Raw genomic sequence first — 288,358 nt, 5'->3', positions numbered from 1 at the left:
TGTCTGAATTGTAGCAATCTCTTTGCTGAGCTTCTCATTGAGTTAATCCATTGGCCCATATATTTTTGACAAATTCTACAGATGGACAGTGAGTTGGTCCCAAAGTTGCATAAGAAGAAGACAGTGGGCTGGGTTATATTTAGAAAATTTCACAGTACTCTCAATTATCTCAAACTGTTCTATGCCATAAAAACAGCTTTGGCCTATAGAACCTTCTTCAAGGTGTTGTGAAGCTCAAATGCTATAATGGCCCATAGTGACACAGCCAATAAGTGTCAGGAGTGGGATTGGAATCCAGGTTTTCCTGACTCCCATGTCCAGCACTTATTTACTACAAATTGGAAGAAACATGATTTATAGATCTTCTAGATTAATTGGGCAGGTAGGTGGTGAAATAAATAGAGTACCAGACTTGAAGTCAGGAAGATTCAGCTTCCTGAGTTCAAATATGGCCTCAGACACTTACTAGCTATATGATCTAGCTATATCCTGGGCAAATCTCTTAACCTTGTTTGCTTCAGTTTCCTACTCTGTAAAATAAGTGGGAGAATGAAATGGCAGATATCTTTGCAAAAAAAACCCAAAAGGGGTCATGAAGAATCAGACACAACTGAAAAGCAACTTGTGGAAAGCCATCAAAGTTCATGACATTTACACAGCCCTCCATGAGTACTGAAACCCACATAGAAGGTGACATAAGGATGGTGATTGAAGTGAAGTTGAACTTTCCCTCAGGGAAGAACCATCATCAACAAGGTCAAACCCAGGGTTTTCACCTTCAAGCTGACTAAACAGGGGTTCATCAGATCTTTCTAGGCTACAAGTTTGGGGGCTTCTACATTCCATGTTGACAGTCTTTTCTAGGCTCCAAGGGACAGTGTCTTTCTAGAGTCTATTGTGAACACTTTTCTCTATGACAAGCCCATAGCTCCCAAATCTGCTGCCACTCTTGGGTTTCTCTAAAACTGTCTCCAGCTGCCTCCACTGCTGTTGGCTACCAGCACTCCAAAGGCCACTGCTATCACCACCATTCAGCTCCAATAGAATTCTTTTTGGAAATTCTGAACCCACCCGGTCTCCTAGATACTTCCAGTCTTGGAATATTCATTCACTTAGGATCAGAAAAGACTAAAATAAAGAGACAGAGAGCCCATGTCCACAGTCTCCATGGCCATGTGGGATATGGAGCTATTGTCCCTTTCCCACTGGACTTTGGGACCAGCTGCATATGGTTCTGCCTCCTCGCAACCATAAAGGAATGGAGAGGCAACTTTTTTGTGTGCTCCTCAGTTCCAGTTCAGTAATTCCTATCATCTGTTCTTTTAGCTCCACAGATAATTAGATAACTTTTTGTCATAACACAGTACCAGTCCCTGAGTCATCCACATAGTTTCTTGTCCACTCATACTACATATTATTGGACGTCTACAATTGTTAGGAAATTCATTAGTCACCTGAAAATGTTCACCTTCTAATTTCAAAAGCCCTCGGGGGCCATGCCAGGAAGTCAAAATTTGGTACTAAACAGTACCAAAATTCACTAGGCAAGAGGCTGACATATTATACTCAAGAACTAAACACTTTCTATAGCATTTAAAATCTTGATAGATCTGAATATCATTTGACTTTAACCTCAGAAGCAATTTACTCATGATAACCAAGTTGACAAAATGAATTCTACTTACTTTAAAAGTCTCAAAGGAAGCAGAAGAGGAATGATTTTGGAAGCACAAAGGACTAAGCTCTGAGGATGACATTCAAGGTCTTCCTAGTGTCCCCCACCCCATTGCCATGGAACATAATTATAAAAATGAACCCAACTTTTCTACTCATTGTAAATAACTTCTCCTTGAGAGACTATGTAGTCTTCTATTTGTACAGATGAAGGAAACTGAGGACAGGAAGATGGAGGGAACTTGACGAATGTGGGCAGCAAAGCCAGGATTCAAAGACTTGATTCATTATACCTTCATATAACAATGGAAAAAGGAACATGACTGTCATAGTGCTTCTCTCCTGAGTGGTTGCCCTTTACCAGTGACATATTCAAGGGCCATAATGGCATATGAAATGCTTATGTTTATCCTTGCTATTTTTCTTTTCCTGTTTCTAGTACTATACTTCCTATAGAAGACCAGACATCTCATCTGCCCCTTCTGCTGGGAGAAGTCTTCACATATCTAACTCACCAATGAGTTTGAGGCTCATTGTTATCCTCAGCCTGGTTTAGCCTGCTGACTGAGACAATGTACTGTGTTGTGGCCACTGTGCACACGAGAGCTTCCTGGAGTCATAGGTGAGAGCTGGATGGCAGGTGGGCACAAAGTGAAGAAGGAAGCCCAGAAAAGGGCTCAGCAACACTCACACCTGAGATTCCAATAATCCTGGGCCATCACCTGTTGTTTTGACTTTTGCCTTGCCACTGAACTTTGATGATTATGGAAGAGAGAGTGAGGCTGACCACTTTGTGTAGCTCTGCCTCACTTAATTGCAATTTATGCTCTAGTCGAAAGATATCACCAGTGACGTCATTTTGGTCTGCATGGCTATAAAAGACAATCCATATCAGAGACTTGTTAATAACTATAATAAACTGACGTTTATATTTTGTCTTATAATTTGAGGAGCTTTATATTCAATACCTCATGTAGCATGGACAGTTCCTTTTTTTTCTTCCTTCTAATCTCTTAGAATGATTATGAAGGGAAGGAGGAGGTACATGCCTCCCTTCTCCCATATATTCTGATATCAGTTCCCTCTTTTCCACTGATTTTATCTTAAGTGTGGTAAATAATAGTTATCATTCCACCCCACTCAGTTGTCCCCTGGGAGATATAAAATGGGAGAGTCAACAGGAAAGAAGTTAGACTTCTTCTTAAGCTTCTAGATTAAGTAGAGAGTACTCATTTTGGAGGAGATGACTACCCAGGTGAGGCTCCACATGGTGCTAGCGACAGGAAACCTGCTTGGAGGTGAAAAGAGTAGTGTATCTCAATCAGTGGGCAAGCTTGTGAGATCAGAGCTTGGTCAGAAGCACTATAAAAAGGGAAACCTCCAGAGTGGAGGTCGTTTGGCCTGGTATTAAAACTGTAACTCAGGAATAATTGGGCCTCCTGCCGAGATTGGGATACTCTAGAATGTCTCCTTTGCAGTTCTGGGACTCAGGGCTCATGACACGATGAGTTGGTTTTTTTTTTTTTAATTTTAAAAAAAAAGTTTTTTTCCCTCTTCTGGCAAAAGGCTAATGTTGCCTCAAGAGCTGCACTCTGCAAGATGGCTGGAGGAAGCACACTGGGGACCAACATCAACGATGCCACCTCTGGGATGCCACCTCTGGGACACTTTGGATAATTACAGGAGGAGCTCTGCACTGAAGATCTTAGGGAGGCAGCAACTGCTGGGACATGCAGCTCTCTAATGCATGACTCTTAGTGACTGAAGTAATGCAAGATCCTGGAGAAAGGTTAGTTACTGGCAGGTGGGGTGATTTTCTATGACTTCCACTGTGAATTCTATTTGTTTTCTGTGACTTGTAACTACAACTTTTTTTCTTTGAGTTTTGTGAACTCTATGTTTGCGAGAAGACAATTCACTGGGTGGAGTCATGTAATAGTCATAGTTGGCATGTATATAGACTGCTTTAATGTGTTTAAAAATTTTTTTTTAAACCCTTACCTTCTGTATTGGAATCAATACTGTGTAATGGTTCCAAAGCAGAAGAATGGTAAGGGATAGGAAATGGGAGTTAAATGACTTGCCTAGGGTCATACAGCTAGGCTATGTCTGAAGCCAAATTTGAACCCAGGACCTCTAAGCCTGGCTCTCTATCAATTGAGCCACCTAGTAGCCCTTTGAACCACTTAGGTGCCCCTTGCTTTAATGTTTATAAAACTCTTGCATACTTCATATTATTTGATGTTTGCAACAACAAACTAGAGTTAAGGCTGGAGTTAAGGTTAGGATTATGATTAGGGTAGGTTTGGGGTTAGGGATATGTTTAGGGTTAGGCTTTGGGTTACAGTTAAGTTGTGGGTATGAGTGTGTAGGGTGATGGATAGGATTATGGTTAGGGTTTCAGCTAGATTGGCTTTAGGTTTAGCATTGGGTTTAGTGTCAGGGTTATTGTTTCTTTTGGGGGGGAGACAGAAATAAGGTTAGGGTAAGAGAATAGGGTTAGGGTTAGGGTTAATAAGATTTGGCTTAGGGTAGAAACTAGAGTTTAGGTGTAGGGTTAAGGTCAGGGTAGGAGCTAAGATTAGGGTTAGCATCAGCATTAGTGGGTAGGGCTGGAGCTAGGATTAGGGTTCATGTTAAGGTTAGATTTAGGGATAGCCATAGGGTTTGGGTAACTGTTGGGTCAGGGATATGAATAAGGTTAGGGTTATGTTTCGGGTTAATGTTAGTGATAGGTTAGGTTTAGGGTTTGTTAGGGTAAGGATTAGGATTAGGTTTAGGAAACAGGATACTGGAGGTTTGGGATAGCTGTAGGATTGTAAAAGTCTCTAATTGTACTGTTGTAAATGATTCACTTTTCATGTTAAAAAAAATGTGTCTACTTGAGGAAATTGATCCATTCTCCTAGTTTCTGAACTTGGATATATGTTCTATTTGTGTGTGTATTCAATGTGCCTTTGTGACAAGAAAAGAATAACTATCATCCTATGACCCAAGGTAGACTGGTTTCAGTCCAGCTGATTGTCCTTTTTTATAGTCATGAGACCCCCAGGACCAAATCTCACTGTGAACCCAGTGATGCAAGGTAACCTATTTATTGAAAACCTTCCCCTTTCAAAGATACTAGGCTCATCATTTAACCTCAATTGACCTTAATTAGTCATCTCTGCACCTCAATTAATAAGCTCCCCATCTGGAGTATTTAGATAGGTCAAGGCCAAAAGGGTTCCAATTAGGGTTATAGTCAGGTTTGGGGCTGGAGTTGGAATTTGGGTTAGGGATAGGGCTCCAGATAGGGGAAGTTTGAGATGGAGAAGTTTGAGGATAAATTCAGCACCACCAGCACTCCCTTGACCTAAATTAATTATGTCTCTTCAACCTTTCTCAATCAGCCCACTTGGAAGCAAAAGTAGTGGAAAGGTGAGACAGCAACTCATAGTTGGAATGAGGTTGATGGTTGGGTGGGGAGTTTGGCCTCAGGTCAGGGTTAGGGTTATGAATATGTTTAGGGAGTTAAGGTTAGGGTTAGGGTTAAGGAAAAAGTTAGGTTTAGGGTTGGAGGTAGGGTTGGGTTAGGATTAGGGGTAGATTTGGCATGAATTTAGGGTTAGGTTAGGGTTCAGGTTCAGGTTATGTTCTCAAGTTAGGGTTCGGATTAGGGATAGGGTTAAGGTTAGGGTTGGAACTAGGGTTAGATTTGTAGCAAGGGATAGGGTTAAAGCTAGGGTTGCAGCTAGAGTTGGGGTTGGAGCTAGGATTAGGGTTTGGGTCAGGGTTTGCATTAAGAATAGGTTTAGGTGGACAGCTAGAGTTATGGTTAGAGCTAGAGTTCTGTTTGGAGCTTGGCTTTGGGTTAGCGTTATAGAGTTGGACCTAGGGTTAAGGTTAAAGTTAAGGTTAAATTCAGGCTTAGTTTAGGGTTTGGTTATGATTTGTGCTACGGTTAGGGTTAGGGTCAGCGTTATTGCTAGGGTTGGGCTACACTTGGGCTTCAGCTTTTTTAAGTGCTAAGATTTTCCTTTAAAGTAGACAATTAGTGTTGGGGTTAGATTTTGTTTTCGATTTGTGTCTAGGATCATTGTTATTTATTGGATTGCATTTCTGTGTTAGATTCAGGTTCTGATTGGGTTCGGATAACTTGAAGTTTTACTCTTAGTGTAAATAGATTTAGCGTTTTCCATGTTAGCTATACTCATGTAAAATTCTTGAATTGTACTGTTGTGAATGATTCACTTTTCTTGTGAAAGACTGTGTCTACTTGAAGGAACTGATCCGTTCTCCTAGTTTCTGAAGCTGGATATTTGTTCGTGTATCATGATCTATTTGTATTTATCGAGTGTGGCTTTGTAACAGAAAAAGAATAACTATCATCCTACGACCCAACATGGGTTGGTTTCTGTCTAGCTAGTTGGTCTTCCCTTAGTGGCCAAGGGCATTATTATGTAAGTCAAAAGACCTTTGAGGTCAAATCTCACTGAGATCCAAGTGATGCAAGATAACCTGTTGAAAGCTTTCCCATTTAAATGGTGCCGAGCTCATCACTTGACTTCAATTGACCTTAACTGGTCATCTCTGCCCCTCCATTAATCAGCTTACCATCCAGCATATTAAGATTCATTAGACTTAGTGCTAGGCTTAGAGTTAGAGGATGGGATACTGTAGGGTTTGGGATAGCATTAAGGTAGGTTTAGTGTTAGGTTTATGGTTAGAATTGGCTCGATTCTAGGAATAGTGTTATTGCTAGGTAGGGCTTGGTTTAGGATTAGGGTTTGTGTTAGGATTTGTGTGATAGTTAAGGGTTAGTGTTCATGTTTGCCTTGGTTTAATCATTAAGGTTCAGGTTAGGTTTGGGGTAAAGAAACGATTGTTTCAGGGATAGGATTGGTATTAGGGTTACATTTTGCATTATTTTTATCCTTACAGTTACTATTAGGGGTATTGTTAACCTTAAGGTTTGGGTTGGTCCTAGGATTCCTTTTTATGGTTACTGTGAGGAATGAGGCTAGAAAGGTTAAGGTTAAATTTAGGGTTAAGGTAACTGTTGTGTTTTGGATTAGGGTTAGTGATGGGTTAAGGCAGTGATGGGCAAACTTTTTAAAGAGGGGTTAGGGATACAGTTGGTTAGGTTTAGGCTTAGGTTTAGGCTTAGGGTTAGTTTAGATCAGTTTGAATTTAGAGATAGCATCCCTCCCCTTTTCTCTAAGTTCAATCTTCTTTTTCGCCCCTTGATTTTTCTTTCATACATGTTATCCTAATCAGCTTACTCCCACATCCTCTCTGCTATAAAAAAATCTCAGAGTTACAAATACCATCTTTCCATGTAGAAGTATAACCATTTGACCTTATTGAATCCCTTAAATTTTCCCTTTCTTATTTACCTTTTTATGCTTCTCTTGAGTCTTGTGTTTGAACATTAGACTTTGTGTTTAGGTCTGGTCTTTTCATCAGGAATACTTGAAAATCTTGTATTTTATTAAATGATCATTTTCTCCCCTGAAGGAATATACTCACTTTTGCTGGGTAGGTGATTCTGGAATATAAACCTAGTTCTTTTGCCTTCCAATGCCTTTCCATACTCAAAGCTGTAAGGGTGAAAAAGGGTTTTCGGTTGAATATATTAAAAGATGGTCACCAGAGGATTGAACAATTATCAATCCTCAATTAAGAATAATCTCAAGTCAAAATTGACTTTTATGAAAGTTTATTTACAATTGAGAAGAGGGAGAGGAAATAAGGAAATAAGAATCTAACAAAGTAGGTAAATTACTCTGATCCTCTAATTAATCCAGGTAGATCTAATTAACCCTTAGCCAAGAGTCAGAGGGCCAGAGGCCTGGAGGTGAATGAAGCAAAGCTTCATTCATAGAGGCTCTATTAAAGGGAAGTTCCTTAAGAGAAGTTCAGGAAGATTCAGTCTTTAAACTCACCACATGGACTTCTAAAGAAGATATTGAAAGCAGTCTCACCAAGGTCTCAAGTGTTCTAGCCAGCACTCTTCCACGGACCAGAAGAGCTCGAAGACCTCCCAGCTGACTAAGGAGCTCTTTTGCATCACTTCCTGTGCCTCTTCTCCTAGTTTGCATGTCCAATCACAACAGATACTTCTCTTAGGACTCCTAGGGGGCAGTCAGTTGATTTTGATTCGTCATCCACTCTAGCACACTGGGTTACGGACCTCCCAGAATTGGAGGTGCTCTCACCTTTGGTGAGTAAATCTAAAGATGGGCAGTGTAGACTTAATCTAATTATCACAAAGCCTTTTGATCCTTTAATCTGGAAGCTGCTAAATCCTGTGTAATCCTGATCATAACTCTGTGGTATGTTTCTTTCTGGCTGTTTGCAGTATTTTCTCCTTGCCCTGGAAGCTCTTGAATTTAGCTATAATATTTCTGGTTATTATCATTTAGGGATTTATTTTAGGAAATGATGTGGGGATTCTTTTAATTTCTGTTTTACCCTATTGTTCAAGAATATCAGGGCAATTTTCTTTGATAATTTCTTAATATGATATCTGGGCTATTTTTTTGATAATAGCTTTCAGTTAGTCCAGTAATTCTTAAATTGTCTCTCCTGGATCTATTTTTTTATGTTGGTTGTTTTTCAGTGAGATATTTTATGTTTTTTTTTCTATTTTTTTTTCATTTTTTAATATTTTGTTTTATTTTTTCTTGATGTCTCATGAAGTCATTGGCTTCCACCAGCTCAATTCTAATTTCTAAGGAATGATTTTCTTCTGTGAGCTTTTGAATCTCCTTTTCTGTTTGGTCAATTCTGCTTTGCATTGCTTTCATTTCTCTTCCCCATTTTAACTCTGCCCTCTCTTTTTTTTATTTAAACCTCCCTTTATTTTATATTATTTTTATAATGATATTTTATTTTACAAATTACATGTAATAACAAATTTCTACATAAGTTTTCCAAAGTTGTATGATCCAAATTGCCTCCCTCCTTCCCATCTCCTTCCCAGAGCTTGCAATCAATTTGATTATCATACAAAACTTATTTCCTTGTATTATCATACAAAATGTATTTCCATATTGTTCATTTTTGTCAGAGATAATCATATAAAACCAAAACCCTCAAATAAAAAAAAACGAGTAAACTTGGGTGAAAAATAGTATAATTTGATCCACATTCTGATTCCAACAGTTCTTTCTCTGGAGGTGGTTAGCATTCTTTGTCATAAGTCATTCAGAATTGTCCTGGAGTAGCTAAGTTTCACAGTTCATCATTTCACAATATTGCTCTTATTGTGTACAATATTCTCCTCATTCTTCTTATTTCACTCACATCAGTTCATGCAAGTCTTTACAGCTCTTTCTGAAATCATTCTGTTCATCATTCCTTATAACACAATAGTATTCCATCACCATCATGTACCACAGTTTGTTCACTGTTATGTGCAGATGCAAAGCATGGAATCCCTGCAAAGGTACAGGGAGAGCCTCACCCAGAATTCCAGGGGACCCCCCTGGAGAACTTTGGGTGAGGGGCAGTTGAGAAGGGTTGAAGACAGTTAATTGGTGGGATTGGATGTGAGCAGATACTCTGCTTGTTGCTCCTGACTTGGGGTTTCTCCTGAGAAACCATTGTAGCTTAAGCCAGTAGTTTCTACTCATAGAGTTAGCCTATTTGTCATTTCTATTCTTCATTAATATAGTTATATAATTATTTAGTAATTAGAGAGTAAGATATTTATCCATAGCAATAGAGCCAGTTTTAGTTAAGTGCTTCATCTTCTCCAGTGAGGAGGAAGAAGGGGCATCAATTTAACAGTTTAGGGGCACCTTTCATTTATCCTAAACCTTTCACTGATTTATATAATTTTCCTTGTTAATTTCTAATATAACTTTTTACCTTCAAATCTGTGCCTGATAATCATTTGGAAGATACTTACAATTCAGTCTGAACTTCTTGATTGAATCCTGTTGGCTGCCAGTTTAAGATCTCCTCTGTCCTCAATAGTTAGATAAATAATTTCTATATATCTCCTCTGACTGACCTGAGAGGAATATAAATTTAAGAAAGGAACATTATTGGGGTTTCAGCCATAAGAGAAACTTACCAGAAGAATCCTATTGCTGTTTTCATTACCAACTGAAGCAGAAGCAGTTAGAGGGGGAGGGGCTTGAGAGCCAGGAGTGTTTTACCCCCTCCTTTCCTCACTGTAGTCTGTCAATCTAGGGCTCTTGACTTAAAGCAATATTTTGCCCTGAAACATTTATCTGCTTTTCCAAACTATCTGTTATTATAATCATAACATTCACCCATTTCCCAATTGAGGGATATCCCTTTAGTTTCTGATTCTTTGCCACCACAAAAAGAGCAGCTATAAATATTTTTGTATCAACAAGTTCTTTTCCCTTTAAAAAAATCTCTTTGGGTTCAGACCTAGTAGTTGTATTACTAGATCAAAAGGTATGCTTTGTTTTATAGCCTTTTGGTCCTCTGCCTCTCTTAATAGATTTTTAAAGTCCTTTTTTAGTTTTTCTGGAGCCTGATACTAATTTGTATTTTTTTTTTAAATTTTTCCTATAGATGGTTGCCTGTAGATGCATTGTCCCCTTTTGAGTCAATGCCTTGTTCTTTGTCTCCATCAAAATTTTCTGTGGCTAGGGTTTTTAAAAAAAAGTTTGTTCATTTTCCCCAACCTTTTTCTTGACTTTTACTTTTATCTTAAAGCGGGTTTTACCCTGTTTTTAGGGTAGAGAAGGCAGTCTCTTAAACTTCAGTTTTTTTCCTTTAGCTCTATTTCTGAGTTTCTGCAAGTTTCAGTTCTTCCAAGATGATATGACAGTCTTTGAAAACCACCTCCCACTGCTGATTCAATCTCCCCCTAGGCGTGCTGATAGCTTACAGAGCTCAGAGCACTGTGAGCTAACCTGAGCTGAGGCTCAGGGCCTCAGGTTTGGGCAAGAGCTTTGGGTCTTATTCTGGCTTGCAAAGGCCAGGCATGCTGTAAACTGCCTTGCCCTAGGACTTGTGGCCTCACCTTGGGTTTGGGCAGGGGTTCTTGGTTTTACTCTGGGTTTACACAGGTCAGGAGCCCTGGGACTGCCTTTTGATGGGGTTCAAGGTCCTCATTGCAGGCTTGGGTTGAGGCTCTACTTTGGTTTACACCAGCTTACATTTGGCAGACCTGGGACTGATCGCACTGGGGTTTGGAGCCTCACTGTAGGCTTGCACTGGGATTTGGAACTTTAAGGCACATGCATGGGGTTGCACTGCTATTGGCTTAGACAGGATCTTAGGGTATTGAAATTGGCTTGGGTCCAGGTTCAGAACCTGGAACAATAGATGTGGGGTGGTGGGACTTGCTTTTGGCTTGGCTGATATTCCTTGGCGTGGCCTTGCTGTGGGCTATTTGACCTTGCTACATGGCCTTGCTATGGGCCACACCCATATGGGTTCTCACCCCAGTGAACCAGATCCCCTTTGCCTACCTTTCTAGTTGTTTCTGCAGGAGAGTTGCTTTGCTCTGTCCTCTTGTTGGTTCTTTTACTCTAGTATTCATTTTGAATGTTATCTTAGGTTTGGTGGGTAAGGATTCTCAGAGTCATCTGAGCTTTCCTTGCTCCTCTGCCATCTTGGCTCTGCCCCTGGAACCCCAACATTCTATCACAACCATATTCCACAACTTGTTGAATCGTTCCCCAATAGTCAAAGAATATGATTAGGAAGTTTTCAGAAATTAAAGGTATCACTGCCAGTAACTTATGAACAATCTCTCTATGTGGCTTCTTCCATATCTGAAATGATAGTCATAAAGTGGCAGAAGAGGGAACAATGAATACAAACAAGCTTGCAGTTTGTATGTAGTCAACTAGCATTCATTTACATGTTGGCACCCTCTCAGCACTTTCATCCCTGGGAGAGGTTGACCATGAGTGAGATGCCTTGGAGGAACATGGAGGAGAACCACACACAGTGAGAAGGTTGGGAGATGATATGATTTGCATTGGTGGGAGGAGTATCTGTGTCCCATATGGCTTTGTTTCAGGAAATCTACATGCCAACATATTGGACTGTTCCCTCATGTTCTCCCCCTTCTCTCCCACACCTCCATGTTTTACTCTTATATATGCTTTGAAAGGATTCCCCATTCAGTGCTACCAATTGAAGTTCTTCCCTTCTTTCAAAGCTCAGTTCAAGGGCCATCTCCTCCCTTTCACACCTCCCCAAATGAGTCCCCAATGAAAGTGTTTTCTCCTTAGCTTTTTCCCTTTTAGAGAACTTTCTCTGAGGACTTCTTTGTGCCTATTACATTTTACCTTGTATAAATGAATACAATCCCACCATCTTACCCTATTTCCCTGCTCTAGTTATAAACTACTTAATAGGAACTTTATAAATTTTCATCCTGGTCTAGTCTTTTTATTTTTTAAACCTTTACCTTCTGTCTTAGAATCAGTACTAAAAATTGGTTCCAAGGTAGCCAAATAATAAGGGTTAGGCAATTAGGGTTAAGTGACTTGCCCAGGGTCCCACAGCTAGGAATTATCTTTGGCTAGATTTGAACCCAGGACCTCCCATCTCTAGACCTGTTAAGGGTTAAGTGGCTTGCTTACAGTCACACAGCTAACATCGTGTTCTAATCTTGAATAATCATTTCTAGTTCCATAGGGGCAGGGTTACTATTTACTTTCTGTTCTGTATCCAGGCATGCAGTTTGTATCAGGTCCAGTTCTGAGCAGCCTACTTTCAGAGAGAGAGAGAGAGACCCTTTTCTCACATTCTTTGGCTTGTTTAATTCTACATTTTTGTGTCCTGGAGAAAAATTACTTCAGGCTTAGATTATGACTCACATCTAGGAGTTTTCTTCAAAGGGGAATTAACAAAGGTTCTCAGAGTACATTATGAATCTGATATGGGATGGAAAATTGATTTCTACACTCAAGAAATTTTTACACTGTTTATATCAACAGACCCTCAGGATTCAATAAGGACATAACTAGTTACAATTTGTCCTTGCTTAAATCTCATCAGGACACAAAGGAACTTTCTGGACTTCAAATAGCATTTTACATTTTATCTTGGCTCTGCAGTATTCAAACACTTTCCCAACTCCTCTTAATAATAGTGCCTTAGGGGCAGCTGGGTAGCTCAGGGGAGTGAGAGTCAGGCCTAGAGACAGGAGGTCCTGGGTTCAAACCTGGCCTCAGCCACTTCCCAGCTGTGTGACCCTGGGCAGGTCACTTGACCCCCATTGCCCACCCTTACCAATCTTCCACCTATGAGACAATGCACCGAAGTACAAGGGTAAAAAAAAATAATGACTCATATAATAAATAGCTGTGATTATAAAATAAAATATGTATCATTTAAAATATTAAAAAAGATAGCATGCATGCTTATTTATTAAAAAAATATTTCTAAAAAAAAAATAATAGTGCCTTATTGTTTCCTATTTTTCCTGTACATAGCCTGGGTATGTCCATCCGTTTCCTTGTTATCTCCCCCATTAGACTGTGAACTCCTTGAGGGCAAAGACTGCCTCTTAATATTCCCCAACACTTACCTGGCACATAATTAGACACAACAAATGTTTCTTTTTAGATACTTAACTATAGCCCCCAGTAGTGAGAGTAGAGCCATAACTTAGAAACAGCTAGACATGTAGCTTGCTTCCTCACGTGAGAACTCAACCCTGTCTCTCCCCCAAAACTGTATGTTCTTTCAAGAAATTACTGATGCAGGAATTCTGTGAGAAACTTGGTTAGATAGTTACATATTTACCTGTGATTTATCATCCTATAGAAAATTCTGTCTAAGCTTCGGTAAGTTAACCATTGTCCACGTAAAAAGCTTACTTAGCCTATCTCACTTTCTCTATAAAATACTAGATGTGATCAATAAACCTTGCCTCTGATTGCTACCATCTTCAGTGGTCCTCCTGATGAGTGTCATCCTTCTCACCCCATCTCATTCTCCCAAATGTTTATCAGTATCACCTGACACTTAACAAATATTTCTTTCTTTTTTTTTTTTTTTTAAACCTTTACTTTGTCTTAGTAATGTTATGATTAAAAATGCTGGGAAGACTGGTCATTAGGTAAGAATACCAATTTATCAATTAGGTTAGCATTTAATTAATAAATTAATAGGTCAGTGATCAAAGACCAGGAAGTTCTTTCATGCAGATCTCTATATCCAGTTTGGGAGCTCATTATTCAGTCCTTCCCTTGGATAACCCAAGACATCGCTGATTGGTGGACTTTTAGAGACTTCGAGTCCTGTCTAGTTACTTCATCACAGAAGAGGTGGGTCTTTGCCTAAATGAGGAAAATACCAGCATCCTCTTTCATTAACCTGGTTGGCCCACAAAGCTTTCAAATGGATCAAAGTTCAATGTTCAAATCAAAGTTCAATAAGCTCTGCCTTTAATCCTTTCAGGGTCTTATCAAAAGCCTGGTTTCATAGCTTTGGGGTCTGGGAGAAGATTTAGATATGTTACGATTAAAAATGATAAAGACATATACTATAAGAGAAATTAATATTTTAATAGCCATGGCCTTGTTGGTGAAATATCTATGACCGCACTTGACTATCTTTTAAATTTACCGCCAGTGCCCATCCCCTCTCTCTCTCATACGCCAGCCAGCCACTCAGGAAACCAAGAGACCTTCTCTAGGCCCTCCTCCGAATTTAAGCTGCCCTATGCGTGGGGACATCTGATGTCCCCACGCCCAAAACTGGAAACCAGAAGCCCATTGGAATCCTGGGAAATGTAGTTTCATAGCCCCCACGTGTCCATAGTAAGTCTGCTAGACACTTTCAAATAGCACTTCCCTGAATTCAAAACAGACATTTCCCCCTGAGATCTGGCAAAAAAAAGAGGTTGGCCCTTTTTCTTCACTGGATCTGTAAACATAGCCAACTTCTAAATTTTAGGAATTTGGGGGATAAAAGAAATGGATAAACAAATGGATAAAACTAGCTACACTGACAAAAAACCAATTTGGGGGCAGTCCCTTATTGGCATAATAATGTACATTCAAAACAAATGCATTCAACTCATTCAACTCCCCATAGTTCAAATCAACTGCACCCAAAGTTCAATTTTGGTCTTCATGGTCCAGTGAAGGGTCTTTAGGCATCTTTTGGTGCCTCCATCAAATAGGTTCATTGTTGTCTGGATTCTGGGGAGATGGCAAGATCCTTATCCTGAAATTATTCTCAAAAGAATTTAAACTTAACATTATAGATTATAAAACATACATTTCCTTCTAAGAATTACATATTTTCCCCTGAAATTACTCCTAAAAGAGTTAAATATACATATATTTTTACATTTTCTATTTTTAAAAAACTTAATACACATTCCCCTGAGGAAAATTCTAAACACACCTTTTTTCCTTGAAAAGGGTACCTCAGGTCAGCTAAGGATGTGTGGCTGAGTTACGGGGGGTTGTATGAAATCAATTGGCAAAAGAAGTAATAAAAAATAAAGAAGAAAATTCAAAAAAAGAAGAAAAAATTAACTTGTGAATGAAATGTCAGATGTGCAAAAAATGTAGGGAAAATAAACTTGTAACAGGCCTTTGAATCAAGGCCCAATGAAAGTGATTTAAGCAGTTTGCTATTACCCATTCAGGGCCAGGACTTATAGAAAATTGCCATTCTCTCTCTATATAGAGAGAAATAAGGGAAACGTCTCTCTCTGATCTGATTTGCCATCAACTTCTCAGGGAAGGAGCCAATAAATAACCAATCTTAGGTGCTTCACTAGGAATTTAAGTTGAGGGGACCCACGTCCTCTAAAGTTTTAGAAAAGACTGGGACTCCAGAACTCAAACCCCAATTTTCAAGCCCTTGGGTATTGGCAATAGAACTTCTGCAATCCATGCAGATTCTCAGTCAAATCTCCATGACCATGTGGCTTGGCACTTCTCCTGGAATCAGACAGAGAGGCATTAAATCACAGGCTCCTCAGGTATGCGCATCATTATAGCAAACATATATTTGCATTAAGCTTATATCACTGTAAAATCAAAAAAAGGATAAATAATGATTATATATGTACTTCTAGTACAAGATGAGAAAAAGGAAAAATCAATTGCTCTAATTAAAAAAAGAATGTTTTAAAAATCAAAAATATATATATAGCTTAGAACTAGTGAAGGGTTTTGTTACCCAAAAATGAGATTTTCTGTGAGTGTAAATGGGTTTTACAGAATAGCAGATTCACAATGCACATTCAAATAGAGTACCATAATTTCTAATAACACATTTTAAAACAATAAACAATGATGTTTAAAAATCATATACTTGTTACAAATTTCAAACCTTGGCTAAGATATTTTCTCAACAAACTCTGTTACTACTTCCACATCAAAATCTGATATTAAAAAAAACTTTCTGGTCTAAATCATGCTCAGGAATTCTAGATCCTTCTGATAGAAGTATACAGGAGCCCTCTCGGCTTCCTGTTTAAAAAAAAATATCTCGGGTAGGAAATTTTTATGCTTCTACCCATTTAAGGCAACAGATTTCTTATAATAAAATATATAAAAGCTTATCCTTAAAGACAACAATTCTTTAGGATCTAAAGTAAATTTTAAAAGACCTCTCATAAAATTACAATTTAAATCTCAAGGCATGGAAACCTCCAAGGTTTTATACAATTACCAAGACAGAATAAAAGTTAAAAGACATGTGCTCCTATAGGATGTTCATAGATGGCACATATAACAGCATTGTTTTGATACAGTAAAACTTTAAATAAATTAGGAAATATAATAAAATCATAAGCAGAAACTTCATTAGCTTAAAATGATTCAGTACAACAGGAAAATCAACGAAATAAGCAAGATTAATTCACAAAACTAATCAGCAAAATACAGTAAAATAGAGTCTCTTTAAAATAGAAACAAAACCCATTCAGTTCTGAGGTTTTAAAAGTCCACCCCTGATTCAATTTAAGGTTCTTCTGATTGAGTTAAAGTTCAAGGTTCAGACACTAGCGTCCACGTGAGATCGTGGGCTCTGGGCTAGAGAAAAGCTTAGGTCAGTTTTGTAGAAAATCCCATGTGTAGAAATTGTGGGCTGGTGTGCCCCGTGGAGGGCAAGAATGGTCTTCCAGGTTGAGTCCTCTATAAGAGAGTAGGGAAAAGCAATTGTATAAAAAATCAAGCCATTCCCCATTTGATAAATGGGCAAGAGACATGAATAGGCAATTTTCAGGTAAAGAAATCAAAAGTATCAATAAGCACATGAGAAAGTGTTCTAAATCTCTAATAATTAGAGAAATGCAAATCAAAACAACTCTGAAGTATCACCTCACACCTAGCAGATTGGCTAAAATGAAAGAAGGGGAGAGTAATGAATGTTGGAGGGGATGTGGCAAAATCGGGACATTGATGCATTGCTGGTTGAGTTGTGAACTGATCCGGCCATTCTGGATGGCAATTTGGAACTATGCCCAAAGGGCTATAAAAAACTGCCTGCCCTTTGATCCAGCCTTTAATCTGGAAAATTGAGAATTCGTAATCCAAGTTTCGTATGGTTGCCAAAATTGTTCAGATTAAAAATGATAAAGACATATAATATAAGAGAAATTAATATTTTAATAGTCATGGCCTTGTTGGTGAAATATCTATGACTGCACTTGACTATCTTTTAAATTTACCACCAGTGCCCATCCTCTCTCTCTCTCCTACGCCAGTCAGCCACTCAGGAAACCAAGAGGCTTTCTCTAAGCCCTCCTCCAAATTTAAGCTGCCCTATGCGTGGGGACATCTGACGTCCCCACGCCCAAAACCGGAAACCCATTGGAATCATGGGAAATGTAGTCTCATAGCCCCCATGTGTCCATAGTAAGTCTGCTAGACACTTTCAAATAGCACTTCCCTGAATTCAAAACAGACAGATAGAACAACTTTAGATTGAAACAGCCTGACCTTGGGAGGTGAAGGGGAAAATGATTTTATATAGAAAGATTACTAACAATACAATTTCCTCTTAATTTTCCTAAGTAATGACTCTATGATAGAAGGGCAAGGACTAGATCAATGGTTCCCAAACTTTTTTGGCCTACCCTTTCCAGAAAAAATATTACTTAGCCCCCTGGAAATTATTTTTTTTAAATTGTAATAGCAATTAATAGGAAAGATAAATGCACCTGTGGCCATCATCGCCTTCCTGGATCGCTGCAGCACCCACCAGGGGGCAGTAGTACCCACTTTGGGAATCACTGGACTAGACAATGGGAGTTAAGTGACTTGCCCAGGGTTACACAACTAGGAAGTATCTGTGGTCACATTTGAACCCAGGTCTTCCTAATTGCAGGTCTGGTGCTATTTCCACTGTGCCACCAACTTGTCCCTTTACCAAATGTTTAGTGATTGATTAATTTACGTGAAGGAATTGGAGATGAGGAATCCTGAGGATTATAATAATATGGTCAAAGCTGATCCCAAGAAACAATGGTTGAGGGTCAGAGAAAGCAAGATATGATTGTAAAAGCAATATTCTTTTTTTAATCATATCTATTTTTACTTTGGCTTTGTCAGAAATCATAATAGCCACTCCTGCCTTCTTTTTCTCATTTGATGCCCAAAAGATTTTGCTCAAGCCCTGAACCTTAAACTTGTGTATGTCCACCCGCCTCATATGTGTTTCTTGTAGACAACATACGGTAGGATTTTGGTTTCTAATCCACTCTGCTATTTGCTTCTGTTTTATGGGCGAGTTCATCCCATTCACATTCAGAGTTATAATCATCAGTTGTGCATTTGCTGACATTTTCGTTTCCTCCCCTATTCCTACCCGTTCTCCTTAAACTATTTCCTTTAAAACCAGTGGTTTGCTATTAAGACCCTATCCCTTATCCCCTCCCTTGATTGACTTCCCTTTCTACCCCCTCCCTTATTCCCCCCCCTTTTTGTTTTTAATGGCCTTATGAATTCCCTCCCCCTTCTTCTCCCTTCCCTTTTTTTGACCTCCCCACTCCCCTGTTTCCCTTGATTTATCCGTTCTGACTTTCTCAGAAGGGTTAGATAAGAGTTTTATGTCCCAATGGATAGTATAGCTACTCTTCCCTCTCTGGGTTGATTACACTGAGAGAAAGGTTTGATTATTACCTCTTAATGCTCTCTTCCTCTCCTTCTTATAATAGTATTTGTCCCCTCTCCTTCCCATGCCCTCTTTGTGTGTAATAGAATATCCTATTTTTCTTATTCACTCAAGTTTCTCTTGGTGTCCCCTGCTATTCACCCCCTCTTTCCCGTCCCCCATGCCATCTTAGATTATTTAGTGTTCCACCCTCACCCTGTGAATTATTCTTCTGATTACTATAATAGTGGATACTATAATAGTGAATAGAGTTCACTACAGAGAATTATACATAACATTTCTCTACATAGGAATACATATAAAAGCAATATTCTTGTTATGACTATATTTAATAATTCACAAGATTGATTTTGCATTGGATCCTTCAATCAAAGATTTGATTTGGGGCCAAAGTATCAAGGCAGGAAACAAACTTATTTTATCTCTTTCTCCAAAGAGGAACATCCTCTCAGCCAACATCTGAGCAAGGGGATTGCTTATCTACCAGCTTTTCAAAAGTCAAGTAGTAAACAATTCTCACACATCTGTGACAACAAAAAAAGGGGTTCCTATAGATAAACTTCAATACAAGGAAGATCAATGAAATAGGTACAAAGGCACAAACTACAGGAAACATTTACATATTGTATCTCACTTTAGACTCAGCATATTATCCAAGTGAAAACAGATGCTGATTTCTTTCATCTATTGTATTGCGAATTTGCTTAACTCTTATTGGTTGATTTGCATTTAAATACAAACCACTCAGCCACAGTTTCAAGAGAGGCAGTAGGAAGAAGTGGCTCTGGGTATCTTCCTTATGCTCTGTGTGTGTGTGTGTATGTGTGTGTTTGTGTGTGTTTTCTTGCATGCATCTTTTACTCTCATTTTTTCCCTGCCCTTTTGTTTTCATGTCAGCCGGTCTCTCCACAAATTAAAGAACTCATTTATGTCTGCTGGTAACACATCTAGTCTTGAGCCAGCCCTCTTATTGTTAATAAACTCTTTGCCACTCTTTAGCTTCATTCTCTGGTCTCAACTTCCAGACACTGAACTCACAAGCTGATTCCAAAATCTAGACACATTGACCCTGAGGTTGATGCTTAGTCAACTGAAGAGCAACTTTCTTGATCATCCAGCTCAGTGGGAGTTAAGTTTCCAACTCATCTTCATTTGGAAGTGAACTCACCTGAATGAATGCTTTATAGCAAACTATTTCAGTTTGAGCCCACTTTTGCCAGGGACTGGAGTGGCTTAGTGAAGTGTACCCCTTGGTACTAGGGAAAAAATGTTTGTACTTCTGTTCTTGCCATACTTTCTAGTAATATCTCTTTGAAAAATCGAATTGGGAGAAGGGGAGGCAGATAGATAGCTCAGTGGATTGAGAGCCAGGCTTAGAGATGGGAGGTTCTGGTTCAAATCTGGCCTTAGACCCATCCTAGCTCTGTGACCCTGGGCAAGTCATTTAACCACCATTGCCTAGCCCATAACACTTTTCTGCCTTGGAAGCAATACATAGTATAAGGGAAGGGTTTAGGGGGAAAAAGCTAATTGATACTAATTGGATAAGTGAAAATAGGGCACTAATCACTAATGCAGAGTGAGAATGAAGAATTAGTGCTCTATTAAGGTAGCACAGATAAGAATGGGGTCTTGAGTCTTTGACTTTGGAGAATCACTCTGACCCCTCAGGGGGATGGATCTCTAGAACATGAGGGGGAAATAGTAGCTGTGGTTGGAGATTCCACTCATCTGTGAGAGCGGCAATTGTGAAAAGAATCTTCAGAGTTTTTGTGGCTTAACACATCCATCTCTGACACTTGAGAAGATGATAAGATGATTGCAAAATAAAGAGATTATATTGTACATTGGTATCACCAGGGAGGCATAATGGAAAGAACACTAGATTTGGAATCAGAGGCTCTTCCTAGATGCTGGGCCATCCCTCAGGCAGGTAATTTATGTACTTCCTCCTCACTTTTACCCCTTAGAAGCCTTACTTTCTTAAAAGGCCATTTTGTGTGCTGGCTTCCATCTTTTAGACGTTGCTGAGTCATTTTCCAGTCATACCTGATTCTTCATGACTCCATTTGCCTAAATTGTGGCAAAGATATTGGAGCAGTTTGCCATTTCTTTCTCCAGATGAGGAAACTGAGGTAAACTGGTTAAGTGACTTGCCTAGGATCATATAGCTACTACCAAATGTCTGAGGCCAGATTTGAATTCAGGAAAGTAAGTCTTTCTGACTTACTTGAATTCCTCAGGTCTGACATTCCATCATTGCAATACTAGCTTCCCCCATATCTTTTAGATACATCTTATCAAAAGTTGTGTTGTTCAATGGGTTCTCCATGCAGTTACACTGGCCTTTTTAAGCAGTAGCCCTCTTTTATATTTATGTCTTCAGAAATTCCTTAGCAAGCACTTTTTATCCTCTTGGACCAACTTCTATAAAATATTAGACCCTCAGATCCCATTCTTTATTCTGAATTCTTTCCAAAAATCTAGGGTTCACTTTAGATAATACTTGATTTTCTCTTTTATCATGAAAATAGTCACTTACCTTTAATGCCTCTATCAACTATATTGCAATAACTAGTTGTTCTTTGTTTAGAATTGAGTTTAGAATATCAGTTGTCCTTGTTGCTTCCTCCATTTTGAAGAATGAAATTATCTCAAAGCTCTGTCAAGGACTTATTGGCTACTTAGACTTTTGGCATAGAGATCTCTATATGCCCAGATAGTTGAAATTTCCCAAGGTTATCATATTATGGCTTCATGCCAGGTTATTGATCTCTTTTCTAAATTCCTTATCTAATACCTCCCACTGCCCAGGTGGTTTGTAGTTCTGCCTTGGAAAAAACACAGAGCTATTAAATAGTCAGAAAAGTCACTCTTTAATTAAGGAAAGGGGTACAGGGCTGAGTTAGGCCTCTACACAGCTGCCTGCCACACACCTACAGAGTCTGAGGATTGAACTCTGGATGTTCTGGTCCCTGACCCCTGGGAAAGCCAACCACATAGACTGGACAATTCCAAGGAGCCCTTAAAGTGGGGAAGCTTAAATACTTTTCTAGGGTAATATGGGGACTGAGAATGAGAGGGACAGTTGATTGACTTCACAATGGTAACAAAGGAATTCCAGACAGGAAAAACAGTGAGGGGCTGATGCTTTACAATGGACACAAAAGGGAAAGACTCTGCCAAGGGCTGGGCTACCAAGGAAATGGACTTTGGCCTAAGGGGCCAAAAGAGATACTTAACACTTGATGGGATTAGCCATCGTAAACTCCTTAAAGGTCCATTGTAAATCTGAGAGAGTGAAATTGAACTTTCCCTTAGAGAAGAACCACCACAGACAAGGTCAAACCCAGGGGCCTTCACCTATGAGCTAAGTAAACTGGGGTTTATGGAATCTTTCTGGCTATAAGTTTGGGGGCTTCTAGATTCCACATTGACAGTAGTATATGCCCATGATGATATTACTTCTGTTTTTTTCCCCCCCAAAATATTCCCATCTCTGGTTCCTAAATTTCCTTAGGTAGCAAGGATGCTCCCTTGGAACATGTGATCTGGCTGCATGAAAATGAACATGAGGTGACTTCTTACTTAAAAAGAGACACTTTGCTTTTGTATGACCTAACAGTTCCTCAATGAATAACCAAACAATTCCTCTATAATTCAGTGTTATGTCAAAAAGAATTGTTAAAGGAGTCAAGAAGAGCCACCCATTCAATTTGTGTGAGGAAAGATGACTTCAAGTCTCTTTCAAGGTGGCTTCTTTGTTGGAACATAGCAAACAAGGGCTCTCCCTTAAATATCTAGTTTGGAAGTTGGAGGGAGCAGAGCAGGGGGATTTCTTTTCCACCCTCAGCATTTATGATGGCTGTGAATTTATGGCAGTGAGACAATATGCTTGCATAGACATGCCTAGGATGGGAGCTTCAGTCTCTGGTTGCTTCTTTTCCTGAACTCAGAAAACCAAACAATGCTAAGAGATCTATTTTTAGCTTTATAGCAACCTTTTAAATTTGAGAGGACACAAATTCATGAGTTAGGTACTTGGCATTGCCAGCAGGCAGTGATCTCCACATTCTTAGAGAAAAGCACAACTGTTGGAGGATTCTGTCACTGAAGCCATGTCCAGCTTGCCAAAGGATTTAGATTTTGTGAATTGTTCAGACAATATAGATTTGTGTGGGGAGCCTGACCCCTATGAAAGAGAGAATTGGCCTTTTTCCCCTTTGCATTTTCTGCAGCAGTCCAGCCATATATTAATCGATATTATTTTAGAAGTTCTCAAAAAGCTGACTCTTATGATTGGTCTCTGTAACCTGGAGTTAATGAACCTTAACCGTGTCAAATTCCTAGCCCTTCCCTGAGGCTACACTCCAGAAGACTGGCCAGTTATCTCTACCAGTTTTGCCAATAACAATTAATTAACATAGGTATCAAACAAGCTTATATGCCTTAGGCCACTCATACTCTAGATTTGGGCCTTAACTGCATCTATTGTCTTACTATACAGTGGTAACCTCAATAAAAACAACAACAAAAAAATGTCAGCTAAGGGTTAAGCTCTTGACCACCCAAGCTAACTCCATGTCTGATTACTTCATGTTGGAACTTTCTTTGTCTTTGTGTCTTTATTCTCCCCTTATGCTCTCCTTCCCTTAGACTTTAACCTGCAACCCATTTTTCTCTCAATCCCTGGTTCCCCTTTCTGAGTGTTCTACCCACTAGGAACTTTTGTTAAATCGGTGGATGTCTTCATATTGGCACCCAATGTGAATTGGCACCGGAAAGGAACATTGCAGTTCAGGACCAGGGGACGGTCAACAGACCTCAACTGGCCATTGGGGTGAGTCGCTGACCACTAGAAAATGGGTCAGAAACTTTCTTCTCACAGTGGTTACATTCGCTTGCTAAAATCTTTAGTACAGAGATAAGGATATAGATAAGGATAAACTTCAGGCATTGATTAAGGTCATTTGGCAATGTTATCCTGGGTTCCCAGAAGTAGGGTACTCAATGTACGACAATGGGACCTCATTGGGCAGACTTTAAGAAAAGGACAAGAAAAGGGACTTAAAGTCATGCTATCAGTTTGGCTAACTTGGAAATTAGTTAGAACAGCATTAGAGGCAGAAACCATACAGGATTCTTTGGTCCAACCAGCCTCTCTCTATGACTTTCCTTCTAACCTGAATACTTCTTATCTTGCTCCACCCATCCCTCGGATGACTTCTTTTCCTTCCTAGGATCAAGCTGACTCTTAGCCTTACTACTCCCACACTTTGGCTTACTGATCCTCCACCTAAGCTAACCACTCCACTTTCATTTTTTCCTGCTAAGGTGGACTCTCATCCCTCCACCATCTTACTTGGTTTCTCTTAGAGCCAATGGGCTTACTAACACTTTACTTATTCCTCCCCCACCTTATACAGCTTCTCTTGACTCTGATGAGCTTACTAGTGCTCAGCCCACACTTCCTCCTCCACCACTACTCAGTACTAATTTGCAGGGTTACAATCAGCCAAACCCTAGAGGAGAAAGCAGATAAATCAGTTTTTCCAACAGAAATTAGGGATAATCTGGGGAATGCAGAAGTAAACCTAGAAAAGCAAAAAGATGTTGAATTCCAAACTGTTAAAGCTCTCAGGAATAGTGTAATTCAGTATGGTAATGCAGCTCATGACGCCATGGCCTGCTGATAGACACGATTAGCCAGCAATCTCTACTGCCAGATTTTTGGTATGAACTAGCTGAATCTGTGCTTAATGCCAAAGATTTCATGATAAGGAAGTTATTTTTTCAGGAATTATGTGAGGAACAAGCTAGAACATGTAAATATTACCTATTATGAATTAACTGGCACAGGTAAATTTAGTAGTCTTAATAGGCAATAATTATATTCAGAACAAACCTTTAATCAAATTGGGCTAGCTGCTAAAAGAGCATGGCAAATTGTAGCTAAAAAATGTAATGTGTAAGAGGGGAATTTAGATATTTATTTAAGTTATGGTGGTCGTCAGTAATTAGATTAATTTGCTTCCATATTTAAAATAGACCCAAGTCAGGATGCCTTTTTATAGAAGTTTATTTACAATTAGGAAGGTTGAAGGTAGGGAAATAGAGAAACTCTGGTCCAGACCGGGTGAGAGTTCAGAGGTTAACTAAACTAGGCTACTATCGGCAGGCCTTTGACAATTAGAGAGCAAGGAAGCCTCCTTGAGGGTAGAGCCTCCAGAAATGCCAAGGTAGGCCAAGGAAGTCAGCCTAACTTACCCACGTGGCAATTCAGAGGGAAGCCGCTCACCAGAGATGCTTCAGCACCAAGTTCAAAACGCCAACTGCTTCCACAGGAAGCTACCCTATCACTTCCTGGGTCCACCTCTAATTTCAAGCGGACAAATGGCAGCCTCAACACTGTTTTGGACTGCCCAAGGGGCAGTCCCTTGTTCTTGATTTGTTGCTTGTTGTCACATGTGGGTAACTCATCTCCTCCCCACTAAGTTGGGTGGGATGACATTATTTCTGATGGCTAGAGTCTAACAATGAATGAGGATGAGCTAATTCTATTTACACAAATGCTACAGATTTCTTTGAGGAGGCAATTCCTCACCTAGAGGCTATAAAAGCATGCCAAGACATAAAAACTTTAGACCACAAGAATCTGATGGCAGATCGATTTAAAAAGACAAAACTTGTCCGCTTTGCCTGGCACAAAGTACAAAGTTGAACATTTTAAACGATCCTGTCCCAAATTAAATCTGAGGTGGTCTCCTAATTTTTTCAGAGTGTCCCAAAGCACAGCATTGGGCCTCACCATGTCTCCCGAGAACACAGGCTAGGACAGCCACAACTGGACAGCATTTAAACTGTTTGGCAGGGGGGTGGGGGTGGGGCAGCCTTGAGTTCCTTATAAATTCAGGGCACCAGAGAAAAGTCTTTGACTCCCCCAAAATTTAAACCAGGCAGAAATTTTACTCTGACACAAAAGGCTAAAGACTTCGTGTTATCATTGGAACTGATTGCATATGAACAGGGGATCTGGGAGACTGTAGTATATTCACTCTACCCAGATCCAGATTCAGAGAATTCTTGACATGTCTATTGTTTGAGAGTAGAAGCCTCACTTCTTAGGGGCTAAAAACCTGCCCAGAGAACATTCATAAAAATAGTAAGGGAGAGATACCTACCACACCCAAAGCCTCTCACATTCTTTCAATTGGTAATGGAAAAAAACAAAACAAAACAAAAACATATATACCTGATTCTATTTTCAAACACATCTTTGCTAAATGCAGGAGTTAGTGTAAAGTCAAATTTAAAATCAAACATTTCAAATTTATATTGGACACAGCAAATTACTAAGAAAAGATTGATTATGTTCTTTTACGTGAAAAGTAAGACATTTTCTGGTATTTTTCATATACTAGGGTTTCTCTGGGAAAGAGACATTTGATCTGAAATGAATTTTAGTCTAGTACTATAGCACAAAAAGAATTAATTAGATCTCACACTAAATTTGCTGGTACAATCACATGGCTTGTTTATAAACTTATTCAGATAAATTTATGGTCTTTAAAAAGACAGATACTCCAGGGAACTGATGAATTAATCCTACCACAAGTAGACATAACTCTTTTATCTTGTGTTAAAAGTTTGTATCTCAAGTGCTGGAATTAGTTAACAGAAAAGTTAAAATTCCATACAGTTGTCTGCATGAAAATCCTAAATTGGTTAATGCTTCAGAGAAAATTCAAATTGATCCAACTTTTAAATATTTAGGAACAATTGTATTTCAACAGGACATTAGGCCACAGCAAATAGAAATTCATAATAATTGCTTAGAAAATCTGAATGATTTTCAGAAACTTTTAGATGAGATTAAATGGCTTAAGCATTTTTTAAAAATATACTCAGGAGAGCTGACAGATTCACTTGATACTTTAAGAAAAAATTGGGCAATCTCCTCAATTAGAAAAATTTCACCTGAGGGTGAGAAAAAATTGCAGACACCTGAACCAGCTTTATCCAAAACCAAATTCTTTAGAATTGATCATGTTCAACCTTTTGTAGACTGAATTTTAAAGATGAGACACACTCACATTGATGCATTGCATCTGAGTAAGCACATTATTAAATGGATTCAAATTTTTAACTAGCAGACAGTCACTTATTAGTTGTTTAGAATTGGCAGAGTTACTGCTTACTCAGGTCACAAAAATTGGTTCTGATACTGATGTTATTCTTATCACAATGGCACAAAAACAAGCTCAAATGTTACTTGTACAGTGTCTATGTTGGTAAAGGTACTTTGTAAATATTCCTAGTACCAAAATCTTACAAATTATGAATTTAACTGTGATTATTTTTTCAAAAATAACATCATCGCACATTATTGTTGATGCTGTGAATACTTCCACTGCATCAAATCAAGAGAAAGCAGAAGCTATATTAGACAATTGCGTCATGTTAATGCAGACACAATATAGTTTTTTGCAGAAAGCAGAATTGACTGCAATTAGACACGTGCTTAAGATCATAGCACAAACTTGTAATATCATATGTGAGTTATTATATGTTGTTTATCTGGTTGTTTAAAGGCTGCAAACATTAAACCAATGCAAGAGGCAGAACTTGTTCTGTTGTTTCACACCACACAAAATGCAATCTTGCAAAGTCAAAAGGAAAATTGTATTTGCTCTCACAATCTCCCTAGACCTCTGAGGGAATTTCAAAGGTAAATGGCCTAGTCGCCACTGCTTTTCAGGAAGTGCGGCTGACCAGCAGCTGCACAAAAAAGTTCCTAGTGGGAAAAACACTCAGAAAGGGCAACCAGGGACTGAGAGAAAAATGGGTTACAAGTTCAAGTCTAAGGGGAAGGAGGGCATAAGGCAAGAAGAAAAGCTGAAAAAGTTCCGACATGAAGGAGTCAGACAGCTAGTAAGTGACTCTGTCTGCTGGTTAAAAATTTGAATCCATTTAATAATGTGCTTACTCTGATGCAATGCATCAATGAGAGTGTATCTCATCTTTAAAGTAACTCTCTCTTATAGGAAGCAGTTAATTTGTACTCACTACTACATCAGAGTACAAAATTTTGTGACTTAATTTTCTATACAAGTCAATGAAATTAATTGGCACTGCAAATCTTGTGCTCCTTATTCTGACACTCCTCAAGGAGGTGACTGCAGTAAGACCTGCACAACTGTGGCAAAGGGATGCATTACAATATGCTCCTTTTGTAAAAAATGATTGTAAATGATTTTGTAAAAATCATTTATGATTGGAGATAATTACTCTTATGCTGTATGGGCTAAATAAAGCTCAAAATGGAAACGTATGCAATGTTATTGCACATCTTTCAAATAATCTTGCACATTTGGCCATTCCAAAACAGTTAAAAAATCGGAATAATGCGTATACCAGCAAGAAATGGGCAAAATTGGACAAATCATGGAACATCTCTCTTAAAGCTGGTATCTCAGATAATTCTAAAAGACAACCAATTGGAAAAAGAGCTAAAAGAAATTTAAAAGCCCAAATTAAAAAACAAAAAGGATATTATCTGACAAGAAAAGGAGCCAATGAGTTTTTCATTTGGGGTCGAGATTTTGCTTCTATTTTCAGATTTTAGGAATGCATGGAAGAAAATCAGAGTCATCAAGCATTCCCGGAAAAGACCAACCCAGAGAGCAGAGAAAGCAGATGTCTGTCCAGCACCAAACACAGGACAGGATAGCCACCAGATCCCGGAAAAACAGCAGAAGAACAAACAAGGCGCAGCCACTGACTTAAGAAGAAGTCTGATGAACTATCCACACTGATGAACTTTTTTTTTTCCGAAATATATAATTTATCACAATATACATAATCATACATCATATGAAGAAATACAGGTGCATAAAACATATGGATAATCTAATATCTAATCTAATCATACAAGGCTGAAATTACACTGAGTGTCTACAGGATCATCATAAATATAATGATTGAAACCAAAAGTATTTTGACAATCTCGAAAGGCTGGTTCAGGAAATTTAGGTTTATTCATAGGTTTGGTTGTTTTATAGAATTTACTGAATCCAGTCAAAGATTATTTGAATTGTGTATTTCCAGACTACTTTCCTGCAACTAACTCCTTATAGTTATTATCCCCCACCCCCACCCCCTGGTCTCTAAATTTCTCTTTGGGAAGAGAAAGGCCATAACCATCAGTATTTGGAGTGGATGAGAACAAAACTATGCTCGTACAAATGGCTTATGGAGCATGAGTAGATAGATAAATTAATTTTGATTTGGAGTCAATAGAGTAGTGGAGAGGAAGGAAGGTAAAGATGAGACAAAAAAGAAGTGGGACTGTGAAATGGAATCAAAAATGTTGGAGTTGAAAGGGATTTCTGAGATCAACTAGTTTAATTCCTCATTTTATTGATAAGGAAATGGAGGTGAAAATGATTTGCTCATTGTCATACAGCAGCAGTCAGAACTAAGGGAGTTTCCTTATTCCCATACCAGTGTTCTTTTCCATTCTCAACAATTGCTTCTTATCCATATCTTTGTGGGGGGCCTTATGGAGTATTTTAATTAAAACAGAAAACTGGAAAAATTTCTAAGCAGAAACTCTAAGTTACTTTTGTAGGTCCAATTATGATTACAAAGCTTTGTCCCAAGTACTTTGGAAAAGCAGATCTTTGCTTAAGATAGTCAACATCTGTCTCAAATTCATATTTATTCTTTAATTTCAACCCCCATTGTCTTCTACTGAAATCCTGAGGACATTTGCTTATTTAGTGTCTCAAAGATTATACTGGAACCCAGGTTATTCTCCTTAAATTATAAGATTATTGATTACATTTCCATTCTCTTTCACCATCATAGTCAAATGTGATGGTGACTATGATAACCAGTTTGATGAATTTTTGATTGGCACTATAACTGCCCTCAACCTCCTCAGGGTCCCACATAGGCGCTATGTACCAAAATGGAGGCTAGGAGGTATGGTAGGAGAGGGCCTCCAACCTCTTGGATTCTTACCCAGTCTGGGTGTCTTCACTTTCTATGTGGTCCTCAGGTTCCTGCTCTATGCATAGGATCCAGGAGCCTGAACATCTTCAAACCCCATTTGACAATTCCTTTCCCTACTACACCCCCTTAAAAAATTTTCTACTGTGGATACTTGGCTCAGTTACACTTTTCCTTTTCTGTCTGACCAATGATGTCTTCTGCCCTTAAAGTTGTACCTCTTCCCCTTTCTATACATGTACACAATGACTTCAGAAGTCCCATATTGCCCCATCCTCTCCACCTACGGGCCCTTAGCCTCTGTCCTAATTCCTACAGGCCACCTCTTTATTCCCTCTAGTCCCTGATTCCTCAGAGAAGCTCTGAGCCCCTATACTCACATCCTGTTTTCTCTTCTGCCTCATTCCCCAATGAGAGAAAATTCTTTACCCTGCAAGTGTTTGTTAATGATGCAGTTTTGGATCTGAAAATCCATTTCTTTTAATAGTAAACTACCCCTTTTACTCTTGGCATTGCATTAGATTTATTCATCTTTGGGTTGGGGATTACATGAAGCATTTTCAATCATTTATCTTTAACACATTATAAGCTTCAAGTTAAAAAAAATTTTGGTCTTGGTTAAGGGAGCACCATTCAATGCCCTTTTATCTTGGATCTTTAATCCGTAGGACAAAGAATATTCTTTAAATTTAGAGAAATCATTCTTCCTTGACAAAAGATACTGTTTAAATACAGATTAAGAGGACAGCACCAAGCTAATTAAGTTAAGAAAATATAGGACATAAGGGACCATAGGCTTTTCAGAAACAAAACACAACAATATCTGGAATTTAAGAGAGAAAAAACAGCTTCTTCATAATTAAGGTAACATACTTCCCTGTTCAAAGAAAGTGTTCCTGATTGCATAGAATTTTTCCAGTGTCATACGAGTCCTACTAAGTAAGTTCTTTTACCAACTTTGCTGTCACCACTTGATATCCATGTTGTCTGTGGGGGGTTCAGCAGCACTGTAAGTGTGTAAGGCTTCCAGGACCTTTGGGGAGTCTGTACCATCAAGCCATTCTTGATATAGCCTCTGCACGTGTGTGTTAGTTTCTGGAAGCTGCACAGGGATCTCAGCATACACTTCTTCCATTCGTCTCAGCAGTGCCTTGTCTGGTTTTCCATCTTCAGTTTGAGTTTGACCTTTGCCATTTAAGCGTCCTCCAGGACAGGCCAGGACTTCTACAAAATGATAGGGGAACTTCCCTTTTTTAAGTTTCAGGACGATGTTCTGGATATTTCGAAAGCCATAAGCAGCAGCAAATCGTAGCACTATTTCCCCATTTTTTTCCAGAGTGATCTCCTGGAAGTCCTTGTTTTTCAGTGCTTTGTAAGTGATTTCCTTGATGTCCATATCAAATAGTTCTTTGGCTGCATATTTAAAGATGTGCTCCAAATAACCATCTGACCTGGTCCCACCATCTTGCACTATGTCTCCCTCCTTTATCTCACCAAACAGAGTGTCTACTGTAGCTTCTTTCATCAATTCTTTTTTTTGTTCCATAATCTGGATGTTAACACACAATCAACATCATGAGAATTATATGAAGCAGTGTAAAAATCTTCTCTAAGTGCTTCTAGCTTCTTGTCATAACAAGGGGCCACAATGATGTGGAAAATTTTAGCTGGAGACAAATTCTGCTGTCTGGCAAAGTAGTCCTTCACCAGTGATCCCATGATCTGTTGGGGGGATTTTGCAGTACATATATGTGGTGTAATTGGGTTACCCAGCACTCTTTCTGCATACTGGATCCAACCTGGGCAGGCAGAGGCAAACATGGGTAAAGAATGTTCCTTTTGGTTCTGCTGGCGATATCAATATACAAATTCTTTCTGGCTTTCCAGGATACTGAAATCAGCGGCTATTGTTGAATCAAATACATAATGAACACCAAGATTTTTTAGGAAACCACAGAGTCTTTTTGATGCATCAGTTACACTAAGATTGAATTTAGCAGCAAAATAAGGCAAAGACTGAGGGCATATAGACACTGCCAACACTTTGTGGTGTGAAGTATCACATTTCTTATTAAGGTTTAGTATTCGAAAAAATTCCTTCTGATTCTGCTGGAAAACTCTTATTCCTTCCTCAGCTGTAACACAAGTGTCTGATGCCAGGCAATCACTGAGAAATATTTTAGCATCAGTCAATTTATGGAATTCACTTTTCTCTTCATGTTCACTATAAAAGTTGGGAGTATCAACTGATATACTTTGTTGGTCATCAATTTTTGTTTTTTTAATACATTCCTTCTTTGTGCAATTTTCACACTTCATTTGGAGAGTTGTTTTTAATTGCTGTAGAAATATCGGAAAGGTAGGTTCAGTCTGATCTTCGTGTGTGCTTCGGCAGAAAACACAACAGTTTTCCAAACCCACTCAAATCATTTTCAGTTTCTGCTACTGATGAACTTTTTACTAAGAGACAGTTTACCTGCAAAAGACTGTTATTAATTTGCTTGCAGACATTTTATTATAAAAGTATATGGGTGGGGGCAGCTGGGTATCTCAGTGGATTGAGAGTCGGGCCTAGAGACAGGAGGTCCTAGGTTCAAATCTGGCCTCAGACACTTCCCAGCTGTGTGACCCTGGGCAAGTCACTTGACCCCCATTGCCCACCCTTACCACTCTTCCACCTAGCAACCAATACACAGAAGTTAAGGGTTTAAAAAAAACAAACAACTATTTGGCTTGAAATTGCATTAAATCAAAAAAATATCTTTTGTAAAGGGGATATAATGGTTCAGTAACCAAATAGAAGGTAATAATTTAGGAAAACTGATACTTTTTAAAATTTGCATTAATGATTATATTACTGTTCTGTGAAATGCTTTTTCATGGTGAAAATTTTTGTGCAATCACACTGTGAAACATGGTCAAGATAAAATAAGGAAACATATCATTTTTGAGTGAGAAATTTTTGGTTGGCTAAAACATTTTCACATAGAATGTGAGCCATAAGTTTAAAATTTCTTATTATTAATTTTGTTTTTATTTACTATAGGACATTTTTTTATCTCTTTCTTTTTTCCATATTCTTTTTTTCCTATATTTTCAGTGCTCAAGTACATTGAAATCAGTATTAGGATTTTGATTTGGTAGATTAAACTCATTTTATATATTGGCCCTATATGCTTACCCAAAAGCTTAAGACTGTAGGAACCTGTAAGCATTTGTTAAATATCATGGGATTATTGTGTCTGATTTTAGAAGAAGGAATCTCAATAGAGCCATTATAATTTGCCAGAAAGGCTAGGATCTAAAAGAGACCTGAAATCTATATGAGATAGATGGATATTGGTTGCTAAGGTGTTGGAGGTAAAAAGGTGCGGTGTTTTGACACCCTCAAACACAGGAAGGCCTTGATCCAAGATTCCAACTAATATCTCAATGTGGCTGGCATCTTGGCTCCACCATCCCTAAAATTCAATGTAAAATCAGACAGGGGCATAAGACTTCCCTTTCACCTCAAATTGGTCTCTTTTTTGCTTTAGAGACTTGACAATTTCCAATAGCCTTGAATGCCAATGGGTAAAATGCTGTGTCCCACAGGCTTATGGAATATATGTTTCAGATTAATTTGGGCCTACTAATAATTATAACACATTTTTCAGTCATAAAATTTAATTTTATTTTCAGTATTATTCTTTTGGCTTAGAATCTTTTAAGTGCAAGATTTCATTTTATATTTTATACATTTTTTAAATTTTCTATCCTATAGTTACTATTTTTACCCTTTTTCGAGATTTTCCTTTTTTCCTTTTTCCCTTTTGATTTTTTCTTTTTTCCCCTTTGAATTTTTATTTTTTCTTTTGAACTACTCACTCTAATCATTTTTTTCTTTTATAAAAAATAGGGATATGTAGCAGTCCAGGCATATATTAATCGATATTATTTTAGGAGTACTCAAAAAGCTGACTCTTATGATTGGTCTCTATAACCTGGAGTTAAATTAAACCTTAACCTTGTCAAATTCCTAGCCCTTCCCTGAGGCTATACTCCAGAAGACTGGTCAGTTATCTCAGTCTACCTCAGTGAGCCCCCTGGTGGGTGCCGCAGAGATCCAGGAGAGTGGTGATGGCCACAGGTGCATTTATCTTTCCTATTAATTGCTATTAAAAATTAAAAAAAATTAATTTCCAGGGGACTAAGTAATATTTTTTTCTGGAAAGGGGGCAGTAGGCCAAAAAAGTTTTGGAACCACTTTGATTTGGGGCTTTAACTACATCTATTGTCTTATTATACTGTTGTAACCTCAATAAAAATACCAATATGTCAGCTAAGCTACTTCACGTTGGAACTTTCTTTGTCTTTGTGTCTTTCTTCTCACCTTATATTCTCCTTCCCTTAGACTTTAACCTGCAACCCATTTTTCTCTCAGCCTCTGGTTCCCCTTTCTGAGTGTTCTACCCACTAGGAACTTTTGTGAAATCGGTGGAAGTCTTCATTTTCTGTCTCATTTTACCCCAATGCTCAGAAGTTCTAGGGAAAATCTCAAAAATAATCTTAGGTATGGCTCATGTTTCGGGTCTCCATTAAGAGGCATTAGGAAGCTCCCTTCCAGTAAGGCAGTCATAGCATAGCTACTTATATCTTCCACTACAAAAGAAAAGACACATAGCTGCGCATTAACACATTGCTTCTGTTCCTTTTATACTCTTTGAAGGTAGAGACAATTTCCTAGGGTTGTTTAACAGGTATTTTATATTTACTCTGAGATTACCCCATGATATCTCTCAGTATAAACTTAAGTTCTATTAATAGAAGCAGAGTGTCCATAGTTAGAGAGGTGATAATTCCCTTGCTTTCTGCTTTAATTAGTTCATGTCTGGAATATTATGCCCAGTGCTAGGGATTAGGAGAGGGTAAGTTAAAAATGGTGGGTTTAACATTTACTGATATCCATTGATTAGGGAACATCTTGTTAGATAATTTGTTTACATGAATATAAGGAATATCAATATAAGAATTACTGTAGGAAATTATGAATATGATGAATATAGAGAAGCATGGGAAGATTTACACAAGTTGATACAAAGTGAAGTAATAAGAGCAGGAAAACAAAACTATATAAAACAAAACAACTATAAAAATATAACTAGAAAGAACAAGAACCCTGAAGAGTTAAAAATAAATGTTGCAAAATTATCAAGAATGAACTTAGGCCCATAAGAGATGAAAAGACACCTCTAGTTTCCCCTTCTCCATTATAGAGAGGTCCATAATGTTAATTCTTTCGACATATTGATTGTTTTGACTGTTTTCTTTTTTTCCTTTTCTTTAAAAAATATGTGTGTGTGTGTGTGTGTGTGTGTGTGTGTGTGTGTGTGTATACATATATAAAGGGATAGCTCTCTGGCAGGAGGAAGAGGAAAGGGGAAAATCTAGGCAATGTTCAAACAAAATATATTGACAAAATATTTTTTACAATTGAGTTTGTATTATACTGTATTGAAGCAGTAGGTACAATTTGCTGAGTGGAAGAATGATTCAGTTTAAGGATAAAAACATCCTACCATCTGGAGATATCTAATAATGGAACAGAAGTGGAACAGATTGCCTAAGGATATGGTGAGTTCCCCAGTCACTAGAGATGCCAAAGTGGGAGTTAGGTGGCCCTTTTTAGAGATGTGTAATGGAAATTCCTGCTCAAAGAGGTGCTAAGGCTACATGACCTCTGAGGTCCCTTCTAATTCTGAGGTTCCATGATTTTTGGAGGGAGTCTCTGAAATGAATGGTTCTTTGTATTTTAAAACAAAACAGATAGTTGATATACACTACATAGGATCTATGTTGTAGTCTCTATGTGTCCAATGGCGAGGAAACGAGGACAAGGAAAGTAATGGGGCCAAAAAAGGGACTTCAAAATATGAATAACTCAGATTCTACCTACCAGAATTAGATGATGATTAAGAAAGGCCACTGAAAACCATAGAAGAAGAAATGGAGAAATGGGGAAAGAAAGAGGGCAATGTAAAAGGGAATTCTTTGTTCTCTTTGAGTTCACACTTGTGAAAGGGAATCTCTTATTCTCTTTGCCTAGTTGGAGCCAATACTTTAGTTAACACTAACTTAAGTACAAGCGTGAACTGGGTGGAGGAGATTGCAAACCATTTAGTGTACTCACACCCTACTTAGTGCTATGTGTGAAGACAGAAAGATACTTGGAAAGTTCCACCTTTTTTCTTAATCAAGCAGTCAGAAACTTGTGAATTCTTTTAAGAGTTCACACTCAGAAACTGTGAACCCTTTCAATGAGAATTCACCCCTCCAGAAGGTGTGAACTGGTTCCCACAAACACTGTCCTCTGGGCAGTGCTAGACTATTTGGAAGCTGTGTTTGGCCCCTGTGAAGAGGGGAGGAGATTAGCCATTCATTATAAAAGGCCCTGAATTTCTGAGACTAGGAAGTGGAGTCCAAGAAGAGAGCCTACTTCAAGAAGAAGGTTGGCTAAGAGAAGAAAGTCAGCCTCAGGAGTCACCTTGAGCTCAAGCCACTGTCTTGACCTGCCTCTTGGAGGACACTTGGATGAGTGGATAGTTGGCTTTTGCTTCCTGTCTTCTGGAGAGAGTTTAATTCCAGTTGAAGGTTTACCAAATCCTGGCTGAGTCAAGCACTAGAACAATATTTAGTTAGATAGGTTAATGTCTTCTTTACCCTTTTGTATTCCTCTGCTTTCACTCTTTCCACCTCTTTTGTAAATAAAAGATTTATAATTTTCATATATTTAGCAAAACCATTAATTTTAATACTTACAGCCGAGATATTCTAAGCACAGAAGCTTGTGAAACATTCACCAAAATGATATAGCAGGATTTTTACCTATAACAGTAATGCTTCTAGTTATATTTCAGTATTTCAGCTCTTTTGGACTTGATTTGGGTGACAAGTCTTTTAAAAAGAATGTTCCACAGACATTATCATATATTTGAATCTGAAAATATCATTAGAGGCCAGTCAACACTGCATGGCAAAAGGAAGAAAATTAAGCCTAAAGGGTCCAAAGAATGAGTGACGGTCTGAGCATAAGATTGCTTTATTTTAAATAACAAACTCCGTATTTCATTTTATATATAAAGAAGTCACCTCTTTGCCTAATTAGGATGTGCAAACCCAATAAATGCCATTGAACTTGGATGGGGAGGGATGGGAACTATAAAATAGAAGGAATGTGAGCCAGGTTTAAAGATGCTTGTCAAAGGAACATCTAGCTCCGTCTAGCTCCAGTGCTGGCAAATTCCCGTGAACCAGCACACCTAACCTAGTGTAGCTATAAACAAATCCATTTTGGTTCAAACCCAAACTTGACAATTAGTCACTTGCTTAAAGTGGCGAGGACTCTGACATGTGGACAGGCTATCAATGTTGATATAAACTAGCAACCATGATACTTAGCATAGAGCCTGGCATATGTTGTGCTCTGTCATGCCCCACTCTTTGTGACTCCATGGACCACAGCATGCCAATGCTGTCCACCCATGGGATTTTCTCAGCACATATTGGAGTGGTTTGCCATTTTCTTCTCCAATGGATTAAGATAAACAGAGGTTAAGTGACTTGCCCAGGGTCATGTAGTGAATAAGTAAGCCTTGGATTTGAACTCAGATCTTCCTGATTGCTAAGCCACTAAGTCTAGGAAAAGGTCATTGAAGATTAACCATATCCTCTTGCTAGCCATGACTGCTGACTTATTAAAATACATGTATGTAATATGTTTTAGCCTGAAAAATGTTGCATGTTATGTGAGCCTTATAACAACCCTGAGATAGTAGCCCTTTTTTATAGATTAGGAATCTGAGGCTCATTGAAGCCTCCAGATCTGACATTCTAATTTTAATCCATCATTCAAATTCTTGAATTCCTACTGTGTGTTCAGTCCTGTGTTACACTTAGGTTCTGGGGGTGCATGTGTAGAGGTTTGGGGGCATAAAAGAGAAAAAACGGTCTCATCTCCATTCTCAGAAAGTTTCATTTAATCAGAATTATCTATTTTTTTCTTTTGCAATTGTCTCTATCCCTTTGTTAATGAATTTGTTAATGAATACATCGACCCATAGCTCTGACTGTATGATTTGCTTCTCTTCTGATTCTTTTTTTCCTTCTATAATCCAAGAAAAAAAAATATATATATATTTAAACCTTTACCTTACCAATACATATTGGTTCCAAGGCAGAAGAGTGGTAAGGGGCTAGGCAATGGGGGTTAAGTGACTTGCCCAGGGTCACACAGCTGGGAAGTGTCTGAGGCCAGATTTGAACCTAGGACCTCCCATCTCTCTAGGCCTAGCTCTCAATCCACTGAGCTACCCAGCTGCCCCCTTTATTTTTATTTTTTAAAGTTTTTATGTCATAAATTCATAAGGGATTGGTTCCAACAGTTCAAGTTCCTTGACACTGGTTCTTATCAAGTGTGCTTCTCTGAGTGGAGTGGGCTTGAAATAAGAATCCTAGATGGGTGGGAGATGATAACCACCCACCTAGGGAACTATCTAGGTCAGTAAAGCACAACCCTTGAAATTATTAAAAAACAAGTTTATTAAGGGTAGGGAAATGATAAATACAGTCATAAACCTATCAAGCTATAGCTCTTTCCTCCAATCTACACTCCCCCTCATGGAGTTTGCTCTTCTGATCTTCTCAAGCCCTTCCAATATCTCCCTGCTTTTACCTAAGACCCCAAAAGCTAAGACCCCAAAAGCTATATATTATATATGACTATCAACTACACCTAATTAATACAGATTAACAAAAGGACAAAGAGGAAGGAAGGACTCACAGGTGCATTTGAGCCCTTACCTTATAGCCTGGAGTTGGCTTCACTAGATAACCCAATATCCCAGTTGACAACCCTTGGGATTACCTTGGCCAATTGGATTTCTGGCAGATGGATCATAGGCAGATGGTCTCTGTACTTCAGGGGAAAAGCAGTCCACTCCAAAGCAAACTCTCAACCAAGAAAATCACTAATCTTTCAACGAGATTAGGATTACCAAGGGAAAATTGCCAGAGCAAAACCTTCCAGGAGTGAATGACCATTAATGCCAGTAAAACTCCCACAGTCTTTTTCTCCTTGCCAGAATTCTCTCCCAGGACTTTTATCTAAATTCTCTTCTTTTCCTCTTAAAGATAATCCATGAAATTTATTCTATCCATTACTTACTTCCTACAGGCTGACATTACAGTTGAACGTGCCTTTTTCTTTAGCTTCCTTCTTTTTCCTGATCATTTTCCTTCACTTGCTTCAGGAAACTATCTTTGCTCTTAGAGTGCTTAATGTGCTCAATATACATTTTAATTCTCTAGGCTAGAATCTTGTCCTTAAACTGTTTGTTTACAATGCCTATAGCATGCCGAGAAACATAGACGTCCAGTCTTGCCATGGTAACATTTGTGGGGTATTCCCTGCTGAACTATGCCCGTACCCTTATAATCTACAATATCATCCTTCTTGTATATTCACATATATGTAGCCAAAGGGACGACACCATGTTTTCTAAAGGGTCTAGAAAACATGTATCCTGTCCCTCTCTTCTTTCCTTTTGTCTTTATCATTTTGGCAATTCACTAGAAGTCGGTGGAGTCAGAGGAAAGTCTTCTGATTCTTTTATGGTATGACTATTAATATTCAGGTCTTGTGTCTATCTGGAACTAATTTCTTTTTTTCCCCCCTAAACCCTTACTTTTGTCTTAAAATCAGTACTATGTGTTGGTTCCAAGGCAGAAGAGTGGCAAGGACTAGACATTTGGGGTTAAATGATTTGAACTCAGGACCTCCCATCTCAATCCACTGAACCACGTACCTGCCTCTTAAGTCTAATTTCCACCAGACTATTTTTTAGTTTTCCCTTCAAGTCTTATCATTTTTTTCCCATAAGTTTTAGGGTTTATCAAACATTATTTATCAAGGTCATTATTTGTAATTCTCCTGTGTCTAGTCCATTCCATTGATTTACTTCTCTATTTTTGAAGCAACACCAATTAGTGTGGATGATTGCTGTTTTATAATATAGTTTTAAGAACTGAAAGTGTCATTTCCCCTTCATTCTCTCCTGTCTTCCCTCCCCTATTATTTCCCTTGATAGTTTAGAGCTTTTGTTTATCCAAATGAAATCATTTTGTAAAGTATCCCTTTGATAGTTTGATATAGCACTGTCTGCAAATTAACTTTAAGAGGATTGCCATTTTTATTATATTGGGATGGCCCAGCCATGAGTATTGAATATTCTATTTAAGCTATTTAAGGGGTTCTTTACTTCCTCAAGTATTTTTTAAACTGAATCTATACAAGAATGTTTTGGTAGATTGATCTGCACCTATATTATGCATTTTGTAGTTTTTTTGGGCTGGGATTTCCTTTTCAATTATTGCTTCTTTTTTTGTAATTATTATGTAGAAATGCTACTGATTTTTGTGGGTTTACTCTGTAGACTGCAAATTTACTGAGGTTATTGTCTCAATTAGTATTTTGCTGATTCCCTAGGATTTCTAAGTAGACTACCATGTCATCAGTAAGGAGAGATATTATTTCCCTTTGCAATTACACTAGTAATAATAATAGCAGCTATCATTCATATAGGCTTTAAGATTTGCAAAATACTTTACAATTATTATTTCATTTTATCTTCACAAGAACCCTGGGAGGTAGGTGCTATTAAGAGAAGGGGAAAAGGAAATAAACACACATATAGTATCTACTATGTGCCTGGCACTGTTAAGTGCTTTTTGCACATATTATCTCATTTGATTCTCACAACTCTGAGAGGTAGGAGTTATTATTTTCTTCTTTTTGAAATTGAGGAAACAGACTTGTTAAGTGACTTGCCCAATCACACAGCTAGTACCTGAAGTAGGATTTGAACTCAGGTGTTTCTGACTCTAGGACTGGCCCTCTATCTACTATGCCAACTAGATGCCTTTCCATTTATCCTAATATCCCTATTTTATGGATAAAGAAACCGAGGCACAAGGGAGGGTGACTTGCCCACCAGGGTCATAGAATCAATATGTTTCAGAGATGGGACTTGAACCCATACCTCCCTGGGTTTGAGATTGGCTTTCTTAATTTCTTCTTTAAGAGTTCTAATTTACCTTATTTCTTTGGCATTTTAACTTAATTCTTTGGTTGCTCTCCCAAACCATTCTGGAAATTCTTGGAAGTGTTTTGTTGTCATTTCAGGAGGCCTGAATGAGTGTTTGTCCCTTCTCCTTCCTCAGAAATAAAGGTAATTTTGTTGAAAAATTTTAAGTATTTAGCTACAGATATGGTATGGCTCCTTCTCCCCTAATGCTTGTCCATTTTCCCTCCTTGATGCCCATGTCTTTCTCAATTTCTTTGCTGGTTTTTCTATGGCATTCTTGCTGCCAATGGATTTCTAACAAGGCATTCTTTCCTTTTTCAAATCCCACTGCTGGTGCCTCCCTCCCCGTGCCTTTTGCTTCCTGTTCTCTTAGACCAATGCTTTGGGTGACCCTGTTTCCCTGTGAGGATGGAGGTGACCAGTTGGGATACTGGTACAGAGATGCTGAGTAGCCATTTTAATTGGACTGTAAAAAATAAAATTAATCTATCTCTCCTTTAGGCTATCTTCTGTTCAGCTATCCACATAATCTCCCAAAAGAGCAGGAATCCCCATAGTGCTCCCCATTCTGCCATTTAATAAACTTTCAGGATTAAGTAAAAACTGTATAAATCCTTGTATAAAAATCCAAGAATAAAAGCCTTTACTAATCTGGCCTCTTCTTAACTTTCTGGACTTCTTATACCTTCCTCCTTTCCAATAATTCTGCAACTCATTTACACTGGTCTCTTTCCTGTTCTTCACACAATACTTTGTCTCTGAAATCAGTGAATTCTCACTGGCCAGAGTCCATGCTTGGAATCCTCTCCTTTCTGATTTCTACCTCTATGGATTCTTTGAAGCTAAAATCCTACCTTCTACAAGAAGCCTCTCCCAGTCCCTCTTAATTCTCATGCCTTCCCTCTAAAGATAACCCCCAGTTTATCCTATCTTGTTTGTACAAAGTTGTTTGCATGTTGTATGTCCTCCCCACTTCCCCACCAAAATTAGACTGAGCTCCTTGAGGACAAGGAGTGGGTTTGTCTTTCTCTGTATCCCTAAAACTTAGAACAGTGCAGTATTTGGCACATAGTAGACATCTGATAAATGCATGATGACTTATCTTGGCCAGGAAAAGTAAAAATTAGCATCCTAGAAGAAACCCCTTAAATAGGATCACTTAAATAAACTATTTAAATGATCTAGATTTTAAAAATTCTCTATTTTGCACGTGTCGGAATAACAAACTTTCAATGATTACTTCATAGAGCCAGGATATTCTCACCAATATCCTGCATGACCAAGCCCTTCCAATGGGCTACGATTTCACCTCCTCCAGACCAGTAATAAAAAGTGTCCAGCCATCCAAATATAAAAAGGTTTTATTCATTTCTGTTACTTATTCTATTTAGAGTACAAAATATAAACATACAAGCCACAAAATCCTGTAGTTCTTCCATTTACACACTAGTATTAGCTGTGCAAATGGAGATGGCCAAGGTGTGAGGCCTCCCAGCCAGGAGAGGTAGTCCCTTCCAAGTGAACATCAGGCTTCAAACATGGAGCAGCCACTGCAGAGTGCTTTCTCACCAAAGTCACTGTAACTGGGGAGAACACCATGTAGAAAGAGAAGACCAGAAAATCCATTGGATAAGAAGAAAAACTTTGATACAATGGAAAGAAACCAAGGCCTGGAATTCAAGCAACCTGGATTCCAGACCTGGGCTTTGCAACTAACTTGCTGTATGACCCTTGGGCAAGTCTTGTCCCCTTCTATGGAATGACTGTCCTCATCTATAAAATGAAAGGCCTGGAACAGATCTGGAGTTCTTAACCCCAAGGGAGTCTCCCTGAAGGGAGTTTTCAGGAGAGCTTTGAACTCAGCTGGGGAATCAGTTTCCTCAGTCATCCTATGTATTTTATTCTATGTATTTATGTATTATGTAATCAGTATTTATTATATATTTACATTATATAAATTTATTTATTTTATATTTTAAAACATTTTTCTGAGAAAGAATCCATAGACCTCACCATATAGCCAAAGGGGTCTAAAACCCCCAAAGTTTAAGAACTCTAACTAGATAATCTCTGAGGTTTCTTCTAGTTCTGACACATCCTATAATAGTTAATATTTTTAAACTGGCAGGATGGAATGAGCAGCAGATTCGGAGTCAGAGGACTTAGTTTGAATCCAGGTCTTTATTTCCTACTTATCTGGCTTCTTGCAAGTGTGGAACTCCCTCATCCATAAAAGGACAGGATTAGAATGGATGACCTCTATGGTTCTTTCTCCAACTTTAGTTCTCTGATCTGTGAACTCAGGAATGAGCTCAGCAACTGCTAAAAAGAGCGCTCTGGCAGAAGGGACACAGTGTCCGGTCTGGTGGCAAAGCTTTCCATCCCAGTTAATACAAGAACATTTCCCTTTATGCTACAATTGAAGGTGTCCCCAAGAAGACCTCCAGCCTACTTTAATGGCTCCATAACTTCTCCAACATGACCTTCTGGATCACTTACTTAACAACAGCACACAGCGAACAGACTGCAGCATTGCAGCCATAGCAGATTCTGATGCAGCTCTGACACAGGAAGCGGTCACACTGGCTACAGGCCTCTTTCCCACGGACAGTTCTCACACAGGATGAGCAGGCTTTGGATATGCCCTCTGATGAATCTGTTTGGGAAATCAAGTACCTGTAGTTTACTGATCTGGCCATAGAGAAGTGCTGGAAGCCTTTTTCCATGTCCAAACAGACCCCACTGCCAGGTCTCAATCACTGGCCTTCCTCTCCCTCTTCAAGTAACTGAGCACCACAAAACAAAAAGGCAGTTTTTTTCAACTCACATTAAAATTGTGAATGTTGTCTTGATCAGGTTCTTTTGCTTTCAGTAATTGAGTTTATGTTACAGCCCACAGTTCCATGAAGCTGTATCTCCCTACTATTCCACACCATTCTCCCCAACCCCCTGGAGAGAATGCCTCAAATTTGGAATTAAAAGAATCAACTGTGTTCATTGGGGATGCTTTAAGAGAGTTTGGGTGACTGAATTTTTAGCTTATCACTAGCAGTTATAAATTGTTTAACTTACTTTCAAATTTAAACATGTAACTGGAGTCAAAACTTTTTGTTTTCCTGAAAGAACAAGACAACTCTCTCATATTGCCCCAATACAATAAAATAAAGTCATCTGTTTTTTAAAAAAACAAATCCAGGGGGCAACTGGGTAGCTCAGTGGATTGAGAGTCAGGCCTAGAGATGGGAGGTCCTAGGTTCAAATCTGGCCTCCATCACTTCCTAGCTGTGTGACCCTGGGCAAGTCACTTGACCCCCATTGCCTACCCTTACCACTCTTCTGCCTTGGAGCCAATACACAGTATTGACTCCAAGAAAGAAGGTAAGGGTTAAACACACACACACACACACCCAAGAAGATCTTCATGTAGATTAAGTATATGTGGGTAATGACATGAATCTTATGAAGAGAAGGTACTTTGGTGATGCTATTACATGAATCAAGGTTTTTGCTGGTTTAGGTACCTGTATCATCCCGGGCCTGGGAGCACCTCCTGAGCAGTTTCCCATCTTGTCCAATCAGCATCTGCCCGCTGAGAGTGCACACTGCCCTTGGGGCTTCATGCTCGTGTTTTGTGGTTTCTGGAAGAGGGTCCATAGCACAGCCCTCATCCCACATGTGGTCCATGTAGGCTTGGGCTCCCCTGAACAAGAGCTGCTTCGTCTTCTCTGGAAAAGCAGTCAGAGTGTGTGGTGGGAGGGAGAGGAGATAAAGAAAACAAAAATGAAACAAGTTCCTGACTTGAGGAATTTACCAGGGGGACAGGTAAAAAGCAAGGTAATTTGTGAAGGCAGAATTCTTTATGACTTTGGGGCATCTGTAAAGGCTTCCCAGAAGATGGGGTACTTCATTTTCAGTAGAGAAAGAAAATGGGAATCCTAACCCAAAAACAGAGCTGGGGAAGAGTACCTTGTGACATCCCTATAGCACTCATTTCCCCCTTTCCTCCTTAAGTCAACTTCATGATTTTTGGAGTGCAGAAAATCTCAAAAGTTACAGACCCCACCTTCAGGAAATACAGTTACAGGTAGACAGAAGTCCACAAGCCTTATCTCTCACAAGTATTTATCAAGCACCCACTGTGTGCCAGAGACTCTGCTAGGCCCTAGGGAAAGACAGGAAGTCCCTGCTCCTTAAGAAGGCTTCTATCTATTGGGGTGACTAGATGATATGCACATGTGTGAACAGGGTAGGATCTCCTCTGTGTCCTGAGGACAATGGAAAGCAGAGGAAAGTCTATTCATGAAGCCTGAGGCGCTTGTCTACCCCTAGTGGCCTTCAGTCTCTTCTACTTCCACTTTTACATTAAAATAATGTGTGTGTGTGTGTGTGTGTGTGTGTGTGTGTGTGTGTGTGTGTGTGTTTTGTAGGTGGGAGGCCTCAGGGCACTGGGCTGAGGGGTAGGAGTAGAGAGAAAGAACATAAATGGGGTCAGTGTGTGTTCATTTATATCCATAGTAAGTCTTGGAATGATATCCTACAGATACAGGGCCCTACTGTATACACAAAATAAATACATAAATATAAGACAGCCTGGAGGGGGTGCTAGCAATTGGGGAAACTGGAAAAGGCCTCAGGGAAAAGATGACAATTGAGCTGATCTCTGAAGGAAACCAGAAATAGGTGAAGATGAAGAGGAACTGAATTCTAGGCCTGGTGGACAGTAGCAGAAATCATTCATTCCATAAGCCTCTATTGTACACTTTCTGTCGCCCCACCACAAGCTTAGCAAAACCACCTGGTGTGGATGAGCTCCTTGAGGCAAAAACTAGATAATGAACTTAAGAAGAATGAAGCAGCAAAGAATAGTTACCTGCTCTAAGTTATGGAGAAAACTATGATTAATGGGAAGTAGGAACATGAGCCAGTGAAGGTAGAACAAGAGAGGTAGAAGAGTAAGGTCGTAGAGGTCAAGAGAGAAGGGAATTTCCATTTTCTTCATAAAGTTTTTACAAAAAAACAAAAGCCTACAACTGACCTCCCATAGCACTCAGAGCCTGAAGCAGGTTAATTTAGCACCTGCATGTAAACATTTATGTATGTCCCATGATTAATCCTTATGCTAACAAAAATGTTTAGTTCCCACTTTGTATTTCCCACAACATCTATGGGCATACGGGAAGCACCCAATAATTTGATTTCAGATCAAGAACAGGGCATGATCAACAAAAAATGTGACTGAGAATCTGGATGAATACACACACTGCCAAATAAATATAAAATATAAATGTTTCATGTGCAGTGATTGGGGAGGGGGCTGGTAAAAGGGAAGAACATGTTGATGAGTTAGATAAAGCTTTCTGTACAAGGTGGCTTCTAAGCTGAGACCTGAAGGAATGCAGGGATTTCAAGAGATGAAGAGAGAACATTCTGGGCATGAGAGACAGACAGCTAGCACAATGGGAGAAGGAAAGTCATAAAGAAAACTGCCAGCAGGTGAATTTAGTTGAAACGATAGAGTGTAGGAGGGAGAATAATGTGAAATCAGTCTGGAAAGATAGGTTGGAGCCAGAATGTGAAAGGCTTTAAATGTCCAACAGAAGAGTTTGTATTTTATCCCAGAAGAAATGTGGAGCTCTTGAAACTTTTTGGGCACAGAAGTAACAAGCTCAGAGCTATGCTTTAAGGTAGCACTGTCAAGCTCAAAAAGACACAGGGTTCACTAAAACATACATAAGGACCTCTGCAGCCTACATATTGACTTGGAAAATCACATATGAACATTATCTGTTTTACTGCATTTTTGTTAAATATTTCCCAATTATATATTTTTAAACCCTTGTACTTCGGTGTATCCCAATTATATTTTAATGTGGGTCAGGCCAAATTCAGGAGTGTTGTCGGTTATCACTGCATGTCTGACATCTCCATTTTAGGATTTTAATTTGGCAATTATGTGGAGAATAGCTTGGGGATCAGAGATACTGCAGACAATTAGAAGGCTATTGTAATAGTTTGGTTCAGAGTGGCTAGAGCCTTAACTAGGGTATAAGTGGAAAGAAGGGGTCAGATAAGAGAGATGTAGTAAAGGCAAATCAATAAGACTTAGCTAAATGATTAAATGCTAGGAAGAGGGGAAGCTAGAGCGATGATGAGCCAAAGATGACTCTAAGGCAGGGACTTTTTTTTTGTCCTATAGACCCTTCTGGCAAGCCGGGAAAGCCCATGGACCCCATCCTAGAATGTTTTTTTTTTCCAACCTAAAATGTTCCTAAGTGAATATGGTAAAAAAAAAGTTATATTGAACAAGTTATCAAAATCTTTTTTAAAAAAAGTTTATGAACCTTAGGTCTTGCTCTAAGGAAACAAACTTGTATTAGAAATCAGTCAGGCCACAAGCATTTATTAAGCACCTACTATATGCCAGGTATTACGCTAAAAGTATATACCTTTAAGAAGCCCACATTCTAAAAAAAAAAAAAGGATATCATGTCATCCTAGTTAACTTACTTCCACACCACCTGTTGACATATACTCCTTCTAACTGCCCTTATAATGACAAAATTTTTAAGAGTTACAAATATCTTTCTATATATGAATATAAACACTTTGACTGTACTAAATTCCTTAAATTTTCTCTTTTTAACTTTTTATGCTTCTCTTGAATCTTGTATTTTAACATCAAATTTTCTGTTCAGGACTGGTCTTGTCATCAGGAATGCTTGGAAACCTTCTATTCTATTAAATGACCACCCCCCCCCCCCCCCGATAATATATACTCAATTTTGCTGAGTAGGTGATTCTTGATTGTAAATCAAGCTTTTTTGCCTTACAGAATATTCTAAATCTTATGATCCTTTAATGTAGAAGCAGCTAAGTCCTTTGTAATCTTGACTGTGGTTCCGTGATTCTTGAATTATTTCTTTCTAGCTGCTTGCAATAGTTTCTCCTTGACCTGGGAGCTCTGGAATTTGGTTATAATATTCCTACTAGTTGTCTTTAAGAGATTTATTTCAGGAGGTAATCAATGTATTCTTTCAATTTCTATTTTACTCTCTAGTTCAAGAATATTGGAGCAGTTTTCTTTGATAATTCCTTGTAATATGATGTGTAGGCTTTAAAAAAAAATCATAACTTTCAAGTAGTCCAATAATTCTTAAATTGTTTCTCCTGGATCCATTAACAGAGTAGTTATTTTTCCAATTAGATATTTCATATTTCTTCTAGTTTTTTTCATTTTTTGATTTTGCTTTTGTTTTTTGATATTTCGTTAAGTCATTAGCTTTCATCTGCCAAATTCTAATTTTTAAGAAATTATTTCTTCCATGAGTTTTTTTTTTTTAAACCCTTGTACTTCGGTGTATTGTCTCATAGGTGGAAGATTGATAAGGGTGGGCAATGGGGGTCAAGTGACTTGCCCAGGGTCACACAGCTGGGAAGTGGCTGAGGCCGGGTTTGAACCTAGGACCTCCTGTCTCTAGGCCTGACTCTCACTCCACTGAGCTACCCAGCTGCCCCGCTTCCATGAGTTTTTGAACCTCTGCTTCCATTTGGTCAACTCTACTTTTAAAGAGCCTCTTTTCCTCACTGAATTTTTGTGCCTTTTTTTCATTTGGTCAATTTTGCTTTTTCTAGGTATTTTGCTCTTGCATTACTTCCATTTCTCTTTCCCATTTTTTCTCCGCCTCTCCTATGTTTTTTAAAGTCCTTTTTGAGCTCTTCCAGAGCCTGAGACCAGCTCCCATTTTTCTTTGAAGTTTACTTGTAGCTGCTTTAATCTCACTATCCCCTTCTGAATTTGTGTCCTGCTCTTCTTTGTTGCCATAATCATTTTGTATGGTTAAATTTTTTTAAATGTTTGCTCATTTTCCTAGCCCTTTTCATCTTATCTTCAACACTTTTTGAACTTAAATGTGGGCTCTGTTCTGAGGGGAGAGGGGGATACTCTCTTAAACTGCAGTTTTTCCTTGCTGCCATCCTCAGTGGTAGTTCTGAGTTTCTGCAAGTTTCAGTTCTTCCAAGATGGTATAATGGCCTCTGGGCTGGGAGTTCTGAAAGCTACCTCCCACTACTGATTCAGTCTCCCCCAAGGCCTGCTAATGGTTTATAAGGGCCAGCACACTAGGAATTACTTTTTGTTGGGGCTCAGGGCCTCAGGCCTCATTCTGGGCTTACACTGGCCAGGTGCACTGAGGACTGCCTTGTGCTATGACTGGGGGGGAGGGAGGGAAGTGGGGAGGCCTTCATTACAGGCTTGGAACTTCAAGGGGTGGACCAGTTGCTATGTTGGTTTGGGGCCTGGTTCAGAACATCAAGCAGTAAGGGGGCAAGGCTACACTCTCCTTTTACCCCAGTGAAACAGACCCTCTCTGCTTACCTTCCAAGATGTTTTCTACAGGAAAGTTACTTCATTCTATTACTCCAGTATTTGTTTTGGAGCATTACTTTAAGGTTGGATTCTCAAAGTGTTTCAAACTTTTTGAGCCACTCCTCTGTCATCTTTCAAAAATTAAAAAAAAAAAAAAAAAGGAAAAAAAAGAAAAAAGGGCCAGATAGGTGGCACAGTGGAAGGAGCACCAGGCTTGAAGTTGAGAGGGCCTGGGTTCAAATTTGACCTCATGCACTTTCTAGCTGTGTGACTCTGGGCAAGTCACTTAACTCCATTTGCCGAACCCTTTCCCGTCTGTCTTAGAGATGTTACTGAAACAGAAAGTAAGGGTTAAAAAAAAAAAACCCTTATTCTAATGGGAGAGACAACATGTAAATAAATAAAGGGAAAGTAATCTTAGGAAAGATTTCTCTGTTAGCTGAGAAGAATCAGGAGAGGCCTCCTGCAAAAGGTAGCTTTTGAGCTTAGTCTTCAAGGAAGCCATGGATTCTAATGGGTGAAGGAAGAGAGAGCATAACCTGGGCAAAGGCACAGGGATGAGATATGCCCAGCTCTCCTCTGGATTTCATCGTCTCCCAAGAACCTCTTCATCCCACAAGATCATGTTAGTCTTGAATTCAACCCTAGTCAGTTCCCTTATCTTCTGGGGTCCTTCCCTCTGACTGGAAGCTGAAGAGTTGAATTTCTTCCAGAATTTCCACTTAGGGAGGGCTGCTCAGCCCAGCTCTATCTTCATTTTCTACTAGGCTTTACCCCCTCTGGATTTCTCCTCCATGTCTGTATCTGCCCCCTATCCCCACTCCTTTTAGCTTCCTTCTGTGCATTGCTTTCCTCTTTTAGAATGGGGCTGAAAAGGTAGGAAGTGGTCTAGTTGTAAGGGCTTTAATACCAAAGGACTGGAGGTGGCAGGGGCCCACTGAAGTTTAATAGGAAGAGAGGATAGGGGAGTGACTGGGGCATTGTACAATGGAAGCAGTGATATGATCAGATCTCTACTTTAGGAAAATCAAGTTGGCTGCTCAGGGAGGTTATTAGAAGATTACTGAGAGGCAGTTAGGTAGCTCAGTGGATAGAGCCAGGCCTGGAGGTTAGGAGGACCTGGGTTCAAATCTGGCCTTGGACACCTCCTAGCTGGGCAAGTTACTTAACCCCAACTGCCTAGCCCTTACTGCTCTTCTGCCCTGGAACCAAAACTTAGTATCAATTCTAAGACAGAAGATGAAGGGTTAAAAAAAAAAAAGGCTACTGCAAGGGAGAAGATAACATGGCCATGAACTAGGGTAGCAGCATGAACGAAGAGAAGGGGATGTACATTAGAGATACTGTCAAGGCAGAAACAAAAAGGAGGAGTGAGAGTTAAGAACTGAGGACAACAGATTTCCAGCCTGGGTGACTAGGAAGACTACCTTGATAGTAAGAGGGAAGTTTGGAAGAGGGAAAGGCTGGGGAATTGGGAAGGTGGGGGTGGATGGGTCCTGTTTTGGTAACATGCAGTTTGAAATGCCTAAGGTACACTCAGGTGAAGTTCTGTTGGTGATGTAATAATGCAAGCCTGAGAGATGAGGGCTGGATATGCAGATCTGGGGGTCAGTGGCATAAAAAGACAATTGATCCCATGGGCACTGATGACTTCAAGAAGAGAGAATATGCCCAGAGAAGAGGGACCATCCACGTAAAGGAGCTGGAGCACAAGTGTGCACGATGATCTGATCTAGGGATGGCAGAGAGCAGAGGCTCAATGTCTGGGTCAGGAAATGCCTGGCAACTGGATCCCAAGGGACCAGGCTAACCTCGTAACTGGTGCCAGCTGGCCTGTGTTCATGATCACAAGGGATGAGGCTCATCCAGAAATTACCCTGAAAATAAAGCTGCTACTTGGCTCTGGGCCAGGTGGGCAGGAGGCAACAGAGGTGGCTCTTTGTACACTCTGCTCTCAAATTGTTTGTTGAAGAACAATCCACAACAAATATTTATCACATGGCTATGTTAATGTGAAAAGCTCTGTCATAGGTACTTGGAAGGATACAATGTTTACTCCCAGTTTTATCCTCCTAGCAACTATCTGGTCCATTCTTATCCCTCACTTGCTCTTTCAGAGATGAGGAAATAATTCCAGAAGGGGGAAGGTTTAGGAGTTCGGGCATATTAATTCTGATATTATTTTAGGAGTAAAGCTGACTCTTAACCCTAACTTTCTGTAACCCAAATTCCTAAGCCTTCCCTGAGATTACACTCAGGAAAACTAATCAGTTACCTCAGTCTCTTTATTTTACCAATAATAATCAATTAACATATGTATCAAGCAAACTTAGATACCTTAGGCCATATGGATTCCTGATCTAGGCATTAGCTATATCTATTATTTTAGGTTCCACCAGTTTGTATCTCCTGATGATTACCTCATAATTTTTCCTTCCCCCTATACTGTTGTAACCGCAATAAAAATACCAGTATGTTGGTTAAGGGTTAAGCTCCTCACCATCAGAGATTCATTCCAGTTAAGCTCTTAACCAACAGAGCTTCCTCACTGACTGACTACCTTATGTCAGAACTTTCTTTGTCTTTGTGTCTTTATTCTCACCTTATGCTCTTTAACTTTAACTTGTAACCCAATTTTTCTCTCAGTCCCTGGTTCCCCTTTCTGAGTGTTTTACCCACTAGGAACTTTTGTGTAGCTGCTGGTCAGCTACAGAAGGAATCTGTTCAAGTTCACATGGTCATAGTACCAATTCTGCTCAGACCTGAAAAGACCCTGATACATTCTAATCAATAGTCTCTGAAGAAGACGTAGCTGGCTGTCCCTTTTCCTTGTATCCTGTCTCTTCTAGGCCACTGCCCCAACAATTGCTCCCCTCTCTACTTTTCAACCACCTTCTATTTTACTAGCTTCCTATAAACATGTCCAAGCTTCTCCCAAATTTAAAAATAAAATTATATTAAAAAAAATAAAAGTGGAGCTTCTTTCCTATTAAGAAAATCATTTGACTACTCAAACTATCAGCTTCTCTCTCAAAGTTAAACTCCTAGAAAAAGTTGCTTATTTTCACTGCTTCTATTTCCTTCACTCTCATTCATTTCTCAATCCTTAGTAATCTGGTTTCTGATCTCTTCACTGCCCTGAAGTTGTCCTCCAGGTTATCCAAAAATCTCTCTTTTTTTAGACTTTACCTTTCTCATTGAGACTGACCATCTTTTCTTCCTCCTCTCTTTTTCTGGTCCTACCTGTCTGGAAATTCTTCATTTTTTTTTTTATCAGACCATGTAGAACCATGTAGAACCTCTAATTATGGATATATACTCTAATGCTTTCTGTCTTGGGCCTTCATTTCTCTAAATTCTCTTTCTTGGTGATCCCATGCCAGTTCCTATTATCACCTTCATGCAGATGACTCCTGCATTTATTTGTCCAGTCCTCACATCAACTAGCCAGAGGGTATTTCCAACTGAATGAACATAACATACCCAAAACGATTCATTACTTTTCTCCAAAACTCAGCCCTCGTGTTAAGGGTAACATCATTCTGAGTTCACAAACTCAGAATCATATTCAATTCCTCTTATTCATCACCTATTTTATATCCAAACACCTGCCATACCTGGTCAATTCTTCCACTCCACATCTCTCAAATCCATCTCTTTCTCTCCATTCTAGCCACCACAGGCCTTCATTACCTTTCACATGGCCCATTACAGTAGCCTAACTGGGCTCTCTTTTTCAAATCTCTTCCCTTCCAATCAAATTGTCATACATCTGTTAAACTATTATTCCTAAAGCATAAGTCTGAGCATCTTACTCCTCTGCTCAAAAAGGTTTGGTGTTTCTCTATTGCCTTTATGAAAAAACACAAAACTCATCTGTTTAAATTTAAAGTCTTTCACAAACTGGTTCCAGCCTACCTTTCCAGATGGACAAATTGTCCCTCAATCTACTCTGCCTTCTGGCTACCGGTGCCATGCTCTCTCCCATCAATATTAGCTTGCATTTATCTTTAAAAACAAAAAAAAAAGTATACCATCTGTATCTAAGGCAGAAGAGCAGTAAGGGCTAGGCAACTGAAGTTAACTGACTTGCCCAGGGGTTGCATAGGTAGGAAATGCCTGAAGCCACATCTAAACCCAGGTTCTCCCATCTCTAGGCTGGTGCTCTATCCATTGTGCTACCTATCTGCCTGTTATTATTATTATTTTTTTAATACTGGCTGCTTCAGAATTTTTAAAGCTTGGATTAAAACTATACTAAAGGGTAGCTAGGTGGCCTAGTGGATAGAGTGCTGGGCCTGGAGTCAAGAAGATTCACTTGGTCCCAGGCACTTATTGTGTGATCCTGGGCAAGTCACTATAACTCTGTTTGCCTCAGTTTTCTCATCTGCCAAATGAGCTGGAGAAGGAAATGGCAAACCACTCCAGTATCTTTACCAAGAACACTCCAAATTGAGTCCCAAAGAGTAACAAAGTTTTTTTGAACAACAACAACAAAAAAAAACCCAACCAAAAAACTGCACTAAAGACTTTAGGGATACTTTGTATTTTGTAATTATTTGTATGTATTCATGTTTTTCCAGTGGAACACAAACACCGGAGAATGGAGCCAATTTCATTTCTCTTTGTATTCTTATTGCTTAGGTCAATGCTAAGAGAATATAGTAGGCATTTGATAAATGCATATAGACCAACTGATCAATGGTTATTGGTTTGCTCAGGATGCCCCTTACACATGGAATGCATTCCATCTTCACCTCAGCCTCTTAAATGTCCTTAATTCCTTTCAAGGTACACTTCAGGTACCACCTTCATTAAGTGGCCTTTCTCTGTTTCCTCTCTTCCTCCTAGTCCTAAAGTCTTCCATACTCCTAAAAATTATTTTGTATTTATTTATCTGCATATATCTTTCTACACTAGAATCTAAACTTCTTGAGGGCAAGTACTATTTCTTTTTTTGTCTTTGTATTCCCAGCAGCTAACATAGTAACTGGCACATAGTATCGGATCAATTGCTGAGCCCTTTTTTGCCAGGATCAACTAGAGAAGGAAATGGCAAACCATTCCAGGATTTTTGCCAAGAAAACCCCATAGATAGCTATGGTCCACGGGGTCTCAAAGAGTCTGACACAACTGAACAAATAACCTCTTCTGACTGATGCTCAGTTCTTTGCAAGTTGTTCTCCCCACCCCTTAGTTTGTGAGTTCCTAGAAAACACCTATTGTTTGTTTAAGCTTTCTTTGTATCCTTGGAGCTTAGCATTATGTTCCTGACCCTAATAAATGTTTATTTACTGACCACTGGAGGAGACACAAAGTTTAGATAAGAGAGGCTCTCGTTCTCAGGGAATTAACAAATCAACAGAGACAACTGTAGTTTACAACAGCATCATACAGTTATGTTAGTGGAGATTCCAGTTCGAAAAGTCATTAGGCAAAGGTTGCCTAACCCCGGTTTCTCTTCTGGCTCTCCCGCCTTCTGGCTCCTCCCTCCTCTAGGTCCTTCCTCTACTGTCATACCCCTCCCCCAGGCTCCTTCCCTACTCAGTCTCTCTCCTGGACTCCCGCCCCTCCTCCTGGTCCCCCTTCTCTCTCCCGCCGTCCCTCGCCGAGGCTCCACTCCTTCCCAGATCCTTCGACCCGACTCGTGGCCCTCACCAAAGATCTCCCGCGTATACCGCTCTCCGAAGACGCCTCGGCTCAGCTCCTTCGGGCCGACCCTGACCTTGAGTTGCAGCGGGGTCGCGTCCCCAAAGGGGCAGCATCGCTTCGGCATTGCTGCCGCTGCCACTGGGCCCTGAGCTCGGGGTTTCTCAACCCCTTTGCCCGCCCGGGGCCGGCAGGGTCCAGCCGCGCGCCCCCGGGAAAACTCTGTGATCTCGTGACGTCACTGAAAAGCTAGCCAATCAATAGCGACAAAATAAGGGAGGGAGGCGGGAGAAGGAAAAAAAGCTCCGGGGTTGCGCTCGAGGAGAGGGAAGCCAGAAGAGGGGCGGGGCTCATCTGGACCACGCCCCGAGGGAGGGCGGAAGCGGCCTTCCTTTGGCCCTCCTGAGTATAGGGGAGGACCGTTTTACGTCATGGGTGGGGCTTAGTTCAGGGGCGAAAGAACTATCTGGAGGAGGGCGGGGCTAGCTCGGGGCGCGGATGAGCATTCCAAGGTGGTGATAGTGAACGCCTCCCTTTTTGGAGCTAGACTTAGTTTGGCGGATTGTGCAGCGCGCATGCGCGTCCTTTCCCGCTTGTTTGCGCACTGGGCAGTTTTCCCAAAAAAGTGCTTCTCTAAAGGGTCTTCTCACCTTCTCACTGAGGCAGCTCCTCTTGCCCTTAAAATGCCCTTCTTCATGATATATCGCCTCAGTGCCTGAGGAGGGGAGGTGGATTAGATTTATAGTTTAGCTCTGTTCATTAATCCACCGACTTCTAAGTCCAAGCCCCCTCCGCCGCACTTTGAGTTCCATCACCCCAACAACATGTGGTGGCCTTTTTTTATCCAAAAATGCAAAGGACAAAAACGTCAGAGAGACGGAGACTGAGACAGAAATTTAAGAAGTCCACAAATTCCTACTTAACCAATAGAAAGAAGCTAGCAGCCGTCCCTACCCACGTGGGTGGTGTTATAGGTACCAATGCAATTTCCTTGAGTCGTTTTTCTAATTGGGAGTGGATTCAAGTTTTTTGTTATTTTGTTTTGCCCCTAGCAGTGATTTTACCACCTGTGTAACATATTGTGTCACAGATGAACTTTCTACATTAGGTAGTGAATGGCTCTATCCACCTAAAGGATGAAAATTCATCTTTTCTGTTTCCAATATACCTGTTTGGGAGCATCAGTTATTCTAATCCTGACATTCATTTTCTGTCAATATACTTAGAGATGAGGGTTACAGATTTTACCCATTTGAATACTTTTTCTCTCCCCTCTTTTCTCTCAAATCTTTCAAGTGGTTTTATTTCTAGTTTCCTGGGGTTTATTTTAGCATACACTCTTCATGTGAAGGCGTACCCCTGTGCTCAGAGTAAAAAGTGATTTCTACAAGCTTATGTATGAAGGCTTAAAGAACGCGTTTCATGGAGGCCCCACAGTCTGCTAATAGTAGTTTATATTTCTATAGCACTTTGAGATTTACAAAGCATTTTCCTTATAATAATAGCTCAGTGAGGCAGGTGGCACAAGTATGAATATCTTCAGTTTCATAGATGATGTTGCCCTTATCTTCATTAGACTATGATGACTATGATATGCAGTTGGATAGATAACTTATGTAAGAAATATATATGTATATATGAGTATGTCCCTAAAGTCAGAGTACAGTTTTGTTTTATTAGCTCAAATATTTTTATTAAATTTAAAAGCTTTAATAGCTTAACACTGTACTGACAGTTTTGAGACACTTTTGCCTTTGGAAAATTGAAAAGTTCTTTTTAATAACTTTATTTTTTTCTGAAACAAAAGCCCATCTTTTTTTAATAACAGTAGTCTTCTGGCATTTTTTGACTATGAGTCATGGAATACTACAGTCTCTGGCTATTGGTTGAGGACAAAGGACAACAGAAAAAGTAGTGTGGTAGAAATTATGTTGGAAAAGTTATATAAAGAATGTCACCTCAGAAATATATGACTGGAAATTAAGATGGCCTGATTAAGAGTGAGAGGGGGGGGACAGCTGGGTAGCTCAGTGGATTGAGAGTCAGGTCTAGAGACGGGAGGTCCTAGGTTCAAAGCTGGCCTCAGACACTTCCCAGCTGTGGGACCCTGGGCAAGTCACTTGACTCCCATTGCCCACCCTTACCACTCTTCCACCTAGGAGCCAATACACAGAAGTTAAGGGGTTAAAAAAAAATGTGAGAGAGGACCAGTATACTGCCTATGAATTCCATTGGTAAGATTGAAATGTCAGGAACACTTGAAGAAAGCCCTCAAGAATATGGGAAAATATGGACAAAAGTCAAGATGGACAAGTTGAATATTGATGTGCCCCCAGATACCCTGGACTATTTGAATATTTATAAATGGAGGAAATTAAGATTCAGAGAAGTTCTGAGACTTGCCCAGGGTCACTAGTAAGAATTATAGTCAGGATTTGAACCCAGGTCTTCTGATTCCAAGCCTTTCACTAGTTCTACTATACTATGCTAATCATTCCACAATCTGCATAAGAATTATCATCATCATCATTGTTATAATTATCAATTTTACTGGAAAATAACTCTGGGGTATAGTGTTTAATTAAGCTCTTAAGTTATACAGTGGTATCTTCCATAGAACATTTCCTAAAACTAAGGAGCTAAGTGTTTTCTTCTTTTTTGGCTTGTCTCCCCCAATTAGAATGTAGCTTCTTAAGCCAGGAATTATCTTATTTTGTGTTTTAGAATAGTGTGTGACACATTATTGTTCAGTCATTTCAGTTGTATATGACTTTATGACCCCATTTGGATTTTTTTTTCAAAGATACTAATAACATCTCCTTCTCCAGTTTATTTTACAGATGAGGAAAATGAAGCAGACAGGCTTGTGTGACTTGCCCAGGGTATATAACTAGTAAGAGTCCAAGGCCAGATTTGAACTCTGGAAGATGAGTCTTCCTGATTCCAGGCCTGGCTCTCTATCCACTGTACCTCTGCTTGACACATAGCAAGTGCCCTCACACCTGGACTTCCTCCTCCTTTCCACTAGTAACTTGGACTCTGCCCATGAGTCCTTTGGTTCTCATAGGGTTAACTTTTCCCTTATCTTTTTGGGGCCCAGGTCTCTTATGCCAGTCTGCTACACTGGTGGCCTGTTTCAGCCTCCCACCTTTTTCCTCTTGCTTTCCATTTCTATTTTGTGATTTGCTTTCCTTTGTTAATATTTAAGCTACATATGACCAGAGATAATTTGGGGTATAGAATTATAAAATAAAAATATGCCTTAAATTTTTGGCCATTGGGGCAACAAGCAGACAATTGTTTATTTTGTGTCATTCTCTCCTGGCCACAGTTTTCTGCTTTCCCGTGGACTTTAAGAAATGCTGACTGAACATCTGATGTTTTTGAAATTGCTTCCTTCCTTCATTTATTACTTATTTATTTATTTAAACTCAGTTATTTAAAAATTTTTTCCATGTTTCCATGATTCATTTTCTTTCCCTCCTCCATCCCAGAGCCAACAAGTAATTCTACTGTGTTGTACAAATGTTATCATTTGATACCTATTTCCACATTATTCATTTTTACCATAGTGTAATCTTTTCAGACAAAACTCCAAATCACATACCCATATAAACAAGTCATTTCTACTTCCATAGTTCTTTCTCTCAATGTGGATAGCATTCTTTCTCATAATTCCCTCAGGGATGTCTTGGATTATTGTATTACTACTAGTAGTAAAGTCCATTACATTAGATAGTTCCACAACGTTTCACTTTCAGTGTACAATGTTCTCTTGGTTCTGCTTATTTCATTCTGTAACAGTTCTTGGAGTTTTTTTCCAGTTCATATAGAAATCCTCCAGATCATCATTCCTAATGTTTATGTAAAGGATGGCAGCATGGAATCCCTGCAAAATACAGGGTCCCCTCAATTACAACACAATAGTATCACCATCAGATACCACGATTTGTTCAGCCATGCCCCAATTGAAGGACAATCCCTTATTGAAATTGCTTCTTTTAAAAGATTGTATTTCTAGCTTTATAGATTGATATTATATAAGCATAGGGAAGTGTGATATAATAATTTGTATTTCTTTTTTATAATTACATTCATTTTTATAAGTTTTTATTAACTTTATATCGACATAATTTCCCTGAGAACCTTCCTTTGTCCGTCCTAGAGAGCTATCATATAGCAAATAGAATTTTCTTAAGACATAAAAAAGAAAAAGAAGTTATAAAAGCATGATTAATAAATACATCAAAGAAGTCTGAAAATATATGTAATACTTGTGAACCTCCTACCTCTGCAAAGGGGTGGAAGTAGGTATCTCTTCTTTGGAGCCATGCTTGTTCTTTGTAATTTTTGCAAGATTCACTTTTGATTTTTTTTCAGCGGTTCTTTGGTTTACATTGTTGTAGTCGTATGTATTGTTTTCTTGGCTCTGTTTACTTCACTCTACATTAGTTCATGTAGAACGTTCCATCATTATATTTATCATAGTATTTCTTATAATACAATAATATTCCATCACTACAATTTGTTTAATCATCCCCTAATCCATGTGTATCTACTCTATTTCCAATTGCTATCACAAAAAGTACTAATGTAAATATTTTGGGATATGTGGGGCTTTTCTTCTTATCAATGACCTTCTGGGGGCATAAGTCTAATAATAAAATCTCTGGATCAAAGAATATGGACGTTTTGGTTACTTTATTGGCATAATTCCAAATTGCTTTAAAAAATAGTTGAACTATTTCACAGCTCCACCAATAAGCATTAATTTGCCTATTTATCAATAATTCTTCAACATTTATCATTCATATCTTGTGTCATCTTTGCCAATTTGGAGGGTGTGAAGTAAAAACTCAGGGTTGTTTTCAATGTACATTTCTCTTATTATTTAGTAATATGGGCCATTCTTTCATATAGCTCATTAAAGAACATAATAGTTGAAGTGAGGTAAACTAAGTTATTGACCCGAAGACCTGTTTTTCCCTGGGGAAAAGTAGAAATCAGAAATAAGCTTTCCTGTGAAGGTCAGTCAGCTCAAAATAACATAGTCAGGATCCATGAGAAAGTAACTCCCTATAGCTGCTTCACAGTCCAGGATAAGATACATGATGGAAAGTCCCGGACCCCACGCTACTAACCAAAATAGCTTCCAGGTGATAAAAGTTTGCCTACTTCATCAAGGTTATGTCTCATTTATGAAAATTTGCTTTGTATCTGCACCCTATAAAAACTGCATTGTAATTTTAGTTCTGGGTAGCCTTCACTATGAAACTGCCCTGGCCAGTAGGTACAATTATAATTAAATATTGGTTCCATTAATCTGAACTTCTGGGTGTCCGGACTCGCTTTATGAAGTGCACTACTTCATAGTTATAATGGTTTGTGTCTCTTCTTTTTTGAGAACTATTTGTTCGTATATTTTGACCATTTATCTATAATAGGATAGCTTTTGCTCTTATTTAGTTTACCTATTTTGCATATCAAACCCATATCAGATAAATTTGACATATGTATATTTCCCATTTGACTGCATCTCTTCTTAATGCATTAATTTTGTCCATGCAGAAGTTTTTTAGTTTCATATAATCAAAATTAGCTAGTTTATCTTTTGTAAATGTCTCATCTCTTGCTTGGTTAAGAATACAACTCCTTTAAAAAAAAAAAAGAAATATAGCTCCTATCTTTATCTGTAAGAGGTATTGCTACTCTTCTATATATGTGTGTGTATGTGTGTTTTTTTAAGTGTTCTTTAATTTTAAGGTCACAAATCCATTTGGAATATCAATTGTGGTGTACATATGTTGACTTAAGCCCATTTCCTGTCAGACTATTTTCTAGTTTTCCCGGGAATTTTTTTTTTCCTGATTTATTGAGTACTGGGTTACTGAGTTCGTTTGTTTCTGATTCTCTCTTATTATTCATTCAATAATCTTTTTTTTTTTTTTTTGGCTTCCAGCTTATCTATTTCTTCTCTGTTTTTTAATGTCTTTTTTTTTAATCAATTGATTGTTGACTTTCTAACTTCTAATTGCACATTCAATTTATTAATCCTCTTTCTTTATTTTGTTAATATATTTTTAGGTTCATGATTCCACTTGAGATTTAGCTTAATACTAAATTTTATGTTGTTTTATCATTATAATTTTTTTGAAACAATTATTACTTGTTTCTGTAATTTGTTCTTTGACTCAGTATCTAAGATTTTATTATTAAGTCTTCATTTGGGATAGGGTCATTTGTACTATTCCCTGAACTGCTTATTATTTGTATTGTATGATCATCCTTACAGTACATATTTGTTATTGTTGCCTTTTAACATTTGCTTGCAATATCTTTGTGTTCTAATACAGGGTCAGTGCTTATGGCACTGGGAAGTAGGTTTATTTTTAGCAGTTGCATTTAGCTGATACTGTCTTTTAGCTCTAGTTTCTCTGTCAAACTGTTCCATTCTATATTTTCCCTTTTGTTGATCTTTTTGTTAGACATCCAAAATGAGAGAGGAACACTGAAATCTCCTGGTATTGTTGTGTTACTATGTTTATCTTATTGTAGCTTAGTTATTTCTTTTATGAATCTAAATCCTAAGGCATTTGGAGCACATATGTTTAATACTGATAATCATTTGTTGTCTACGGTCCCTTTCAGCATAATGTAGTTTCCTTGTTTATCTCTTTTATGTTTTGGATGTTTATTTTTGCTTTGTTTGATGGCAGGATTGCAACTCCTGATTTTTAAAAAATTTACCTGATACACAGGAAATTTAGTTTCAGCCTCTAATTTTTATTTTGTGTATATCTTTGTTTCTTATAAATAACATTGTGAGGTTTTGTCTTATTATCCATATTTGCCTCACTTTATTTGTTTATTGCCTCATTATGTCATTTCATCTCATTGGATTGTTCAAGGAAAAAATCAATTCAATTATGAGTTAGGTTTATATTTTCCCCATTTGCCACAACATAGTTTTTTACCCCAAATTAAGACACTTACTTTCTTCTGTAAACTCAGTACTATGTCTCTTTATTTTAGCTTAATTTATTTTATTCTAACCAGCTCTCTTCTTCTCATTGTTAAGGTTCAACTCCCTTAAAGTCTCATTTGTTACCCTTTTCTTTAGTTTTAGTGTTTCTCTTATTAATTCCTTTTTCTTTCTTGAGTTTATATAGTTATTTAATTCTTCACTTCTTAAGTAAAATCCCTCTTTTTTCCCTTCCCTTCACCTTTTTTGTTTTTTAGTGACTTTTTATTATTTATTTTCTGTTTCTATCTATTCTAGACTTTATTCTTTGATTGATAATTATTATACTTCTTTAGTCTTTGTATTCCTCATGGAACTAAAATATTTAAGATTCTTATTTGAGATTCTTCTAAACAGTTTTTGCATTATTTTGTTACAGATATTGACTCTCTTTTTACTATTTTGTTTCAATCTTTGAAATATTAATTCTTATGTATTTGTTTATTAAATGTTTTGGTGGTGGTAATTACTAAATATATAATTGAAAAATTGAAAAAAGGAAATATTAATTATTGCCTATAACAGTGAATATCGTCTCATGGTAGAAAATTTCCTATGTCCCTGAGTGTGCATTTTATTATTTTCATCTTTGCCCTTCCCTTGGTAATTTCCCCCCTCATTTTCCTAGAAGTTTCTACCCTGTGTCCATACCTTCCCACCCTTCTTGGTGTCAGTTGCCACTGGGAACTCTGATTTCCTTTTCCTGAGGCAGGATGTGTAGTGGCTCTAAGAATTAAATCCTTGCAGATTATACCCATTATTAGGATCCCAATCTCCTTCTATAGAAAACTTCTCTTCTTCCTAAAATACTACAGGACATTAATTTCTTTTCATTGTTAGCCTTTAACTTGATTAAGATTCATTATACATTCCCTTCTGTCTTCTTTCCTCCCCTTTTTATGTGCCCTCCCATGTTTTCTGTAATTTAGTTCCACAAATAAACGTTGATTCACATTGATTTATATTGCAAGGGAGCTACAATGGATAGATCATCAGGCTTGGAGTCATCTCCTTGAGTTCTAATTTGACCTTTGTGTCCTTTGATCACTTAACTACTGGGGAATAGCTCTTACTGTTTTAAATTTGTGACAATTACTTTATTGAATGATGTTGGGTTTTTTTCGGTTATATTTGTTGCACATCTTTTCTCCATTAACAATTCTCTTCTAATTTTTTGTTAATTTTATTGATGTGAAAGCTTTTTTACTTTATGTAGTTAAAGTTTATTTTAACTTTTATGACATCCTCTATTCCCTGTTTATTTAAATAATGATTACTTCTTGAAGACTCATTATTTGTATTATAATAATAATGATAACAATAATAACTAGCATTTATATAACACTTTAAGGTTTGCAAGGTGCTTTATAAATAATTCATTTTTTTCCCCAGAACAACTCTAAGAAGTAGGTGGTGTTGCTGTTCCCAGTTTGAAGATGAAAGAGGCAGACAGAGGTTAAATGATTTTCCCAGAATCACACAGCTGGTAAATATCAAAGGTTGGATTTGAAACTCAGGTCTGATTCCAGACCCAGGCACATGGCAGCCACATCATGTTGATTCTAGTCATCTTTCTTTTCTAGCAATACACCCATTAAGTTTAGGAGGAGAAATCTGGAACAATGGACAAAGAGAGGTGACATAGTTTGGATTTCTGGTTCTGCCATTTGCTACTCTGTGACATTATGCACTTTCTTGTGAGCCTCAGTTTTCTCTTTTGCAAAATAGGACTACTATTCATATTACCTAAGTCTCTAGGTTGATGGGAAGATAGTGTATTATTAATCTTACAGTGTTCTAAAAATCCAAGCTATTATTAACATTTCCATTCTTATAGCATAATTTAGTTAGTAAGACATTGAGATTTGAAATAACTTCTAAAAAGAGAAGCTACGAGGAAGTCAGTATAAAGAGAAACATAATTAAAATAATTAGAGCCTCTCCCACACATCCTTTGTGGGAAGGCAACACCATATGATGTCATAGGCCATAGGTTTAGACCTGGAGGGTACTTTGAGGGGATTGAGGCCTAGAGGGAGCAATGAAACTAAGATTCAGACAAAGATACTCTGACTCCAAACCCGATGTTTTCTTTATTATTATTATTTTTTAATGCCAATGGCTATTTATTGAGTATTCACAGTGTTAGGGCTGTAAGGATCTTTAGAGACCACATAGACTGCAACTACCCTATTTTGTAAAGGATAAAATTAAAGCTCAGAGAGGAATAGACTTTCTCAAGATCACACAGCTAGCTAACAATGGAGCTGAGAACTTGCCTTGTGTGGAATTGTTCCATTTTCCATTGTTTTATTTGCGATGTGTCTTTGCATGCTCTTTGAAGAGACTGTCTCAGTTTGTGTTTTATCCCCAGTGTTTTTGCACAATGTTTACTCATAATAGGCACTCAGCAAATGTTTGTTGATTTTTCTAATACTAGAATGGAAAACAAACTACTTATCTTTGTGAATCAGAAAAAGCCCTGATGAACTCACAGAAAATCTTCAGCAGAAGAATTAGGATGGCAATTTATCTATGGCCTTTTAGTGCTGAAAATAGATTAAAATTGTATTAAGCCTTTGCATGTAATGGCTCTTGTCCTTTGGTAATTAACATATGTGTATATATATTATATATGTGCATATAAATGCTTATTGCTAAGAAGAAGAAGTATTCACATTTCTATTGTGCTTTTATATGTAAAAGTACTTTCTTGCAATAATTCTATGAGGTAGGTAAGATGTGTATTTTATCTGCAAGGAAACAAAGGCACCAATAGGGGAAGTGATTTGCCTGTGGTCATACAGTGTTATAATCAGGAATTTAACCTAGCTCTCTTGTTAACAAGTTGCCTGTCCTTTCCATGACCCCATAGTAGCAGAGAAGTACCCACATGGAAATAAAATCAAGAGACGGGGAAGTCTTAAAGATCACTCTCTAACCCGCCTAATTTTACAGTTGTGGAAACTCAGGTCCAGAGAGGCCCATGTTCAAACACCCATAAGGTGTGTGCCAGAGCCAGAATTAGAGTCAAAGTCTTCCAACTTTCAGGCCTCTTTCCATTGAATATTTTTATTCCTTCTATTCATTCCAAGCCAGAAGATTTGAAATTTTTGTGTTTGTATAACTTTGATTTCCAAACATCTTTTAAATCACCATGGAACTTGAAACCTGAAGGTTTGAATAAATTTATAAAAATACAGAAAATGTTTTTTATTCTTTTTTCATAATCTTTTTTCAACTGAGTCTGATGAGTAACAGAATAGCTACTGTGGTCTTGGGCGGATAGATGACTTAAATTGTGCTTCTCAGGACTGAAGTTCTTTCTTTGTTCAAAACAGCTGGATCATTGACTCTCTTGATTTTCCAACACCAACCCACTTAACTGAAAAACACAAAATAACAAATACTTCAGAAAACAAACAAAGACACAACGATTTCAAACATACTATAATTTTTACATTTTTTAAAAACTAAAATGGGGAAAAGTTGAGGATGAGCAATATTCTTAATGCCACTCAGGAAGGACTTAATAATATCTTAAACATAGGAAGGGACTATGTATAGATGATTATGAATAGTTGTTCACCAAGTTAGAGTGATGGTGAAGTCTCATAATTTCAGTGAACTTAAAAGATTAATTTCCTTAACTGTTAAATGAAAATACTACTATTTGTGGTTTAAGGCTTCTAGGAAAGTACTTGGAAAACCTTAAAACTCTACGGGAAGGTGAACTATTATGATCATCTCATTCTTATCTTTTTCAGTGTGGTTCAGATAGAAATAGTTATGGGACAAGTTGCCATCTGTGTGAACCTTGGGACTCTTGTAACCTGAGTTGCTTTGGTCCTTTTAGTGGAAAGCTGTTGCCTGGTCTTTGTGGCAAATAGGAGTGTCAGTCTAGTTACTACCTTTACCTCTTCTCCACTCCCCACCCCACCACTGCCTTTTGGAGAAATAATGAAATAATAAAAAAGGACTATTGAACAAGAAAGATACTTTTTAGGCTTTCTGAAGAAACCTGAGAGGTTCCAACAGCATGTGTGTTGGTAAAATGTTATTTACCAACTCAAAAAAAAAATGTATCCACAACATATTTTTAAGTTATTAACATTTCCTCCATTATTTCCTTATGGGTAGACTGGTAGACAATCAACAAAACAATAAATCAAATCCTTATTTTTGCATTTATCAATATCTAAGGTATAAATGCCTACAATGAACATTTAATAGTCACTTAGAGATAGGGGCAGGAAACAGTGTATGGCTTTTTCTTTTTAAATAGTATTTATTCTAGGACAGTGGCAAAGGGTGGTCAGTTAGCTAAAGAAGGCTGGGTAGAGGTAGGTGGTGGCTGTGTAAAGGAGGAAGGAGAACAAAGGGAACTGAAGAAGAGGCAATGTTAATGGATGTCTCTGATGTCAGGGCAATGCATCTAGTCAGGAAAATTAAATTTAGATTTAAGATATTAAAGCCAGAAGAAATCTTGGAAGTCATTGGGTTCAATATCCTCTTTTTACAAGAAAGTGAGGCCCAGAAAGAAGAAGCAATTTGCCCAAAGTTATGCATTGACTTGGTGGCCCAATGGGAACTAGAATGCAATTTACCTGGTTCCTACTTTGAAGAACACTACATCTTATGATAAGAAGTAGCTGTTGCTCAGGGGTTAGAGTATTGGACCTAGAGCCAGGAAGACATGAGTTCAAATCCAGATGCAGATACTTTTTTTTAAATTAGCTTCAGATACTTCTTAACTGTGTAATCCTGGGTAAGTCACTTAACCTCTAATCGTCTGACAAAAGCATCCACTGGAGAAGGAAATGGCAAACCATCATGGGATCAGGAGGAGTTGGACACAACTCAGCAGCAACAACAACAACACATCTTACTCTGCTGCTTCTTACCCTTAAACCCTGAATAACTGTTTTACATACAAACAATTGCTTAGATGTACTTCTCCTAATCTAAATTTGTACATAGGATTTTTGACTGAGGAGTTTACATTGATCTCCGTTAAATTTTGTTGCATAGATATGGCTGTCCTTGTTCTAAGCAAGTCAGCATCTTTTTGGATCTTGATTCTGTTGTCCAATGTACTAGCTGTTTCACCTACCTCTGTAATACCTGCAAATTTGCTAAGTGTGCCATCTATACTTCCATTTAAATCTTTGAAAAAAATGTTGAACAGCACTTAGCTGAAGACAGATCACTGGAAAAAACTCTCTTGAGACTTCTTCCCACAATTAGATCTTTATTACTTTGGGTTAAATTTGCTCTCTACAGACTCCTTTAAAAAATGTATTCCCCCTAGGGATTGTATATTTAATCCCTAACTTCTCCAGGTGAATGAATTTATAAAATACTTTTCTCAGATAACTTGGACTTGAGGAATTAGAAGGGCAGGGGGTGGAAGTGGATGGGGGATTAAAAAGAGGGAATTATAGGGGGAAAGAGTCCAAAAGGGAGAATAAAAATTTGTGGGAAAAATTGGTGGCACCAAAGGAAACTGGCAACTTTATAATTTTTTTCTAGCTTTCTGTGATTATTGAGTTAACTGGTTCCCTCAAAGGTAGTTTGACAAGCCTGGGGCATAGAGGCAGTAATAATAGTTGACCCTTATTTGGCATATTAAAGTTTGGGTAAGGGATCAGGGACATTAAATGTGTTAATCAGTTATCCCACCTCATTTTATCTATTATTTAAAAAAGTCTTTACTTTCTGTCTTAGTATCAGTTGTAAGATAGAAGAGTGGCAAGTGCTAGGTAATAGGGGTTAAGTGACTTGCCCACATTCATAGAATCAAGAAGTGTCTGAAGTCATATCTGAACCCAGGTCCTCCTGACTCCATGTCTGGCTATACTATACTACCTAGCTGCCCCTACCAGATCACTTTAAAGTAATACTATGCTAAAGTAATACTATACTTACCCAGGTGAGAACATCATCTTAATCAATTTAAAACTTTGGAATAAGTCTGGAAAGTCCTTTAAAGCTACTGCATGATCTGGAGTGATAAGGAACAAGAAATCTGTTCTAATTGGTTGAGGGACCTGGTCATGGAGGTGGAGAGTTCTGTATAAAATCAGGAGCTAGTTTATCACCAAAGAGGCCAGCAGAGGGAAAGTGTTCTAGTCAAATAATCCTAAGAATGAATTGCTAGGTTTGGGGGTAGATGGTTGGAGGAAGAGGAGAGGTGGAAAAGAATGTCTCATCTTCAATTTAAGCCTCCTCCTGGCTCTCTCTCCTTCTTGGCCAGAGGACTTGAATTTGTCATTGGCATCCTAAGCAGCATCCCCTGGCGAAACAGCAACTGGCAACGGTGTCCAAAGCAGAAACCAAGAACAGATTGGATATGATGAGGAAAGGTAGATCCAGTGCTCTACAAGGAGCCTCTCTGAAAAGCAACATCATGCTTAACGTAGACTTCATGAGAAATCCACAAAATGGGGGGCAGCTGGGTAGCTCAGTGGATTGAGAGTCAAGCCTAGGGACAGGAGGTCCTAGGTTCAAACCTGACCTCAAACATTTCCTAGCTATGTGACCCTGGGCAAGTCACTTGACCCCCATTGCCTACCCTTACCACTCTTCTGCCTTGGAGCCAGTACACAGTATTGACTCCAAGATGGAAGGGCAAGGGACTTTGTGTTTAACTTGTCTTGTGTCCCCTTTATAAAATAAAAGTCCCTTACATATATGAGCTTTGTGTGTTTTGGTATTCCCATCACCAAGCATTGGACCTTATTCATGGTAAACAAAATACATTCATTTTTTGAATGAATCTTACAGATAAGGAAACTAAGAGATGATTCAGAGAACCAAAGACATTTATCCAGAGTCACATCAATGATAAACATGAGAACCAGGCTCAAACTTGACTCTTTTACTTTCAAGATTAGTGCCCTAGTTACTGTTGTTGCCTTTCCGAGTTTAAATTAATTACTCCTTTTTATTTACTACTTTGTCTAGTGATGATATTCTTTCAATGCTCTATACTTTCACGAGCATGATCTCACCTGAGCTTCACAATAAGCCTACAAAATAGACAGGATATTGTTCAGTTGTTTCAGTTGTGTCTGACTCTTCATGACCACATTCGGGGTTTTCTTGGCAAAGATACCAGAGTGGTTTGTCATTTCCTTCTCTAGCTCATTTTACAGAGGATGAAACTGAGGCAAACAGGGTTAAATGACTTGCCCAGGGTCGTAGAACTAGTAAGTGTCTGAGATCAGATTTGAATCTAGATGAGTTTTCCTGATAGATATCGTTATCTTTCCTATTTTAGTTTTCCATTTTATATGAGGCAAATGAGATTTACAGAAGTTAAAATAATTTGTTCAAGGTCACACCGAAAGTCAGTGGCAGAAACAGGTCTAGACTACAAGTCTGCTGACATCTAGTCCTCTGTTTTTTTTAAAACTGTTAAGCTTGCTACGACACTTCAGATTTTTTCCATTCTATCATCCCATTCCATCCTAATCACATGTGTCAGAATTTGAGGAGATCTGACTGTGTCTAGGGTCCTTTCCAGACAAATCTGGATGTGTCCCAATGGGAGAAGTGCAAGGACACCTACCTGCTACACCAATGTGATTCTCTACAAACCGGATGTAATTCTGAGCCTTGGGAGGAAGATCCTCCCATTTCCTGGCTCCAGTTGTATCTGTCTTCCATCCAGGCATCGTTTCATATTCCACTTCCACCTTCTGAAGTATTTCCTGATTAGCTGGGGGAAAACACATAGGTTCATAGTATCTTACAGTCACAGAATCAATCCCACTCAATGAAGGAATCCATTCTACATTCTACATTCTCTATCCAAAGGGGTTTTGTTTAGTTTCTCCTTTTATAACTCTAAAGACAGGGAACTGCTATGCAAAAAATAATAAAAGTCCCTTTTAGAACCTCCTTATATATAATATCTACTAGATTATATTATATCTACTAGGATAATAACTAGATATAATATCCTGGCAGTACCACTGTTAAGTTTGTATTCCAAAGAGATCACAGAAAAAGAGTAAGGACTTCTACATATAAAAATATTTTTAGTGTCTCTTTATGTGTTGGCAAAGAACTGGAAATTGAAGGGATCTCCATTGACTAGAAAATGGCTGAATAAATTGTGGAGATTAAAAAAATTTTTTTTAAACCCTTACCTTCTGTCTTGGAGTCAATCAATACTATGTATAGACTCCAAGGCAGAAGAGTGGTAAGGGCTAGGCAATGGGGGTCAAGTGACTTGCCCAGGGTCACACAGCTAGGAAGTGTTTGAGGCCAGATTTGAACCTAGGACCTCCCGTCTCTAGGCCTGGCTCTCAATCCACTGAGCTAAAACTGTGGAGATTTTTCAGGAAACAACAATTGAATAATAGTGAACAATAGTACTGTAGGATTTGAAATTTGAAAAAAAAATTTTTTTTCTGCTGTGTGACTATGATGGAATACTAATGGTGCTGTAGGATTTGATGAATAGGATGGTTTCAGAAAAACCTGTGAAGATTTTTATGAACTGAGGCAAAGTGAAGTGATCAGAGCCAGAAGATCATTGTACACAGTAACAGCAATACTGTAACAATGATGAACTGTGAAAGAATTAGCTACTTTGATCAATATCAATATTAATTAGCTACTCTGATCCATGACTATTTCAAAGGACTCAGGATGAGAAATACTATACACCTCCAGAGAAGGGGCTGATGAACTCCATGTGCAGACTGAAACATTTTTTTCACTTTATTTTTCTTGCTTTTCTCCCTGAACCTGACTAATTTGGAAATATCTTTTGTATGACTTTACATCTATAATAAGGTATCATCCTGTTTATCTTCTCAGTGAGTAGGGAAGGAGCTGGAGGTAAGAAGACAATTTGGAACTTAAAATTTAAAAAATATTTAAAAGTAAGTTATAAAAATTGCTAAAAAAACCCCCAACTATTTATATTCTCATCATAGACCTGTTACTAGGGGGAAAATATATAGGTTAACTGAAGCTTAATAAAGTTGGACATTTTGTGAATTGTCCTAAAAATGCCTCCTTCAAACTCTAAAGGAGTCTCTCAGGGTTTAGTTAGAGAGTCTATTTTCTCCCTTCTTGCCCCACCCCACCCCCAACTCACATTTTAAAAAGTTCCTTTTCTGTGAAGACCACTGTCCTAGTAACTGTCCTAGTACTGTCCTAGGTGCTGGGGAGAGAGACATGACAAAACTCATAGTCCAGTGAGGGGTAAGATATAAATGTAGATATTGATATATAATGAGAGGCACTGCAGTCTAATGGTTAGAGAGTCTGCTTTGGAGTTGGGAAGTTCTGGGTTCAAGACCTGCTTCTAACATATATTGACCAGGTAACTTTGGATGAGTCTTTTAACCTCAGTGTCCTAATCAATACTCCAAGACTATAAATTAGAGAGGAGGTACCTTTTAGCATTAATAAAGGGGCACTCCCCACTTACCCCCAAACAACAAAATCATATATGGGCATATATATGCATACATACATACATATATTTTACATATATACACTATATATGATTACATACAAAGTATCCTAGAGAAGCACAAAGGACCACCCTATGGGAATGTGGGATAGTTATGGCAAAGAAAAGGAAAGGAAAGGCTTCAAAGAGGGGATAGCATTTGACCTATCTTTAAAGGAAAGCTAGGGATATAATAGTGGAAAGCAAAGGCAGGTGGAATATCCAAGTCATATTCAGGAGTCATTGAATGGTGCTGGAACTTAAATTCTGTGGAGCAGAATATGAGAGATAAGAGCTACAAGTCCCTATGGCCTCAGATTGTGGAGAACCTTGAATGCCCCACAAATAAACTTTAACTTTGAAGTGAGCAATAGAGACCCATGGACAATTTTTTTAGTAGAAAGACAGACAAAGACCTATGTGTGTATCTGCTGAGTTGTGTTCAGTGTTAGTGTGATGATAACCAGGTATATGCATAAGGATGATGACTCTGATTTTTATTTTGATCCTGTACTGATAGGTTCCCATTAACAATATTCAGGCAACCTTTAGGATCATTTCTCTAATGTCTTATCAAGGGATCCTATGTTTGGGTGTTGTGTTCCAGGGTTACCTGGTTGCAGACCTGCCCTGTTTGTTTTCTCTCCCTGTCATTCTGTTGGGGCTTAAGTTTCCTCATCTTTCAAATGATGTGTGTTATCTCCCCTGTAGGAATGCTGTGAGGAAAGAGCTTTATAAACTTTTAAGTGCTATGTAATTCATGAATTATTAATACTAGCTGCGTGACCATGGGTAACTCATCCAACCTCTCTGAGCCTTAATTTATTCATCTGTTAAACATGGATACAGCCTTCTCTTACCAAAGGTTGTTTTGAAGAAAGTGTTGCATGAACCATAAAATGCTTTAGAAATGTAAGATATTATCATTATGGTGTCATTTTTTATACAGTATAGCAGAGTGACCCCGTAGATAGAGGACTGGGCTTGTAGGAAGGCTGACCTAGATTTAAATCTCACCTTTGAAACTTGCTGTGTGACTCTGGGTAAGTCACTCGATATCTGTTGCCTTAGGAAACTTCCTAGAATTTATCTACAAACTCATAGAATAGTTATGATCTGTACTCATGTATTCTTCTGGTATTATCTTTATTCAGTCACCCTCTTTAACTGTTTCCTTATTCTTCCAAGAGGCTATGAGGGTTAAAGATGATAACCAGGATGAAATTCCTGTTTCTCATGAGGTCCAGGAAGCAGCCTTCCATTAAAAAATTGAAGACAGCTCAGAGCGAGTATGCTCAGACAATGAACAAGAACCCAGATGAGGCTGGCAGTAGGGATGGACATGGGGCTGGAGGCAGGGGCCAGTGTAAGTTTTCTCTCTCCAAGTGGTGTCTATTCTGAGTACAGTAACAAAGGTGTGTGTGTGTGTGTGTGTGTGTGTGTGTGTGTGTGTGTGTGTGTGTGTGTGTGTAAAAGGGGGGACAAAGCAAAAATAGGGCATTGGGGAAAAAGTAGCATTTAGACTCAGGGGGGGTCAAAGCCAGGAGTGATCTTAGAGATCATTTAGTCCGATGTCTTCATTGGGTAGAGGGAAACTGAGGCCCAGACACAGGAAGTACATGCTGTAAGTTAGTGGTAGATAGGATGGGATCCTTTTATCTTCCAGTTGAGGGAGCCTTCCATTGCCTTATCCTGCTTCTTAATCTTTAAACCAGGGGTCGGCAACCTTTTTGGCCGTGAGAGCCATTAACGCCACATTTTTAAAAATGTAATTTCATGAGAGCCGTACAGTGCTCACTGTGCGCGCTCCTGTAACAGCACCTGAAAAAAAATTGACTTTATGGCTCCTGCAGAAAGAGCCACATCTGGCCCTCAAAAGAGCCAGATATGGCTCGAGAACCATATGTTGCAGACCCCTGCTTTAGACCAAGGGCAGTTGTATGTCTTAAAAAAAAAAAAGGAATGGAACTTCTCCATTTTGGTAAGATTTTAAGCTATTCACTGAAAAACTCATTATTATATGAAGTGATTTATAACATCCTTTACTTTCCAAAGGGCATTCATATGCATTTATTTTTTTCAGTACCCACTGCAATTTCATTTTCTCTCTCCCAGGGAGTACTATAGTGACTTGCACATAAGAAATGTATGAGTATTTAATGAATGACTGATGAATGAATAAGATAGAGAAGGAGTAATGTATTATCCCCTGTGTCAGAGATTTCTGAGGTTCAAAAAGGTCCAGTTTCACAAAGCTAGAAAGAAGAAGCAAATATGATTTACAGAGGAGAAAAAAGTCTCATAGAAGTGAAATGACATAAGAAGTCACAGAGAGGAAATTACACATCGAGACTTTAAACTCTGGTCCCCTGATTCCTGGTCCAGTGTATTTCCCATTCTATTTGGTTGCCTAAATGACTGGTCTATAGCTGTAGGTGGATCTATCTGAACTTGGTCCTACTTATTATTTTGCATGGCAATGGATCATTGCCCTACTGTGTCTCAATGGCTCATAATGAGAGCAGAATAATCAAAATTCTTGTGTCAAATTTTAGAAAGATGGAAGGAATGGGAAAAGATGCCTCTCTAAAGAACCTTTAATGAGAGTGTGCTTCCCAAACTCTAATCCCAACAAAGGCAGCAGGAAAGATGGAATACATTATTTAGGAAGGGGAGGTGAATAGAAAATATTCTAACTTACCTGGGAAGTATGGAATTCTTTTTCCATTCAGCTTGTATGAAACCCCAATTTTAATCTCATCTAAGGCATCCAGGATATCCAGTTTGGTTAATGCCAGTCTATTCAAAATGAGAGTATTTTAGAAAATGGCATATATTCAAACATTACAATATTATCTACATATTACTTTAAAATGGACAAAGCAGTGTGCCCATCACAACTCTAAAATAATTTTTAAAGGGATCATCATTTTTCAGATTAGGAAAGTAAGGCTCAGAAGAGGATATCTCTTCTGTTGTCTTGTTTTCCAGTTTCATTTTTCATATGTATAAATATTGTTTTCCCATCTTGGCTATGATTAACACCTTTTTGTGTGCCAGGGTCAATGGCTTGACCTTTGTCTCTTCCATTGCACTTAGTACTGTGCTGTACATAGAGAAATGCTTGATAATATTTATAGAATGTTTCTCAAACTCAGTTGACCATTGCAAATTGGAAGACTGAAATCTGTTGATTATACATGCTCTTGAAGAGGAATGAGGACTTAGATATTCTAGACAAAAAAGGAGATTTAGAGAAATTATGATACACAATATAGGAAATTCAGCTAATTTTAATACTAAAAACTTTTGCATTTAGATGTTTTTCATATATGTTATACTAGTAATATAATAAATTACATATAATTATACTAATAATGTAAATTTTCATACATATAATTAATAGTTAACATTTTAGAGGACAATATAGTGCTGATGTTGAAAATGTTAACATGTTTTACCCAGCTTGTGCAGGGGAATGAATAGCATTCTTTAGAACACTTTGAGAATGCTGCTATAGATGGCTGAATAAATGAAAGAAGTGAACCTAATCCTAGCACTCATCTTTCTATCCAAAGAATATTATCCTCAGATAATTATCCTGTGGGGAAGCCCAATATACTGAAAAGAGTACTGTACTTGGGATCAGAATCTGTCCTTAGTTTAAGTCCTGGTTCTATGACTTATGAATTGTGTAACTTTTGGCAAATTATGTTTCCTCTCTAAAGCTTAATTTCACCATCTGTAAAATGGGAATAATTATAAGAATAGATGAGCTACCTACCTCTTAGATGTTATGTGAGGAAAGTGATTTGTAAACCTTAAAGCTTTTAATAGACAGGAGATTGTTATTATTATTACCTTTTCCTAAGGGTAGTAATCACCTCTCATTCATTTGCTCCAATGGATGAGAGTAAGAACATGAATAGAACAGTGAGTAATTTAAAAAAGAGAACAATTTCATCTAACTTTATAGTACCTTACATGGCTATTTTTTGGCTTCACATTCATCTTTCTAATTATGTTTAACTTAAGCCAAGAATTAGTGTATATTAGTTAGAATCTGTGAATTTAGGTGGCAGGGATAAAGACAGGCTTTGAATTTAAAGTGATTCTAAGTAATGTATATTGAAGGGAAGGTGTGAGGAACAAGCATTTATTAAACACTTAATATATGCTAAGCACTTTAAAATATTATCTCATTTAATCTTCACAACAACCATAAGAGATAGGTGCTATTCTTATCTCCATTTTTGCAGTGAGTATATGAGGCAGATGGAAATTAAGTGACTTGCCCAGAATCACACAGCTAGGAGATGTCTGAGGTTTGATTTGAATTCAGGTCTTCCAAACTCCAGGCTCAGCACTATTGCCATTGCATTTCCTATATCCGTGAGTATTCACTATTTTTACAGAATTGAGTGCCTTGTTTTTTCTTCTGGCTGCCTCTGACTTCTAGGATCAAAGAAAAGATCCTCCATTTGTCCTTTAAAACTCTTCACGGGGGAAGGTAGGTGGCTCAGTGGATTGAGAGCCAAGTCTAGAGATGGGAGGTCCTGGGTTTAGATCTAGCCTCAGATACTTCCCAACTGTGTGACCCTGGGCAACTCACCTAACCTCCATTGTCTAGCCTTTACCTCTCTTCTGCCTTGGACCCAGTACACAGAATTGATTCTATGATAGAAGGTTAGAGTAAAAAAACAAAAATCTAAACTCTTCACAATCTGCTTCTTCCTATCTTTCTAGTTTTCTTACTTTTGACCCTCTTCCATCTTTTTTTTCTTACTTTTGACCCTGCAGTCCATCTATGCCAGCCTACTTGTGGTTTCTTGCACAAGACATTCTATCTCCTGCCTGAGCTTTTCTTCTAGCTATACCCCACACCTAGAATAATATCCTTCCTGGCTTCTCTGGCTTCTTTCAAAGCTCAACTAGGAGGCCACCTTGTGAAAGAGACCTTCCCTGTTTTCCCCCTCCCCCCTTCCTTCTGAGATTACCTTCCTTTTTCATTATGTACATGTATGTATATATGTGGGCAGCTTGGTGGTACAATAGATAGATCATTGGGCTAGGAATTAGGAAAATCCATCTTCATGAGTTCAAATCTGACCTCAGACACTTACTAGCTGGGCGATCCTGGGCAAGTCACTTAGCCCTGTTCACCTCTGTTCCTCAATTATAAAATGAGCTGGAGAAGGAAATGGCAAACCATTCCAATATCTTTGACAAGAAAATCCCAAGGAGTTGGCCATGACTGAAACAAATCTAAAACAAAATGTGTGTATATATATATATATATATATATATATATATGTCTTTTATTTACATTTTTCTTTTGTATGTTGACTTTCCCATTAAAATGAGAACTCTTTTTTTTTTTAAATCCCTGGCCCTTAGCANTATATATATATATGTCTTTTATTTACATTTTTCTTTTGCATGTTGACTTTCCCATTAAAATGAGAACTCTTTTTTTTTTAAATCCCTGGCCCTTAGCAGAGTGCCTGGCATATAGTAGTTGCTTAATAAATGTTTGTTGACTGACTTCCCAATACCTCAGACTGAAATTCCAAGTGGCAGGACCTATGATTATTCTGCCACAGTAAGTTTTCCTCTCAGTGTGGCCAAGTACAGTACTGAACAAATAGTAGCTGCTTATCAGATGAACAAGTACTTACGCAGTAAATCCATTGATCATGTGTGCATATCTCAAAATCATAAGGTCTAACCAGCCACAGCGCCGCTTTCTGCCAGTGGTCACCCCCCACTCATGGCCTCGGTTCTGTAACAGGTCTCCAATTTCCTGCACAAAGGGAAAGGAGATTTAATGAATTCTATTTATGTTTATGCCTTTGTTTTTCCTCTCAGGCTAGCTAAAAAGCACTGGTCCTTCAAGTTCTGGCTCAGGTTTACTTTTTTTTTTTTCATGTGATATTGGAAATTTGGGGGTCCTTGAACTAATTTTGAGGTCCCTGATCTAAACTTCCTGTGGACATTTAGGGCTCTTTCAAACTACATTTCCCAAGAGCCAACTGGCTTCCTCTCTTGTGTAATCACATGGGCAGGAAGCGTAATCACATAGATAGAAGGATAAATAGTGAGAGAACTTGATTGGTACTTCCTCTTTGGTGATTTGGAGCAGAGCCAGGATGGGAGGAAGCGGTAACAGGGCCCACATATTTTAAACTCTTAACAGGCATGTGGCTTTATTTTTCTAATGGCTATCAATAAATCTTTTTTTTTAACTCAATAAATCTTTTAAAACCCTAATATTTTTAAATTTATCCTTTTATATCCACTTTATTTCTTACATTCATGAAGACTCCTCTATTTCATTCCAACTTTATCTCTTTATTTTCCAGCTTTAGACTGGGAAACCTGTAAGTTTACCAGGTAATTAAAAAAACCTTCAAATGTCAGTGCTGGAAAAATTTTTCAAGATCATTTCACTCCAATGCCTGGAGATGTGAACTGCTATGTTCAAAACTATGCCATAGTAAGATCAGTTTCAGGAACTGGATATATTCAGCTTGAAGAAGAAAAGAATAAGAACATGATAGGAATCTTAAAATAATACCCAAAAGAAGAATTTTATTTGTTCTGTTTGCCCCCAAAGGACAGAAGAATATACACAGAGGTCTATTTCAGCTTGATAGGAAAGATGAACTTTTAAACAATTGGAGCTGTCCAATTTAACTGAGGTACCATGCTAGGGAGTAGTTTCGCATCACCGAAGCTCCTCAGGTAGAGTAGATGGCCACTTGACTGGGATGTTGTAGGAGGTATTCTTGCTGGAATGTTTGTTGGATCCCTTCTAGCACTGAAATCCTATTATTTTAAACTTCCAGTCAAAGTTCACAAAGCAAGTTAATGGCAGAGTGGGGAGGGGGGGATGGAATTTCTTTCCAGGCTTGAGTTCTTCCCACAGCATCATAATTATATTCTTCTTGGTACTGTTTACTCTCTCACATTTATGTGTTTATTTCAAAAGTATGAGATTCCCCCAGGGCAGGGATGATGTTTTTGACTCTCCCCCCACCTGAGGGATGGCAGGATAAAACATTTAGGGTGTTGCTGCCCTTATTCCTTTTTCCAGTTGTGGGAGTAGTTTGAGTCCCTGTCAAGGCTGACAGGGTCTTCTTAACTAGAATCTATTCTAATAACAACGGACATTTCTGTGGTTCTTTTTACTTTGCAACGTGTTTTTTTTTCATAATTATACTGGGAAACAGTTGTGCAAGTGTTATTACCTTCATTTTATAGAGAAAGAAACAGAAGTGGAGAGGAAATGGCTTATTTACAAGTCTTGCAGACCTTTATATTAGAATGCTCCCCTCCTTGACATTTATACAATAGCCTACACTAGGAAGTAAATCACACACTCATAGAATTTAAAGAACCTTAAGGGTTCTTTAATTTAATCCTTACCTATTATTCCAAATTCTAAGTTCAAAAGTCCCTTCTAGCTCGGATATTTCATGTTGTGAGTTCTAAGGTTCCTTGCAGAACTTATATTCTGTGTTCTGTCTTTATGACAGGTTCGACTGTTTGAGGTACAGCATGGTCGCTGCCATTTAGTGAATTGAACTTCTGGGCTATTTCAAAAAGTTTGAGTCTTGGCTCTGACACAAATTTAGGCAAATTCCTGTAGCTCTCTGGGCTTCTTTGGGTTTTCCCACTTTCCATTTCCCAAAATGTATGGGCTAGGTTAGATGATCTCTAAAGTCCCTTCTAGCTCTGACATTCTGTGTTCTAGATTCTATGAGGACTCCCAGTTCTGACACTGGATGCTCTATCTTATTCCAGGGAACTTTCCAATTCTGACATTCTATGTTGAGAGATAACATGATGAAACAGACAGACTGCTTGGACTTGGTTGGAGTCAGGAAGACCAGGGATGAAATCTTGCCTCACATAGTTGCTTATGTGACTCTGGGCAAATCACTTACCCTCCCTGAGACTCAGCTTCCTTATCTGTAAAATGAAAGGGGATGGACTTGATGACCTCTAAGGCCCTTTCAAGCTCTAAATCTGTGATCCCCATATGCTCACCCCCTTTTTTTTTAGAGGTCCTTTTGGCTCTAACATGTCATGATTCTGAAATTTGAGTCCGTTAGAATAATTGTTGCTAATGCTTTGTCTTAAGGTATCAAGGTTGTTTGACTTGTTTGGGTTATTTGGGAAAGAAGTATTTATTATTTCATTTTTATTTTTAAGAAACCTCTTAACTCTGTATTGGATCCAAGTCATAAGAGCAGTAAAGGATAGGCAGTGGGAGTTAAGTGACTTGCTCAGAATCACACAGCTAGGAAATATCTGAGGTCATATTTGAACCCAGGACCTCCTGTTTCTAGGCCACTAAGCCACCTAGCTGTGGCCTGAAATAAGCATTTATTAATCTCCTACTATGTGCCAGGCACTGTGCTAAGCACTATCATAATAATATCAGCTATTTTATAGCACCTATAATGTGCTATATGCTATGTTAATTGCTTTAAAGATATTATCTCTCATTTGAAACTCACAACAACCCTGTTATGTTATTATAATGTTAACAACATGCTATTATAATCCAATTTTACAAATGAGGAAACTGAGGCTAACAGAAATTAAAGAGACTTGCCCAGATTTATGCAATTAGTAAGTGCTCAAGATGGATTTGAATTCAAGTTTGTCCTGATCCTAGGCTTAATTAACTCTCTGTCCTGCACCTCAGAGCTGTTGGAAGCTGAATGTCAGTCAAACATTTGCTCACCATACACAGACAGGTTTTCTGGGTTTTGCCCTAATTCCAGTATGCCTATCACAGATAAAGTTCCATAGATGTAGAATCAAAGAATATTTGGATTAGAAGGGACCTTGGACCTGACTCCCTCATTTCAACATTGAAGAAACAGATCCTGGGAGGCTGAGTGAGTCTTTCCTAGGACTATTAGGATAAAAAGTAGCAGAGTTCTGAATAGAAGGTAGGTGTCCTGGCTTTAAGTCCTGGGCCTTTTCTACTCTATTACACTTCTGTTTTTTACTTTGTTTGGGACTTGAAAGTCAAGTCATTCATCAGGTCTTTGGGGGGTTGTGTCTATGTTTTAGACTTCTTTTGTAAAATAATAATTCAGATAATCTGATGTTTCTCCTACTTAAAGTATTTCCATTTTAAAAAAGCATGTTCTTTCTCCCGAGTCCTTAACAAATATATATTTTTAATCTCTTTGGGGTACAAACCCAGTAGCGGTATTGTAGGATCAAAAGTCATGCATTCTTTTAAAGTCCTTTGGGCACAATTCCAAATTGCCTTCCAGAATGGTTGGATCAGTTTACAATTCCACCAGCAATGCATTAGTGTCCCAATTTTGCCTCATTCCCTCCAATATTTATTTTCTTTATTATCATATCGGCCAATCTGTTAGGTGTGAGATGGTAACTCAGTGAGTTTAAATTTGCATTTATCTAATCAGAAGGCTCTCCTGGGTCTTTAAAATAGCTCTGTGGGGTGGAGGTGGGGGCTGAGATCCCACTTTATAGATGAGAAACCTGGGAAGTGATATACTGATTAGAATCAGTACCTATTCTTCTACTTAACTACTTGTCCGATTTAAGGAAATCTCTCTGGGTTTAATCAGGCTACCATAGGACTAAATGATCTCTAAGGTCCTGGTACTCGAAGACCCTTAGTAAGATAAGCTCAGGGGTCGGCAACCTTTTTGGCTGTGAGAGCCATAAATGCCACATTTTTAAAAATGTAATTTTGTGAGAGCCGTACAGTGCTCACAGTGAGCGCTCCTGTAACAGCGCCTGAAAAAAAAATGGACTTTATGGCTCCTGCAGAAAGAGCCATACGTTGCCGACCCCTGGATAAGCTGATGGTTTGATTGGCAGACTTACATTGATTTGTTCAGTAGGAAAAGCACCAATTCCCACGCGGGTGGTATAGGCCTTAACCACACCAAACACCTCTCCCACATTCTGTGGCGGGATCCCCAACCCTGTGCACACTCCCCCAACGGTGCAATTAGATGAAGTCACAAAGGGGTAAGTGCCTGGAAGAGACAAGAGATTTGAACCAATGACATTTGACATTCCCCTATTTCCCCTAGGCAATTAGAAGAAAAGCTATGGAGAATCTGGACAGTATACTAAAAAGTAGAGACATCGTTGCTGACAAATATCTATATAGTAAAAACTATGGCTTTTCCAATAGCAATATGTGGCTGTGAAAGTTGGACCATAGGGAAATCTGAGCATTGCAGAACTGACATTTTCAAATTGTGGTGCTGGAAAAGACTTTTGAGAGTTCCTTGGACAGCAAGGAGGTCAGATAAGTCAATATTTGGAGAAAATTCAAACTATTCATTGAAAGGACAAATACTGAAGCTGAAGCTTAAATACTCTGACTACATAAGAAGACAGGATTCAGCGGAAAAGACTCTTATGCTGGGGAAGGATGGAAGACAAAAGGAGAAGGGAATGGAAGAGGATAGATTGTGTCATGGAAACAACAAATGTGATCTTGGACAGATTTTGGAAGATAGTGGAGGATAGAAGTGCCTGGCGTGCTCTGGCCTAGGGGATCACATAGACTGAACAACAACCACGACATTCTCCCCAACTTCTTTTATTTATATCCTGCACACATTATTCACATGCCTTTAGCAGTAGGTGGCAGATGGCTCAGGCGACCTGGACTTTCCTAATGAAGCCCTCTGATAAATAAGCTAAAAGAACAATCTGTGAAATACAGCAGTCTTTTAGAGGGAACAGTCTTGGGCCTTCCAGTGAAGCTTGGTTTCTTGACTCTCTGATAGTGCCATTTCCATGGTAGGGTATTGGTTACGACTGTGTTCAGTGCTATCATCTGAGGTACAGCAGATGAGGAACGTTCCTTATATCTTCTGTACACTTGTCTCCCTACCTAGAATGGCATTATTATCTTACATATGAATAGGCACTTAGTAGGTATTTAGTAAATATGTGAGGAGGGAGAGAGGGCTGACTAGGCAAAAGGAACATGGCACTTGCATTAGAGACAGATGATCTGGTCTGTTACTCACTCTTTATATAACGTTTGTTGTCACTTATCCTCTCTACAAAACGAGGGGGTTGGACTAGTTAAATTTCGAAGACCCTTCCTTACTTGAAGTCCTGTGCTTTTGCTCCAGTCTGTGTTCCAAATGATTTATAATAGAAAGGTTTGGGGATGAGATCTATAAAAGTTAGTTTCCAGTACTCAGTTACTAAACAAGACTAGCTGAAAGGATTTGGGACTCAGGAAAGAATAAAACCTAATCTTAAGCATGTCTTATCAATTGATCTCAAGGATGATAGCCAGAGAAGAAGTACATCCCTTTATACCTCTGAGATTCTTGTTAAGCTCATAGATAATATTACACAATAAAGAAAATGGGTTTTAAATGAAATTAAATCCCATGTACACTTATTGAGTGCCTATGGTATATGGCATCCCGTGTTGAAGATACAATATTTAGATGTTTTTACAGTTTAGTATTAGAGGTTAACTCCAAAACATAACAATATATGAAAAGTTTATTAAATAATTTAAAAAAACAATGGCAACGTAAGGTTTGAGAGGTTATAGATGACCAAGAGAGAGCAAGGAAAGTTTTGCAAAGAAAATGGCATTTGATATGGCCTTTAAAGTATGAATAGGATATTATGGAATTAGGTCTTAATCAATGATACATGTAAAACCCAGTGGAATTGTGCATCAGCTAAGGGGGGTTAGAGGAGTTTGGGGGAGAGGGAAAGAACATGAAACATGTAACTATGGGAAAATATTCAAAATAAAAATTAAAAAAATGAAAAAAATTATGAATGGGAATCACTTAGGCAAAAAGAATGAAGGAGAGAATATTCCAGCATTAATACACAATATTTAACTATTAGTGCATGAGAGAGATGCAAAGAAAATGCTCAGTAATTTTTGAGGGAGGTAAATGATTATACTGATAAGTTAGAAAGTTAAAAGTGCTAAATCAAAGCCAAGTATCATTCAACCCAATCCTCCTGTTCTGTTCCTACAGGAGACAAGGAATAAACATTCAGCTTTCCCTTGGCTACATCTGTCCTGAGTTCCTCTATCCCACGAGAACCTTCAGAGAGCATTGCACAACTCTAGGGCTCCCCCATCAATCACCTGTGAGCAGCAGATCAAAGAAATGGGTTCACTTTTATCCTACCAATCCATGGCTGTGTAAAATCAGCATTACCTGTGCTTCTTTCCAGTCCTACCTCCTGCTTATCAAAACCTATCCCTGTCTCTAGACCTTTTGCCTTAGAATCAATACTAAAGAGGCAGGTAGTTGGCTCAGTGGATAGAGAGCCAAGTCTGGAGTTGGAATATCCTGAGTTCAAATTTGACCTCAGATACTTCCTAACTGTGTGACCCTGGCCAAGTTATTTAATCCTAATTGCTTGCTCTTCTGCCTTGGAACTGATCATTAGTAGTGATTCTTTTTTTTTTTTAACCCTTACCTTCCACCTTGGAATTAATACTAAGTTTTTGTTCCAACACAGAAGAGTAGTAAGGGTTAGGCAATTGGGGTTAAGTGACTCAGTCAGGGTCACAACCACAACCTTCTATCTCCTCGCTTGGCTATCTATCTATCTAGAACCACCTAATTGCCCCAGCACTTTCCAAATCATGCCATACAGTTAGGTAACTAACTGTTCCCCAGATACCAGCCATTACCCTGGAACTGAGCTGGCTCCACTGGGCTTTAACTTACCAAAGTCAATATCAAGGAGAGCCGCATTGGCACCTTCCACAAGAATCTTCTTTGGAGGGCCATGAAGAGCTTCATATATGAAATATACTCCATCTCGTACCATGGGTCTGATTCTTTCAGCTAAGACCTGCAGGTATTAGTAGAAATGGAGATCATGAGCAATGAGAGAAAAGGGTTCTCTCTCTGCTCCTCTCATCTCCTTCCCCATATAGCTATGGCCTTCAGAACTAAAAACCACTTTCTTCCACTAGAAACATAGAGAAGCCATGACTCTAGACCTTATTGGGAGGGCATCACTGGCACATTTCACCATGTTTATTTCTCTGCCTTCTTAGGATCTTACAATTTAGAACTGGAAGGGACTTAGAGAGACCAGTGAATTCAAAACTCTTCTTTTTATAGAATAGGAAATGGAGGCTGATGGATAAGAGAGTTTTTCAGTCACACAGGTGAGTCAATTTTTTGATCAGATCTTCTGATATGAAGTCCAATCTATTTGCTACATATGGTTTTGATTAAGTCACTTCTGTTTTCTTGGCCTCCGTTTCCATACCTGTAAAATGACGAGGTTGAACTAGATCAGGTGTTCTGAACCTTTGTGTGTGTGTGAGTGTGTGTGTGTGTGTGTGTGTGTGTGTGTGTGTGTGTGTGTGTGATGGACCCCTTTTTCAATCTGTGAAGCCCATAGACCTTTTTATAAAATGTTAACTTTAAATGAATAAGATAAAATATATAGGATTATAAAGAAAACTAATTATACTCAAATGCAGTTATCAAAATATTTTAAAAACAAATTCATAGTCTTCAAGCTTTGAATTCTGTGAAATCTCACTCCCACTTTACTGTCACTTTTAAGTAGCCCAAGCAGAGCATCTGTACCTTGAGTTTTTTGAGCTGTCCATCTGTATCCACTTCCAAAGTAGGAAACATTGATTGGTATTGATAGGCCAGATTTTTGAACCTACAAAACAACAGACAAATTGATCTTTTTCTCAGGTAGAATTCCAGATGTAGCCAGATGTACCAGATGTACCCAAGAGCAGTCCTTGAATTCCCCATAGTCTGGATCTTAGATGAGCTGCTAACCCTATGTGTGTCCATTCTTTCTCCTTTCTCCTGGCTTTGGGATAAGTTCAGAGGTGAACATTATGCTTCACTTTCTGTCTCCCATAGGAATCACTGAGAGGTTTATACCTTGCAGAAAATTCATCAAAATCTGAAAGAAGGTCACAAATGCGAAGTCCTGTCCGGGCAGCTTTTGAAGAATATGTTGGTCCAATTCCTTTCTTTGTGGTACCAATACTGAAATAAAAAGAGATCATTCCAATGATATAACTTAAGTATTATATCCTGCTTGAGTGACTATGGGCTGGAATGTTGCTCCCTCTTTTCTACCAGGGAAGTCTCTCTTCTCATGGGTAGTTCTTGTTTTACTCTCATTTTTGGAGTCCAATTGGTCAACCAATTCTTACCTCCCAGCATGCTATACAATATGGAGGGCATATTTAAAAATGCCATATGTTTTTGAACAAGTTACCTCTGCTGTTTAAGCCTCAGTTTCTCTATCTGTAAAAGAAGATTAGACTAAATGGTCTCTCAGGGTCCTTCCAGCAATAAGATTCTAGGATTCTGGGAAATATAGAATGATTAGATAAATTGAAAATCTATGTCTCTACTTACTTCAGTGTTTAATGATTTGAAGTCAGTTATCCAGTTAGTGATTTATTCAGTGTAACCAGTCAATGAGTAAACAAATAAGCCAAGGCTCAGCTGCTTCTACTCTGGGATTTGGGAGAGTTTAGTGAAGGAACAAATCTGGGCCTTGTCCCTGAGGAGCTTACGTGCTTTTTGGGGAATGAGAACACACGAAAATTTAAATAACAATATAAAACAGGATATACTAACTTCTAAATCAGGGGTAGAGAGCTGTAGGGGTTCAAGGAAGAGGGAGAGGTTTGTGGGCTAGGGTGGTGAGGGAGGTCCTTCTAAAGCAGGCAGGATTCAAGCTTGAGCTTAACCATGGTTATATGACTACGAACTATTTAGTTAATAGGGATCTAGTCTAACTCCCTCATTTTACAGATGGGGAAACTGAAGTTGGGAAAAGTAAAGTAACTCACCCAAATTTGCATATCTAGTTGGTATTAAAGCAGGGATTTGAAGCTAAGACCCTGAGTCCAATTCCAGTCCTCTTTCCAGAACTTCATAGCAGAAGGTGTGTTATTTAGAATTTCTGAGGTTCCATTTAGAGGTATTGGGGCTCAGGTGGCTCAGTGGATTGTAAACTTTAATTTGATTATGTTTTCATGATCCATTGGGGAGACTTGTCTCCCAAAGGATCACAGGGGGGAAAATGTAAAGTTGAAAAGACCTTGTACCCCTTTAAACTACATTACCCAAACTCCCTTTTACCATACCCATAATTCCTTAAGCCTTTTCCTATTGGTTGTGGGTTTCACGGGCTGTTTTGAGATGGTTGTTGTGGGCGTAGCAATGGGGCTTTTTGGGAGAGGAGGCGGCATGGTAAAGGGTGAGTTGGGACTCTTTCCCTGCGCTTTTGATAAAATCCTTATAAATATCATACTTTGGAGGCACTGAATATTAATTTTAAAACTATGTGAGTAAAGTACCTTTGGTCTGTCCAGAGCAAGAGATCCCTAGAATCCTCCATTTTTGCTATTTAGGTAGGCCCTGGCTTATCTTGGGGTTTCGGCCAGAATCATCCCAGACCAGAATCTTTCCAAAAAAATGGTTGGGTTGGGGGAGAAGATGAACCTTGCCATGTCCCACCAAGGTGAAGCACCAGGGGCCTGCACTAGGACTGATCCACAGAAAAGGACAAAAGAAGGATTGGGGCAGGGAGAAGAGTCAGAGGACCCTTGGTCAAGAACTAGCCATGGAGGAGGGGGTGCAGTTCTTTAAGCAGGGGTGGGACAAAGAGACAAGGAGAAGATGGTCAGGTAGGAAAGTAGGGTGTAAAGGGGGAGGGTACCTGTTATGTGATCTGGAGGTGGTCTCTGAATCAGGGCCAATTACTATCTTTGAAGAAAGCAGCTAGGTGGTGCAATGGATAGAACACAGGGCTTGGAATCAGAAGACCTGAGTGAAAATCTGGACTTAGATACATCCTAGCTATATGACCCTGATCAAGTCACTCAACTCTGTTACCCTTAGTTTCCTCATCTGTAAAAGGAACTGGAGAAGGAAATGGCAAACCACTGTAGAATCTTTGCCATGAAAACCTCATCTGGGATCACAAAGAGTTGGACATGACTGAAACAACTGAGCAACATCAATGGAACTATGACTTCATTGGTTCAGGGGTCTCCCAGTGATCTTCTCCGCTCACTTCCAATGAATGGCCTATCTGTTATCCGGATTTGGGTGGGAGTGAGTTAGCTCACATCTTAGTAACAGAAATGCTTTTGTAGGCCGTCAGAGGGGTTTCTGATTGACTTAGCATGAGCTGGGCGTTGTAGAATGATCCATGAATGGAGTCCAGAGAACCCAAATGGGAAAATTTTAGCATGTTGGGAGGGAAGATGGCATTCTCATTCTTGGTGGTGGTGGTGGTGGTGGTGGTGGGGAGCTACTATATTTGGCTGCCTAGGGGAATGGGGCTTTGCCCAGTATAGACCTGGACATTTTCAGGTAAAGGCCACTAAGCCTGAGACTAAGGAACTCTTCTGTTTATATACTTGTAATGGTTATTCTGTGACTTACTGTTTCTGAATTTGCATATTCTCTATTTCCTTATGAATAAATTCTGGAAAGTACCCTTTTAGGTTTTGAAATATGCAGAGATAAAGGGGAGAAAAAAAAGAAAAAGAAAAATGACAATGATAGGAAGAAGGGAAAAGGTAATTAGGGTTTAGATATGGTATATAGTATTTTTGTTAAACTTACCTATGTTTAATATATTATAAGAACCTTCTAGAGAAGAAACACCAATCTCTCAAAGCAAAACAGAAACTTCTCTGCAATTTGTAGTCCTAAAGAATTACCTAGAAGACTAAGAGATTAAGGGACTTGCCCATGGTCCCATAGCACAAGCAGGACATGAAACAGATCCCCCTGACTCTGGGACCAGCCCTCTAGCACACCAAATAGCCTCCCAGGTATTTAGAGCTTCAAGAGAACTTAGAAATTAGTTTCATATTAAAGATAAGTGAACTGAGACCAAGAGAGTTTAAATAACTTGTCTAAGACCAGGCTAGTAAACGGGAGAGCTGGAATTCAAGCCCAAGTCCTCAGATCCCAAATCTAGCTTTCTTGATCTTGAGGTCAGGGAACCAAGTTAGGCTGAAGAATCAGGAAAGTCTGAGTATTTGGGGTCTTGAGTTGATAATCAAAGATCAGGGAAGTCACCTAAGGTTACCAAAGATCAGGAAGAGACAGGTAGACCGAGTGGAAAGAACAGTGGATTTACTGTCAGAGGATTTGAATTCCATTTCTGACATTGCTACTATGAGCTTGGTCAAATCACTTAACGGTTTTTTTGGATATCATTTTTCTCATCTCTAAAATGAGGGAATTGGATTAGATTGCATGATGTCAGCTCTAAATCCTAGGAAGCTATTTTCTGTGGCTTGATAATCAGGTCTTTTGTGTGACTAAGTAAGGTGCAAAAAGAGAAAACACTTGGTTAGAAAGTGAGAGTTCTGGAGGCAGCTAGGTGCCTCAGTGGATTGAAAGCTTAGTTTAGAGATGGGAGGTATTGAGTTCAAATCTGACCTCTGACACTTCCTAGCTGTGTGACCCTGGGCAAATCACTTAATCCCCATTGCCTAGCCCTTATCATTCTTCTGCCTTGGAACCAGTATTGGTTCTAAGATGGAAGGTAAGGTTTTAAAAAAAAAAAGTGAGCATCCCCTCATCTGACTTCAAGATAGAATCAGAATCTCAAGAAGGCCCTGAGCTATTTCCTTTACAGAAGATCATTTTTCACTTTTCCATTGGTCTGTGTTTACCTTTCACTGACTGGACCAGGATCCTCAGGGGAGGATCCCTTTCTTCCCCACCTTAGCTTTCTTGCATTGTTGTTGTTCAGTGGTTTCAGTCATCTCACTCTTTCTGATCCCTTTTGGGGTTTTCTGTGCAAAAATACTGGAGTGGTTTGCTATTTCCTTTTCCAACTCATTTTACAGATGAGGAAACTGAGGCAAACAGGATTAAGGGACTTGTCCAGAGTCAGACAACTAGTAAGTGTCTGAGGCCAGATCTGAACTCAGAAAGATGAGTCTTCCTGACTCCAGGTCTATCTACTGCAACACTAGCTGTCTAGAATTCATCCAATATTACTTCATTCCTCTCAGGCCACTTTCCTGTTTTCACATATAAACTTCCCCTCCCAAATTCACTTTTGGTAGCTAGTGATACAGTGGATAGAATGCTTGGCTTGGAGTTAGGAAGACCTGATTCCAAATCCAGCCTCAGACATTTAGTAGCTATGTGACCTTGTGCAAGTCACTTAACCTCTGTTTAGCTCTGTTTCTTCAGTTAGTAAAGTGGAGGCAATAATAGCATCAAAGGGTTGTTGTGAGGATCAGATGAGATAATATTTGTAAAGTGCTTAACACAATACCTAGCATATAACAGGCGCTTAATGAATGCTTCTTCTTTTTCCCCTTTCCTCTTCTCTCCCCTCTTAGTGTGTGTCGGGGTAGGGGTGGGGCACAGTTTTCAATAGGAACAATATAGGGGAGCCTTTGCTAAACAGTGATCGGCTGGTGATCAGAACAGAGACAATTCAGGATCTTGCTCAAAGTTTGTTAATTTTTTTCCCCTAGAATGAAAACAAAATGAAATGTAACTCTGTAATTATAATGACTATGTTTGGCCCTGGAGAAGAATTGAGAAAAACTAAACTTTCTCCCCTCTGCAAAGGTGGGGAACTATGGGAGTAGAATAGTATGTATACTGTCAGATAGGATTTACGTGTTGGTTATTTTTACTGAGCAGTTTAAAAAAATTTCTTTTTAAATCTTTGTTATAAGAGATGACTTTCCGAGTATTTTTAGAAATGAAGATGATATAAAAATGAAAGACATCAGTAAAAATAAGGTTAAAATAACTTCTTTGTAATTCCTGACAGAGATTCTCAGACCAGTGTTGCCCTCCTGGTCAGTATTTCCCAAATTAGTTGGCCATGGTTCACTTTTAGGATTAAACTATATTAATTAATCCATATATTCTAGAATGAAGAGACTAGGGTGCTGAAAGACCCCAGTGATGAGGGAAGGAAAATTTTGGAGCAAAATAGAGGTGTAGCAGGTAACTAAAAGGATATTTAGGGGGCAGCTGGGTAGCTCAGTGGATTGAGAGCCAGGCCTACAGATAGGAGGTCCTAGGTTCAAATCTGACCTCAGACACTTCCCAGCTGTGTGACCCTGGGCAAGTCACTTGACCCCCATTGCCTATCCTTACCACTCTTCTGCCTGGGAACCAATACTTAAAAAAAAAAAGGATATTTACATAAGACTCTATTCACTGGTTGAGATTTAACACTTGGTGAAAAGTTGGATTTTCTGCGAGTCTGAAAGAGGAGTTTCTAGATTTGAGAAAGAGAAAACACTTGATTCTGAATTCTCTTTAGGTCCCTGAAGGGAGAGAAAGACTATGATGGAAAGAAGCTATGTAGAGGAGCTGGTGACCTCATGTCCTTATCCTCACTTTATTACATTGGGAATTTTGGCTGCAAAGGAAGCATATATGGATATCTCTAGAGACTTCTTTCCCTAACATTCTCCAAAGATAACTTTGATTCCTGCAGAGAGATTGGGGCCAGATGATCCCACTCTTCTCTACTCAAAGAGAGGAGGGACCAGGGCAGAATTATATTTATCTGCTCCCTTAAATATTGTTAGTCTAGGAAAAATAATTTTAAAGTCAAGTGGGGGGGCAGCTGGGTGGCTCAGTGAATTGAGACCCAGGCCTAGAGACAGGAGGTCCTGGGTTCAATTATGGCCTCAGATACTTCCTACCTGTGTGACCCTGGGCAAGTCACTTAACCCCCATTGCTTACCCTTACCACTCTTCTGCCTTGCAACCCATGCATAGTATTGTTTCTAAGATGGAACGTGAGGGTTTAGAAAAAAAAGTTCAAGCTGTACTCCTGATTGCTCTCCTTTAATGGAGGAGTACCCCAAGTTATATATCTAAGACTTGATTCCCTTCTCTCTGAATGTCAAATCTATAATTAACACAGTAGAAGTTAAGTAAGTGAAAAGCAAATAAACCTATTTATCTCAGTTGACAGGAAAACAAAAATTGGAGAAGGTTTAAATAGAAGACTATGTACTTGCCCAGTGATGGCAAACCTATGGCATGGGTGCCAAAGATGGCATGCAGAGCACTCTCTGTGGGCATGTGGCATCCCCTCCCCCCGAGTTCATTACTAGAAAGGCAGAGGGACTTGGGCGGAGCTGCTCCCCTCCCCCGTGACATTTTTCACACCATCTGCCTAGCAGCACAGGGGTAAGGTGGGCAGCTCACAGGCAGTAGAGCTGGAGGGAAGTGAAGTGTTCAGGTCACTCCCCTCCCCCTCTCTATAAATGCTGAGGACATTCCTCACTTTACCCACTCCTCTGCCCAGAAGCCCAGTGGGAGCGCTTCCTCCCTCCCCTGTGCAGGGTAAGGGGGAACAGGGCATACCTAGCATGTGGGGGGAGGGGCACAGCATGTGATCTGTGGGAGGGCAGGCATGGGTAGGGTGGGGGTGGGGCCCGGCACTCCATCTCTAAAAGGTTTGCCATTACTGTACTAGACCATGCACAGTGTAAACAATGTCTTCCATTGAGAGTAAGATAACAGGTCTACCAGAGAGAAAGACTCAGATCTCACAGGGGAGAAAATGCCCTGAAGTCTCTAGTATAGCAAGCTAAGGATAGGAACATGACTGAGGTCATTAGCTCCTTCATTTACTGGCTTCTTCCCAAAGTCTTTCTCTCCCTTTAAGCACCTGTAGAGAGTCTGGAACCAGATGTCTTCTTTCCTGAAGCTAGAAGTGCATGCTTTCTTCTTCAGCTCTCATCCGCTCTACCCCCATAAAAGCACAGAGAACTGAGTGATGCATCTCCATCAATAAATCTTATGCCAATGGCCTTCCAGTCAGCCATTACAGAAAATTAAGCTAATTTTTCAGATGGATTGTCAGACATAATCATTTTTCACACACACACACACACACACACACACACACAATTTGACATTTAATATTAAGAGAGAAGAAAGGTGCTAACAACAGAATTTCCTGATAGGACATGTTAGCATCATGTGGGGAAAACAGGAAGAGAAAAGAATAAACATTTGTATAGAGTCTACTATGTGCCAAGCACTTAAAAAAAATATATATATATACATATATATATATCATTGGATCCTTACAATAATCCTTCAAGGTAAGTGCTATTATTATCCTCATCTTACAGTTGAGGAAACTGAGGCAAACAGAAATTAAATAACTTGTCTAGGGTCACATAACTACGAAGTGTCTGAGGCCAGATTTGACCTTAGATCTTCCTGACTCTAAGCCCATAATTCCATTATGCCACCTAACTCTCTTATGGCATCATTGACTTTGCCTTTTCCTTTACTTCCTACATCCAGTTGGTTGATATCAGTTCTAAGGAAGAAACGTGGCAACCAGGATTAAGTGACTTGCCCAGGGTCACACAGCTGGGAAGTGTCTGAGGCTAGATTTGAACTTAAGACCTTCCGTCTCCAGGCTTGGCTCTCTCTCCACTGAGCCAACTAGCCATCCCAGCTATTAAGTAGTTTAGCACATAGTATGTGCTTAATAATTGCTTGCCAACTGACCAAATGACTGACTAAAGGAATCTTACAGAATACTGAATTGCCTTTTCTCCCTCATTTTACAGACGAAGAATCTGAAGCCTGGAGACCTTCAATGACTCTCCTAGAGTCTCACAACTAATAAGTGAGGTGGGATTCAAACCCAGATCTTCCTGAATTCCACAACATCTCTTTCTCCATGATGCCAAGTCACTTTTCCCAAACACAGCAACTTTCCAAACCGAAGAATCACTAACAGAAGGAAGGTATTGAAATATAATTACTTTTTCCCCTCTTGAGCCTGACGTTGCATTTCCTGGAGTCCATCAACTGCTTGGTGAAAGTCAAACACTGCCGAGCAAAAAGAGAAGGATGGGAGAGTGGAGGAGAAGGAGAGAAGTCATTAGGGGGTGGCGACCATGCACAGCAGTATCAGTGTCAGCATTGGGAAAGGAATGAAGTTTGGAAATGGGAAGCTTCTTGGTGGAGCAGAGGGAAAATTTTTGGTTGCGGGAGGGATGTCAGGAAGCTTGAATTTTTATTCTGGGTCCATCACTCATTTCCTGTGAGACCTAAAGCAAGCCACTTGGACTGCTCTGGGTTTCAGTTTCTTCCCCTTTAAAGGGAGGATAATGATCCTTTCTCAGCTGACCTCTCAAAGCTGTTGAGAGAATTGCATTAAATAATATATGGAAAAGAAAAAGTAAAGCACTATATACATGTTTAAAATGATGGGCCAGACTGAACTCTATCCTGGAAAGAAAAGATGGTACCAAAAACCATTGCCTTTTAGAGCAGAACAAGCCAATTTCTGGAACTGACACATCAGGACTTTGCCTTTGGCTAATAGACTAAGAATGATAACTGAGTGTATTCCCTCCAGGAGGAATATCATGGTTTGGGACCAGGAAAGGAGCTACTTACTCTTTTTATTCATTTGACTCAGTGGAAAGAGCACTAGGTTTGGTCAATATGTTGGTCTTGGCTCTTTTGCTTGTTAGCCAAAGTGACTTTGGGCAAATTAGTTCTCTGAATCTCAGAGCCTTCCACTGTAAAATGAGGAAAATACTTGTACAAGTTACCCTTTAGGGGTATCAGGAAAAAAAGTACTTTATAGACCCTGAGGCCTAAAAGAGATGGGAAGGAATTATTCCCATTTGATGGGGCTCTCTGGAGAGGTTGAGGTACTCACCAATATGGGCTCTGTCTGATATGATAAGTCTTTTTTCCCAGTCTTTCAGACCTGTCAAAGACAGAACCATATAGCTCAGAGTTTTGTGATACCTTAATTATGGTGAAAGAATAGAGGGAAATGGCTAGATCTTCCTGTTCTTTGTAACTCTTCTGGTAGCATGTGTGCCTTTGCGAACAATGGCCTAAAACATCATTGATAAATTATTTCCATGTTGACATATCTTGTAATACTGTCATGTATTTATAATGGCTTTAGTGGGTCTTGACTTAACAGTGGTTCTCAAACTTTTTGGACTCAGGACCCCTTTACGCTTTTAAAAATTAATGAGAATTGGGGACAGCAAGGTGGCTCAATGGATTGAGAGAGCCAGGCCTAGAGACAGGAGGTTCTGAGTTAAAATCTGGCCTCACACACTTCCTAGCTCTGTGACCCTGGGCAAGTCATTTAACCCCCATTGCCTAGTCCTTAACCACTCTCCTGCTTTGGAACTAATACATACTATTGATTCTAAAATGTAAGGCTAAGTGTTATTTTAAAAATTAAGGAGTATCCTAAAGAGCTTTTGTTTATGTGGGGTATATCTACCAATATTTACTATATTACCAAGTAAAACTGATAAAATTTTAAAATATTTATTAATTCATTAAAAATGACAAACCAATTACAAATTAATATAAATAACATATTTTATTTTAAAAACTATATTTTCTAATATAACAAAAGATGATAGTTTTGAATATAACCAAAGAACTATATTTTCTAATAAAAAAATTTTTTTAAAACCCTTACCTTCTGTCTTGGAGCCAATACTTTGTATTGGCTCCAAGGCAGAAGAGTGGTAACGGTAGGCAATGGGGGACCTCCCATCTCTAGGCCTGGCTCTCAATCCACTGAGCCACCCAGCTGCCCCCTTTTGTAATAAAATTTAATGAGAAGAGTGAAATTGTTTTATATATTTTTGAAAATCTTTTTAATGTCTGGCTTAATAGAAGGTAGTTGGATTCTAATATTTGTTTCTGTATTCAATCTGTTGTAATATGTTAGTTTGGTTGAAGTATATGAAGATAATACAGTCTTACACAGATATGTAGTTGGAAAAGGGAGGAACATTTTAATATGCAAATTACTTAGTATTTATTATTAGAGTTATAATAGAGTTGTTTGGCTTTGCAGACCCTTTATAACTTGGTACTCCTAGGGTCTGAAGATCACACTTTGAAGACTACTGGATTATACTTTCTGTTCTTAGAACTGGGCTTGGCTTGCTTATAAGGGTTTCATGGAATCATATACTCATAAAGTAAAAAGCCTAGAAAGATGGGAAGGGGCCAGATTGTGAAGGCCTTTATAGTTGACCCTGAAAATCACAGGAAGACCCTGATGTTTATTGAGTAGGGGGGTGGTGACACGGTCAGACTTATATTTTAGGAAAATCACTTTGGCAGTTGAGTGGAAGATGGATTGGAGTAGGGAGAGACTTGAGTCAAGGTGACTAATTATAAGGCCATTGCTATAGCCCAGGTGAAAAAGTAATGAGAGCCTGGACCAGAATGGTGTCAAGGTGAATGGAAAGAAGGGAACATGCAAAAGAGTGTTGTGAAAGTAGAAATTAAAAGATTTGACAACAAATTGGATACGCTGGGGTAAATGAAAATGAGGAGTTGAGAAGGCACTAAGGTTATGAGCCTAGGTGATTTGGTAGATGGTAAATGGTATTACTTTGACAAATAAGGAAGAAGGGAGGATTTTGGGAAAAAAAGATAAGTTCTGTTTTGGTTGTGTTGAGTTTGAGATGACTATGAAGTATCCAGTTTGAGATATCCAGAAAACAATTGATGATATGGGTTTGGAGCTCAGGGAAGAGACTTAAGCTACATATAGAGATGATAAATTAATCCATGTGGACTAATGACATCCCCAGGTGAGAGAGTATCAAGGGAGAAGAGAAGAGGGCGTTGGATAGGGCCTTGGTGGGTATGATATAAATTCAGCTCTAGTTTAGGAGTGCTCAAATAGGTGGGAAGAGAATCAGGAAAGAATGTAATCATGAAAACAGGCAAGGCATGATGTGATAGGCAAAGAATTAATTAGAAAGTAAAAGATTTCCTCCATGAATTTTTTCTAGTGTAAGTACTATGTATCTTGTTTCATAACATAATGGACAGGGAAATCTATATTACATGATAATATGATAATATGTGCACAGCCTATATCATATTATCTGTCTTTTTGGGGAGGGGGGTGAGGTGGGAAGGAGGAAGAGAACTTGAATGGCAAAATGTCAGAAAATCAATTTAAAAATTATCGATATATGGAAAAAAGACATTGTAATCTAGAAAAAAATTAAAATTAAAAATTAAAAAAGCTATTTTAAAATACATATCCTACAATTACTTGCCTAATTAATTTTTTTAATCCAAGTGGAGGACCTTACATTGCTATTGTTATTATCTTTTTAGAGTTGGTCCATTGTTCTAGTCTGTCAAGATCTTTCTGGATACTAACTCTGCCAAAAACCATGTGGGTTTTTGTCTTCACTTTGTTTCAAAATAAAAATACTCTCAATTTATCTCATAGGTTTGGTCTACAAGTAAAAGGTGAAGTGAAAAGGTACTAATGAACAGATATTTATGTTCTACAAGACTAAAGTAAACCAGATAATCCATGGGATTAGCTTGATTAGATTTCACCTGAGTGAAAACACCCCTGTACTTCTGCCCAAATTAACTAGGTAACTGCATCTATTGCCAAAATTCTCAGGCATTTGAAAGGAGCCAACTCAGAATGGAGAAGAGCAGAAAAGTACTATTTATGAAACACTTTCTCTGGACCTATGCAGTAGAAAGAGTGGATGTATAATTTATAGTAAAAGAGGCAAAAATTTGTCAGACTTACCTTTCTTCTCATTTTTTTCTGCTTCTTCAAATAGGCCAGGTAAGTGGATGACCACACCATTGCCTGAGAGACACACATGAGAGAGAAGCTTATTGATGAAAGATGGAAACCAAGAAATACACATTTTAAAATGGCTTATTAGGTAAAAGAAAAATTGGGGGCAAAAAAGATGCAGTTACTGGCACCTCCATGAACTCAATCTGATCTGTTTCTCTTCACATTTTCTTGGAACACATCATCTGAATTCTTCTTTGCTCCATCTGCTTTGCATCCTACTTTTTTGTTTATATGTTATATCCCTACATTGCACTGTAATAATAATAATATAGCACAACAATCCTGGAAAATAGATAATGTAAATAATAATAATAGGCATTTATATAGCACTGTAAGGTTCTTAAGGTGGTTACAATTGTTATTCCATTTGATACAGCGACGTTGGGAGATAGGTGCTATTATTATCCCCATTTTACAGATGAAGAAATGATTAAGAGGTTAAGTGACTTACCCAGGGTTACACAGCCAGTAAGAGTCAGATTTCAATTCAAGTCTTTCTGATTTTAAGCCTAGCAGTTTTATCTACTGTGTAACTCAGCTCCCCTATCCCCTATTTTATTTATGAGGATACTGAAGATAAGCAGAGGTAAGTTTTGGAGGCAGTATTTGAATTTTAGACTCCTGACTCAAGATACAAGGCACCACACTGCTTTTCTTTAAGACCAAGAACTGATGGTGTTTTCATCTTTGTCTCCTCCAGGACCCAGCACAGTGTTCTTCGCATAGTAGGCATTTAAAAAATGTTCTTGCTTCCATACCTTAAGAATCTTTGATTTTCACTAGCATGGTTACTTTTGGCAACCTCCACACCTTTACTTGTAGTCTTTGTGAGGACCTGTGTGACTTGGAAGCCAGTCTAGGTCTATTATTGGGTCTTTACTTGAAGAATTTCTCTCTTGTCCTTAGAATCTTCCAAAACGTTATCAGTCAGTCAGATTTATTTGCTACTCTTCAATCTTAGATTCACTAGATTTATTTATGTAAAACCTTTAAAATTTTAAGTAATCAAGATTTCCATTTTACTTTCTCTGCACTAGTTATTTCCTCCTTGCTCCTCTAATTTGTTTATGTTACCTTTTATGTCTAAGTCTCATGTCCATTTGGAGTTTATATGGTGTGAGATGTTGGTCTAGACCTAGTTTTTGCCAGACAGTTTTCCAGTTTTCTCAAAAGTTTTTGTCAGATAGTGATTTCTAACCTCCAAACTTGGATCTTGAGGTTTATTAAACACTAGGCTCCTATGCTTATTTGCTTTTGTATATTATGTTTCTAATCTGTTCCATTGGTCAAACTTTCTGTCTCTCACCCAGTAACATATTGTTCTGAGGATTACTGTTTTGTAGCATAATTTAGGTTCCTTTCCTTTCTACTTTTTTCATTACTTCCCTTTAGATTTTTGAATTTTTGTTCCTCCATATGAATAATATTTTTTCTTGCTCAATAAACTAATTCTATTATAGTTTGACTGACATGGTACTGGAAAAGAAAATTAATTTAGGTGGATGGTATTAATATATTCTCTTTTATTTTCTTTATTCATGTATAAGCTTTTGAATTTTATATAATAAAAATTGCCAATGTTAGGGAGCAGCTAAGTGGCTCAGTGGATTGAGAGCTGGGCCTAGAGATGGGAGATTCTGGTTTCATATCTGGCCTCAGACACTATGTGACACAGAAACACAATATTGATTCCAAGATGGAAGGTAAGGGTTTAAAAAAAATTGTCAATGTTGTATGATCTCTATCCCTTGTTTCGTTAAGAATTTGCCCCAAGGTAGTAAAGAATTGGAAAGTGAGGGAATGTCCATCAATTGAAGAATGGCCAAAGTTATGCTATTTGATCATAATAGAATACTATTGTGCTATAAAAATGAACAAGAAGCATAATTATGAAAAATCTGGAAAGATTTATATGAACTATTGCACAGTAAAGCAAATAAAAGCAGGAGGACATTATACACAGTAACAGCAATATTATATGATGATCAGCTATGAATGACAGTAAGACAAGACCACAGGGCTTATAATGAAACAGAAAAAGAATACTAAAAATTATATTGATATGCATCTGGAATAAAATTTTTTAAATGCCATCTACCTCCAAAGAAAGAACTGATGGAGTCTGAATGCAGATTGAAAGTATGCTATTTTCACCTTACATTCTTATATTTTTTGGAACTCAAAATTTTAGAAAAGGAATGTTAAAAATTATTTTTACATGTATTTGGGGAAAAATAAAATATTACATTAAAGGAAAAAAAGAATTTACTCTGAGGAAATTTTGAGAATGCCCACATCTCCCTTTATTTGACTTTGTGTCTCAGGGTATACGTGCATGCGTGCGTGTGTGTGTGTGTGTGTGTGAGAGAGAGAGAGAGAGAGAAAGAGAGAGACAGAGAGAGACAGAGAGAGAGGAGATATGAGTGTTATTTTTCACCTATTTTGTTATAAAATTAAAAATTAAATTCCACTAATGGTAGATAGTTTTCACTAAGGATATGGGGCAGCTCATAGAGACCCTAGTGGGAAAACAGCTGCTTTCTGTACCTCCTTAGCTTTAGAGAGAAAGATTTCTTTCTTAGCAGGAGCTTCCAAGGCTCTTTCCCCTACTGTTGTCTTTTAGAAGAGTTGACTTGGCGTAGGAGAAGGAACACTGGACCAGGAGTTAGAAGACCTGAGTTCATGTTTGTTCTGCTTCCAATTCCCTGAATAACCTCAAGTAAGTAATTTCCTCTCTCATGTCCTCTATTTCATCCTCTATAAAATGACAGAGTGGAACTAAAAAACCTCTCACATCCTTTCTAGCTCTAACATTCTATTATTCTTCCATGATTTTACAAGTCTTTGATACAGAACTTCATTGGTCAGGTCAGACCTGCTGCTAATGAGATGCTAAAACAGGATGTTAAAATTTCCCCTGTTGGGATGATGATGGGACTTAAGCCGAATAATGATGATGGGGGAATTAGGTAGCACAGTGGACAGAGGAGTGATCCAGGAGTCAAGAAGACCTGAATTCAAAACCTACCTTAGACCCTTATTAGTTGTGAGACCCTGGACAAGTCAATCTGTCTGCCTCAGTTTCCTCAACTTTAAAATGGGGATAACAATAGCACTAACCTCCTAGGACTGTTGTGAGGATCAGATGGCATAATATTTGTAAGTGCTTAGTATGATGCTTGGCATATAGTAGGTGATTCATAAATGCTTGTTTCTCTGCCCCAAGCTAGTCATTAAGAGCAAATAACAATGGAAAGATCCTCTTTGGAAGAGAAATTATAATATAAATTGTGATTAGAGAGAGAATAGGAAACTTACTGTCATCAAAGCAGAATTCAGGCTAATCAAATATGAGGGGCTCTAGTAGACTGAAAAATGCAACTATTCAAAAACCTAATAAGTCAGTGTGGAGAATAGACCCTACAAAGGATTGTAGGTTCTTTTGAAGGAGTTTGAATTTCCCAATGTGACATGATGTCTTGACCAAAAGAGGGGAAGAGATTAGTGTGGGAGTGTGGGAGAGAGGATGATAGGACAGGATATGAAGAGAAGAATCCAGGGTGGATTGTCTTCAGAGGGGCATCAGTTGGGTTCAAGAAAAAAAAATTAGTGTCAGAATCAAGTGCCCAATTGGGGAAAAGATATGTAAATGAAAAACAAAGTAAAGTTTTTTTGTGGCCCAAATCAATCAAAAGGAAAGGTTGTAGGAAATCTTTATTGGGATCATTAACATTACTAGACCTGGAAGGGGCCTCAGAGATTTTAAAATTTAATTCTTCTGATCACATTTCCCCCCAAATCCTACTTATTTCATATGTATCACAATTCTCCCTATTGCATCCTTCCTGTCTCCATCTGTTTAACTTTAATCTCCTTGAATTAGAATATTAATTTTCTGATTCCTATATTACCTGGCGCTGAGCTGTGAGACCCTGGACAAGTCACTAAACCTCTGCCTCAGTTTCCTTAACTGTAAAGCATGTGCCCTGTTTACAATCAGACTGTAATAAATGTGGAAGGGATAAGGAAAAGGACTTATCCATTTAGCTACTTCCCACTTTACCTGGCTGTCTTTCTGTGATATATTGATGGCCACTCCTTCTCTTGAGACACAGAGAAGGCTAATATCTTTCTGACATGTGTTCTCAAACATAGATTTGTCTCCAGTGGGATTAGACATGGATGAGCAATCCTGCCAGACAGAGGAGTGACAGGGTATAAATTACATTTGTGGGAGTGACTTGAAGGCTTTAGACACATCTCAGAAACCAAAGGTCATTCAAATGCCAAATGTTCTTTGTATGTAATAACTAAAATAGAAAGCTCATTGACTTTGGAGTCAGAGAACCTGGGTTTGAGTCCTACGTGCTAGGTGTGTGACCATGGGCAAGTCATTTTCCTACTTCTGGGTCTCACTTTTCTTCTTTGTAAAATGAGAGGGTTGGATTAGATGATCTCTAAAGCTCCTTTCAACTCTAATTCCTATAATCCTATGAATATCTAAAGTCTGCCTCCTGGGATGTTTGCCAGGATGAGAGACAACAGCTGCTGCTGGGTCAGGACATCCTGCTTCTTGCTAGGAGAGTACAGAGAACCCCTTGTGCACCTTGATTCTGGGGCCATTGGACTCTCAGAATCCCCCTTCAGGGCTGGTAGGTTTGGCTCCAGCTCATCTGAGAAAGTGGACTAATTCAGAGAATCATTGCTTTATCATTTGAAGGGACTCAAAATTCTGGGTTTTATTCTTAGAATGCTATCTACTCCCCACCTCCCACCCCTACCAACTTGGGGATCATTTTTTTTTTAAAGCAGCCTAAGTTTTCACTGGGCTTGTAGGTGGCTCAGTGGATAGAGTGCTGTCTGGAGTCAAGAAAAGTCATTTTCCAGAGTTCAAATCTGCCCTCCGATGCCTACTAGCTCTGCCACGCTGGGCAAGTTGATCACTCTTCACCCTCTTTGCCTTGGTTTCCTGATTTATAAAATGAGCTAGAGAAGGAAATGGCAAATTACTGCAGTATCTTTGCCAAGAAAATCCCAAATGGGATCATGAAGAATCCGACTCGACCGAACAAAACAACACAATGACTTAAGGTTTTTCTGCTCGGAGGGTTTATACCAATTTTCTCTATTCACTCAATTCATGCCATTCATGCCATCTGCTAGGGTAACTGGAATTTTCATATGATGCCAGGGACCTACTTCTGGGCATCAAGAGGACTGGCACAGGTAGGGACATTCTGCATTGGTCTACTATGTGGTTGGGAAGAGCTTCTTTCCAGATGGAACTGTCTGTCTTTAAAATGACCTGACTGAAATACAGAATGCTTCTAGTCCAAAGGCAAAGGATTCTTTCACTCTCAGCAGGTAACACCATTCAGGAATGAGGGAAGGGCCTGTGGGTCACTTTTCCCTACCCTTAGGCCACATGGTTCCGACAAATGAGGTTGAGATTTTGTGGAGGGAGCTCTTTGGACTTGAATTTGGTGAAACTAATGCTATATAAGGACTGAATTAAGTTGTGGATCTAATACTCCTTCCCTCCAGAGACTTAATTGGTGTTGGGGAGATCTGCATCTCCAGATGTTGGAGAAAAGGTTCCTATGTTTGCCCTTGTCATATCTTTGAAGTTAATGTTCCTTTGAAAGAGCTAATCTGACTACTAAGTAGTCAAATGGTATTGGGAAACTAGGACCTCTAATAATGGTAGAACATAATTAATGAGGGTGCTAGCCAAAGGTAAGGAAGAGAGACAACCCCCTCAACTTGCTAAGGGTACATGAAGAAGTATGGAGGAGAAATAAAATGTAACAGATTTGGGAGTGAGGCCAGACGAATCTCATGTCACACTGGAAAAAAGTTCTGGATTTGGACCAACAAACTCTGGGTTTGAAGTATAACTGTATTCTTTGAATACCAAAAAGGATTTTATATTTGATACTAGAGGTGATGGGGAGCCACTAGAGTTTATTAAGTAGCGGATGAGGTGACATAGATTCAGGATTTGGAGCTGGAAGAGGCTACAGAGATGATCTAATCCATTCCCTTTATTTTATGCTTTAGGAAGTTCCCTTTGACAGCTGAGTAGAGGATGGCTGGGAGTGGGGAAAGACATGAGACAGAGAGACCAACCAGCAGGCAATTGCAGTAGTCCAGATGCGAGGCAATGAGGGCTTACGTCAGAGAAGAGGAAGAAATGTAGAAAGGAGTAATGAGTTTGGGTGCAGCAGGAAAAAGGGGACTCCCGATGCCATGTAGGGTTAGCCTGAAGGTATAATTGGTTTAGACCCAAGTATCACTGATGCTGCTTCATAGAAACATCTAGTGGGATTCCATGATAGAGTCTTCATCAATCTTTAGCATGCCATAACCATACAGAGTACATAGCTATCTAGGCAGGGTCAGTAGGTGATTCTCTATATGGACTTTTTATAGTATGTCTCTCATTTGTGTACCATAACAGTTAAATTAAGATAGACCTTTAGGGGTAGCTAGGTTGCTCAGTGGATATCATTTCTTGGAGTCAAATCCTGGATCTTCCACTTAATCTCAGGTAAATTATTGAAATATCTGAGCCTCATTTCCTCATCTATAGAATAAGGGGATTGGACTAAATCTTCTCTGTGGGCTCTTACATCTCTAAATCCTGAATCTCTTCCCTTCTCTGGCCTTCAGTTTCCTCTAGTAAAATTAGGAATGTAGATGAAATCACAGGATCATAGATTTAGAGCTGTATGGAAATGTGAAAGTCATCTAGCTTAATCCTCTCATTTTACAGATGAGGAAACTGTTGTCAGACAGATTAAGAAACTTGCCTAGGGTCACAGAGGTAATAGGTATCAGAGCTAGGGGTCTCACTCCAAATCTAGCACACTTTCCACAGTACCACATGGTTTCCAAGGTCCTGGTCCATTGTCCTCAGTTCTGATGGTTTATGTTTTCTTCCAGCTCTGACATTCTATGGTTCTGTGATTCTGACTGGGTAATGAAAATCTTTACCTCTCATGAATAGAATTTCTTTCACCAGCCAGGGAGAAAGAGGGAATTTAAGGTACCAAGAACCCTCTCCTACCTCTGAAATGTGAATGGAATGAAATCACACATAAAATGGAAGAACTTAGCAAAATGGATTAGAAAGTAGAATCCAATAATATGTTGTTTACAACTTGAACCACAAAGATTCACATAGAGTTAATGTAAGAGGTTGGAATGAAATCTGTTCTAGTTCAGCTGAAGTAAAGACTTAAGAACTCTCATTACTCTAATGACCAGCCATAATTCCAGAGGTCTAAAAAATTTTTATAGTAAGTATCTCTGATGAAGACCTCATTTCTCAAATGTATAGAGAACTGAGTCAAATTTATAAGAATATGTCATTCCCCCAATTGATAGTCAAAGGATATGAACAAACAGTTCTCAGATGAAGAAATTAAAACTATCTTTAGTCATGTGAAAAAATGCTCCAAATCACTATTAGAGAAATGCAAATTTTTGCTCTAATTAAAATATTAATAATAATAATTTAAATGAGAACATTGAGATAGAATATGCTTTTTAGAAAATACTTTACTATAACAGCAATTAAAAGGTCTAATTCTAAGTTCATTTTATTTCAATAATTGGTTCTAATGGATTCTCTAACTGAAAAAGATACCTAACAAAATACATTGATCCAAATGAAAGAAATGCATCATTGAATAGGTTACTAAATCATGATATTAATTTTTTATCCCATATACCATTTATTCACATTTTTAAAAATTAAATTCAACTGGTAAATTTCCATCTTCCTTAAAATCAGAATAAAAGGTATCAAAGAAATTAAAATCAGTCAACTGTTAGTACAAATTAAATGGAAAGTGTTATACAATGTATACATATCTTTGCACATATGTGTGTGTATGCATGAGTTCAAAACCCAAATTCTTTATTTGGAAGATTTTTAAACATTAGAAAATTCTGTTGAAAGTTGTTGTTGTTGTTTGTTACAAGTTTTTATTGGTTGCAAGGTGGATGAGAGAGAAGGGCTAGGGCTAGGCAATGGGGGTTGTGACTTGCCCAGGGTCACACAGCTATGAAGTATCCAAGGCTAGATTTGAATGAGGCCCTCCTATCTCTAGGCCTGGCTCTCAATTCACTGAGTTGCCTAGACGCCCCATTTAAAGTTTTAAAGTGTGAATATGTTAGAGTTTTTATAGGTGACAGACACAATTTTATGAATTTATCAGGGAAAAACAGTAAGCAATATCAAATGCTCCAGAGGTAAAGAAGAATGAGGATTGGAGAGAAGAAATCATATTTGGTAATTGTCATTGGTAACTTAAAAGAAAGCACTTTTAGTTGTATAAATGGAAATTTTGAACCTTTGACTTCATCCCCCATAAGTCCCTTAGTTTTCCCAAAATTCCCTTTAATCTCTCCTGCACCTCCACGTTTGCATGGTCACCTTATTGTTTTATAGTGGACTGTAACTCCTCCCTCTTCCTCTTTTGTTCCTGGGAGCGAGCTGGTTAGTACCTTTTAGTTTGTCTCTTTTGTTAGTTTATTATTAATAAAATATTCATAAATGTAATATTTAGTATTTTGCATATTAATTTTAATCTCCACATAATTGAATAAGGAAATGTGGATGTTCCAAAAATTTCAGTTAACAGTTTAAAGCTATAAAAACATAAAACTTTATTAATATTTTTGGGATACCCTGTATATGCAGCCAGAATTTATAAAAGCGCTTTAATGTTGGTAAGATGTTTTACAAATATTATTTCATTTGATCCTCACAACAATCCAGTGAGGTAGGTACTAATATTATCCCCACTTTTATAGATGTGGAAATTGAGATAATAGTAAAGTGACTTGCCCAGAGCCACAAAGCTACTAAATCGCTGAATATCAATTTAAATTTGGATATTCCTAGCTTCATGTCTGGTGCTTTATGCACTGTGCCAACTAACTGCCTTTGATAGATAATGAGGAGAGAATACAACATTCCAATCTAGAAAGGAAGGCTGGAAAAATTAAACAAGCAGGGAGACTCAAGAGAAAAGCCCCAAAGAGTTACACTTAAACACTTATAAGCAAAAACTCGAAACAAACACAGATATGATGAGGAGGTGGCCAACTATCAGGACCTAGGCAACACTGGTACCCTGGATAGAAATAGGGACTTTAAGAAGAGGGGTGTATTTTGAGGAAAAGATAATGTAATGCAATCTGTAATGCACATCCAAACTCATCCATGTCTGTTTATCCTGTCCTATTTACTCTTTCCTCTCAAAAGTAGGGCTGCGGCACTAAGCCATTGAGGCAAAGTCTGTCCATTGAGGGGCAGCTATGGCAGCCATGGTCTGATCTGAGCAGAGTGGAGGGGCAGGCTATGAGGATGTTGGTGATGGTGAAGGGGGCTGGATTTTGCCTACACAGCTGCTACAAGTTCCCAGTTCACAATTAGGTTATAAAAAGCTCACTGTCCATTGGAGGATAGAGACATTGGTAACCAAGGGTGGGAGGAGACAGAATAGAGAAGTATTGAACTGTAGTGAAAAAAGGGAGTTAGTTAGACAGTTGTGTTCAAGACAAGTCCATGATTGGCTATTATAGGGATAAAGCCCTTTGATTGGTTGATCACACAACCATGGCAGCAGCCTCCCAGGAATTCTAAGCTCTACTTGGTAGATCACCTAACTAAAGGACAACAAAAAGATGTTTTGCTTTGTTATAGGTTTATATTTATTCTATTGAAATATATCTACTTATATAAAATAATATTATGTTAATATAATATTTATAGATTTTTTATTGGGGGAAAGAATCAAAGAAGGCTTTTTTTTTCTGAAAAAAAAAACCAGAATAAAAATGGCTAATGTGAGATTGAAAACCAATACAAGTAAAGAATAAGAGAGGGCAGCTGGGTGACTCAATGGACTGAGTCAGGTCTAGAGATGGGAGGGGAGGTCTTAGGTTCAACTCTGGCCTCAGACACTTCCTAGCTGTGTGACCCTGGGTAAGTCACCTAACTCCCAATGCCTTACTATTCTTCTGCCTTGGAACCAATACATGGTATTGATTCTAAGACAGAAGGTAAGGGTCTTAAAAAAAAGGAATAAGAGAAAACTTAGTTACCCTTGATAAGTTCAAAGTGGTCTCTATGACTATTAAGTCATGGTCAGTAATCTTTGAAAGATTATGGGTAACAAAGATTGAAGAAAGGAAAGAGCAAAGGAAGAAGGAAAGAAGGAAGAAAGGAAGGAAAGGATGGAGAGAGGAATGAAGTGAGGGAAGAAGGATAAAGGAAGGGAGGGAGGGAGGAAGGAAAGAAGGAAGAAAGAAAGGAAGGAAAGGAAAGAAGATCAGACATAAGAAAAAGTGCATTTCATTATCAAAACAGGAAAGAAAATGGAGACTGTAATCTATAGGCTTGTGAGCTTGAATTATATTCTTTGCAAAATTGTAGAATATATTATTCAAGGAATTGTTAGTGAAGACTTAGAAAAGAAAGAGCCAGCATGGTTCATCAAATACAGATCATGCCAAAATGATGTCATTTCTTTTCTTATCAGTTATTAGTCTATACCTGTAGTTTACTAGATTTTAGCAATACCTTTTTAAAAAAAAAGTCTCTTATGAAGTTATTGTGGAAGAGCTGGAGGGATGTAGGGAAGAAGATAGTGGTGCAGATTTGGAACCAGAGGCACAGATGCAATCTTAGCTATTATCTTAACAGAGAGTGTCTCAGGGATCTGTGCTGGAATCATTTCTGTTTAATCTTATTATTTGTGACTTAGATGCTAATTAAATTTGCAGATAATAGAAAGCTAATAGGGATAACTAAATTGTTTCGGATATAAGAATCTGGATTAGATCTCAACTAACTAGAATATCAGTCCTTATCTAATCCCATGAAATTTAATATATAGAGAAAAAATTAACTTCCCCAGGAACAGTGGGTGGGAGGCTTGTCAAGATAGGAGTTCATGACAGAGATCTGCATTTTTAATAGGCTGCAAACTTAAAGGATTGTCAGCTAAAAAAAGCTAATGGAGTCTACTTGTTTCGTGGTTTCAGTTGTATCCAACTCTTCTTGACCCTATTTGAGGTTTTCTTGGCAAAGATATTGTAATGGTTTTCCATTTTCTTCTCCAGTTCATTTTACAGATGAGAAAACTGAAGTTAACAGGATGAAGTGACTTGTCCAGGGTCATATAGCTAGTAAGTGTCTGAAGCCAGATTTGAAATCAGGAAAGTCAATTTCCTGACTCCAGCTATTACTGTGCCACCTAGTTTCCCTAATGTAGTTTTGAGCTGCATTAAAGGAGAGATGGAGGCAATAGTCCCAGTATATTCTGTGCTGGTCATATTACACTTGGAGCATTGTGGTCAACTTTGGGCACCATATTTAAGGAAGGGCAATGATAAGTTAGAAAACACTCAGAGGAGAGTGATCTGGTGGTAAAAGGCCCTGGAGACCAAACTATATGAGGATCAGTCAAAGAAAGTGGGAGTGGTGGGTCTGGAAAAAGGAGAAGATATGTGATATTTGTCCTTAAGTTTAACAGACTTCCAGAAACAGTCCTATTCTTCCTTCCTTCATTCCTTCGTTCCTTCATTCACTTGTTCCTTCCTTTCTTCATTTCTTCCTTCCTTCCTTCCTTCCTTCCTTCCTTCCTTCCTTCCTTCCTTCCTTCCTTCCTTCCTTCCTTCTTTTCTTCCTTCCTTCCCTTTTGTCTTCTCTTCAATTCTATTCCACAGACAGCTTTCCAAGAAATGAGGCTATTTTGTTCTTGTTTTTTTGGAAGGGGTAAAGAGTGGCCTATTGAGGGAGGGCAAGAATAATCAAGTTCTCTTATTTCCTTAAAAAAAATCCTTACCTTCTGACTTAGAAGTGATATTAATTATTGGTTCCAAGGCATAAGAGAAGTAAGGGCTAAGCAACTGGGGTTAAGTGACTTGTCCAGGATCATGCAGCTTGGAATTGTCTAAGACCAGATTTTAACCCAGTTTCTCCTGTCTCCCTTTTGCTTTCCTTTCTGTTTGTACAAGAGGGGGACAGAATATGACCATGGTCAAAGAAGACTACATTTCTCACAAGTCCCCAGCTTCAAGAGCACAGTACTAATTGGAGGTGAGCAGGGATTCATTTTCTCAGGAGTCCAGGCAAACTGGTGTTGGCATAACTGGTGGGGAGAAAGAAGGTGTTTTCTGGTCCAGAGGAGGATCCAAGATAGAGAGAAGGGAAAATAATAGTGGCTTCCAAAGGATCCAGAGGGATGTGATAGCCACTGCTTTAGCTATTGGCCCATCCATAGAGAATTAATGAAATTAGCTGAGCAGGGAGGGAGACATTCTGTCTGTAATATGCCACAGAGCTTTGCAGGACTCCACCAGGAACAGAGACAGATGCAGAAGCTGTTTTCACTGAAGTCCTCAGCTCCTTACTTCAGCTATGGAGATTATGGACTTTGCCTAAACTATGTATTTCTGGAGGGCATTAAGACCCTGGGATAGAGAAAGAATCAGAGGGAGGGAAAAAAGATTTGAGTCACTGGGAGAATATGGGGAGTAGCTACTTTGTGGTTTTACTTTTCATTTCTGTCCTGAATAAATGTTGCATATTTCTAAACTTAGTGGTGGCCTTGATTTCCAGCAGGCATGAACCTAGTAACTTAAACCCAAGTTACTGTGCCAGAAATTTTCAGAGGCATTTGGGTGGGAGCAAAATAGTTATTCTTTAATGTCAAATCTCCAAGATAGAACCTTGAGTTAGGCGGAGTCCAGGGCTGCTTTAGGCCCCAGAGTCCACAGATATTTGATGTAGAAGGATTAGAATTGTTCTGCTTGGCCCCAGAGGGTCAAGTTTGGAACAATCAAGAGGGCAGGTTTAGTTTTGTTATAAGGAAGAGATTCCTAACAATTGAAACTATCTTAAAGTGGAATGGGTTGTCTTAAGGAGAGGGAGTGCATTCACAGAAAGTCCTTAAGATAATAATAATAATAACAACAATAATAATAATAATAGCTTGCATTCATATTTATAAAGTATTTTGAGGTTTTTCAGAGCATTTTGCATAAGTTAACTCATTTGAGTGAAGGTTGCTCTACTACTAGTAGATGATGCTATTATAGGGGAATTCTTGGTTAGGTACAAGTTGGAATAGATGGCTTCAGAAATCCCTTCCAACTGTGAGATTCTGGGATTCTGTAAGGGTGAGAGGAAGAGTAACTTGTCCAAGGTTATTCAGCCAGTAAGTATAAAGGATGGAGAATAAGGTGGAGAATAATAACATTGTAAAGACAAAGACCTTTGAAACACTTCAGAACTCTGGTAATTTCAGACCCAACAATGATTCCAGAGGACCTATGATCTCTCTCTCTCTCTCTCTCTCTCTCTCTCTCTCTCTCTCTCTCTCTCTCTCTCTCTCTCTCTTTCTCTCTCTCTCTCTCTCTCTCTCTCACCTATTTATCCTATCTATATATCTATCTAATCAATCTATCTTGTGAATCTAATCTATTTTATCTGTCTTACCTATCCAATCTAATATATCAATCCATCCATCTAACCTAACCATCCATATACCTAATCTATCTAATCTATCCACCCATTTATCTATCTATTTAGAAATCATGGCCAATAAAGAAATTTATTTTACTTGATTGTGTACATTTGTTATAAGGTTTCCTACCCACCCCACTCCCCAGTGGTAAGAAGGGAGAAATGTGGAAGAGAGAAAACAGATGTTAGGTAAGTGAAAAAAATTAAATTAAATCTTTCGGAAAGTATAAGAAGTAGAGGTAGAGTAGGGTGATCTGCTTACCAATGAAGGACACAGCCTTAGTGTTGATGATGCCACTGGGTAGCAGGTGGAAATCAAACTCTTTGCCATCAACCACCACAGTGTGGCCAGCATTGTTTCCTCCCTAGGAAGGAAAAATTCATCAGAAGTGAAAGTTCTGGAGCAGGCTTGGTTGAACCCCTAACCCTGGAGTTAAGCTCAGGTCCTCTTATTCCTCAGTCATAGCACCCTATCTAGGACCTGACTTGGCTGAAGGGGGCATATTTAGAATGCTATCTTTGGGACCACTGATCTCAATACTTAGGGAAAGAGAGTCAGTTCCTACAGAGGTAGTTAGCTGTGTGTAGAGAGTTACTATTTCCTTAGACTAAACTTTGACCCTGGGTTACAATCCTAGTCCTGACCCTGTCTTCAAAATGAACCTTGGTTCTAGTTTTAGTCAGCAGAGTCATGGAAACAATAAATGTAGTCCATTTTCTTTTCTTCCATTAAGGCAGTTTCCCAAGAAAATGCAGCAGTTTGTTTTGGGCTTTTGGGGGGAAGGGATTAACAGATGGGGTATTGAGGGAAGACATGAATAATCAAGTTCTCTTATATCTTTACAAAAAAACCCCCCAATTCTTACCTCTGTCTTAGAATCAATATTAAGTATTAGCTCCATGACAGAAGAGTGGTAAGGGCTAAGCAATGGGGGTTAGGTGACTTGCCCAGAAGTGTTTGAGGTCAGATTTGAACCCAGGCTCTCCTGATCCCAGGCTTGGTATTGTGCTAACTGTGTACTGGGCTATCTGCCTCCACTTATAGCTCTTTTTATTTCATGAGCCTTCCTGAGCTCATCTCACAACCTATGCCCCAGCTTCCTTCAAAGAATAAAGATAAAAATTCACAGTCCAACTTCTTAGGGGGCAGGATATGATTAATTTTGGTCATAATTTAATTGGTTTATCTTTCTTATTTCTCTGGCTAATGCCATTTATAGGAGAAAGATTCTTGAATCAGGGGCCAGAACATCAGGATCATATACCTTGTCATTAATTGTGATTTTAGGTTCATTACTTACCTTGTCTCTGATCCTTAGTTTTCTAATCTGCATAAACCCTTGCTCTGCCTCTCTCTCCCAGGGCTTCTGGGAGGCTCAAATGAGATAACAGATGGGTACTTTTCATGCTCTAAATTGGGCTATGTATGTGAGGGAGTATTATTCAGAAGAGAATGTCAGAACTGGGAAGAACAGAGAAGATCTGAGCAGGGAGGAAGCTGAGAGATTCATTAGTCCAATCCTTTCATGTTCCATATGAAGAAACCAAGACCAGAAAAAGGAAAGAAAGGATGAAAAATCACAGTAAAGCCAGAATTAGAACTAGAATCCAATTTCCCTGACCCCTAGCTCTTTCCACTACATAAATGTATTTGCTTCCTATGGGCTCACTTGGTGGGCAGTAGGAAAAGTGACTAAGAGAGCAGCTAGGTGACACAATGGATAGAGCATCAGGCCTAGAGACAGGAGGTCTTAGGTCCAAATTTGGCCTCTGACACATCCTGGCTATGTGACCCTGGGCAAGTCATTTAATCCCAATTGCTTAATCCTTATTGCTCTTCTGCCTTGGAACTGATACTTAATATTGATTCTAAGAGAGAAGAAAAGGATTAAAAAAATGATTAAGAGGAAGAAGAAGATGGGGAAGCTGGAAGAGTATTTTACAATATGTCCCAGATAATGGACATAGTAACTGAGTTATTGCCTATAGTTGGAGGTAGCAAGATCTATGGAAGACCATGGGACTAGGATGCAATATGTCTGAATTTGAATTCCTATTCTGTTTTTGTTGTCATTCAGTTGTTTTAGTCATGTCTGACTCTCTGTGACTCTATTTGGGATTTTTTTTTTTAAATACTGGAGTGGTTTGCCATTTTCTTCTCCAGCTCATTTTATAGATGAGGAAACTGAGGCAAATAGAGTTAAGTGACTTTCCCAGAGTTTCACAGCTAGAAAGTATCTAAGGCTGGATTTGAACTCATATCTGTATTTTATCTGCTGTATCATCTTGCTGCCTCCTACTCCACTCCTCATTTGCTATATGATCTTGGGCAAATTTCTTCAGTTCTTTGAATCTCAATTTATATTAATTAAGGATTTAATAATAATGTGATGATTATGATGATAATAATAATAATTGGTCACATTTATGTAGAGCTTACTATGCAAAAGCTCTCTCATTTGATTCTCATAACAATCCACGGAGGAAGGTACTACCATTACTCATGCTAATAACTGAGTAAAATGAGGCACAGTAAATGACTTGCCCAGGGTTAGATGGCTAATAAGTCTGAAGCTGGATTTGAATTCCAGTCTTCCTGACTCTGGGCCCAGTGTTCTTTTCTCCCTGCTGGAACTAACTGCCTCCAATTAGTTATAATTATTTCTGCCAGAAATTGTTCTATAGGTCCAGAGTCTGGGGCTTCCATTGCTGTGCTGGCCCAGACTCTAAGCCCACCAGATAAAAGCATAAGAGCCCAGGCAGGGATACACAGAGAGAAACACAAGTAAGTGTTAAATACTCCTGTGATCCTCCTAGCGATTAATGATGAAGCCCTCACAGATGTGTGGCATATGGCCAGCCATACTACCCACAATCTGCTTGCCCATCAGGAGCCAGATGCAAAAAGGGCCTTTCTAGAAGGGAGAATGATCCAAGGCTCCCTTATCCATCTGTTGGTCCTTGAAGCTGGACAGCATTACATATAAAGCAAGTGCCTGGAAACCCCGGGAATGTTGGATTGGTCTCCAAAATAGTCTGCCTGGTTCCTATCCAAAGTGGAGACAATAGAAGGTGGCAGAAAGGTCCTTGGGCATGGAATCAAAAGATCTTGTTCAGATCCTGGCGCTGCCTCTAAAGGCTAGATCTTATGCAAAGCCTTTTTTCTCCAGGATCCAGTAGAGAGAGAGAATCCCTGCCCTTGTTTACATCAAGTGGGGATTAAATAAAATAATGAAGGAAGGAAATAAGCATTTATATCGTGCCTACCATGGGCCAGACACTGTGCTAAGAAGCCTTTTACAGAAATCATCTCATTTGATCCACACAACAACTGTGCCAGGCAGATACTATTATTATCCCCATTTTACAGTTGAGTAAACTGAGACAAACAGAAGTTTCAGTCATGTCCAATTTTTCATGACACCATTTGGGGTTTTCTAGGGAGAGATACTGGGGTAGTTTGCCATTTCCTTCTCCAGCTCATATGACAGATAAATAAACTGAGGCAAACAGGATGAAGTGACTTGCCCAGGGTTACATAGCTAGTAAGTAACAAAGTTTGGATTTGAACTCAGGTCTTGACTCCAGGTCCACTGCTCTATCCACTGGATCACCTAACTGCCTCAATTTAAGTATTTTGAAAAGCATAAAAAATAATCATCAAATATCAGATGCTGTTCTAGTTCCTTATTGTGTCTGTATTGTGTCTCCAGCTGGGATTATCCTGACAGGTAGTGAGTTTCCTCTTCTGGCAGAAGCATCTATTAGAGATATTGTAGAGGGGATTCCTGTTCACATGCTGGAGGAATTCTGACCCTGAAATTCTGTGATTCTGTGGTTGGTAAAGCCTTTTCCAATCTACATTCAGGATCTCCTCAGATTAAGATTACTGAGACTTAGTTTCTTCATCTGTAAGATGGGGAGAGCAATAGTCTTTTTTCATTTATATCCCTCCATGTACTTTTTGATCCAATGAAACTGTCCTCCTTGCTTTTCCTCATATGGGACAAGCCATCTCCCGACTCAGTGTTCTTACCAGCTAGAATTAATGCCTGGAATGCTCTTTCTTCCTTATCTTCGCCTCCTGCCTTCCCTGGTATCCTTAAAACCTCAGCTAAAGACTTTCCCTCTTTAAGAAGCTTTTCCTGATCTCCCTTAATGCTAGAGACTTTTCTCCAGTGCTTAGTTTATCTTTTCTGTAAGTAGTGTTTGCACATTGTCTCCTCCATTAGACAGTGGACTCCGTGAGAGAAGAGGCTATCTTTTACCTTTCTTTTTGTCCTCAGTGCTTAAGTGTCCAGTACATTAAGTAGGAGCTTAATAAATGCTTGTTTGACTAACGTTTTAAAACATTATTCTGGGCTTCACCAGACTACATTGGGGTCCAAGACACAACTCTCCCCCTTAAGAAGTAAAGCTCTTTCTCAACTCTTGGGAGGACCTTCAAAGGACATGAGGGATGACTTAGAAAAGAAATTTCTACTCAGAGTTGGATAGTTGGAAAATATTGAACCCCTAAAGACTGCATTGCCCAGAGTTCCTTTCTGTATTACCTAGAATGCTTTTCCTTTTGTTTACATTTGCATGATCACATTTGTTTAAGTTCTGAGGCTCTGCCTCATTCTTTCTTTTTTTGCTCCTGGGAACAGACTGGTTAGTACCTTGTAGCTAGTATTTTTTGTTAGTTTGTTATTAATAAAACTTTATTAAATATAATATTTAGTTATTGGATATTAATTTTAATCTCCACAAAGTCTATGACTAAGAGCAGAATTAGCCAGCTATAGTAATAACCCACTGGGAGATATAAATAGGCTGAAACACTTGACCACTGATATTGTCTGTATAAGTCAAAGCACAAAAAGTATTTATTATCGAGGTGGCTGGGGTCTAAACCAGGGTGGTGGCTGTGGGAGTAGAGAGAAGGGGGCCATGGAGAGAGCTATTGTGGAAGCAGCCTTATTGGGTAATGGGGATGAAGAAGAAGAGGCAAGAATTTTTATGTTGGATGTTGTTAAGTTGTAATTGTTGGGTGGAAAAATCAATAGAAACAGAGAAGATGGAAGAGGGGGCAAAGAAATCATGGCTCCATTCACATATTAAAATAAATATTAATATTTAATTTCTCATGTTTATATTTTTATTATAACCCTAGGCAAGTCACTTAGCCACTCTGAGCTTCCTCATCTGTAAGATGGAGATAATCATAGCTATAGTATCTATATCATAGGAAATCAAATGAGATCATGCGAGCCAAATGCATATAAACCTTAAACATGCTATTTGTCTGCTATTATCATTGCCTTGTACTGTTTGCATTAGACTGTGAGTTTCCCAAGAGTAGGCCCTGCATACTGTGTGTGCATGAACCTCCCTATTCCCCACCTGCCTTGGTAGCCCAGGCTAGGGTCCTGTACCCTGGAATTGCCAACAAAGTTTGTTCTTCCGAATTTTGATTGGATTAGGTCTCAAGTGGTGATTGGACTTTTCCAAGATCAGCTCTGCAAACCTAGTTATAAAGAGATAAAAACCCTATTCCAGTACATATGTCCTGATGGCTGAGGAAGAAGGAGACTATGCTACATGGGAGAGGTAAAGTTAGGAGAGATGGAGAAACCTGAATGAAACAATTCAGACTATTCTGTCAGGTCATTCTAGATTTTTCTATAGGATGTACAGAATAGGTAAAGTCATCAGTCTGGTAGTTCTTGCTTGTGTCTATAGGAGAACTAGGAATTCCTAGTCCATTAAGAGCCACACAAGGCCTGGGTCTCTCTATTAGCCAATCAATCAGTGAACCACCTAGGATGTATTCAGATAGAGAAGGAAATCGGAGCTCTCCTCTTGGGGAGTTCAAAGATCAGGGAGAAAATGAGGAGGAATAGTCTTAGCACCTACCCTCAGTGAACTCATGGTTTTTGAGGACTAGAGGAAAGAAGAGTAGCCTTAGCTCACCCCTCACCCCCAGGAAGCTCCCAATCTGGTAGCTATGGTGGGGAGATGGGACACAGGAAAGATACAGCAAACAAGGCAAGGTGGGTCTAGAGTGTTCTGCTCACAACTTAAGCCTTGCCTTGGATCAGATTAGGAAATCCAGGAGAAGCAGTTAAATGCAAAGTTTCCTGGATGAAGTTAGACTCTAGCTGAACCTTGAAGGGTGGGTAGTATTTGGATGGGGGAGGACAGAAAGGAGAGAATTTCATGCAAGGGACATAGAATGAGGAAAGACAAATTCACAAGGTATTGATTTAGTAATAAAGAGATTGTTCTGGCTGGAGCAGAAAGGGAGTTGTTAGAGACAGAGCTGGAAAGACTTTAGAGGACCCTCAGTTCTAACATGTGAATTCCACACTATTTGGCAAACAATTGGGTACCATGGAAGCAGAGGAGCCACGTAATCAGATCTGTGCATTAAGAAGATGGCTAGCAGTATGTGAAGGATGAATTGGAAGGCAGATTGTCTGAAGACAGAAAGGCCAGGCAGAGGCTATCATTACACTAGAATTCTTACAAAGGTGATGAAGACCCAGACTGCGTTCAGGCCCTGGCCAGACATCTGTGGCATTTATGAGACATTTTTTAAAGGAAGAACAAGATTTGATAAATAGACTTGATACAGGGGAGAAAGAAGAGTCAAGAGTAACTAAGGCTTGTTGCTTGTGATACTCCACCACAGGCCCTTCTGTCTTCCTTTATCTTTTCTTGGTGGTTTTATCTGTTTTAAGAGTTTTCCTTGATTCAGTTCATCTTTCATTCAGTTGCCAATATGATTTTCCTAAAGGGCTGGGCTGACCATGCCACTTCCCTACTCAATAAATTGCAGTAGCTGCCCATTGCCTCCAGGTTCAAATGCAAAACCTTCTGTTGGACAATCAAAGCCCTTTATAACCTACTCCCCCCACTATCTTTCCAGTTTTCTTCCATATCCTATTTTGTAAAAAATTTGTACTTACTTTCTGATTAGAATTAATACTATCAGTTCTAAGGCAAAAGAGTACTAAGGGCTAGGCAATTGGGATTAAGTGACTTGCCCGGGGTCACAGAGCTAGGAAGTATCTGAGGCCACATTTGAACCCAGGACCTCCGATCTATAGGCCTGGCTCTCTATCCACTGAGCCACCTAACTGCTCCTTCTGCTATATACTTTTTTTAAAAAAATTCTTACCTTCTTTCTTAGAATCAATATTGTGTATTGGTTCCAAGGCAGAAGAATAAGGGCTAGGCAATGGGGGTTAAGTGAGTTGCCCAGGGTCACACAGCTAGGAAGTGTCTGAGGTCACATTTGAACCCAGGTCCTCTTAACTCCAGGCCTGGAACTCTATCCACTGTACCAACTAGCTGCCCTTTCTGTCACATAGTCTTGAATCCAGGGATAATGGCCTCTTGCTGTTCCATGAATAAGACTTTACATTTCTTGGCTCTAGCCATTTTCCCTGGTTGTCCTCATGCCTAGAATGTTCTCTTTCATCTTTACCTTCTTTTAAGTTCCAGCTAAAATCTCACTTTCTACACAAAACAAGCTTTCTTAATTCTAGTGTCTTCCCTTTGCTGATTATTTCACATTTATTCTGTTTAGAATTAGTCTTCATTAGACTGAGAGCTTCTTGAGGGCAGGGACTATCTTTTTATAGATAGTAGGTGCTTTTATTAACTATCTCTATATTCTCTCTGTCTCTTTCCTTTGCCTTCCTTTCTTCTCTTTTCCTTGTGTTCTTAAGCCATAATACCGAGTGAGACCATAGACTCATGATCATAGATCCAACACCCTCACTTTAACAGATGAAGAAACAGAAGCCCTGAAAAGTTAAGAGACTTGCCCATAGTAACACAGCTTCTAAATAGTAGAGCTAGTACTTGAACTCAGATCATTTGACTCTAATCCACTGTACCATGCAACCTCCTTGAAAAGACTTGGAAGAAGATCTCATTACTAGGCAGTAATTAGGAGGCCAAAGACAGAAAGATAGGTTTCACATGTCAAAATATTCATTGTATTCATTTTGTTGTAACATGGAACTGGAAATAAAGTTACTGTTTGGTTGCTTTTCAGTCATATCTGACTCTTTTTGACCTCTTTTCAGGGGTTTTCTTGGCAAAAATACTGGAGTAGTTTGCCATTTCCTTCTCCGCCTTATTTGACAAATGAGGCAAACAGAGGTGAAAGGATTTGCCCAAGGCCACACAGCTAGTAAGTACCAGAAGCCATATTTGAAACACAGGAAGAGGAGTCTTCATGACTCCAGGTCTGGTATTTTATCCACTCTACCACCTAGCTATCTGAGCTAAAGTAGGTGCCTGCTGATTAGAGAATGACTAAAAAATTATGGGATTTGGATATAATAAATACTATTCTGCCCTAAGAAAAGATCTATGTGAAAAATTCAGCATAACATGGGAAGCTGTACATGTACATGTACTGATTACAGAGTGAAGTGGAATCAGTAAGACAACTTATATGATGTTTTCGTAGACATATAAAGAATGACAAAATCAAATGCTGTTTTATTATAATGATTAAGTTTGGGCCCAGAGAAGAGTTGAGAAGATGTCTCTCCATCTCTTCATTACAGAGGTGGGAAGAATGATAAATGAGAATACTACATATACTTCAGATATGATTGATAAATTGCTTTTCTGGTTCGTGTTCATGAACATTTTTTGCCCTCTTCTATTTAAGTTTTTTGTTACTGGGACTCTATGGGTAAGGGAATGGAGAAGAGTATAAATGGATGAAAAGAAAGGGCATCACCTTAAAAAAACACAGCGAAATATTAAAGGGACGTTACCCAATAAGAAAGAAAAAGAAAAAGACTTGGGAAGGAACAAGAGTATTGTCTTCAAATATATGAAGGGTTATCATGTGGAGAAACCATTCAACTTGAACTCTTTGACACCAGGGGACAGAACTACAAGGGTGGAAACTGCAGAGAAGCAAATTTTATTACAAATATAAGAAAGGACTTCCTAATGTTCAGAGCTGCCCCCCAAATAGAATGAACCACTCTTGTAATAGAGGACAGGCAAATGATGGAGTAATCCTTAAATTTGGGGTTCTTTTTTTAAAAAGTGTTTTCCCATGATTACATAATTCATGTTCTTTCCCTCCCCTTTTCCCTCCTTCCTCCCAGCGCCACAAGCAGTTCCACTGGGTTATACATGTATTATCACTCAATACCTATTTCCATATTATTCATTTTTGTAATAGAGTAGTCTTTTAAAAACCAAAATTCCACATCCTATTTGCTTATAAACAAGTGATTAGATTAATTATGCTTTGGCAATCAGCTGAACTCTATGAATCCCTTCTCTGAATAATGTTTTTAGCTGCATAAAATAAAACAAGCTTGCAAAGGAAAATGATTATATTGAAATGCAGTTATAAAAATATATATACATATATATATACACATATGGACACACACATCTATAATATATTCCTGGACACCAGGTTAAAAATCCCTGGTCTAGAAGAACAAGCTGACATTCTTATAATAGAAGTAGGACTAGTTGGTGACACCAGGTTAGGAGCTCCTTCCCAGAACAGCACGCTTTCAGACCACAAGATAGCTTAGATGGGGAAATAAGACAGCTCAGGGCAGCACCTATTATCTCTCTATTTCCATTTTTGAGTGATACAGTAGTTCTTGCCTGACTTGCCACCAACTGGAGAAGGATTTTTTTTTGCTCATTTGAGACTTTTGTATATACAATAACAAATCACACAATTACAAGACTTTCCCATTACCACTTAGTAAACTGACAGGAAATAGTCAAGGGATACCCAGGCATGCTGTGAATTAGGGACTGAGTCTTTCCTTTACAGGGCACCATACATTTCCAGAGGCAGACCCAACAAATGTCCTCATGGGATGATGCCAAGTAGAACATTTAAACATACTCGAAGTACTGTGCCCTCACTGGCCAGTGCCCCTTTCTCCCACTCCTTACATCATGGTAGCGAGGGACCTCTCTGTCACTGGAGATGTTCATGTAGGGGTAGAGAACTTAGAGATTTTGTAGAGAGGATTTCTATGCTGAGGGGAAGTTGGTCTAGGGAGCTACTCTCTCACTCTTGTGGTTATCTAATGCTGACAACCCAGAGATTAAACCCAATCCTGAAACACACAGCACAGCAAAACACACACTGGATGCCTTTGTTTTGGGGAAACACAGAACACAAGGTTGCCATGGTAGGGACAGTCAGGGGATGTCAGGTGACTAAAAGGTCAGCGTTGGCCTTTAGTAGTCTGTTTACTTATGTTTTGGGTACTTGGTCCACCGCCTCCCTTGGCGAGTAGGCACAGAGCCCAGGAATTAGACGTGTGGCCAGGCTAGTTTTTGGCTCTCTGTATAGGCTGCTGATGGCATCTCATTAGAGAAGTAGAGCTGTCCCTGACCTCTCCTAGCCCAAAGAGTGAAGGAAGCTCCTGTGAAAAACTCAAGGTAGGCTTGAGTGATTTCACTCTATGTTCACTAACTTGTGATCTTGGGCATTTGTAAATCTTAAAAAGCACTACAGAAAGGTGAGTTATTCAGTTGTCAATAAATTTTACAAAATTACAAAGAATAATCATGGCACCAGAGAAGAGATTTGAGAATTGCCACTAATACCTTTAGAGAGGAGTGTGTGTGTGTGTGTGTGTGTGTGTGTGTGTGTGTGTGTGTGTGTGTGTGTGTGTGTTAGAATGTCCAAGAATGCAGGGCAGTTCATCTGTCAGATTTTTTTTTGGATGACTGATTGACTTTGCTAAATATTTTTTCTCTTTCTCTTTCTCCTTGTTTCTTTCTCTTTCTGTCTCTCCCTCTCTCTTCTTTCTCTTTCTCTTTTTCCTCTCTTCTCTTTCTCTTTCTCCTTGTTTCTTTCTCTTTCTGTCCCTCTTTTCTTTCTCTTTTTCTCTCTTCTCTCTTCTCTTTTTTTTCTTGCTCTCTTTCTTTCTCTCTTTCTCTCTCTTCCTTCCTTTCTCTTTCCATCTTAGAATCAATACTGTGTATTGGTTCCAAGGCAGAAGAACAGTAAGGTCTAGACAATGAGGGTTAAATAACTTGCCCAGGGTCACATAACTGGGAAATGTCTGAGGCGAGATTTGAACTCAGGACCACCTGTCTCTAGATCTGGCTCTCAATCCACTAAGCCACTAGTTGCCCTCTTTTATCTCTTTTTCTTAAAAAAAAAGTCTTTGTTATAAGGGATGGTCCTCTGGGAGGATGAGAAATGGAGGGATATAGAAGGAAATTTAAGTGAGGTAAAATAAAAATATTAATAATATTAATAAGATTTAAAAAAATAAAGATTAGTTATTTTAAATAATAACTTCTCCCTGTTCCAGTAGCTCAACAAAGAGTTGAAGTTATCCTGAGCACTTGAAGATATTGAATATATTCTCAGCTATAGATTATCTACTACCTGAGGACCAACCTCCTAGGCTGAGAAATAGGCGATTAATTATTTGACCATGAGGACAAGAAAAGCAAAATGCCCATCAGTTCTATGTGGCCCTCTTCTATTTCAGCAGTACTTATGTCCAAGAAGCAGTAAAGGAGTAGTAAAGATACAAAGAATCACAGTTTTTCATCTGGAAACATTCATTTAATTGTTGGTACTCTAAATAAAAGATCTTATTCTTTGAGTTGACTAGAGGAACTGAACCGTATCAATATTGGCATTTTTTTCTATAAATAAAATCAGAAGATAAAAGGAAGTTGAGGCTAAATAACAGGAAGGAAAGCAATCTGGAATTGTACCAAAAACCTTACTGAACAGTTCAAGTCCTTTGACCCTAGGTACAAAAAGATCAAAGAAAGAGGAAAGGGTCCTTTATGTATAAAAATATTTATAGCAGCTCTTTGTGTGGTAGCAAAAAACCAGACCAAACCAAACCCAAACCCCAAACCCTGGAATCTAAGAAAATGCCCAACAACTGAAAAGTGATTGCATGAATTGTATATATGATGTGATAGAGTACTATCATGCTCTAAGAAATGAGGAAACTGATGATTTCAGAAAGACATGGAAACACATAAATGGAAGCAGATTAAAGTGAATAGAACCAGAAGAGTTTATGCCATAATATGGATAGTCTAAAAAACGACTAGTTTTGAAGACTTTTATAAATTTATGAAGAGTGAAACAGGAGAACAATTTCTGTAGTGACAATAACTGAAAGCTGTAAGAACAAGGATAAGTAGTATAATGACTATCTATGACTTCAGAGGACCAATTGCCAGAGAGATTTTAGGGTGCAGAATGAGACATGTATATTTTTGTTTACAGTCATTGAGGAATTTGTTTTTCTTGTCTATGCATATTTGTTAAAAGAAATGTGCTCCCCGCCTTTGTTTTACTTGAGAATGGGAAGGGGTTGAATAAGTGATGCAAGTGGACAGAGCACTAGGTATAGAGTGAGGAAGATCTGAGTTCAAATTTGACTTTAGGTTTTTTTAACCCTTACCTTCTACCTTAGAATCAATATTATGTATTTATTGGTTCTGAGGCAGAAGAGTGTTAAGGGCTAGGCAATGGGGGTTAAGTGACTTGCCCAAGGTCACACAGCTAGGGTGTCTGAGGTCAAATTTGAATCTAGGACCTCCTGTCTTCTAGACCTGGCTCTCAATCCACTGAACTACCTAGCTGCCCCCTGACCTCAGATTCTTATTAGTTATATGGTACTGGGCAAGTTATTTAAACTTTATCTCAGCTTCCTCATCTGTAAAATGGGGATAATAATAGCATCCCCAGGGTTGTTGTAAGAATCAAATGAAATAATAATTGTAACTCTTAGCACTGTGCCTGGTATATGTCATAAGTACTATATAGATGTTAACTATTTTAATTGTTATTAATTTTAAAAATTAGAAAAGTGAGGAGTGCCACAGATATTAAATATTGCATTAACTTAATGATACTTAATTATTTTACTTTGTTACAAGAAATTTCTCACAGAGTCCTCTGTAAATGTAATATAAAAACAAAACATTAATAAAATGAAAGTGTAGATTTTTTTTTAAACTAAAGAAAGGCTTAGATTCTCCTTGAAAAGGCAAATAAGGGAAATGATAGAGTTGCTTTTATCATGTTCTCAAAGGCAACAAGAAACATCATTTCATGGGATTTGGTCATCTAACCTTCACAATGTTTATGATGACCATAAGCAAAGAGATCATCCTGAGGATAATTGCAACTTATACACTAACATTGTAGTAGATGATGAAGAGGTAGAGAAATTTTATGAGGAACTGGAAAAGGTTTTCCCAAGTTCATATATACTGATACTTGATGAACTCAATGTGAAAGTAGCCATAGGAGAGGATGGTGAAAAATTTGTTGGAAAATATGATTTTGCATTAAAAGTTGAAAGAACTCAAAGGCTATATAAAAATCTCACATCTATATATCATGAATACTTTCTTCAATAGAAAGTATGGAAGTTCTGGACATAGTGATTATTAAATATCACACATACACACACAAGAACCTGATTATACTTTAATAAATAGTACATATTTAGTTACAATGTGAGAGTCATCTCTAAATCAACTGTTTGTAAAAAACATTCTTGTCTAGTTAGAGCAAAAATAAAAATCAATATCATACTAGAAGAAAAAAATAGATTGTGGACAATTACAGTAGCTCGAACTGGACCTACTGAAATAAGCTATTTAAACATAGGAAATGGATAAAGTACAAGACATTTATTCTGATTATCATTATTTTCTCCAGAAGTTTATCTGAGATGTAAAATGATTAGAAGTCAGACTCGATAAGGATGAGTCCAAAATAGCCCAGAAATAGCTTCAGTCAGCAAACACTTGATCCTCTTGGACTGCTCTCCTAGATTTCATCATGGTCTTCAGAACTCATTATCCTGTAATTTTACATAAACTCTGAAACTCACACCAACTCAGTATCTCCTGCTCCTTGGGCCCCTCCCTCCCTCTGATTGGAGGGAGTAAAGGGTGGATATAGGTGAGATCTCCTTCTAGATTTTCTATTTAAGGAAGGGACTCATCCTATCATTTCCCACTCAGACTCCATCATGTCCCTGCATCTGATTCTTCCTCTCCTTTTCACCCCCTCCTTCAACTTCATTTTATTTATTGTCTTCTCCCAATAGAATGTGAGTTTGCCTTTTCTTCAATTTTCTAGTAATTAACACAGTGACTGGTCCATAGTAGGTGTTTAATAAGGTTTACTGACCAACTCTTGCAAAGCAGAGAGATATAGCAGCTAAAGGCAACACCAGTTTGAATATATCAAAAAATATTAGAGAAGGATAGAGGATGATAAGTAGCCTTGCTTCATAAAATAGCAAACTATGCTAGAAAGGAAAATGAACCTTTTGAAGGCTTAGCCTGACACTTGACTAAGCTAGATCATCCCCAAAGAATTTCAAGAAGAACCTGTAAGGAAAATAAATAGGCAAAAAAAATGAAGCAAACCTGTGGTTTCTGAAATTACATATATATTTTTATCAGTGTCAATAGAGCTTTATATGGAACATTTAGACTCAACACATTAGTCCCCATTGTGCTATGTAGAGAAGTAGAAATGGGACTTTAATGTTGAAAACAGGAAATAACATTTCCAAAATGTTGGAAAAAATAACAAGTAGAGTATACACAGAAGAAATCTATTATCAAGGTAGCACCATTTTCAAAACATTGAGTTCTGATTCTCAAGATATCTGAAAGAGGATAAGATATCACATGATGGTAAGATCCTCCAGATGTTACTGCTTGTAGATGTTTTAGTATTGATTGCATCAAACTCTCAGAATAATACAAATTTTCCTCAGGGAGATTCGTGACTATTCAAAAGAGATTGACCATATTGGCCTTTCCGTAACTAGTGTTAAAAACACACTTCCTTCTTAATGGAAAGTTCCATTTGCTGTTGATCAAAAATCACTATATTAGATGTTAAAGTGTTTTGCAAAGCTTAAAGCTCAAAATAAATGTTAGCTATGGTTGCTAATGACTATTGTTATTTTAGAGAAATTACTATCGTAAATTGTATATTATGAAGTGCCAAAACAAAATGCATCAATTAAAAAAAAAGAGATTAGAGAAATAATCCACGTAGGAGAAAGAGAAGGGATAAAGAATATCCATTGTTCAGACTATGACATGCCATTGGGATTAGGTGAATCCATCAGTGCCTAACTCTTCGGCAATCACTATGGATAAACAATAAGCTATCCATGAAAACCTTTGCTGATCCCCTATCTGTTAGGACTTTGTCTTTCTTCAAACATTCCTAGAGCAAGAACATTGTCCAATCTCTCTTTTATCCTTTTAACTCCCTAAACTTTCATCATGTGGGCATGTTTTATTTCTTTCAGAAAAATATAAATTCCTTGGAAATTTTACTTTTTTGTTTTGTAGGTGCTTAATAAATGTTTCTTGTGTTGCCTTAGATAGATTGCTAGGCTTGGTGTAAGGAAGACTCAACTTCCTGAGTTCAAGTCTGGCCTCAGACATTTACTAGCTATGTGACCCTGGGCAAGACACTTAACCATATTTGCCTCAGTTTCCTTGTCTATAAAATGAGCTGGAGAAGAAAATGGTAAATCACTGCAGTATCTCTGCTAAGAAAACCTTGAAATGGGGTCATGAAAAGTTGGGAACAACTGAACTGAAAACTGAAAACTGAAATTGAACAACAAAAAAAATGTTTATTACATTGAAGTGAATTGAAATGAAATGACCTAAACCCAAATGAACCCATACCCAAAATTTAACAGGAGGGAGAGTAGACTGGATTCCATTTGGGAAATTAAATAGCAATTTCACCAATCCTAATCTGCTCTTTGATGCAGGAATATACTTTTTGGAGAGCTAGATAGAAAGCCAAGCCTAGTGATGGGATGTCCTGGGTTCAAATTTGGCCTCAGACACTTTGGCTTTCTGACTCTAAGCAAGTAACTTCACTCCAGTTGCCTAGCCCTTAATGCTCCTCTGCCTTAGTATCGATTCTAAGATAGAAGGTAAAGGTTTTATTTTATTTTATTTTTAATTTTATTTTTTAGAATATTTTTCCATGGTTACATGATTCATGTTCTTTCCCTCTCCTCCAAACCCTGCCCTCCCTCCCAATTCCACTGGGTTTTACATGATCACTGATAAAGACCTATTTCCATATTATTGATAGTTGCACTAGGGTGATCATTTAGCACCTACATCCCCAATAATATCCCCATCAACCCATGTGTTCAAGCAGTTGTTTTTCTTCTGTGTTTCTACTCCCACAGTTCTTCCTCTGAATGTGGATAGTGTTCTTTCTCATAAGTCCCTCAGAATTGTCCTGGATCATTACATTGCTGCTAGTAGAGAAGTCCATTATGTTCGATTGTACCACAGTGTATCAGTCTCTGTGTACAATGTTCTCCTGGTTCTGCTCCTTTCACTCTGCATAAATTCCTGGAGGTCATTCCAGTTCACATGGAATTCCTCCAGTTCATTATTCCTTTGAGCACAGTAGTATTCCATCACCAAGAGATAACACAATTTCTTTAGCCATTCCCTAATCAAAGGACATCCTCTCATTTTCCAATTTTTTGCTACCACAAAGAGTGTGGCTATAAGTATTTTTGAACAAGTCTTTTTCCCTATGATCTCTTTGGGATATAAACCCAGCAGTGGTATGGCTGGATCAAAGGGCAGGCAACCTTTTAGCGCCCTTTGGGCATAGTTCCAAATTGCCATCCAGAATGGTTGGATCAATTCACAACTCCACCAGCAATGCATTACTATCCCAATTTTGCCACATCCCCTCCAACATTTATTACTTTCCTTTGCTGTCCTGTTAGCTAGGTGTGAGGTGGCATCTCAGAGTTGTTTTGATGTGCATTTCTCTAATTATAAGAGATTTAGAACACTTTTTCATGTGTTTGTTGATAGTTTTCATTTCTTTATCTGAAAATTGCCTATTCATGTCCCTTGCCCATTTATCAATTGGGGAATAGCTTGATTTTTTGTACAATTGATTTAGCTCCTTATATATTTGAGTAATTAGACCTTTGTCAGAGTTTTTTGTTATGAAGACTTTTTCCCCAATTTGTTGCTTCCCTTCTAATTTTGTTTGCATTGGTTTTGTTTGTACAAAGCCTTTTTAATTTAATGTAATCAAATTATTTATTTTGCATTTTGTAATTTTTTCTAACTCTTACTTGGTTTAAAATTTTTCCTTTCCCAAAGATCTGACAAGTATACTATTCTGTGCTCACCTAATATACTTATAGTTTCCTTCTTTATATTCAAGTCATTCACCCATTCTGAATTAACCTTGGTGTAGGGTGTGAGATGTTGATCTAAACCTAATCTCTCTCATACTGTTTTTCAATTTTCCCAGCAGTTTTTGTCAAATAGTGGGTTTTTGTCTCAAAAGCTGGGCTCTTTGGATTTATCATAGACTGTCTTGCTAAGGTCACTTGCCCCAAGTCTGTTCCACTGATCCTCCCTTCTGTTTCTTCATCAGTCTCTTCATCAGTTTTGATGATCACTGCTTTATAGTACAGTTTAAGATCTGGTACTGCTAGGCCACCTTCCTTCACATTTTTTTCATTATTTCCCTTGACCTTCTTGCTCTTTTATTCTTCCAAATGAACTTTGTTATAGTTTTTTCTAATTCAGTAAAAAAGTTTCTTGGTAGTTTGATATGTATGGCACTAAAGTAAATTAATTTGGGTAGGATGGTTATTTTTATTATGTTAGCTCATTCTACCCATAAGCAATCAATTTTTTTCCATTTGTTTTCCATCTAGTTTTAATTGTGTGGAAAGTGTTTTGTAGTTGTGTTCATATAATTCCTGTGTTTGTCTTGGCAGATAGATTCCCACGTATTTTATATTTTCTAGGGTGATTTTAAATGGAATTTCTCTTTCTAACTCTTGCTGCTGAGATGTGTTGGAAATATATAGAAAGGCTAATGATTTATGTGGGTTTATTTTATATCCTGCAACTTTGCTAAAGTTGTTGATTATTTCCAATAGCTTTTTAGTTGATTCTCTAAGATTTTTTAAGTAGACCATCATATCATCTGCAAAGAGTGATAGCTTGGTCTCCTCATTGCCTGTTTTAATAAGAAGGTAAAGATAAAAAAGAATCTAATTTTTAACCTCAGATTTCTCTTGGTGATTGTATATGACTATAATTCTAGAATACTACAATCCCTGAAAAATCAAAATTTCAGCTGATGCCAAGGGTACAGGAGAACTCTGTGGGCAGCAGGCATCAATAGACAGCAGCGTATGACTCACTTGCAAGAAATGGTGTAGAGATCAGGAAATTCAAGATTGCAAAAGGCTTTGGGCCAATTGTATAGTGAAAATGAAGCAGGACAGCCTAGATGCTGTGCTGATCCCCATGTTATATTAAGAAGACAGTTTTTGATGTGTTGGATTAATTCTCTTTGGCAGTGATTCTCAAAGTATTGTCTCAGGACATTTTCAAAAGACCTTTAAGATAAAACTATTTTAATAATAATACTAAGATGTTTTGACTTTTAATACAGGAAATACAGATAGATAATACATAAACAAAAGCTCAAATTCTAAGAACTCTTAGGAACTTCCAATTCCAATTCTTCCCCTTTGGGCTAAAAGAGTTCTCAAAATTTCGAACTGGGAAGGCCCACGATGACTACCACTTGATTCCTGAGAGGGAAATGCACATTAGAAGCTCATAAAGGGGGTAGCTAGGTAGTTTAGTGGTTAAAGCAAGGCCTAAAAACAAGAAGTCCTAGGTTCAAATCTGACCTCAGACATTTCTTTGCAGTGTAATCTTGGGCAAGTCACTTAAATCCCAGTTGTCTAGCCCTTACTGTTTTTCTGCCTTAAAATCAAGTACTGTATTGATCATTAAACCATTATTATTGAATCAATTAGTATTGATTCTAAGGAATAAGGTAAGAATGAATAAAAAGTTTTTTAAAGGATCAATCTAGTACTTAAACCAAGGATTCAACATTTCTGTGGAAGAGTTAGGTTTATCTTATTTTTCAGACTGATCCTGGGTCCAAACTGAGCTCTGACTCAGTCCATAGAATTTGCCCTGGCTTACATCTTCAATACATTAATGTTGACTGGTTTGGGGACAGAGGAGGCATTTTCTCAGAAGAGAGGAGAACTTAGTAACAACTGATTGACAGACTGACCGACATCAGCTCCACAAGGGAGACAGGACAGGGATTACTGTGGATTACCATGTAACTCTAGAGGTGGCAGTAGTTAAAGACAGTAGTATAACTACAAGGCATTCCTGAGAGAAGCAGAGGAGAGGTACTGCAGGCTGAGATTGGGGAATTGGTTCCCTAAAGGAGAAGCCAGGCATATCTGAGGTTCCTCCAAAGGACTCATAGGAAACCATATGGCCCCAGGTGAATAGGGAGCCATGTAACCCTAGAGATGGCAGTGATTAAAGATGGTGGTAGAACTATAAGATATTCCTAGGCCTTGCCAAGGTGGGAGCTGCAGGAACATGAGCCAACTGATAACTGTGCAGTGACAGTGACAGATTGATGGGAAAATTCTGAGACCAAGAAGCTGGAGCCAAGGAGAAGGGATAGTCATGGTATGAAAGAACCAAACTGGACTTTTCCCTTCACTAGTACTTAAAAGTTAGATGAATGGTATATGCCCTGGGAATGTGGGTTGATTGCTCAGTGATCCCATGTAGGGATCCCTCTGGGCAGTTGACCTAACCAGGGTCATCTGGTTTAAGTTTAAGTTCAACTGGTAAAAGTTTGAAATATTGTGTCTGAGGGGCAGCTAGGCAGCACAATGGATAGAGTAATGGGCTTGGAGTCTGGAGATCTTGAGTTCAAATCTGGCCTCAGAAACTTCCTAGCTGTGTGTCCTTGGGTAAGTAACTAAACTCTAGTTGCCTAGCTCTTCCCACTCTTCTGCCTTAATGTCATTATAGATTCTAAAATGTGAGGTTAGGGGAAGTAAGCAAGCAAGAAGGAAAGAAAAGAAAAGAAAAAAGAAAAGAAAAGAAAAGAAAGAAAAAAGAAAGGAAGCAAAAGAAAGAAAGAAAGAAAGAAAGAAAGAAAGAAAGAAAGGAAGAAAGAAAGAACGGATAATGGTATAGAAAGAATAATGGTATCTGCCAAGGTAGGGCTTGTCAGGAGGAAAGTTCATTTATTGTAGCAAATCTTAAGTGCTTTACCCTACCTGAAATGGAGGTTAGAGATGGAGGTAGGAAAGATGGAGGCTCAACCAGGGTAGTACTATAAATCTGGAGGTGACTATATAGGAGGCAGTGCTCCCTAGAGGGAGGGGGTCAACTTTTTATGGATCCCACTTGCCTTACCCTATGGGGTAGAGGTAGAATTTTCAACCTTGGGGTAGTCTCTGGGATAGGGGCTCACTACAGCAGGAAGGAAAGAGGTTTTTTCCTTCTTCGTAGGCTTGGGGTGTGAATATTTTCTATTTTGTTCTTTATGTTGGGTAAAATAAAACCTGTCCTATATTCTGTTTATTGTTAAACTGAATGGTTTTGTAGAGGTTGAGCCCTTTACAAATTCTGATATTTCCTGGAACTCTGAGTGGGCACTCATGCCAAAGAGAGTGATTTGTGAGAAGACTCTCCAATTGATCTGAGTTTGTATAAACCAGTAGCTGTGGTTCTAGACCACATTATATTGTTATCAGCATAACTGCCTTGCCCTGTTCCTGGCCCAACTGTGCCAACTAGCTCTAGCCTGGGGGTGAGGAGGGGAAGGGGGCTCCTAAAGCAGAGTCCGTTTTCTGGGCTGATTAAGGCTGTGCAAGAGAGAGGACCAAGAAAGTCAGGCTAGAGTTTTACACTTGAGTAGAGTAACAGGGGCAGTAGCACTGGTAATCTGACCCCCTGACCTTCTCCTTCTGTATTTATAATCCTGGGTGACCTCACATGCTGTCCACCAGGAGAGGACTGGCTCTCAAAATAGCTATGTCACAGTGTCTCCCCTCAATCACCCAGACAGGTCAAGCTCCAAGCAGCCTTGGCTGAGGGGAAAGCCAGGCGGGTTGTAAGCCATCAGTCCTTTAGGAGATGGCTCAGCAACTTCAGAATGACAAAGATGAGGCACCCTGCTGGCGTCTGGAGGCAAAGTAGATGGACTCTTCCAGGAAGCTCTCTCAAACTCAGGGGAAAAGCCAGGATTATCCTTACACACTGCCACAAAGTAAGTGACCTCTATTAACTGGGTCAGGCCAAAGAATTGACTCAACCACCTCCTAGGGGAAAAAAAAATAACCTAGGGGGGAAGTAATCATTTTTCAAAAACTTGAATGGTTATTAAATGAAGATCTTGTTGGATTAATGGATTATGCTCCTTCTGCTTGACCTGAGAGGGCAGAGCTAGGAGCAACATGAAGAATGATGCTGAGGCAAATTTGGACTCAATTCAAAGAAATAGTAACTAATAATGAGAACCATTAGGAAATGGAATAGTCTGTTCTGTGAAACTGTTAGTTCTCTCTGGAAAGGAAACTCTTTATCTTCTTCTTTGCATGGAGGCTGGATAACTAAAGTCAGAGAATCTGAGTGGCTTATATCGTTCAAATGCATTCAGTCTGAATGGACCCAAAATTCCTTCTGTAACATTGTTAATCAGTGGTCAATATATGTGTGTTTTCATTTTTCTTTCTACCATGCTCTGTCCCTGGGGCAAGGAAAGACTGGGATAAAGCAAAACAACATATAATTTCCAAGTTGCTTCAATTTGGTTTGGATAGTTAGACACACACCCTTCCATGACAGCTATAGCCTTCCTGGCACCATCTTACTCAAGATGTTAGCAATGGGGAGAAGGCCAGGGTCACACAGAGAACTGACTTTATAGTGAAGGTGTGTAGGAGTACAAGGAAAAGAGATGAGGAGAGAACAGAAATTTTTAAAAAGGAAAGAATGAAAAAAAGAGGAGAGAGAAAATAGAGAGAATGGACAGAAAGGGGAAAGAATAGAGAAAGGGAGAAAATAGTGAGGAAAGAATAGAGGGAAGTAGAAAATTTGTGGGTAGAGAAGGGATTAAAAAAAGGAGGGGGAGACAATATGGAGAAAAGCAGAGAAATGGGAGAAAGAAGAGATCAGACAATATTATAGTAATTATTTAATTAAGAGGAAGCATGGTGGTGGATATAAGAAAAGATAGAAAACATAGGATGGAATATCCACTGGCTCTTGAGTCAAGGGACATGGCCCCAAGTCCTCTCTCTGATGCCTACTCCCTGTGTGACTATGAGCTAGATATTTAAATTTACTGGGCCTCAGTTTCCTCGTCTATAAAATGAAGAGGTTGGACTAGATGTTTTTTCTGGTCCTATCCATATAAGATTTATATAAGATTTATGATCTTATAATAATAATATTTCCCTCTTCCATAGTGCTTTGAGGTTACAAAATCCTTTCCTCACAATAAACAGGAGGGCATTATAATACTCATTTTATAGATGGTGAAAGTATCAAAAGAACTTGCCCAAAGTGTCTGGATTGACCCAGGCTTCCTGATTCTCAAGAATCCTACTTTACCTGGGACAGCTGGGTAGCTCCATGGATTGAGAGCCAGGCCTAGAGACAGGAGGTCCTAGGTTCAAATCTGGCCTCAGACGCTTCCCAGCTGTGTGACCCTGGGCAAGTCACTTGAACCCCATTGCCTACCCTTACCACTCTTCTGCCTTGGAGCCAATACACAGTATTGACTCCAAGACAGAAGGTAAGGGTTTAAAAAAAAAAAAAGAATCCTACTTTATCACAATATCATGAAAAAAAAAAAAAACTCTGCCTAGAATGTGGGAGCCTTGGTTCCAGTTTGGAGCTATGCTACTTTAATAGCTATATAATCTTGAGCAAGATGATCTTTAGGATTCTGAAAGTCTAAGTTCTAAGTTAAAAGGTTTAGTATAGTTTTAGCTATGGTGTATTTATTGAAGTGCCAGGCTTGCACTCAAGTAGATTCATCTTTCTGAGTTTAAATCTGGTCTCAGACACTAGCAATGTGACCCTGGGCAAGACCATAAGCCCTGTTTGCCTCAATTTTTTCATCTGTAAAATGAGCTGAAGAAGGAAATGGCAAACTACTTCAGTATCTCTGCCAAGAAAACCCCAAATGGGGTCATGGAGAGTCAGACATGACTGAAAAAAGCCTGAACAACAAACACAGCTTTGACATTCTATGTACTGTGATTCTTTGTTTTAGGATTCTGTGTCATCATGGGACTTTAAACCTGGAAGGGATCTTAAATTAAATTAAATTAAATCCATAGTTGAAACATGAATTCCTTCTAAAGCAGTCCCAATGAATGGACCTTGGCCTCTATTAGAGACTTCTGGTGTTGGGAAACCCATCACTTAGAGATAACCCATTCTACTTTTTAATATTCATTTTTCCTGTTGTTCCTAATTCTGTCCCCTAAGACTAAGCAAAACAAATATAAATTCTTTTTCAAATGGTAGCCTTGTAAATATTTGGAGAGACATAGACCATTTCTCTCTGTCCCGACCCCAAGACTCTCTTCTATGTATTAAATATTCCTAGTTACTTCAATTCTTCTCTGGCATGGTATTCAGTTCCTTCTCCTGGACCAAGGACTTTGTATATATTATTTCCAAATTATGATAGCCTGAATGGAGTACTATTTGATATGTAGTTTGGCTAAGGCACAATGTAGAGAGATTATCACCTCCTTTCCTATGGGTACTATACTTCTATTAATTCTGCCCAAGATTTGCATTAGCATTTTTTGACTGCCATACCACATTGTTGATTCATACTGAGTTTGTAGTCCATCCATCAAAACCCCTACTCCCTAGGACATCCGGTCTTTTCCCCATGGACTATACTGTTTAGCTGTATCTCTCTAATTTAATTCTTGCATAATTGATTTTTTTTAAACCCTTGTACTTCGGTGTATTGTCTCATAGGTGGAAGATTGTCTCATAGGTGGAAGATTGGTAAGGGTGGGCAATGGGGGTCAAGTGACTTGCCCAGGGTCACACAGCTGGGAAGTGGCTGAGGCCGAGTTTGAACCTAGGACCTCCTGTCTCTAGGCCTGACTCTCACTCCACTGAGCTACCCAGCTGCCCCCCATAATTGATTTTTTGAATCTGAGTATAGGACTTTACATTTATCCCTATAAAATTTCATTTTCTTAAATTCAGCCCATTATTCTAATCCCAGTTTAACTCCTACCTTTTGTAGGAGGCCTTTTCCCAATTTCTTAATTCTAGTGCCTTCCCTCTGTTGATTATTTCCTTTTAATCCCATATATAATTTATTTGTACATGTGGTTTTACTTGTATTCCCCCATTAGACTGTGAGCAAGGTAGAGACTGTCTTTTGCTTTTCTTTTCATCTGAAGTACTTAGCATGATTCCTGGCATATAACAATTGCTTAATAAATGTTTATTGACTGACACAAGCCTAATGAAATAGTTATGAATCCCTTCCAGCTTTCTTTTTAACCTGATGTGATCAACATATCTTCATTTAAGTCTTTGATTAAAATATCCAATAGTAGATGCTAAAGCCAGAATTCATGTATTAAAGACCTTCTTCCAATTGGAATTAGTTCCAAAGCATTAATTAATCCATTACTCACTCTTTTCAAGGTCCAGGCAACTGGCTTTGAATGCATCTATATCATATAGCCTACATTTGTTTTGTCCACAAAAATATTTTAAGAGACTGCCGAATTCCTTGTCAAAATTGAAGTATGCCTGTGGCAGTCATCTGATTTTAGTAGTCTAATCATTTAGAACCCCGGCCCCATGACATTCGTCTGTTAGGGTTTTTTCCCTAAAGAATCTATTATTATTATTATTTATATTATTATTATTCCTGTTGACTCCTTAGGAGCATAGGGCCGCAACCATCTCACACCAGCGGACTCTGTTCTGGGCAACTTCCCCCAGCTGGGCCCATGTCATTCCGACCGTTTTTGTTTCATTTTCGGCAGATCTTCGCCAGGTCTGTTTTGGCCTTCCGACTTTCCTCCTCCCTGAAGGGTTCCAGCTCAATGCTTGTCTGGCTACGTTGTCTTCCGGTTTTCGTAGCGTATGTCCTATCCATCTCCACTTACGTTTCTTTATGTCCTGACTAATGGGGTACTGGATTGTTCTTTCCCAGAGACTAGCATTGGAGATCTTTTCAGGCCATCTGATGTTCAAGATGTAGTGTAGACGTCTATTAACAAAGACCTGGAGTTTGTTGGTGTTGGCGCTCGTCACTCTCCAGCTTTCTGATCCATATAGGAGGACGGCCTTTACGTTGGTGTTGAAGATTCGGAGCTTAGTGACGAGGGACAGTGCTTTGGAGATCCAGACAGACCGCAGGGTGTTAAATGCCTGTCTGGCTTTGTTGATTCGGTTTCTGATGTCCTCATCTGCTCCGCTGTCCTTACTGACTATGCTACCCAAATAGGTGAAGTGGTCCGTCTCCTTGATGTTTTCTCCCTGTAGTTGGATTGGCAGGTCCTGTCTGCTGTTGACTGTGATCACCTCGTTCTTCTTGTTGATCTTCAGACCTGTCTTCTCCGCTTCTTCAGAGAGTCCTGCAAGTTTGGCTTGCGCATCCTGCTGCTTGTGAGAAAGGAGACAGATGTCATCTGCGAAGTCAAGGTCCTCAAGCTGTTTGGTATGAGTCCATTGAATGCCCGTATTGTTGTCCTTGGTAATTCTTCTCATGGTCCAATCTATGACCATCAAGAAGATAAGGGGCGAAAGCATGCAGCCTTGCTTCACTCCAGTCTTCACTGTGAAGGGAGCCGTCCGTTTCCCATTGTGGATGACCTGGCAGGTAAAGTCTTCGTATGATGTTGATGAGCTTCGGGGGAATCCCATAATGCTGCATCAATCTCCAGATGATGTTCCTGTCTACGCTGTCAAATGCCTTCTCGAAATCCACGAAAGTCATGTAGAGGGGGGACTGCCATTCGATGGACTGTTCGATGATGATTCTTAGGGTGACGATATGGTCGGTGCACGATCTGTGCTGGTGAAACCCTGCTTGTTCTATTCTCAGTTTCCTGTCCAAGGCCTCCTTCAGTCTTTCTAGGATTATTCTGGTCAGGATTTTGCTGGGAGCGGATAGAAGCATGATTCCTCGCCAGTTGCCGCATTGGGATAGGTCACCTTTCTTGGGTAGCTTCACCAGGTAGCCTAGTTTCCAGTCTGTCGGGACTTGTTCCTGTTCCCAGATCTTCTGCAGGAGGGGTTGTAGCATCTCCGCTGACATTTCTGGGACCGTCCTTGACAGTCCCAAGCCCGACTGAAAAAGGAGAGGGTTGGGCGTGGGGCTAGCAACCCCACCCCATAAAAAATCACATTTGCTATAGAAACCGCAACCTCACCAAACCAACAAAACCGACGATCGCCTAGTCTGGAGGATTGCTCTCCAACAGAGTCCATGACGCGTGCTGGTGAAAGCCTCTGGGAAGCCAGCTCGCCGATAAATCTTCTGACAACCAAGGCAAAAACCAGAGTAGCAACATGGAACGTAAGAACCTTATACGAAAGCGGAAAAATCGCTCAGGTAGTAAATGAGATGAAAAGATACGACATCAAGGTCCTCGGTTTATGCGAGACCAGATGGAATGGAAGCGGCCAGACCAGTCTGATATCAGGCGAAACCATCATTTACTCTGGCCATGAAGACCCGGACCATTCCCACACCCAGGGAGTAGCACTGCTCATGACACCTGAAGCAAGAAAGGCGCTGATAGGCTGGGAACCTATCCCGTCAAGGCTTATGTCAGCAAGGTTCAACTCTAAGGGGAAGAAGATCACCATCATCCAATGCTATGCACCCACCAATGTGGCATAGGAAGAGGAAAAAAGAATCTATACTGATTTGGAATTATGTCAAAAAAGTTATAAAACTCTGTATACCTTCTGACCCAGCAATACCAATATTGGTTTATTTCTGAAAATGATTAGGGGAGAAAGAAAAAGAACTTATATATTCTATTTATGGTGGCTCCCTTTGTGGTGGCAAAGAACTGGAATTGAAGGGATTCCCCTCAATTGGGGGATGGCTAAACAAGTTGTGGCATAGGATTGTGGAATACTACTATACAGTGAGAAATGACAAGCAGGTTAATTAAAAAAAAATGGAAAGAAGGGCAGCTAGGTGGCTAAGTCCATTGAGAGCCAGGCATAGAGACAGGAAATTCTGGTTTCAATCTGGCCTTTCACATTTCCTAGCTGTGTGATCCTGGGCAAGTCACTTAATCCCCATTGTCTAGCCCTTACCACTCTTCTGCCTTGGAACCAATACACAATATTGTAGGATTTAAAAGAAACAACATGGACAGACCTACATGATATTTTGAAGAGTGAAATAAGTAGAACTAAGAGAACATTTTATATAGCATCATAAATATTGTTTGAAGAGCAATTATTAATGTTCCCCCCCAGAGAAAGAACTGACAAATAGAAACAAGGAAGACATAGTTTTTTATATACATATATCTTTTGGTCAAATAATGCCTTCTCTAGTACAGGGAGGGGAGGGAAGGAGAGAAGGAATTGCCTAGGAATTTTAATGTCACAAACAAGTAAACAAATTTAAAATAAAAAATAATAATACTAATAAAATGATCTATGCTGGTTTAGATTAATCTTTACTTTCTACTGCAAATGTTCACAAACTATCCCTTTAATAGTTTGTTTAGAATTTTGCTGGGAATGAAATAGAACTGCTCTTTCTTCTTTGAAATGGAGAACATGACATTTGTCCATTTCCATTCCTGTAGCAACTTTCCCATTTACTACAGGTTTTCACAGCCAACAACAGTAGCTCGGCATTCATTGCTGCCCATTTTTTCAATAACTTGGGACACAGATTCTATAGGTCTCACGAATTGAAGTCATCAAGGATAGCTTGGGTAGTTCTCAGTCATCTTCTGACTTATCTTAACTTTCATTTCCTTGTTAACTATCTCCTCCCGCCCTCCATACTGCCCAGTCGGAATTTAGAAAAATATTTTAAAGCCTACAAGAGATTTAAGATTAAAGGAGAAGGGGATAACAGATGATAAGATGGACAGAGAGTATCATGAGAGCAATGAACATGAACTTGGACATACCTTGGGAGGTAGTGTTGCATAGAAGGACCTGGTGTGTCCATGGAGTTAAGAGTGTTGGACATGACTGAACAACAACAAAAAATCATATGTGGATGTGTTCTCTTTTTGAGGCTAAGTATACTCAGTTCTTTCAACTGAGGCTTACCTGACAGGGCATTCAAACATTTTGGTCACCCTTCTCTGAAGAAGCTGCAGCTGCTCACCATAGCATGCCATTTTGGCCATGGACTCTGAGATTCTGAAAGTCCAAGTTCTATGCTAAAATACAGCTTTGGTTCAGATTTGTCCTCAGGCACTTACTAGCTGTGTGACACTAGGCAAGTCACTTAACTCCCACTGCCTAGCCCTTATTGCTTGCCTTGGAACCAATACATAGTTTTGATTTTAAGATGGAAGGGAAAGTTAAAAAAAAAAAAAAGCACAGCTTTGACATTCCATGTTCTATGGATTAAGGTTCTTTCTTTAATGATTCCATGTCATCATAGACTAGGTACAGTTTTGAGGAGCTTTAGGTCCTAGGTTCAAATCTGGCCTCAGACACTTCCCAGCTGTGTGACCCTGGGCAAGTCACTTGACCCCCATTGCCTACCCTTACCACTCTTCCGCAATACACAGTATTGACTCCAAGAAGGAAGGTAAGGGTTTAAAAAAAAGCAAAAAACAAAAACCCCCAAATTTTGAGGAGCTTTCCCACTAAATTGTTTTGACTTATACCTTCAATCAGAGAAACTGCAGGAATGCCTGTATTTGACTTATTTTTGCTCTTTTCTACAGGGCTCTCAGCTCTCTCATGCAAACACTCAGGCTAACTAAATGAGCTATACCCACACGTATCCCTTTCACATTGAAGTTTCTATATTTTTTGGGTAGCATAAGAAATTAAATGGGAATTTTTTAGGAGTTTTGCAGAAGCCACAGATGACACACAAAGGCCAGCAGACAATACAAGAAAAGTACAGAAACTCAGAAATGCAAAAAATATATGTATGGTATTTTTTTGCTTTTTTACTTAACATTAACTTGATTTTTACTTAACATCGACCTTACTATAGCCTACAACCAAATAATTAATCCAAATTTTACAATAAGGTTCTATAAACACCCCATAAAAGAAAAATGAAAAATTCAGACTTCTCTGGTATAAAAGGGGGGTCAAATAATGTTTGTGAATTTTCCAGATCACCAGGGTTCTATACCCTTAGCCCTTGTGATATGGAAGGGATAATTGTATATATAAAAATTTAGTCTAACAAATACATATAGAATGGATTTATAGCCACGAGGTCTATAGAAAATTCTCCTCCACCTTTCACAGGAATCTAAACAATTTTTCCAACCTACAATATTACATTTTGTGGCTCAGGATTGCTAGAGTCTACTTTACTCCTGGGAGCCACCAAGGCCACATGACTTAGAATGCCAGGAAAAAGAGGAATGCACTCTGTTGTTATGATCTCCCTAGTACTAACAAGAGCAAGGTCCTTAGGTTTGCTCCTCCCATCATGCCTCTCTGTAGTTATTCTTCAGTACATGGGGTTCTCTGATAGACCTTTAGCAAGGACAAAGTCCTTGGTTTGACTTCTCCCACAATTCTTCCATTGTTCTGTCTCCACTGGGCATTGGTTCTTAAGGGTATGTTATTCTCTCTCCAGATCCTCTGTCTACCCCTTTCCAGTAAGGTCTGCATATTTCCTCTTATATCTGGAAGTAACCCCAGGAGTTTCCTGCAAATAAGGAGAGAGAAATTTACCTGAACTAGTGGAAAGGGGCTTATTTTCATACCTGATACACTAATGCCCTTCCTAAAACATGATGCATAAAATGGAACATAATCCTCCCACTAACATCTGACCTCATTTCATAGAGGATAGTGATGAATATGGCACCTTCCATTTCTATATTACCTTAAGGTTTATAAACACTCTTCTTATAAAATCCCTGTTAGTACAACTATTTATCAAAATCATTTTTCATACTTACACTGAGCATGAAATCTCAAGAGCTGAAAGGGGCTTCTATTTAATGCCACTCAACTTGTATGTGAACAGTAACCCAGTTATGTTCATCTGAAATTGGCCATCAAAGCTTTCTAGCCCCAGCAGCAGACAATCTGTCTTTGATTTGCTTTTCTCCCCCAATATACCTATTCCATCCATTCTGGATATCTTTAGTGTTTCTCCCCATCTGCCTTCCCTCCTAACAGGAATCTTATAGACGGATGTTATGCAAAAATTCAGTCTCCAATACTTACTCTTTTTTCTATTTCCCAGACATGTTTTTTGTCTTTAAAGAAACCATTTATCCAAATTGATTGTAAAATAAAGATCAGAGAAAGTACATAGAGAATATATAATAGGCAAGAGTGAAGGAGCTCTCTCACTGGAAATGAGGTAACTTAATTCAATTAAGAAAAGTCCTGGATTTCACCCAGAGGGTAAATCTAAGTTGGTTAGTGAGTTCTGAGCTCTTTCTCAAAACCCTCGTCTATTTTCTTCTTCAATACAAATGGTCTGTAGTATATTCTCACAAAAATATTGTTTCTATTTATGCCTCTGTTCATCTTTATCCAAATGATTTTCATATGCTACCCTCCTCTGGTTCTTGGATTTTCTCATATTTGTATATATATCTTTATTAATATATAATTATATTTTAGTATATCTGTCTATCTGTCTGTCTATCTATCTATCTATCTATCTATCTATCTATCTATCTATCTATCTATCTATCTATCTATCTATCCATCTACACAATAATCCTCTACCTTACTTTTTTGCTCATCCTATTTCTTTTGAGTAAGGCACACTCTTCCAGAGCCCCGTTTTAGTCATAGGATGCATCCCACTCAGTTTCAGTGATGCAAGAGAGGGAGAAAGGACTTTTGCCCAAGGTTACATGGAAATTCAGTAAAGAAGTTGGGACTGAGACTCCATTCCCCTGACTCCCAATTGAGGGCTTTTCCCACATACATTCTCTGGTGGAAGCTTACCACCACCTCTCTGTTGTATCAGCTACTTGGGGCAGGACTGTCTTACAGCAGTAGAAGGCACAATATGGTTGCCTATAGTAGGCACTAAATGAATATGAAATTGTGTATCTTGGACAGATTACATCCTCTCCCTGAGCCTCAGTTTCCTCTTTTGTAAAATAGGGATAATTGTCAATCTATCTTGTATGATTATGGTAGGAAAAGCACTGCAAAAAATTTTTTGGTTTGTATTTTTTGGTAGTGTTATGATTTCATTAATATGGGGGGAACTCCCCACCCCATCTAGATCAACACCTGGGCTGTAAATCATGACTTCAGAGATTTTCCCAGGGTTCTCTGAAGTTAAATGACTAGTCCAGGTCATACAACTGGGACTGGAAACTAGGTCTTCTTGACATCAAAGCCAAGGACTTAGATCATTTAGCCCAGCAGCTTTTTGGTGTCAGGATCCCTCTTTAGACTCTTTTTTAAAAAAAAAACCCTTACCTTCTGTCTTAGAATCAATATTGTGTATTGGTGCCAAGGCAGAAGAGTGGTAAGGGCTAGGCAATGGGGGTTAAGCGACTTGCCCAGGGTCATATAGCTAGGAAGTGTTCGAGGCCAGATTTGAACCCAGGACTTCCTGTCTCTAGGTCTGACTCTCAATTCACTGAGCTACCCAGCTGCCCACCCTTTTTAGACACTTACAGATTATTGAGGACCATCCTCCATGAGCTTATGTGGATTATAGCTATCAAAATTTACTATGTTAGAAATTAAAACATCTTAGAATTATCATGAACATGATTTTGACCTTAAGAACCCCCTGAAAGAGGCTTAGAGGGCCTCCAAGGTTCATGGAGCACATTTTAGAAAATTGCTATGTATCGTAGCAATAATAATAGTGTACTACTATGTTGCCTCTCTTGTAATGTTCATATATTATTATTGTTATTATTACTATTAGTCTTTACTCTGGAAGTTATTTCTCATTTTTTGCCTTGTGGATCATCTAAGACTATTTTAGTATATCTATCTATCTTTCTATCTATCCATCCATCCATCCATCCATCCATCTACACCAGGGGTTGGCAACGTATGGCTCTTGGGCCATATCTGGTTCTTTTGAGCAATGGGGGGTAAGTGACTTGTCTAGGGTCACACAGCTAGGAAATATATGAGGTCAGATTTGAACTCTCTATCTACAGAGTGACCCAGATGCCCCCATGCCCATGCTATTTTTTTAAAGGATCTTTAATGACTCTGAAGTCCTAGGCAGAGAAGTTTGTGGAGCTAAAGTGTTAGTACTTTCCTTTCTCCCAGCTCTTAATGGGGACTTTGGAGGAGAGTGGAGGACATGGAAACAGACCAAGCTGATAAAAATTTATTTAGTCTTTACTATGTGCCAGGCACTTTGCTAAGTGCTAGGAATGCAAAGAAACACAATCCCTGCTATTGAGTTCACGTTCTAATGGGGGAGACAAGATGCATATACACACAGGATATATTTGTATAAATAGGAGCTTATCCTGGAGGCAAGGCGGGGGAGGAGAAACAGGGTGGAAGGAAGGAAGGAGCAAAGAGCAATGAGTGGGAATGGTTTCTCGGAGAAGATGGGTTTTTTTAGCTGAGTTTTGACAGAAATCAGGGGAGCCAAGAGGCAGAGATGAGGAGAGAGAAACATTCCAGGCATGGAGGACATCCAGTAAAAAACCATGGATGGGCTAAGAAAAGGCAGGCAGCTAACTGGTATAGTAGATAGGCAGCTGGATAATGAGAATTGAGAACTGGCATTTAGGTTGGCTGTTGAGAGATGATAGGTAACTTTGGAGGGAACAATTTTGGCTAAATGATGAGGTTGGATGTCATACTGAGGAGAGTTTAGAAGGCAATGAGAGAAGAGGAAGTGGAAATAGTTATTATAAATTACTTTCTCAGGTTGTTTAGCCATGAAAGGAAGGAACAATATAGGATGACAGCTAGTGGGAATGTAAGGAGTTAAAAAAAATTTTTTTTAGTATGAGAGAAATGTTTTTAGGCAACAAGAAAAACAGCTAGCAGAGAAAACTGACGATTATTTGAAGTGGGGATGAGAGAGGGGCCCATCTGTTGAAGAAGATGGGATGAGATGGTTGGAACTAAGGATAAAGGGAAAGGGCTCTTCTTGGCAAGGAGAATGACGGTGTCTTCATATGAAAAAGGGGTGAAGGAAGATATAATAGGGAAAGACATCAGAGTGATGTGAGATATTGAGGGGAGAAGAAGAGGGAACTCTTGGTGAATGGCTTCATTTTTTTCCCAACTGATAGGGTAAAGGCAGGGGGTTACCATGTGAGGTTTGAGGAGAGTGGGATGAAAAGAATTGGTATAGCTGCTATGGTGAGTGGAACAGTGAATCAGTTAGGGAAATGAAAAGGAATTTCCTTGTCTCAGTTGAGATTATATGACATAAATTTTCAGTGGACACACTCAGAATAAGGGGGAAAGGCACTTAAGTGTAGTGTGGGCTTGTTCACCAAGGAGTCAAGATAGGGAATGGATGAAAAAGGTAACTAGCAGAGAGAGGATGGCTTGGGAAAGAACTGGGTAGTGGAGAAATTGAAGTTTATGATGGAGACAAAGAATAGAATTGGGCAAAGGGAAAGATAAAATGATAAAATATTATGATCAGATAATGGAATTTCATAGTTCATTAAGCAGAACACTTATGAATGATGGCAAGACCACAAGTATGACCATCTCTATTGTGTGGCTGAAATAGGGGAAGGTCATGGGAAATAAGTGAGTTGTAGAACTGGGAAACTAGGATGTTAGATGGAGTGGTACTAAGTATGTTGAAGTGACCTAACAGAAGGATGGGCAACTAAGTGGCTCAGTAGATACAATGCCAGACTTGGAGTCTAAGACTCATCTTCTTGAGTTCAAATCTGAACTTCAAGCTTACTAGCTGGGTAACCCTGGGCAAGTCACTTAACCCTGTTTGCCTCACTTCTTCATCTGTAAAATGAGCTAGAGAGGGACAGCTAGGTTGCTCAGCAGATAGAGTCAGGTTAAGGGTTAGAAGAGTCTAGGCTCAAACCTGGCCTGAGATACTTCCCAGCTGTGTGGCCCTGGGCAAGTCACTTAACCCCAGTTGCCTCACCCTTATCACTCACATCTCAGAACCAATACTTAATATTGATTCTAAGACAGATGGTAAGGGTTTAAAAAAATGAGCTGGAGAAAGAAATAGCAAACCATTCCAGTATCTTTGCCCATAAAACCCCAAATGGGGTCATGAAGAATGGGACAGAGCTGAAATGACTGAACAGAGTTGAGGTGGAGAGAAAGAACTCACTGAACTCATTGAGAAAGTAAGGAGAATGTCCTGGCTGATAAATAATACCTACAACGAAGCTTGACTGGGTGATAAATATGGATTGAATGATTCTCAAAAGGGAGAAATTACTGGATGATTATGGTGAAGGGACAATGTGGAAAGTGGTAATGGAGATCAAGGACTACTATGACTACACCATGACTACACCTCTATATAGCTTGAGTGAAATTGCAACCAAAGGGAGGCCAGCAGGGCTGTGCCATCAGTAGGGAGCCAAGACTCAGTGAGGAGAAGATGAAAGGAGTGAGAAAGGAAAAGCCTTAAGATGAAAGCAAGTTTATTATCTATAGAACATGCATTCCAGAGAACAGAGCAGAAGGATCTTGAGTGGGACATTTTGAGGGGTGGCAGGAAGAAATATTAAGGGGGATGAGAAGAGAACTTAGTAGGGTGCAGGGAAGAGGTTTTATATAGAGTGTGGAATCACAAGGATGGGAGAGTATGATAGAGTGGGAATATGCTAACCATTAAGGAATGTATTCTATGGCTTCAGATATGGTTTAGAGAAAAGGGCTTTATTTTCAGAGCCATGGTTTCTGATATTAGCTCAGGGGGCTCCTACCAAAGGATAAATAAAAAGGACTTGGAAGAAAGTTTAACAAGATTGTCCCAAACCTGATCAGTAAGTTTCTACTGTTCTAGCTGCATGGCCCTGGGAAAGTCACTTAAGCCCATTTGCCTAGACTTTGCCCTTCTGTCTTAGAGTTGTTACTAAGACAGAAAGTAAGGGTTTTTTAAAAAGAGGTTTCTAAATGGGGAGAAGGAGATGTGTGAGATAAATGTTGCATAACCCAAAGAACACTGTAATCAAGAAACACTAGGATTAAATCCTAGTTTCTACTTGCCAGTTGTGTAAATTTGGGAAAATCATTTTCTTTGGGCTTTGGCTTCTTCATCTATAAAAATGAAGATAAATAGTATGTATACTACCTCCTTCACAGAAGTCTTTCAGGAAAAGTACTTTGTAAATCTTAAAGTATGCTAGAAATGTGAATTGTTATTGCCTCAATGAGCAGGGTGTGGCAAACTGAATTTAGGATCTTAATATAAGGTGGCAGCTAGGTGGCTTAGGAGATAGAGAACTAAGTCTGGAGATGGTGAGGTCTTGGGATCCAAGTTGGCTCAAACTCTTAATAGCTGTGTGACCTTGAGCAAATCACTTAGTCCTGTTTGCCTCAGTTTCTTCTTATGGGGAATGATTTAGAGAAGGAGATGGCAAACCACTCTAATAAATCAACTCAATTGCCACCAGTTCCATGAAGTCAACTCTATTACCCCCAAGGGGAAGTGGTATCTCCATTCATTTTGATCACTCCTTTGTACTTATAAGATCATTTAGAATTGGAAGAGATCTTAGACATTTTTTGAGTCTAAACCCTTCATTTTACAAATGATGAAATTAAGGAACAGAGATTAAATAATTTACTCTAGGTTCACACACTATATTAAAGTATACCAAGCAGGATTTGAATGCAGGTCTTCCTGACTCTAGATCCAATGCTTCATTCACTATACCACTTATTTATCTAATCCCCTTATATGACAGTTATTTGTGTGGTGATAAGGTCCTGGAAAGGAGAGTCTGTCATATTCCCAGCATTTAGCAGAAAGATATGTTCAACAAATGTTGCTCGAATTGCTAAACTGTAACTCCCATTTCCCAGCTTCATAGATTTAGAAATGAATCTTAATAAATAATAAAATAATAAAACCTTCTTATTTCAAATGGAGAAATTGAGGTGAAAGAGGTTGATTAATTTGACTAAATTCACATAGTAAGTAAGGAACAAAGCCAAGATTCAACCTAGGTCCTCTGACTCCAAATCGAGTGGGTGAAGAAGGAAGAGAAGGGAAGGCAGATACCTGACACTAGGCACTATCCCAGCCCCTTCTCCTCCTCCACCTCCCCCCCACCTCAGGATCTGGTGTCCACAGCTGAGTAGCTAGTGTGGCTTTTGTTTATTTATAGCTCAGCCTTGTACCCCACCCCCTCAGCCTTGTCCCTCTCTTTTGCCCCCAGGGGAAGAGGAGGCTATATGGGCCAAGGGCCACTCTTGAAGGGACTGCGGGGCACTCCTGCAGGGCATCAACCATCTCCAGTCTACCTCCATCCCTAGAGGGTTGTCCTGGGAAAAGGGGAAGGAGACATTTTGCACCCACTGCTCTTCCCAGCTCTAAAAGTCTGTAAGAGCTTATGAGGGGGAAGAGAGTATGGGAGTGGAGTAGGGGTATTAGCAGAATTAGGGAGAAGATAAAAGAGTGTGTGTGTGTGTGTGTGTGTGTGTGTGTGTGTGTGTGTGTCTGCCAGGAAAAGTTTGCAATGGTTCTTGAGAAGAGATGTATTCCCGACTTCCAAGGCACAGTTGAGAGCCTCCTGGGAGGAATGAAGATGAGGGTCCTAAGGCAGGGGATCCAGAGGGTCTGAGGTAGGATGGGGGTGGGGATTTCAAAGGTCTTTTGGGAAGGGTTTTGGAGGTCTAGGAAGGTTGTTGGGTCCCAGGCATTGGAGTGAGGTCGGGAAGTGGGGTGGAGGTGGTCGGAGGGGAGGAGCTGGTTTCCAGTGGTTAGAAGCGATCGAGAGGAGCGATTGCCCCTCCCGACCCCCCACCCCCCATCCCCATCCCCCGATCTCTGGAGGAGGTCTCGGCCCCTCGAGCCCTCTGGCGTGCACGCACCTGGCAGCGGCAGATGACGTCGGCGTCGGTGGCCAGCAGGTCCACCACCTTGCCCTTGCCCTCGTCCCCCCACTGTGCGCCCAGCACCACGGTCACCCTGGAGCCCACGGCCGCTGCCTCCTGCTGAAGCCTCCCGCGCTTCACGCCCCCGGGGCCGGTGGGCCGCTCATTGGGGACCCGAGGCCCGGACATCTTCACGCTGGCGCCACTGGGCTCCTCCTCAGAACTCTGCTCTACTGCCGCTGCCTGGGTCTACCCCGCGCCCCGAGGTCCCAGCGTCCAGACCATTAAATGGAGCCGGGGACTCCGGGAGGGGGTGATGACGTCATGTCTGTAACCTCCCGGGAGGGGCGGGGGTGGGGAGAGCCCTTTGGCAGAGTCAAGGCGCACTGACCGGCAGGGCAGCAGGGGGCACTGAGAGTGGACAGCGGGCATCGGAGATCGGTGCGAAACGCCTCTACGGGGCAGCCAAGCGAACTGGGAAGGGAAACTCAGCTCCAATCTGGACTTTTCAGCTTTGACCTTGGGCAAGTATCTTGCCCTCTCCTAGTTCTCCGTTTCGTCCTCAGTATATATAGGGGCTTGGAATAAATTATCCTAAAGTGAGCTTGGAGCTTGCCCAGGTCCCCAGGATCGAAGGCAGGGGGCTGATGAGTGATTAAGCTAGATTACTTACTAGATGGATGCCCCTTGGAAAGTCTCTTCTCCGGACGTGTTTTCTCCTCTGTAAAATGAGGGGATTGGTCTTAAAGGTGGTTTCCCTCTCTCACATCCCATGATCCTATGAAGCTGGGCTATCTCTTTCCTCAAGGAAGGTGCAGAAAGGGACCTGGAGGGACTGAAGGGCACTCCTCAAACAGGCTCAGCTTAGAACCCTATGTGTTTGCAAAAGGGTGACGTGTAATTTCCCCTCACCCTGGCTTTCTTTGTGTAAGTGTGGCTCTCCCTCTGATCCACTCCATCAGCTTTTACTTGCATGTGAGGATTGGGTCCCCACAGAGACGCTCAGTGAGGACTGATTGCTCTATGGGCAGTGCCCAGTGCTGGGCTCTGGGAATACAAGGATGGAATTAAACAAACATCTGTGAAGGGCATTTTGCCAGATGCTGGGGTCACATAGATAAAGCCAAAATAGCCCTTAGTCCAAACCTCAGGGAGCTTACAATCTACTGGGGGCAGGGTGGGGGAGGATCATCCAAATTAAGTAAAAATATATACAGAATTTCAAAGTAATTTCAATGGGGAGAAAGAGTGCTAATTACTAGAGGATGAGGTTCAATCAAAGAAGGGCAACCCTAGTCCCTGAGGAGCTTATAGTCTAAGAGGGATATGTAATACAAGGGAGAATATGATTGAGCCAGAGATAAATTTCAGCTGGGAGAATCAGGGAACACTTCATGGGGGAAATAGCACCCGAGTGAAGGATTTTAAAAAAGGAAGGAACTTCAGTGGAACAAAGGCAGTGAGATGGAAGTGGATTTACAGCTCAGAGGCATTCCTTTGGATGTATGGAGTAGTCTGGTTTTACCTGGAATGTTTTGTACATGAAAAGGGAATAATTTGAGATGTCTGGACAAGTAGGTTGGAGTTGCATGTCAGTGGTTGAGTTTATATTTGATTTTGGTAGGCCATTGGAAGCCACAAAGGTTTTTTAGTAGAGGAATAATGTGAGATTAAGAAGTAATGGGAGAATGGGGAGCAGCTAGATGGTTCAGGGGATAGAAAGCCAGACCAACAGAAGTGAGATTCTGGAGGCTTCAAATCTGGCCTCAGATACTTCCTTGCTGTGTGGCCCTGGGCAAGTCATTTAACCCCCATTGCCAAGCCCCTACCAGTCTTCTGCCTTGGAAACAATACAAAGTATTGATTCTAAGACAAAAGGTAAGGGTTTAAAAAAATGAAGTAATTCAGAGGGAGCTGCTAGATGGCTCAGGTGAGACAGAGATAGAGAAACAGAGACTGAAAGAGGGAGAAGAGAGAGGGGGGCGGGAGGGAGGAGGCCTGGAAATAGGAGATACTGAGTTCAAATCTAGCCCCAGATGAAATTCCTATCTGCATGGCTCTGTACAAGTGATTTAACCTCAATTGCCTAGCCTTTATCTCTCTCCTAACTTGGAACTGATACTTAGTAATGATCCTAAGGCAGAAGGAAAGGGTTTTTTTTTTTAAAGTAATTTGTAGATTATCAATTGGAGAAAGTGAGATTGGTGGCTAGGATACCAATTAGAAAGCTGTTATGAGACACCTCAGCACTTCGAAGTAGGGTCCATACTAGGATGACGGCAATGAGGATGGAGAGATGTATAAAAAACAATGTTGAGGAAGGATTCAGAAGATTTGCTGCTTGATTGAATATGTGAGATGAGGAAAGATAACTCTAGCTTGAATGTTGGAGAAGATTGCAGTGTCTACAAAAGAGAGAGTTGGGAGAAAAGGCAGATTTGGGGAATGGAGGAAATGGATTTAGTTCTTGACTTGTTGACTTTGAGACACCAATAGAAGGCGGAGGTGGTCATGAAGACTTAGGGTTGGATATATAGATTTGGGAATTAATGAGATTACCAAGGGAGAGAGTATAAAGGGAAAGAAGGTTCAGGACAGAACCTTGGAAGACACCTACAGCAAAAGGGAGAAAGAAGGTGAATCAGCTCAAACTGACTCTGGAGATCCAGTTATTAAACTTTCAGAGTGAACATTTACATTTCAGAAATTGGCAAATGTCCCCAAACAGGACTTGATTTGTTGTTTTGCTGAATTGTCTAGACTTAATAAAGTGTTAGAAAAAATGTTAATAATTCAGATTAAATTGAAAATGCATCTTACATACATATTTTTTAGAGCAAGTTTTCAACCTGAGAAGAACTATGGAAGTACAGTGTCATGTAAGCCAAGGAATAATGATGATGACCATAGCTCATATTTGGATGACATTTTCATGTTTACAAAGCACTTTTTCTCTCCACAGTTCTGTGAAAGAGGTAAGGAAGGATTATTGCCAATTTTACAAATGAGGAAACTGAAAGGGGAAGGGATTTATTCTTGATCACATGCAAGGGTAAGATTGGGACTTTTCACTTTTGGGGTTGCCTCTCTAGCAATGCCAGATTCTCCCAGACAGATGGCTCAGCTATACAGGATCACGCAGGAGGCTCAAGGAGATGGTTCAATCAGGTTACAGGGAAGCATATAGGATGGAGAAGTCCAGATATACCAAAGCCAGTAAAGGAAGGTATCCAGTCCTTTCCAGGTAAAGAGAGAATGAATTCTCCAGCACAAGCTAACTGACTCTTTCCAGTAGAATTCTAGAATTTCTTACTCTGCTTTCCCATACCTTTGCCCTCTGCACACACACACACACACATAACTTTACTTGTAACAATAGATATGTAAGTGGAAATTAATATGAGAAAGGAGAAAACAGTAGCAACTGAGCTGAACCTTGAAGAAAGCTAGGGATTCCTGTAGAGGTAAGGTGGAGAAAATACAGTTCAGCCATGGGGAACACTGTAAAAAAATGTGGAAGCAGGGGATAGAATGCTGAGCTGAAGAACTAGTAGACACATTTAGCTAGACTATAGATTTTACAGAAGGGAATAATATGAAATGAATCTGGAAAGGTTAATGGGAACCAGATTATAGAAGGCTTTCAAAGACAGGTTTTGTATTTTATGCTAGAGGCAATAGGGAGCTACTGAAGGTTCTGAGCAGAGGAGAAGAATGCTCAGGCTATGTCTTCAGAAGCTTATTTTGGCAGTTTGAGGAAGATGGGTCAGATAGTAGCGAGACTGGAATCAGGGAGATCAGGTAGAGGTGGCTATTAGAAGAATCCAAGGGAGAGACAAAGAGGGCCTGAACTGGGCTGGTGGCCCTGTGACTGGAGGGAGTGGGGCAGATCAGAAGGATTTCTGGAGGTAGAATTGATAACTTAGCAATTGATCATATGGGTATGAGCAGAGGAAAGAGTTAAGGTTGCAAACTGGGTAACTGAAATAATTGTTATGCTCAATAGAAATAGGAGAATTTGGCAAAGGGGAAGGTTTGGGATAATTGGGGGAGCTAAGTTTCATTTGGACATTTATTTTGAGATATTAATGGGACAGAGCAGCTAGGTGGCACAATGGATAGAGTGCCACTGGGCCTGGAATCAGGAAGACTCATCTTCCTGAGTTCAAATCTGTCCTTAGACTAGCTGTGAGATCCTGAGCAAGTCATTTAACCCTGTTTGCCTTGGTTTCCTCATCTATCAAATGAACTCCAGAAGGAAATGGCAAATTACTCCATTATCTTTGCCAAGAAAACCCCAAAAGGGATCAGACATGACTGAAAAAAGGCTGAAACAACAACCAATAAGACATCGAGACAAAGATATCCAGCAGGCTATTGTTGGCTTTGGCAGTCATTTTCATAGAGGCGATAATGGAACCCTAGGAAACTGGTGAGATCCATAAGAGAAAAAGTATGAAGATAGAAGGGAAGAGAACCCAAGCTGGGGCCTTGGGGGGGCACTCCCACTTGGGTGGGAGATCAGCGATGAGCCAGCAAAGGAAGTGAAAGAGGGGTCATAAAGACAGAAAAAGAACCAAGAGAACACAATGTCATGGAACCAAGGGAAGAGAGAATACGCAGGGAGATAGCACAATCCACAGTGTTCAAAGCTGCTGAGGATCATTCAACGTGATTCAGTTAAATATTGATTAAGCATTTAATATATACAGTGCCTTATGCTGTAATACTAAAGCTTATACACACATACAAACATAGTCTATGCCCTCAAGGAGGCCATATGGCATGCACAATATTGATATCTATAATAAAAAGTGTAAAGGGCAAAGGAAAGGCCCAGACAAAATACTCTAGGAAAACTAGAAGAGGGAGACATTACTTTCAGTTGGGAGGATCAGGGTAAGTTTCATGGAGGAGCTGATAGCTGAGATGGGCCTTGAAAGGAGAGAAGGATTTCGACAGGCAGAGATGCAAAGGGAGTGTGTTTCAGGCATGGGGGAATGGCCCTCAACATGGCTTCGGGATAGGAAGGCAAGGTGAGATCAGGGAAGTGTGTGCAGCTCTAGCTAGTTGGAATGTGGAGGCGAGGAGAGTGAAAAGTCTGGAAAGATAGGCTGGAACCAGATGGTAGAGCGTTTTAAATGCCAGAATAAAGGGGTTTGTTTTGAGGCCTAAAAGTAGTCTGTCTCATCCCCTGAAACTTCTGCCTATTGCCCTGGCCCTACATTCTGGGGTCAAGCAGGACACATCTCAGCCCTCCTCTACAAGAGAGTATGGCAAATATTTGAAAATAGAGATCATGACTTGCCTTCCCTTTCCCCTCTCCTGCCCTAACTCCAATTCCAAATGTTCTTTCCTCCTGGCTAGACAACTCAAGTTATTTAAAATAATTCTCCTATGTTATAATAACAATAACTAGCATTTACATAGCATTTTAATGGGTCTAAAGCAGTTAAAAATATTGTCATTTAATCTGCACAACGATTTTGTAAGATAGGTGATATTATTACCCTTAGTTTACTGATGAATAAACTGAGGCTGGGAGGTTGTGATTTGAGCAGGACCACATAGGCAGTTTGTTTCTGAGACAGGATTTGAACTCATGTCTTCCTAAATCCTAGTCCAGAGCTCTAACCCCAATGTCACCTAGTTTCTGCTTCTTCATGCTAGATGACCTTCTCTGGATACGTTTTGGCTTGATGATGTCCTTTCTAAAATATGGCCCTATAAATGAACACAACACTTCAGAGAGGTGACCAGGGCCATAGATAGAACTGGACTCAATGATGAAATGGTGATGGGAGCCAAAGGGGGACGTAGGACTCCCCAGACTAAGTCCCAACCCTCGACCTCAGGCTAAGCCATTAGCCTTTTCCTAAACACGCCCTTGGTCACTAGAAGGACTGACTCTTTGTATTTACATAACACATTCCCCATATCTAGAAAGAATTTCTTCTCATATATCTATCTTTCATATTCCCTCCCTTCTAGGCTCTGCTTAAGTGTTAGATCCTCTATTCATCCTTCTCTTGACCTCTTCCCCCCTACCCTGTTCTATATATTCCTAAACTTCATTATCTGGTATTTCCTTTACTCCCTTGTCTTCCTACCTTGTATATATGTGTTTGGGTCCTATTGCTGATACCCTTTCCACATATCTTCCAGTAGAATGTAAACTCAAGTACAGAGGTTTAAGTATCTGTCTTGTATTTATTCTCTCTCTGACTCTGTCTCTCCTTTAATGGTAATTTCTGAACAGATGACTCAAAGATATATATATAGTCCCAGTATCTCTCCTGAACTCCAGCTTTCTATCAACTGCCATTAGATATTTCAGACATCTCAATCCAAAATAGAGCTCATTCATTATCTCTCCACCCAAACCCACCTTTCTACTGAACTTTCCTATTTCTGTAGAAGAAACCACCATTCTTTTAGTCCCTTAGTATGAACTTTGGTACTATTTCAAATTCTCACTCTCCCTAGTCCCATCTATCCAATCAGTTGCCAAATCTTGCCATTTCTATTCCCACAATGTCTTCCTTCTTGGTATTTATACAGTCATCACCTTAGTTTAGGACCTTATCAGTTTTCATGGCTACTATTTCAATTATGTGGACCTCAATTCTCTTCCCTACTCTAATTTATCCTCCATACAGCTGCCAGAGTGATTTCCCTTAAGCACAAATTGTGCCATTATCACTCTTCTTTTCCTTTTTTTTTTTTAACCTTTTCCTTCAATCTTAGAATCAATACTGTGTATTGGTTCCAAGACAGAAGAGCAATAAGGACTAGGTAACGGAGGTTAAGTGACTTGCCCAGGGTCACAGAGGTAGGAAGTGTCTGAGGCCATATTGGAACCTAGCACCTCCTGTCTCTGGACCTGGCTCTCAATCCATTGAGCTACCTCATGGCTGTCCTCACTCTTCTTTTCACTAAATTCCAGTGGCTCCCTATTGTCTCTAGGATCAAATGTAAAGTCTACTATTTGGCTTTTAAAGTCTTTCACAAAGCAAGTCTCCAAGACTATAAAGGACTCGTGATGAAAATGTTCTCTACCACCAAATAAGGAACTGTTGGAATCTGAGTGTAGATTAAAGCATTCCATCTTTCTTTTTATTTCCTTCATGAAATTTCTATTGTATGTGTAATATCTATCTTCTATCATGACGTGAAGAAAATGGAAATATGTATTGCATGAAAGTACGGGTATAATCTATATCAGACTACTTACTTCCCTAGAGAGGGCGGGGAAGGGGGAGAGAAAGAGAAAATCTGAATTCCAAAATGTCAGAAAACACTTGTGAAAAATCGTTTCTACATGTAACAGAAAAAACCCCAAAAAGAATATTGAAGAAAAATAGAGTCCTTTACAAATTGTCCTCTGTATTAATTACACATCTTGAACCTTTGGACTCCATCTCCCAGAATTCTTTTTTATTACCCAGCACCCTTTTCCCTTTTATCCCCAAATTATTGCAATTTAAAAGTTGGTAATGTTTAAAATGATCCCTTTGGGGAGACTGGTATCCCAAAAGGATCCCAAAAGGGGGGAATGTATAGTTTGGAAATCTTGTACCCTTGGACTTCATCTCCCAGCATTCCTTTCTCTGTGCCCCTACATCTGCATCTTCACATGTTGTTTATAAGTTTATAAGTTTGCTGTACTAAGGATTCAAAGTAAAAACAGCTGAAGGGGCTGTTCATTTTTTACTTTGAATCCTTAGTACCATGTTCAGCACATAGTAGGTCCTTAGTAAATATTTTTTGATTAATTAATACGGGAGAGTTAGAAGAGACATTAGGAAGAGAAACAAGACATTAGGGGAGGTAACAGGATAACAGTGCTATCTAGACACAATGTACTACAGGGTGGGGTACATAGTACATTATGGGAGATATAGGGTATTACGGGAAGCATAGTCCATTGGTGGGGGTTAGAGGACATTGGGAGGATACATGGTGCCATGGGAACACTGGACCTTATGGGAGGAATTGGACATTATCAGATAAGAGATCAGGATGTAATGGGATACAGGGCATTAAAGAAGACATGGAATTCAGACCTAGAGATGGGAGGTCCTGGGTTCAAATGTGACTGCAGACACTTCCTAGTTACTATGTGACTGGGGGAAAGTCACTTAACCCCCACTGCCTAGCCCTAACCACTCTTCTGCCTCAGAACCAATACATGGTATTGGTTCTAAGACAGAAGGTAAGGGTTAAAAAAAAGACTTGGAATTAAAGGAAGCCACAGGTGGCTAGAGGAGACAAAGGCATTAGGAGAAGTACAGTGTGTAAGGGGAGACATATGGCATTAAGAAAGACACAGGGTGATTATGGAAATATAGAGCAGAAGAGAGGCATAGGCTACTTGGGCAAGAACATAGTGTTACAGGAGGCACAGGGTGTTAAGTGAATTACAGGGCATTAGGTGTTACTTAGGGTGCCTTTTCAAGGATGGGGGAGGTTCATAGGGTGTTTGGAAAGGCACAGGGCATTAGGGAGGACAAAGAGTACACACATGTACTACAGGCCTTTTGTGAAAACGGAGTTAAAAGTATGCAGGATTTCATCTGAGACAAATTAAGGAAGATATGACATTAGGGGAAGGATTTGAGGACATACAGAGTTTTCTCCAAGTGGCAAGTGGCATTTTGAGAAGCTCAAGACATCATGAATATGGGACATTTGGGGAGATAAAGTCTGAGGAGACAGATAACATTAGTGAAATCATGGATGTTAGGGTATATGAACATTCAAGGAAACATTGGATATGAAGGGTAACACAGGGTGTGAAGGAAGCATCCTTTATGCTGTTCTTAAAGAAAGCTTAAAGTGTTTGCCAAGACCCAGAGCTTAGATGAAGTATGTACAAGGTGTGAAGGAGACAAAGGGCATAACAGGAGGAATACACAAAGCAGGTGAGGAGATAGGAGTCAGTATGAGGAACATCTAATCCTCCCCCTCTCATTCTATAACTGAAGAAACTAAGGAGGGCAGCAGGTGAATGATTTGCCAATGTCGTCTAGGAATTAGATGGCAGATTAAATCTATATCCAGTGATCTTTGCTCAGTCATCCAAAGGGCACCAGGAAAGGTCTCAAGCAGTAAGGGAGGCACAGGGTACCAGGGGTGACAATTATTAGGGGAAACCATTGGCTGTTAGAAGAGATGTAGAGTCTGAGGAGAAGCAGAAGACTTCAGTCGAAGGTAAGTTCTTCAAGGGCAGGAACTCTTTCTATTTTTGTGTTAAGATCTCCAGCATGTAGAACATTTTTGTATACAGTAGTCATTTAACAAGTATTTGCTGATGTAACCATGGAAAAAGATTCTAAATTTAAAAAAGGAAAAAAAAGAATAAAGGAGGAAAATGACTATTGAAACCTGAAAAAAACCCCACAAATATTTGCTGAATACATGAATTAGGGGAGACCTAAGAGGTTTAGTGGAACACAAGGTGATAGGAGAGGCACTGGGTAATAGGGGAAACAAAAGAATCAGGGGCCACAATTGAATTTAATTCTATAAATGTTTATTAAGTATCTATTTTGTTCTTGGACTATGTTAAATGTTGATATATAAAGACAAAGTTGAAAGAGTCTCTGCCCTTAGGAAGCTTAGATTCTGCTAGGGTGGATTGGGGGATACAGCATCTACACAGGTAAAGTCAGGGTAATTTGAGGAGAAAAAGAACACTCTTTCCTGAGGGGGAGTGGGGACCTTCAGGGAAGGTTTTCTAGAGGAGGTGGAAGCTGACCTGAATTGGAGGGAATTCTTAGAGATAAAGGTGAAGGTGGGGGTGGAGGAGTATATTCCAGGCACAGGAGAAAAGTGCAAAATGTATGGAGGTGGAAGAAAAGGCTGCACTGGGTCTATCTGGGCCAGTTGCAGTCTACAGTATATCATGGGGGAAAATGCCAAATGAGCCAGAAAAAAGTAGGTTGGAGCCTGATTATGGGGGTGGGAGGTGTTGTTAGAGGAATTCTTATTTTATTTTGGGGGCCATAGGGAACCAATGGAAGATATTGAATGTGGCCTCATATGTGCCTTGGGAAGATCATTTTGGCAATTGTGTGGAAGATGGATTCGGGAGGGGAAAAGTTTGAAAGGTAGGAAGTCAATTATAATAGACTAGGTGCTGAAGGCCTGAAATGAGGTAACATTTAAAAAAACAAACAAACCTTTATTTTCTGTTAAGACAGAAGAGCAGCAAGGGCTAGGCAATTGGGGTTAAATGACTTGCCCAGGGTCACACACAATTAGGAAGTTTCTGAGACCAGATTTGAACCCATGGCCTCCTGACTCCAAGCCTGGCATTCACTGTACTATGTTCCTGCCTTTTAAATGAAGAGAACTGAACAGACATGGCTATTTTTAGGACATGGTGATCATGGAAGCAGGATGACTCTGAGGGGGCAAACCTGGGTGACTGGGTGCCCTCAACAGAATCAGGAAATTTGGGTCAGGTGGGGCAAGAACTTCATTTTGGATGTGCTGAAATTGTGTTGGGACTCTTTAGTGGAGATGTTCAGTAGGCACTTGGCAAAACTGGACTAGAGTTCTGCACGAGGGGATGGTTTGGGGTTAGACATAAAAACTTGGGGTCATTCTCAGAGAGGAGCAGATGAGCTCATTAAGGAAATTTAATAGGACAAAAGAAGATGACCCAGGCAGAACATTTTTCTCAGAACCCCCTGCAATGAGCATTACAAGGATCACTCCCATTTTACAGATTAAACTAGGAAGCCCACAGAGATTAAATGACTTGTCCAAGGTCTTATGGATAATACATTTCACACGAAGGATTGGTGGAAATGAGAATGCCCAGGATATTGAAAAGGGTGGAAGTAAGGTAGCACAGACTGTGGAAGGGGCAGATTAGGAGGACTGAGAGTGGCATAGGACAAGATAATGCCTCAGGGGGATGCCCTTTGATTGGGGAATGGCTGAACAAATTGTGGTATCTGATGATGATGGAATATTATTGTGCTTAAAGGAATAATGAACTGGAGGAATTCCATGTGAACTGGAACGACTTCCAGGAACTGATGAAGCAGAACTGGTGAAAGGAGCAGAAGCAGGAGAACATTATACATGGAGACGGATACATTGTGGTAAAACTGAATGTAATGGACTTCTCTACTAGCAGCAATGCAATGATCCAGGACAATTCTGAAGGACTTATGAGAAAGAATGCTATCCACATCCAGAGAAAGAACCGTGGGAGCAGAAACCCAGAAGAAAAACAACTGCTTGAGCACAAGGTTCAATGGGATATGATTGGGGATGTAGACTCTAAACGATCACCCTAGTGCAAATATCAATAATATGGAAATAGGTCCTGATTAATGACACATGTAAAACCCAGTGAAATTGCTCAAACAAGAGGGGGAGTGGGAGGAGGGGAGAGAAAGAACATGAATCATGTGACCATGGAAAAATATCCTAAATTAGTTAATTAAATAAATAAACTTAAAAAAAAAGATAATGCCTCAGGGAAGGTAAAGGCCATCAGCAAAGGCCCAAGCGAGGCTTGATTTAAACACAAAAAAGTTAGAGGTAGAAAGAGGAGTTATGGGATACACAGGTTTTTACAGGCATATATGTGTGTGTGTGTGTGTGTTTATGCATATACATGTGCAGAATTCATGACAAAGGACATTTGCATAAATAAAGCTTGTAGCTCAAACCTGGGGTCAAGAGGACCTGGGGCTGGGCCATCAGGTCCAACCCTCTGCTTCGGGCAAGCTTAGGGCACCCACAGCATAGCCTTAAATAACTGCCAGGCAGAGCCAATGAGACTGAAGGAGCTTTTCTAAAAATGGCCAGATTGGACCCAGCAGCTGGGGCTCAGGCCAGTCACATGCAGGTCTAGAATTAGAATCACCCTCCTCCCTCCAGCAGGCCCATGAGCCGGAGGAGGGGCGAAGGCAGTACTGGGGGTCCCTAGTCCTGTTTATAGGAAGCTCTGAGCCCAGCACAGAGATGGGAGATGTAATGTATTTCTCAACTCGCTTCCTGTCACATGTATGGCCCTGGGCAAGCCTCTTAACTTCTCTGGGCCTCAGTTTCCTCATCTGTAAAATGGGGGGAATGAAATGAGATGGTCCCTTCTGGTTCTAAATAAGAGACCAGATAGTATATAGCCCTCCCAGGGTATGATAGAAGGAGCCCTTGTCTTAAGACTCAGGGATGTAAGTATGAATGTTACGTCCATCAATGTGTGACTTTAGGCAAATCATTTTCCGTTTCTGGGCTCCAATTTGCTTATGTGAGAATGGAGTAAACATTCCCACTCCCTCCTTCAGAGGGTTGTGGTGAAGAAAGTACTTTGTAAGCTATTATGGAGGTGAAAAATTGAAAAATTCACCTCCACACTATGAAGCACCATGGAAAAGGGAACTTTAATCCCTCACTCCCATTCTCCCTACCTTTGGATATGTATTTTTTAACCTTTACTTTCTGTCTTAGAAACAACTCTAAGACAGAAGGGCAGGGGCTAGGCAAACAGGGTTAAGTGTCTTGTTCAGGATCACACAGCTAGGAAGTGCCTTAGTTAAGATTTGAACCCGAGTCCTCTCAACTCCAGGCCTGGCGTTCTGTCCACTGTGCCACCTAGCTGCTCTTGCCTCTGGGGATTTATATCTTTTCTCCCTTCCAAGATGACTCTGACTTGAACTTACTGTATGGCCTCAGACAAGTCATATCCTGTCTCTGGGTCCAAGTTTCTTCATCTCCTTGATTTCTAAGATCTATCTAGTTCTGACACTGAGTTTAAAAAGACATATTAGGAGGTTCTCTCTTCTCAGGAACCAGAGAAGGCCCTGAAAAAGTCCAAAGAGGATAAAGACTGGACCTAGGAGTTCAATGATACAGAAAAATTCTATCAACTCTAAGTTATAGGGAGGTAGATTTCTTTTTGGGTCATGAGGGGATGTAGTAGATGAGCACCAGGTCTGGAGGCAGGAAGACCAAAGTTCAAATCTAGCCTCGCATACTTACTAGCTGTGTGACTCTGCTCAAAATCCTGTTTGCCTCAGTTTTCTCATCTGCAAAATGAGCTGGAGAAGGAAATGGCAGACCCTTCCAGTATCTATGCCTAGAATATCCCAGATGGGGTCATGAAGAGTTAGACATGATTGAAAAATGACTAAACTACAACAAAGTTTCATTTCAGTGCAAGGGAAAAAGATAGGAGCTGGTCCCATGATTTACAGACTGTTCCTTGAGTGTACTGGGAACTCCTGAGTTCCCTCCCAATGTAGGTTCTCACTTGGTCTGCAATTTATATTCTTAAGAGTTGCCTAGAGGATCACATGCACTTGTACACACACACACACACACACACACACACACACACACACACACACACAGCCAGAGTCAGAGAAAGGAGTTGATCCCAGATCTTCCTGGGTCCAAGATCAGCTTGCCACTGGTTTGCCACAGTGCCTCTAATCTATAGAACAAGACCTGGTTCTCCACAGATAAGGAGACACTCACAGATAAAAGAGACACCAACACTCAAAGGAGAGACAAATGGAATTACAGATGCATGAATTTTAAAGAAGAGGGCCAAGATTATGCTTTCAAAAAAAAAAACAAAAACCCAGTGGGTCAGGCCAGACAGGTCCACCAGCACTAGAGGTGTGATAATTAGATTAAGTCTACACTGCCCATCTTTAGATTTAATAACAAAAGGTGAGAACATCTTGAATTTTTGGGAGGTATGTAACCCACATGTGCTAGAGTGGGTGACCAATCAGAATCGACTGACTGTCCCCTAGGCAGTCCTAAGAGAAGTGTCTGTTGTGATTGGACACGCAAACTAGGAGGAAGGCACAGGAAGTGAAGCATAAGTGACCCCTTTAAAAGAGAGTTGAGTGAGTCAGAAGTCTTGTGGCTGGGGAAGGAGCTCTGCTGGTTCTTGGAGGAGTGCTGGCTGGGACGCTGAGACTTTGGTGAGATTGCTCTTAATATCTTCTTTGGAATTCCACATGGTGAGTTTAAGGACTGAATCTTCCTGAACTTCTCTTAAGAAACTTCCCTTTAATAGACTCTATGACTGAAGCTTTTGCTTCAATCACCTCCCCCCACCCCCTCAGCCTCTGGCCCACCTGGATTAATTAGAGGATCATAATAATTTACCTACTGTCTTAGATTCTTATTTCCTTATTTCTTCTACCTCTTTTCTATTGTAAATAAATAATACTGCTGTTAACTGTGGCCTCGAACAAATTCATTTTTATTGGGGGTGAGGGGGGCATCAAAGTGGACAGTCTGACCCATGCAGGACAGTTATTTGGGAGAGGAGATGGCTGTTCCCACTCAAGATTGTGGGTAACCTGGGGTTCCCTAGTGATATCCTGGGGGTTGGTACCACATCCCTCAGTCCCTAGCTGCTAGTGTCTTCCCCTCACTAGTTATGGCTCTGTGGTGAAAACTTCCATGGATGAGAAGAATAAGTCCCTAATATTCTGGGGGTGGGGAATGTGCCTTTTATTACCACTAAGCCCTCCCTGTCCCCTAGATAGTGATCCTCAAAAACTGCAGGAGGTCTGCAGGGGAATTGGGCTTTGGGCTGTGAGGAAGAAAAGGTTTGTGGCTGGGAACTATTAAGCCATCGACCTCCATAGCCAAGGCCATGAGAAGACATTCCCTCTCTCTACCACCTGCAGGTGTGGCCTGGTTGGAGGCCAAATGGATCAGTTCACTTTGTCTTAATGAGATTTGACACGTGCTCCATTGAATAAAGGAAGAGGTAAACATTTTTATTTCTTAGAATAATTTTGAAGGAATATGTGGCCAATGTGGTGGGGGCCACAGACACAGAACTCTAAACATCAGGCCATATTCAGACTGTTCCCCCTACCAGTTTCTTCCCCAATCCCTCTGACTCTTCCTTAGACAGACTGGATGTTGACTTTCCTATGGTCAATGGCTTTCCATCAACTGAGGCTTCCACATCCAGTTACTCTGAGTTAAAAAAATGAAATTTGCTACTCAGTGTCTCAATAGTGCCAGCTGGGAGAGATGATGGCAAGAGGGCAGGGAAGGAAGTGAAGGAAGTCTTAGTTCTAGGTTGGCTGGAACTCATCCAGAATGGGGTGTCAGATCTCTCTAATCCCCATCTCCTAACTACTCTTGCCTCCCCAAGCCACTCCATCCTTTTTTAATAATAAAGAGGACGTTGGCTGCCATTCTTAGACAGCATCCAGATCAGTCAAATGATCTAAGAAACAAAATCCACTTCTAATTTAGGACAGTCCTCAATATGTCAGTTACTCTCCCTGAGCCTCGGTTTCCTCATCTGCCAAACAGGAATAATACTTGCACTTTATCCCTCACAAGGCTATTGTGGGAAGTGCTCTGTAAACATTAATGCACTATAGATATGAGAATTATTTGTTATTTCTATTCCAAAGGAATGACTATTTACAAAACAATACATGCCAGAGAGTAAAATCTAGGATTGTTAACCAGGAAGGTCAGAGGCATCTCGTGAAACTGGTAAATCTTTTAACTGCCCCATTGCCACTGCACATGGAAACTCACTGGACATCTGTCCCCAAAGCATTTGCCCCACCCAGGGGTACTTATGAAAAAGATAGTGATTGGGAGGGGATATGGAGGACCCTGGGCTTTGGTCTGGGGTATGGGTAGGCTTGCTAGTTTAATTGGGCCATAATGGGTCTGGGATTGGGTCCCACTATCCAAATGAGATGGAGGCTAGAGCACTCATCTCTAGCTGCCATCCAAACCAGAAAGAAGCTGCCAGGAATTGTCCTGTGGATCCAAGGCAAGTTCTGTCCACCACCTCCTCCCAAGTCTGGGGTGCCATTGTTTAGCAAGCTCAGTAGACATTGCCCTGGGTCCCACTTATATAAGGCACTGAGATCTAGGGTCTCTAGTCCCCAGCCTAGAACTTCCAAGGAAGAGGAGTATCTGTCCCTGAAATGCTCCATCTGCCCTCCCACCCCACTCCCCTGTGGTACAAGTGTCTTCAGTCCCAGGAGTCCACTGCAGCAGAGGACATGCATGAAGTCAGCCTCTGTCTCCAATCTTCCTTATTTGGCTTTGGGCTTGGGCCTGAGACCTGTAGGGAAGGGAGAAGAATAGATAGTTTTGTTAAGAGGGATCCTCCTTTTCTTTCCGTCCTCATGCCACAGAGCTGTCCACATCCTAAGGGGGCACAGGATGGACTGCAGTGGGGAAAGACCCCTGTTAGTGGGAATCTCAGCCAGGGAGAAAGGGGCACAAGGACACTGCTCGGGATCTACGCACCTCCGACTCTGCTTTAGCCTGAACAAATGGCTTCACAATTTTCCAGCAAAAATCTGAGTGCAATTTCATTTAGCCTTGGATTGTTTTACTTTCCTTTCTTAGGAGGATAGGAAGGGACCTTAGAGATCACTGAATCCTGCCCCTATATTTTACTGAGGAGAATGAGTCTTAGGAAAGGGAAAAGACTTTCTCAAGGTCACACAGTCAGTATCAGTGCTGAGATTCAAACCCAGATCTCAAGTATATAGTGGAACAAAGCACTAGGTTTAGATTTAGAGGACCTGAGTTCAAATCATGGCCTTGCTACTTACCACTTCTGTGACCCTGGGCAAGTCATGATCTCTTGAGGTCTCAGTTTCTAAAGTGAATCCATTTAATAAAGCTTAGCAGTAATAGGCTAGGAGAGAAAGACTAGCCTATTGGTGGACCTGGAGTTGCATCTGCCCCAGTACAGGAAAGGCACAGTCAGCAAAAGCGAGACCAATGGTTACCTTAACATGGGAATGTTGGCATTTTAAGATAACCAGCAATCTTTCCTCATCTGGGGAGGAAGAAAGGGGAGAAGATAAGGAAGGAGGGGGGACGGACAGGGAAGAAGAGTCCAACCGGCCACTAACAGCATGTCTGCCACCAGTAGAGAAGCCTGCCAGCTCCCAGGGGAGAAGCACCACATTAGCGAAGAGTTGTCGACACAGGACTGGGGGAGAGCATCGGCCCACCATGGCCACCCAGGTTAGTCGACAAGAAGCATCTTTGGCCACATACCTACCTTACTGGACCACACAAGGCCATTTTGTTTTAACATCTCCAGAATCAGAATCAACCTCTGCTTTTGAATAAAAGACACATGAGATACCTTGTCACACAGAGCCAAAAAAAGGGTACTTGTAGTTCTATCTGTCTGAGAAGGTGAACTCCCAGAGGGCAGAGACATGGGGGGAGAAAAATATGGGGCTCTACACCAGTGATGTTAAACTCAAAGAGAAATGGGGTCACAAATCCTCATATAAGCATCCCCACTGGCTATGGATTGACTTAATTTTAACATGTAATATTATCTATGTTTTATTTGATTTTTATTCTATCCCATTTTAACTGGCTCAGACAGTACTTGGGAGTGTTATGGGCACCTCTGCTCTACACTATTCAATAATTAGTCGATAAACATTTACTTAATGGCTGCCAGTTCTTGGCCCCGTGGATAGCTCGAGTTTGGTTTTTTGGTTTTTTTTCCAGCCTAGGAAACTAGGAACTGCTCTGGAGAGCAGTTTACCACTGATACTTATGTAGGTTGGTGTGTGAGTCAGTCCTGGATATACACTGAGATTTGGAAAGCACCTTACCTGGCACCTGAGGCTTGCAATAATCCTGTGAGTGAAGTAATGAATAGAGTACATTGGCATTTTCACTTTACAAATGAGGAAACTGATCTAGGGAAGTGTCTGAGATGGGTTAGAACCCAGAGCTTCTTGACCCCAAGTCCATCGTGTGTGTGTTTGTGTGTGTGTGTGTGTGTGTGTGTGTGTGTGCATGTGTACACATGCACATGCATGTGTTTGTATAGTCCCTTCCCACCGAGAGAGAGATATGAGAATTTCAGCCAAGAATTCCTATCTGAGAGATAAGGGAAGGTGACTGAAGGTAAGAATTAATATTAGGTGTGGCATTGTCCTTCATGTATGAAAATGAAATTAATAATAGTATTTCTATAGTGGTTTAAGGTTTGTGAATTTCTTATTTGATTCTCACAACAACCCTGGGAAAGAGGTGCTGTCATTAGCCCCATTTTATAGAAGAGAAAACTGAGGCTAAGAGAAGTTATGTGACTTGCTCAGGGTCATGCTGCTAGTAAGTGCCTGAGGTAGGATCTGCACTCAGATCTTACTGATTCCAAGTCCAGCACTGTGCCACCTAGATAACTCACCAGGGGGAATGAATCAGTTTAACTGAGACCCCCACCACCCTGCGCTCTCTCTCTCTCTCTCTCTCTCTCTCTCAAAAGAAAAAAAAAGAAACCTGTATCTTCTATCTTAGAATCAATACATGTATTGGTTCCAAGGCAGAAGAGTGGTAAAGGCTAGGTAATGGAGGTTATGTGACTTGCCCAGGGTCACATAGTCAGGAAATGTCTGAGCTCACATTTGAACCCAAGACTTCTTATCTCTAGACCTGGCTCTCAATCCACTGAGCCATCTAGCCATTTACCTCCTCATTCATACTCTCTTGAGTATGGTCTTTTGTCACTAAAGATGTGTTTGTGGGAGGGCTGGCTGAGGTCTGATCTCAGTCTAGGGGTAGAGTCAGGGCTGTATTCTGGCTGAGCATCCAGCCCCAGGAAGACCAGGTATCACATGGTCATACCAGGACAAGAAGAACCATCATGAGCCACTTTGACTTAGTGGAGAGGCCTGGGAATAAACAAAAGAAGTTACCTTCATGGCTCCTAGAATGCCGCTTCTTCCTCCGTTTCCCAGATCCCTTCTTGGTACGCTCCTGAGATCGAGGGAGGGTCCCAGAGCCTGAGGAATCAGTAATAGCCTCTTCAGAGAAAGACCTGTCCAGAGATGTGTCTAGCACTGAGTCTGGGGCTGTGTCTTCTTCCTCCTCCTCTTCCTCTTCCCCCTCTGGAGGAGTTGGCTCTGCTTCCTCTGACCTCTGACAACTATTCTTGGGTCCCTCACTTGTTCTGCCGACCTGGTGCTCAGAAGCTTGATCTCCTGCTGTAGTGGCATCAACCTCACTTCCCATGCCTGTGCCCCCAGAGAAAGAGCCACTGGAAAACTTGATGGGTTTCAGAGCCTTGGAATCATCAAACTGTATAATACGAGGGTCATCAGGAAAGCTGGGCATTGGGGTGGAGACTTTGCTGCCCTCTGGGTTTCGGCAGCCAGAGCCACTGACTTCAGAGTGTCCTTTGGAAATTCCACCAGTAGACCCAGGCCCGTCTGGGTCGTCCTGGTCCCAGGTCTCTCCAACAGCAGCAGCAAGGTCAAAATCCTGCCCAGCGTTGGTGCCGCTGCCAGTGTCCTTTATGACTTCTGAGAATAAACACAGAGAAATATCAGGAAAGGCATAAGCACTCCAGAGGTGGAGATGGGCTAAATCACCCTTTCACCTGGTATATGAGCCTTCACTCATGTCATTCCTGTGTCCTGAAGATCCTCCTCTCTCTTTTCCCCATTCCCCATTTTTTGGCCCATCCTCCAAGGCCTAGCTTGAATGTCACTTTCTTTAGGAATCAGCCCTGACCGCTTTTAGCCCTCGCTAGCTGTTGTGGTTGTAAACTCAGGGGTCCCCACTTCACTTGGTTTCCATAAGGTATGCAATCACTGGCATCAGAATGTCCTCTGGGGAATCATCTTCAAAAATCAAAAATTTTTTCAAAAAAAACAAAACAAAACCTCAGGAGAATCAGAGGGGACCTTCAAGACCATATGGTTGAAGGGGCAGCTGGGTAGCTCAGTGGATTGAGAGTCAGGCCTAGAGACAGGAGGTCCTGGGTTCAATTATGGCCTCAGACACTTCCCAGCTGTGTGACCCTGGGCGAGTCACTTGACTCCCATTGCCCACCCTTACCACCAAGGAGCCAATACACAGAAGTTAAGGCTTTAAAACACACACACACACACACACACACACACACACACACACACACACACACACGACCATATGGTTGAATTTCCTTGTTTTACAGCTGAGGAAACTGAGGTCCAGAAGGGCTAGATGATTTGCCCAAGGTCATACAGGTAAGTTAGTGCTAAAGTCAGGATTGAAACCCAGTGCTCTGACTGGAGTTGGAATCTTTCCACTGTGTCATGTGATCCACAGCTAATTTTCAGAATTTGCAGGTAACAAGGTTGTGTGCTAGTGACTTGCCCATTCAGATTTGATTGGTGCTCCTCCCCTTTGAAGGGCACTTCCCTACAATCTCTTGTCACTGACATCCTCAGGACTGTGGAAAGACCCTGGGCAGGGAAGGAGTGGATAGGGCCTTAATGATAAAAATCATGATAGTAGATGGCCTTTATATAGCACTTATAAAACACAGTGCTTTACATTTGGTCCTCATGAGGTAGATGTTATTTTTATCTCCATTTTTACAGTGAAGGAAACTGAGGCATCAGGGGTTAAGTGACTGTCCCCAGGGTTGCATAGCTAGTTAGTATTTGAGGTGGGGTTTATACTTGAGTCTTCCTAGTTCCAAGTCCAGCATTCCCTCCACTTTGCCATTTAGCCGTCCATATTAGTGGAGTAAAACAAACAAACAAACAAACAAAACCCCAGAACAGTACAGAGCCAGGGTCAGACAAGCTGAGGGGCTATCAGTGCAAAGAAATGAGTCCAGGGCCAAGGCCAAAGTGGCATATATATCAGTCTGGAGTTGTCTGCTGGCAGAGTTCTCTATAGACCACAAGGAGGTAATTGTGGACAAACTCTCAGAGACATCATGGGCAGGCTGCTGACACCTGGGAGCCTGGCAGCTCTGCAGAGATGGAACACAGGTGAGCCGTCCTGCTGGAGCTCTAAAAGGAAAATGACTTGGACCCAGTCAGGGCCCTGGCTTTGAGACCAAAGCCCAGTGATGGTATTGGGTTCTATTCCCTTACTGCTTTTCTGGGTGAACTGTCCAGGTCCTTGAAGGTTCAGAACTCTAGTGGGGATGAGTCCTGTCTGGGCATTTCTAACAGAGAGCAAGGAAACTTTAGGGAGACCCAATAAGGCTTTTCTGCCTGACTGCAAGTTGTGCCAGCAGCCTGGGAAAGAGATTTTGTTGTTATTCAGTTTGTTCAGTTCTGTCTGCTTCTTTGTGGCCCCATTTGGGATTTTCTTGGCAAAGACACAGGAGTGCTTTGCTATTAATTTCCCTAGTTCAGGGTTAAGTTGACTTCCTCAGGGTCTACTAAGTATCTGAGGCCAGATTTGAACTCAGAAAGATAAGTTTTCCTGATTCCAGACCTGGCACCTATCCATTGCACCACCTACCTGCCCTAGCACTGTGAGGCAGGGCAAATGTAATGATCCTCATTTTACGGATAAGGAATCCAAAGCTCACAAGAGTGAAATGACTTGTCCATGGTCAAACATCTAGTAAGTGTCTGAGATCATATTTGAATTTAGAGAGATGATTCTTCCTGACACTGGGTCTGGCAACTCATTCTACTATGCCACCCAGCTGCCAGGAGAGAGAAAGTAATTGGTTAATCTCACTTGAAGGGCTGCTTATGATGACAGCCTGATCTCAGGTATGGTTTTTGATTCATTACTTGCTAAGTTTCGACTGAGATGTTTTCTTTTCTCCCAGTGAAGTTAGTTAAAATGATAGGGAATAACTGTTTTGGAGAAGATGTGGCTTCCTTCTTGCTCACTCTCTCCCTCTGTGTTCCCCTCCTATACCTTCCTCCTAATGACAGGGTAACCTTGAAGTTCAGAGAGGAATTCCTCATTAGAAGAGACAGGAAGTAGAAAAAACAACTCTTGCAGGACGGGCAGAAGTAGCAAAAATTCAAACAACCAACCTAGTTTTCTTGAGCTCTGCTGTGTCCAGTCCTAGATTCAGCTAGAGAAATAAAGACAGAGACTAGATGGGCAGCTAGGTGGCTCAGTGGACAGAAAACCAGGCCTGCAGAAGGAGGCTATGGGTTCCTACCTGACCTTATGTTTCCTAGATGTGTGACCCTGGGCAAGCCACTTAACACCCATTGCCTTAGCCCTTACTACTCTTCTGCCAATTCTTAGTAAGACAAAGTAAAAGTTTATAAAAAGGGATGGGAGAGAAAGAGCTAATGGAGTCATGTCTTACCAGCTTCTTTTTCCTTTGAGGTTTCAGTAGGGGCAGCTTTTAGGCCATTCTCTGAGTCCCCTTTGCCCTTGGCAGTCTTCCTCAGCTGGAAACCTTTCCTGATATCAGCCAGGAGAGCATCGATGACACACACTTCCTCCTGTTTCACAGCTCCTTTCCGAACTACAGAAATCCCAGAAGTCCCCCAGTCACCCCACAGATAAAGCCTGTCCAGCCCTGAGCACTATGAGGCCAAAAGAGTAGAAGATGTAGCTTCTGCCCTTTGGGAGCCCCAAGACTGAAGGGTTCGGAAAAGGAGGCATGACTTCTGCCATCCAGGAGCCCTCAAGAGGAAGAAGAGAATCTAAAAAGGATGTAAGGGCATTTAGAAAGAATATAAATAATTTCAAGTGACTAAGGTTGAACAGGATTGAAGGGCTGCTGGGATCTCTGGCAGAGTTATCGAAAGCCTAGCAGAATTAACCAGGGAGGACTTTCTGTAGCAGGTGAGCTTTGTAGGTATGACTTGGGAACCTTTGAATCTTAAGACTGAGTTGGAAAAACTGGGCTTGGGCTTGAAGAATAGTCAAAGGAGAGGATTCTTTTCTACCCCGTAGCCTAAGCTGATCTCTTGGCCCAGATACCCCATGGCCCTGACCCTTCTGCTTACTAATCTTGCCATCTTCCCCCCGGGGTCTTTTGGCTTCTTCAGCTTCCAGCTGCTTTTTCCTCTTCTCTGCTTTCACAGCCTGCTCTTTCCAGTCCTTGTTCTCCTAATAACAAAGAAGAGAGAAGTGCTTCTGTCAGTCACTGTGTCCCCAGGGTCCTGGACTATGAGTTTTGTCAGACATATATATTTATAGTATCCTGGAATGTCAGAATTCTTAGAGATCTCCTAGTTCAACATTTTCAGTTTCAGAAGAGGAAAATTAGGCCAAGAGAAGAAAGCACTTGGCCAAGGTCTCACAGCAAGTTAGTGAGTCTAAAACATGGGCCTTCTGACTCCTAGCCCTGTTCTTCCCTCCTTCACATGGCTATGTTTCTGTTCAGTTGTCTTGGTATTGCATACAAGCATGTCTATATGCTCATCAAAGATGGAAGGTTTCCTGAGAACAAAGACTCTGCAGTATGTTTAATTCTCTTGTGTCAATGTGACCCTGAAATACAGTAGGTACTTAAATGCTTGGAGGCAGCCGTTGCTCAGTGGTTAAGAGCACTCGACCTGGAGTCAGGTAGACCTGAGTTCAAATTCAGTCTCAGACACTTCCTAGCTGTATAATCTTGGACAAGTCACTTATCCTCAGGTCACCTGACAAAAAGATCCACTGATCTACTAGAGATGGAAATGGTAAACTACTCCAGTGTCCTTGCTAAGAAAAACTCATGGATAGCTATTGTGGGGTTACAAAGAGTCAGAGAGGACTGAACTATTGAACAACAACATTAAATGTATATTGACTGAGATGGGAAGGGATCTTATTTGCAAAGAGCTATCACGTGATTTCTCTAAGGGCAGACCATAATGTTTACATCTTTCTTTCTGTCTGTACAAGATGAGCAGGGAACCTGTCTCCATAGCTCCGTCTATCTGATTCACTATGCTTCCTGCAGGCAAGAGCTGTGACTGTGGAGTCCTCTCTGTCTAAGGTGAACAGGCACCATGTCTGTCTGTATAGCTCTCTCCAGTAGTGCCCAGTCTACCACAACTTCCTGGGTATGGAAAAGAGAGCCCTTGAAGAAGTGTGTGTGTGTGTGTGTGGGGGGGGGGGGAGATAGAGAAAAAAAAGTTAGACCAAAGTTATCAGATTAAAGAAAGAAGCCATGATGATCCAGTCTTTTAATCTCATTATTACAAGTACTCCAGGAATCTATCAATTATCAAATATCTGTATCTATCTGACTGTCCATCTATCCGCTCACCCACCCATCCATCCATCTATTTATCTGACTCTCTCTCTCCGTCTATTTATCTACCTGCCTATCTGCCTATCTATCTATCTATCTATCTATCTATCTATCTATCTATCTATCTATCTATCTATCTATCTATCTATCTCTGTCTGTCTGTCTGTCCATCTCTCCATCCGTCTGTCTATTTATCTGTCTGTCTATCCATCTATCCATCTGCTTGTCTGTCTAACCAGTCTATCTGTCTTTGTGTCTGTCTGTCTATCCATCTATCTAATCTGTCTGTCCATCTGTCTATCCATTATCTATCTTTTAATCTCATCATCACAAGTACCCCAGATGGGAATGTTTTTATTGGTGTAAGCAGTTCCAAGTGTGGAGACTCCCTCTACTGATGAAGATGGGGAATTCACCTATAAGTTATAATAGCCTTAGGGGTTACATAATGAGAGGTTAAGGAAGATTTGCTCACAGAGAATATGTATCAGAGGAAGCATCTCAATCTAGGTCTTCTGGACTCTCAGACTAACCCTCTATAAATTATGCCACAAAAGCCTCTCAAATAATATTAGATTCCATTTCTATAACAAAATAGCAACTATTCATAATTCCATAGTGCTTTACAGTTTATGAAATGTTGTCTTCACAACCACATTGAAGTGGGCTGTGTAAACACTGCTATTCCCATTTACAGAAAAGAGTCAGAGAGGGGAAATGATTTGCTCGAGTTTACTTGGCTAAGGAGTATCAAAGTCAGAATTCCAATCTAAGTCCTTGGACACCATGCGAGCTGGGAGTCCTAGGCCTACTTCTGCCATTAATTTCTTGTGAAACAAAGTGGCTGTCCCTGTGCATGCTTCAGGCTCCCCAGCTCTAAACATGAGGCTTAGCAACTTTGTTCTTCTTCCCCAAGATGGGATGGATGTGAAGCTGAAATTATAGGAGATATGAAGGGCTTGAGAAAGTTAAAGGTAGCCTATAGACATCAGGAATCACTACTACAGCATATCTTGCTTATTTTGTATCCTCAGCACTTAGCACAGTATCTGGTACCTTGTTTGGTCATGTCAGACCCTTCATGAGCTCATTTGGGTTTTCCTGGCAAAGATACTGGTGAGTGGTTACTGGATACTGGAATGCCATTTCCTTCTCCAGCTCATTTGACACATAAGGCAAACAGGGTTTAGTGACTTGCCTAAAGTTATTCAGCTAGTAAGTGCCTGAGCCCAGATCTGAACTCAGGAAAAGATCTTCCTGACTCCAGGCCTCTTACTCTATCAACTATACCTCTAGCTGCTCCACATCATTGTTTAATTAATGCTTTTTCTATTTATCATCTACCTATGTACCTGCCTGCCTGCCTATCTGTCTGTCTGTCCTCTATCTAATATATCTATCAATGTATTATGTCTACTTGTCTGCCTATCAATCTACTTACATATATTATCTGTCTTTGTCTATAAATTATCTATCAATCATCTATCTATCCATCTCCTCTATTCTTCTCTCATCTGTTTGCTTATCTACTATCCATTCATTTATCCTTCCTTCCTTCCTTCCTTCCTTCCTTCCTTCCTTCCTTCCTTCCTTCCTCCCTCCCTCCCTCCCTCCCTCCCTTCCTTCCTTTCTTTCGGAGGGTCTCACAAGTGCTCACTTCTGCAAACCCTGCAAGTACCCAATGAATATCTGTACAATTGTAGCACTGAGTGTAAGCTCTCCCCCTTTCACAAGACACTCACCTTCAGGGCTCTGATGAAAAGTTCTCGAAATGTCTTCAAGGTGCTGAACGTGTCCTCCAGGGAGAGCTTGTGAGCATCCTCACAAAGGTAGTCAGCCAGCTCAATCTTCTTCCTCTCAATGACTTTAAACTCTTCCTCTAATTCCCTGGAGGCTGAGATGCTGTCCTGGGGAAAGTCATTCATTCATATTCCAGCTGTATCTGGACACCCCAAGCATGAATCCCAGAACCTCTGCTTGAAGATCTGCTCCATTCTACTCTGGGCCTGTTTTCAGTGAATGTTTTTCACCTTGGGCCTAAATTGGCAGCTCTGTAATTTATAATCATATAGGTATGCTGGAGCTAGCCTGAACCAGCTCAAGAGGGGCAATTGTTAAATTTCCAGTGTGAGCATTTATACCTTGGAAATTGGCAAATGCTACAAATCAGGGATTGATTTATTATCTTGTTGACTGTCTAGATTTAATAAAGTCATACAATGTTAATAATAAAGTGTTTTCTTGTATATTTTTTCCTCTCTCTGGATAATCAATGGGTAGAATCTTATAGGTGGAGAAGATGTCAGAAGGCATCTAATACTCTCTCTTATCCAGTATGGGAAGCTTCTTTGATACTATCTCCAACAATTCAGCTTGAATACCAACCATGATGGGAAGCCCACAGACTACCAAAACTATCTGCTCTCCTTTTGGACAGCTCTAAAAGTAAAGGAAATCCTGCGTGACCTCAAGCCAAAATTAGTTTCTCTGAAACTTCTACCCAGTGCCTGTTCCTTCCCACTAGGATCAAGCCTTGAAAAGATCTTGAATGCAGTCAGTGATGCTTAGCTGTAAAATTGGAATTTGGGAGATGCCATCTAAAAGTATATATATATTTTCTATGGACACGTGGTCCAACGGGTTTCCGGTTCCAGTTCTTTGGGCGTGGGGACGCCTGCATCACCACGCAGAGGACAGTTTAAATGGGAGGAGTATCCAAAAGGAAGCTTTCTTGGCTAGCAGGCGCGGGAAGTGACGAGAGGTAACAATAATGGCTGAGGCGGCAGTTTTGAATTCTTACAAGCGCGTGGTCTAATGATTTTATCCCTATCAGCATGGCTTTAATTAAAATACTAATTTCTATATTTATATCAGTCTTTATCATTTTTAATCGTAATTTAGCCAAGCTGCTGTTGCTAAGAACAAATTCACTGTTAAGTTCAAGAGCCCTCCCCTGGAAAGTGGCTGATACTAAAGCCCATTTCCCTCTTGCTGAAGACAAGGTCAGGAAGGGCCAGAGAATTGGAGCTAAGAAAGAGGAACTCACTGCCCCCTGCTGGAAACAACTCCTTAATGGTCTGATTCTTCATTTTCTTCCTTTAAAAAAAATATCCCTTGTGTTCTTTCTTATGATTGATATTAGATTTGGATTCCAAGACAGACAATTAGTAAAATCCAGGCAATTAAGATTAAGTGACTTGCCTGGGGTCACACAGCTAGGAAGTGTCTGAAGCTAGATTTGAACCCAAATCCTTCCAACTCTAGGCTTGGTGCTCTATTTACTATACTACCTAGCTGCCCCTCTTCTTCACTTTCAATCTGTTCAGTTTCACTTTTGAGGAACTAGGTTTTCTAGAGGACAGGCCTGAATCGGCTTTCTTTGTCTCTCCCACACTGTGGGTTACCTTCAGCAGCACCCAGTTCTTCTCCCTCTACTGTCTCCCCCAAAGTGGGACTGAGCACCATCTCCCCACCTTCCCTCTTTCAAGTTTCCATCCATGTCTGGTCTTCTCCAAAAGCTGCTTCCCTAATACAATGAATACAGGTCTATACCCAGCACCCAAGAATCTATTACCCCCCCCCCCCCATTCAGGCTGAAACTTTAGGTGGTGGTCACTTGCCTGGAGTGGCTTTGCATACTGCTCCTGCACCTCAGGAATCCCTGAAGATACCTTCCGCTCCATCTCCAGCAACTGCTTCAGGTTGGTGCTGGCTTCTGAGTGGATGATATCAATATTGATCCTGAGAGTCAGGGAAGGGGGTAGGGCGGAAGGAGAGACCTCGTGAGACCATGGGTCAGAGATCATCCAGTGTCAGAACTGGAAAGGTTTGTCTCCTCTCTCCTGCTATCCATTCCCTACTCCCTCCCCCATATTACAGATGAAGAAACTGAAGACCTACAGAGCCATGATAAGAGTCCCAAAATGTAACAGCTAGACATCATTAATGATACCACAATCACCTCACTGTCAATGATACTTCACTGTCAATTGTACAGATGGGAAAACAAACCTATTTTGAGACTCAAAGGTAATAATGTGTATATAAAAGTAGATGATGATACCCCCAGAATCACAGAATGTCAGCTGAAAGTGAATGTAGATGGACATTTAGTCCAACCCACTCATTTAGAGAGGAGAAAACTGAGGCCCAACCCCCACAAAAACAAACAATTTGCCTAATCAAAGCCATATAGTTAGTCATTGGCATTGCCAGGATTAGAATCCAGGTCTCCTGACTTCCAGTACAAGGACCTTTCTAATGCATACTCTCCCAGATATGAAAAATTATTCTCATTCCATTAAAGCAATTTCTCCAGAGCTTGTGGGAAATCTTTTGTTTGTGATCTAATTGTAGGATCAGTACAGGAGTGAAAATACTTCTCTTCTGGCTGATACCCCATGGCCCAGGTGCAGCTATGCTCTCTTCCACTGGGACATGAGAGCCATGGCCAGGGACATTTCTTACCCAGCAGCCCGGGAGATGTGCTCTAGGTCACTAGGGAGCAGCAGGAGGTCAGGGTAATTTTTCTCCACTTCCTGGAAGAGAATATAAATATCTCAGCATAAACTATTACGATTAGAATTATCTTGAGGGACTGATTTTTGGGTAAGAATATATTGATTATAACAGGTTTATTAGTTAGCCCAGCATCAAAACCGATAAAGTGATAGAGGTCTCCATGGTTGTCTCTCAGGATCAGGGATCACTCGCCCTGGGTCAGACAGCTTAATAAATAGATTTTTAGGAGCTCATTATTCAGTTCCTCCCTTGACCATCCCAAGACAGCTTTAATTGGTGAAGAGCTAATTAAGAGAATATCCATAAACCTACCACTTCCCCATCACCATGTCATAGTGAACACATACACAGGAAAAGAACCATTGGCCCCTTCATTTACTAACCACATTCTGTTAAAAGGATGATATTCCTTGGGATTCCCAAGGACAAAGAAAATGCAAAAAAGTAATAGACCAGATGGTATCTCTGACCCAGATCCAGATCCAGGAATATGCAGTAAATTCTCCTGAATATATAGGAATTAATACAGCATATGAAAAACAAATTCTCACATTGAAGGCAAGGCCATTGGCTTCTCTACAGCACAAATCTACCTCAGCACCCACCACAGAACTCTTCATATAAAAAGACTCTTAATAAATATTTGTTGAATTGAATTTCAATCAAAGTCTCCTCTCCCTTAATGCCTTCAAACCCCAGCTTCTTTCTGAGCCCTCAGTGGATTTGCTAGTAGAGGGAGAGCTGCTCTATTTCCTGCTCCTGTCTGATCTAGACATAAGCCACATCTTATGGCTCTTCACCCCTAGAACAAACCAATCCTTCACTCATTTGGAGAGAAATGTTGTTCTCAGGTTTATTACCTTATGTCTTTTCCTCACAATAGTCCCAAGCCCTATTCCTTCCAAAGGCACCTCCCCTTAGCCTGTCTATGGAGGGACTTTAGGGTCTATCTATCTGAATGGCTGTAAACTGTGGCCAGTCTGTCTGCTTGATCTTCACTGGGCATGGCCAGCTCAGCTTGTCCTAGACTTTCTAAGAGCAGGGACTGGTGCCATGGAGTTCATAGGATGCTCCTTGCATAGTGTCTAGCTTGGGTCCTCCCAAAATTTTATGGTGACCACTCATGAATATTAGAGCAGGAAGGGATGTTGGGGACTGCTTAGTTTAGACTCTTCATTGTACAGAAGGTGAAACAGGCCCTAGAGGGGGAGAGCCTTTCTCAAGACCATAATCAGTAAGTGCCAAATCCCTGACCCTAAAGTTGGTGCTTTAAATTCCCATCTCTAAAATGCGCAATGGGCCAGATAATTTTTACAAAAGTAAACAAACATACTATCAATGCTTTCTGTCTTTACATAACAGTTATTTCCCAGCCCCAATTTAGATGACAGTTTCCTTGTGACATTGTATGTGTGTGATTCTGACAATATACACAATAGCCTATCCTAGACCAGGTGATTTTTCAAGATGTCCACCTCTAACATACTATGATTCTGTGAAGTAATTTAGAAGCTGGGAATTTAGGACACTCTGGTAGATAGATAGCAAAAGGAAAAGAGAATCCTGAAGTGGAAATCTTATGCCCTTATGCTTAAACTTTGTAGGGAAAAGAGCGTGTCCTAGTGGATAGGGATCTGTCCTTAAACATCTAGAAGACCTAAATTTAAGTTTAACCTTTTATACATACTGGCCATGAAACCTTTGGCAAGTCACTTAGCTTCTAGGCAACTCTCTATAATTATAGATCTCAGAGAAAGTGCCATTCTGCTTTGGCTTGAGGAACAAGTTTCTCCTCCAGGAGCTCCCTACACTAATCAAATCTCAAATCTAATTAAAAAAATATTTTTTAAATCAGGCAACAGTTGGGAATGTGGAAAACCAGGATCCCCCCTGGAGAATGTCTAGCAAAGGCTTCCAGGATCCCTACCTCCAGGATGTGATGTAGCAGGGTCACACGGCTCTGGTTGGCCTTGGTTTCTGTGAGTTTGAGCAGGGTACTAATCTTAAAACCGTCAGCATCTCCTGTATGACTCCCCTGGAACAGATCAGGGAAACCATTATTAAGTCTCCCGTAGGCAGCAAGGAGGCAGGACAGTCCCTGTGGTTTGCAGTGGGCTGGCAGGCAACTTACATAGTTGAGGAAGTTTCCAATTTTGAGAATCATTTGGCAGAAAACGGGCAAACGCTGACTGGTGAGGAGACCTGCAGAGAGAAGGACGTTTTAATGATTCAGTTCAGTGAATGAGCTTGGTTTCCAGGTACCCAAAAAGCCATCAAGGGTCTGTGCAGGATCTCTGCCAGAGGCCCTGAGGGATACGTTTGGGGAGGGTGTAGTTGTTCTCATCAGTCAGGGATATTCCTAAACACTCTCAATATCCTTTAATAGTTTCTCACTGGTTTTTCATCAAAAATTTATCTAAATCCTTCTAGAACTGGATGATGTTCATCCACAAAATAGATCATAGAATCATGGTATGTAGAGGTGGGAGGGATTTGGAGATCAATTCATCTCATAGATAATGGAAATTAAGGGTCAGAGGGCCTGAGTGACATGACTATGGCTATGGTAGGGAAGAGCAGATATGAAGGCAGTTAGGTTGCTCAGTGGATAGAGCCCTGGGTTTAGTGTTAGGGAGGCTTGAGTTCAATTTAGACCCCAGACCCATATTAGTTGCAACTCTGGGCAAGTCACCTAACCAACCTCTGTTTGCATTAAAAAACTGAAGATTTTGTCTCAGTTACTCATCTGTAAAATGAGGACACACCCAAGAAGAAAAGGGTAAACTACTTCAGTATTTTTGCAAAAAAAAAAAAAAAAAAAAAAAAGACAAATGAACAAGAAGATATGAGATAGATCCATCCTCCCTCCCTCCCTTCTTTCTTTATATACTGTTCTGGGGGGAGGGGGGGGAAGAGAGGGGGAAGGCAGCTGGGTAGCCCAGTGGATTGAGAGTCAGCCCTAGAGATGGGAGGTCCTAGCTTCAAATTTGACCTCAGACACTTCCCAGCTGTGTGACCCTGGGCAAGTCTCTTAACTCCCACTGCCTACTCTTACCACTCTTCTGCCTTGCAGCCAATACACAGTATTGACTCCAAGACAGAAGGTAAGGGTTTTAAATTTTAAAAAATGTGTGTGTGTGTGTGTGTGTGTGTGTGTGTGTGTGTGTGTGTGTGTAGTTCTGGGGNTGTGTGTGTGTGTGTGTGTGTGTGTGTGTGTGTGTGTGTGTGTGTGTGTGTGTATGTAGTTCTGGGGTCCATCCAGGAGTCCCTCCCTCAGAGGCCCTGTGGTTCCACTTACTCTCACAGGCCTTACGGATGACCTCAGCTTTGGGTTTGATCATGTCCAGTATGATGACTGTCTCTTCACAGAGCAGCATGCACTCAATCCGCAGCTGGTAGCTAAAATAGGAAATAAGTAGGGAAATGGGTCACGGGTCCATCCAGGAAGGTACTGCTACCCCAGAATGGGCTCAGCTCCACTGGGAGCCACAGAAGCTCAGAGTTGGAAAAGACCTGAGAGATCATCTAGCCCAAGCCAAACTTGAACAGGAATTCCTACAACTTCTCTAAACCTGTGGCCATTCAGCCTCCTCTTGAAGACCTTTATAAGATAGGGAACTCACTACTTTTCCAGGCATATCATTCCACTTTGGGACAGTTCTGACTGCTAAATAGTTTTTCTTTACATTGAGCCAAAATTATCCTTTCTATAGTTCTTTTCTCCCTTCTCTTCTCCTTTCTGTTGTTTTGGATTTTGTCCTGTGGGGCCAAGAAAAACAAATTTAATCTGAATGACAGCCCTTTGAATATTTTAAGACTGTGAGAATGTCACTCCCAAATCATTTCTTCTCCCATTTGCCCTTTATCTCCTACTCAGGCTGGATCCTGACAATTGCTATGAATCAAGTTGATTTCCATTCTTTCTGCATATGCATTGTACTTCTTTGATAGAGGGAAGATGTAAATGAACTAAAGTATTTTAAAAGTACTCAGCTATTCCTTTCCATAGTTCCCTGGTATCAATGGAAAACATTCAGATTATTTAAGATTGAGGCTGGGATTAGGAGAATGGACCGATGAGCTCAAATCAGACTGTAGAGTAGGTGGATGAATTTCATATTTAATTAGGGATGAGATCATTCTAGTCTGTGACCAAGAAGGCAGCAGACCTCTACTTGGTTCCAGACCAAGGAAGAATCAGGGTTCATCTAGAACAGTTTATTTAAGGATTAGGCTAGAAATCACAATGCTATTTAGTCTTGGGCTATGGAGTTTTCTTGAATATCCACATCCAATATACTTCCCTGTATCTGTTATTTCTGAATTTGTATATTATTTTGCCTTTGCCAATAAGCCCTAGAAAAGGTGCTTGTGAAGTCGAGAATACAAGGAGCTAAGAGAGAAGGGAGGGAAAGGGAGAAGAAAGGCTAAGAAGAGGCACCCAAAGGTGGTAGCAGCAATGTGTGAAAAAGGAAGGTAATTAGAACTTGGATACTACTTATTTCAGAGGCCATGGGCCAGGAAGAACAAGGTGTTAGGTCCTTTGGCAAGGGATCAAGGAAGATTTAGAAATTAATAAAGGCTGAATTTAAGGTCCTCTGGAGTAGCTCTGAGAAGAAAAAATAATGATATTCTAGAAAGCTGACGATGGGGTCAGTGAGTCCTAAGGTCAACCTAGGCCCAAACTTATTTGGCTTTAATTCATAATGCACATAAATCATAGAATCTTAAGAGTGACAGAGATAGAAGAGACCTGATAACAAAGAATGTAGAATGTCAGAGACAGAAGGGCCCCCTCAAACATAGAATGTTACAAGTTGGAAGGACTACTACAGACCATTATGAAGGAAGAAGTGGGGGCTCAGAAAGAAATAATATCTAGGTCAAGGTCCCAAAGCAAAGGAGTACCAGAGCTTGAACTAAAATCCAGGTTTTCTAGGATTTCTAGGATTTCCTGCTAGCCTAGGGTACTATATACCACACCATGAAGCAAGGGGTGATGGGAAATTCCAAAATCCTTCAGCATCAATGCCTGATGGCTAACTTATGTTAATTTTAGGACTATAGATCTGGAATTATAGGGGTCTTTAGAAGAGGCTCTAACAATATAATAACAATGTCCTTGGGAAAAGGGTTACAAAATACTTGAAAAAAATAAATAGAATTTTAGACATCATAAGAGAACTGCTATTTTAAGTGTCATACATTCATTTTATTTATCTGCTTTGTAAATTTTCACACTGAGTTTTCTTAAATGAGTTTACTAATACATACAAGATCTTTATTTAAGGAATAATTAATATGTTCTTTTCCAGAGTATGAAACATTTTCCCCACACTCCTCTCCTCTCTGGGTTTTCATGGCACAGTTCTCTCTTGGTTCTCCTACCCATCTGGCTGATCTTTCTGTCTCTTCTGAAGGATCATCATCTATGTCCCACCTCATAACTTTAAGTGTCCCTCAAGGCTCTGTCCTTGGCCATTTCCTATCCATCCTTTACACTTCAAGTGATCTCATTTTTCAAAGGTTTATCATTATCTCCATGAAGATGACTCCTAGTTGTGTAACAACCTTGAGAGCAATACCCACCAGATGTGTTATAGGCATTTTGAAGGATATACCCTACAGAGGACTCATTATTTTTTCTTCCTAAGCCCTCTTCCCCCACCTTCCTAATTTTCCTATTTTTGTGGAGGGCACAATTGATCAGGCAGGTTCAAAATCTCAGTCTTCCTTGACTCTTTCTCATCTCTATGTAGTTGTGAAATTTTGTTGATTTTAACATCACAACATTTCCCTCACACATAAAGTCAATCCAGCTACCACACTATTTCAGGGCTTGATAACTCTCAACTAGTCTCCTGATGGGGCAGCTGGGTGGCACAGTAGATAGAGGTGCTGGGCCTGAAGTCAGGAAAATGAGGCTTCCTGAATTGGAGACATTTACTAGCTGTGTGACCCTGGGCAAGTCCCTTAACCTTGTTTGCCTCAAGTTTCCTTGTCTATCAAATGAGCTGGAGAAGGAAATGGCAAACCACACTAGTATCTTTGCCAAGAAAAGCCCAAATGGGATCACAGAGTCAGGCACAACTGAACAATGATAGCCTCCTTATAGTTCTCCCTGTCTTGAGTCTTTTTCCAATCCATCCTTTACACAGATGCCTAAGTATTATATTCCTAAAGTCCAGATATGACTATGCCCACCCCTTGCTCAGGAAGACCCAGTAGTTTCCAGTTAGCCCTATGATCAAAAAAGGATTCCTTGCTTTAGCATTTAAAGCCCTTGACAATCACTCCAGCCTGTTTTCCTAGGCTTATTACATATCACTCTTTCCTGTTTAAGTTTCAGCCAAACCAGACTCTCCTATTTCCAGTTTCTAGCATACAACATTCTATCTTTGCAGAGTTGGTTCCTTGTTGTCTGGTATGCATGCCTTCTTCATTTCTGACTTTTAGAGTCTCTTAACTCTCTCCTAAACTCCTACTGAGTACCAGTTTTCTATGGGAAGGCTTTTGCTGATACACCCTCCTAGCTACCAGGGCATCTCTGAAATTATTTGGGACTTAAACTAGTATATATTTTCCATGTGTTATTAGAATGGAAGCTGCCTGAGAGCAAGGATTCACTCTTTCTTTTTTCTTTTTTTAGTCCCTTACCTTTTATCTTAGAATCCATACTAAGTATTGGTTCCAAGGTAGAAGGTAAGGGCTAGGTAATGGGGGTTATGTGACTTGCCCAGGGTCACATAGCTAGGAAGTGTCTGAAGCCAGATTTAAACCCAGGACCTCCAGTCTGCTTGCCTGGCTCTCAATCCACTGAGCTACCTAGCTGTCCCCAAGAACTCACCCTTTTATCTTTATCTTTCTCTTCCCGGTGCCCCTGACACAAAACTGGTGCTTAATAAATGCTGGCTGATCCTCATCTAAATTGCCCTTGTTTTGGGGAGTTAGGACCCACAAGGCTCAGTACTACTGTCTTGTTAGAAGGACAAACCTATGGAAAGGAGGAGCGTGGTCTCAGCTGAGCTTATCACCTTCAAGCACTTACCTGGGAACATCTAGGAGGAGGAGATAGAACTGGTCAGCATTGGCTAACTTGGCTTTCTCCTCTTGGAATGATTTTAGATTTTCCATCTGGTAAGGAAAGAAACCACAAAGGGATGAGGGCTCCCCACCCAAGGAAGACCGAAGTTCTGGCAGCCCAAACTGCTGAAAGCAGCACCTTCTTGATGTCCCCACATCATCCCTACATTCAAGCTCTGTGTGCTCTAGGGAGCATCCTCTGATCCCTTTCCAGCCCTGCTCCAACTACTACAATTCTTCTGGCTAAATAGAACACTCTGGCTCAAGATCACACTTTGCCCCCTTTTAATTTAATAACTGATGTGTGTGTGAGCGATTTCTCCGTCAGGGCAGGTATTAGACTTTCTCCTTCCCCTTCTTTGTCTCTTCCAAACCACGAAGCCTTAGACCTTGACTAGGATCTTCACTTTATCTTGTTTGTACCCCCTGCATGGACAAGCACAGGATTGGACACACAGAGGATTTGATAAAGTTACCCATCACCTTATAAATAAAACAAAGTTGAGAATCCCTTCTCCTGGCACAACTTACTTCATGCTTCTCTGGGAGCAGTTTGAGGAGCTGCTTCAGAACTTCCACATCAAACCTGGTCCTGTCCCCTCTACGGATCATGTCTGTGATCTCCTCGTTGGGGCTGTAGAAGGGGCAGTTAGGTGTGACTCAGCACTCTGCTCAACAAAGCCAGGACTGGCCCCTCATGTGCATCACAGTCTCCAAGTTGGAGGAGACCTCAGAACCCATCCTGTCCTGGCGTTGACTGGTTCAACCACAGAATGTCCTCTATCCTTGAACTTTTAGCCTCTTTGTCCTATTTGCTCCTTCAAGCCCTGACTACTGAATGAGGTGCCTGTTCCATTGCTCCCATTCCCAAATCATTATATGCTGATGTTTTGGAAAGTAACTTAGAATTGTGCTCCCCAAAGTGCTAAACTTTGCATATCTTTGATGCAGCTATACTTCAATTAGGTCTATACCTGAAAGAGATCAAAGGAAGAAAAAAAGAATCCTAGGTACACAAATAATTATCATACCTTTTTTGTGGTGGCAAAGAACTGGAAACTAAGGGGATTCTTATCAATTAGAGAATGGCTGAATAAATCATGGCATATAAATTGTGCCATAAGAAATGTTGAAGGGGATGGTTTCAGAGGAACTTGGGAAGACTTAAATGAATTGATAGAGAAAGAAGGGAGTAGAACTACGACAACAATTTAGAGAATAACAAGACTTTAAAAGTCTTAAAAAATTAAAAAAATGGAGGAAACTAGGTGGCTCAGTGGAATGAAAGACAGGAGGTCTCAGGTTCAAATCTGGCTTCAGACACTACTACCTGTGTGACCCTGGGAAAATTACTCAATTGTCATTGCCTAGCCTATTGCCAAATATTGCCAAATATTGCCAACACACTCTTCTGCCTTGGAACTAATTCATAGTATTGATTCTAAAATGGAAAGTAAAGGTTAAAAAAAGTCTTAAGAACTCTGATATGTACAATAACCAGTCAGATTTCGGAGGACCAATGATGAAACATGCTCCTTAAAAGAGAGGTGATGAACTCTGGGTACAGACTGAGACATGTATTTTTTGGATATGGCCAATGTGGGAATTTGTGTTGCTTGATGATTTATATTTGTTACAAAGATTTTTCTTTTTTTTTAATGTGTGTGTGGGTAGAGATGAGAGATATTTTTTTGTTAATTAACAACTTTGTTAATTAATAAATTAAATTTAAAAAATTATATGCTACTAGAGGAAGTCACAGAACTGTCTCTTTCTTCTCAACAGATGTCCTTTCCTTGTACTTAACTTTGCAGATGAGAAAATTGAGGCCATCTGCTCTGGGGTCCCTCTTCTCCCCTAATCTCCTCCTTAAAACTTGTCTATAACATTTCCTGTTTTCTCTTCCTTAGATCTAGTCTTTAAGATCAAAGGCTCATGGTATCATAGTCAGAACTGGAAGGGCCCTTAAAGTTGATTCAATCCAACTCTCCTCATTTTATTGCTGAGGAAACTGAGGCAGATGGAGATTAAGTGACTTGTTCAGGGTCATACAGCTGGCATGTGTCTAAGGCTAGATTAAACTTGGATCTTTCTGATGCTAAATCCAGTATTCTATCCTCTAAACTCCCAACCCTCCCATATCTCTCAAGGAGTTTTGCATATGGAACCTACAAATTCTCATTCATATTCTCTTGCTCCTCTCAGCTCCCTTCATTCCATTCTTCCTTCCCCCCATCATCCAAGTGTCCTTCTATGTACTAGGTCTTTCCCCACTTACTACAAACATGCCTATATTTGAAAAGGAGTCTCTTCTATTGCAAACCCAAGTATTCATCAGGGATTCTGATGTATCTTGGAAGACACAAAGTTCTCCAAGGGAAAAGGAATGGTGAAAGTGTCAGGCAGTACAAGTCAGGCTTGTATGTAGGCTTCCCACATGGGTGCTTTTTTGTGACAAAGGTTAGCTTGCCCTTCTGACTCCAATACTTACCATTTGAATTGCTTCAGAAAAATGTTCAGATTAAGACTTTTCTTGGCATCTAGAAATGTAATCTGGGAAAAGAAAACAAAGTCCAACCCACCCCCCCAAAGCAAGGGTCACATGAGAAGCAGCAAGAGGCAATGGAAAAAGCCCTGAAACTTGGGAATTCGAAAACTTGGGCCACATGATCCTAGGCAAAGTCCCTTCTCCAATCTGAGACTTAGTTTTCTCATCTGTAAAATGGGAAGAATAACCTTGTTCTACCCTACAGGGCTATCAAAAAGAAAGCACTTTATATAGTCTGAAGTGCTTTCCAGATGAGATCTTCCTCTCTCCATGTAGTACCTCCTAGGCCAACCCATCCAGCCAGGCTACCTCTTTGGGCTCCTTCTTGGCTGGTGCTGCCTCCTTCTCCTTGGGCTTTGTGATTGGGAAACAGAAGCGCTTTTCAATGCTGCTGTAATCAGGCTCCATGGCCTCATTGCTCAGGCTACTCACTGATGCCCACATGGAGTGACTGTCTGCAAGATAAAAGATAGGCAAGGTGTCAGACTTGATTTAATGTTTTGTTGACTGTCTATACTTCAGAAAATAACTGAGAAAATGTTAATAATGCAGACTTAACTCAAAAGTATGTTCTATATATATTTTCCCTCTCCCACCTTGGAGAGTTTGGTAGTTAAACATTTCTCAGTACGCCCCAGAAGAAACCCAACTCTCTCATGAAGCAGCTTATTTCCAGTGCCTTCTTTCTGTTAATTATTCCTTGTTTATCCTCTACATAGCTTATTGTGTCTATTTGTTGGCACATTGTCTCCCCTATTAGATTATAAGCTTCTTGAGGGCAGGGACTATCTTTTGCCTCTTTTTTTATATTCCCAATGCCTGGCATAGTGCCTAGCACATAATGGGTACTTGATTCTCCTTTCTTCCCTCCCTCCCTCCCTTCATTAGCTTTAACAAAGAGCCAGTTCTACAAGGTCTAACGCTACAGGTTGGATGCTTTACACCAGGGGCATCAAACCCAAATAGAAAGGGGGAGGGGTCCTAACTGGTACATAAGGATCCCTACAAGTTGCATATCGATTTAGTTTAAAAATGTAATATTATCTATATTTTATTGTAGTTTTACTTATTTTGTTAAATATTCCCCAATTACATTTAAAAACAAAAAACAACTCTTACCTTCCTTCTTAGAATCAATGCTGTGTATTGGTTCCAAGGCAGAAGAGCAATAAGGGCTAGATAAAGGTTAAGTGACTTGCCCAGGGTCACCAAGCTAGGAAGTGTCTTAGGCCAGATTTGAACCTACAACCTCCTATCTCTAGACCTGGCTTTCTATCCACTGAACCACCTAGCTGCCCTAGTCCTCTCTCATCCTATTACATTTTAATCTGATTCAAGCCACTCTCAGGGAGTGTTGTGGGCTACACTTTTGGCAATTCTGCTTTATAGGTTTTCATTTGCATTAGATTAAAAATATACAAGTTACATGCAGTTAGTTAGCTCAGTGAATTGAGAGCCAGGCCTAGAAATAAGAGGTCCTGGGTTCAAATTTGACCTTAGACACTTCCTAGATGTGTGATCCTGGGCAAGTCACTTAACCCCCACTGCCTAGCTCTTACTATTCTTCTGCTTTGGAATCAATGCAGAGTATTGATTCTAAGATGGAAGGTAAGAGCTTGAAAAAAAAAAGACTTATTCCTCCTTTTTGGTGAGGGAATGTTAATCTTTCTATAGTTTCTTCAGAACAAAGAGCTCTGAGTTTCTTTATCTAGTCTGGGTTTTTGGTTAGTATGCTTTTGAAATCTCTTGTGGACATTTAAAATGTGGATTGAAAACAGGATTTGGAGTCAGAAGGTCTGGAAAATCTCTCCCTGTGCAATTACCAGCCTTGTGACTGTGGGCAAATTATTCCCCCTCTCTTGAGATTTCCTGATCTCTAAGGACAATAAAACGTGGAGTGCTTATCCCCCAGGGTTGTTGTTAGGCTCAATGAGACGGTTCCCATCTCTGCAAATGCTGGCATCTTAAAGTCCTATGTAAGTGTCAGTGAATAGTCATGATGATGTTAGCAATAATTTATGGACCATTCATATAATAAACTTTCTCAGAGGAAGTTGGAAAAATTCTTTGCTAGTAATTCATGGGCCATTGAGAAGCTTTTAATTACAGCTTTAATCTGGTCTTCCTGTTTTCCAGCTTTGCAGAGAGTCTATATTCATCTTCTTCTGTGTAATTGTTCTCTTGTTCATTAGATACAGGCTCATTCATAGTCACAAAACCAGTAAGTATACAGGCTGGGATCTGAACCCTTCTAGATCCCAAATCCAATATCTGATACACTGTTCCCCTTTACCACACTCCAGACTACTATGAATCCTGTGGTTTGGTAACACACTGTGTGTCTATTGCCCAAGGACCAGCCTTAGGGCCAAAAGGTCCTTCCCCAAGGGTTGGCTTAAGAGGAGGAATTTCTTCAAACACAGGAAAGTAGTGAAATCATCCATTAAACCAAGGGCTTTTTTTTTTTTTTAACTTTTATCTTTTGTCTTAAGAAGAGAAGTAAGGAGGGGCAGCTGGGTGGCTCAGTGGATTGAGAACCAGGCTTAGAGACAGGAGGTCCTGGGTTCAAATGTGACCTCAGACACTTCCTTAGCTATGTGACTCTGGGCAAGTCACATAACCCCCATTACCTAGCCCTTACCACTCTTCTGCCTTGGAGCCAATACACACTATTGATTCCAAGACAGATAGGGCTTAAAAAAAAAGAAGAGAAGGGCTTGGCAATGGGGGTTAAGTGATTTGCCAGGGTTATACAGCTAGCAAGTGTCTGAGGCCAAACTTGAACCCAAGACCTTCTGTTTCCAGGCCTGGCTATCTACTTAAGCCACTTAAATGTACTTAAACTAGGAGTTCTTAAACCTGAGGTCCAGAAACCTTTTTCGTTTTTTAAGTATCTTGCTAACTAGTTTGATAATTGGTTCCTTTGTAATTTTATGTATTTATTTTATGCATTTAAAAACATTATTCTGGAAAATCCATAGGCTTCATTAGACTGCCAAAGCAATCTGTGCAACCAAAGATTCAGAATCTCCTGGCTAAAGGATGGTAGGTCGTAGATGAATGTTGCTGAAAAGAGGACTCATACTGCTGAAATGATGGATCCTTCAATTGTTGAAGCAAATGTTGTAAAGTAAAAGGGCTCTTGGGTAAATCCTTTCCTTGTGGAGGACGATATAAACTAGTCTAATTCTGGGGAAGCAGACTAAGCTTTGCAGAGATGTAGCTGGAGTGATGGTGCAATCTGCCTCCTAACAGCTGATAGGAGGTCAACAATGAAATCTGGGATTAGTGGGGAAAAGAGAAAGAGGAGATTTTTCATTCCATCCCCAACTCCTGTAGCTGAGGGCCAGATTAAATCATGTAGAGGAAAAAAAGGGGACAAATTGTAGATGAGACAGGTCTGAGTAGTGTCCTTCTTCTCTGCCTGCCTGCCTCTCTAGTTGAGTCACAGAAGCAGAGGACTTGAGTCAGAAGAGAGCTTAGTGATCATTTCCCTTATTTTCCAGATAAATGGGAGGCCCAGAGCAGAGAGAAGACTTGCCAGGCTCTCTGATTCCAAATCTACTCTTCTACTTTGCAATATCCTGTTTCTCTTGTGACTTGCCCTTCCATAAACTATTCTCCAGCTCCCCAGGAAGAGGCTGCCCTAATACTAGACATACCTCTTACCACATTAGAAGGGAGTTTCTGCCAATTCAGCTTTTTCATCCTCAGAGTGGGAGGGTTGACTTTCCTGTGGTTTGGAACTCTTACAAGGCCCAGACCATGGTCCACATGGGCAACTACTATTTCTTCAGTGCCATTCATTGGAGGGGGTGGTGGAGGTGGGACACATGCCATGCCAGGTAGAGGGGGAGGAGGAGGGATGCCACCCAGGCCAGGCAGAGGGGGAGGAGGAGGGATGCCACCCAGGTTAGGCAGAGGAGGAGGAGGAGGGATGCCACCCAGGCCAGGCAGAGGAGGAGGAGGAGGGATGCCACCCAGGCCAGGCAGAGGAGGAGGGGGAGGGATGTCACCCACACCAGGCAGAGGGGGGCAGGGAGGTGTAGTAGAGGGAGTATTTGTCATGCCAGGCAGAGGGGGAGGTGGTGGAGGAGGAGGAGGAAGGACACTGGTTTTACTGGACATAGGGGTGGCTGGAGGAGGGGCCCATAAAAAGTTAGGCAGAGGGGGAGGGGGAGGTGGTGGGGGAATACTGGCTTTTCCAATGTGGGGGACTACAGCAGGATCTGGGGTACATGTATGTAGCTCAGGGGTGGTAGAAGCTGTCTGCATTTGGAAGGCTGTAACAGTCTCTAAAGTGCCATTGTCAGATGATGGTCTAGAGGCCTTTTCCTTCTGACTCCCCTTCAGTGATGGGTCTGCTCTATCCAGGTTGGTTTGAATACACTTGTGGGCTGTCTTGACCAGGTTACAGATCTTGGGACTCTGTTGAGGCCGCACCTTCATGGACAGGAGTCTTTCCACTATTTCTTCAATGCTGCTTTCTTGGACTGCAGAGAAGGGACAAAGAGGGAATGAAGTTAGGGAGATATAAGTATGATGGGAGAAAGAGGGGAGGAGGAGAAGAGGAGAAGAACAACAAACCCTACAAGGGAGTGACAAATCCCTACTAGAGCTAGGCTAGAGTGGAGCAAATGGTGCCCTTTTGCAAAAAGGAAATTGAAATGGGATAAAGTTCTAAAATCTTTTTAGCCTAGAGAAGAAAAGACTTATGTGAACATATAGGATTATAAACTTAGGACCTGAAGGAATCAGAAGAATTATTTCATAGATGGAGAACCTTGAAGTACAGAGGTGAAATGACTTGTCCAAGCTCACATAGTTAGGAAGTAGCATAGTTGAGATTTGAACCCAGATCTTCTAACTCCAAATTCAGTATTCCTTCCACTAAACCACGATTTAAATCTCTTCCCTTCCTCACCTCCAATTATTGTCTACAAGTCTGGAAGGGTTGTTGTCATATAGGGATGGGATTAGGTTTTTTCTATTTAGAGACAGCTAGGTATCAGGTAGCCTCAAGTCAGGAGGACCTGGGCTTAAATTTGCCCTCAGGCACTTCCTAGCTATGTGACCCTGGGCAAGTCACTTAACTCCAACTGCCTAGCCCTTACCACTCTTCTGCCTTGGGACCAATACACAGTATTGATTCTAAGATGGAAGGTATGGGTTTGAAAAAAATATATTGTAGCTCTTTGTGATGGCAGAGAACTGGGAACTAAGGGGCTATCCACCAAATGGGGAAGGTTTTTAATAAATTATGGGATATGAAGGCAAGGGAAGATTATTGTACCATAAGAAGAGGAGTAAGGGAGGAAGAGCAACAAGCATTTATTATGTGTCTGCTATGTACCAGGCACTGTACTACATAGCTACTTCTGTCTTAGTATAAATTCTATGAAAGAAAGGCAAGAGTTAGACAATAAGAAATAAGTGACTTGTTCAGGGTTATACAGTTAGGAAGGTGTCTGAGACCAGATTTGAACCTAAACTTGAACCTATTCAAATATTATTTCATTTGATATGACAAAAGGGACAGTTTTCAGAGATACTGAAGGAGACTTGTATGAACTAATAATGCAAAGTGAAGAAGCAGAAGCAGGAGAACAATTTATAAGTCATCTGGGAACAAGCCACCATCAAGAGAAAACTCCAAAAGACTCAAGGATATTGATCAATGCAACGATCAGTACAGTTGCAGAAGACCGACAATGAGCCAGCTGTCAAGTAAAGAGAACTTTAAAATGAAGGGCTAAGACAAGATGATCTCTAAGGGGCCTTCTAGCTCTAAAATCCTATGATCCATAGGGTATGTGTCTTGTCTATACATCCTCAGGGCTGCCCAGCCCTTTGTCAGCAGGAGTTTCATGGCAGAGGGTTTAACTTGCCCTCTGGCCCATGACTTTTCCCCAGTTGGGAGCTCTTTAAAGCTCTTTACTTCAGGAGCCTGAGTCTCTGGAATGGAATGTTCTAGGATAGACACTTGGTGCTGAAGGACTGGCCTGTGACCTTGGGCAAGTCCCTTTCTTTCCCTGAGACTCATTTTCCTTTGAAAAGTGACATGACCAGATGATCTCTTAGAACCCATAACATTTTTTGATCTTATCATCCAACGGTTCTGACTTCTGCTCCTAAAGCTCTTGGTTGGGCTCATATTTTCCAAAGGGTCTCATCTAAAGGTCCTGGTCTTTTCCAGCTCTGAAGCTTGTTATTTTAAGATGGACTCATTGACTAAATTCTAGAAAACAGAACAGAGACATCCTGCTTCACCTAGCAGGGACGTTAGGGAATTGATTCCCGCCCTCCCCCCAAGTTAAGATCATAAAATGAGTCAGGAAGATTTTATAGAAATATATAAATGGCAGAGGCATCTAGGACATTTGTTGAGACTATTTGAGAATTCTGGAAGGGATGCCCTTCATATGATTTTCTGCTTCTATTCTCTCCCAAAGGGCTAAATGAAAGGCTTGACTAACTGATATAATATGGGACTCATTTATGGCTGAAATTTTAACCTGAAATTCTGAATCTGAGAGCCAAGAGTTCTAGCTTAGAATCCTGGCTCTCCTATTTACTAGCTAGGTGACTGAACAAGTCCTCTCTCTCTGAGCCTCAGTTTCCCTTTCTTTACAATAAGGGATGTGGATGGGATGAGATTCCTTTTGACTCTAAAAAATTCTGTGTTTGAGATCTTATAGGTACTGAGTGACCCAGGGAGAAAGATGGAGGAAGGACTCTGTCACTTACTGGTTATGACCTTGAGCAAATTAATTATTCTCCTAAGACCTTGGTTTTCTCATCTTTAAAATAAAAGACACACATGTGTACATGCCCTCTCCCAGCCCATTTGTTCCAAATCCAGTTAATATCTGGAGAGGGTCCTAGATGGCAATGAGGCAGATCAGCAAGGGTAAGGAAGTTCTGTAAATATTCCCTAACCATATAACATTCTGAGGGTCAGTATCATTACTCTCCCAATAACCTGAGCTCCTGGAGGGCAGGGACCATGTTTTCTTCATTTAAACAGATCAGATAGGTAGAAAATTTTTGATTCAGTCCAAAAGACAACTGCACAAATACCACATAGAGGAGGCACAGAAAACAGTACCTGTAAAAAGGAGCTGGAAGTTTTGGTGGACTGTAAGCTCAATGAGCCAACAGCATACCATAGTTAAAATAGTAGATAGGAATTTAAGCTTTATTAAGTGAGGCAGCATACAAAAGACTGACTATTCTGCTGCCTCCGGCTTTGGTCAGGGCATATGTGAAGAACTAGTTTCCGTTCTGGTGCTACATCCTCCTATGCCCACAGGAGGGCAACCAAGAGGATGAGGTGCCAGGAGAATGTGCCGTAAAGGTTGGTTGTTGAAACTGAGAATGTTTAGCCTGGAGAATCTGAGGGAGAAGGACAGGCCATGCCATGATCACTGCCTTTTAGCACTCTGGAGAAGAAATACTGGGCATGTTTTACTTTTACCCAAGAAAACAGAAGTGATTCTGCAACAGAAGTTGCAGAAAGACACCAAATCAATGTAAGTAAAAAGTTAGTAGCAGAGTTATTCCTCTCCCCCAAAGGAGGATGGGTGATGCAATATTTACCCTAGAAAATTGCCCTGAAAGGAGCAATTAGAGGGCAATTCTGAACCCCTGAGAAAAATGACTTCTAAGGGCCTTTCTGGCTCCTGAGCTTCTGTGATTCTGTAAAGGAGGTGAAATGGTAAAATTTCAATCACCTTGCTAGGTAGATGGGAGAGAACTCTTTGGCCCAGGGACCACTGTGATGATCCTTCTACCACACTGAACAGGCAGCCTATTTCTTACACAGGACCAGGACTGAAGAAAAAGCATGATGGTTAGAAGATCAATCTTGGGGAGATGCTGAAGACAGGATTCCTGTTCAGGTCTGAGTTGGACTAGGTACTCTCTGAGTAAGACTGGGGAACCTGAAGGGTAGCATAAGGATGGCAATAGAAAAGAATTAGGGCTGAAATCTCCTTTCTCTCCTTTCTTAGATCCAGGATGAGATAAGAATTAGAAGGAAGCTTAGAGACCAGTTTATTTCACTCCAATTCCTCAGGCCTTCGAGCTTTTCTTTTCTTCTCAGGAACATTATACTACATGTCCCAATATTTCCTAGATACAGGCCAAAACTTCAAGGGGATACTTAGAGGCTGGTGGACTGCTAAGAAGAAATGAGTACTATGATAAAGGTCTGGTTTTATAGAAAGTTGGAGCAGACAAAGAACCTCTGGAGTCAGGAGAGGATATGGAATTGGGAAAAAAAAATTGTTTCAGTCCTGGTTCTATCACTTACTGAAGTGAAAATTCTGAGCAAGTCACACTCACAATCTTCATCAGTTTCTTCAGTTATAAAATGGAGATAATATTTGTACCATGTATATAGCTCACAGAATTTTGGTGAGGAAAGTACTTTTTAACCCTTAAACAATTTTCAGTTGTTTTTCAATTGTGTTGTGACCTCATTTGGGTTTTTTTAGGTAGATACTGGAGTGTTTTATTTTCTTTCTAACTCATTTTATAGATGAGGAAACTTGCCTAGAATTGCACAGCCAATAAGTGCCCAAGGATAGATTTATTTGAACTGAGGAAGATTAGTCTTCCTCATTCCAGGCCTAGCACTCTATCTATTGTGCTACCTAGCTAACCTAAAAGTGAAGATGTGAGTTATTATTATCATTTTTATTATCTGATTCAACTTTCTCATTTTACCAAGATGGTAAGTGAAGAATAGAGAAGGGCAGAGGTTTGCCCTGAATCATGGAGAAAGTCATTGCAAGAATGATACTTTAGAGCCCAGGTCTCTTCAACCTTTGTCCCGTGTAAGTACTAGGTTGAGTTTCCAGTGTGAAGAGAGGGTCAACAGTGGTCTCCCATCTGCCTAGCAAGGTGACTGAAATTCTGCCTTTACAGAATCACAGAAGCTAAGGAACTAGAAAGGCCCTTAGAAGTCACTTTTCCCAGGGGTTCAGAACTACCCTCTCAAATTGCTCCATTCAGGACCATTTCCTAGGGTAAACTTTGTATTGCCCATCATTTACCTCTTAGTATTCCTGAAATTATTAGATCTCTTATGAAATAGGATCTGAAGCAGTAAGAACTTGGGTGGGAAGAGGGCTGGGAAAGGTTCAGAGCAGATCTGTCTGTCTGTGGGCCCTAGGGAAGGGAGAAAGCGGGGAGGTCACGTTGGACAGTGTTGTCTAGGACAAAACTTGGAGAATGGAGATGGTAACCTGGGATCAATACTTACCATCACTGGCTAAGAGCACCGCTCTATTCACCAAGATTTCTAGGGCTTCCCACAGCAGCAAGCTTGAGTGGTGGGTGGGTTCCAGGTGCAGGAGACCTTGCAGGACAGACAGTAGTTGGACTGAGATGGGGGAGCAGCTCACCTGGAAACCAAGAGGAGGACCTGTGGTCAGAATCATCCCCAACCCCCTTCCTCACGGTTCTTCCTCCATGACACAGTGAGGAAGACCTCTGCTCCAGTTTGGGCCAGCCAGCCCTGCCCCTCAGGCCATGACCAAGGGCTGATTCAGAGTCTCAGATTTCCGTTTCTACCTTTGCCTCCTTGTTTCCAGAACTCAAGCCCTGGCCAAGGCCATGGAATTCTGGAATCCCAGAGTCAAAAGGGACCTCAGAGGACTCTTATCCAACCTCTCCCCTAAAAGCAAGAACTGCTTCTATAATTCCTGATAGAATCATCTAATCTGAGTTTACACACTGATAGTGACAGAGAACTCTGTCTACACTAAAGTCTATGCTATTTTGAGGCATCTTTAAATGTTAGAAATGTTTTCCCCTCATATTGAACTTAAATTTGCCTCCTTTCTAATTCCTCCCTATCCTTCCTGGATCCACCCTTTCTTCTACATGTCAGCCCTTCAGAACTGAAGGCCTTTCTTTGCATCCCTAGAATTTAACACACTGGCACATAGTCTTATTGACTGATTGTGATTAACAATGAGGTTTAGTGGAATGCTTGCAGTATTAGAACTAGAGCAAATTTGAATCTAATTTCCAGATTGGCTATTAACAAGCTATGTGACTGTATCCAAGGCACTTCCCCTCTCTGGGCTCAGTTTTCTCGTGTTTGAAATGAGGCTCTTCGGTTAACTAATCTTTAAGCTCCCTCTCATACCTAACCTCCATCCTGTGTTCTAAGAGTCCTTCAATGAATCTGTCATCTCTCCAAAGCCTTCTTTTCCAGGCACAGCATCCCTTAATGATCCAAATGTGCCTTAAAAAGAAAACCTTTACCTTCTGTCTTAGAATCACTATTAAGTATTGGTTTTCAAGTCAGAAGAATGGTAAGCCACTAGTCAATTGGGGCTGATTAGTTGGGGTTAGTCAATTGGGGTTAAGTCCCAATTAAAAGTGACTTGCCCAGGGTCCACAGCTAGAAAGTATCTGAGGCCACATTTGAACCCAGGTCCTTCCACCTCCAAGCCTGGCTGAGCCATCTGGCTCCAATTTTTCTTAACGATCCAGGACACATTCCAGTTTGTCCAAATCATTCTTAAAATATAGTGACCAGAACTGGTTACCATTTATATTCTTGGCCCATTGCCTAACCATGGTCAGACCAGAGCAGGAAGCATTAGAGTTATCATCTACCTTATTCTGGACTCTAAGATTTGTATCAATTTGGTGCTGTCCCCTCCCCCTTAAAACCATTGCCTTTTGTCTTAGTATCAATTCTAAAACAGAAGAGTGGCAAGGTAGCCCTTGGTGGCAACAGGGGTTAAATGACCAGGGTCACACAGCTAGGAAGTGTCTGAGGCCAGATTTGAACCTGGGTCTTCTCAATTCCAGGCCCCCTGTATCAATTCAACTTTTCCCACATTTTCCCACTATCTCCATCAAAGGTTATTCCCTGGTAAGTCATCAAGACTTAAAGTTACCTTATAAATTATTTCATCCTGCCCTCTCCTCCCACCTTCCCCTTTCTAGTTTTATAATGAGGTTATTGGGACTAAAGGAGACCTATTTGCCCAAAGTCACACAAACATCAGAAGTGAGATTTGAACACCAGCCTTCTGACTCCCTGGGGAGTGCCTCTTTCCCTACACCAACTCTCCTTTATCTTTGGCTCTCTCATTGTCTGGAGCAAAGGCTACCTCCTTCCCTTTTTCCCTTGGGTTTTCCCTGACCTTATTAAACAGAGTGGAGAAGACCTCCTGGTGGTTGCTCATGTCAATCCCATCAAAGATTCTGAGCAGCTCTTCATCATCCTCAGACTTGGCTTCCTCGAAGGTCTCACATTGGATCAGAAGGTCCAAATCTTCAATGTCTCTGGAGTAGGATGAAGAGCGGGAAGAACTGAGAAGAATGATGGTGGAGGGGGAAACAGGAGAGGGACAGAGCCCCACTGCCCACCTCTAACCCATGTGCCCAAGGACAAAATGTCAGCCACCACTACTCTGGCAATTGTTTCCTCCCCAGCAACCAAGGTCCCTGGTCTCAGTAATTCCACATATGCATCCTACAAGGATAGGAAAAAGTCCAGGCTTCTACTGGGCTGGTCCAGGTTGAGAGCATTGCAGGACATACTGCTGCCAAATTACTGTTGCCTAGGCATTCAGCAGCCAGAGAACAATCGGTTCTCATATACAGGAGATCAGCAGAAAAGGCCTCTTCTAGGGAGAGGTAGAAGCAGACAAGGCCACATAGGGATGGTATTCCAAAGCCCACAAAAGTCCAAGTTTGATTTGTTGCTTTTTTACTGGTCAGTCATTTTTCAGTCATTTCCAACTCTTTGTGACCCCTTTTGGGTTTTTTTTTTGGCAAAGATACTGGAGTGGTTTGCCATTTCCTTCTCCAACTCATTTGACTGATGAGGAAACTGAGGCCAACAGAGTGAGTGACTTGCCCAAGGTAACAGCTAATAAATGTCTGAGGCTGAATTTGAACCCGGGGCTTCCTGATTCCAAGTCTGGTGCTATATCCACAGTTTTGATATCTTGCTCTTCTCAGGAGTGTAGGGCATACGGGAGGCCATTTGTATACTTTCTTTCCCTGCCCTGAGATTGTAAGTTCCTATCTTTTAAATCTCCAGAGCTGCACAAAGAGAAGGAGGTGCTAAATAAATGTCTTTTGAGTTGAACTCTATCCCTGTCCTATTTCTAAGCAGAGGTTAAACTCTGAGATCTAAATCTGTGTCTCTCAGTCTCTTCTCCTTGTCTCTTGACCCTTACATAGAGCAGGGCACATAGTAGCTGCTCAAGTAGGCCAACTGACTGACTGATGTCTGGGGTTGTTTTGGTTTGGACTCCTGGTCTTTCTCAAATGTGATCTTTCAAACACTAATAACTTAAAACCTACCTGGGTTTATCAAGCACAGGCCATATCAAAGTTATCTCATTGCCTATTCTAACTTGGTTACTAGACTGGTAGACCAGGGAACACTCTAGGTATAGAATATCTGGATCTTGGCAAAACTTTTCCCAAAGTCTCTTAGCCTAGGGGACAAAATGCAGAGATATCAATTGGATTATAGTATAATTATGTAGATTTGAATCTGGTTGATCAGCAAGAGCCAAGGAGTTATGATTAATGATCTGACATCAAATTGAAAAGAGGTCATTCAGGCAGTCAACAGAATCCAATGTCCCTGTACTATTCGATGCTGTTATCAACGTCTTGGATCTATGGCATTTTCAGATGATAGGAAGATAGGAAGCTCCCATCCCCAGTAGGCTAAATAAAACTCCATCCTATCTTTTGCAGGATTTCTAACATGCTGAATGATATCACCAAACACCAAAGCTTTAATGATGGGCCAAATCTAATGAGATTATGCTTAATAAAAAAAAATGTAAATACATTTCTATAACTGGATTTTAAAAAATCAATGCTAACAATAGGACAGAGGAGGCCTAGCTAGATGACTATATATTTTTTAATGGAGTGTAAGCTTAACAGTTTGACGTGACATTTATCAGACTGTGTACGTAAAGAGGGATGGTGTCTAAGACGAGAGAGATGATCATTTTACTGGACCCTACCCTCATCAGACTCTGTCTGAACTACGGAGTTCAGTCAAGATAAAATGAGTAAATTTGAATGAAGGTGGGTGACCAGGATGGGGAAGAAATCGGTGATCAGAATGTATGAGATCCAGCTGAAGGAAATGAGGAAAAGAAGATGTAGAAGGGATATGAGAGTCGTTTTTGAGTGTTTGAAGGACTGTCTGGTACAAGAGACATTCAACTTATTTTGATCAACTCCAAAGGGCACAACTAAGAAACACCAGGGGTAAAGCATCTTTGGAATAGGCATAATTTTATCTTAATTTCTTACTAACTTGAAAGTATTAGAAGCCTTTCCCTCAGAAATTATTCTTAGGGGGTAAAGTTGTATATTCTCTCTTCCTCTCACCACCACCCTTTAAAAAAATGTCAGATTTAAAAGTTGTTAGGAAGAGAGGCCCAAAAGGCTAAAATGGGGAAAGAATACATCACTAACATCTACTTTTTGGTTATAGATATAGGACAAACAGCTAGATACTAAGGAAAGAGAACTGGTTTGAGTGTTTAAATACTCCAGTAAGACTGATGGAAACAGCCTGAAAAAGCAATAATTTTCCAGGTTCCTTCTAACTAAAATGTGTTGTAGAGAATAAAACCATGACTAGGACAAAAAGAATTTTTTCTGCTTTCTGAACGAGTACAACACTTTTCAGGGGCTGGCTACTTAACCCCAGCTCCCATTCCCCAGTAGGCTAAATAAAATTCCATCCTATCTTTTGCAGAATTTTCTATAGTATTAGCAGCCTAAAATATTATCTCCACAGCGAGGCTCCTCAATGTCTAAACATGATCATCTTTTTAAACATCTCTCATCTCAGTCTTATGAGATCTTGACTTGTATCACACCAATAGTAAATGTAGCAAAAAAAAAAAAAAAAGGAATCAAGGTAAAAGTTGTGTCAGGAGGCAGGCTTCAGTTTGATAGAGGAGGAAAAATGTCCTATTACCAAGAGCCATTCAAAAGTAGAGTGCTTTGAGTTAGAAACTTTTAAGTTTTCAAGGAGCAGCTGGATCACATGATTAGAGATTCAAACACCAACTCCTTCAATTAACAAATGAGGAAACTAAGGTTCAAGAGATAACTTGCCTAGAGCTACACAGCTAGGAGCTATCTGAAGCAGAATTCAAACTCAGTTCTTCTTTTGTTAATTCCTACCCTCTGGTGATTATCCCCAATTTATCATATTTGCATCTTGTTTGTATATAATTGTTTGCATGTAGTTTAGATTGTGAGCTCCTGGAGAGCAGAGTGGTTTCTCCCCTTTTCTTCACATCCCCAGAGTTTAGCACAATTCCAGGGACATAATAGACATTAAAAATATGCTTGTTGACTTCATGGCTTCCAGGGCTCTAGCCTGTGCCACCTACCTGCCAAAGAAAACATGGCTCAATGCCACCGAATAAGTGGTGCTGTGGTAATTGTATAAGAGTTAAAGGTCACCAGAACCTCTTCTCTATCAAGGGGAGAACCAACTTTCTTCCTTTTCACACATGACAACTTTTAGGCAGGGGTGTGCCAATTCCAAATGGCTGGAGAGAGCCAATTGTTAAAACTTCAGTTTGAGCATTCATACCTTGGAAATTGATAAATATTACAAATCAGGTCTTAATGTATCATTTTGTTGCTTGTCTGGATATAAGAAAATGATGGCTAAATTGTTACAAAAGTAGATTAAACTTTAAAAATGTGTCATAAGTATGTCCTCCCAGAGCTGGCTTGTTAAATATTTACTAGCACACTTGATGGACACACTCTAGAGTAGATTCATGAGGTAGCACAGAAATCTCTGAAGAGATTCAGACTCCATGCCAGTGAAGACAAGGGAGAGGAACCTTATAATAAGGTGATCTAAGATCATATAACTAGTTCAAACAAAGCTCAATTCAGATGGGGAGTCTTTACAGCCATGATACTGAGACTGATTCATCACTAAAGACATTGGCAGAAGATGGTTGGCACAAATGGGTTGTGAACCTACATAGCTGGAGGAATATTCATGCTGACGAGATCAGATATCCTAATGAGCTGGCATTTACTGTTCTACTCCCCATTTCAGTGAGTTTAATGAATAAAGGTGGGCTTGAGTTACAGTACAAACAAGGGTGTGCTGGACACAGTTCCTATTAGCTCTTAAGAGCTAACACTTACATTTTTAGTGGGAGCACATATACCTTAGAAATTGGCAAATGCTACAAACCTGGCCTCAAATCCCTACTAGCCATGTGACTTTGGGCAAGTTATTTTTATTGTTGTTTGCCTCAATTTCCTTAACTGTAAAATATGGGTAATAAGGGCAGCTGGGTAGGACAGTGGATAGAGTGCCAGGCCTGGAGTCCAGATGACCTGGGTTCACATTCGCCTTCCTATCTGTGTATCATTCAACCCTGATTGCCTAGCCCTTGCCACTACTCTGCATTAGAATTGATACTAAGACAGAAGGTAAGAGTTTTAAAAAATGTGGGTAATCAGTGGAATTGCACATTGGCTATGGGAGGGGGATGGGAGGAGGGGAGGGAAAGAACATGAATCATGTAACCATGGAAAATTCTTAATTAAATTAAAAATTCTTAATTAAATATAAATTTTTAAAAATTTAAAAAATGGGTAATAATAACACCCTTATCATTGTTCCAAGACCAAAAGAGATAATATCTGTGAAGTGTTTAGCATGGTGCCTGGCATATATAAGCTGCTATATAAATGTTAGCTATTATTATTGTCCTTGTTTTGTTGATTGTCTAGATTTAAAGTGATGGATAACATGTTAATAATGCCAATTAAATTAAAAGTGTGTTTGGAGAATTGCTTGTTAAACATTTGCCAGCATAACCCCGAATAAGGGATCATAGCTATAAATTAAGATTTTCATGAATGAGAACACAGGCAATATAGTACAGGAGAAAGAGCACTGGATTTTATAGATTAAGGACCTGGGCTCAAATAGAAATTTTGTACTTTTGAACTACATCTCCCAGCATCCCTTTCCTCTTTCATCCCCACCTTGTGTGCTTACGTTGTATACATAAAGTTAGTTGTAACTTCTCTCGCTCTCTTCTCTCTCTAGACCTCGGCTGAGTTAGCTCCCTATTTACTCTAGTTTTTTATTTTCTCTTACTTCAAGTTGTTATTAATAAATCTTATTAAATATAATACTTGGAGATATTTGGGTATTAATTTTTAATCTAAAAAATCTAGAGTCTGTTGGTTATTAGCATGGGTATGAGTTTAGACCTTTCTCTAGGTCTCAGTTTCCTCATTTATAAAATGAGGGGGTTGGACATGATCTCTAAGGTCCTTTTCCTTATATGTCAATTTTAAATCTATGATCCTATGATCCTTTGTTGAGATACTCCTGACTCCAGATGCAATGTGGAATATAAGGCTGAGTGTCAAGATGCCCCCTGCTGAAGAAACAAGGAATAGCTCTCTCCAAAGGGTACCCACTCTGAGAGGAGTTTTTCATCAACAGCTGTTTTGGAAAGGTAGGGAGGTGGTGAGACAGGAAGGAAGTCTGGAGGGGGTTTGAAACCACACACTTAATTCTAAAAGTGAAATGGTCTGAGGGATGGGGAAAGCTGGAACTTACCTTAATTTGGTTAAAATATCCAGCAACTGGAGACCTGGGAAAATTGAACCAAAAGCAATTATTGCACTTGCTACCTCAGACAAGTCAGTGACTGGGTAACAACCAATCTATTGTCTCGACTTGGAAGAACAACATCAATAGATGAACACCGACCTATCTTTCTTTAATTGCTGTGAGGGTGGTGGTGGGGAGGAAGCAGAGGAAAGGACTGTTATCTTGGGTTTGACAGATGAGGAAAATGCAGCCCAAAGAGGGAAAGGAATGGCAGCAACCTAAGATCAAAGACAAATCTGAGTCTGGTCTCCAGATCCCTAATCCTTGGGGTGGCGGGGTAAGGGTGAAGCCCTTATTTCCACTACACCAAATAATTAATCTATAGTTAATTGCTTGCCCTCTCAGAAAGGGAGGAGAGAGGGAGAGAATTTGTAACTAGAAAATTTTTAAAACAGTTTAAAATTGGTTTTATACTTAATTTGAAAAAATTATATAATCATATGATATCTCTATATGACTATAATTAAATTATAGTTTATATACACACACACACAAATTATAGTTTACAAATACACACACACACAAAACAGAAAACAAGGTCTGTGCCATGTAGGCTAGGCTAGCTTGGATTGAGATCCAGGTGTAGAGACAGGAAGTCCTGGGTTTAACTCTGGCCTTAAATATTTCCTAGCTATGCAACCTTAACCCCCACTGCCTAGCCATCAATGCTCTTTTAGCCTTGGAACCAATACACAGTATTGATTCTAAGATGGAAGGTAGGGGTTTAAAAAAAAAGATTATGTGTAAAACTCAAAAAGTTTGTTTTAGGAATGCATGGATTATCTGCTTGAGAAGGATTAGGCAAGGAAAGGAGGATGTTTTGGGACAGATGAAGATGCTAGCTAAGAGTCTCCAGGGCAGCAAGGAGAGGAGCACCAGTTACAAAAATAAGAAAAAGAGGCAACAGTTCAAGGGAAAGAATTTAAACATCAGTTACAAAAAAGCGATTAGGGTCAAAAGATCTGACAAGTCCAGGCTCAATCATATATTAGCTATGTGAGCCTGGACAGGTCCTTTCCTTTCTCTGGGCCTCCATTTCCTCATCTTTAAAATATTTTCCCTCCCTCCTTCTTTCTCTCCCAGGTCGTTGTGGTCCAAGGGCCTTGTGGACTTTTGGGGCTATAGAAAGGAACAAGTTGTTTTTATCAGTGGGTAAATGCTTGATCTCAGGTCAAAGTTTCCTTCCTGGCTATGGTTTTTTCCTCAGGAAGGGAGGAGAAGGGGCAGTGTTGACTACCAATGAACTCATTCCGGAGTTGAGTTCGGGCCCTGAGCTCCTCTGTGCCCAGGATGATGGCATTGATGACACTCAGCAGTGTGATGATGTAGGGAACGTTGTCTGTGCTGGAGAGCTCATTCATGATTACACTGAAGCGGTACTGCTGACTCTTGACCACCTAGGTGTAAGGGACATGAGGGAGAGAGATCAGAGGCTTCAGCTGGGTCCCATTCCCTCCCATGCCAGATCACTCTATTAGCACTATTCCTTAGTGTCTAATTAGGAAATCTCTATGGATGGTATTAAGGATTCTTCACTTATGTCATTCCATTTCTCCTCTTAGCTTAGGAGCTCACTGAGGACAAAGCCCTCTCATAGTAGGGAACTGCCTGAAAACAGAGTCCTGTCTCTCCTCCTTGGATTAGGTATTGTCCAAGGGAAGGGCTATAGCTTCCTCTTTCTCTGGCTCGTTCACTTATCCTTGTCCTGGACTCTGTACATAAGGCTGCCAGGAGTGGTGTATGTTTATGAGTAACTGACTAGAGGGTCTATCTTGTTAGCCCAGAATTTCCTGACCTCTCAGTTCCTATGTGTCCACCAGTGTGATTTCCAGGCTCCCTCTGGGATACTAGGGGCCAGCGCTTTATCAGTTTTACCTTATAGTGATCCAGGGCATCCAGGGTTTGCTTGTGGCCTTCAGGGGAGTAGATGGAGAGAGCAGCTAATAGCTCAAATACTTGCTTTTTAACCATCACATTAGATGTGTCCAGAGCTGCAGAGAGAAAGAAGATGAGAACATGAATGGTATTTGTCTTTCTTGTGTGAGAACTTATTTTTTATATACTACATTAATTCCTACATATTCAAGAGAACTATTGTGCATTTCTGTGTCTGGGATCTGGATCAGAGATACCATCCAGTCTGCTGCTTTTTGCATTTCTTTGTCCTTAGGAATCCCAAGGAATGTCTTCCTTTTTAATAGAATTTGATGAATAAATTACAAAGACAAAGGTTCTTTTCCTGTGTATGAGACCTGTCCACCTGTGGGGATGGGGAGGGGTGGATAGTTTGATGGACACCTCTTAATTAACTACCACCAATTGAAGCTGTCTTGGGGTGGTCAAGAGAAGGGCTGAATAAGGAGCTCCTAAAAATCTTTTTTTTTAAATTAAGTTTATTACACTTTCTGACCCAGCTTGGATTATCCCTGGTTACTAGAGTCATGGAGACCTATATCACTTTATCAATTATGATGCTGACCTAACCAATAAACCTGACATAATCAATAAACTTGTATTCTTATCCCCCCAAAAAAATTAGTCTCTCAAGATAATTTTAATCATAATACTTGACTATCTTAGTTAACAGTGAGCTCTGCCTTACTTGAATTTCCATAATACTTTCAGTTTAAGTCACTCAAGAATCTCAGAATGCCTTTCTTGGAAGGACCTTAGAGATCACTCATTTAATAGATGAGTGAACACAGGCCAAGAAAAGGATAGTAATGTGCCCAGGTTCACCAGGCTATAAATTTTGCTCTTCAATTGTCTTCTGTGTTTTCTCTCCCTAGAATCCAGGTTCTTTGAGGATAGGGTTGAGGGAAGAGGGGAGGGTCTACTCTTCCCATCTCTTTAGAACTCTGAGCTCTCAAAGGGCAGGGCCTAGCTGTGTTGCTTCAGTTCCTCTCCCATAATGGGGTCAACACCAGGCTATTCTCACTGCCTTAGGCTTGAAATGGATCTTCAGATATGTCTATTTTATGTTTCTTCTTGAGGAACTAGTGCCCTTTCCTGGCTTATGCAGCCTTATGGGTCAGGGTCTTTAAATCCCCATCATCTAATTGGCTATCCTGGTAAAACCTTGGTTTGGCACTGGCTCCAAAAATAATGGGGTTGCCGGGGGGGGGCCCTCACAGCATCTTCACCCATGGCCCATTAGCTCTAGGTTCCCTGGCTGTCAATACCCAGCCCACTCTAAGGATTTTTCTGTGAGAATTTTTCTCTTCCTGTTGGCACATGTAAATGTGTCTGGTTTTTTTTTTTTTTTAAACTCAGCACCAACTGTTATTTTGATAGACGAAGGCTGGATACTGAGCTTTGTCTTCCTCAACCCCATCAGTTCCAGGCATTTCAAATGCATGTGGGTTTTCGTGGTTGTTTTTTTTTTTTCCTCTGACCCGCTTTCTGAAGCACTTGGGTAGAAAGAAAAAGTCCTGAATAGATGTTAACTAAGCCAGGCTACACCCACAGGTACTTGGGGTGCTTCCTCTGTGTCTCACTTGCTAGATGTCTTCCAGCTACTCAGTGGAGGGCATTCAGGGCATTGGGGGAAGCCATTCAGAGAAGTGCCCTGCTTCCCTCCTCAGTCTGTGTGAGGGATCCAAATTATACCAAGACCCCAGCTTCTCTAATCTGGTTGTGAAAATGGACACAATCCCATTGGCTGAAAGGCCTCCCTGGGTCTTGGTTTTCCTGTCTGAAAAATGATGGAGTTGGATTGAATGATTTCTAAAATCTGAAATTTTATATTCTACTGTTTTTTCTCCCTAATATGCTATACTATATATCCCAAGATTCTTCCATTCCTTAGGGGCAAATAGGTGGTATGGTGGATAGGGCACTGGGTTTAGAGTCAGGAAGTCCTGAATTCAAGTCCAGTTTCAGATACTTACTAGCTGTGTGACCCTATGCAAGTCATTTAAACTCTCAGTTTCCTAAAATGTAAAATGGGGATAATAATAGCTTCTACCTCCCGGGTTGTTGTGAAGAGTAAATAACAATTGTAAAGCATTTAGCACAATGCCTGGCATATTGCAATATATAAAAGTTAGTCATTATTATTATCATCATCACCAGACCTCACTTCAAATCTATCCTCTAACACTTAGTCATTGAATATCTCTGTGCAAGTCACTTCACATCTGTTTACTTCAGTTTCCTCATCTGCAAATTGGGAATGATAACAGCACGTCTCTCCCAGGATTGTTGTGAGGATAAGACAAGTAATATTTGTAAAGTGTTTTGCAAAACTTAGAGGGCTACATAAATTTCATTATTATTTATCATTATTATTCAACCCAGTACCTGCTCTCCAAATATTTACATTTTTATAAGGAAAAACTGTAAAATTGCAACATACTTTGTAATCCTTAAAGCACCTACGTAAGAGCTAGCTTTTATTATTACTCCCAACAGAACGGATATGTTTTTTTCAATCTCAGAGAAAATACAAAGCAATGGAAAAAAAAGGCCAGAAGAGTCTTCCAATCCATAGCCTCGGTTCTGCATTCCCTATGACCATCAATTACTATTTTGACCAATCCCCAAGAGACTTCTGAACGATATACAGAATAACTCAATGAAGGAGGCACAATGTAAGATGATATGGATGTTGACAAACTGTGGTTGATTTGAAGGTCTTTCTGTCAAAAAGCCCAGTTCTGGAACACCAAGTTTGGAGTCAGGAGGACCTGGTTTAAGTTTGGCCTCAGCCCTGGGCAAATCACTCTTTCAGCCTCAGTTTCTTCCTCTGTAAAATTAGGGGAAGGTCTCTGTGTTCCCTTCAAGCTCTGATAGTCTGTGCTCCAATGATTATTAGGCATTCTCCTATTCTCCCTCACCAGACTTCAGCTCTGTGAAGGCAGGTTCTAGTACTTCTAACTCTCCCAGATTTCCAGATTCTCATAGTTAGAATGGAGCATCTAGTCTCACTTGTACCAAATAAGATTTTCCTTCAGCTCTCACTGACATTACTCCAATGATGGGAAAGTCACCATATCCCAAGAGAGTCTGTTCTCCCTTGGGCAGCATTTAGGTTTACCTTATATTTTGAGCTGTCCAGAATTTTGGTGACATAGGACATTAATAAATATCAAACCTGGAGTCTAACCCCAGATAAGATGGTGGCACAGCCTGGGCTGCAAATTACAACTGTTAAGACTGGAAGGCACATCAGAGATTAAATCCTACCCCTCATTATACTGAAGAGAAAGGTGAAACACAAGTAGCTCCTTTTCATATAGTACTCGAAATTTTCTTTTCTTTCCTTTTCTTTTTTTAAATCTTAGAATTAATACTAAGTATAGGTTCCAAGGCAGAAGAGCCATAAGGGCTAGGCCACTGGGATTAAATGATTTGCCCAGGGTCACACTGCTAGAAAGTATCTGAGGCCAGATTTAACCCTTGGACCTCCTGTCTCCAGTCCTGGTGCTCTATGTATTAAGCGACCTAGCTGACCTGTGTTTTAAGTTTTTTTTTTTTTTTTTAACCCTTAACTTCGGTGTATTGTCTCATAGGTGGAAGAGTGGTAAGGGTGGGCAATGGGGGTCAAGTGACTTGCCCAGGGTTACACAGCTGGGAAGTGGCTGAGATTTGAACCTAGGACCTCCTGTCTCTAGGCCTGACTCTCACTCCACTGAGCTACCCAGCTGCCCCCTTAAGTTTTTTTAAAGGGCTTTCTTTGCAGTAACCCTTGTGAGGTATGTAGAATAATTTCCATGTTATAGTGAAGGAAACGGAGCCCTAGGATAGGTCAAACATTTTGCCCATGGGCACAAATCCAGTTAGTGGCTGAGAGAAAATTTGAACCCAGGTCCTGGGACACTGGGGGTATTGATGATAAAACAGTCCTTTTTTTTCCACCTTCAACATAGTCTTCCCTCCCACACTTAGCTGCCTTTGGTACTAACTGCCCAGTTCCTCCCATGCCCCTGACCTCTCTCTCCCTGGCCAGTCTCCTGGTGGTGACAGCTGACCCTTACCCTCTGAAAGCTTGCACACATAGCCCTGGTTGCTCAGGATGTACTTGATTCCCTGGTGGGCATTCATGACAGCACGCACACAGCTGATGCAGGTGAGCTGCAACAAGGCATCGGAGATTCTCGCCACCCCCCGGCCCGACAGCCGGGCCAGAGCCTCCAGCAGCAGGTCAAGGCCACTTTGCTCCAGAAACTGCACCAGCCAGCCATCGTCGCTGCTCTCTAGCCGCTTGCGCAGTCCAGAGTAATTGACAACAGAGGGCATCTGCAGGAGGCGGATGCATAGCTCGGGCTCGGCATTCTCCAGGTTGGCCTCTGTGGGATCTCCATCCTGAGGTCCCAGCTTTTCCTTCAGGGCTGCCCATTTCTTCTGCACACCCTCCTTTCCTGACATCTTGCCAGCCTGGTAAGGGATGGAAAAAGAGAGAAACCAGATATATATGTATACATACATATAAAAATTATTAAAATATTAAATATTAAAATATAGTATTAATATATATTTAAGCCCTTATCCTCTGTCTTAGAATTAATACTGTGTATTGGTTCTATGGCAGAAGAGTGGTAAGGGCTAGGTAATGGGGGCTAAGTGACTTGCCTAGGGTCACATAGCTAGGAAGTATCTGAGGACAGATTTGAAAACAGGACGTCCCATCTCCAGGCTTGGCTTTATCTACAGAGCCACTCAGTTTCCCCCAGAAACCAGATATATTAGAATAGTATATGCCCCCCAGTCACAAGTCAAGAGGTGGGAAAAAAAAGAATCAGTCTAAGGAAGTAGCTCCATCCTAGGAGACAAGAGACATGGATTCTGGTCCCAGTTTCTACTGTTAACTTTACAGTGTCATTGGGGACAAGTTACTTAATAGCTGTGAATAACAGATTTTCATCACAAGATAGTCCTTAGAGATCATCTAATTCAAATTCTTAATTTTAAAGATGGGGAAACTGAGGTTCAGATATGAAAAAGAAAGAAAGCAACAAACATTTACTGAGCACCAACTGTAAACCAGGCACCATACTTAGCTCTTTAAAATAGTATGTTATTTCAGGCTTACAACAACCCTGGAGGGAGGTGCCATTATTATCCCCATTTTACAGTTGAGTCAACTGAGGCAAACAAAGGTGACTTGCCCAAGTATCTGAAACCTTGAATTCAGGTCTTTCTGACTCCAGGCTTAGTATTCTATTCACTGCACCAGTTGGTAGCCTCTCAATTAGAAATGGTCTAGGATTCAGGAGATGAACAGGTAGGTGGCACAGTAGATCGAATGCTGGGCTTGGAGTCAGGAACATTCATCTTTGAGTTCAAATTTGACTTCTGAGATTTAATAGTTTTCTAGACCATGGGTAAGTTACTAAACCCTGTTGCCTCAGTTTATTCATCTGTAAAATGAACTGAAGAAGGAAATGCCAAACCACTCAAGTATCTCTGCCAAGAAAATCCTAAATGGGGTCATGAAGAGTTAGACATGACTGAAAAACAGTTGAACAATCGCACGATTCAGGAGACATGAACATGACATTTGATGTTAAAATTTAATCAATAAAATATGATAGCATCTCCCACTTCTGAACCTTGGCATGGGCTGTCCCCTATGCCTGAAATGAGCACAGGGATTCTACTTCCCATTAAATTTCTTTTAAAGTCCCTTTCCTTTTCCTTAATATCTTCCACCATAAAATGAAGGCACTGGATGAAACCCTCTCTAAAATGTCATCTAGCTCTCAAAGTATTTGACTCCATGATTCTCTAGTTAACAGTAGTTCCAAGAATTGATCCATGGGAGGGTCTGACTGTCCTCTCTGATGTCCCCTTAAAGGTCAGGTCTTCCTCAGCTGCTCTGAGAGACTTTCAACAGTGGTGCCTTTATAACATTAAGAATCAAACTCTTGAAAGGGGAACCAAGTGCCCAGTGCATGACAGGAAATTCTCATGTATCTGCAAGGGCACACAAGTGGGAAAAGTGTCTAACTCAGGCAAGGGCATGGGAATGCATCTGCCTTCCTAGGTAGAAGAGCACCAGTCTTTGAGGGCAGGTACTATATACTTCAGTGGTTCCCAAACTTTTTTGGCCTACCGCCCCCTTTCCAGAAAAAAATATTACTTAGCCCCCTGGAAATTAATTTTTTTAAATTTTAATAGCAATCAATAGGAAAGATAAATGCACCTGTGGCCATCACCTCCTCCCTGGATCGCTGCAGCACCCACCAGGGGGCGGTAGCGCCCACTTTGGGAATCACTGATATACTTCCTTTTACTTGTATCCACAGAATGTAGAACAATTTTTAGCAGAGTAGGTGCTTTTAAAAATGCTAGCTTACTGACAGTAGTTTTAGCTCAGACAGCCTATACTTGTACCCCCACCATCCTCATCCTGCTCATTACTCTTGCTGCCTATCTCTAGCACTCTAGTTCCATATCCACAAACACAGATACAATGACGGCTGATCCACGGAGAAGAGAATAGTTTTATGATTTTTTATAGTCCTCTTCCTTTGGATATCTCAGTCAATAAACATTATGTCCTTATTATGGGCAGGGTTCCATGCTGGAGGGCCCATATATTGAAAATGACATCATCCCTACCCTCAAGGAGCTTACAGTGTAATTGAGAGGATTCAATGTGTTCAGATAAATTTAAAATAAGGTATAAGATGTGATTGAGGCAAAGGAGAGATCTGGACAAAGTGCCCTTGGAAAACAGGAGGGAAAGGTGATTGGGGGATAGACCAGGGAGGGCTTCATGAAGGAGGTTGCTCATGAGGGAGATCTAGAAGGAAGAAAATGGTTTCAATGGCTGATGTTTGTCTTTAGTTTCTGAAGAGAACCAATGACATCATGGGGTAGGTATGTCTTGACTCATACTTGAATTAGATTTAAGTAAGGCAGAATAGCATAGAGTCTTTAGCCTCTCTGTCTTCCAGTGTCAAGACAAAAGTCAGAATGACTGGCGATGCCCAGGGATGCAATGGATGACCTTGGCATATTTGATGTCTGACTAAGCTCTATGCATTCCATAAAGCCTGTTTTCAGCTGCTTTCATGGCATTAGAACAATTTGTTCTCATCTACCCATTCCACTAGGGGAAGTTTTCATATGCTTAGGGTACCAGTGTTAGATGTCAGGGTCACACAACTAAGCAGTATCTGAAGCCTGGAATTCAGGTCTTCCTGACTCCAGGCCCAATACCCTATTCTCTGCACCACTTAGCAGCCTCTCAAGAACCCTTAGAATTGGGCTAGGATTCAGGAGACACCCCCCACTCCGAAAACTCACCAACAGGTTTGTGGCTCATCAGTTCCCCTCACATGGGTTTAGCCCATCTGCTGAGATGATTTATTTATTAGAGTATGGCTGCTGTACACACTAAACTTTCTTAGAGTCATGGGTGAGAGTTGAATGCCAGATGGATCTCAAAAGTGGACAAGCAGCCCAGAAAAAGACTAGGCAAACCCTCACACCAGAGGTGTTAGCCCTCCTTGAACATCCTACATACTTCCAACAGGAAGAGACAAGGACAGAATATGTTCTAGGCCTGGGCAATGGTCAGCCTATGCAAACACAAAGAGATGGAAGAGGGCGAGATGAGGCTGGGAATAATCTAGAACTACTGAAAGATAGTTTGGGACCTAAATGTAGAGGGCTTGAATGCTAAGCTTCTCTTTTGTCCTATAAACAATAGGAAGCAAGTGCCCGAAAATGCTCAGGCACCTACAACATTGGGAGTATTTATTTAGCATCCTCAGGGAATTACAATGATTCATATCTTCATCTCTCTCTCTTCCTCCCTCCCTCCTTTTCCCTTTCTCTATCTGTCTTTCTTTCTTCCCTTCCCTTCCATTTTAGAACAATACTATGTATTGGTTCTAAGGCAGTCAGGGCTAGGCAATGTGGGTTAACTACATGCCTAGGGTCAGGCAGCAGATTTCTGAGGCCATATTTGAACTGTGATTAGATTAAGTCTACACTGCCCATCTTTAGATTTGATCACCAAAGGTGAGAGCACCTTCCAATTCTGGGAGGTCCTAACCCAGGTGTGCTAGAGTGAGTAACGAATCAGAATCAATGGACCACTCCCTACACTTTCTATGAGAAAGCATCTATTGTGATTGGACAGGAAGGCTAGGGGAAGGCACTGGTAGTGATATATATGTGGCCCTTCCAAGGAGGGAGGAGGGGGAGTGAGGCTGCTTCTGGTTTGGCAAAGGAGACCTGAGGGTGCTTTGCTGGTTCGTGACTGAGACTGTTCCATGTGATGAGTTTAAAGACTGAATCTTCCTGAACTTCTATTAAGAAACTTCCTTTTATAGACTCTGTGAATAAAGTTTGCTCCATTCACCTCCAGGCCTCAGGCCCTTTAACCCTCGGCTGAGGGTTAAGATCTACCTGGATTAATTAGTGAGATCGATTCTTATCTCCGTACTTCTCTCTCTTCTCTCATGTAAATAAACTTCCATAAAAGTCAATTTTGATTTAAGATTATTCTTAATTGAGGACTGACAATAGTTCAATCCTTTGGCGACCATTTTTAATATATTGAACTCATAAAACCCCTTTTTCCCCCTTACAGAACCCAGGACCTCCTGTCTCTAGGCCTGGATCTCAATCCACTGAGCCACCCAGCTGTCTCCCAAATAACATTTTCCCCATCCTTTTTCCCAAACTGAGGGTTTCTCTACATTTTGGATTATAGAAATGGATACTCAGAAACAAGAGTGGAGGCCCACAGATGGAATATCTGAAAAAGGAAGGATGGCCTAGTGGAAAGAAGTCAGGAGAACTGGGTTAAAATGCCAGTTTTGTAATTTCCTACTTGTCTGACTTTGGGCAAATCATTTCCTAATTCTGGGACTCAGCTTCCTTATATGGAGTATAAGGAGGTGGGACTAAATTGCCCCTGAGGTCCTTTTTAGTTCTAAATCTATGGACCTGACTGTAGGTTGATGGGTGCTTTTGCAGGGGTGACTGTCCATTCTTCATTTCAGAGGCCCACTCTCTCCAGGCCCAATTAGACTTTAGGCCAGTGGCCCCTCAGAAGCACTTGGCTCTGAGGACTCATGGGTTTGATTCACTAAAATGGAATGTCTTGGCCAGACTAGGGTGGGAACTTGGCTCAGGCTGGGGCCCAGGTGTTCCTATCAAAATCCACCCTGTCCTAGAGCTCTGTTGATGGAGGCAAGGAGAGGCCAGGCCAGGGGTGTAAGAGGAAAGATTTCTGTATCATACAATATGTTATTGATCTGCTGCCATCACCCAAAACAAAACATCCAAACCAACCAGAGGCAGCCTTTCATCAATTACCTCCCAAGTCCTAAGGTTCTGGGCTACTTATTTCGTGACTGAGTCTTGAAGGGGAAGGGGAAAATGTGGCCCATAGGGAGGAGTAGTGTCTAGCACACATGGGTGGGGAGGGCCCAAGCTCAGAGCCAAAATCTGAAACAGTACCAAGCAGGACTCTTTATAGGTTCCAGTGGGTCAAAGTCCAAAGGTGGGGAGTTAGAATTAAAAAAAAAAACCCCGATTATCTCACTCTTTTCTTCCTTACCCAAACTTTTAGCAGGGTGTAGAGGGAGGAAGAAAGTTTTCTCCCTTCTTCAGGCCTTGGAAATCATCTTTAACATGAGGGATTAGACAAGATCCTTAAAGTTTCCATCCTTCTGAAATCCATGGTTCTATTAAGACTTCATCTCCTCCATGAGGGCTTTCTAGACTGGCCCCCACCTACTTTAGACACTCTAACAAAATCCCTTTCCTCAACCCCCAGGATTTAGGTACCTAACCACTGGAAATAAAATATAGTAACAGACTTGTCAATATTTATTTATTCTTCCTACCTGGGTGATCAGGCAAAGAAAGGTGGGCCAATTACATGGCCACGGTGAGACAACAGCTGGACAGTTACAATGATTCTTTTGAGATAATAAAAAAAAAACTAGAGGAAAGTTTCTAGTACATTGAGTAGAACCCCTTTGGGTGAGAATCACAAGAAGGAGAGGTAGAGAGGCTATGAATTGCATGGGTGGACTGTTTACCTAAGGGAGATCTTGGAGTCATCAAGGACCCAAAGTTTAACAGGCTGGGGGGCAACAAAAGCAAAGAGGCTGTTTTCTTCTCCAAGACCCCAGGGTTCCTGGGTAGTAGTGTTCTCTCATCTCAAACAGCTGGCTCCTGAGGGGTCGACATGGTCTTTCTGTCAGGGTACCATCCCAAATGTTCATTTGGCTATTTGTGCCTGACTTGGGGTATAGCCTTCTGAGTGCCTATGATCTGATCAACCACAGTTGGATACACTATACACTGACCCCGACATAGTGATATCATTTTGGTCCTCTTAAAACATGAAGGACAACAAACAACAACAATCTCTCTGGGCTGGGATTGTCACTCAAGGCAATTTATATAGTCCATTCCTTTGCCTCCCACAAAAGCCTTCTATGCCAAGTCTTCAAGTCCTTTATTATCTCTTCCATCCCATCCCCCCAATGAATGTTCTTTTTGGAGAAACTTTTGATTCCTATATTCTTCCCTGCCCCCTCTTTCATCCTCCAAAGTCTCTGAACATGGGTACCAGGCTGCCTTCTCCATCTGCCCCAGCTTTCTTTGGTCACGAACACTCCTGACTCACAGGAAGTCTTTCCCCCTCCCAGGCATCTGTGGGAGTAATTGGAGGACAAAAGTCTATAAGATTCTGATTATGGCAAAAATTTGCTCTGTGACCATAGTTAAGGCCCTTCCCCTCCTTGGGCCTCAGACAGTGAAATGAGAGGCCAGACTAGGCAGACTCTTTAGGTTTCCTCCTTCCAGCTTTTCCGATACCCTCTGACTTGGTTTTAGTTGCCTTTTCTGAATTCCTACAGAATTCTAGTGTTCTGGGCTGGGTATCTTGCCTGTCCGGCCATATTCTGAGCTATTCAAAGGCAGAGTCCAGAATCTTCTTCCATCCCCTCCCAGAGGCAGCTGGGCAAATAAAGTGGGATGGGGAAGCTAGGGCTGAGGCCACTGAGATTGAGTAATGGTACTTATGGCCTCAGTACAGGTGTCCAGAGTCTTCATATCTTGCCTAACGCTCCTGACTGGCATCTGATTGGCCCCAGTCAGTGCAGGCTTGGGAAGGAAGGAGAGAGAAGCCCAGATCTGTTTCTGTTTTTGTGTGTATTTTTTAAAAGTTACTTAGAGCAATTCAGGTTGGAGGGTTTTTCCCATGACTTCTATTTAGAATTTGGTATCCTGTTCCCAGGCTATTCTGATCCCTCTGATTATTTCAAGCACAGCCTGTCTAGCCTGCCTTCAATGCTCAGTGTTTTGCTGCAGGCAGAACTGTGACATCAGCAAAGGTCCTTTTTTGTTGCTTTAACAAAACAGAGACACAAGAAAACAAGAAAATATATTGCATAAAATTAGCTAGGCAAAATACAACTCAAAAAAGCAATGGTAATGACCAGGCAAGGTTTATTAAAAGAAAGGAGAGCTGAAGGTCTTAAATTTACAAGGAAAGAATTGAACACTGAAAGCAGAAAAGGACCTCCTCCCTACCCCCCAGACTTCTGTTTAAGATGGAATCTTAAAATATGGCAAAGAAGCTTTGACCTCTGAGGATGCCCTTTTAACATTTACTATATTAGAAATTAAAACATCTTCGTATCATTTCGAAAATAGTTTTGACCTTATGGCCCCTTGAAAGGGACTTAGGAGGCCCCAGGAGGCCCTGGACTACACTCTGAGAACCACTACTCCAGTCTACTTTCCCTCCCAGAGAGGGAGGTAGGTGGTAAAGTGGATAAATTCAAACCCAGCCTCAAACACTTACTAGTTGCATGACCCTAGGTAAATCATTTAAGCTCTGCCTATATCAGTTTCCTCAACTATAAAATCAGGATAATAGTAGCAACCACCTCCCAGGATTCTTGTGAGGGTCAAATAAGATAATATTTCAAAAAACTTAGGACAGTGCCTGGCACCTAGTAGGCACTTAATAACTGCTTATTCTCTTTTCTTCCCTTCGTAGGGATCAACCCCTTTACATAGTATATATAGCTGGGGGAGATCTATAGTTTTGCCTTAAGGCAACTGTGCAGTAGGTAGAATGACAGGCCTGAGGTTCAAATCTGTCCTCATATACTTTCTAGTTGTGTGGCAGACCCTGGGCAAGTCATTTAACCCTGTCTTCCTAGCCCTTGCTGCTCTTCTATCTTAGAATCTATTTGCAGAAGGCAAGAATTTTTTAAAAAGACAACCTGCTGACAGGAGGTGAGAGAAGCAGAATCTCCTCAGTTCACTCTCCTATCAAACCAGGCAAATCTGGAGTTTCCGGGACTTCCAAGGTAGGATAGGAGGTATTTTTAGATCTTCTATGAGCCCAAATTTTTTGGCTGCCTAGCAACATGAAAGGAGGAAAAGCACACTGGAGATTTCCAAGACAGCCTTCCCATCCTTGAAGGCGGTGGTGATGACAGCAGCAGCAGTAGCAGTAGCAGTAGCAGTAGCAGCAGTAGCAGCAGTAGCAGCAGCAGCAGCAGCAGCAGCAGCCCCAGAGTGACAGGAACTCCAGTAAGTGGTCCAGCACCTGGAGGAAGTGAGGGACGAGGGCCCTGGAGAGAGTCCGCCTGGAGAAGACTTAGAAAGGGTCCATAATAAGTGCCTTTGTATTTAAAGGGTTGTTTTTGGAAGGATAAGAGCTTTCCTTTTTTAGCCCCAGAACCAAGGACAAGGTTTGATGAAGACAAATTACGAAGCAAATTTCAGTTTACTACAAAGAAATTTCTACTGATCACAGATGTAGAAAACTAGAATGGGCCACCTCAGAAGGAAATGAGCTCTCCACTACTAAAGGTTTCAAGAGGAGCCTGGATTAACACTTAGTAGGGACATAGGATCATATTGCAAATTTAGACCTAGAAGGGACCCCCAGACACTATCTAATCCATCTCCCTAATTTTATTAATTTTACAAAGGGCAGTTAAGTGATACAGTGGATCGAGTACCTGGTCTGTAATCAGGAAGACTCAGCCATGTACTGCTTTTGTGTCCTTGGGCAAGTCACAACCTGTTTGACTCAGTTCCCTCATCTGTAAAATGATCTGGAGAAGGAAATGTCAAACCACTCCAGTATCTCTGTCAAGAAACCCCAAATGGGTTTGGACACAAACGAAGAAGAGTTGGACACAAATGAAACGATTCAACAACAATTTTACAATTGCCCAGAGATAGTCCAGAGAAATTAGTCAACTTTCCTAAAGTCACACAGATTAACAAATAGTAGAGCTGGGATTTGAACCCAGATCTCTTGACTTCAAATCCAACTGGGTAGAGGGAACTTTTCCGATGCAGTTTGGACTAGATATCCTCAAAGGTCTGGGGAGATGAGAAAAGGGAGGATGGAAGCCATCCCCCTCTTAGAAGAGAATAAAGACTATATTAGACAATAAGAAACAAGGCCAACCCTGCAGATGTTTTCTCCTCCCTTGGGATCCTTTATTACAAAGTTCCTATCAACTCTCATTATCACTGAGTATCCTCTTAGAAACCCCTACGCATCAGGAAACCAGGCAGGAAGTTACTGCTTGATATAGCAAATGAGGTCTGAGGAGAGTTCTGGGATGAATTTGAACAATACCCTCTCTTCCTTCTGAAAGTTCCCTCAGCAGTCATTAGCTTCCCAAGAGGAATTTGCCCTTTTAGAGTTAGGATATGGGACTGGGTTCTAGTCCTGGCTAGAATCCTAATCTCTGTGCACCAGTTCATCCATCTATGAAAACATAAAGGTAAGAATAGATACTCTTCTGCTTCTTACATTCTCTGTGTTACAACTGATTCCAAGTGGGGCCAGGAGAAGGGGTGGGAGGATTTGTGGGGCAGTGACAAAGTATTTTTTTCCAGCTCTTATCCCCATGGCAAACTCTGCTCAGCTCCAGACCTTTCAGCACTGACCAGAAAGCCTTAAGCACCCTAGCCAGTAAGCCTCACCATGGGCTGTGTGAACAAATGTCCGATTCATGGTCCATCAGTATGGAAGCATTCTTGGCACTGTGACAAGGCTTTCAGAGAAACAGCTGCCCTGGCTCTGAGCCTGGCCTCTCCTTAACTGTTTATGCCACTGCCACAAGGTTCTTTGAGTTTGGGCTAAACCCTGTAGTCTCTTCTACATCCTGTGCTCATGGTGCCACTCCACCCTGAAAGTAATCTCTGAAACATGTCCTGAGGACCTGCCCCCTTCTAGCTCCACCTGCTAGAGTCAGCCCCAACCCAGGACAGTCAAGTGTGCCCAGAACACAGGGGAAATTGAGAGGGGAGGGTTCAATAATAAACGCACTGAGAATTTTCTGGATGTAGGGGAAAGAACACTCATCAGGAAGGCAGGAGATCTGGGTTTTAATCAGTGTCATAGTGAACAGAACACTGGAGGTGTGAGTTCAAATCTCAACTCTGCCATTTACTTAATTATCTTTTAATTAATAGAATTCTATTTTTCTTCCTCTTGCCCCTCTCCTTACCAAAAACCAAAACTAATATAATCTGGTAAAAAAAAATTTCCTCATTGGTTACATCCAAAAAATATATGTCCTTATTCTGCAGAATCTGTGACCTCTCTTGTTAAGAGGTGTAGAATATTCTACATGATTGATCCTATAGCCACCGATGAGTCATTGCAGCTAGGTGGTAAACTGGATAAAATGTCAGACCTGAGTTCAAATCTAGTCTTAGACCCTTATTAGCTGTGTGACTCTGAGTTGCCTCAGTTTCCTCATTTGTAAAATGGAGACAATAACAACAGCTATCTCCCAAGGTTGCTGTAACCATGAAATAAGAATACTTGTAAAATGATTTGCAAACCTAAAAGCTCCCTTGAAAAACCCAAAGTATATCTATAGTTTAAATGCCAAAAAAAGAGCTCCCTTTATATAATGCTATTATGATTATTTATTATTATTACAGCTAAGATTTTCAAAGTTATTTGTTTGCATTACCTTAAATAAATGACTTCTCTCTAAGACTAGGAATACCATTCTTTTCATTACTTATCTCACAAGAAAAGTGCTTTGTAAATCTAGAAGCAGGACAGAAATGGGAGCTTGTCTAATGGTGACTAGAAGTACTAGTAGCTAGCAGTGTTGGTTCTCTGAAACAATTCCTAGGGATCCTGTTTCCCCAGGGGCACAGACTGGCTTTGCAGACACTTTTGTCTGTCCCAAAGCCTGATGGAATGTTAAGCAAAATGGATAGAGAGAGAGGGATTAATTCTTGTGGAGCTTATACCCAAACTGCTCAGGTCCCAAGTAAAAGAAGTCAAAGGCAAAATTAGGAAAGCTATTATAGGCTTCCATGCTGGTTTATCCAGGGATAAATCTGTGCTTGTTTCCTAGGTCAGATTGGGTGGACTCTGTCTCATGGGTATAGCAGAGAGGAGCCTCTCTGCATGAGCTCCAAGGACTTAAGTGGGGGTGCCCATTTATGGAAGGAGGGGGACCTTTGCTTGTGGACCCCTAATAATGATAAGCCCTCACATCTGCATAAAGCTTCCCCATCTGTTCTCTTATCACATCTTCATAAGAGCAGGGGGCAGGAAGAGGACAGAGTAGGAATTTGCCTAAGTTCATCAAGGGACTGATCCCTGAATAAGGTTGCTCACCAAGTCTGGTCCAGGCTGGCAGGAGAGCTGCCTGATTTTGGTTCCCATAGAGATCTCTTCCTCTTCTAAGTCCTAGATTCAGCTTTTATTTGGGCTTAAGTCCTTCTACTCTTTCCCCTTCCATCTCCCACAACAGGAACAGGACACACAAGAAATAAAATTCCCTCATTTCCTTCTTTGCCACCAAAAATCATCTCTCTGGCCATCTACATGTTCCTCACACCTCAAGGCTCAGTATCTGTGTTGGTGATTTTATTAATTACTCAACTCCCAGGGCCAGACAGGTGTAAGCCCTTACCTAGGAGTGGGAGAGAGGAGATAGAGGGCAAGGACCCAAGCATAAGTCAAGGTCTCGACACAAGCATTTATTAAGCTTGTGCCATGCACTGTGATAAGTGGGGAGGGACCTCCAAATGCAAACAAAAATAAATAGTCCCTGCCCTCAAGGAGCTTACAATTTAATGGGAGAAGATACCACATAAATGGGATCTAGAAATGAGTAGAGGGGAGGTTGGTTGGAGTAGAAGTCTAGAATGTCAGAAATACAGCTAAGAGGTCATTTAGTCCAGCTCCCTTATCTTAGAGAAGAGGTAAATGAGGCCTAGAGAAGCTGAATCCAATTAGTTGCACAAATGTTAAGAACCTACTGTATTACAAGACATGTTCTGAGGATATAAAGCAAGGGTTGGCAACCTTTTTGGCCGGAGATAGCCATAAATGCCTGCTGAAGGAGGAGGATGGAGGCTGAAGGGCCCCCTGGGGCACATCCTGAGGCTCTGCTCAGACTGGCAGGTCGGGAGGTGGAGCCATATGTTGCCGACCCCTGATATAAAGACAAAATTAAACAATCCTTGTCTCAAAGAGTTTACATTTTCCTGAGGGGTACATGAAAAATAGTGTGAAGCAGGAGAGGGCTAATAACCAGGAGGAATCAAGAAGATTTCCCTTCTATTGATCAGGGGCAGTACTTGGGCTGAGCCTTAAAGGACTAAGACTTCTAAGAATTCTAAGTTACTGAGGAGAGGAGGGAATATATTTCAGTCATAGGAGATAACCCAGGGTGGGAGATAGAAGGCCGAATTCAAGAAAAGTATGAATCAAGTTGGCTAAAACATAAGAGAACACACCAGTAAAACTGCAGATGGGCTAAACCAGGGTGAGGGCAACAGATAGAGGCCTCAAACCCATTGGTGAGTTAGATAGATGTCTGTCTATCCCGAGCACATGAAGACTTCCTGGCAATATGGGCAGATGAGAACAGTTTGTTCCATCAGCCATGAAAGCAGCTAAAGTAGGTGCTTGTGGAGCACTTAGAACTTGGCCAGACATCCAAGATGCCAAGGTCATCCACTGCATCCCAGGCCATCGCCAAACATCCTGACTTTTGTCTTGCCACTGGATTTTGATGACTCTGGAAGAGAGAGGGAGGCTAATGACTTTGGGCAACTCTGCCTTGCTTAAATTCAATTCAAGACATCATTCTTGTGATGTCATAAGGTGAAATAAGTCTGGAAAGGTGTGCTGCGGTTGGATAATAAAGAGCTTTAAAATGACTTGGTGTGAGAAGTTTATATTTTATTGTAGTGGGAATAGGGAGATCTTGAGAATTCTTTTTTTTTTTTTACATTAGTTTGTTAGTTATATAAAAATTCCCAGGTATTGTGTCCCCTCCCACCCTTCCTGCACAATAGAAGACATCAGCACCTGACCAAAAAATATGTATTATGTAAATTATCTTTCATGTTTCTGTTTATCAGTTCTTTCTCTGGAGGTAGATATTCATAAGTTATTCTTCAAACTTTAATTCTGTAACTGTATATAATCTTTTTTTTTGTTTTATTTATTTTGCTCTTCATAATTTCATGTAGATGTTTCCAAGTTTTTAGAAAATTAACCTGCTCATCTCTTCTTAAAATGTAGAAGTATCCCATCAAAATCATATACCACAACATCTTTAGCCACTCCCCAACTGACGGAGAGTCCTTCAATTTTCAGTTCCTTGTCAGAGAATTCTTTTTTTTTTTTTTTAAATCCTTATTTTCCATCTTGGAATTAATACTGTGTATTGGTTTGGAGGCAGAAGAGGGATAAAAGCTAGGCAATAGGGCTTAAGTGGTTTATCCAAGGTCACAAAGCTAGTATCTGAGGTCACATTGAACGAGGACCTCCTGTCTCTTAAGTCCGGCTCTCAACCCACTAAACCATTTAGCTGCCACTGCCAGAAAATTCTTAAGTGAGGAAGGGACATGGTCAGCCCTGTGCTTTAGGAAGACTATTTTGGCAGCTGTGCTGAAGGTGGATTGAAGAGGGGAAGAGACTGAAATAAGGGAGATGAACTAGGAATCTACTTTTCTACTCCAGGTGAGAGGTGATTGCACCTGAAAGAAAGGTAAGAATGGCAGAGTGGGGGTGGTGGATGCATCAGCAGAAAGAAAAGAATCAATGGGTCTTGTCCTGTCACTGCTGTTAACTTACTGTATGACCTGGATCAAGTCATTTTCCCTCTAGATGCCCCAATTTCTTCATCTTCAAAATCAGAGGCTATGGTTAGATGGTTTCTAAAGTGTCTTCTAGCTCTAAAAACCTGTCATTTTGTGAGAATTGTGAGTATCCATCATTAGGAAAACAAAACCTAGTGGGGCTGCTATCTCTCTTTTGTGTAAATGGAATTAGCTCATCTTCATTCACAGTTAGACTATGACCATCAGACCATCAGAGATAATGACATCCCCACCTCCCTTAGTGGGGAGGAGATATTAGTTACCCACACGTGACAATGAGTAACAAATCAAGAACAAGGGACTGGATCAAAGGGCAGTCCAAAACAGTGTTGAGTCTGCCATTTGTCCACTTGAAATTAGAGGTGGATACAGGAAGTGACAAAAGGTGCTATCTTTCAAATATGATGGTAACTTCCTGTGGAGGCAGTTGGCGTTTTGAACTTGGTGCTGAAGGATCTCTGGTGAGACCTCAGGCGGCTTCCCTCTGAATTGTCATGAGGGTTAAGTTAGGCTGACTTCCTTTCTCCTCCCTTGGCGTATCTGGAGTCTCTACTCTCAAGGAGGCCTCTCTTGCCTCTCTAATTGTCAAAGGCCTGCGGCTAGTAGCCTTGTTTAATTAACCTCTAAATCCTCATCCTGGCAGACCTCTGAGCCAGGCCAGAGTTTCTCTCTCTCTCTCTATTTCCCTACTTTCAACTTTCCTAATTGTAAATAAACTACCATAAAAGTCATTCTGACTTGGGTCTATTTAATTATGGAATCAAGCTAATCTGATTGATTCCTGGCGACCATACCTTAAATATATCTAATTTCCCCTCTTACACTTTAAGAATTCAAAGTCCACATCTCTTCTCTGCCCCTTTCACTTCTTACTCTGCATAACATACTCTGTTTTAGAATATGTGCTCTGTGACCTCCAGGAATTGATGCAGAGCAAAAGGAGCAGAACCAGGAGAACATGATACACAGAGACTGATAGACTGTGGCACAATCGAACATAACAGACTTCTCTACTAGCAGCAATGCAAGGATCCAGAGCAAGACTGAGGGACTTATGAGAAAGAAAACTGGCCATATTCAGAGGAAGAACTGTGGGAGGAGAAACACAAAGGAAAAACAACTGCTTGAACACATGGGCTGATGGGGATATTTTTGGGGATGAAGACACTAAACGGTAACTAGCCTATCAATATGGAATTTTGATCTTACTATCAATAATATGGAATTAGGTCTTGGCCAATGATATATGTAAAACCCAGTGGAATTTGTGTGTCGGCTAAGGGGGGTTGGAAGGTTTGGAGGAGGGAAAGAACATGAAATATGTGACTAGGGAAAAATATTCAGAATTAAAATAAAAAATTTTTTAAAAAGAATATATGCTCTTTAAGGGCAGGGGCACTTATTTATATCTTTAGATTCCTAGCTCTTAACACAAAGCATATACCAGTATACAATTAACAGTTGTTGCCCTGAATTTATTTGTTGAATTGAAATTTTAGAAGGGGCATTCAGTCAGGAAGCATTCTTACTGTTACTGGGCATGTTGAGAGGGTGGGGATGCTCTGTCCATATTCCAACATATCATTACCTCCCTCCTCCCCAAAAGATCAAGAAAACCAAGAAGGTACAAATAGCATTTCTCACCTCAAAAATATTCACTACCCTTGGGAGAGTACAGTTTGTCCTCACTCCCACACCTTTTTTGCCCACATCAATGCAAAGGGCAGATTATGAACAAAACCAATGCCTCAGGCTGGCATTCCAGGCCCTCCAGTTTATTTTACCTGTCCTGTTTCTCTCTCATTGCTCTCACATGTACAGCAGCCTTCCATGGAAGTGATCTCTCTTTCTCTCTTTCTTTCCTGAAAATGTTCAAAGAACTTTCCTTGGCTTTCTCTAATTTTAATACTCATCATTTTGCCTTGCATTACAGTTCCCCATGAACATAGCTTTTCCCTGATTCTTTGTATTTTTAATGTCTGTTAGTGAGACTAGATACAGAAGGTGCTTCTTAAATATCAGTGGTGGAACTGAATTAATTGGTCTCCCTTGAAGGACAGAAGCTGGGATGGGAGCAGGAAACTTGGGTATAGCCTTGGACCAAAGTCATTCATCCTCTAGTTCTGGGCCACAGCTTTTTCCTTAGCAAAGAGCTGGTCTATATGGTCCAATTTTATATGGAAATTTCCATGCAACTGTTTCTATAAAGCTGTGCTAAAGCAGCCTTCTCTTCCCCCTGATTCTCTGGTGCCCCCTTTCCTTCCCCCACCTCCCTCGCCCTCCATGTGTTCCATGTTCAGCTCCAAGTACATTTTAGCACCACTGTTTGCCGATGTCAGAAAAGCTGACATCTGTCTCTCTCCCCAGACTCCTTGGGGGGTGGCACATGCTTGGGAGAAATGGGTTTGTCTGCTTGTCTGGGCATTCTCTCTCAGTATGGACACCCTTGGGGACCTGGGGACGTGCATGCATGAGCATACATCCAAGTAAGCATCTCAGACACATGACTTGACTTGTTTGTTCAACGTTCCTGGAGTTGTTTTTCTCACAGCCTCATTTCCTTCTGTCCTTGCTTTTCAGGGCCTGGGTTGCTGTGAGTCCACCCACCTGATATCTATCAATCCCCACCCCCAAATCATCCAATCATCCCGAAGAGCTGGCAGATCCTAGAGTACCTACCCATACCCACTGCTTCTCTCCTAGCATCAAAGAAACTCAGAATCTGAGTGTTAACGGATCTTTGTCTTCACCTGATGCTATGCCGCCTTTGTTTAAGATTGCTACTTACTAGTTGCAACTAAAATAGGTTTCTTCTTGCATATACTTCACATTTACATCTGGGCTGAAAAGATTACTTTTAATAGTATATTATTTGACTCCTGTCTCTCTTTTAAACCCTTACCTTCTGCCTTAGAATCAATTCTAAGTATCAGTTCCAAGGTAGAAGAGAGGTAAGGGCTAGGCAGTTGGAGTTAGGTGACTTGCCCAGGGTCACACAGCTAAGAAATGTCTGATACCAGATTTGAACCCAGGACCTCCTGTCTCTAGGTCTGGTTCTCTATTGATTAAGTCAACTAGCTTTCATCATTTGATTTCTTTTTATTTAAAAAAATTTTTTTCCATGGTTACATGATTCATGTTCTCTCCCTCCCTTCTTTTCTCCTCTTCCATTGGGTTAAACATACATTATCACTTAATCTTATTTCCAGATTAATTCATTTTTGTAATAGAGTAATCTTTTAAAACCAAAACTCCAAATCATATACCCAAATAAACAAGTGATAAATCTCATGCTTTCTCCTGCATTTCTACTCCCACAATTCTTTCTCTAGATGTGGATAGTGTTCTTTCTCATAAATCCCTCAAAATTGTCCTGGATCATTGCATTGCTATTAGTAGCAAAGTTATATTATTTGATTTCTAATAGGACTCTGTAACATTGGATTTTTTAAGCCTTTTTCCTCATTCCTTTGTTCTGCCTTCAAATTCTCTACCCCAGAACAACTTCTAAAAGTAGGATATTTAAGAATGAGAATATAAATATCTTGTTTAGTACATAAAAACTAATTTAGATCAAGTATGTCTGAGAAGCAGCATGGCAATGTTCTTGAATCCCCCATGGAATGGAGGGAGGTAAGTCAATCTTAACCAGGCCTAACTTGATTTCTTTACCTAGATCAGCAGGGATATTGGAATCCTATGATCGGACATGTCATTTTCCCCATCATCATAAGGGGATGAGGGAGGAACTAGAAAATATTAGCTCACTTCCTCATTAGGTATTCATTAATTAGAGACATGGAGAGGGTTGAAAATGAGCTTCCAAAATTGTATTTAATGACTCAAGATGTTAAATGAATTTTTCTCTTATCTCTGAGAGAGATCACTGACCAACTAATCTATTATTTCTAGTATTATCAAAAAATTGACTTTTCTTGCCCGGACCCCAGCTTCTTGGAATTTTTAATTGTCATCGGGCTTTACTTGGAAAGAAAGAAGGAACTAAGCATTTATTAGGGGCCCACTATCTGAAGGTATTTTACAAAGAAATGGTTCACTTCTTAAACATACTTTGCATTCATCTTCCTTGGCCACTTGCTTTAGTTTGATAGTCATTTCTCCTAACATCCTTTAACCTAATAACATAGATCTATGCTATGTGTATTCTCTAGATCAGAAGATAAATCTGCACAATCCTGGGCATCAGGAGACGTGGTTTTGAGTGACCTAGAACAAGTACCTTCCTGTTTTTTCATCTATAAAATAAGTGAGTTAGATTCCTAGTTTTTCAAAGTCCTACCAACTCTGAACAATTTAATTTTCTACGGTACTGGTCCCAACCCATTAATTAAGTAAATCTCCTAAGCATCTTTTGTGTGTCCTGTTCTGTATATGGTGATAAAGGAGAGGCAGAGTTCCCTTTTTACCAGAGCAGCCTCCAGCCCTCTCCATAGGGAGATCACAGTGGAGAGTGGGAATAGAGGAGGAACAGATCCAGGGTATGTCATGGGAGAGCTCACAGTCCTGGGTGGAAGATAAGACTATATCACATACAGTGGAATAATTAGAGAATTATATTACACATTACAGATTTAGTGTAGATGGTGAAGTGAGTAGAGCTATAACTTTCCTCTTCCTAGATACTATGACTCAGTTAAAGCAGCCAAAGAGATAACAAGAGTTTCTTTGGTTGCCATGTTCTACTGTTAATTCATTTGACTTTGAAGGCCATTAAAACTTTTTTTCTCCAGCTCCTTCCCCAAATCTTTTTCATATGTTGTTTAGATAAGTCTTTCTCATCTTATACTTAGTTGATTTTTGACCCTCCCCCATAGGAACACATTTATCTTTACTCATATTTGGGCCATCATCTTTTTTTTCTAAAAAATTCTAGAAGATATGGTTAATGAGCATATACACATATATTTATCTGTATACACACATACACATAAAATACATGTACTGTTTTATAATAGTCAACTCTCATATTTTGCAAATGGAAATCCAGGCCCAGAGAAGAGAAGGGATTTACCCAAAGTCAAATAGATAGTGGATGAGTTCATTCAAACTCATGGGTTCTAACTCCTCATCTAACACACTCTTTCTACCATATTATGATTCTTCCCTCTCCTGCCTCCCAGCTTGTCAATGATACAAGAAATGGGAAGTCATGAAAGGAGAAGGTAGAAATAAGCAACCAGGCCTCAAATCCCTAGGCCCTAAGACCATGAAGGGGATCACCTCCTTCTTTAAAAATTTTTAATTAATTTATTATTGTTGGTTACATAACAATTCCCAGGTATCTCCCTCCCTCCCTTCCCTGCAGTAGAGGCACAGCTTGACAAAAAAACCCCAACTATATATAAACTGTCTTTTGTGTTTCTATTTATCAGTTCTTTCTGAGAGGTGGGCATTTATGAGTTCTTTTTAAATTTAAATTTATTTGTTATGTTAACACACTCTATTAACTCCCTCTCTCCCCATTCTCCCATTAGAGAAAAATATATATGTATATATAAAATTATGTACAGAATCAACCCTGTAATTCTCACCTGTGACCAAACTATCCAGTTACTCTGCTTAAATACTTTTCTTGGATCTCTATTAGTATTTTTCTTTAAACCCTAACCTTCCATCTCAGAATCAATACTGTGTATTGGTTCTAAGGCAGAAGAGCAGTAAGGGTTAGGCAATGGGGATTAAGTGACTTGCCCAGGGTCACACAGCTAGGAAGTGTCTAAGACCAAATTTGATCTCCCTTACTTTTGAGAGAAAATCTAAACTTCTCAGGGTGGCATTCAATGTCCTAGCATATTTGTTTAACATTACCTTTGGTTGCTCTCCATAAATGCTCCCACACATTGCTCCTCATAATGCTTCCTTCTACTTAGCTAAGCCAGTCTCTCCACTGCTCTAATGGTTCCTAACATTTACTCATGCCACTTCCCTCCCCACTACAATCTTAGGGACCTAAGGCACAGAATAACAGATAAGTACCCAATCAGTGCAGCTATATAGGCCCTGTGAGGGAAGGACCATAAGCCAATTTATTAATTAAATCAATGCTTACGTGTGTCTATTAGCATCCCTAATTATCTGTTGCTTCTCAGATCCTTTCTATCAGTAGGCTCTTTCAGTAAGTGATAAAGTGTTGGAATTTCACAAATAGGTGTGACAATTTTCAACATCTCTTCAGCATCCATCCAGTACTTTCACACAATTGAAGTTATCTTCAAGGCACAATTAGGTTACTAAATCCATTCCTTTATAGCAGATGGATGGAAGAACCTTGATTAATGGAACCAATGTTCCCCCACCATTGGTCCCTACAGTAGGGGAGGAACCAAGAATAGTTAAAAGAGATCTGGAATTTGACAAAAACTGCTGGGAAATTTGGAAAACAATATGGGAGAGATTAGGTTTAGATCAATGTCTCACACCCAAGATAAATTCAGAATGGGTGAATAACTTGAATATAAAGAGGGAAACTATAAATAAGTTAAGTGAACACAGAATAGTATACTTCTCAGATCTCTGGGAAAGGAAAGATTTTAAAACCAAGCAAGAGTTAGAGAAAATTACAAAATGTAAATTAAATGGCTTTGATTATATTAAGCTAAAAAGCTTTTGTACAAAAACAATGCAGCTAAAATCAGAAGGGAAACAACAAATTGGGAAAAAATCTTTATATCAAAAAACTCTGACAAGGGTCTAATTACTCAAATATACAAGGAGCTAAATCAATTGCATAAAAAAAATCAAGCCATTCCCCAATTGATAAATGGGCAAGGGACACGAATAGGCAATTTTCAGATAAAGAAATCAAAAGTATCAATAAGCACATGAGAAAGTGTTCTAAATCTCTAATAATTAGAGAAATGCAAATCAAAACAACTCTGAGGTATCATCTCACACCTAGCAGATTGGCTAAAATGAAAGAAGGGGAGAGTAATGAATGCTGGAGGGGATGTGGCAAAATTGGGACATTAATGCATTGCTGGTGGAGTTGTGAAATGATACAACCATTCTGGCTGGCAATATGGAACTATGCTCAAAGGGCTATAAAAGAATGCCTGCCCTTTGATCCAGCCATACCATTGTTGGGTTTGTACCTCAAAGAGATCATAGATAAACAGACTTGTATGAAAATATTTATAGCCGTGCTTTTTGTGGTGGCAAAAAACTGGAAAAGAGGGTATGTCCTTCAATTGGGGAATGGCTGAACAAATTGTGGTATATGCTGGTGATGGAATACTATTGTACTCAAAGGAATAATAAACTGGAGGAATTCCATGTGAACTGGAAAGATCTCCAGGAATTGATGCAGAGCGAAAGGAGCAGAGCCAGAAGAACATTGTACACAGAGACTGATACACTGTGGTAAAATCGAATGTAATGGACTTCTGTACTAGCAGCAAAGCAATGACCCAGGACAATTCTGAGGGATTTATGGAAAAGAACACTACCCACATTCAGAGGAAGAACTGCAGGAGTGGAAACACAGAAGAGAAGTAACTGCTTGAACACATGGGTTGAGGTGGACATGACTGGGGATGTAGACTAGAAACTACCGCACCAATGCAACTATCAACAATTTGGAAATAGGTCTTGATCAATGACACATGTTAAAACCAGTGGAAATGTACATCGACTATGGGGGAGAGGGGAGATGGGGTGTGTGTGAAGGGGAAAGTAAGAGCATGAATCATGTAATCATGTTTATTAAATATTTTTAAAAAGAGAGAGATCTGGACCTGAAGTCAGAAGACCTCATAACATCTCAAAGCTGGAAATGACATTGGAGGAAATTTAGTCCATCCAAAACCTGAGAAGGATCTTCTGCATGACATCTCTGAGAATTGGTCATCCATGCCCCACGTGAAGAACCTCCAGTAATAGGGAATTCACCACCTATGGATAGAGCCAATCAGTTGATAATTATTTGTTAAGTGCTTATTATGTGCTGGACCATGTACTAAGAGCCTGAGGATAGAGACAAGGGCAAAAGACAATCACTGCTCTCAAGTAGATTAGTCTAATGGGGAAGACAACAGGTGAAAACAACCGGATACAAATAAGATCTAGGAAGGCTCAATTAGAGATAATCAACAGGGGGAAGATAATAGCATTAAGGAGAATCAGGAAAGACTTCTTATAGAGACTGTGGCTTGGAGGAAACCAGTTGGCAAAACAAGGAAAGAGAAAGTTCCAAGTATGGGGAATAGCCAGTGAAATGCCCAGAATTGAGAGATGAAGTGTTTTGGGGAAGGAACAGCAAAGAGGTCAGTGTCTCTGGATTCTGGAGTATATAGTGGGAGGTATAAGGAAGATTGGAAAGGTATGGGTTAGGACAGGTTATAAAGGGCTCTGAATACCAAAGAGCATATTTTATACTTGATCCTGAAGGTAATGAGGAGCCACTAGAGGTTATTGATCGGGGTAGGTGGGAGAGAAGAACATACTCTGGAAGATGAATTTGGGGATTGAATGGGGAGTAGACAAGAGACCTGATGCAGGGAAACCCACTAGCAGGCCATTTCAATAGTCCAGGCATGAGGTGCTGAAGGCCTATACCAGAATGGTGGTCAAGGCAGAAGAGAAAAGGAGATGTATGCAAGAGATACAACAAAGCCTCTGACAAAGGTCTAATTTCTCAAATTTATGAGGAGTTAAATCAATTGTATAAAAAAAATCAAGCCATTCTCCAATTGATAAATGGGCAAGGAACATGAATAGGCAGTTTTCAGATAAAGAAATCAAAACTATCAATAAGCACATGAAAAAGTGTTCTAAATCTTTCATAATTAGAGAAATGCAACTTAAAACAACTCTGAGGTACCACCTCAAACCTAGCAGATTGGCCAATATGACAGCAAAGGAAAGTAATAAATGTTGGAGGGGATGTGGCAAAATTGGGACACTAATGCATTGCTGGTAGAGTTGTGAATTGATCCAACCATTCTGGAAGGCAATTTGGAACTATGCTCAAAAGGCTTTAAAAGACTGCCTGTCCTTTGATCCAGCCATACCACTGCTGAGTTTGTACCCCAAAGAGATAAAAGGGAAAACTACATACACAAAAATATTTATAGCTGAGCTCTTTGTAGTGGCAAAGAACTGGAAAGTGAGAGGATGTCCATCATTTGAGGAATGGCTAAACAAATTGTGGTATCTGATGGTGATGGAATACTATTGTGCTCAAAGGAATAATGAACTGGAGGAATTCCATGTGAACTGGAAAGACCTCCAGGAATTGATGCAGAGCAAAAGGAGCAAGACCAGAACATTGTACACAGAGGCTGATACACAGTGGCACAATTGAATGTAATGGACTTCTCTGCTAATAGCAATGCAATGATCCAGGGCAATTCTGAGGGACTTATGAGAAAGAATGCTATTCCCATCCAGAGAAAGAACTGTGGGAGCAGAAATGCAGAAGAAAAACATATAATTGATCACATGGTTCTATGGGGATATGATTGGGGATGTTGACTTTAATCACTCCATCGCAAATATTAATATGGAAATAGGTTTTGAACAATGATACATGTAAAACCCAGTGGAATTGCTTGTTGGCTACAGAAGGGGGGAGGGAAGAGAGGAGGGAAAGAACATGAATCATTTAACCATGGGAAAATATTATTAATTAATTGATTTTGTAAATAATAATAATAAAATGCACCAGGGTAAAAAAAATGCTACAAAGGCAAAATTGGTAGAACCCGACAACAGTTTGGATATGAGAAAGAGAAGTTAAAGATGATACCTACATTCAAGTCTGGGTGACTTGGATGATTGTGGTGTCCCTAACAGTAATGGAGAGATTAGAAGAGAGAAGTTCTTGGGGAGAAAGATAATAAGCTCATGTTTGGAAATGATTCAAGATGTTCAACAGGTAGCTGGAGATAGGAAAGACTGGAGATCAGCAGACAGATAAGGGTTGTAATAGATTTAAGAATCATCAGTTGATAGGTAACAACTGAATCCATGGGAACTAATGAAGCCAGCAAACCAACAGGTCAGAGGGAGAAGAGAAGAGGGCCCAAGACATAGCTTTGAGGGACCAAAACCCACAGTTAAGCAGGAATAATTAGGACAGAGATTTAGCAAAAAAAATTGAGGAGTAATCAAGTAGGAGGTGAACAAAGAAAACGACAAAAATATCAAGGAGAAGAGGGTAGGTGACTGACAGTGTAAAAAGCTACAGAGAAGATTGAGAAAAGGCCATTGGCTTTGGCTAGAAGAGATCATTGATAATTTTGGAAAGATCTCTGTCTCTTTGTGCTTTGGGGCGAATGATGAGTGGAGAGAATTACGAAGAGAGAAAGTAAGTGGCAGCTTTTTGCAAGGTTGCTCACAAAAGGAGGATTGAGATGGGATGATTTGTAGTAGGGAATGGGCATAAGGAAGTTGGCAGTGGGGAATGGGGAATGGGATTTGAATGACAATGTGGGGTTCAGAATCACTGGAATAGAGAATACAATGGTGTTGAAATGTTATCAATGATGAATGAATTTGGGGTATCTAGGTGGCACACCAGGTCTGGTATTAAGAAAACCTGGTTTCAAATATGGCCTCAGCTGTGTGTGGGCAAGTGGCTTAATTTGTCTAGCCCTTGCCCATCTGTCTTAAGAGCTATTATTAGTACAGAAAGTAAGGGTTTAAAAAAAATGATGAATGAGCTTATTAACACCCCTAAGAGTTTAGGCTCAGAGTAATATTCTCTCAGGATGTTAGGCAACTGAGGTAGGGAACCAACAGAGAGAGCTGATGGAATGGAATAGAATGGAATGTCTTTCCGATCCCTGTAGGCAGATGTGACTAGGAGATAGGCAGAATGAGCAGGAAGGAATGGTGTCTTTGTCCTCCAGAAGCAAGAGCAAACCAGTCTAGAATTTCAGTGGAATAACATATCTCAGATCCCCTGCTGACAGAAAGGGGTCAGCCCAGGAGACTGGTATGCAATGGAATGGTATCTCCCCAATCCCCTAGGAACAGGAAGAAGCCAGCTTAGGAGACCAGGGATGCTCTCTGTCCTTCAGGAATGAAGCTCATTCTCTTTCTGAATAGAAATGATAAAGGTGTTCTTTGTGTTAAACCAAGATCTACTTCTAGAGTCAAGCGGGGGAGGGGGGGGAACCTAATTCCTGACATCTCTTTTGCATGAAGATGGCTATCCCAGCTCCCTCATTCTTGAGGCCAACCTTCCCCAATCTTTTCAATGGCATCCAGATTCCTTAACATCTTGTTCATCCTTTTCTGGATATGTCTCAGCTACTCCTCCAAAATGTGGTTTGGTTGGGGGAGGTTGCTGTAGCACTGTTGTTCCTGAGTCTGACTTTCAGCTTCTTTATCCATAAAATGAGGGGAAGCCTTGTGCTCTCTCTTCCAAAAGGCTATTTTGAGGAAAACACTTGGTTGATATTAAAAGACTATAAAAATATGAGCTTTTATCCTTTACCTTGTAGCTGCGAAAGGCTTCTGCTGAAGTCATCCTGTAATGCTAGCAGAAATCAAGTTCTCAAAACTCCAACCAAGCTAAAGAGGCTGTAAGAACAGGCCCAGGGATGAGCTAGAGCATGAGGACCAGCATGGTAGAGTGCAAAAGTTCTTCATCTCTTTGGGGTCATAGATCTCTATGGCAGTCTGGTGAATAATAATAATAGCTAACATATATATCACTCTTACCAGGCATTGTGCTAAATGCTTTACACTGATGTCATTTGATCCTCACAATAATGCTAGGAAATAGTGCTAGTATTATCTTTATTTTACAGTTGAAGAAACTGAGGCAAACAGAAATTAAGTGATTTGTATAGAATCACACAGCTAGTATCTGAGGCTGGATTTGAACTTAGGTCTTCCTGCTCTCAGCCCAGTGCACTATCCATTGCACCACCAGAGGCCACTAAACCTACTGATTCCTTTTCAGAACAATGTCTTTAGAAGAAAATATATTTATTTTATAATTTAAGGAAATGCTAAATTTTAGTTGGTGAAAATACAAATATAATCCCCACCCCCATCCAAGTTTATGGACATCTGGTTAAGAATCCTGGGTACAGTATAAATAGGATGATAGACTTGGGAGTCAGAAGGGCCTGGGTTCAAATCCCTCCCCCAGGCACTTATTAGCTGTGACTCTAGGGAAGTTACCACCTTTCTAGACTTCAGAGGGTTCCTCATCTATAAAATGAAGGAATTGAATTAAGTGGCCTCTAAGTCCCTTCTACCTTCAGAATTGGGCTCTAGAACCAAACAAGACACATTAAATTCATAGAGACTAATGAGAAGATTGAATTTTTCAGCCATGGAAATTCTTAAAACCATAGAGAGGATGATTGGTTGTGTTGTTGGAAGAAGGATCCAAACCCACAAAAACACAGCTTCTTTAAGTACTGAATTAAGTTAAGAAGTTGCTAGAATGAGGTAGCTGATTGGTCCTAGTTGGGAAGGGTGATATGAAATTGTTACTGTCATTCCACTAGCTGTTGGCAAGCTCTCAAATTATCTCCATGGGTGGAAGCATTGGCCTCAATCTGTGTGACCTTGAATTTCAAATCTAACCATTGGTTTAAATCGGTCCATCAGATTTACAATCATTACCCTCTTCAAGGTTGAAAGGAGAGAAACTGTCTAAGCAACATATGGCCCAAGTCCCTGACCTATTATTTGACTTCAAATTTCAGTCCACTTTACCCTCAGAGTTTGAGGCTGTTGCTGGGAATGTGGGCTCAAAACTGGGCTGTAAGAAGGAAGGTCTCTCTTCCTTCCCACTCCCACAAATTTAAAGTGAAAATCCTCACACTGCTTTGGCAATTTGATGGCAGATATTTTGGGTACAAGTTCTGAATCTGACACTTAATAACTGCAGACCTCTGGGTAAGTCACTTAACCTCTGCCTGCCTCAATTTCCTCAACTGTAGAACAGAGATAATAATTGCATCTACCTTTCAAGGTTGTTCTAAGAATCAAATGAGATAACATTTGAAAAGTGCTTAATGCTGTGCTTGGCACAGAGTAGGGACTTAATAAATACTTGTTCCCTTTCTTCCTTCATCAAAACCCCAAACTAAAGGGCATGACATGAGAGGAAGACTCATTGGGTTCAGAAATAGAGTTGTGACACTCACTACTGGCTGTGTGACCTTAGGCAAGTCCTTTCTCCTCCTCTTTGCCTCAGTTTCTTCCTTTGCAAAATGGGGAGATTAATTCTTGCACTCACCTCCCATTTTAAGCTGATGATCAATTGAGATACTGTGTACAAAGCTTTTATGTGTTATAACTAGAGGTGACAGCAGGTAGGTAAGATCTGGAAAAAAAAATCAAGAGTTCTGGCTCCTATTTTTGTCCCTTACTTACCAGTCTTTTGGACAAGTAATTCCTAGTTTGACCTTACAGTCTCTTCAAACATTATCAACTAATATGGACTCCTGTTTAATATCGTCTACCTTTCCTTCCTTTCCATCTTTCTAGTGTGTTAACTTCCTTTTTTTAAAAAAGCATTTAAGTACCCAGTAATCATCCTTCCAAAGAGATATTGGGAACTTGTACCAATCCAAATCTGGCAAGCACACTCCTTATCCTCCTACGCTCCTGTCACAGATATCCACTGACACTGGTCTCTGCATTCTTGCAATCCCTGCAACCAGGAATACCAGATTTTTCTTGCCAGTCCAGTTTGGTTATAGAAAAACATAGGAAGCAAAGTGGAGGAAGAATGTGGCTTGATCCCTGGTTCTAACTATAGCTGAGAGAATAAGAAGGGATATTCTTCTCAACCTGAAATGACATTCCAGATGGGAGGGCAATCACTGAAATCTGAATCTTATCTGAATCTTATCTGATGTAATCATTTAAGAAAAAAAATTGACAATTCCAATTGCAAAAAATTAAAACACTTTTGAAGAAACAAAATCAAAGTAGGTATAATAAGATGGTAAACTGTTGACTGGGAAAAATCTGCATTATTATCTCTGATTAAAATCTGATATCAAAATCACACAGGGATTTGTGTATATATAAGACTAGGAACCATTCCCTAATAGAGAAGTGGTCCAAGGGTATGAACCAGAAGTTTTTAGAAGAAAAAATGCAAATTGGCCAGCAATCATAGGGAAGCTTTTTCCAAATCACTAATAAAAAGAGAAGCATGCAAATTAAAACAAATCTAAGGTTTCACATGATAGTAAATTTTCAGTGGTGATAAACAGTCAATGTGGGAAGGACTATGGGAAGCCCCAAGCACATTCCTACATTGTTGGTGGTACTGTGAGTTGTTCTTTCATTACAGAAATTAAACTGTAGTTGTGTGAGAAAAGTCAAATGCTTTGACCTGAACAGTCCTACATATACAACTACAAAAAATAAGGTATATATATTTAATACATATAAAAAACATATACCATACATATATACTTACATAATATTCACATCAGCACTTTTTGTGACAGCAAACTGGACTACACAATGGGTCGCCATCAATTGGATAATGGATAAACAAATTATGATATAGAGATGTAATGGAACATTTTTATTTTACCATAAGAAGTGACAACTAATGAAAAATTAATTAGAAATCCAGGCAGAGGCATGTAAACGTATTTCAAAATAAAGAAAGGAGGCAGAACCAACAATTGGGAGACAACAATGGGCAGTAGAAACAATGCTAGATTGGAAAGCAGAGGACTTGGGTTGAAATTTTAGCTGTCATTATCTGCATGACTTTGGACAAGTACCTAATCTCTCTGGCCTTTGATTTCCTCATCTGTAAAACATAAAGTTCAAACTAAGATTTTTTCTAAAGTTCTTTTCATCTCAAAACATAAATATGCACAATAACTCTGATAATATAAATTATAAAAATTTAAATGAACCATCTAGGTCCTTGAGAGCTTGTAAGGAAATTCACCTTCCCTGTCCAGAGGTGAGACTAAGGATGTTTAATTCCATAAAACACTGTCAGACAAGGTTGGTTTTACTTAAATATTTTTGTAGGAAGGCAGAGTTCAAAGGGTTAAGTAGAAATTGCTTTTCTAAAATAAATAAATAAAATAAAACTTAAAATGCAATGATTAAATTAGGCAGCTGGGTAGCTCAGTGGATTGAGAGTCAGGCCTAGAGACAGGAGGTCCTAGGTTCAAATCCGGCCTCAGACACTTCCCAGCTGTGTGACCCTGGGCAAGTCACTTGACTCCCATTGCCCACTCTTACCACTCTTCCCTCAAGGAGCCAATACACAGAGGTTAAGGGTTTAAAAAAAAAAAAAGACATCACCCTAGAAAAATTAGTTAGTGCCTATAGACAGGAGGTCCTAGGTTTAAGTGTGACCTTAGATAATTCCTAGTCATGACTCTGGGCAAGTCACTTAACTACCTAGCCCTTACCACTCTTCTGTCTTGAAATCAATACACAGTATTGATTCTAAGATGGAAGGTAAGGGTCTTAAAATAATAGTAATAATAAAAGTTAGCAAAAACAAGATGAAAATCAAACTTGTGAAAAAATAAAGTGCCATGCAAACTTGCAAAACTCCTACTTATTTTTCAAATCCCTGCTTCCATGTTCCTCTGAACGGACATAATGGTAACTTGTATGTGTATAGGTCTTTGTTTTCAGCAGTCATTTTTCCACTACATTCCAGTTGTTTCTCCCAACACTTTGCATGGTTGTCCTTTGCCCTTAATCACATTCGAACTTTATTCTACTCGTCAGAATACATCATAATGTTCCTATAGACTTTAAACTCTGTGAGGACTGAATAGATTTCATTTTTTCATCTTGTATCCTCAGTGGCAAGCCCTGCAGTCAAACCCCCTACTATGTGTCAGGCACTGTGCTATGTACTAGGGATACAAATAGAAAGAATGAAACAATCTCTACCCATGAGGAGTATGTTCTAATGGAGATGATAAGCACACAGAACAATATATACAGCATAAATACAAAATTAATAAATACAAATATAGATGAGCAAGATGCTCTCAGAAAAACCTGAAAAGACTTACATGAACTGATACAAAGTGAAATGAAAAGAACCAGGAGATCACTGTATACAATAACAGCAATACTGTGTGATGATCTACTGTGAATGACTTAGCTATTCTCAGCAAAACAATGATCTAAGACAACTCCAAAGGACTTGTAATGAAAAATGCTAGCCTCTCCAGAGAAAGAACTGACAGAGTCTGAATGCAGATCAAAGCATACTTTTTAAAAACTTTCTTTTTCTTTTCTTTTTTTGGTTTGTTTTCTTTTACAACATGACTAATATGAAAGTATGTTTTACATGAATATATGTATAACCTATATAAAACTGCTTGATTCCTCAGGGAGGGTGGGAGAGGAGGAAGGGAGGGAGAGAATTCAGAACTAAAAAACTTTCTAATATAAAGATTTTAAAAACCAATTACATGTAATTAACAAATTTCTATTTAAGTTTCCCAAAATTATATGATCCAAATTATCTTTTCTCCTTCTCTTCCCTCCCTCCTCCTGGAGCTAGCAAGTAATTTGTTCTGGATTATACATGTATTATCATGCAAAACAGATTTCCTTATTGTTCATTTTTGTAAGAATATTGTATAAAACCAAAACCCTGAAACAAAAATCCAAATAAGTGAAAAATTGCATGATTTGGTCTGTATTCCAACTCTACAGTTCTTTCTCTGGAGATGGATCGTATTCTTTGTCGTAAGTCCCTCAGACCTGTCCCGAATTGATGTTTTGTTGAGAGGAGCTAAGTCTATCACAGTTGACCATTTCATAATATTGCTGTTATTGTGTACTGTTTTCCTGGTTCTGCTTATTTCACTCTGCATCACTCCATGTAGGTCTTTCCAGCTCTTTCTGAAATCATCCTGTTCATCATTCCTTACTGCACAATAGTATTCCATCACCATCATTTACCACAATTTGTTCAGCCATTCCCCAATCGATGGACATTTCTTCCATTTCCAATTCTTTGCTACCATAAAAGAGCAGCTATAAATATTTTGTACAAGCAGGTCCTTTCCCACTTTTTAAAAATCTCTTTGGGATACAGACTTAATAATGGTATTACTGGGTCAAAGAATATGCATTGTTTTATAGTCCTTTGGGCATAGTTCCAAATTGCCCTCAATAACTGTTGGATTACAGAACTTGAAATTTTAAAAAAGGAATGCTAAAATTATTTTTACATGTGATTGGGAGAAAAATAACACTTAAGTTAAAAGTTAAGAATTTAAGGGGGCAGCTGGGTAGCTCAGTGGATTGAGAGTCAGACCTAGAGACGGGAGGTCCTAGGTTCAAATCTGACCTCATATACTTCCCAGCTGTGTGACCCTGGGCAAGTCACTTGACCCCCATTGCCCACCCTTACCACTCTTCCACCTATGAGCCAATACACAGAAGTTAAGGGTTTAAAAAAAAAGTTAAGAATTCAAAAATATATGCAAAATCTTTAAATACAAGGTGTTTGGGAGAGAATACATTAACAGTTGTGGGGTTGGTGGTGGAGAACAGGTTCATTAGGAAATGCTTCAAACAGAAGACAGTTCTTGAGCTGAACTTAAAAAAAAAAAAAGAGGAACGGTGATAGGAAGAAGTACATTGCAGGCATGGAATGACGATGGATGAGAGATAATGTCATGTGTAGATGAGTTTGGCTTGATCAGAAAGTAGAAGGGAGAGTGAGGTCCAAAGAGAGTGGAAAGATAGGATGAGGGCTTTATAGTCAAACAAAGGAGTTTATATTTTATCCTAGAGGCTATGGGGAACCACTGGAATTGGCTGAGTAAGGAAGTGCCACAGTCAAATCTGTAGGAAGGAATTACTTAGCTGTGTGTAAGATGGACTAGAACAGAGAGAGCCTTCAGGGAAGGAGGCCAAGTAGGAGGCTGTTGCACTAATCTACACCAGATGTGATGAGAATATGAACTAAGGTGGTCGTGGGTGAGTGAAGAGAAGAGTTCTGAAGATGCAAGAGATGTTTTGAAGGTAAAAACAAATGACAAGATCTGGCAACTGAATTGGTGCTCCATGTTTGTGGGCTTGAAGTAGCAAAAGTGGAACCTTGCAAAAAGCCTGCGTGTCTAGCAGGAAACTATCGTTTGCCAATTAGCTGGCGTTTTTGCAAATGATTCAGATGTTAGAAACAGAACAAGATGATTACAGTCCTAGAGGCTGCCCAGCTGTGGGAAATGAGGTATAAAAGGTTAGGGGGCTGGCCTTGGATTCAGAAAGGAAGTAGTCACAAATCAACTGTTTCCTGTCCTAGTCAACAGTAGTAAAGTCTAGTCAGGATAAGAGTGAACACATGAAGAAAGAAAGGATAGAGGCTAGGGAAGAACCTTTAGAAAAAGAACTGGTAGTCAATGAAGCATAGACTTAGAAGGTGAAAGGAACCTTTGAGGTCCTTTATAATCTCTTTTCACAAATGAGGCAACTGAAGACTAGAGAGGGGAAAGAAATTTGTCCCAGGTCAAATCACAATTTGCCAGCAGAGCTGTTTACTTGGATTTTAATTTCATGAACTAAAACAATTTTTAAAATAACAAACTGGGTTTAGTTGTTTTCAGTCATGCTTGATTCTTCATGACCCCATTTGGGGTTTTCTTGGGAGAAATACTAGAGTGGTTTGCCATTTCCTTCTCCAGCTCATTTTACAGATGAGGAAACTGAGGCAGATGGGGTTAAGTGACCTGCCCAGGATCACACAATTAGTAAGTGTTTGAGGAAGCTGGATTTGAATTCATTTAGATGAATCTTCCTAATTCCAAGCCCAGTACTCTATGCATTATGTTACAACCTAGCTGCCTGTCCCAAACTAGGTTATTATGGACTAATGATGCTCATAATTCACATACCTCACTTTAATATTGAAAAGATATTAAGGAAGTTCAGGTAATTAAAATAATGCAGGGCCTCCATTTCTCTTCATTTGCGGAGAGTGGAGAAACACAGGTAAGAAAAATCACTTTCAAATCTCAGTAAATTGGGCAGTTTTTAGGCAAAGTATCAAACTGAAGACAATGCATGATATCATCCAGTATAACAACAACATATAAGTTACTTTGCAAACTTCAAAGTAGGTGAAGCTCTTTTAAGTACCATTATTTCATTTGACCTATACTTGAACAACCCTGTGAGAGGAACTGCTAACTGACTTATTGTTTTACAGGTGAGGAAACTGAGGATGAGAGAGTAACTTCCCTACCTGAAACAGAACTGGATAAATAGCATCATACCATTATGTTATTCAACATAATTTGGGATGGAAGTTCTCCTAACAAGTTTAACCGGAGTGTCTAGTTTTGGAATAAGCCATTAAGGTGGATACCAAGATAATGAATCTCAATACAGCATCACCAGTGTGCACTAAGGAGAATTCTTCTGGCCCCCCTCCCAATTCTCTCCCTTTTGGTAATGCTAATTCCACCTGCTTCCCAGGATTGTTATAAGGATCAATAAATAAACTTTATTAAATGCCTACTATGTGCCAGGCACAAATGAGATCATATTTGTAAGGAATCAGCACAATACTTAGCAAATTGTAAGTATTTAATAAATCTATCATTCTTTCCTCCTTTCTTTCTTTCCTTTCTTTTCCCTTCTCTTTCTTTTTCTCTTCCTCTCTCCCTCCCTTTCTCCCTTTTCTCTTCCCTTCCTCTCTCCTTTTCTCTTCTCCCTTCCCTCCTCCCTTCTTTCTTTTCTTACTTTCTTCCTTCCTCTCCCTCCTTCCCTTGCACAGGTTGAGTTCCTCTCACAGCTGCAGAAACATCTGCAGCATCCTTCCTCATATCCAACCTGACTTGTAAAAGAGATGTAATGCAACTTCCTCATGGGATGCAAAGGTCCCAAAAGGTACAAGGATTTACCCAGGATCACTTGGGTTGTAAATAGCAGAGCTGGAGCTCTAATCTCTGACTACCATTTCAGTGATGGGTCCCTGCCAATTTCCTAGGGAATGTTCAATCTGAGCAGAGAAGTGACTTGCCCAAGGCTACACAGACAATAAATATTGCAGAGGGTCCATAATTTCATAGATCACCAGGCACTGTCATGTCACCTTTATTTGCCTAAAGTTGAAGCTTGAGCCAGATTCCTAGTCTCCAAAAGCTGTAAGACAGCACCAGTTCTTTCGTTTAATGTCTCAGGATAATAAATAAGCAAACATATCTTCAGTGTGTGTTTTGGATGTATATGTATGATTATTCAAGTATGTAGGAATTGATAAAAGCTCATTTAAAAGCATTATCAAATTCATGGTAGCTTTTTGTCATGCTTTCTCTATCAATAATAATAGCTAGTATTTTTACATGATGATAATAAGAGCTAACATTTATATAGTGCTTATATGTGCTATGCACTGTGCTAAGCACTTTACAATTATTATCTCATTTGTTCTTTCCAACAACTTTGGGAGCTATTTTCCCTATTTACAGATGAGAAAACTGAGGCAAACTGAAAACCATGTCCTGAAGAAACCAAGGTAAAGAGAGATTTAAGTGACTTGCCCTGTATGAGACTGAATTTGAATGCAGATCTTCTCAACTCCAGGTGCAGTGTTCTATTCACCAAGTCACTTGTTCAATAGACATGTCTGACTCTTCATTGACTTCATTAGGCATTTTCTTGCCAGATACCATAGATTCCATTTTCTTCTCCAGCTCATTTTATGTATGAGGAATTGGAGCAAACCAGGGTAAGTGATTTGCTCAGGGTCACACAGCTAGGAAGTGTCTGAGGTCAGATTTGAACTCAGGAAGATGAGACTTCCTGATGCTGGGTCCACCACTCTATCCACTGTGCCACTTAGCTGCCTGTGCACACTGACAAATATGGTTGCTTTACAATTATGTCATTTGATCTATACAATGACCCTGGAAAGTAGGTGCTATCATTATCTTCATTTACAGTTGAAGAAACTGGGGAAATGATTTGTCCAGGGTCACACAGCTAGTGTCTAAGGCCAGATTTAAACTCAGAGCTCCCTGACCCCTGGCCTGCCATAAGTATTCACTAAGCACTTTGCATCTAGTTTCCTCACTGCCTTCTCCTCTAATCAATAAGATTGTAGTAACTGAACCATTACACTGTTGTGGTTCATGACACTCTTTTTTAAAGTTAAAAAAGGAATCCTCATCCTAGAGATTCTAGAGCCACTGCTCTGGGAAAATGCCCCCATTCTTCCCAGTAGGAGATGCAGGGGAGAAGTGATTTGGTAGAAGAGTTTAATTAGAACCCAATTATTTGGACTTTTTCCAGCTGTTCCAAAATGCTAAGAATCCTGGGTTTAAACTTGATTATAATCAGTTGCCAATTATTTATGCACTAGAGGACTCAATCTGTGGTTTATCCACTTTTCTTCCAGTAAACAGATGGCCGGAAGGAAAGAAGGCAGTTAGCAGGGCAGAAAGGTGCTAAAATTCTACCTGAGCAGTCCTGGTCTCACTGTTGACTCTGATGAAGAAATAAATAACTAAAATGAAATCTGAAGTTTTTTGGGGAAGGTTAGCTCAAAGCTAACTCAAATTCCAGTTCCTCCAGAAAGCCTGCCATTACTAGTATAGCCCACAGTGATTTTGAATTGAAACCACACATTTTGGAAGTTGTTAAGGAGCCAGGGAGTGGGAGGGAAGGAAAAGTGAAAGAGAAAAGAGATTTTTTGTTTTCTAAAAAATAAACAAAAGAAAAGAAGTTGCTTGTAGAATCACAGAAGGGAAAAGACCTTCAATACCAACCAGTCCCCTATCCTGACAGAAAATTCAGCTCATTTCTTCTTATTATTTTTTTAATCCCTACCTTCTGTCTTAGAATTGATACTAAGTATTGGTTCCAAGACCAAAGAGAGGAAGGGCTGAGCAACTGGGGTTAAGTGACTTGCCCAGGATCACATAGCCAGCAAGTGTCTGAGGACAAATTTGAACGCAGGACCTCCTATATTCAGCACTGACTGACTCTATCCACTGAGCAACCTAGCTGCCCCAACCCATTTCTTTACTGAACATGCATGTTAGAAAGTCCAGAGTTGGAGGTAACAAATCTGCCTCCTTGGTAGTCTCCTTCCCACTCCTCAGGTGAAGCTTGGTTTGCCCTCTGGGGGCAAGCAGAACAAATAGAATCCTTCTCCCACATGAGGACCCACCATGCACTTGAGATTCTTTAGTCTAAACATCTCCAATCTTTCCACTCATCTTTGCCTATTACATCATTTTCAGTCCCCACCTCTGGGTGCCTTCCTCCTCCTCCTCCTCCTCCTTGTCTCCAGATTGTCCCTGTTCCCCTTGCATGCGTGATCCAGTCCAGATTCAAACCCCATATTGCACATACCGCCTTTCCTGCTCTAGCAACAAGATTTCTACACCTTTGGTTTCATTATTCACCTGAGCCAATCATGCTGTTGGGTGTTTGATGAGCAGTGGGGACCCTAAGGTAAATAAATAAGACTTGGTCTTTGCTCTTAGAAAGCTTGTGGTTTGGTTGATGAAACATGACAGACAGAACAAAACAAATAAGTAGCATTTGCTCAGTACCTCCTGACTGGTCACTCCAGGTCAGAGGCCAGTTTTGGTTTGGTTTTCGGTCTCTCTAATAAGAATGGAAGGAGCCCTGGGAGCCTGGTCTTTCTCCTTCTCTTGTCTCCCCTTCAAGAATGACAAAACTCCGGATTGGGCAAAATTATAGAACCACTTAAGGCCTTAGAGGTGGGATGCTAGTTTCCCAGGGATTCACACGATTTAAAGATAGAAAAGATCAGCTCCACTCCAACCCCCTCGTTTTTCAGATGAAGAATCTGAAGGCCAGGGACAGGAAGCAATTTGCTCAGGGGTACAATGGTAGTAAGTGGTAGAACAGGAATTTGAAAACCAGGTTTTCTAAGGGGATCTTACAGTCATCAAGTAGAACTTACAAATAAGGAAACTAAGGCAAAGGGAGGTTAAGTGATTTGTTGAGGGTCCAATAATTGGTAATTGCTTGAGGCATTTATCATGATTCAAACTTAGGTCTTCCTGACTCCAACTTCAAATACTCTGTCCACTATACTGCATTGTTGACCCTCAACACAATAGGTCTCCTGGATGGCCAATGTCAAATAGTTACTTTCCCTAGATAATTTGTACTTTTAAAAAATTGTCTCATTTAATGTCTTCACCTAAAGGAATGAATAATGATATGAATACATCACATTTAGGTAGCAAAATGGTGTAACAGAAAGACTATTACATGTTATTATGTGAAGACTGTGTGACCTTGGGCAAGTCATTTGCCCTCTTGGTCTCAGTTTTCTCATCTAAGAAACAGGGGATTGGGTTATATCATCAGTTCTTATAACATAGTTCGTCCTGAAATATTTTAAGGGGGTCTTTGACATTAAAATTATTTTCATAAGAATAAAAAGATTTTATGTGCCCATTAAAACACTTTTCCCTAGGGGCTGCTAGGTGGCTCAGTGGATAGTCAGACCTACAGATCCTGAGTTTAAATTTGACTTTAGACATTTTCTATCTGTGTGTCCCTGGGCAAGTTACTTAAACCCAATTGCCTAGCCCTTTACTGTTCTTCTGCCTTAGGACCTTATTTTCAAACTTGTATGGATTCTAAGACAGAAGGTAAGGGTTTTAGGAAAAAAAATATTCCTCCCTTTTCCAACTACATAACTGTGAAACAACCTATTGCAATATATTAAATGCAAAGACAAATTTGAGAGTCCAGCTGTTTTCTATTAAGTCATAGATTAAAGAGATTTGCAAAGCTATATAAAGCAATGCCACCCTTCTCACTAAATTTTGTTTTGGAAAATAATTATTTTTAAAAAGATTATTTATGTTAACATATAATGGTTTATTTTTAAGTAAAGTCAGAAATATTTTGAATTTTATCAGTTTTAATTTCTCACATAATAAATTTTGATAGATATAGCCCACATAAAGAAAAGCTCTTTAAGGTCCTCAATAATTTTTCAGAGAGTAAAGGGATTCTGAGACCAAAAATTTTTGAGAACCACTGATCTGGATGATCTCTTAAGGTCTCGCACCTCTAAACTTACATATTTCTATTTCTTTTCATTGCACCAAGGTGTCCTCACTTTTTTCATCTATAAAATGGGTTTTCTGGACACTACTCACTCTTGGTTTTCCTCCTACCTATCTGACCACTCCTCTGAATCCTTTACTGAATCCTCTTCTACATCACATTCTAGGAGTCCCTTAGGTCCTCTGCTCTTCTTTATTTGATGATCTCATCATCTTCCATGGATTTAATTATCATTTCTATGTTGATGATCCTTAAATCCACCTTTTCTTCATGGCTCTCTCTGCTGACCTCCAATCTCACTTCACCAACTTCCTTTTTCACATCTTGAACTGGATTACCAATAGCCATCTGAAACTCAATATGTTCAAAATGAAACTCATTATCTTTCTCCCTAATCCTCTGCCCAATCCCCTCCTACCTTCCCTATTACTGCCTAGGGCAATACCATCTTCAGGGGCGTCATCCTGGACTCCTCTATTTCTCACTCCCCATATCCAATCTGTTGCTACATTTCACCTCTGTAACATCTCTCAACTGTGCCTCCTCTCCTCTGACACTGCCACTACTTTGGTCCTTCTCTACTCATGGCTATTACAATAGCCTGCTGGGGGATCTGCCTGTCTCAGGCTCTCTCCACTCCAATCCATCCTCTGTTCAACCACTAAAGTGATTTTCCAAGGTGCAGGGCTGATTGTCACCCTTCATACCTAATAAATTCCAGTGCCTTCCTCTCATCTCCAAAAGCAAATACAAAATGCTCAGTTTGATATTCAAAGTCCTCACAAAGTAGCTTCTTACTACCTTTCCAGTTTTCTTATACCTTACTCAACAAAACCTACTTTTTAATCCAGTGATGCTGGCCTTCTGACTCTCCCATAAACATAGTTCCATCTCTCAGCTCCAGTAATCTTCTCTAGATGTCTGTCTCCCATTCCTAGAACACTCTCCCTCTTCTGCTCCAACAACTGACCTCTCTGGCTTTATTGAAGACTCAATTAACATCATACTTTCTACAGGAAATTTTTCCCAATCATTTTTAATTACAGTGACCTTTCTTGGTTAATTATCTCCTTGGTTATTTATTCTACACATGTTGTCTCACCTGCTAGATAGTAAGCTCCTTGAGAGCAGGGACCATCTTTTGCTTCTCTTTGCATCCCTCGGGCTTGGCAAAATACCTGGCTACAGCAGATGTTTCATAAATGTTTGACTGATAACAAAACCTACCACAAAGGACTGTTGGGAGGCCCAAAAGAGATACTGTACCTATAAAAACATTTTTCAAATTGTAAAATGCTATATGTATTCTTATTATTACTACCACATAATCATCCTTGCTGTCTCCAACCTTTCCCAAATCAGAGCTGGTTGTGAAAAGAGGGAAAGTGTTTTAAGTGGTGAGGGCAGTTTCCTTTTCCAGGTGGTAATAAAAGGAATGGGTATCCCTTGGCAGATGCCTAAAGTCTACCAGTCATATTGAACAGCCTGAAGTTCTGAAAGATTCAAACAGGAAGCCAGTTAAGTTTGCTGTTGCTGTGACATTGCCTTAGCCTTGAAGAATTAGTGAACTCTTCCAACCCATGAAAAATAATTACACTTTGATCAGAAGAGAAAAGAAGCTATTTAAGGTATTAGCTTAAAAGGTCTTATGTATGAGCACAGGCAATTAAGGCTGACATCTACATCAGCATCCTACACAAAACCTGGGAAACACTTCATGTCACTTGTTAACTCCAGGTTACTTGTGAAGACTTCTTTGTGGTGTATTATCCTCAACCTGCCTCTTCCAGGAATACTTCCTGATTCAACAGGAGTATTATCCTCCCCCTCAAAAAAGATAACCTTTTCCTCTCTTATACCACTTGTAAACAAGACCTTCCCCTGAGGAATGCTTAGGAAAAGAATACTGGACTTGGAGTCAGGAGGTCTGGCTTTAAATCTCACCTGAAAATATTTACTATGTGGCTATGGACATCTCCCTACCTCTCTGAGGCTCCAATTTTCACCTGTAACATGATAACAATACCAGAACTGCCTACCCCAAAGGTTACAAAGAAGAAAACCTTAAAGGTCACAGAGGAGGGAGCTTTTATTCATGTACATCCAACAATACTAGTTCTATCTTCAGTCTTCCTTTGGCAAGAAAATCTGTATCATTTTCTGTAATTCTGAGCTTCAATTTCCACACCTATAAATGGGGGAGAATAATCTTTGTTTTAGAATACCCTTATAGGAAGGTTACATAGAAAGTGCCTTTTAAACCTTTAAAAAAAAAAGAAAGTAGTTATTGCATTTGCATCATCATCATCATTATTTTTTTCTCACAGTGGTAACATTGTTTATTATATAGAGCACAAATACAAGCAAAATAATGGATTACTCCTTGGAATACGAAGCCTCCACCCAAGTCCTGCTTAACCGTCCAGGTTTTCTTCCTGTGGGACATTTCTGAAGCACTTAACCCACTGTGGATTATGGGAATGATCAGGGGTGGGAGAGTATTGCCAGGGACCCCACACTGAGATCTGTATTGTGAACATGTAGAAACAGAAAATATAGACGGGTACACCAGTCTTATCACCATGTACTTGGTGATCCCAAATTTCTCTTGGCCTGCACTGTCCTTTCGTTGGTATCCATCCTGTTCCAATAATAAGTAGTTTTAAGGTCTATAAGATCCTCACATCCACCTAGGGAAGTAGGTGATATTATTATTCCCATTTAACAGATGAGGAAATTGGGGCTAAGAGAAACTAACCCTAAGGTGATTTACACACAGGGTTACACAGCTATGAAACATCATCATCATTATTTCTAGACTATAAGCTCTGGGGGCAGAAATGATTCTTTTGGAACAGTGTCCAACTGGGAGCTTCCTGAAGATTTTGGAAAATTGAGACAATAACAAATAGAACCCGGTCCTATCAAACAGAGCCAAAGGCATCATGGCAAAACTAAGAAAGTACTGGATTTAATGGGTAGCTAGGTAGTTCAGTGGACAGAGAACCAGGCCAGGTTCAAATCTGACCTCAGATACTTCCTAGCTATGTGACTCTGGGCAAGTCACTTAACCCCAAGTGCTTAGCTCTTGCTGTCCTTCTGCCTCAGAGCAGATATGTATTATTGACTCTAAGACAGAAGGTAAAGATTTAAAAAAAATTACTGGACTTGGCACCAGGAAGGCCAGAGTTCAAATTCCCCTATATGAGACTAACTAGCTATGTGACCTTTGGAAAAGTCACTTGGTGAATGTCAGTTTCCCCAATTACTGGGTGGCACAGACAATGATGATGATGATGATGGTGGTAGTATACATATATATGGTGTTTATTATACACCACAAGAAAGCACCTGGTCTGGAAGCAGGAAGACCTGAGCTCAAATCTGGCCTCAGACTTACTGGTTATGTGACTCTGGCCTCAGACTCACTAGCTATATGACTCTGGGCAAGTCAATTAATCTTTGCCTCAGGTTCTTCAACTATAAAATGGGGATAATAATAGCACCTACTTCCCAAGTTTGTTGTGAGGATCAAAAGAGGCAATAATTGAAAAGGGCTTAATGGCACATAGTAAGCATGGTATAAATGTTAGCTATTATTTTAAGTGCAGCACTTTTCTCACTGGGTTGTTCTGGAGTTCAAGTGACATAAGAGGTCCAAAAAGTGCTTTGCAAACTCTAAAGCAAAATTCAGCTATTTGTATTCCTCTCACCTATAATAGGCACCTCATTGCCTGGACACAACTTATCCAAGTATCCCCAATATTTTCCTGTGTACTAATCATAGTAAATGATTCCAGGCAGATGCTCTGACAAGAGGTCACTTCCCAAAGCCATCAGGCAAACCTGTGTGTGCCTCAAGGATGTGGGCCATGTCTCTATCAGGTGTTTTCCTCTGACATCAGGCAGGCACATCTGCTTCTGAGTAACAATATGAACCTTCAGGATGTGATTTGCTGAGACCAAACAAATGGTTTTATGTATTGTTTGTAGTGCTTGGATTCTTTCCCCTTCTCTGGTGAGTGTTTGTTTTTTTCACTGCACAGGGAACAGAGAAATCAAGGGGACATGAATTCTCCTCTCTTGTTTCTGGAAAATTGGCCTGAGGTTGGGAGTCCTGTCTTTTCCTTCCTATCTTCCCAGCAGTCCCCTGCCGAATAACTTTGGTTAGGCAACTCAGGAAAGGGTTTCAGTAATAGTTAACTATTCCAAGTCACGATTCAGTGAGACTACAAGCTAAAAACTGATGACAGAGCATTAGGACATGGACAGACTCTTCTTCCCTTTTTAAATCCAGAGAGCCTGTTGTTTGTGGGTTTGCCATAAAATTCAGGGAGACTCACAGTACAAGCTGCCGGTCTGGCCTCCTAATTGCCTTTCCCAGATTTTGCTCTCTACACTCACTCTAAAAAAGAACAGAAAGACATCAAATCTGATGTCCCATGGGGCCTTTCTTTGCCCTTCTGCCAAGTGAACTGGGGTGTCTCTGGTGGGTGGGCTGAAAGGAGGCCCAAGAATTCCAGGCCTCTGAACAGAGGCCCCTCTTCCAGAACACCGGTTTTTCAACAAGCTGATTCTCTCCTACTCATAGCTTGGAAGTCTGTACACAAAGTTCCTGCTTTTGGAAGAGCCAGCCTGCAGTTCCAATGAGCCAGGTTGTTGTGGGTCTGGCTGGCTCTTCAACTGGGGTGGGGGGTGGGGGGGGAGGGCCGAGGATGGTTGTAAACAGAGCTATAACTTTTCAAATAGTGCTTAGTTCCAGACCACCAATACAGGAGAGGAGGACTTTAACCCTCCCCTCCTTCAACTGTCCTGTCATAGTGGCACCTTTCTCTTAAAAAACATTCTCTACTCCCATTCCCTACAAACCCCAATAGAGACAAGTCCTCAATCAAAGCTGGTTGGTTGACTGAGGGTAGAACAGCCCCCCTCTCTGGTCCACCGTAACCATAGTTGGACTCTTCTCTTTACCACCATTTTTGTGCCCCCTCAAAACTATTTTTACCCCTATCTTATGATATTCCTAATGAGGACTCAGCTTGGATAGGAAGAACGGGAATAGCCTTGTTCTCCCTCCAGCTGCCTGCTTGCCTGCCTCCCACCCCCTCCCCAATCCTTCCATCCAGTTTCCGACCTCACTCCTTTCCACACTGCTCGCAGCCCCACCCGCTCCCTTCTGTCGCCCCTCACCCAGCTGCCAACCCCTTTCCTACTTTCTCGCCCTAGAGGAAAGAGCAGTTCTGAGATTCCCTGCTCTCGGGGTCTGATGAGCTCAGGACGAATATTAACACTTGAATCCATCCAACACAAACCAGACACGCTAGCTGGAGCTCGAGTCCCCACTGGTAAACCCGGACCCACCCAATTCCTCCAAGCAGCGGAATCTGGAGGCAAAAAGTTGAGATTTTCCTCCCTCATTTTTTCACTCCCAGGTTCTTTCTGAGAAAGAATAGAGACGGGGCAAATCGGAAGGCTGGTGCAAAGAGGATTTAGGGAGAACTTAACCTAGAAATCCGTTCCCTCCCCCCCCCCCCCCCAGCCAAGGCAAAGCCTGCCACAGAGAAAGGGGTTATAGGACTGCAGAGTGGAGGCAGTAATAGCAGAGAATTCGGCCACAATCACCCCTTGCGCCCGGGGCTGAGGGTATTGTCCCGGGAGGGATGGAGGACGGGAAAGAAAGGGGAGGCGCCCAAGCACCTGGGTCCTCCCCGCCCCCAGTCCTTTTAGCCCCGAAACCGGATTTGGAAGGCAACGATGGCGGGATCGGGCCAGCGGACCCCTAAAGCAGACTAGCAGGGACCCCGGGAGGGACGCCGTCTCCCCTTTCCCATATCACTTCACAGATTCTGTACCCAATCTGCCTAGAGCACTAGGGGCCAGTCCTGCGCGGGTACCCCTCCAGCCCCAGCTTATTTCCCCTCGCCCAAGTTTCCCCTAGACTTACAGGAGCGGAGCAGTGGCAACGGTTGAAATGTCCTCCGCACGTCTATCAGTCTGTCTTTTCGGACCAAAGCAGCGTCTTGCCGGTCTGTCTTTCTGTGTCAATACTTCTGCCAGACAGAACGCGGATTCCCGGCGCCTAGATCCCTGGCACTCCGTTCCGGGCGGGGCTCTAGAGCAGGAAAGTGGAAGCGCCGAGTAGGTGCGGAGGCGGCGCCCAACCCGACCCAGCCCAGCAGGACCAGCCCCGCCCCAAGCAGCCCACTTGGAAGGAGCCCAGCCCTGGGCCCGGCCAACGCCCCGGGGCTTCTGGAGAACCCTAGGAAGGAAAGTGGGGGTGGGGTGAGGAGCGGGGGTAGTGCTGCTGAGGCCGCCGCGAAGTGGAGGGGAACTAGGAAACCTGGGTTCAAAATCTGGCTCTTCTAGACTTAAGCTCTTGACAACTGAGGCTCAGTTTCCCTGTCTGTCAAATGAGGATATTCCTCTCTTCTCGGGCTGTTGTGGTATCAGATGAGATAACGGATGTTTGTGAAAGAGAGAGATAGCTTGGGTGGGTGGAAAGAACCCTACTGGGTTCAATTCTGCTCCCAAATATTAAATACCTAATATAAACAAAGAATTTTTGTTTCTGGTATTTTGTTGTGTAAGGAAAACTCCCAACACTGGTTCTAAAACCGTTTGAGTTGCCTGGTTTACGTTTATGTGACTTGTCAGTCACACAGCCAGTATGTATCAGAGACAGAAATCAAGCCCAGGTCTCACTGTGAGACCGGCTCCCTATCCCTTACAACAAACAGGTTACCATCTTGAACAAAGAAGGAGTTTATATTCTCGTGGGAGGAGAATATACCAGCCATAAATATAATACAGAAGCTAACATTCACACCAGTGTTTACTGACTTTTGACTGATAACTCCACACTCAATCAGTTACCAATTCCTGTCGTTTCTCTTGCAACCACAGCAGTAGTGTAACTCCCATTCAGTCCTGTTGTCATCTGTCTTTTTCAGGTCCCTCTCCCCCATAGCCCGAACTATGGCCACAGCCTGCTAAGTGTGCATCAGAACTCAAGTCTCTACAGTCCATCCCCTTCACGGTCACCAAAGTGATTTTTTTTTTTCCAAAAGGCAGATCCTCACTCCTCTACTCAACAAATTCCAATGATTTACCACCTCCAGGTTCATTTGCCATTTAAAACTGTTCATAACCTGGCCACTTTCGACCTTCCCAGGCTTCTTCCACATCATTCGCTACAGTGTCCAGTCATACTGGTACACCTACTACTATTCCTCACATTTGACACTCCATCTCCAGGCTCCAAGCCCTCCTTCTGCCCTTAGAGGCAACAAGTGACTAAGTGGAGAGAGTTTGGGGCCTGAAGTCAAGAAGACAGAACTTCACATCTAGCCTCAGGTACTTAGGAGTTGTGTGACCCTGGGCAAGACACTGACTGGATATCTCCCAATTTCCTCAATTGTAAAATTGTAAAATGGGGATAATAACAGCATTTACCTCCCAAGGTTGTTCTGAGAATTAATGAGAATATTTCTAAGGTGCTTTGCACAGTGCTTGGCCCATCCTAGGCACTTAATATTAACTGCTTATTTCCTTCCTTTCTGTGCAAGGGCTCCTAAGCCTAGAATGCTTTACCTCTGCTTCTTGGAATTCTGCTTTCTGCAAGATTCTCTCTTCAGGGCTCCCTTCAGCACAAGGCTTTTCCTGATCCTTAAAGACATTGGTATCTTCTCTTTATGAGGTTATCTTATATTGGCTTTGCATTTATCTTGTCTTTATATATTCACACAATCTCTCCCAATAGAATATGTTTCTTGAGGGCAAAGACAGTTTTGCTTTTGTCTTCTTATTCCATGGTGCTTAGCATTGTGTCTGGCACGTTGGTGCTTTTTGATTGATTAATGAATCACCATTGAACAACTTCCCCAGCTTCCTCTGGTGTAAACCAGCTCCCAACTCAGACCAGTAAAAGGGAGTGCCCCAGGGAGATTTCAGCAAAAGCTGAAGGTCAGAATTCCTTTGAATTAGTCAGAATTAGACACCTAGACAGAAAATCTTTCAGCTGCAAAATAGATATTCCCTACACTAGAAAGAATTTGAAGAGGCCAGCAAGACAATTAATTTATCACTAGGATGTCCCTAACCACTCATCTACATAAGATTTAAGTTACTTAACCCTATTTGCCTCAGTTTCCTCAGTGGAAAATGAGCTGTCAAGGGAAATGGCAAGCCACTTCAGTAATTTTGCCAAGAAACCCTGAATTTGCTAAATAGTGAAGACAATCTCCTCTTTTTACCTGTTTAGAAGTAACAAACTACATCAGAGGTGAGGCTCTGAAGAATGAGAGACAGGAAAAGCTTTTGTGGATCTATCTCTAACTTTTAAAAAAATTTTTTTAGCACAGCCTATTAAAGAATAAGCCCAGGAATCTGGAGTGGTGATCGACCCCTATAGCCAGAGAGTGATTTGCTTAGTCTAACAGTCTTTTGGTCCATTCAACTGAGATCACTCATTAGAACAAGAAACCCCAGAAGAGACATTGTGCCATTGAGGCTATGCAGTTCCAGAGTTGTGGATTCCCTTGACCAAATGTGTAGGTGTCTATTCTCTCCTATATTAGGTTTTTGTTGGAGAGCATACCCTGGTGTTGGAGAAATGCAACAACTCAGAGTTACCCCTAGAACTCTAATAATTCTGGGGACCCAATCTGTTAGTGACTGTGAAGTGGGTAAGTACGGGGGAGTGGTAGGAAACATACTTATTATCAAAAAATAAGATCAAAATGGACATGTGACTTAGATATAAAGGGAAATATAAGCAAATTAGAAGAATAGAAAACATATGATCTATCAGATTTGTGGAAAGGAGAAGAATTTACAAATAAACAAAAGATAGAATGCATTGTGGAATATAAATGAATAATTTTGAATACATTAAGTTGAAAAGTTTTGTACAAATAAAACTAATATTAGGAGGAAAGTAGTATGTTGGAAAAAAATCTTTATGAGGTTTCTTGGATAGATGTCTCATATCCAAAATATATAGAGAACTTTGTTAAATATTAAAGAATATGAGCCATTCTCCATTTGAGAAATAGTCAAAAGATAGGAACAGATAATTTTTAGATGAAATCAATGCTACATATATAACTAGATGAGAAAATGCTCTAAATTGTTATTGATTAGAGAGATTTGAATAGAAATAACTGAGATATCATCACACATCTATCAGATTAGCTAAAATGATAAAAGGGTAAAATGACAAATGTTGGAAAGGATATGGAAAAATAGTGACACTGATACATTGTGGGTGGAACTGATCCAACAATTTTGGAGAGCAATCTGATATTACAGTCAAAGGGTAATAAAACTATGTATACCTTTTGACTCAGTAATACCACTATTTGGTTTATGTCCTAAGGCAGTGATGGGCACACTACAGCCTGCGGGCCAGATATGGCCCCCTGAAATGTTCTATATAGCTATGCAACATTATTCCTAATCTGACAAATACAATGAGTAGGATACAATACAATGAAACTTCCCAAGAGTTGCCTTAGAAACAGACTGACAGATGAGCATTTCCTTTCCTTTGGCCCCCCTCTTTTAAAAATTTGCCCATCACTGTCCTAATGTAATTAAGGAAAAAAGGAAAAGAAACTATATATTCTGAAATATTTATAGCTACTCTTTTTGTGGTGGTAAAGAACTGGGAAACTGAGGAGATATCCATTAATTTGGGAATGGCTGAACAAGTTGTGGTATATGATTGTGACAGAACACTATTACGCCATAAGAAAGGATAAACAAGATTATCACATGATAAAAACCAAACCTGGACGTGATTCAGAATTAAATGAGCAAAACCATAATGTATGATGATCAACTGTAAATGACTTAAATATTATCAACAAGGCAAGGATCCAGAACAACTCCAAGGGACTCAATGAAAAAGGCTATCCATTACCATAGAAGGAAAAGGCATTGTCCAAATACAGATTGAATCATTCTTCACTTTATTTCCATTATAAATTTTTCTCTGCTGTAAGCAATATGTGCCTTGTTTCACACAGTGAACAGGGAAATATATAGTATATGGTAATATATGTGTATTTGCCTTCTTAGGGAGGGAGCAAAGGAGGGAAGGAAGAAAAAAAAAAAGAATGAGAGATTTTTGAACATAGCTAATGACAAAATTTGTTTCTCTTGGATAAATATATTGTAATTTATTGCATATTTATAAAAATCATATATATTATATTGTTATTTTTCATACTATATTATGTTATATATACATATGAAATATGTATGTATATATATAAAATAAATGGTAATTTTCCAAAAAAATATGAGAACATCAATTGACCCCACCAAATATAGGCCAATTTGAAAACATTCACAGCTTTATATCATTAAGAAAAAAATCTAAAGCTTCATAGAGGAAAACAGTATATTAGTGGAGGAATAAAAATATAGTGCCCAAAGTCCCAGGGGTATAAAGAATAACTTCATGATTCATTTATTATTGAACAAACTGCCTGAAAATGTTAACATGGCTATGCTGCCTTTCTTGATTATTGAAAAACCTTTGACTGAGTTCCACAATAATGGGTTAATTCATGCATTGCAAATTTAGGAAATAGAACCAAGTATTGTTGTTAGAGTACTTGGTGTTTATTTTAGAGACCTGGCATCCACATGGAAAGCATTCCTCTATTTAAAATGCTTCACCAATTTTAACTTTTTAAATTTTAATTAGCATTTATCTTATCGAGCACCTGCGCTATGTTAGGCACTGGGCTAGACACTTTACAAATACCTCAAGTGATCTTCACAACAACCCTGTGTGGTAGTTGCTATTATTATCCCCATTTTATAGGTGAGGAAACTGAGGCAGACAGCAGTTAAGTGACTTGCCCAGAGTTACATAGCTATCATCTGAGGTCAAATTTGAACTCAGGTCTTCCTTAATCTAATTCTGGGGCTCTATCCACTGAACTACCTAACTGCCATCAATATAATGTCAAGAAAAATTCATTTAAAAATTGCATTTTCTGGAGAGACAATTTAAGTCCATTATGGTTTTGCATGGCCTTAAATCCATTATTATCTTTTTTAAGTAGGACCAAAGGCTTCCAAATTAAACAGAGAGTTGAACCAACACATTCTACTAATCATTCCATATATGTAGATGACCTTAAGCTTGTATGACTCTAGTGAAAAACAAAGAAAACAACTTCTCTCTGATACATCGGAATGGCATTTGGATTCAAAAAGTGTATAATTTTTAACGTGTGCCAGAGCAAGGTAGAAATTAAAGACATTAGCCTCAATTTCGAGGTCAAATTCAACCAATAGATGAAGGTAATATCTAGAAAAAACTTGATCTCCAGGAAAGACATACTGAGCATAGTGATATCAAGGATAAGGTTGTGGCTAAATATGTTGAGACTTGCTGACATCCTGAAATCAAAGCTGAGTGGGAAGGACGTGTTCAAAGCAGTTAACAGCTAAGCAATATCATTCTTCTTTTTTTAAAAAAATAACCCTTCCCTTCTGACTTAGAATCAATACTAAGTATCAGTATACTGATATAGGCAGAAGAACTCTAAGAACTAGGCAGTGGAGGTTAAGTGACTTGCCCAGGGCTACATAGCTAGGAATTGTCTGAGCCCATTCAAACCAGGACTTCTGGTCTCCAAGCCACTTTGCCACCTACCTGCCCCTGTTATATCACACTTTTTTAAAAAAATGTTACCTTTTGTTTTAGGGTCAATATTTAGAATCAAAATTTAGAATCAATGCAATCAATTTATTTTAGAATCAATTTAGAATCAAGTATATTGGCTCCAAGGCAGAAAAGTTGTAAGGGCTAGGCAATAGGAGTAAGCTATTTGCTCAGGGCCACAAAGGTAGGAAGTGCTATCTCACTCTTAATGTATATCTCTGGAACAAAGATCTTGGAAAAGATCTTAGTGAAAAACCTGTACAAAATAAATGAAATTCTGGACTTATCACATTTAAGGCAGCTGAAGATGAGTACCTTTTTTTTTTTTTTTAAAGCATTAGATTGTAAGCTCCTTAAGGACAGGTACTATCTTTAATATTTATATACCCAGTGTTTGGTTTAGTGCTTGCCTGCTTGCCTTATAGTAAACGCTAAATAAATGTTTTCTGTATTGTATTACCACAAAGGAGAAAGAGACATTGTTAGAGAACTTGATAAATGGGTTAATAAAAGCTCTACAGAAATATTTTTGGAATGGGAGACAGTTAGGTGGTATCATAGATACAGTTCAGGATTAGAGACAGGAAGATGCCTCTTTCTGAGTTCAAATCTGACCTTAGACACTTATTAGCTGGGCGACCCTAGGCAGGTCATTTAATCCTGTTTGCCTCAGTTTCCTCATCGTTAAAATAAGCTAGAAAGAGAAATGGCAAACCACTCCAGTTGCCAAGAAAACCCCAAATAGGGCCATGAAAGTCAAACATGTCTGAAATGACTGAACAACAAATCATTTTACCTCGCAATGATAATGGCTGATAATAGCATTTTTATACAAGTCAAAATGATTTACATCTGGATGGAATCTGTGAAATGGACAAGATCTGAGGTGGACTCATAAGGTTCTTCATGGGTAATGCTACATGAATGCAGTCAACACTACACTGACAAAGAAACATTGGCCAAAAGCCTCCAACATCCAGATTTGTTTATGGAAATAGAGATGTTCCTGAAGACCATTCAGGTCTAAGATATTAGCACCAGAAATTACAGAAAGATTATCCTTAAGGTCACTGGACTTAGTAATCAATGTATACTATGCAAGGAAATATCGCAGCATATCACAAATTTAATATCTACTAAACACTTAGCAAGATACGACTTGGTGGCTAGAATTATTCGCCTTTAAAAAGATTATTATTTTTCATGGTTTATAAAGATGACAAATTCCCATACTATAAATATAATCTTCAAATTGGAGAGCTCAAACAATAAACTTTACTGGAATGGGGCTCATCACAGATTGAATTGTTATGTATAGTCATATGCACCAATGAGCTATAAGAACTTAAGCACATTAAAAAGAAAAATTGCCAACTCTCACCTGTCTTAGAATTAATGCTAAGTATCAGTTCCAAGGCAGAAGAGAGGTAAGGGCTAGGCAATCGGAGTTAAGTGACTTACCCAGGGTCACAGAGCTAAAAAGTGTCTGAGGTCAAATTTGAACCCAGGATCTCCCATCTCTAGATCTGGCTCTCTGTCTATTGAGCAAGCTAGCTGCTGCCTTAAGAACATTTTTAAAAAGTGACACCATCTTTCATACTAGTGATCTCTAAGCTACATGTAATGAAAAACTTATAAAATATAGACTCAGCAGAAGAGATCACTATTATGTGATGACAGGGGCAGGTAAGTAGCATAGTAGATATCGAGCCAGGCCTGGAATTAGGAGGACCTGAGTTCAAATTTGGCCTCAGACACTTCCTAGCTGTGGGATCCTGGTCAAGTCACAATCCCCAATGTCTAGTTCTTATTACTCTCCTGCCTTGCAACCAATACAATCTTAAGACAGAAGGAAAGAGTTAAAAAAAAAAGGAATTATAGCAAGAAAGTGATGACCTGGGATCATTTCTATCTAAACCCCATAAAAAATTGAGTACAGTAAAATAAAATTGATAATAACAATTCTGATATTTATATAGCCCTTTAAGATTTATAGAAAACAACGCCTTCATTAATAGCCCTATGAGGGCTGTGTAAGATGAAGATAGGTAGACAAGACCATAGGCTGAGGAGATCTGTAAACATTTAGTTATCAAGGAGTCTGGTTTCCCAACTTAAGCAGCTCCAAATTTCAGTAGGAAGAATCAGCAGTCCCCTTAGAGAGCTCCTCATGCAAACAAGAACATAAGAATTTGGAGGCCCTCCAAACCTCCAACTGTGAGAGGTAGATGTCTTGTATAGAATGTTGTCATTACTATTCTTTGATAATCAGTAGTCAGTCAGTCAACAAGAAAATTTTTATAAACAAAATTTAAAATATTTTAATTTTTTATAATTATATGTAAAAATAGTTTGAAACATTCATTAAAAAAATTTGAGTTAATAAATAAATACCCCCCCAAATTTTGAGTTCTATATTCTCTCTCACCCTTATCCCCTTATTGAGAAGATAAACAATTTAACATAGGTTAAACATGTGCAGCCATGCCAAACATATTTCCATATTAGGCATGTTGTGGAAGAAAACACAAACCAAAAAAAACCAACATGAAAAAAATAAATTTAAAAATAGCATGCTTCAGTCTGAATTCAGGCTCTAACAGTTCTTTCTCTGGAAGTAGATAGAATTTTTTATCATAAGTCCTCCAGAATTGTCTTGGATCTTTTCAACAAGAATTTATTAAGCACTAACTATGTCAGATACTATGCTAAGTGCCTGGGATATTTTTTTTAATGCAAAAACAATCCCTTCCCTCAAATAACTCACATTAAAAAAAGGTAGCTTCCTTGCAGATTATTATGTATAAGGTATATGCAGGATAAATTGGAGGTAATCTCAGAGGAAAGAAATTAGCATTAAGAGGAACCAGGAAAGACTTTTTGTGGAATGTAGAATTTCAGCTGTGTTGATGGAAGCAAGCAGGGAAGCTGGGAGGCAGAGTGGGAATTCTAGGTGGTTGAACAACTAGTGAAAATGCAGTCAGGAATAATGTGAGGAGGTTCCTGGGCTGTAGAGTACTTAGAGGTACAGATTGCAGATGTCTTTTGGAGCGGTTAGGGCAGTGATGGTGAACCTATGGCATGTGTGCCAAAAAGGGCACTCAGAGTCCTCTCTGTGGGCATTCTTGCAGTGCCCCCTCCCCTCCAGAGTTCATTACTAGAAAGTCAGAAGGCCTGGGGCAGGGCTGTTCCCCTTCCCCTTGTCCATGCACCTGAGGATATTCCTCACTTTACTTGCCCCTCTGCCCAGCAGTCCAGAGGGAGTGCTTCCTCCCTCCCCTGTCTGGGATAAGGTGCTGGGTGGGGGAAAGGAGAGGCTTACATGCTGCATGAGGGTGCAGCACAGATGGCAGCCTGTTGAGTCTGTGGTGAAGGTGATTCCTGTGGTGGGGTTGGAGAGGAGCTAGGTTTGAGGGGAGCATAGCCAGAGGGAAATGGAGTGCTCAGGCCACTCTCCTCCCCCTCTCCACAGGTGCTTCTCATCACTGAAGCCCTTTCTGCTTCACAGCCCAATGGGAGTACTTCCTCCCTCACTTGTCTGGGGTAAAGGATACTAACTAGTGCAAATGAATAGACCAAGTGGACATGTTTTCAGGACAGGAGAAACATGGAGAACAGCCATTTTTCATTCTCTAGACTTTACCACCATGACTCAATTCCTGCCTTCTCCATCCACTTCTTCAGGCAATGCCATAAATATTTCTTGACTTGACTTGACTTGACATGGGTGTGTTTATAGGCAGCAGGGAAGCAACTTTGTTGGCAGCAGGAAGAGATTGAGGATTAGTGAGAGAGGACATCAGCTGGAGAAGATGGGATGGGATGGGATCACTTGCAAAACCATTTGCCTTGGCAAAGAGAAGGACCGTTTCTTTATGTGACATGATATAAAGGAGAAGATAATTTGAGGAGACATCTGAATGATTTGAGATGAGGAGGAAAGGAGAAGAGGGAGCTCTCAATGAATGGCCTGTTTTTTCTCTGGAATATGAGGCAATGTTTTTAGCTGAGAGAGGGAAGGGGGGGCCATGGGAGATTTGAAGAGGGATAAAAGGGTATGGGAAAAGGCACAGTGGTGAGTGGGATAGTGAATCAGCAGAGGAAATATAAAAGGATTACTTGGTCCTAAGGAGGCCCGAATTGAGAAAATTTAAACATAAATATGTAGTTTATCTAGTTAGCCTGGTTTATTGTTGTTGTTTTTTTTTTTTCCAGCTAGCTTCAATCAACAGCACAAAATAGGAGCAAAGGCAATGGATGGTGGGAACAGTCCAAGGCTGTGACTCGACAGACCAAGATTGGATAGGATAAGGTGGCATGGGACCTGGGGGCAAAATGGAGAAAGGAGGAGAATATACCCAGTAAGGGAAGACAAAGATTGTTTTTCCTAAAAGTAAAAATTCTTATTTCAGTATAGCTGAGCAGGGAAGGGGCAGCCACTGGGCCACTAGGACTTTTATACCTTTCCCCAGAGGCAACATTGGAAAGACCCTTTTCCTCGGTCAGGATGATATATCAAAGTAGGCAGAGATTGCCTGGAACATCTTGTCTTCAATATCAAACCCAGCATTCCTCAAAACCCTGTGAAGTTGGTTTTTGTCTGGGAAATCTTAGGTAATTTTCATTGTGGAAACTTCCTCCACCAATGTAGATTGGGAACTCCATTTGTAACATAGTCCTTCAGAGAAGTCAAGGGTGTGTCAGATGTATGTCCCAAACCCCCAATCTGGCTACCCCCATTCATTACACCACTATTTGTGGTCTCCAATCTACCTCTTGTGAATCAGACAAGGATTACCGTCTACATTTCACAATTTGGTCACCAACCATCAAGTGTTGTGGTACTGGGGCTCAGTTCCAGGTTCTTTGCCTGTGAGTCCAGTGTTCTTTCCTTTCTGTCTCATTCTCTTCTGTAAGGTACAGGCCAAGTAGTAAGAAAACACCTTTTTATCGTGGGATTGTAAACTCCTAGAGGATAGGGACCCTTTTTCTGTTCCTTATTTGTATCCCTAATGCTTAGCCTGATATGGAGTAGGTGCTCACAGGTTAGATTCCTATTTACCAAGAGATGAATCCATCTCCCTAAAGCCTTTTCCCCTTGACCAAAGCTCTCACAACCCAGTTCTGGGTCCTTCCTGAATGAGCCTTGCTTTCTTTACCCTCTGTTAAGGAGGTGAGAAAGAAGAGATCTAGATACTCCTCTGTCCAGGGTTTTCTTCTGTCAGAAGCCCCCCAAACTTGTGGCCTAGTAAGATTCGATGACCCCCAGTTTAGTTAGCTTGAAGGTGAAAAGCCCCTAGTTTGACCTCGTCCACATGAGAGTTTCTCTCTGAGGGGAAAGTCCAACCTCAAAGTTTCCAACTAACAATAGACTTTAAAGGAGTTTAAGTGGGTATGGCTAATCCCATCAGATATTTAGTATCTCTTTTGTCCCAATGGTTTCTCCCCTTAGCCCAAAGACCTTTACCTAGGTGGCCCAGTCCTTGGCTAGATCTTTCCCTTTTGTGTCCATTGTATAGCATCAGCCCCTCACTTTTTTTTTAGTTCATTTATTTATTTGTTTGTTTTAGAATATTTTTCCATGGTTCCATGAATCATGTTCTTTCCCTCCCCTCCTCTTATGCCCCTCCTGTAGCCAACAAGCAATTCCATTGGGTTTTACATGTGTCACTGATCAAGACCCATTTCTATGTTATTAATATTTGCACTAGGATGATCGTTTAGAGTCTATATCACTAATCATATCCCCATCAACCCACGTGATCAAGCAATTGTTTTTCTTCTGTATTTCTGCTCCCACAGTTTTTTCTCTGGATGTCAGCCTCACTGTTATTCCTGTCTAGGACTCCTCATTTTCCTTTGTTACCATTGTAAAGCCAATCAACTATCCCTCCTATCCTCAGTCCCCACATTCCCCTAGAAAGGTATTTAAGCTTCCCACTTTAATGGTTCTTTGGAGTTGTCAATCTAGTGCTGTTGGCTTTCCCAGGAGTCAGTGACCAGTGCAACCAGGGTCGAAAATCTGTGTGGAGACCTTGAGGAAATCATTGAACCCCTTTCCTTAATTAAAGAGTGGTTTTTCCTGACTATTTAATAGTTCTGTGTTTTTTCCTAGTTAACACTCCTAAAGCTATTACATTTCTTTCTTATCACCCCTCTTACATGTTCTTATCCAAAGGTTCCATTACATTTTTTAAAAACCCTTACCTTCTGTCTTAAAAATAACTCTAAGACAGAAGGGCAAGGGGCAGGCAAAATAGGGTGAGTGACTTGCTCTGGGTCACAGAGCTAGAAAGTGTCTGAGTCCAACCCAAGTCCTCTTGACTCTGGGACTGGCTCTCTATCTATTGTGCCACTTAGCTGTCCCTGGCTCAGTTACTTTTTTAGAAAAGTCAAACTAAAAATAAGTTGAAAAGCCTTAAAGTGATTTTATTAGTGTGGGGGATTTCCCCATGTGGAAACTCCTACTGACTCAGTAATCTTGGGTCTTAGAGAGTAGTCTGGGAAGAAGTTTCAATGACTTGGCCTGAAATGATTTAGAGACAAGATTGGAAACCTGGCCTCCCTTGACCCTAAGGTCAGAACTTTCTTTATATAACAGTGAGACCTAGGGGACATTTTCTTTTTCTTTTTCTTTTTTTAAACCCTTACCTTCTGTCCTGGAGTCAATACTGTGTATTGGCTCCAAGGCAGGGTAGGCAATGGGGGTCAAGTGACTTGCCCAGGGTCACACAGCTGGGAAGTGGCTGAGGCCAGATTTGAAGGAGGACCTCCCATCTCTAGGCCTGGCTCTCAATCCACTGAGCTACCCAGCTGCCCCTAGGGGACATTTTCTAAAAAAGGAGTCTAAGGGGCAGCTAAGTGGTTCAGTGCATTGAGAACCAGACCTAGATATAGGAAGTTCTGGGTTCAAATATGACCTTGGGCAAGCCATTAACTCCCATTGCCTAATCTTTACCAGTCTTATGCCCTGGAACCAATATACAGTATTGATTCCAAGATAGCAGGTAAGGGTTTAGAAAAAAAAAAAAAAAGAGAGAGAGAATCTAGAAAGAACTACCAGTAATTCGGAAGAACCTCCCTTTAGTCACCTGAGTATCCTCCTTTTTCTTCTCTTTGCCTGGTTTCCCCTTTAGTAAACTCATCTCAGGTCTTTATAATGGATGATTCCTAAATCTTCCTTTTTTAACTTTACTAGCTGCCTGAAGTCAGATCAACAAGCATCTAAGTGCTTTCTGTGTGTCAGGCATTGTGCTCAATTCTAGGGGTACAAAGAAAGGCAAACATACTCAGTCTCCAAAGAACTCACAGTCTAATGAGGCTCACAAAATGCAAACTAGGAGGTACAAACAATAGAAGGTTAATTGGGGTAGTCTCACAGGAAGGATTAAGAAGTCTAGGGAAGAGTTTCTTGAAGTAGATGGAACTTCCATTGAGACTTGAAGTCAGAGACACTTGGAAGTGAGAAAGAATGAGAGCATTGCAAGCATGGGGACTAGTCACTAAAAATGCCCAGAGTTGAGAGATGGAGTAACCTGTTTGTGGAAGAGCCAGGAGGTACCACTGGATTGTAGGGTACTGAAGAGTGTGGTAAAGAGGATAAAGAGTAAGAAAACTGAAAAGATGAAAAAGAGGCTAAGTTGCCAAAGGCTTTAAAAGTTGTGGGAACCTGGGCAAGTCCCTTTAGACTTTCTGAAACTTTCTTCATTTGCATAATGGAGATAATAATACTTACATTTTCTACATCACAGGTTTTAATGAAAATATTTGTAAATGTTAAAATGCCCCAAGAATGAGAACTATTACAATAATTGTTCCCATTTCTCCTTATTCTTAGAATGCCCTTTACCCTTTCCTCCTAGCCACCTAGTTATCCACCTTTTAGCCATTTTTTTCAGTTGTGTCTGACTCTTCATGACCTCTTTTGAGATTTTCTTGGCAAAAACACTGGTTTGCCATTTTCTTCTCCATCTCTGTTGTAAGGAATCAAATGACTTAATACACACAGAAGTGCTCTGAAAACTATAAGGGCCTGTATAAATTTTAAACATCATTGTTTTATTTTTGCTTAGTTGTTTTTTTAGTTGTACAGGAGTCTTCCTGACTCCATTTGAAGTTTTCTTGGCAAAAATACTGGAATGGTTTACTATTTTCTTTTCCAGCACATTTTCCAGATAAGGAAATTGAGGCAAATAGGGTTAAGTGACTTGCCCCTGGTCACCAAGCTAGTAAGAGCCACCTAGCTGCCTAATTTATCCTCTTCACTATCCTTTACCCAGGTCAGACACCAAATCCTCCAGTTAGCCTTCTGTCATCTTACTTAGCCATTTGCTTGTGCCTCATTGTTTCAATAATCCTATATTTTGTGTTTGTAGCTCTCTTCCTGCTAACATTAGCTTGTTTATACAGTGTATATAATGTATTAAGGTTTTCAAAGCACCTTCCCTCATAACAACAACAACAGAGTGCAGGCACCCTCATCTCCAATTCACAGATTAAGAAACTGAGGTTTGGAGTGGCTGTGGCAGGTCCAGAATTTGAGCTCAGATCTCCTGACTCTAAGCCTGGAGCTCTGTCCACTGTGCTACTCTTTGAGCCCCATGGGGCACACATCCTGTGTTATCTAAAATTTGTATCTTTTCTCCCAGTATTAAGCACAGTGCCTGGCACACAGCTGGTGCTTAATGAGTATTGGATGAGTTGACATGACTAAAGTAGGTGTTTAAAGAGTATTGGTTGAATTTGGGACTACAGTAGGTGCTTCTTGGGGTTTCTGGAGGGCACAGTGGCAGAGTTTGTTTGAAGACTGATGAAGCCTAGATGGTCTAAGGAGCTCAAGGTCTCACAGATAATGTCAGAATTCTCCAGGGGAGCTCATCTGCTTGTTTTCATTGGAAAGGCTGTTTCAATGCTGTTTAGTAGGGGAGCCATTTTTCATCAATCTGGGGGTTGGAGTGGGGTGGGGCAGGAAGTGGTGACTGAAGGATGAGCCTTCCTGAAGGGTACCTTTCTCGTTTTGAAATGCTTCTCACAATAAATGGAGCCACAAACGTTGCCCTGCTCAAAAGCTTTCAGTAACTCACCATTCTCCTATAGGATGAAGCAGGTATTCCTTAGTCTGGCATTCAAGGCTCTCCATCTGACCACAAAATATCTTTTCAGTCTTCTCTCACTATACCTTGGAATTCATCATTTCCTGCGTTTGGAGAGAGAGAAAGAGAGAGACAGAGAGAGAGAGAGAGAGAGAGAGAGAGAGAGAGAGAGAGAGAGAGACAGAGAGACAGAGAGAGACAGAGACAGAGACAGAGAGAGACAGAGAGAGAGACAGAGAGACAGAGAGAGAGACAGAGAGACAGAGAGACAGAGAGAGAGACAGAGAGAGACAGAGAGAGAGACAGAGAGAGAGACAGAGAGACAGAGAGAGAGAGAGAGAGAGAGAGACAGAGAGAGACAGAGAGAGACAGAGACAGAGACAGAGAGAGACAGAGACAGAGAGAGACAGAGAGAGACAGAGAGAGAGAGAGAGACACACACAGAGAGAGAGAGAGAGAGAGAGAGAGAGAGAGAGAGAGAGAGAGGGAAAGAGAGAGAGACACAGAGAGAGACAGAGACAGAGAGACAGAGACAGAGACAAAAAGACAGAGAGAGACACAGAGGCACACAGAGGCACACAGAGAGAGACACGGAGACAAAGAGAGGCACAGAGATTTAGTGAGTGACAGAAAGACAGCATTGGGGTTAGTGGAAAGAGTAACAATCTGTACTCAAATAGATTTGAATCCTAGTTCTCTAAGTCAATTCCTCATTCTGGGCTTCAGTTTCCTTTTCTGCTCAATGATAGGATTAAAACAAATGATGCCCAAGATCTAGACCAGTATTAAATTCTATCCCCACTTCTGGCTCAGGGTACTGTACATAGTCTCTCTCTCTCTCTCTCCTTCCCTCCCTCCCTCTTTGTCTTCTGATATTGAATTCATACAAATTTGGTTCCAAGGGTAAAGACTAGGCAATTTGAGTTGTGACTTGCCCAAAGAGTGTCTCAAGTCAAATTTGAACCCAGATCCTCCCAACTCCCTGGCTCTCTATCTACTGGGTCCTTCCTGAATGAGCCTTGCTTTCTTTACCCTCTGTTATGATTATGGCAGAATTATAATTCTGCCTCCTCCCTTTCTTTCTCCCTTTCCTTCCTTCCCTCTCTCTCTCTCCCTTCCTTTCTTTTTTCTCTCCCTCTTCCTTTTTTCCCCTCCCCCACCTCTCCTTTTCTCCCTATCCCTCCCTCAGCTCATTTTTCAGTATTACATCAATGATTTTTGTTTTTTACACCATAGGTGCTTCCTAATAATGATAGCTCCCCCACTCGTACTCCCAAGAATCCTCTCATTACAACATCAGTGTCAACATCAGCAACAGAAACAATATGAGTCCATGTCTATCTAAAAAGATCACATCTACACTTATATGGACATACTTCTTCTTTAGGATTTTTTTTATTAAGATCTTTTGCATTTACATCTCCTTTATGTTAAACCACATCCTTCCCCTCTCTTCCCCTCCCCAGAGAGTTACCTAGTACAACAATTATAATGATGTTAATCATTTCCCATCATTTCCCATTTTTCCTATCTATAGCTTGCTTATACATATTTGTTTGCTTATTGTCTCTCCCATTAGATTGTGAGTTCTTGAGGGTCAGGGATCCTCTTTTTGGATCTGCATAACTTAACATGTTCTAACACTTAATAAATGTTTATTGATAGTTTTAGTCCAAAAATCTTATTTCATGGAGATGGAAACTGAAGTCCAATGAGCAGTGAAGATACCTTTATTTTATTTTGGAGGAGATGGGGGTGGAAGTGTCTAGGACTTGGAAGGAAGTCGCCAGCTGGTTAAGCCAAGAAAACCTTGCTTCCTGTCCTGAAGATGAAGGCCAGGCCTGCTATTCTCCCTATGGGAGACATTCATAAATGGTGGGAGACTGAGCACTTGTGATGGATTAGGAGGTCAGGAAACCTCAACTTTAGCCATGGCTCCCAGTATCCCTGGGAATGACCACAACAAGAGCCAACAAGTTGTCAACAAATAGCTGCCCTCAACCTCACCTTCCCGCTGGAATGCTTTGAGGTAACATTCCAGAGAGCCTGCAGAGCAACTGAGGAGGATAAATGAGAGCTCTCTGAGCCAGAGGGACACAATTACATCATTCTATCTACACTGTGAAAAAGGATCAGGATTCCATTCCCACAAAACCAGAGTAGATGAAGGGAAACTACACAGCATCTAATATTATTGATGATGATGGTGCTTCAATAGTTCAGGGATGCATGCATTAATTAGTGCAGGCAACTGCAGAGGGGCAGATTAGAATCCCTCCATTTCTTACCAGATAGCCTGGGCGTGTTGGCCCTGGTATGAGTGACACAGTTACTGGGTCTCCACTCAAAGCTTGTGCTCTTTTGGTATCACTTTGGTCCCCTCCAGTGAAACAGTGAAGCATTGGAAGGAGAATGAAAATAGAGGAATGAAAATAAAATAATCAGGGCAATTAGGTGGTGTGGTGGATAGAGGGCCAGACCTGGGGTAAGGAAAAACTTATCTTCCAGACTTCAAATCTGGCAGCAGATACCTACTAGCTTTGAGACCCTGGGTAAGTCACTTAATCCTGTTTGCCTCAATTTCCTCATCTATAAAATGAGTTGGAGAAGGAAATGGCAAACCACTCCAGCATCTCTGCCAAGAAAACCCAAAGTGGGGCATGAAGATACTAACACAACTGAAAAACAATGAAACAATAAAATGATGCTTCAAATTCGTACTGTCTCATATGTTTTTTAGACTGCTTTTCTTTGTATTATCTCATTTGATTCCCTGAAACAGTCCCATAGCCCTCTTTTACAGATGGGTATACAGAGGCTCATAAAGGTGAAGTAACTTACCTAACGTCACACACTGAAGAATCTTTAGAGCTAGGATCCTGCCCGATGTCTTTTGACTCCAAATCTGGTGTTCTTTTCACTGTACACAGTGGCCTAGCCAACCTGAGTGAAGAGATCCATTCTCTGTACAAATAGATTTTTTTTAATGAGTTAAATTACATTAATATCATTTGATTCTAAAAAAACATCACCAACATTTCCTTTAGCATGCTTCCTCTTTCCAAGAGAGTAATCCCATAAAACAAATACTATTTTTTATTTTTATTTAAAAATTTTTAAACCCTAATATCTTTTACATATATCATTCTATATTAATTTTAATTGTTACAGGGCTAGGCAATGGGGGTTAAGTGACTTGCCCAGGGTCACACAGCTAGGAAGTGTCTGAGGCCAAATTTGAACCTAGGACCTCCTGTCTCTAGGCCTGGCTCTCAATCCACTGAGTCATCCAGCTGCCCCCCAAATACTATTTTTTAAAGACAAGAAAAGGAATAAGAAAAAACCAACATAACTGATTCATATATCAAGATAGAAGTCTGAAAATATATGTAATATACCATGCTTGTAGACCTCCCACCTCTGCAGAAGGGTAAGGTAGGGATATCTTTTCACCATTTCCTTCCAGTCGTGCTTGTTCTTTGTAATTTCACAAGGTTTGCTTTTGCTTTTTTTTTTTTTTTTTTTTTTTTGTGGTGGTTTTTTCTGTTTATATTGTTGCAGTCATTGTATAAGCTTTTTTCTTGCCTCTGTTTACTTCACTCTGTATCAGTATGGAGATCTTTTGATGTTTGTCTAAATTTCTTATATTCATCATTTTTAATAGCACAGTAATATTTGATTATGTTCATGTATCACGAGTTAACTCTTTCCCTAGTTGATGGGAATCTACTTTGTTTCTAACTTTTTGCTTTCACAAAAAAGTGCAGCTATTAATATTTTGGTATAAAAGGAGACATTGTTCTTATCAATGGCTTCCTGAAGCTATGCCTACCTATGAAACCTTTAGTTCAAATAGTATATACAGTTTAGTCACTTTATTTGCATAATTCCAAATTGCTTTTCAAAATGGTTTTTACTGATTCACAATTCCACCAGTAATGCACTGGTACTTTTCTTCCTTTACAAAACTTCACATTTTGTCATCTTTGCTTATTTTCAAAGCATGAAGCAAAATTTCAGGCTTCAACAAACATTTTTAATCTTTGGCATTATTCTCGCTGCCTTCTTTTTTCTTACATTCCATATGTAAACCATTTACTAAATTTTGTCAATTCTAAATCCATTACAGCTTAACATCCATTACCTGGCTCCACTCATGGCCATCACCATCATTCATGCAGTCATCACCTCTCACCTGGCTTCTTTTTTTTAAACCCTTACCTTCCGTCTTAGAATCAATACTGGGTATTGGTTCTAAGGCAGAAGAGTGGTAAGAGCTAGGCAATGACTTGCCCAGGGTCACACAGCTAAGAAGTGTCTAAGGTCATATTTGAACCCAAGACCTCCCATCTCTGGGCCTGACTCTCAATCCACTGAGCCACCCAGCTGCCCCCTCTCACCTGACTTTTTAATAATCTTCCTTTAAACAAAGCCCCTCCTTGCCTGCCTCCTATCTGTGTTTCTAGACTTACTTCACAATTATATCACTTCATACATTTTAGGTTCCAGCCAACAGACATTGGTGTTCCTCCCTCCAGATTGCCCTCCTCTAACTCCTCACTTCTACTTCTTAGAATCTTGGAATTCTTTGAGGTTCAATTCAGGTGCTACAATTGCTGGGTAATCTTTCTTGGTATTTTTGGTTGTTAGTGTTTCTTTTTTCTTCAAATTATTTTGAATATATTTAACTACTTTACTGTGTAAATGTGGTTTTCCAATGGGAAGTCAGCTCCTTAAGGGCAAGGACTAATTTTTTTATGTCTCCCATGTCTAGCTCAGTAAATATCTAGTAGATGATTGTTGAGAGAATGACTGTCTTATTCAGCCTGTCTTTTTCAGTTTTAGAGGTGAATTGTTTGCCATTTCCTTCTCCAGCTCATTTTATAGATGAGGAAATTGAGGCAAACAGAGTTAAGTGACTTTTCTAGGATCACAGAGCCAATAAAAACACTTATATAAAAGAGGGGACAATGATACTTCCACAAAATATCAAAAAAGAAAAGAAAGCAATGGAATCCTAGGGTGGGATAGTCAAGGAAAACAGGAAGCTGTGGCAGAAGACAGACACAGGGGTTAGTGAGGAAGTTCCTAAGCTCCCTGAGTCATAATATTCTGTGACAATACTCTACAGAATATCAGAGGGAAGCCAGTAAAAAAAATGAAGAGTTAGTTCATCAGATCATCCATTTAGAGCTGAAGGGAATGTCAAGAGGCCATTTGATCCAACTCTCTCATTTTGTAGATTAGGAAAATAAGGCCCAGAGAGGAAAAGTGATTTGCCCAGAGTCACATAGCTGGTATAGGAATCAAAACCAGGCCCTGCACTTTCCAGGCCATTAGAGAAATATTCTTTTGTTTTGTTTTTTAATGAGGTTCTCAATTCTATTTACTATTATTAAAATTCATCCTTTCGTGGATCCTCTTCAAGGAGGAGGATAAGTGGTGTCTCATTAAAGAATGCTAAGATCATAGGTTTTTAATTGACCTTAGAAGTCAGCTAATCTAATCCTCTCATCTTATAAACAGGAAGAGAGAGTCCAAGAAAAGTTAAGTGATTTATCTAAGGTTATCATATGGGTAGTAAGTGGCAGAGGTAGAACTTGAACCCAGTTATAAATTCAATATTCTGCCTACTGTCCACACTTCCCTCAAGATTAGTAGTCCCCATTAATGCATTGCTGGTGGAGTTGTGAATTGATTCAATCATTCTGGGTGGCAATTTGGAGCTATGCCCAAAGGTCTTTAAAAGACTGTCTGTCTTTTGATTCAGCCATACCACTGCTGAGTTTATACCCCAAAGAGATCATAAGGAAAAAGACTTGTACAAAAATATTTATAGCTACACTCTTTGAAGTGGCAAAAAATTGGAAAATGAGAGGATGCCCTTTGATTGGGGAATGGCTAAACAAATTGTGGTATCTTTTGGTGATGGAATATTATTGTGCTCAAAGGAATAATGAACAGGAGGAATTCTATATGGACTGGAAAGACCTCCAGGAAATGATGCAGAACAAAAGGAGCAGATCCAAGAGAACATTGTACACAGAGGTACAATTGAATGTAATGGACTTCTCTACTAACAGCAATGCAATGATCCAGGACAATTCTGAGGGACTTAGGAGAAAGAACACTATTCACATTCAGAGAAAGAACTGTGGGAGTAGAAACACAGAAAAAAAACAACTACTTGATTACATGGGTCGATGGGATGTGATTGGGAATGTAGACTCTAAGTGATAACCATAATGCAAATATTAATAATATAGAAATAGGCTTTGATCAATGACATGTAAAACCCAGTGGAATTGCTTGTTGGCTATGGGAGGGGGATGGAAGGAGAGGAGGGAAAGAACATGAATCATATAACCATGGAAAAATATTCTTAATTAATTAAATAAAAATTGTCAAATAAAAAATAAATAAAAATAAAAATATTAGTAGTCCCTTATCTAGTCTCTAACCTCATTTTCATAAACTTGTTTCCATACTTCAGGCCTGATAAGCTCAATGCTCACCTTTCTTACAGAAACTGAACTTTCAGGACAAGAGTCAGAAGATCATGGAGGGAGGTCCTAGGTAGGGTGTCAAAGAATATTACTATTAAAGAAGTACAAATTAAAACTCTGAGATACCACCTCATACCTATCAGATTGGCTAATATGACCAAAAAGGAAAACAGATGTTAAAGGGAATGTGGGAAAATTGAGACACTAATACATTGTTGGTAGAATTGTGAACCGATACAGTCATTCTGGAGAGTAATCTGGAATGCCATTAATGGGTCATAAAACTATGCATACCTTTTGACCCAATGGTACCACTATTGGGTCTGAATCCCAAAGAGATTAGAGAGAAGGTGTATTGAAGGTGTACCAAAATATTTTTAGCAGCTCTTCCTATAGAGGTAAAGAATTGGAAACCAAGGGGTTGTCCATCACTTGGGGAGTGGATGAACAAGTCATGGTATATGGTTGTAATGGAATACTATTGTGCCATTAAGAAATGACAAAGTACAAATTTAGAAAAACCTAGAGATTTACATGAACTGATTCAAAGTAAAGTGAGCAAGAACCAGAACAATACATAAAGTAACAGAAATAGAAATCAACTGTGGAGGACTAAACTATTATCAGCAAAGCAGTTTCCAAGATACTCTCAAGAGACCCATTCTGAAAAATGCTATTCACAGCCAAAGAAATTGCAGATAAAAGCATACCATCTTCCAATTTATTTTCTTCATGAGCTTTTTACTGTATGTGTGAGAAGTGACTTCTGTCATGACATAAACAATATAGAAATATATTTTGCTTCAATATATATATGGTATAATCTATATCAGACAGTTCACTGCCTTAGGGAGGTAGGAAAGGGCGGGATAGAAGGAGAGAGGGAGAAAATCAGAATTCTAAAATTTCAGAAAACAATTGTCAAAAATTGTTTCTACATGTAACTAAAATAAATAAACACTTTAGAAAGAGTATTACTATTTTTTTCTTTAGAATATTTTCTCATGGTTACATGATTCATGATCCCATCTCCTCTCCCTTTCCTCCCCTCTCCCAGAGCTGACAAGCAGTTCCACTGGGTTATACACGCATCATTGTTCAAAATCTATTTCCATGTTATTCATATTTGCAGTAGAGTGATCTTTTAACATAAAAAACCTAATCATATCCATATTGAACTACATAATTGATCATATGTTTTTCTTTTGTGTTTCTGTGCCCACTGTTCTTTCTCGGGATATGGATAGCATTTTTTCTCATAAGTTCCTTTGAATTGTCCTGGGTCATTTCATTGCTGCTAGTAGAAAAGTCTATTACATTCAATTGTGCCATAATATATGAGTCAAAGAGTATTATTATTGAGAAGCTCTTAGGATTTGATCGGGGACAGATGAAATCAGAGCTTCAACTAATTAATAATAACAATATAATTGCAATGGAATATTACTGCCCTTTAAGAAGTGACAAGCAGGTTAAGTGTTTATTGTTTTTTAAAAAAATCTTTACCTTCCATCTTAGAATGAATACTAAGTATTAGTTTCAAGGCAGGAGAGAGGTAAGGGCTAGGCAACTGGGGTTTAGTGACTTGCCTAGGGTCACATAGCTAGGAAGTATCTGGGATCAAATTTGAATCCAGGACCTCCTGGCTCTCTATCCAGTGAGTTATCTAACTGTCCCACTTTATAGGACAAATCACTTAACTTAATTGCTTAGTCCTTACCACCTTTGGAGCCAATACTTAACTATTGATTCTAAGACAGAAGGTAAGAGTTCGTTTATTTATTTGTTTAATTTTAAGCTTTATTAAAAAAAAATTTTTTTAGAATATTTTTCCATGGTTCCATGATTCATGTTCTTTCTCTCCCCCTCCAATTCCCCACCCAGCTGACATGCAATTCCATTGGGTTTTACATGTATCATTGATCATGATCTATTTCCATATTATTGATAGTTGCACTAGGGTGATCGTTTAGAGTCTACATCCCAAATCATATCCCCATTGACCCATATGATCAAGTAATTGTTTTTCTTCTGTGTTTCTACTCCCACAGTTCTTCCTCTGAATGTGCCTAGTTTTCTTTCCCTTAGCCTTGCTCTGGATCCTTGCATTGCTGCTAGTAGAGAAGTCCTTTATGTTCAATTGTACCACAGTATATTAGTCTCTGTGTACAATGTTCTCCTGGTTCTGCTCCTTTCACTCTGTATCAATACCTGGAGGTCTTTCCAGTTCACATGGAATTCCTCCAGTTCATTATCCCTTTGAGCACAATAGTATTCCATCACCAACAGATACCACAATTTGTTTAGCCATTCCATTCCCCAATCGAAGGGCATCCTCTCATTTTCTAATTTTTTGCCACCACAAAGAGCGTGGCTATAAATATTTTTGTACAAGTCTTTTCCTCTATGATCTCTTTGGGATACAAACTCAGCAGTGGTATGGCTGGATCAAAGAGCAGTCCCTTTATAGCCCCAGAAGGTAAGAGTTTAAAAGAAAAACAAACATGGAAAGATGTACATGAAATTGTGAAGAATGAAGTGAGCAGAACAAAAATAACATTATATTCAGCAACAGAAATATTGTTTGAAGAAGTGTGAATTCCAACTCCAAGAAAGAACTGGTTTTATAGATATGCATAGTGTGTGTGTATGTGTGTGTATATATATACACACATATGTCAAATGATGCCTTTTCTAGTTCAGAGAGGGGAGAGAGGAAGGGAGTTAACATAGAACCTTAATGTAACAACAAATGAATTTGAACTAATAATACTTATGTAGTTTTGAGTCCCTTCACTATCCTAATTGCCTTCCTCTGAGCATATTTTAATTTGTCCATAGTTTTATCAATTTTTGCTGAATTGTTGAATTCCCAGGGTGAGCTCTACCTTCCTGCTCAAATCTGGAATGTGCCCTCAAGGAAGAAAAACAAGTCAAGTTTCTATAGGTATGCTTTACCAACCACTCTCGCTGCATCATGTGGGAAAGCTAGTTAAAGGATTTTTCATCATCTTCATGGTTGAGACTTCACCAGGATCATATAACAATGAAATGTCACAGTGAAGTCCCCAGCTTAGGACTCCTGATTATAAGTTCTGTTCTTTAAAAAAATTTTTTTTATTTATATTATCATGCCAACCTCACTTCCATATTGGTCATTGTAAAAACACACTCATACATAACCAAAATCCCCAAATAAAACCATAAACATACTGATGTGAAAGATATTATGCTTTGATCTGTATCCATCTTACTCCAGTGGTTCTTTCTCTGGAGATTCTCCATCATAATCCAGATGCATTCTCCATCATAAGTCTTTCAGTTTTGTCCCAAATTATTGTATTGCTGACAGTAGCCAAGTTTTCACAGCTGATTATCATACAATATTGCTGTTACTGTGTATAACATTCTTCTGGTTCTGCTTATTTCATTTTGCATCAGTTCCTGTAGATCTTTCTAGCCTTTTCTGAAATCATCTTGCTTTCTCTCTTTTTAAAAAAAATTCTTACCTTCTACCTTAATACCAATACTAAGAATCTAGTCCAAGGTAGAAAAGCATCTTTTCCACAAATTCCAGGCCTTCTTCTCAGCCTGGGCATACATGTGAAATAGGAAAGCTAGAGGAAAACCTGTATATGGAAGCCCAGAGAGTAAACCACTAGCGGTATTCTATTGATCTCATGGTTCTTTTGCCTTGATCATGATCAGATGACCCAGTAATCCTTAGCCTTGATGAATGTCTTAAGGCTTCACCCACAGAGGAGAAACTGGTTGTACTAGGCGGGCAGTTGCTATTCCTGTGACTCAGAGTTCCCTCTGGAAACAGGAAAAAACAATTTTACATTTAAATAATCTGGTGGATTTCTTCTTTGGTCCCAAAAAGAAAGAACTGCCTGGTCTTTGCAAAATGGGTTTGAAACACTTGCATTAGCTACCATACTTTGTCCATATGTTGGGTTTTATTCTTCCCTCTCCCTTTTTCTTTTTTATTCTTTGTTATAAGAAAAGGCTTTCTGGGGGCAGCTAAGTAGCTCAGTAAATAGAGAGCCAGCCCTGGAGTCAAGAAGCCATGGGTTCAAACATGGCCTCAGTACAGGTCCATAAAAGAGGTTAGGAGACCAAGGTTCTTGTCCTATCCAGCTCACTGATTCACTATAATGATCTTGTAACTCTAGCCCTCAACTTTCCTATTTATAAAATGAATATAATAATCCCTGACCTCCACCCCTCACAAGGTTTCTATTTCACCCCCAATGAAAGATGGCTGAACAAGTTGAGGTATATGAAATGTGCTCTAAGAAGTGACAAGCAGGATGCTCTCAGAAAAACCTGGGGAGTCTTATGTGAACTGATGCTTTGTGCACATTAACAGTAATATTGAATGACGATCAACCAAGACCTACTGAGCTATTCTGATTAATACAATGATCAGAGACAATTCCAAAGGACTTATGATGAAAAATGTTATCTACCTCCAGAAAAAGAACTGATGGAGTCTGAATGCAAATTGAAGCATAATTCTTTCACTTTCTTTATTTTTCTTACTTTTTTGTGGCATGGCTAATATGGAAATGTTTTGCATGATTTCACATGTATAATTGATATCACATTTCTTTCCTTCACAATGCGTGAGGGAGAGGTGGGAGGGAGAGAGTTCAGAACTCAACAATTTTTTTAAAGAAATGTTAAAAATAGTTTTTTTTTAAAAAAGAGGACACATCAAAGTATATATCCATCGTATCTAAGGAAATAACTCAGTGCATGCCGGGAATGGGTGAATAATATCCTTTTTGTATATCAAACTGGTAGAGAGACCTTTAGGAGAAACTAACCTGAACAACTTACTGTTTACCAAACTCTTTCTGCCTTCTTCTGCCTCCTGTCCTGCAGTGATACAGGCTAGGTTCAGGCCTGTAATGCACTCCCTCATCTCTACCAGTTCAAGTTATCTTTGGTCTCTCCAATTAAAAGAGTTCCTCTCTTTTCAAATTATCCATGGCATTTTACTTATTTATATACATCATGGTGCATCATTAGACAATACACTCCTTAAAGCCAAGGTTTTGTGTCTCTCTTTTTTCCCATTCTTGCATCTCCAATGCTGAGCACAGGGCTCTTATATGTAGTAAGTGCTTGATAATATTCATTTGCTAAATTCATTCACTCATTCGGCAATCCAAATAGTATGGATTAGGAACTGGGGGACATATAAAGTTTCGATTAAACATAGCCCTTGCCTTCATGGAATTCACAGTCCAAAAGCACAAAGACAGATAGCTGTATTACATAAAATAAAGTGCCTTAGAGAGATACCAAACGCAGGCAAATCACTTCTTTCCACACCTTTGCCTCCCCAGTTATAAAACGAAGGCATTGAAAGTAATAAGTTCCAAGATCCCTGTACACCAGAATCACAGTTTTAGCTAGAAAGGACCTCAGAAGCCATCGAGTCCAAACCCTTTATTTTTCAGCTGCAGCTGCTGAAGCCCAGAGTGACTCAGTGACACATGGAAGTATAAGAAATCAGACCCTCAGACCCCAGAGTGAGGATTCTTTCTAATATGCTATCCATTCCAATTCTAAGTCTAGGATCCAAAGAAAGTGCTAAATGTGGAGCTGGTTCTTCCCCTCAGGAAGCTTGCTTACTTTTGATTATAAAGGCATAGGGAAATGTTCCTACTCAAGAAACTTGCTCCAGCTCCATCCCTTGGCTTTGTCCATACCAGGGTGATTTGATCTTGCCTGGCCTCAGCTGGCCCTGCAGATCTGTTGGTGTGTTCTCCAGAAGAGGAAAAAGATGAGGTTTCCTGTTCCTAAAGCAACTCGCCGTTGGTGCCACATGATCTGCTATCCATGTTCTGCAGGGCTCTGTGGGCTGGGGGAGGGGGAATTAGGGGAAGATGAGCACACTGAAAGAAAGGGAACAGCTTGGAGCAGTGCCCAGTAAGCTATTGTAGTGGCAGACAGATGACTTCTGCTTCCATGTGGTCCTGGGGAGCTGAAAGTCTTCTTCCAATCACCAGATCTAAGGAGAGAAAGGATCAAATGGGAGTAGTGGTGGTAGTGGACTTGGAGGACATTCTTATTGAGAATAAAATTCAAAAAACAAAAAAAACAGAAATCAAACTCAAACTAAACTCTTCCCTTTCAAGGAACAGGATCTCTGAAGTTACCCTTCTTTTGTTTTAATGACCCCTTGAAGGAATCTCTTCCAAGGATCATAGTGTCTCAGCTGTTCAATCTCCTTACTGTACAGATGAGGTGACAGGGTCAAAGAGGTTAAATGATTTTTCCAAGATCGCACAGATAGTAAGTTCAAATCTGACTTTTCTAGTCCCTATTCCAATGCTCTTTCCAATAACCCACTTCTAAAAAAAAAGTAACCAAGGCCACTACTGTTGATTATTTATTTCATCCCTTTGCTTTGACTTTTTGTTGTTCAATTTCCATTTTGAGGAGGACCAAAGACATCACGGAGGACTTGTTCGTGAATTGAATTTACGTGAAGCAGAATTGCACAAAGTTATCAGCCTCACTCTCTTTTCCAGAGCCATCCAAATCCAGTAGCGAGACAAAAGTCACGGTGACTGGTTATGGCAGGGGATGCAGTGATGACCTTGGTGTCTTCCATATCTGCTTTTTCATGGCCATTGGAGCAAATGTCCTCATCTTATTCTGCCTAAATAATGAATACAGTGCAAATATAAATAATAATAAATGATAATGAATCATCTGAATTGGACATGACTGAAATAACTGAACAAAAACAAACTGGCATTTGCCATTATGGAAAGGGATTATTGCTTTATAGCTGGAAGGGACCTGAGAGATCAGACAATGCTATTCCCTTATTTTATGGATGAAGAAACTGAAGGCCAGCAAAGCTAAGTGAATCCAGGACTCCTGACTGCAAGGCCAATGCTTATTCTATTGTGCCACATATCTATGATCCTTTCATGGTGTGCATCATAGGGCCTCAGAGACTGTATCCTCTGTCCCTCATCTCTCTTGCTACCCATTAATAATAGCTCACATTTCTAGGAAAGTTTATAGTTTACAAGGTATCTTTCTCTTAACAATACTGTGAAGTAAGCAAGGCATGTAATTTTTGTTCCCATTTTACAGATGTAAAGGCTGAAACCTGAAACAACTTACCCCCATTTGGTAGGTGTCATAGACAGTAAATTCCCTGTTCTTGGAGGTCTTCTTTTGGAGGATGATTAAACTCTTCCTGGAGATGTTGTAAAGAGAGTTCCTGTACTGTGGCAAGTGGTACTAGATGCATTTTGAGAGTTGTTGTTATTGTTGTTGAATTGTTTTCAGTCAAGTCTGACTCTTTGTGACCCAATTTGGAGTTCTCTTGGCAAAGATATTAGAATGGATTGCTATTTCCTTCTCTGGCCCATTTGACAGATTAGGAAACTAAGGCAATTGGGGTTAAGTGACTTGTCTAGGGTCACATAGGTAGTGACTTGGCACAGGTCTTCCTAATTCCAGGCCCTATACCAGTGATAGAGAACCTTTTAGAGATGGAATGCTGAGCCCTGCCCCGCCCCCCAGAACAAGTGCTGTGCCCACCTCCCCAGAGGCCAAGTGTCCCACCACACCCCCTGAAACTGAGTGCTGTGTCCCCTGGCACCCCCTCTTACCCTAGACAGGGGAGGGAGGAAGTGCTCCCATTGGGTTTCTGGGCAGATGGATGAAATGAGGAATGTCTTCAGGTGCATGGAGAGAGGGATGGGAACAGCTCTGTCCCAAGTCCCTCTAGCTTTCTAATAACAAACTATGGTGGGTGACTGCAGGCATGCCCACAGAGAGGGCTCTGTGTGCCCTTCTTGGCACATGTGCCATAGGTTCGCTATCACGGCCCTATACTCTATCCATTGTGCTGCTTAGCTGCCCTCTAAGCGGTCCCATCCATTTCTGGGAATTTTATATTTTACATGATGCTGGGGAAGAAATACCCACTCCAGTGGGAAATTAGAAATGCCTCCTGATGCAAGATTGATTTGATTCAAGTTGATATAATGCTTATAGATCCTGTAATAAGAAGAAGCCATTTGAGTCCATGTGCCGGAGCCTGAGAGAATAAGCAATAGGTGATAGATGAATCCTAGTGACTTTGGGCACCTCTGACTTATTCTCATCAGATGGATTTCCTTACCAAAAGATGGAAACTTTATATCCTCTTTTCTCCCTTCTTCCTGCTCCTGGGAAAGGCCTGACTCAGGACTGAGAAGGGTTAGTTTCATATGTCAGTCTGACTCTGGTAACTCGCAGTAGTCAAATCCTTGCAGAGGCAACAGCCCAGTTGGCATTTGGCATTAACAGCAAAGAAAATACCTGGTCTGGGCCCTTTGTACGATATGATAGAAATCAGTCTATTTGTCAATCAAAAGCAGGTTTGTTAAGAGTTCCTGTGTACACAGCACTATGCTCCAGCTCCATGGTCAGGGAGACAGAGAAGAAGCAAATTTGGGTCTTGCTCTCAAGGAGTTCATAGTCTGGGGGAATTGTAGACATATTCATTATCATGAAAAAGTTAAGGATCCTACACAGGACTGAATATAATCCATATCAGGTAGCCTATAGGAGGTTAGAAAAAGGAGAACTTGTTGAGGGCTAGGATGATCAGAGAAGGTTTCATGAAGGAGAGGGGACTGAGCCGGACAATGCTACTGATTATGCCCCAACCCTTAGGGGGCAGCTAGGTGATTTAGTTGATGGAGAGCCAGGTCTAGAGATAGAAGGTCCTGGGTTCAAATCTAATCTCAGACATTTCCTAGCTGTGTGACCTGGGGCAAATCAACACTTAGCCCCCAGTGCCTAGCCCTTACCATTCTTCTGCCTTGGAACCAATACTTAGTATTGATTCTAAGATGGAAGGCAAGAGTTAAAAAATATTATACTCTGTCCCAGCCACAGTGAATGTTTGCAGTGAGCTTTTCTTAACTGGTTCCCTTTGGCCAGCAGAATCATTGAATCAACAATAGGAGACATATTATTATTAAGCACAAGCCAGAAACTTTGTTACACACAAATAATGCAAAAACAAAAAGTAAGACAGTCCTGACCACAATTTCTATTCTGCTAGAAGACGTGTTCACAGATAAATACATTTAGAATATAAACTATATATATGTGCACACCCACACACCCACATGCAAATTGATTAACAAATGGGGGCATCAGGAAAGGCCTTTTGAAGGACATGGCACTTGAGATGATCTTTGAAGGGAACTGGGGGGTCCTAGAAATGAGGAGGGAAAGCATTCAAGGTACAAAAGTACAGTGGCTGGAGATAGAATGTCGTATACAAGTAACAAAAATCAGGCCAGTTTGGCTGGAACAAATGATAATGTGGGAGTTATTGTGTAATGGGGCTGGAAAGATAAATTGGACTCAGATTGTTTTTAAATGCCAAATAGTTTTAACCTAAAGGCAATAGGGAACTATTGAAGCTTCTTGAAGAGAGTAATTATGATGTCAGACCTGTGCTTTCAATCCACCTTGGAGTTATGGGGATGGTGGGCTGTTGAGGAGACAGGATGCAAGGCAACCAGTAGAGGCTACTGTAGTCATCCAGGTAAAAGGTGATGAGGGTCTTGATCAGAAAATTGTGGTATGAATAGAGAAGCTGTCCACATAGGAGATAGATGTTGGGGAGGTAGAATTGAAAAAAACCTGGCAATTAATTGCCAAGAGTTTGACTTTTTTTCCCCATACATAACATAATTTACTTCTCATTCTGGTTGATTTTCTGAGCACCAAGTGCCAGTTCATTAATACACTTCAAAGTGATTACAATAAATCAGAATAATTGTACATTTGGCACTCTAGTCTCGGAGTCCAGTGTGAGGTAGGGAGGGGAGAGGGAGAAGAGCCAGGAGGATGTGAGGAACAGAGGTGAGTCCAAATGGCATCTTTCAGGAAAAGGAGATGAGGAGAGAGGTGGGAATGTGACTGCCAGAGAATGCAGATGCACCAAAAAAAACCAAACCAGAATATCTTCTTTGTCCCATCTCCATTGTCTTCATATTGCAAGCAAAAGAGGCAACTACTAGAATGTTTGCTTGCTAGCACAAAACCCATATAATTTACAATATTTAAAAATAGAGAAGGGAAATGAAAATGACCATTATCCTTCCCAGTACAGGAAACTCTAAAAATATGGCTTTCATTCTCTCATGGAAAGCCTGACTCACAAAGTAATAATATCTCTAGGGGCAAGATTTTTCAGAGATGGTACATGCCCCTTGAGATGCCCACTGAGAGTCTGTGACCTGTCCTATAGTATATTAAGATGTTTCCATGTGGAAAGAGGTCTGGATTTAGAACTCTGAGACTGAAGTCTTAAGAAGAGTTTAAATCTCATTTCTGTTACTTATTAGCTATGAGTTTGGGACTCAGATTCACTATCAGTAAAAATAGGGTCATTAATTCCTCAGAGGATATGGGTTCAAATCTTGTATCTGTCACTTTCAGCCTGGGTGATCTTGGGCAAGTAACTTGAATTCACTTAATCTCAGTTTCTTTATCTTTTGTTGTTGTTCATTCTTTTCCCAAGGGGACCAATGACACCATAGGGTTATGTCTTTTGACTTGCTTGTGAGTTGGATTTAAGTGAGGCAGAGTTGCATAGTCATCAGCTTCCTTCTCTCTGCTAGTCATCCAAGTCCAGTGGTAGGACAAAAGTCAGGATGACTGGCTATGGCCTGGGATGCGGTGAATGATTTTGGCTTCTTCAATGTCTGACCAAGCTCTAAGTACTCTGCAAATATTTGCTTCAGCTGCCTTTGTGGCCACTGAAAGAAATTGTTTTCATCTGCCCATTCTGTCAGGGGAAGTCTTCACATGTTTGGGGTAGACAGTCCCCTAATTCACCCACAGTTTTGGGTGCTGTTGGTTACCTTCAACCTGGTCTAGCCTGTCTACAGAGACAGTTTTACCAGAGTGTGGCCACTGCACAGACTACAACTTTTTGGAGCCACAGGTGAGAGTTGGGTGAAAGGTGGACACCAAAGGTAGACAAGTAGCCCTGAAAAGGGCTCTGCAAGCCTTTTTACCAGAAGTGCTAGTCCACCCAGAATGTGCCATGCAGTCTTATCTATAAAGTGAGCTTGTTGAACTAAGTGACCTCAAGTTTCCTTCCAGTTCCTAGTCTCTGACCTTATGATATCCAACACTCATGTCAACTTCTTACCACTGTATTGAGTTGTCTTTCAATTGCTATTATTTTTAAAAAGTATTATTGTCTTAAATAATAGGTGCTTACACTCCTCTATATGATTCTTGTCTCTCATCAAACTAAGGGGTCTCCTGAGGCCAGGGCTTTACTCTGTTCCTCCTCTGTCTCCTTCTGACTGTGAGCTCCCTGAGGGAATGGCCTAGTTCTTGCCCTGCCTTCTAAAGAGACACAACAAGAGGGGGCAGCTTGGTAGCTCAGTGGATTGAGAGCCAGCCCTAGAGATGGTAGGTCCTAGGTTCAAATTTGGCCTCAGACACTTCCCAGCTATGTTGACATGGGCATTGTGCAGAGATGGCAGAGACCCTGTACCCCTTAAGAAATTCCCTTCCCCCGTTCTGGCCTGGTGACTCCCTAGGCAATGACCATTGTCCTTGGAATTCCTTTAAGTTGAGATAGATAAAGAAATACACCTCCTAGATAACATCAAGTTGTATATCTCAGACGTCCATCTGTCCTCCCCACCACCGAATACCTGAGTGTTTACCACTCTAGAATCACATGCTCATCATGACACAGCATCACGTCCCCACAATTGTAAAAAGTATATAATCCCCAGGATTGAGGGATTCAAGAAGAGCCTCCCATGGCTGCTCCACTCATGCTGTCTTGCTGGCCATTAATCCTATCTTACTAATAAATCTTTCTTTTTTACTTTTAAGCTAAGTTTGGAGTCCTCTCATTCTTGAGAATGGTTTCCTTCCCGAACCCAGGAGTTCACCAATTTGTACCCCTATAGCAATGTGACCCTGGGCAAGTCACTTGACCCCCATTGCTTACCCTTACCACTCTTCTGCCTTGGAGCCAATACACAGTATTGACTCCAAGACCAAAGGTAAGGGTTTAAAAAAAAAGAGAGAGACACAACAAGTACTATATCTCCAGCTGGATAGTTTGGAGATCAAATTAAAGAAATCAGCTCTTGGGAGAAAGTTAATCCAGGATGAAGGATTTCAGGTTTGGGTAAAGTCTGGAGTCAAGAAGCATTTATTAAACTTCAGTGTGCCAGGTAATGTGCCAAGCCTTGAGGATGCAAAGAAGGGCAAAAGATAGTCCTTGCCCTTAAGGAGCTCACAATCTAATAGGGGAGATAACAGGAAAATAACTGGACAAACAAAATATAGAAGGGTAAATTAGAGATACTGTCAAAATGAAGACACTACTCAGACACTTCCCAGCTGTGTGACCCTGGACAAGTTACTTAACCCCCATTGCCTAACTCTTTGCTCTTCTGCCTTGGAACCAATACACAGTATTGATTCTAAGATGGAAAGTGAGGGTTTTTTTTTTTTTTTAATGAAGTCACTAGCATTAAGGAAGATTGGGAGAGATTTCTTACAGAAGATGGAATTTTAGCTGAGACTTGAAGGAAGTCAGGGAAGTCAGAGATAAGGAAGGGACCATTCCAGGTATGGGGGACAGCCACGCTCAATGTAGTAATTTGTCTCACTATAGCCCTAGGAAGGAGAAAAGTAGTGTGTGTGTGGGGGGCACATGAGCTGGTAAGTGACTTTCCTAGGGCCACACAGTGAAGTGTCAGAGCTGAGATTCAAGCTCAGATCATCCAGGAGGATCATTTAGAAGGATCCATTGTTCTTTTCACTCAGTTGTAGTCATCTAAACAGTTCACCCTGGGAGCATGTGCTTCCTGTTGACTCATCAGAACTGAAGTGATGGGAGTGGGGAAGGAGGGTCACTAAGGGTCTTTCTAGCTAGGATTGTTCTGGCTAGAATCACATGGTTTGCCTGTGGGCAGCAGCCTCCTGGGACCTTCTGAGGTCTCTTGGGTCCTGTTTTTCATTGGTGAGAGGGATGAGGAGAGAATAAAGGGCAAACCTGACCCACACTTCTTTCCCAAGGAGATAAAAAAATGCTGCCAAGACTTTGGGGGAGGAACTCTGCACTGAATTGGGTCTTGGTCCACTGAAATGAATAAGAATAGCATGGACTTTGTACAGGAGACCAATTGGAACTTTCCTCCCTCTCCCCCCTGTCCCCTCTCCTCATACAAGCAGAGGGACAGGACTTAGAAGCTTTTTGGTCCTGAAGGCTTCCATGATCCTGCCTCTCTCCCCACCACTGTAAGGGAAGCTGGGAAGGAGGAGGGTGAAAGAGGCAGAGATAGATTTAGGGCTAAAAGGAATCACACTGAAAATCTAGTCTAACCTGCTCATTGTATTTTTTTTTTTAAATTAAATTTATTTTGTGTGTGTGTGTGTCCTCTTCATTTTACAGAGGAGAAAACTGATGAGAAAGCAAGGGACTGGAAGTCCCTTATCCAAGGCCACTTGGAAGCTAAGTAGGGAAACTAGGATTTGAACTCAGATCTCCTGCCTCTAGATGCACTGCTATTGCTATTCCTAAGGAAAGAGTCAGAGAGAAAAGTTTTTTTGTAGTTTCTTTGATGGGCAGGAGCTGAGCAGGCCTGGCCAATGATCCCCACCCCTCTCCCCACCGTGTCCCTTCAGTGTTGGCACTAATGCTTTAGGTTCCCAATCTAGATAGATCTGGGCTAATGGTAGACATGATGGTGGGGACTCAGGGTTGAGGTAGGGATGGGGTAGATGGGAATAGCAGAGGACATGTATATTTTGTAGTACCCCTCAGGCACATTCTTCTTGATCATATAATCTAGTCTTTGTCCTCTGGGGGAACTGTGTTGCAGGGCTTCTTGCTGGCCTGGTAAGAGGACAGAGGGCACGTAGGCCCCTCCCTATGGCCAAATAGCAGAAAGTGACTCATACTCTGCTCTTTTTGTAAACACTATCCTATTGGAGTCAAGAATGTCAATGATATCTGTCCAATCCCTCCTCTGTGTCTACAAATCTGATTTCTGCCCTGCCACCCTCTGAACCTGCTCTGTTCACAGTGACTTTCTGAAAGTCATGCGTTTTCTATAAATTTTCTCTCCCCTCATTTGACATCATTGATCATTCTTTCCATCGGGTATTCTCTCCAGTGAATTCAGAAACATCATATTCTTGGTTTCTCTTCAACATATCTGATCATTCCTTTTTTCCCTCTCCTTTGCTGGATGGATCCTCCTTCTGCTTCTTAAAAGTGAATGGTTAATCTGATGGCAGATCAGAGCATGCCATCTTCCACTTTATTTCCTTCATGAGTTTTTTATTGTATGTGTGATATAACTTCTGTCACAACATGAGCAATATGGAAATATGTATTGTATGAA

The 288,358-nt window shown here is 40.2% G+C and overlaps 4 protein-coding genes and 1 pseudogene across 5 annotated transcripts; all 5 read right to left on the bottom strand.

Moving 5' to 3' along the window:
• Nucleotides 1–30,724: 30,724 nt before the first annotated feature.
• On the bottom strand, nt 30,725–32,142 carry LOC123235695 (nuclear prelamin A recognition factor-like). Its single transcript, XM_044661892.1, is given in 2 exon segments — nt 30,725–31,314; nt 31,317–32,142. Coding segments are annotated over 2 exon segments (1,353 nt in total). The 5' UTR covers nt 32,080–32,142.
• Nucleotides 32,143–38,144: 6,002 nt separating this feature from the next.
• On the bottom strand, nt 38,145–39,354 carry LOC123233887 (annotated as a pseudogene).
• Nucleotides 39,355–42,232: 2,878 nt separating this feature from the next.
• SIVA1 (SIVA1 apoptosis inducing factor) lies at nt 42,233–55,109 on the bottom strand. The gene is made up of 4 exons (XM_044664649.1): nt 54,904–55,109; nt 44,402–44,605; nt 43,380–43,536; nt 42,233–42,463 (listed from the first exon to the last, which is right to left on the bottom strand). Exons 1-4 carry the CDS (start codon nt 55,019–55,021, stop codon nt 42,406–42,408), a joined length of 537 nt encoding a protein of 178 aa, XP_044520584.1. The 5' UTR covers nt 55,022–55,109; the 3' UTR covers nt 42,233–42,405.
• An 8,871-nt stretch (nt 55,110–63,980) lies between these two features.
• On the bottom strand, nt 63,981–147,984 carry ADSS1 (adenylosuccinate synthase 1). Of its 2 annotated transcripts, XM_044664647.1 has the most exons (14): nt 147,706–147,984; nt 110,882–110,984; nt 97,013–97,079; nt 96,826–96,827; nt 94,119–94,169; nt 93,211–93,277; nt 85,328–85,435; nt 85,013–85,094; nt 84,134–84,260; nt 81,273–81,427; nt 77,069–77,193; nt 74,092–74,189; nt 69,489–69,638; nt 63,981–65,300 (listed from the first exon to the last, which is right to left on the bottom strand). In XM_044664647.1, the coding sequence occupies exons 1-14, from the start codon at nt 147,895–147,897 to the stop codon at nt 65,248–65,250; spliced, it is 1,380 nt and encodes a 459-aa protein (XP_044520582.1). In that variant the 5' UTR covers nt 147,898–147,984; the 3' UTR covers nt 63,981–65,247. The 2 variants fall into 2 exon arrangements, with proteins under 2 accessions (XP_044520582.1, XP_044520581.1); XM_044664646.1 differs by lacking the exon at nt 96,826–96,827 and having other exon boundaries at nt 97,017–97,079.
• Nucleotides 147,985–162,458: 14,474 nt separating this feature from the next.
• INF2 (inverted formin 2) lies at nt 162,459–252,740 on the bottom strand. The gene is made up of 22 exons (XM_044664645.1): nt 252,587–252,740; nt 208,497–208,896; nt 204,394–204,509; nt 203,756–203,915; nt 202,465–202,498; nt 197,000–197,141; nt 195,097–195,238; nt 189,491–190,321; nt 186,138–186,283; nt 185,772–185,833; nt 183,812–183,914; nt 183,246–183,331; nt 179,496–179,596; nt 178,329–178,399; nt 178,125–178,232; nt 176,144–176,214; nt 175,297–175,417; nt 173,419–173,583; nt 170,442–170,544; nt 169,793–169,954; nt 166,425–167,030; nt 162,459–163,804 (listed from the first exon to the last, which is right to left on the bottom strand). The coding sequence occupies exons 2-22, from the start codon at nt 208,885–208,887 to the stop codon at nt 163,776–163,778; spliced, it is 3,750 nt and encodes a 1,249-aa protein (XP_044520580.1). The 5' UTR covers nt 208,888–208,896; nt 252,587–252,740; the 3' UTR covers nt 162,459–163,775.
• Nucleotides 252,741–288,358: the final 35,618 nt, after the last annotated feature.

This window comes from Gracilinanus agilis, chromosome 2 (assembly GCF_016433145.1).
Source record: "Gracilinanus agilis isolate LMUSP501 chromosome 2, AgileGrace, whole genome shotgun sequence".
Taxonomy (NCBI): domain Eukaryota; kingdom Metazoa; phylum Chordata; class Mammalia; order Didelphimorphia; family Didelphidae; genus Gracilinanus; species Gracilinanus agilis.
The sequence above is the reverse complement of the archived record's forward strand: the minus strand, read 5'-3'. Positions and strand labels throughout refer to the sequence as shown.

Coding starts and splice junctions, on each gene's coding strand:
- ADSS1 (XM_044664647.1), bottom strand. CDS start 147,897: ATGTCCGGGCCTCGGGTCCCCAATGAGCGGCCCACCGGCCCCGGGGGC. Junction 93,278..94,118: donor ATCAGACAGAGCCCATATTG/GTGAGTACCTCA, acceptor TTTGCTCGGCAG/TGTTTGACTTTCACCAAGCA. Junction 84,261..85,012: donor GACAGCTCAAAAAACTCAAG/GTACAGATGCTC, acceptor TAATACCTGCAG/GTCTTAGCTGAAAGAATCAG.
- SIVA1 (XM_044664649.1), bottom strand. CDS start 55,021: ATGCCGAAGCGATGCTGCCCCTTTGGGGACGCGACCCCGCTGCAACTC. Junction 44,606..54,903: donor GTATACGCGGGAGATCTTTG/GTGAGGGCCACG, acceptor CTGCTTTTCCAG/AGAAGACGAAGCAGCTCTTG. Junction 42,464..43,379: donor TCGCTGTGTGCTGTTGTTAA/GTAAGTGATCCA, acceptor TGTTCTCCCCAG/TTACAGTGACTTTGGTGAGA.
- INF2 (XM_044664645.1), bottom strand. CDS start 208,887: ATGTCAGGAAAGGAGGGTGTGCAGAAGAAATGGGCAGCCCTGAAGGAA. Junction 190,322..195,096: donor GGTGCTCTTAGCCAGTGATG/GTAAGTATTGAT, acceptor CCTTCTCTGCAG/TCCAAGAAAGCAGCATTGAA. Junction 186,284..189,490: donor CCCTTCTAATGTGGTAAGAG/GTATGTCTAGTA, acceptor TTTATCTTGCAG/ACAGTCACTCCATGTGGGCA.